Raw genomic sequence first — 288,358 nt, 5'->3', positions numbered from 1 at the left:
CCTAATCCTGCTATTGGGCCACAGGGCCAGGCCAGCTTACTTGCCTTGCTACTTGCGTTTCACGATGGTGCATTTAAGCAGTTCCTAGAGATCTAGAATTGAAATCTGATCTAATTTACTTAAACGTGTGTAGATAGATCTGGTGTTCAGCAAATGCACTTATAACCTCAAGTGAGACAAGTCTCAGATGCAGTAGCAACACTTGCCAGACTGCTTCTTTGTGCAGTCAATAAATCAAAATTTAAATTTTGTGAAAATCACTCTAGGGAAGGGTCCACCTTGTTCTGTCTTTGCCTCACTATGATCAACAGAAAAGAGAGATGGTTTTCAAATGTTAGATTACTGCCATTTGGTAGAGATTATCATCTGAGCCCATTAAACAGAGTCTCAAGCCACTGGACAACCTACCAACAAAATGAGATAAGATGCATTAACATCAATTTGTTAATTTTTAGTGAGCCTTCAAAATGCCCTAGTAAACTACTGAATCATTTTAAGGATGTGTTGCTGCTTCTTCACTATTCCTCCTTGCTGTACATGAAAAAGCTGACTTATTTTTAATCAGTTCCGTTCCTCCTTTCATCCCATCGAAGCTTACCTAACTCTCTGCTGTTACCGTCACTCACCGAAGCAGCCCATAAAATTGAAGATCAAATATAAAGAAAGAGCATTGAATAGTATGGCAGGATTTTCAAAGCAATTGGATCCTTTAACAAAAACTACCCCCCAAAACTGGATTCACAGTATTAACACTGGGAGTTAACCTATTGCGTGTCTTCCCCTTTGGAAGTAATGCTTTCCGTTACTTAGAGGATGTCACACACTACTGCACTTCCAATGAGTTAGATTATATACAAAACTGCACTTTAATTGATCATTTTCTTAATCAACTAAATTTTAGAGCAAAGTTCAGCAAAATGAGGCAGAAAGGATTTAAAGTAGCCTACAGGCACACCTTGGAGATATAACAGGTTCGGTTCCACACCACTGCAATAAAGCAAATATCACAGGAAAGCGAGTCATATGAAGTCTTTGGTTTCCCAGTGCATATGTTTACACAAGACTGTAGTCTATCAAGTGTGTAACAGCAATATGTCTGAAAAAAATGTACATATCTTAATTTAAAACGCTTTATTACTAAAAAATGCTAACCATCACCTGAGCCTTCAGCGAGCTGTAGTCTTTTTGCTGGTGGAGGGTCTTGCCTTGAGGTTGACGGCGGCTGACGGAGCAGGGCGGTGGCTGAAGGCTGGGGAGGCTGTGGCAATTTCTTAAAATAAGACAACAGTAAAGTTTGTGCATTGATGGGCTCTTCCTCTCACAAACAATTTCTCTGCAGCATGCAACACTACTTGATAGCATTTTACCCACAGAAGAACTTCTCTCACAATTGGAGTCAATCTTCTCAAACCCTGGCACTGCTTTATCAACTAAATTTTTGTAATGTTCTAAATCCTTTGTTGTCATTTCAACAATCTTCACAGCATCTTCACCAGGAGTAGATCCTACCTCAAGAAACCACTTTCTTTGCTCATCATAAGAAGCAACTCCTCATCTGTGAAAGTTTTATCATGAGATTGCAGCAATTCAGGCACATCTTCAGGTTCCACTTCTAATTCTAGTTCTCTTGCTATTACTCATCTGCAATTACTTCCGCCACTGAAGTCTCAAAACCCTCAAAGTCATCCAGGAGGGCTGGAATCAACTTCTTCCAAACTCCTGTTATTGGTGATATTTTGACCTCTTCCCATGAATCATGAATGTTCTTTTTTTTTTTTTTTTAAATTTATTTATTTATTTATTTATTTATGGCTGTGTAGGGTCTTCGTTTCTGTGCGAGGGCTTTCTCTAGTTGTGGCAAGTGAGGGCCACTCTTCATCGCGGTGCGCGGGCCTCTCACTATCATGGCCTCTCTTGTTGCGGAGCACAGGCTCCAGACGCGCAGGCTCAGTAGTTGTGGCTCACGGGCCCAGTTGCTCCGCGGCATGTGGGATCTTCCCAGACCAGGGCTCGAACCCGTGTCCCCTGCATTGGCAGGCAGATTCTCAACCACTGCGCCACCAGGGAAGCCCATGAATGTTCTTAATGGCATCTAGAACGTAAATCCTTTCCAGAAGGTTTTCAATTTACTTTGCCAGATCCACCAGAGGAATCACTACCTAAGGCACCTATATTCTTACAAAATGTATTTCTTAAAGACTTGAAAGTTGAAATTACTCCTTGATCCATGGGCTGCAGAACGGATATTTTTGCTAGCAGGCATGAAAACAACATTAATCGCATTGTCCATCTCCATCAGAGCTCTTGGGTGACCAGTACACTGTTAATGAGAGTACTATTTTCAAAGGAAACTTCTTTTCTGAGCAGTAGGTCTCAACAGTGGGCTTAAAATATTCAGTAAACCATGTTGTAAACAGATGTGCTGTCATCCAGGCTTTGTCGTTCCATTTATAGAGCACAGACAGAGTAGATTTCGCATAATTTTTAAGGGACCTAGGATTTTCAGAATGGTAAATGAGCACTGACTTCAACTTAAAGTCACCAGCTGCATTAGCCCCTTACAGGAGAGTCGGTCTATCCTTTGAAGCCTTGAAGCCAGGCATTGGCTTCTCCTCTCTAGCTATTAAAGTCCTAGACGGCATCCTCTTCCATGATAAGGCTGTTTCATCTACATTGAAAATCTATTGTTTAGTATAGCCAGCTTTATTAGTTAAGTTAGCTGGATCTTCTTGATGACTCGCTGCAGCTTCTATATCATCACCTTGCACTTTTATGTTATAGAGATGGCATCTTTCCTTTAACCTCATGAACCAATCTCTGCTAGCTTCAGACTTTTCTTCTGCAGCTTCCTCAACTCTCTCAGCCTTCACAGACTTGAAGAGAGTTAGAGCCTTGCTCTGGATTAGGCTTTGGCTTCAGGGGGTGTCGTGGCTGGTTTGATCTTCTATCCAGACCACTAAAACTTTCTCCATACCAGCAATAAGTCTGTATCGCTTTCTTATCATTCATGTATTCACTGAAGTAGCACTTTTAATTTCCTTCAAGAACTTTTCCTTCGCATTCACAGCTTGGCCGTTTGGTGCAAGAGGCCTAGCTTGTGCCAGGCACACAAGAAGTACTCAATAAATATATTTCTTTAATTATTCCTTTAAAGGAAAATTTGCTTTTCCCAACAGTTGGGATCAGTTCAAAGAATTTAATGGAAATAAAAACAGCACAGGTTGAAGGCAGTTATCAAACCTGCAACTACGAGACAGGAAACCAGGGCTTCCCTGGAGTAAAAAACAAGGCTTACACACCTGATCGAAGCAAACATAACCCACAGAATGGGAGTCAGTCTTGTTCCAGCTCATGGCAGCACCATCTTTCCAAGCAGAGTAATACGCATCGCTTCTAGAGAGGTCTGTAACTTACAAGTAAGATGCAGCACTTTCAGTGGCTCTTGAATATTAAATATCTGGAGAGGAGAATCTCTGATTTTCTATAACTCAAAAAAAGACAAGCAAAAGCTAAAACTTTTAGATCTTCTATTTCCATGGCCAAAAATTAAAGATTCTCAAAAATATTTTCACCAAAAGAGCCACTCTAAGGAACCACGTGGGGCACATGACAGTAGTCTTCAAAGTCCTCCCTGCTAGGATGTGAGCTAGGAGGACAGGGGTCTGCACCTGTCTGCCTGCCTGTTTCCCTAGCACGTAGAGCAACAGAACAAGCCGTGGAATTAAATCAGTAGAAGTGGATTCAAATCCCAGCTCTACCTCTCACCAAGCGTAAAACGAAAGTCTCTCAGAACCTCGGTTCCCTTCTCCATAAAAAGAAAATAACCTCTCCTTCACAGGGTGCTGTGATCATTCAGGCCCAGGTATCTGTGTTTCATACAAGCAGGCGAAATGATTCTCACTCAGGTTGTCTACACAGATAATATTCTAAGAAACACCGCCTTTATCCCAAACTTCATGTTCAGTGAGGAAACTGAGCCCCAAGTGGTATCATCGAATGATTTTCTAAAAGACCTTCAGTGACTCTGAAGATGTCTTGAGGGGCAGGGAGTGGGGTTGGCAGAGAGCAGACAGATGGGTGCCCGTGATGTAGCAAGCAGAAGCGTTGTTTTGCCTCCTTTAGATATTGGAGCCATGTCATCATAGAATTGACATCCCATTTCACTTCCAAATCCATATATATGACTACTTTAAAATAAATGTCTAGCACTGGAATTACTAGGTCACAGAATATGAATTTTTGAACGCTTTTGATACATGTTTCCAAAAATGCCTTCTACAAGGCTTATTCCAATTTTTTCTCCCACCAGTAGAGTAAGAGAGAAGGGGGACCCTTTTCAACATCCCACCAAATAATGGCTCAGGAGATAATAGAGTGCTAGCTAGGGCTCCAGCTAGACCTACAGAGTTCTGCAGAGTCTCCCGTGGTATGTAATTTTCCAGGCAGAACATTTAGTTTTTGACACAGACCTGTGGTTGCATCTTGTGTTTACAATATATTTTTGGTCAGTTGGTTGCATCCTTAATCTTTGCTGCTAATTTGGGACTAAACTGGATTACTTCACAAGACCTGTGGTTTCATGAGATGAAACCACAAATTCTTACTCCCAAGAGAAGCAAAGTAAAAATGTTGCTTTGGATGATGAGCTTTAGTCAGTGAGTCAGAACAGAGCACAAACTTAACATGAAAGGGAGTGGAAATGGAAAAATAGTCAATTCCAAAGGCTAACGTGAATAAGCCAAATATCTGGAATTTAACCATTTCACCTATTTATACCCATTGCTTGCTGAAGAGAGAACTGTTATGTCTATTCAGTCTGCTTGCAGTGTTTTGCCTGTTTGTTTGCAAACTCAGCATTTTCTGCAACATCTATGTACAATATTCGAGCTTATGTAGAACTATCTAAATCAAGGCTACTTAAACTCTGATGTATGTACAAATCACCTGGGGGTCTTGTTAGAAATGCAAGTACTGATTCAGTAGTTCTGGGGTGGGGCCTGGCATTTTGCATTTCTAACAACCTCCCAGGTCATGCTGATACTGCTGGTTCCTGGATCACACCTTGAGTTGCAGGAATCAACACTAAATGTCCTGAGAAAATATGAAGGACATCATCTGTTTCAAGCCAATGGTTGTCAGCCACAGTACAGTAGAATGACTATCTCCATGAGAAGGAAAGTGATAGAATAAGTACCTGGACTTGAAACGACCCTTGTGCACCAAAGCCTATATTATCAATGACCCAACAATTTGTTACTGATGGGGTTGTGTGATGGGGTTGTGTTGCCCGTAAGAAGTTGTGACTGGGTGGATGTGTGAGGGAGGGAGGGAGCGAGGCTCTTTCTGAGCCTACTACATGTTCTCTGGATTTCTTTAAACCTTTGAGAATGGTTTGCAATTTTGAAAATGGCCCGAAGTCATTCGAAGCAAAGATAATGAATGAGGCAGGACGACAAATACTCTTTGGAGAAAACAAAAATAAATAACTGGGACTGATTTTCTTTTGTGGCCAGTAAATGGGTTCTGAGTACGTCCTCAAGCTGGAGCCACAGACATGCTTGACAAATAGCATCACATTGTGACGACTTGGAAGGCTAACACATATTTCAAGGTTATTTTGTTGAAAATTGACTCATTGCTCTTAATGGGGTGTCAGCACATCCACAGGGCTTTCACAGATGTGTTTCAGTGGCGGGATGGGGGGTTACAAAGTTCCTGCAATTGCATATAAAACGTGATGTGTATGTCCCTTGGGGTTTCTTTCTTTTTTTTTTAATCAGAGGAAAGAACTTTCTGCTCTCATCAGATTTTCAGAGATTTTCATATCTGGCAAAAAGGCAGGTTGGGAAGTCATACAGATACGTGGGCTCAAGCTGTCCACCTACTCGCAGTGTGACCTTGAGCAAGTTACTTACACTCTCTAATCCTCAGATTCTTCCTCTGTAAAATGGCGATTATACCTACCTTGAAGTATGTGAGGCACAAAATAATAACTCAACGAATGGTAATCTTATCGATACATAATCATACAACAATAATGCCACAATCTTGCAGATATCCTATTCACTGCCAAATGGCCTTGATTCTCCCTGTGCCAGGAAATGCAGTCTCCTTTCTTGGAAATTGGGGCCTGCCCTGAAGACCCAAGTTTCTTGAGGCTAAGAGTAACTAAACTTGGAAAAGTTCCAATTACGGTGAGGGAAAATCTCCAATATAAATAGAGTTTCAATAATGCTATATATAATTATTCTAATAATGCTATCCATATTCATAAGCAAATTAGAGCTTCAAAAGGCCATTTCATCTCATTCTATATTATACGTATCTATGTGTGTGATGTATATATAATATGTACACATACATATATGCAATTATTCATTAGTCAAAGATTCACTGAGCAACTTCTACACTCACATTATGTTGCTAAGCAAATGGGATACCAAAGGTGACTAAGACACAACCTCTGTCCTGGAAAGGTTCATTACTAGAAGAGACAAATATGTAAACAAATACTTGAAACAATATCAGCTATACTAGCTAACCCTTGTTGTTCACTTCTTGTCAGCTAGACGCTATGCTAAGTGCTTTACCTGAATATTTTTATTTAGTTGTTCACAATAATATCATAGGTAAGTACTATCACAGATGAGCAAACAGAGGCTCTAGAGAGGCTGAGTGTCTTGTCCACGTCCATAGGTGGCAAAGGGTTCAAACCCAAGTCTGTCCAACTTGGAATGCGAGCGCAGAACCAGCACGTTTTCTTGTATCCAAAATTCTACAGGAGCGAAGAGACAAGAAGAACGCCTTGGCTTGGAGAGGAAAGGGGGTTGTTCTTACTCCACAGCCACGTGTGGGTTTACAAAGAAAAGGGAAGCTGACTGAGTCCCTAGAGCCTAAAGAATAAAAGGAAGCAGGGAGCCGCCGGGATCCTGCCAAAGTCAGAGCCAGGGCCCTGGGAATCACTCTGTCGCGCGACCCAAGAAGCTTGGACATGAGCAATGGGCACATGAGGACTCCCCCTCCACCCTCTGTAGCTCTCAGTTAGGTTCACCAAGAGCTTAGACATTTTTATCTGGATCGTCATTTCCATTTCTCACTACGGTATGAGTCACTGTTTCTCCATACTGCTCCTTTGAAGAAGCAATGCACGTCACACCCATCTTACACTGGTCAGTGGCGCTGGACTTGAGGAACAACCAAGGACAGTTGTGCAACTAAAATCTCTAATCCCATGGGCCTGATAGCTGCCTTGTAAAGCTGTTCTTAGAGTGAAAAAAAGAAAAAAAATAGGTGTTTTGAGAACCTTCAAAAGGGCATGCTGAATACCTAGTAACATTTGTGTACTTCTTATAAACACTTTTTTGCTAACATACCAGTTCTTATGAAAGGTGCAACAGGTTCTTTATCTATTTAGTCTTTCATAAAATGTTTTCTGAGGGCCTACCACCTGCCCGGCACTGCTCCAAGCACTGGAGATATAGCTATGAAAACACAGACACAAAAAAATTAAAATATCTGACCTCAGAAAGCTTACATACTTGCAAATACAGCTGGACAGAAACATAAAAGGATAGCTCGATAAGGACCTAGTCCTGGCAACTAATTACACAGAGTGGTAAAGAGAAAAAAATACCATTTCACTTATCAAAAGAGTTTCAAAATGAGTTGGTAAGTGGATGAAATTGTTTTTATCACTTTGTTTTTTTTACAAAAACAATTGTCTTTTGTTTAAAAAGTCAAGCAACATAGAAAATCGCCCAGAAAGAAAGCAATAAATCAACCATATCCCTTTTCCCAGATTAGCTCATATTATCTTTGTTGAACACAATTCTAGACACCTCTGGGCAGCTTTAGACATAGGTAGATAAAAGTGTTATATGATTAGGATCACACTATATGTGTGATTTTTAAAAACACATTTTAAAAAAAATTATACTTGAATTAAAAGAAGAAACAGAAGTCAGAGTAAAACTGAATGGAATTACTGAACTTCAAATTAATGTTCTTAACAGACAGTAGTACAAATATTCATCAAAGGGAGGCCTGGAAAACACAATGCACTGGGGGTGGGGGGCAGGGGCTGGTTGAGGAAGGGCGAGTGAGGACACAAGTCCCTTAACAAGGGGGCAGCAGTTCTCAGGTCCAGAATGGGCTTGAGTTGGATTCCAGTATTTTCTGATCTGGATTTTTGTGTAAAACTTGACCCAGAAACATGGGATTTTGTGTCAAACAAAAGATCCATTATATGACTTTTAAAAGTCATATTAAAACATTGCTGTCTTTGCCTAAAACAACTAAGCACTTTTATTTTTTTTAATGTTTTTTTTATTGTGGTAAAAGGCACATAATATAAAACATACTATTTTAACCATATCTAACTATACAGTTCAGTGGCACTAAGTACACTCACATTGTTGCACAACTCTCACCATCATCCATCTCCTGAATTTTTCACCTTCCTAAACTGAAACTCTGTCCCCTTTAAACACTAACTCCCCATTCCCCCTCCCCACTTCCCCCACTGTCCCCCTTTGGCCCCTGGCATCTACCAATGTTCTTTCTGACTCTATGAATTTGACTGTTCTAGGTACCTCGTGTAAGTGGAATCAAACAGTATTTGTCTGCACCTCATGTATATTGGAATGCATTTCTAAGGTTAACTTGATGTATGTCCTGCAAACAGACTGTAAGTGGATGGACCTAGAAACTGTCATACGGAGTGAAGGAAATCAGAAAAACAAATATCGTATATTAACGCATATATGTGGAACAGACGAACCTATTTGCAAAGCAGAAATAGAGACACAGACGTAGAGAAGAAACGTATGGACACCAAGGGGGAAGGGGGGGGTGGTGGGATGGGTTGGGAGATTGGCATTGATGTATGTACACTACTATCTATGAAGTAATTGACGGTTGAGTGCCAACTGTACAGCATAGGTAAAAAAAAAAAAAACTAAGCACTTTTAGTGCCTTTTGTTTTTCAAGTATTTATCTCCAATTCCTAAAAATTGTGCTTATGCTGGTACTTCTTGATTTATCCATTTTACGTATATTCAGTTCTTAATATGAAAGATGACAATTAGTGTCCTTTCCTGTCACCCGATTATTTATGTTTAAATTACTATGGCTGTATCAACTGTTTGCTGCTAAACCAAGTGGTGAGCTATAATTACGTCCTTCGCGTTCAACTTTTATTTTTCCAGAAAATAACTCTTCAATTTTTTTTTTTTTTTAAATAAATTTATTTATTTATGTATTTATTTATTTATTTATGGCTGTGTTGGGTCTTCGTTTCTGTGCGAGGGCTTTCTCCAGTTGCGGCGAGCAGGGGCCACTCTTCATCGCGGTGCGCGGGCCTCTCACTGTCGCGGCCTCTCGTTGCGGAGCACAGGCTCCAGACGCGCAGGCTCAGTAGTTGTGGCTCACGGGCCCAGTTGCTCCACGGCATGTGGGATCTTCCCGGACCAGGGCTCGAACCCGTGTCCCCTGCATTGTTAGGCAGATTCTCAACCACTGTGCCACCAGGGAAGCCCCTCTTCAATTTTTATTACTTATTTAGTTTAGTTTTCTATGTCACTATAAGGACACAATGAGGAATTCCCTCACTTTCAAACAGCCTCTCAAAAACAATCCTCCACATGGTCAAATGTATCAGGTAGTCTATTGATCCCATCTTTCCCACCTGGAGATTTCCACCCTAAAGCACTCTTTTTTGCTACAGTGTGTAACTGTTTATTCTGGACATGTTTCTTAAAGCCTAGATTATATTCTTCTGATGTAAGGAAAGGAAGAATAATACCTTCTTAAGAATTATTATTTAAAGAAATATCTTAAATATTGGCTGCCCTTGTTTCATTAGAATTAGGCAGTTTTGTTGTTTTCTTTTGTTTTGTTTTTTGCTGAGATGGTTCTAGCTGACCCTTCTTGGCTCTTGACCACCTATACGTTTGGGCAGCCCAAACGTAATCCTGTTCAACTGCAGTAAGAAATAACCCTTTAGGTTCAACATTTTTTTTAAAGTGGCTCATTTTAGGGGTTCATTTTTTTTAAGAGAGAGCAGCAACTGCTCAATATTTTACTTCGGTTTTTTTTCCAACATTAGTTTTGCTTCCTAATGTTTGAGGAATGTTTGATGTTTGAGTTATTTTACAGCAGAGTTTAGCTCTCTGAAGTTCAATTCAAACATTCTGTAAAGGCTGTTGTGTGCACACGCGCGTGTGTGTGTGTGCATGTGCATCTTCTAAGCAACGGGTCTGTGGTTTTCATCAGATTCTCAAAGCAGTTCTTGATTCCAGGGTTAAAAACCTCTGCTTTATAGAATAGGTGTGCTTGTGATTTGGAGAATCAAAATAATAAAGTTAGAAGGGACTAGAAGAAACCATCTGGCAGTTAAGCAATTAAACCATCCAGGAGACAGAGTGAGTTATCCTTTTCTGGGAGTGGCTCATCCACGACTAAAGTGCACAGCTTTTCACCTGTCAAAACCACTAGGCTTCAAGTCTTCCTCCGGACTCGAGAGCACAGTTAGGTTCTCTGACGAAGAGGCCTCTATTTTTCCTTATCACACTGCTTCAGAGGCCTCCTTACAGCTTTAGGCTGTTGAAAATGATCATGGGGCAACTGAACAGGGCCTGAAAAATGTGTCTGGTACAATTTACCAAGGATGATCTTAACAAATAAAACCCACCAAATAGGTTCTTCTGCCAACCAACTTGATGAGCATCCCCCATGACGCAGGTCACACAAGTTACAACCTGTGCAGATGGGCATCTCTCACTGCATGTGAAGCTGGGTTTCTGGGAAGTGTGTGGGATGGTGAAAAATGCATTGGACGAGGAGGTAGAATATTTGGATTTGGTCTTATTCTGCTTTAAACTTACCATGTCCCGGGCTTCCCTGGTGGTGCAGTGGTTAAGAATCTGCCTGCCAATGCAGGGGACACGGGTTTGAGCCCTGGTCCGGGAAGATCCCACATGCTGCGGAGCAACTAAGCCCGTGCATCACAACTACTGAGCCTGCGCTCTAGAGCCCGCAAGCCACAACTACTGAGCCTGCGCGCCTAGAGCCCATGCTCCACAACAAGAGAAGCCACCGCAATGAGAAGCCCACGCACCACAATGAAGAGTAGCCCCCACTCGCCGCAACTAGAGAAAGCCCGCACGCAGCAACGAAGACCCAACACAGCCAAAAATAAACAAACAAACAAACAAACAAACTTACCATGTCCCTCACATGCAACCTAAGGGCATTTAGGGGGAAAGGAACCAGGATTTTCTTTTTAGTACTCAAAAAGAGCCAAGAGAAAGAGATAAATAGTTATGTTCAGCTAATCTTCTCAATATTGGTATGGGATCTACTTTATTTTCATTTTATAGAATAAAAACCTAAGACTCAGAGAGACAACTTATTCAGTATTACACAAATTCTAACTAACCCCCTTATCTTTTTATTAATAAACTTTATTTTTTAAGAGCAGTTTTGGTTCACAGCAAAATTGAGTAGAAACTAGAGCTCCTATTTATCCACAGTTCCCACACACACACACACACACCTCCCCCACTATTGACATCTATCAACCCTTTTGGTAAACACAAAAAAACAGTCATTTTTTTTTTCTACCGTAACTCTGAGATTCTAAACCCATTCACCTAGCACCTAATGTGTTAGAAGAATATCACATTTTAAAGGGCCTATTATTCTTTTTAAGCAAAAGATGTTTTTGTAAAATGAATAATTAATAACCACTTCATTTATTTTTTGAGTAAATGTAGAGTTTCCTATATAGGATGTTCCTTAGTGTAGCATAAACTCTATAAAAATCTAGTCCATATGACAAAATGACTCTCCTGATACTTAAATTTATGCACTAGGTCATATTAAATTATTTATTTTGAAGAATTATGTGGGATATACTATTTCTAAACTGCCTTCATCTGCATAAAGTTCCATGAAAACGAGGAAATGAAAGTACCTGATCTTGCTTCCTAGCTGGAGCCAGTCAATGGCAAATACTCAACAACAGTAGCAAGAATAGAGACGGGGAAATAGTAGGCAAGAGAAATAGAATTCAAAAGAGTGTTTGGTAAAATGTAGATTAAAAACTTCAAAAAGATGAATGGTTTTAGAAGATTTTGAATAAGTTAGTTAATCTGTCAAAGCTTCAGTTTTCTCATCTGTAAAATGTAGATAATAATCAGACCTGCCTCATGGGACCCTGTGAGAAGGAAAGGAGATGGGTGGGGGCCGGGTGAGCCAGTACCCACCAGTGCGCATGAGCATTAGAGGTTATCATGGCTAGTGTGTCTGCCGCTGCAGGAGGAGAACTCGTTTCCCTTTTTAGCTGAATGGAGTAGAAGTTGCATTTGTGAGAGGCGGTGACAAAGTGCTTACAACCTTGAAGGTAAAAAAAAAAAAAAAAGAAAAAAGAAAACAAATATGTGGATTCATCTTGACCTTCATTTCATTTTTTCCCTGAGAATCTACTGCTTGTTCCTTTCTCGAAACAACAGTATTTTAAGTTAAACCGAAAAATCTACGTAAGGCTTCCTTGGGAGGCAGAGCAGCCTGGGCAGCCACAGCCTTGGGTCTGAAGCCCATACTTCATTATTGGAGGCCTATCTTTTCTACCACATTAAAATCACATGGCAAAAACTCTATCCTATCTAAATAGGGAATCTCTTCAGCAGAGATTAAAAAATAACAGAACCATAACTTAAACTACTTGGGTCTCTGTTATCACCTCAAGTCACGACTGTGATCTAGAAATTTAGTCTGTCTTTGCCCCACTTTCTTCATCAACAAAGTGGATTGTGAGTATACATATTAGAATCAGAGTATCTAAAATGTAACACATAAACTGGATTTTAGACGTCACTCGGTTTGACTTCCCCCCCCCCCCAAAAAAAGCTGGAAAGAATTCCTGAGAAAGAAAAATGCAACTAAGGTTTAATTTTTCTCTACAGAATTTTAAAATTCTGTCCACATTCCTAAGCCTTGAAGAAAGAGGCCTCAAATTGAAGCGTTAGAGCAAAAAATCACCCAAAAGGGGCCGAACTAGGATGAGCACCAAAATCTCGTAACACCCAGCTCAGCGCCCTTTCCAGCACCTCAAGCTGCCTGACTCACAAAATAACATTTTTAGAAGCTAGCACACTTTTTCCCCACCCCAGGCTGTCTGGGATCATTACGTTTTGAGGTAGGAACAAAGTCCAGGAACACCAACAATTCAGCTCCAACAACTCACCCAGAAGCAGAAAATGAGGAGCTCTCTACCAAGGTTATGTAAAACCTCCCCCCAAAACAATATCCCACTGACAGAAAAAGGCAGTAGTCAGAATCTTGGCATGTGGCCGTAAAGCTCAAAGATCAACCCCATTTCCAGATGTGCCTAAAGTTGCTCAGGGAATTCTCCCCAGATGCTTAAATTCAGCAATGGAGAAAGTCTTTAAGTTACATGGGAGTAATTATCCTTATCCTTTCAAAATATGTTGCCTTCTTTGAAATATAAATTACATATACGCACTGTAATTAAGTTTCTCTGATGGAGAATGAATGGCGATTGGATTTGGTTTTCCACTTGCTCTGTTTACCACAGGATACACTTACTCTGATAAATATTCTTCAAACTATTATTCTCAAGCTGATTATTCCATTTTCCTTTACAAGACCAAATGCTTGGGGGGAAAAAAGTTTTAATTTAAAATGCCTAGGAAGGGTTTGTATAGATCTAACTTTAAATGATCAGTATTCATTATTCTATTTAATTTAACTAGTAACGCAAATAAGCAAATGTCTTCCCAGGAGAGCCCAAAAGAAACCAAAGTGCAGGAAACTAGATTCTAAGAAGTGCTCTTTCACCTTCTAAGTAAGCCATCTGCTTTCCTTCCTTTTCCCTTTCTCCTTCAGTCTTCTTTTCTCCATTTACATTGCCATCACCACTTTAATCACCTCAAAACCTCAAAAGGAGTTTTATCCCTTTGAAATACAATTTGTTCCAACCTTAGGGTTGTTCTAAATGTGAACAACTCTGGAATTAAACATGATGGAAGCAAACTAATAAAAAGATTCTTTTGTCATCGCTACCATCATTAATGTCATAATTTTGCTAAGATATAGGGCAGAATTATGCATAGCATGTACCTATTTTTAATATTTGCAATTATTTGGGAAGCTAGATTAAATTAAGTACAATAAGTACAATAAGATATAGTCTAAAAAAGTGGACCCCTCTGCCCCAGTCCAGAAAACTCCATCAATCAGTCTGTCTACTTCAAATCAGAAGGCCAGATACATACAGAACATTTCATCCAACAGCACCAGAATATACATTCTTCTCAAGCACTCCAGGATAGATCATATGTTAGGTCACAAAACAAGTCTTAACAAAGTGAAGACTGAAATCATATCAAGTGTCTTTTCTGACCACAATGGTATGAAACTAGAAATCAATAACAAGACGAAAGCTGGAAAATTCACAAATGCATGGAAATTAAACACACTCCTGAACAACTAACGAGTCAATGAAGAAGTCAAAAGAGAAATCTAAAATATCCTGAAACAATGAAAATGGAAACACAATATACCAAAATTTACAGGATGCAGCAAAAGCATTTCTAAGAGAGAAAGCTATAGCAAGAAACACTTACATTAAGAAAAAAGAAAGATCCAAATAAACAATCTAACTTGACACCTCAAGGAACTAGAAATAGAGGAACAAACTAAGCTCAAAGTTAGCAAAAGGAAGGAAATAAAAAAGATCAGAGCAGAAATAAATGAAATAGAGACCAGAAAAACAATATAAAAGATCAAAGAAACTAAACATTGCTTTGTGAAAAGATAAACAAAATTCACAAACCATTAGCTAGACTAAAAAAGAGAAAACTCAAATAAGGAATAAAAGATGAGATGTTAAATCTGATAACACAGAAACACAAAGACAATAAGAGACAACTATGAACAATTATTAGCCAATAAATTGGACAACCTAGAAGAAATGGATAAATTCTTAGAACAAGCAACCTATAGAAGGTGAAAATATATTTGCAAACCATTTACCTGATAAGGGGTTAATATCCAAAATATACAAGGAACTTATATAACTCAATAGCAAAAAACCAAATAACCTGATTTTAAAATGGGCAAAGGATTTGAATAGACATTTCCCAAAGACATACAAATGTTCAACAGGTACATGAAAAGGTGCTGAACGTCACTAATCATCAGGAAAATGCAAATCAAAACCACAATGAGATGTCACCTCACACCTGTTGTGATGGCTAGCACCAAAAAGACAACAGATAACAAATGCTGACCAGGATGTGGAGAAAAGGGAACCCTTGTACACTGTTGGTGGGAATGTAAATTGGTGCAGCCACTGTGGAAAACAGTATGGAAGTTTTTCAAAAAATTAAAACAGAACTACCATCTGATCCAGCAATCCACTTCTGTATTATATCCAAAAGAAATGAAATAGTATCTTAAAGAGATACCTGCACTCCTTATGTTCACTGCAGTATTATTTACAATAGCCAAGACATGGAAACGATGTAAGTAACCATCAACAAATGAATAAAGAGGGTGTGCTAGGTATGTATATATATACACATGTATACATTTATATACACACATATAATGGAATATTATTCAGCCACAGAAAAAGAAGGAAATGTTACTATTTTTGGCAACATGCATTACAAGCTAAGTGAAATAAACCAAAGAAAGACATACTGTATAGTATTACTTATATGTGGAATCTAAAAAAAAAAAAAAATCATAGAGAAACAAGAAAGTAGAATGACTGCCAGGGACTAGGGGGTGGGAGAAATGGGGAGAGGTTGATCAAAGGTTACAAACTTTCAGTTAGAAGATGAATAAGTTCTGGAGATAAAATGTATAGCATGGTGACTACAGTTAATAATACTCTGTTGTATACCTGAATTTGCTAAGAGAGTAAATTAAGCATTCTCACCATAAACCAAAAAAAAAAAGGTAATGTGATGAATGTTAATTAACTTAATTGTGTAATCATTTCACCATGTTTGCATTTATCAGATCTTCATGTTGTACACCTTAAATATATTCAGTTTTGTCAATTATACCTCAATAAAGCTGGAAAACATTTATCATTATCTGTGTAGGTGGAAACTAATTAGAATTTAGATTGACTTTCACTTACATTTATAGCAAATAAGTCAATGTGCCCTGGCCTTCCCTGGGAAAAACTGTATTTTCTAACTGAATTTGATAGCCATGAAATGTTAGGCGGTTCCAATATAACTCTCTTCCTTTCTTTTTAAGATAAAAAACAGCCATGGTCTCTGTTGGGCATGGTAAGGACATAAGTTTTTATGCCCATTTGTATTTTCCCTTTGGTACTAAGGGCATGGAGTCTAGAGTCAGTGAGCCTGCTTCATTTTAACTCCCAACTCCCTCGCTTACTATCTGTATCTCAGCAACTGTTTCCTCCCCCACTGCCCTCCTGCACCACAGAGAGCACAGCCCTGCCTTGTGCTGAGCTGAATAGCCCAGGAAATGCTTGACTGCCAGGCTGTTCTTTGTTCTCTAATTTATATTGAAGGAAAACAATTCTCCCACATTACAGAAAGGCAGGCAAGAATCCCAGGAGTCTCTTTACATCTTTATAACAACCCACCCTGGTGAGACCTGAGACCAGGATGAATTAAATCCAGTACCCAATACACACATCCCTACTACATGCAACAATTCTATTTGTTATTCTAGAAAAGCCTTGCTAAACATATCTGCCTTACGATGACATCTGCTGGGAGTTTCTGGCACTGGAAGAAAAAAAGGCCAAATATCTGATATTAACAGCACTGCCCAGGGAGAAGAGAACTTAACAGCATCAAGAGTCAATGTCTTAAATGATCTTTCAAACTGGGAATTGCATTGTTAAAAAATAATAGAATAAAATAGACCACAGGTGAGCCCATAATACCAGATACTGAGCTATGAAACAGAACCCAAAACACGAATTAACATTCTAACACTGTTATCCAGCTTTTTAAACATCCATCTAGAAAGAAAAGGATGAAATATATGACATTCTTCTTGGATGTGCTTGTACTTCAAAGAGTTTCTCAATGCTGAAAAATTGTCATTTTCTTTCAAAAATATCAAAGTATTTATTGAGCTTGATTATTCTTCATATTTAAAGAACAACTGCTGTAAGTTTAGGTCAGACATCTTCAAGGGTTGGTTAAAAGCATTCTCCTTCTAACCTCAGGCTTAAATTCCAGTTGAGGGTGTGGCCAAGGCAGAGAATGGAAAGACCATGAGAATGAATCTTCCAGCAAGCCACTGACCTATCCCTTCAGTGATGCTTAATTAAGATGATGGTTAAATTAAGATGAATACGAATGTTTCCCTGTAGAAGTAACCTAAATTACAAGAGAGCATACTGTTGGGATGGGGTGTCCTATCATTCTCTCCCGTGGAAGAGCAGACACTTGAATGAAGGAGGAATTGTAGGAGTCCACAGATGAATCAGAAAGTCAAAATGGGGGGCTTCCCTGGTGGCGCAGTGGTTGAGAATCTGCCTGCTAATGCAGGGGACACGGGTTCGAGCCCTGGTCTGGGAAGATCCCACATGCCACGGAGCAACTGGGCCCGTGAGCCACAACTACTGAGCCTGCGTGTCTGGAGCCTGTGCTCCGCAACGAGAGGCCGCGACAATGAGAGGCCTGCGCACCGCGATGAAGAGTGGCCCCCGCTTGCCACAACTAGAGAAAGCCCTCGCACAGAAACGAAGACCCAACACAGCCAAAAATAAATAAATTAATTAATTTAAAAAAAAAAAGAAAGTCAAAATGTATTATAACATGGACAAGCTATAATTTGACTTAATTGTCCCCGCTAAAGCAGATTAACACTAGATGCAATTAACCTATGTATTAGCTCAAAGTCCAATCTTCAGCTGCGGGTCAGTCAAAAGATTCATGTACCTAGATAGTTTTCATCATTCATTAAGGAAAATTCAAATTGGTATCACGTATTTGAGACTGTTAGACAAATTCTCTTTCCCCTGTTTTGTTCAGAGTAATAATTGGGACCATTCTTTAACATGTGATTGGAGATAAATTTAAACTAAGAAATGCCTGAACTTAATAACATTGCAATCTTGGGATTTCCAAAAAGAATGGAAAAAAAAATTATAAGACAAATTGGACAAGTCTTCTGAGAAAATGCCCTGGGCTGTAAGAAAACCTCATCCCATAGTCCTTTGCTTCTACTTTAAGAGCTAGCACCCCATAACTGTGACGTCCAGATTTCAGTTTCATTTTCATATTTAAGGACATGAAGCAACACAGTATTGAATCTAATAAAGTCTGAAGGCTTTGCTTCTAGCAAGACTCAAGTTATTCACCCATGACTGGCATGGGGTGAAAGAATATAATATATTAGTATACATTCTAAAATCCCCTTTTTTTTTTTTCCATAAATTGAGCTCATTTTGAGGCAAGGCTGTATAAGACCAAAGACTGTGTCCAGCTTCATTCAGTGCCATATCCCCTGTGCATGAATGTCTGTGGAACTGAACCGGAAGCCTCTTCCTATGAAATAGCTACTTTCATACTTCTCAGCTACTTTGTAAACTTGGGACCTGATATATCTGCGTCTCAAAGCAAATTTTTCCAAGTTCTTTCTGACTCTCATTGCTTCCCCATCCTTCTCCAAGATCTACAGATTCCAGAGGTTCCCCCTCACCGTCCCCCCTGCCCAGCTAGTCTGGGTCTCTCTTACACCACTCTGGTTGTAGAAAGAGGCCTCTGATTCTTACATGGGCCATCTGCCGCCTTGAACCAAAGACCTCTCTGCTGAATGAGTCCTTTGGCATCAGGACTCCGGGAGTGAGAGAAAAGAGGAATGAGGAGCAATTGCAGCCATCGGACTGGAGGCAAGCCACACAAAGGAGCCTCCAAGGAAAGGTTCACCCAAGAGGTAATTTTTGAAATGGCTCTTGAAAGATAAGTAGAGGCATGATGGGAGGAAGCCAGGAAAATTCTAGGCTGTCTGTTGAATCCATGTCAGACGTTACTATGTGCGTATAAGTCATTTAAAAATTACAGGCAGCAACGAAGACCCAACGCAGCCAAAAATAAATAAATAAAATAAATTTATTAAAAAAAAAAATTACAAACATTATGCATAACGGAAGAAAAGACTATTCAAACAGCCTTACAGTTAAGTATACTCATTTCTCTTACCTGATTACTCACAATACTCAAATATCTGAATGCCTGTCTGCTTGCTATACGAACAAAAAACTAGAGTGACTGTATACTCAGATTAAGCTGAAAAAGTTTTGCCTGTGAACATAATAAAAAATTTTGTTAATGCTGTGTCTGAAGGTTTTTGCTGATCATTTTTAAAAGCAGCCAATTTGACTAAAGAAGTTATTTTGCAATTGTGCAGTTATTTTATGCCTTCTTCTGCACGAGATGGTCTCTTCTTAAGGAGAAAATTTCTAAATAATCCGCAAAGGAAATAGTGTTCTTTTAGGCTACTTCTATACATATTTACCAAATCTGCCCTTCTGCTATTTCCCAGCCACTACCAAATTCTATCTCCTTATTCTGCATTATTGCCACAGCCTTGGCTCCTGAACTTCTGCACACCCTACCAAAATAAAACGTTAGCACTTTATTCCTGGGCTCACACAAAAATGTTGTAATGTTTCCTAATTTTTTGAAAGTTCAAGCCACTCCCTAGACCTCAATCCACTCTGTGCATTTTATATTCCACTATTTCCCACTACATAGGCTTTGTTCTGTCAACACACTGCCCTACTAGCATGGACTTCTAGTGTCCATTTTAATCACTTCACTCCTTCATTGACCTCACCTAGAACTCTCTGCTCTCCACTCCACTACCTATTCAGATCCTACCCATACTTCAAGATTCACCTTAAGGTATATCTGAGAGCTTCAAGTGTTGAAGATCTCTCCTACCCTTCTCAACAGGACTTAGGCCCATGACCAAATATCTACTGATCACATGCAGAAGCTAATTGTAAAACAGTGAAATGAACAATTTTAATCATCTTAATCAAACGAATATTATTTCTATATAGGCAATTCAGCTTCACTTACTACCCAATACTAGTAATCAGCACTTCTCCCCATTAGTATAACTCAGATTCTCAAAATAAACTGCCTTTCAAAATCAACTATAAAGCCTATAGAAGGATAGAGATCTTGACCCCTCCCTAAGATTATGATTCAGAAGGTCTGGGGAAAATATATTTTCAAGTAGCTCCACAGGTGTTTCTGACATCCACCTAAGTCCAGGACATTGTTTTTCTAAGGAAGATTCTAGCTGATTGTTTATCAATTGACACACAAATGACTCCCCAGGAGTCAAAGAAGCCATACAAACAACAGGAGATTGGGGTTGATCTACTGATTAAACAAAAAGCAAAAAGTTTTGCCTTTACATACCAAAATTCAGCAGACCCTACACGGGTGATCAAATAATTCAGAATATTTACTTTGTTACTAAAGTTACTCAAACTGGCAGAGGTTCCCTATCATGACTGTGCCCAGAATAATCTGGAAACAAATGTATATACACACTGACCCACTGAACCAGCAACTCTCGGAATGGGATCTGGGGATCTACACTCTCATTAATCTCCAGGCGATTCTTTTGAGAAGAAAGATTTGGAAATCTCAGGCCATCCCAAGTTAATAGCTATATTCCCTTTAGTCAGATTTTTGCCTTAAAAGAGCAGCCTGGTAAGTCTGAAGCCAATTCCACTAGACCTTCCTGCTATGAGTTCTTCCCAACAGCATTCCAGAAATCCATATTTGGACTGCTAATGACATAAGGAAGTAATAAACGATTGCTGTGGACAAAGACAAAAATTTGGTTTTGGTTAGCTGATATTCTTTCATCTTTCCAATGGCCATCACAATGATTGCTTAACTAAGCTATTTTAATGGCATGAGCATTAGTGTGTTGTTCTAAAATCTTTCCATTGGCCATGACTCCAGCGTATATACCATTCCTCTTGCCTAGAAATAACCTAATATCCCGCTGTACAGATGACCAAAAAAAAAGCAGCTGAAAGGTTTACTTTAAGTGCTTCATAGAGGAAATATCTTAACTGGGTATTCATATCATGAGCTATCCCCCTCTTTAAATTCACTTGGAGACAGTTTTCTCTCAATTGCAAAAATAACCATTATGAAACTTCTATTTTAATTACAACACAGGAGACATTTTGCTGTACACCAACCAACAAAGAAAAAGTGTGTTTGCCAGTTGGTATTTTGCCCTTATTCTACAAAATTGGAAATGGAAACTGCGGCCTTGATGAAAACATTGAAATTCCAGTAAGTAGGATTAGTCATACTTTTTGGGTACCAGGGTTAGATTTCAAACGGCAAGTAAAAGTTCCCTGAGCTACTAGTAGAAGAAAACATTCTCAAAGGAAAATAACAAGAGCCAAAGCGGGATGAGTAACACTGGACCTTTGAAAGGCCGGGATCTGAGCAAACGGCCTTCTCCCAGAGGAGAAGCTTCTCACCAAAGAGCTGGCCCACGGTGCTGTCTAGCTTGCTTTGAGGCAGCAAGCCTAAAATCTTCAGGGAGAAGGCAAATTAATGAAAACCTTTTTGGCTTAACTCCTCACAGCCTGGGAACTGCTGCAATCAAATCAAGAAGCTCTGACCAACGGAGTTTTAAATGAGACCCTGGCCAGAGACGGGGGAAGGGCATCAACTGTAAGATTGCTGACAGGCCTGGGGGCCTCCAGCTGCCTCACTCACTCTTTTAGTGAGTGTCTGGGGGCTTTTTACTTCCACTCTCAATAAGGTCTCATTTTGGGGAGGCAACATTTGGACCTCCTTCTTTGTTTTGTGTATTAGGGCAGTTATCATTTTAACTGCAGAAAAAAATTTTCATTATAAACAAAAGAGGAGGTAGGTAAAAGGATGAGCCAGGGATCAAAAAATCTGCACTGTAACCCACATAATTCAGAGAGAGAAACAGACAAGCAGAGAGTGAAATATGGTAGACATTTAGAAGTCCTAAGCATTTAATTAAACTAAGATTTATACATGTTCCATACATCTCATAATCCTCCAGAGCAGTGGAGTATAAAATAACCCTGCTGCAGTATGATATTAAGTGTCTTAAATGCCAATGGCAAAGTTTAGAGTTATTTATGTGTTTTTCTTTCAAACCATCAGATGCACTCCAAGTAATCTCTTTTGAAGCCATCAAATCCCCTCACAACTCACACAGAAAATTCAAGTCTTACTGTACTTCTTCTACTAAATCCTTCTCAATCAGATGAGCAAAAATAGTAAGCTCTTAGTAAACCTGAGGCGAGGCCTGCCCTGTTCTGCTCAGTTTGGGTGGCATTTGTTCCCATCCATAAACAGGATAAATATGAGAACTGATTGCCCACCTATCTTACAGTCTGACAGTGGCCACGAACTTTCATGGTGGCACACTGCTCCTTACATGCCTCTTCCTCTTACCAAGTCAGTCTCTAATACGTAGTTCTGCATAAACGCTTGGGTTAGTTTCCTAGGGCTGCCATAACAAAGTACCACAAAATGGGCAGCTTAAAACAGAGATTTATTGTCTCCCAGTTTTTGAGGCTAGGAGTCTGAGATCAAGGTGTTGGGAGGGTTGGTTCCTTCTGAGGGCTGTGAGGGAAGGCTCTGTTTCAGGCCTCTCTCTCTGGTTTGTAATGGCCATCTTCTCCTTGTCTCTTCACATCATCTTCCCTCTATATGTATCTTTGTCCAGTTTCCCCTTTTTATCAGGACAAAAGTCATGTTGGATTAGGGCCCACCGAATGACCTCACTTTTATTTGATTACCTCTATAAAGATGCTACCTCCACATAAGGTCACATGTTGAGGTCCTGGGGGATAAGACTCCAATATCTAAATTTTGCTCAAAATTCAACCCATAACAATCCTCTATCTGACCTTATACAGTAAACACTAATGCTAGGACTTCCCTGGTGGTCCAGTGGTTAAGATGCCACACTTCCACTGCTCGGAGCACGGGTTCGATCCCTGGTCAGGAAACTAAGATCCCACATGCTGCATGGTGTAGCCAAAAAAATAAATTTTAGAAAAATTTATAAAAAAAGAAAAGAAAAAAAAAAAGACTCAAACAAAAAACTTAGTCCCCAACCTGATCCAAAATTATTACTAGACATGAAAAGAGGCAGGGAAATATAAACCATACCGAGAAAAAAATCAGTCAGTAGAAACAGATAAAAAATATAATATCAGAAATAAAAATTTTACTGGATGGAATCAACAGCAAATCAGACACTGCAGAAGAAAACATCAGCAAATGTGAAGACAGCAGTAGAAACTATCTAATATGAAGCATAAAGAGAAAAAAATACTAAAAAACAAAACAAAGCTTTAGTGATCCACGGGACAATATTAACAGCTTTAACATAACTGTAGTTGGAGTCCCAGAAGGAGGAAGAAAAGCGAAAAGAATATTTGAAGAGGAGGGAGAAGAAGATGGCGGAAGAGTAGGACGCGGAGATCACCTTCCTTCCCACAGATACATTAGAAATACATCTACACGTGGAACTGCTCCTACAGAACACCCACTGAACGCTGGCAGAAAACGTCAGACCTCCCAAAAGGCAAGAAACTCCCCACGTACTTGGGTAGGGCAAAAGAAAAAAGAAATAACAGAGACAAAAGAATAGGGACGGGACCTGCACCAGTGGGAGGGAGCCGTGAAGGAGGAAAGGTTTCCACGCACTAGGAAGCCCCTTCGCGGGCAGAGACTGCGGGGGGCAGAGGGGGGAAGCTTCAGAGCCACGGAGGAGAGCACAGCCACAGGGGTGCAGAGGGCAAAGCGGAGAGACTCCCGCACAGAGGCTCGGCGCCGAGCAGCACTCACCAACGCGAGAGGCTTGTCTGCTCACCCGCCTGGGGGGGCGGGGGCTGGGAGCTGAGGCTTGGGCTTCGGTTGGATCGCAGGGAGAGGACTGGGGTTGGTGCGCCAACCCCTTCACAGCCTGAAGGGGTTGGTGCACCACAGCTGGCCGGGAGGGAGTCCGGGAAAAAGTCTGCAGCTGCCGAAGAGGCAAGAGACTTTTTCTTGCCTCTTTGTTTCGCGGCGCGCAAGGAGAGGGGATTCAGAGCGCCGCCTAAACGAGCTCCAGAGACGGGCGCAAGCCGCGGCGATCAGCGCAGACCCCAGAGACGGGCAGGAGACGCTAAGGCTGTTGCTGTCGCCACCAAAAAGCCTGTGTGCGAGCACAGGTCACTCTCCACACCGCCCCTCCCGGGAGCCAGTGCAGCCTGCCACTGCCAGGCTCCCGTGATCCAGGGACAACTTCCCCGGGAGAACGCACGGCGAGCCTCGGGCTGGTGCAACGTCACGCCGGCCTCTGACGCCGCAGGCTCGCCCCGCCTCCTCCGTACCGCTCCCTCCCCCCGGCCTGAGTGAGCCAGAGCCCCCGAAGCAGCTGCTCCTTTAACCCCGTTCTGTCTGGGCGGGGAACAGACGCCCTCAGGCGACCTACACGCAGAGGCGGGTCCAAATCCAAAGCTGAACCCCGGGAGCTGTGCGAACAAAGAAGAGAAAGGGAAATCTCTCCCAGCAGCCTCAGAAGCAGCAGATTAAAACTCTACAAACAACTTGATGTGCCTGCATCTGTTGAATACCTGAATAGACAACGAATCATCCCAAATTCAGGAGGTGGACTTTGGGAGCAGGATATATTAATTTTTCCCCTTTTCCTTTTTTTGTGAGTGTATGTATATATATGCTTCTGGGTGAGATTTTGTCTGTATAGCTTTGCTTTATAATAGCTTTATTTTACTTCACTATATTTTATCCTCTTTCTTTCTTTCTTTCTATTTTTTCTCCCTTTTACTCTGAGCCGTGTGGATGAAAGGCTCTTGGTGCTCCAGCCAGGCATCAGGGCTGTGCCTCTGAGGTGGGAGAGCCAACTTCAGGACACTGGTCCACAAGAGACCTCCCAGCTCCACGTAATACCAAACAGCGAAAATCTCTCAGAGATCTCCATCTCAACATCAAGACCCAGTTTCACTCAACGACCAGCAAGCTACAGTGCTGGACACCCTATGCCAAACAACTAGGAAGACAGGAACACAGCCCCATCCATTAGCAGAGAGGCTGCCTAAAATCATAATAAGGCCACAGACACCCCAAAATACACCACCAGACGTGGACGGGCCCACCAGAAGGACAAGATCCAACCTCATCCACCAGAACACAGGCACTAGGCCCCTCCACCAGGAAGCCTATGCAACCCTCTGAACCAACCTTAGCCACTGGGGACAGATACCAAAAACAACGGGAACTACGAACCTGCAGCCTGTGAAAAGGAGACCCCAAACACAGTAAGATAAGCAAAATGAGACGACAGAAAAACACACAGCAGATGAAGGAGCAAGGTCAAAGAGAGAAAAAGAAAGGGACTGAGAAAATATTTGAAGAGATTATAGTTGAAAACTTCCCTAATATGGGAAAGGAAATAGTTAATCAAGTCCTGGAAGCACAGAGAGTCCCATACAGGATAAATCCAAGGAGAAACACGCCAAGACACATATTAATCAAACTGTCAAAAATTAAATATAAAGAAAACATATTAAAAGCAGCAAGGGAAAAACAACAAATAACACACAAGGGAATCCCCATAAGGTTAACAGCTGATCTTTCAGCAGAAACTCTGCAAGCCAGAAGGGAGTGGCAGGACATCTTTAAAGTGATGAAGGAGAAAAACCTACAACCAAGATTACTCTACCCAGCAAGGATCTCATTCAGATTTGATGGAGAAATTAAAACCTTTACAGACAAGCAAAAGCTGAGAGAGTTCAGCACCACCAAACCAGCTTTACAACAAATGCTAAAGGAACTTCTCTAGGCAAGAAACACAAGAGAAGGAAAACACCTACAATAACAAACCCAAAACATTTAAGAAAATGGGAATAGGAACATACATATCGATAATTACCTTAAATGTAAATGGATTAAATGCTCCCACCAAAAGACACAGACTGGCTGAATGGATACAAAAACAAGACCCATATATATGCTGTCTACAAGAGACCCACTTCAGACCTAGAGACACATACAGACTGAAAGTGAGGGGATGGAAAAAGATATTCCATGCAAATGGAAATCAAAGAAAGCTGGAGTAGCAATTCTCATATCAGACAAAATAGACTTTAAAATAAAGACTATTACAAGAGACAAAGAAGGACACTATATAATGATCAAGGGATCGATCCAAGAGGAAGGTATAACAATTGTAAATATTTATGCACCCAACATAGGAGCACCTCAATACATAAGGCAAATACTAACAGCCATAAAAGGGGAAATCGACAGCAACACAATCATAGTAGGGGACTTTAACACCCCACTTTCACCAATGGACAGATCATCCAAAATGAAAATAAATAAGGAAACACAAGCTTTAAATGATACATTAAACAAGATGGACTTAATTGATATTTATAGGACATTCCACCCAAAAACAACAGAATACACATTTTTCTCAAGTGTTCATGGAACATTCTCCAGGATAGATCATATCTTGGGTCACAAATCAAGCCTTGGTAAATTTAAGAAAATTGAAATCGTATCAAGTATCTTTTCCGACCACAACGCTATGAGACTAGATATCAATTACAGGAAAAGAGCTGTAAAAAATACAAACACATGGAGGCTACACAATACACTACTTAATAACGAAGTGATCACTGAAGAAATCAAAGGGGAAATCAAAAAATACCTAGAAACAAATGACAATGGAGACACGACGACCCAAAACCTATGGGACACAGCAAAAGCAGTGCTAAGAGGGAAGTTTATAGCAATACAAGCCTACCTCAAGAAACAGGAAACATCTCGAATAAACAACCTGACCTTGCACATGAAGCAATTAGAGAAAGAAGAACAAAAAAACCCCAAAGCTAGCAGAAGGAAAGAAATCATAAAGATCAGATCAGAAATAAATGAAAAAGAAATGAAGGAAACAATAGCAAAAATCAATGAAACTAAAAGCTGGTTCTTTGAGAAGATAAACAAAATTGATAAACCATTAGCCAGACTCATCAAGAAAAAAAGGGAGAAGACTCAAATCAATAGAATTAGAAATGAAAAAGGAGAAGTAACCACTGACACTGCAGAAATACAAACGATCATGAGAGATTACTACAAGCAACTCTATGCCAATAAAATGGACAACCTGGAAGAAATGGACAGATTCTTAGAAATGCACTACCTGCCGAGACTGAACCAGGAAGAAATAGAAAATATGAACAGACCAATCACAAGCACTGAAATTGAAACTGTGATTAAAAATCTTCCAACACACAAAAGCCCAGGACCAGATGGCTTCACAGGCGAATTCTATCAAACATTTAGAGAAGAGCTAACACCTATCCTTCTCAAACTCTTCCAAAATATTGCAGAGGGAGGAACACTCTCAAACTCATTCTACAAGGCCACCATCACCCTGATACCAAAACCAGACAAAGATGTCACAAAGAAAGAAAACTACAGATCAATATCACTGATGAACATAGATGCAAAAATCCTCAACAAAATACTAGCAAACAGAATCCAACAGCACATTAAAAGGATCATACACCATGATCAAGTGGGGTTTATCCCAGGAATGCAAGGATTCTTCAATATACGCAAATCAATCAACGTGATACACCATATTAACAAATTGAAGGAGAAAAACCATATGATCATCTCAATAGATGCAGAGAAAGCTTTCGACAAAATTCAACACCTATTTATGATAAAAGCCCTGCAGAAAGTAGGCATAGAGGGAACTTTCCTCAACATAATAAAGGCCATATATGACAAACCCACAGCCAACATTGTCCTCAATGGTGAAAAACTGAAACCATTTCCACTAAGATCAGGAACAAGACAAGGTTGCCCACTCTCACCACTATTATTCAACATAGTTTTGGAAGTGTTAGCCACAGCAATCAGAGAAGAAAAAGAAATAAAAGGAATCCAAATCGGAAAAGAAGAAGTAAAGCTGTCACTGTTTGCAGATGACATGATACTATACATAGAGAATCCTAAAGATGCTACCAGAAAACTACTAGAGCTAATCAATGAATTTGGTAAAGTAGCAGGATACAAAATTAATGCACAGAAATCTCTTGCATTTCTATACACTAATGACGAAAAATCTGAAAGTGAAATTAAGAAAACACTCCCGTTTACCACTGCAACAAAAAGAACAAAATATCTAGGAATAAACCTACCTAAGGAGACAAAAGACCTGTATGCAGAAAATTATAGGACACTGATGAAAGAAATTAAAGATGATACAAATAGATGGAGAGATATACCATGTTCTTGGCTTGGAAGAATCAACATTGTGAAAATGACTCTACTACCCAAAGCAATCTACAGATTCAATGCAATCCCTATCAAACTACCACTGGCATTTTTCACAGAACTAGAACAAAAAATTTCACAATTTGTATGGAAACACAAAAGACCCCGAATAGCCAAAGCAATCTTGAGAACGAAAAATGGAGCTGGAGGAATCAGGCTCCCTGACTTCAGACTTTATTACAAAGCTACAGTAATCAAGACAGTTTGGTACTGGCACAAAAACAGAAATATAGATCAATGGAACAGGATAGAAAGCCCAGAGATAAACCCACGCACATATGGTCACCTTATCTTTGATAAAGGAGGCAAGCATATACAGTGGAGAAAAGACAGCCTCTTCAATAAGTGGTGCTGGGAAAATTGGACAGATACATGTAAAAGTAGGAAATTAGAACACTCCCTGACACCATACACAAAAATAAACTCAAAATGGATTAAAGACCTAAGTGTAAGGCCAGACACTATCAAACTCTTAGAGGAAAACATAGGCAGAACACTCTATGACATAAATCACAGCAAGATCCTTTTTGACCCAGCCCCTAGAGAAATGGAAATAAAAACACAAATAAACAAATGGGACCTAATGAAACTTAAAAGCTTTTGCACAGCAAAGGAAACCATAAACAAGACCAAAAGACAACCCTCAGAATGGGAGAAAATATTTGCAAATGAAGGATTAATCTCCAAGATTTACAAGCAGCTCATGCAGCTCAATAACAAAAAAATGAACCCAGTCCAAAAATGGGCAGAAGACCTAAATAGACATTTCTCCAAAGAAGATATACAGATTGCCAACAGACACATGAAAGAATGCTCAACATCGTTAATCATTAGAGAAATGCAAGTCAAAACTACAATGAGATATCATCTCACACCGGTCAGAATGGCCATCATCAAAAAATCTAGAAACAATAAATGCTGGAGAGGGTGTGGAGGAAAGGGAACCCTCTTGCACTGTTGGTGGGAATGTAAATTGATACAGCCACTATGGAGAACAGTATGGAGGTTCCTTAAAAAACTACAAATAGAACTACCATACGACCCAGCAATCCCACTACTGGGCATATACCCTGAGAAAACCATAGTTCAAAAAGAGTCATGTACCAAAATGTTCATTGCAGCTCTATTTACAATAGCCAGGACATGGAAGCAACCTAAGTGTCCATCATCGGATGAATGGATAAAGAAGATGTGGCACATATATACAATGGAATATTACTCAGCCATAAAAAGAAATGAAATGGAGGTATTGGTAATGAGGTGGATGGAGTTAGAGTCTGTCATACAGAGTGAAGTAAGTCAGAAAGAGAAAAACAAATACAGTATGCTAACACATATATATGGAATCTAAGGAAAAAAAGAAAAAAGGTCATGAAGAACCTAGTGGCAAGACGGGAATAAAGACACAGACCTACTAGAGAATGGACTTGAGGATATGGGGAGGGGGAGGGGTGAGATGTGACAGGGTGAGAGAGTGTCATGGACATATATACACTACCAAATGTAAAATAGATAGCTAGTGGGAAGCAGCTGCATAGCACAGGGAGATCAGCTCGGTGATTTGTGACCACCTAGAGGGGTGGGATGGGGAGGGTGGGAGGGAGGGAGATGCAAGAGGGAAGAGATATGGGAACATATGTATATGTATACCTGATTCACTTTGTTATAAAGCAGAAACTAACACACCATTGTAAAGCAATTATACTTCAATAAAGATGTTTAAAAAAAAAAAAGAATATTTGAAGAAATAATGGTTGAAAATATTCCAAAATCGATGAAAAGTATGAATTCACAAATTTAAGAGACTCAACAAAACCTAAGGAAAAATACAAAGAAAATCACACTGAAGGAAAACATAATCAAATTGCTTAAAGCCAGTAATAAAGAGGAAATATTTTAAAAGAGCCAGAGGAATAAAGACACATTAAATACAGAGGAACAAAGCTAAGAATATCACAGACTTCTCATCAGAAGCTATATAAACTAGAATACAATGAAAGAGCATGTTAAAGTGCTGAAAGAATAAATGAATATTCACAGTAAACAAAAGCAAAAATGGACAAATGGTCTGCATCAAACTTAAAAACTTTTTTTTTAACATCTTTATTGGAGTATAATTGCTTTACATTGTTGTGTTAGTTGCTGCTGTATAACAAAGTGAATCAGCTATACTTACACATATATCCCCATATCTCCTCCCTCTTGCGTCTCCCTCCCACAGTCCCTATCCCACTCCCCTAGGTGGTCACAAAGCACTGAGCTGATCTCCCTGTGCTATTTGGCTGCTTCCCACTAGCCATCTATTTTACATTTGGTAGTATATATAAGTCCATGCCACTCTCTCACTTTGTCCCAGCTTACCCTTCCCCCTCAAGTCCATTCTCTACATCTGTGTCTTTATTCCTGTCCTGCCCCTAGGTTCTTCAGAACCATTTTTTTTTTAGATTCCATATATATGTGTTAGCATACGGTATTTGTTTTTCTCTTTCTGACTTACTTCACTCTGTAAGACAGACTCTAGGTCCATCCACCTCACTACAAATAACTCAATTTCGTTTCTTTTTATGGCTGAGTAACATTCCATTGTATATATGTGCCACATCTTCTTTATCCATTCACCTGTCCATGGACACTTAGGTTGCCTCCAAGTCCTGGCTATTATAAATAGAGCCGCAATGAACATTGTGGTACATGACTCTTTTTGAATTATGGTTTTCTCAGGGTATATGACCTGTATCAATTTACATTCCCACCAACAGTGCAAGAGGGTTCCCTTTCCTCCACACCCTCTCCAGCATTTATTGTTTGTAGATTTTTTGATGATGGCCATTCTGACTGGTGTGAGGTGATACCTCATTAAACTTAAAAACTTTTATTCATCAAAGTACACAACAGAATAAAAAGGCAACCTATGGAATAGGAGAAAATATTAATATTTGCAAATCATTTATCTGATAAGAGGTATCCAGAAAGCCATTAAGACAGCTTCTATTAAACAAAACAAAAAAGGAAACAAATGTTGGTGGATATGTGGAGAAGTTGGAACCCTTGGTCCAACCCTGTTGATGAGATTGTAAAATGGTACAACTGCTACGGAAAACAGTATGACAGTACCTAAAAAAATAAAAAATAAAGCTACCATATGACTCAGCAATCCCACTTCTGGGTAGATATCCAAAAGAATTGAAAGCAGGGCCTCAAAGAGATATTTGCATACCTACACTCATAGCAGCCTTGTTTATAATAGCCAAGAAGTGGAAGCAACCCAAATGTCCATCAAAAGATAAATGGATAAATAAAATATGGTATATACATAGAATGGAACACTATGCAGCCTGAAAAAGAAAAGAAATCCTGTCACATGCTGCAACATGGATAAACCTTGAGGACATTATGTTAAGCGAAATAATCCAGTCACAAAAGGACAAATACTATATAATTCTACTTATATGAGGTTCCTCAATAGTCAAAATCATAGAAATAGAAAGTAGAATGGGTTTAGGCTTGGGGGAGGGAGAAAGGAAAACTGTTTTTAATGGGTACAGAGTTTCAAATTTGCAAGATGAAAAAGTTCTGGAGATCTATTTTACAGTCATGTAAATATACTTAACACTACTGAACTATACACTTAAAATGGTTCAGATAGTAAATTTTACATGTTTTTTTAACCACAATAAAAAAAAGAACAAATGTTAACCTAGAATTATATACCCTGTGCAAATATCTTTAAAAATGAAGGCAAGATAAAAAGACTTTTTAGAAAAATAAAAGCTGAGAGAATCACTACCTAACCTGCACTTTAAGAAACATTAAAGGATATTTTTCAGGCAAAAAGAAAATGATACTAGATGGAAATCTGGATCCAAAGGAATAAAGAATGCCAGAAATAGTAAATATGCTGGTAAATAAAAAGCTCTTATTTCTCATTTGTTAATTTCTTTAAAAGATAATTGACTAAAGCAAAAACAATATATTATAAGGATATACATAGAAATAAAATTTATGACAACAAAAGCATCAAGAATGGGAGAGAGAAATGAAAATATACTGCTGTGAGATTTATAAATTATATGCAGAGTGATATAACATTATTTGAAAGTTGGTTGTGATAAATTAAAAATGCATATTATAACTCATAGAGTAACTTCTAAAAATATAAAACAGGAATAGCTAATAAGCCAATAGTGAAGACAAAATTAAATCCAGAAAAATACTCAATCCAAAAGAACGCAGAAAAGAGGGGGAAAAAACAGATGGTACAAATAAAAACAAATAGCAAAATGGAATATTTAAAACTAATTCATATTGTTATTTGCATTAAGTGTAAATAATCTAAACACTAATTAAATGGCAGAGATTATCAGACTATGTAAAAAACTATATGGTACCAAGAAATTCCTTTAAAATATAAAGATACAGATAGTGGGAAATAAAAGAAGGGAAATAGAGCTACCACACAAAAGCTACTAATAAGAAATCTAGACTCTCTATATAAATATTAGAATGGCTGTCAGTGGTCCATTAGCCAAGCATTACCAAGGTGTCTGCCTCATTCTGTTTTACTAGTTCAACTTTGCAGGCTCACCTTCTTCTACTCACACCACAACTAGTAGCCAGCCTGGCCCAGCCTTAAAACATCTACCCTGAACTTCCTACCCCCTGGTCAATTTTACTTTGAACCAGACCTCGTGCCACTGCAGGGTCCTGTTAGGCCATTCTGCTTTGTCAGGGCCACATGCCTTCTTGGTTAAAAACACAACTAGCCCCACATTAAGTCAAACTCTCCATCTGTTCCCAACCATCCTTACTTCTCTAGCCCCAGGTATTGAGTTCTAGGTCAAAATCCACGTGGCTTTATCCTAGGTAGCATCTAAGTACTGCCACACTCTGTAGAAACATGCTACAGCAGGAATTAGTTTCTGCTTCCACCACTACAGAAACAAATGAGAGACACATGGAAAGACAGAAGGGCTCTATCCTTTGCCCAGCACTGCTCACATTCTAACTAAGCTATTTCTACTAAGGCGCCCACATTGGTAACCATATTTTACTTATATCTGTATAGCACATTGCATGTTTCAGAATAGTTTTAGCTACTTCATCATTTCTAGTGTCCTCCTCAGATTAAGGGTGTAGAGACAGATTGCCAGGGTTTAAATACAGGGTCTATCATGTATTAGCTTTGTAAACTTTGGCTAGTTACTTAAACTCTTTAGGTTTTAGCTACTTGTATAGTAGTAGGTGAGCAGACTTTCAATTAAAAGTAGAGAAATGAAACCCAGAGGTATTATACAGGGTGCCTGAAGCTACTGACAGAATAATAGATCATGGATTACAACGCCAAGATTTTCTACATATTCTGTTACCACTTCTCACCACCCCCATCACTACTTCTCTAGCATCATCTCTTGCCACGGTTGTTAGCTTTTGAAATGGCTGGCAATGATCCCCACCTCCTGATATTCACACCCTTGTACAATCTCTTCCCTTTCAGTGTGTGCTGGACTTAATGTCTTATTTCTGACAAATATGACAAAACTAATGGGATATCACTTCAGAGTTTAGGTTTCAAAATACTTTGACTTCCAAATGAATCTCTCTCTCTCTCTCTCTCCCCACCCCACCCTCTGTCTCTCCTTACCCATTTGTTTGCTCTCCTGAAGTAAGCTGCCATGTTACTGTAAGCTCTCCTATGAAGAGGATAGTATGGCAAGAAACCGAGGGTGGTCTTTGACCAATATCTAGGGATTAGTCCAACAACCCACAAGGATCTAACTTCCATATGAGTGAGCTTGGAAGTGAATCCTCCCCTAATCAAGCCTTGAGCTGACACCTTGACTGCATCTTTATGAGATACCTTGAGTTAGAGGACCCAGATAAGCCATGCCTAAATTCTTGACTCACAGAAACTGTGAAATGTTTGTCGTTTTAAACTAGCAAGTTTGGAGGTAACTTGTTATGCAGCAATAGATAACTAAGACACCTAGATGACTGCAATAGCCTTCTAATGGGTCTCCTTACTTCTACTGTTGATCATGCAGAGAACAGTCCAGCTTATCCTTATAAGCAAGCCTGATCAAGTTATCCTTCAGCTCAAAATCCTGCAATGGCTCCCTTTTCTTTTAGAGTCAAAGTCCTTGCGTGACCTAAAAGATCCTAAACTCCCCTCTGCTCTGACCTCAAATCCTACTACGCATTCACTTGTACACCAGCCCCACAGGCTTCTTGGCTACTCTCACACATGCTGAGCGTGGTCTCTCAGGGCCATCTAATTGGCTACTGCCTTTCCGTGAAGTGTTCATCCACCTCCCCCATCCGACCCAGATATCCACACGACTAACCCCCTTGCCTCCTTTAAATATCTGATCAAAAATCACCTTCTCAGGGAGGCCTAATCTGACCATCCTACTGTAAATTGCCATGTACCTCCCACCCCTCACTCCTGATTTCTCTTTCCCCATAATATCTTTTTTTATTCTTAACACTCATCATCTTCTAACTTAGTGCATATTTTACTTATTTATTATGTCTATTGTTTATTGGCTTTTTCCTCCACAAAAATGTAGACTCCAAGAGAGAAATCATTTTTTTTTCTGTTTTTTTTTTTAGCAGAGGACTAATGAACTACCCTGCACTCAGTAATGATCTAGAAAGAGTTTATTCCTGTACAAAGATCACTATAGTTTTCTTTGAGCACGTAAAATTAGTTACCATGGACTCAAGTCAGATGCACTACTCTTTATAATTACTCTTTATTTAACATCACAGTTTTCAAGATTTTTGAAGCACTAATGAGATTTTATAGTGCCGAAGTCTATAGAGTCTATGGCGATCATGCAAGCAGAAGTAAACCATCTCTGCTACAATTCCCTTTCCAAGGGGCTTTTATCACCACACCAGAACTTTAGAATTAAAAGGATGAAGAGGGCTTCCCTGGTGGCGCAGTGGTTGAGAATCCACCTGCCAATGCAGGGGACATGGGTTCGAGCCCTGGTCTGGGAAGATCCCACATGCCGCGGAGCAACTAGGCCCATGAGCCACAACTACTGAGCCTGCGCGTCTGGAGCCTGTGCTCCGCAACAAGAGAGGCCGCGATAGTGAGAGGCCCGCGCACCGCAATGAAGAGTGGCCCCCACTTGCCACAACTAGAGAGAGCCCTCGCACAGAAACAAAGACCCAACACAGCCATAAATAAATAAATTAATTAAAAAAAAAAAAAAAAAGGATGAAGATAGCTTAAAAACTAAAACCACTGATATAAACTAAAAGTTTGAATGACATTTCCTTATTAGATGTGTTAAACAAAATAAAAGCTCATGCTCACCTATGAGAATATATGATAAGAAAAAAAGATATTTGGCTGCCAAATGAATTTTGTACTATTACATACTTGCCTTGCTGTGTGGACGTATGGGATAGTCCCAAGGCATCCTTTATGTTTATCAGAAACTTGATTGTGAAGCAGTAATTCAATTTCTTTGTCCAGTTTTTATGGGCTTATATCAAACCTTGATTCTAAAACCAATTTCCCTGGTAACAGAAGCAGGATTCAGCTTGTCAGGTACCCACAAATAAAGGCCTCTTTCATTCTGCTTACTTCCTTCTAAGTTGAAAGGCCCTCCCTCATCCGTGGTGAGCAACCTGATTCCCAAGGCAGCCTTTGTGTCCAAGTAGGGGTGTAGTATGTTACTTCCAAGTAGGTGAAGGGCAACAACCCCTCACTATGTGTGTTAATAGGCTGCAAAGCTTAACAGTCCCAACTGAAGCGACACCTTTGTGTTCTGATACTTGAAACCTGACTGCCATGTATCTGTACCTCCATCCCTGCCCTTTCCCTCCCAACTAGGTACACAAGGCTGCAAACACCACACACACACACACACACACACACACACACACACGGAAGTAACGTGCTTTTCCAAAGCTGCTGTTAAACTCGCTTACATCTCAACAGCCGTGTGGCAATAAGAGAGAGCAAGGGAAATTGAATGTTTTATACCTAACTGTTTTTAAGGCTAATGCAAATGCTTTCCGGGCCCAGCCACAATAATCTCAATCTCTCTCCCTCTCCCTCTCCCTCTCCCTCTCCCTCTCTCTCTCTCTCTCACACACACACACACACACACACACCCCCAAAAAGAAGGAGAAAATGAAGGCTTGTCCCCAGAGAGAGCTGTTTATGAGTGACATCAAATGAATACAGTATGAGTCAATGGAGGCCACACATTTCTTGGGCTAAACAACTTGTAAGGCCCTGGGATGAGATCCAGGACACTGATCTGGGGACATGCAGGCCCTGCCGACATCACTAACTCAGCTGCACATGAGAGGAATGTAGTTACCTGGATGTACAAGCAGATCTGCCTTGAGAAGCTTCTCCCAGAGCAGCCCCCGGTCCCCAGAAAGCCATACGTAGGTGAGGGAAGGGTGGACAGAAGATGAAGAAGGGGAAGCACAGGTGTGAGGGATGGGGGCAGCCTGCATATTATCCTTGAAAACAACAAAGCACACCTAATTGCTTGAGAAGAAGCCAGTCCCAGTAGCTCGCCTCAGCCCCATCTCAGTCTTTGATGGCCACTGCCCCTCCTCGAGGCAGGGACATCACATTTCAGGCTGAACATTCATCTATTCAGAAAATATTTATTGAGAGCTGAGTATGTGTTGGGGGTGGAGGCACAGTAGGAAAGCAGGCAGTCAAGGTTCCTGCCCCCGTGAAGCCGTAGGTGCAAATGCTGGAGCCACTCAGCCTGGGTTCAAATCATGACTCTCCCACTTATCAACGGTGTGAGTTTTGGGAAATCTGCTTAATTTTTCTAAGCTTCAGTTTTTTCCTTGATAAAATAGGGATTAAAATATTACTTATCGCCAAAGGCTATTGTGAGGATCAAGTGACATAAACATCAAGTGCTTTAGAACACTGTCAGGTATGTACAGTCAATGTTAGCTATTGTCACCTATTACTGTCACTGTGGTCACCAGCCTAGGGGCTGGGTGTACAGAAGAAGACAAAGCACATGGTCTGTGCCATTATGACACTTATACTCCCCTGGAGGTGACAGACAACAGACAAATAATCAAGGAAATATACAGTAGGTCAGCAATATGGATAAACATAAAGGAATGAAGAAAAATAAGAAATAAGGAAATGAAATGAAGCGACACTGGGAAAAAAGAAGGGAAACATGATTAGGACAAAGCACCTCCTCTTCTCTAACACACCAGACCTCCAACCTCCAACCGCTGAACAGAATCACCCGGCTCTGCCTTCTTTTTTCACGCAGAAGAAAATAACCCCCTTGGAAGCCATCTCAGTGAAATCCTACAGACTCCTGAGAGTTGACAGTATTGTCCTATTTATTTTCTCTTAGAAGATTACCATTATTGTGCCACTCAGCAACTATAACTGTAAATCTACTTGGTATCCTAGCAATTTCAAGACACTCCAGTTTAAAAAGTACTACATGGAACATGTAGTCAGGCACAGTTTTTTTCTTTTGACTCCATTCATGATAAAAGGCCTGAAAACATGAGCACCAACCAATGTCATATCCACCCCGTAGCCATACACCCTTGAAAAGACGCGAGACCATAATGCTGCCCTGACTTTGCAAGAAACAGCAGGTAAAGGGGCTTCAAATTGACAAGGAAAACCAAGATACATAGTACATCTCATTGCTCTTACCAATATAATCCGCAGAGAGTATCTTTAAGTGGCCTCTAAAATTGTATTAATTATTAAATGGAAGCCTCAGGGGCAAGGAAAACTTTCCATTTACAGTTTTATTTACCCTCATCACCTGCTGTTTGCTCAGCGTTTATTTAACGTCATAATCACGTCTCCTGTGATGGAGGATTTGGGCTGCTTTGTGGTCACATGTGGAAAATATTATATATCCACATCAAATGTGCATGTGGTCTCCCTTAGTAGAAACCGATGTCATGTCCCTTGAATTAGACCGTGTTGCCCCTGTGCACATGTCAGACTGAAGTCTACAGGGAGTCCTCAAGAAAAAGTAATTCCTTAAATGATCCACAAGGAGAGAAGAGTTACTTAGACCTTTACTAGCACTTTGTAATCTTTGCTCATCACCAAAACACAAACAAAAGAACAAAAACTTATAGAGTAAAAGGATAAAAACATGTACTGATTTGCAATATTATTTTGGTCCAAAAGTTTGCTCTGCTTTATCCATGCAAGAACAATGAGGAGATTCCGCAACACCTGTTAAACACTGAGAACCCCGAAGCTCCCTTTGTGTCTACCGGAGAGAAGTAAAAGGGATTTGTCCCTAGACTCGGGGCAGGTTGCTGGGGCCTGTGACCAGTGTGGTCGCACAGGGTCCCTGGATCAAAAGGTCCCAGAATTGGTATTTAATGCTTTTTAGTCACCATCTTGAATTTCTTCAGAAGTTGGGCTTTAATTTTCCGCAGGTAACTTAGAGCCTCAGCTCACACAGAGTCCTGCCTCCTGCGCCTCCCCACGGTTCCCGGATGGGTTCTCAGTCAGCTGCCCGACCCCTGACAGCCTGGACCCCATCCCCTTCCCCTCCTCCTTGCACCATCGGTCCACGGCGGCCCTCATATGCGGGCCACTGGGTCAAGTCCACCGAGCAGGGCTCGCATTCCACCACTGTGCTCCGTCCCCCAGGAGATGCCTGGGAGCTGGGAGGTCAGGCTCGGGCACACCCAAAGGCCCCAACTCCTCCGTCCACCCCCGCCCCAGCACACACACGTGGCTGGCAGCGCCACCGTGCACTGAGCAGGTGACCGCAAGGGCCAGCCTCTAGCCCACCGGGATCCAGCTACTGCGTGCACCCCAGGGCAGAGGCTGCAATGCACTACGCTTGGCGGTCTCCATTTCTGACACGGGGGATGTCCCCACAGAAAGCATAAATATTCCGTCTCTTCCAGGACCCCACTGTTCCCCTTCACCAACCCCTAACTTAAAAACCCCATTGCTATCACGACCACGTGCCCGTCTCCTTTGGAGTCTGGTAACTGAACTCAGCCATAATGCAGCTGGGACTTAGGAAGCACCGAAGGGTACAGTTACCTCCATCTATGTCGCTTGAGAGAACTGTTGGCACAGGTGAAATACTGATCCATCTCAAGTGCATATTTATTAATGTTTAAATGCATCTGAGCCTAGACAGGGGCAAGGTCGGTCAGTCAGTCAGGGGTCAACTCCAAGCCCTTCGCGATCTTCCCCCTCATACCACAGCCAGGAGAACCACATGCTACTTATGTTTTCCCAATGATCACAACCGGGTTTAGGTGAAATCCAGCCACAGAGAATTCTAAATATTCATCACTTTTCAGTTAAATGTAAGAACACAAAATCAACAAGGCAGTAGCAGTGATCAAATCAGGAAAATATCAGCTCTTAAAGAGAAGCTAGTTCCTATTTCTCAAAGCTTAATGTTCAGACATCTGCAGTACTGTATCTGGAGTAGGGGGGCCCAGGAAAGGATGTTTGTTTAAAATGCAGATTCCTGGCCTCCACCACAGACCCACTGGATCTTAAAGTCTCAGGGGAGCTCACTGAATCTGCATCTGTTCAGGCTTTCTAGTTGGTTTTCACACCATTGTGTGTAGGTCATTCTCATCATGAGCTTTCTATCACTGGAACAGCAATTCTCAAAACTTCAGTATTTATAGGAGTCAACTGGAATTCCTATTAAAAATCCAGATTCCTTGAGCACCAAGCCCCTCAGAGATTCTAACTGAGTAGGTCTGGAATCTGCGCCTTAACAAGCAGCTCCCCCCACCCCCATGCCATCCCATTCCCCACATTTCTGATGCAGGTCTCAGAACACACCTTGAAAAATACTAACATTTAAAAAATCCCCCAATTCTTAGCCTTCTATTATTTTAGCACAGCTACAATTAAACTTCAAATCTTTTGAAATCCAACTAATGTTATTTAAACACCTTTTATATGCTAGAGCCAAGGAGGGGAAGATGGATTGGTCCTTTTCTAAAGATCGGAGCTCAGGAAGGAAAAACAGCCAAGTAAGCCACAGCTGCCACACACTTTAAATGTGTAAACCCGTAAAATGTTGAATTACGTTATTGTTTATATACCATGAATTACAAGAGAGCAGCATCCAAGTTCTTACAGTAACAGTAGCTGCCATGTATTGAGTTCGTACTACAGGCTAGGTGCTGAGATAGACACTTTTCAAACAGTAACTACCCAACGAACTTGCACAGTTAAGTTTTCAGGTCCTCAAAGTGAGTAAGGAGCAGAGGTGTTATGGGTTGTGGACCTAGGGCCTGCCTCATGCTTAAAATTGTTTTCCTTCTGGGAGAAGCTGCTCCTTACATTTATACATTTTTTGAGTTTACAATGTGTCTTCAATTATAATGTTTTAGCTGATCTTTATTGCAACAGTAAAAGAAAAAATTATTTTTATTTCTATCTTGCTGATGAGAAAACAGTTCTTAGAGGAGGGGCATGCCTATGAAACATGAAAGATCAAACTTGAAACCAAGACTCTATGAAATTGATGGAATTCCCATGACACCATATATAATCAATCAGCTAATTTATGCTTGGTTGAAAACAAACAAACAAAATGATCCCATAATCTTTGTGGTTTATAACAACAAAGGTTTGCTTCCTGCTCACATTAGTGTCTACTGCAGATGTTTTTCAGTTGAAGTCCATACCTTCTCATTCCAGGGCAGCCCTTAATCTGGGAGGTGAGTGCTGCTTTCGTGGCAAAAGGAGAAAAGCAACGGTGGCTCATGCAACAGCTCACAAAACTCCCACCTGGAAGTGACATATGTCACTTCTTGCTATTTAAATGGACAAAGCAAGTCACATGGCCAGGCTGCTGTTCAGGTGCTACTGAGAAGCGATACTTCTTTCCTGAGTGAATGGATTTGACATCTCTAAGCACTTCTGCCACTGAAATTCTGAGCTCTGAAGTAGCGTCATTCTCTGATGTCAGCAGGAACACTAGCTCTCAGTTTCCATGGCATTCAGACATGGGTTATCAAGGATATGGGATGAGAGACAAGGAGAAGTGTTTCTCTAGAGACAGTGTTAATCACAAGAAAATCTGTTCAGATTTGCAGGTTGCTCCCTGCCTGAGACAAAGGTACTCACAGGCTCTTTGTATTTGTCTGCGTAGTTTGCATTTGCGTGTGCATTTGTGGGGCCCAGCCTCAGAGTAGTATTACTAACCCAAGCACCGATTATTGCATAAATCAGCACCTTTCAACATCTAAACTGTGTGGGCAGTCAGTCGTGAAGTAATTCATTACCAATGACAAAGTACCAAAGTTTTTAAAAAACTGGCATTTTAAAATAAAGGTGAATAAATTTAAGGATATTCTTTAAATACTAGCATGCTCGTTCACTTGCATTCTGTTTTCGTGAACAGGAGAGAGAGGAATGGGGTTACAGCTACTTCCTAAAGAATTGTGTTTGACCATGATTACACACATGGATGTGCATCCCATCTGTGAACTTCAATTTACATGTGTGTTGAGGCAGAAAAAACAGGTTGAGAGCCACTTACCTAAACCACGGCCACATTTATCACTTCTATATCATCACACATAATTCCATGTGTGTTCTCACTAGCCAAACAGTAAGCGTCCCAAGAACAAGAACCATATTTCCCCCTTTTCATCCTGAGCAAGTGAGGAAAGGGAGGACATTTATTTTCTCTTAGAAAGCAGATGAGCCTCTGAAACCCTCCTCAAAACAGAAACTTGATGTATCTGTTATCATTTTTCCCTTTGAAGTCAATAGGAATTAAATCTCCAAGATACACAGTACAAAGCATGGAATTATCAGTATTCCAAGCTCATATAGAAACAACCAAGCTCCAGACAGCTTTGCCCGGGAACAAAAAGGAGATAAATGATTCAAATACAGACTCTATTTCATCATGACACAGTCTTCTATTTTATTTTTACATTTATTTATACGCTGGCTGACTGACTGCATGAAAGAGTTGAGTCAGATAAAGCCCTGCCTTTCTTTAAGTAGATTGGAGCTCCTATGCTAATTCTTCCTAAAGGCTCTGCCAACAGTGGCACATCTAATAAATGAAAATGTAAGTATAATAGAAAAATAATTTTAATTTCCAGGGAAAAAAAGCTCTTTGATTTTCTCAAGGGAATCAATTTCACACACATCGTTTAAAGCGGCATCACTGCCTGAAATTTATTTGGAAAGGTAGAGTGTTTCGTTTTCCTGGGAGGAAACTGATTTTTTCACTTAAGAAGAAAGACTTCCACTTGAGAGAAGAAAAGAACATTTGTGCATTATTGGGTGTAATCATAGTGAGGTGACACTTTCCTATTAATTTGTATCAGGAAATGCCTCTTCCCCTTTAGACGGTATCTTCCTGTCTCCTCTCTCTGGGTTTGGCTGTAGCTAAAGTTAAACCCCAATTTATACCAGTCCTTTAAAAAAAAATTTGTATGACCCTTTCTATAAATCCTCTAACTAGTTTGATATGCACAAAACTGCTAGTTAATTAACCTCTCTCTCTCTCCAGCCAAACCTTTCACTGTGAACTTGGACCCAAGGTAAAGGACATGTGGGTCAGTCACAGGCAGCGGGATAGAGAAAGTCACAACCACAGTGTGGAGGTAGGAGGCTTCGGGAAGCTAACACGCTCTGTAGGTGAAGACCATGCCGTCATACAAGCTGTTTTCAGTGACAAGTACTTTGCATACATGACACTGTTTAATCCTCTCAGCCAGCCTAGCAGGCAAGATTATTGCCCCCATTTTAGAGTTGAGGAAACCAAGGCCTAGAGAGTTTGGATAACTTGCTTGCCCAAGTGTGTGCACATTTTTTGAGGCTAGATCTGTTAGAATTCAAATCCCCTATTTTTAACCACTCATTTTGTCCAAGGTGCTATGAGGAGGATACCTTTGAAAGGATAAATAAGAGATTGATAATAGCAGTTCCCTGAGGATTGGGAAGCAGGGAGCTGGGAGAACTGGGGGGTCTGAGGATAGAGGAGAAGAGACAGACTTTTCATTGTCTGCCCCTTTGCACACTTTGAATTTTTTTTTTTACCGTGTACAGTTGGTCCTCATTATTCATAGATTTCATACCTGTGAATTTGCCTACTGGCTAAAATTTATCTATAACACCAAAATCAATACTTGCATGCTTTAATGGTCATTTGTAGACACGCGTCCAGTGTCGAAATATTTTGTTCACTGGAACGAGCACGTTCCCAGCTGAGGTGGAACAGGGCCTATGCTCTGCTTCTGGTTTCAGCTCTCAGAAAGCAATGAGTCGCTGACCATGGAGCCGTAGAGAAGCTGAGAATTTAGGAATCCAACATGAAGGAGTCATGCTAGACCAGAGGCCCCTTTGTTTATGTAAATTTCTCTGGGGATAGAGTCAGATCGGAAATCAAATTCTGAAAGGATTCCATGACCCAAAAAAAAGTTAAGAATTTTACCAATAAAACGTACAAATACTTTATCTTTTTTTTTAAAAAAACTTCCATCATCAGTCTTAGTAGTTTTCTTTTTCAAAAAAATTTCTGAAAAGAAACAAAGACTACCCTCGCCAACCTCCAGCTGCAGGGTGTGTAACAGACAATGACCCCAGCTGCTCTGAAATCCATTGTCATGTGTGCCATGAGGTCATGCTTCCCACTGGCTGCTTTGTGTGGGGCAGAGATACCGAGGTAGGCCTGTTCCTGGGAGACGGGGGACTTCTCAGATGGTCTCTCGGAACCTTCCTTAGGCTGGACCATGTCTAGGGCACTTCCACCTAACCTTACCTCCCAGTTCTTGTCTCTCTGCATTAACGTCGCATCCTAGCCTGATGGCCTCCTCCAGCTCCATCCATTCCCTCTCCCAAGGCAGTTCCCTAATAAAACTCCTTGCATGTTTAATCCCAGCCTGGTGTCTGCTTCTCAAACGAGCAGGACTAACCAAAGAAGCCAATGTCTAAAGTTTCGCAAAAGTTACCAAGTTATGGGCCAAAACCTGGGAAGCTGCACTCTGTGCTCTGTAGTCAGCTTGACTCACTCACTGCCCACAGGACACACCCTGCTTCCGAGACTGAAAGCCACCAAGGTTTAGATTCAAGTCTTGAACAAATTACAGGTTACTGTACGTTACACATTACGTGCATAATTAAAAGCCTTTAAAGATCACACGTAAATGAATTTAAATCCACAAATACCATGAATCTATTCCACTGAGAATCTGGATACCTCAAAACCATGAATTAGTCTAATAGGTCCAGGTGCCAGTCAGCCTCTGAGTCATTCCACACGCACTTCCTCCACCTGGATGCACCTCCCTGCGATTTCTACCTAGTGGATTTCCCCCTGTTCTTCAAAATGCAACTCAAAGTTTACCCCATGTAGGAAACCCTCCCTGATTTCCCCTGGCCAGATTACCTCCCTGTACTCTGTTTCTTTAAGGATTTGTACCTGACTTTATTGAAATACCTATCAGTTAAGCTTTCTTTTCAGGTGCTGGTAATTAATGACTGACCAAAAGTGCCTGAAACAGACTGCTAGCATGATTACCTCACAGAACAAGGATGCCAGAGAAAGTCGGTGGTGCGGTTGATTCCGTCGCTCCACAGTGTCATTCAGAACTTACTCCTGTTCCATCCGTCCACTCGATCATCCTCAGTATGTTAGGAATACTGTCCCTCAAGCTCTAACCACTATCACCTCAAAAACTAACTCAAAGGTGGGAAGGCAAGAGGAAGCATCCTACGCACTGGCCTCTCATTTTTGACTAATGAGAAACCCCTTTCCAGGTACGCCCTTTTAGCTCATTGGCCAGAAAGGGTCATGTGGCCATTCCAACCAATCACAGCAAAGAGAAATAGGATTACATGATTGGCTTAAAACAATAATGATTTATCCCTTGAATGGAGCCCACCTTCTCTGAGCACATTGCTGCCTCGTGCCTAATTTCTTTTTTGAAATCAAGGCCCTGTTAGCCAGGAAGCTGGAAAGAGTGGCTCTTGAGCAGAGAACCAACAATGTCTGGCGCACCCCCGACTCAGAGTTCCCGGTTGACCTGCCCCTGTCTGCCACCGCATACTATGGAGTCTTGTCTCCCTTCCGTAACTGGCCCACAGTAGCATTCAATAAAAGTTTGCCGAATCCTGGAAACATTTATTTGTTTGTTGAAAAATAAATGCAGCACACATGAAAAACTATAGGAATGCTAAAAAAAAGTGGCTTACGAAGTAAAATACTAGATAAATTTTCCAACACCTCCCCTAAAAGATTAATAGGAATGCTGTCACAATTGTAGACAGGAATAGACTGAGGCTCAAGAAGATAAATAACCAAGCTGAAATGACAACATGAACATTCTGACTCAGTTTCCGTAGTCAAAGTCACAGACCCCTCAGCTCTCTGACTCACACTCCAAATATGGTTTTGGTGTCCCACTCAGGAACACAACTATTTAAATGGGGGCCATAGAATACATGACACACTGGGAGGTGTTACACTAGATAAAAGAAACACTAATACAATTTTACTGGTGATCACAGAAAATCACAATCAAAACATGGGTTTTGGTGTTACATAGGATGCGCTACTCACCGAAAACCTCTTGCAGTTCTCGGACTTCAGAGGCTATCAACTGACAAATTGGATCTCTCTGTGTTGGGTCCCTGCAACAGTTCTGATCACACTCACCTAGCAGTTTTGTTTGCAATTGCATGTTTAGGTCACAGAAAAGATAGGTCTTATGAATTTGGGGGACTGAGAGGTCAGGAAAAGGATACATAAGGACGCCCAAATTCCTGGCGTGAGCAACTAAGTGGATGGTGGATGGAGGAGCAAATCTGGAGAAAATCCTCTGCCTGGAACACTCTCCCTGAAGGGAAACCATGACTCTCCCACTTACCTTGCACAAGTCTGGGCTCCAAGCCACCTCCTCCAAGAAGCCTTCCCTGACTCTACCTAAAATGTGAACACCACCATCCTCCATCCCCTTACCCTGCTTCGTCCCTTCCGGACATTACACTCTGTTGTTTTCTGTCCATCTCCTCCACTAGAATGTAAGTTCCAAGAAGGGAGGAACCGTATCTGTCTTGTTCACTCCTGAGTCTCCAGAGACCAATACGTCTGGCACATAGCAGCTGCTTGGTAAACATGAGCTGTGAGACTGGATGAGAAGCCAGACTTATGCAGGAGGTCAGTGAGAAAAGAAAATAGGTATCTGATGCTCTGGACCTTATATAGTTGTGTTGAGTACAGCCAGGAGGAGGGAGCAGTGAGCTGTATGCCCCCAATGGGAGAGATTAAGTGAAAGAAAAAAAAAGCCAAGGGTGGATTCCTGGGACCCTCTGCATTTGAGGGAGAAGAATAGGAGATGGAAGAGCATCCAGAGCAGTTGAAGCAGAACCAGGAGGTCGTGATGCCATGAAAGCAAGAGAGGGAACGGTTTCAAGAAGATTTGATTAACAAGGCCTAAAATATAGAAGAGCCAAGAGGCTGAGGATAGAAAAAATGTTCTGTGGTTTACACGTATATAATACAATCTCTCTCTCTAATGGAAAATATCTAATGGAAAAACGGCAAGATTGCAGAATCAAGTCATTTCCTTTTGATCGTTAATCATAATTCCACAGAATCAATCATTTCTTTACTTTGAAATTCATATTACTTCTTCTCATTAAAGTTTCCAGCCTATGTATTACTGTAGTTTACAAATGTATATCCATCCATAAATATATATACTACACACGTGGCAGAAGCAGCCTAAAACAATTATTCCTAATCCATTTGCAAAGAGGCATTTTAGTTCTAGGTCAGAACTCCCAGGATCCCATATAAAAAGTTCTGGAGAAAAAAAACCCTGGAAAACATTTCTGACTCCACAGGCCTCACAAGGACACCTTTCAGACTGTCTGATTCAGAACTCCCAGGAGCGAAAAGCGATCCGGCACTTGTCCTTATAAAAGCCAAAACCCTTTCTTCAGAATGTAGCAGCCTTATCACATGACCTCAGCTGGCCTGGAGGAGAGCAGGTGGGTGTGACGTTAAAATGTAATACGAAGTTCACCAAGCCCTAGGGACACTGGGGAGGGACTGGATTTGCTCCCAAGCACGCTCATTCATCCCTTTGAGGTGTAGATGGGGGTCCGGGCCTGAGAGAATGATTAATCGCCAGAGCGGCTCAGACCTGAATTCCTCTCCAGCAGAGGGCTTCCCAAGTCTTTGTTTCAGGATGAACTGGTGATGAGGACAGAGGAGAGGAGGGACGAGCTGGTGTCCTTTCGGCCTGTTACTTGCCTTTCGGTTCACATTGGTGCTCAGGCTTGCTGTACATGAGAATCACCTGGCAGCTTTTAAAATGCTGCTGTCGAGGTATGGGGCCCAAATAGCAGTTTAAGCTTCCCAGGTGATTGCAATGTGCAACCTAACTGAGACCTTTAAGGCAACTGTCTAACCTAAGATGGCTGCTGGGAGGACACTTGCCAGACTCAGGTATCACTGATTCCGCAGAGAGGGCCACGGTCATGGCCGAACGCAGGAACAGTCCCTGACCTTGTCATTAAATCCTGCAAGCTGCTGCAGTTTCACTTTCTGCATGACCCCCAGTCAGCCCAAAAGGGAATTAGCCACTGCGGCTGCGATGCTGCTTAAGGCAAAGGAGCTTTCCCTTATGTTACTCATTCACCCAAATAGAGCACACACTTTTCTGATCCATCCTAAAGAAAGATTTCGGGTTTTGAGAACGCAGTCATTTTTCCATAAAGCCTTATGATTTAAAGGGTGGTCCTCTAGTATCAGTATTGGCATTTGGGGGAAGCTTGGTGGAAATTCAGACCCACCCTGGACCTGTCTCAAACTATAAATCTTGCTAGATGGCGCAGAACGTATTAAAATATTTTTACTGTATTAAAACATACACAAGAGAGGGAGAAATACTCATAAACTGACAAATCTTTGAGAGAGACTTGGGGAAAGAGGCAAAACAAGCCTCTCAAAAAGGAGAAAAGTAACATAAACTTTGGTTCGTCGGAAATTGACTTTTGTTGTTATTTGTTTTTGTTTTGTTTTGCTTTATGATTACCACCAGGAAGTGGCTAAATCTGGTAAAGATTTCTTTAAACTTAAAGGAACAAAACTGGGGGAGCAACCAAAATCTTAAGAGCAAATAATTTAAGAATTTCTATAAATCATGTAATTAGTTTAGCGGGTCTAAAGGATTTTCCCTAAGTCACCATCTTCTCAGGCTCAGAATAATACATTTAAATTGAATCATAATTATTGCCTCCTCTTGCTCACCATTTTACCATCTGAAGATCCTTGAAATCAAATATCCCATCACAATACAAGTATTTTCAAGTCACACAGTCTTAAGGTTTTTGTTACCACTAGGTGGCAATGTTGACCAAAAAGTGCTAGAAACCTATGTAAACATCCTCTTTTTAACCATATTTTGTGGTTTATTTAAATTTGTTTTGCAAAGATCAAAACATCTGGAAAGGTTAGAAATTGCACTACTGTGCAGTGAAGACCAAGAACTGAAACATGTAAATGTAGAAAATCATCAATGAAAGACAACTGGAGGAGAAAGAAAGGGAGCTGCAGGAAGTAACAGAGACTGTCTGAAACAGCAGGCGGCCCAGGAATTCACGGGATGGACCTGAGAAAGAATTCAGTGAGTCTGGACAACCAGAGGATTCCTGACCGTGGTAATGTCCCCAAGGAGATCGCTGCCCTGTAGAACTCGATGCTAATATATCTCCTTTGCTTTGTAGCTTGAGAGGGCCCAAGGGAAACACATTTTATGAGGTCTGATTGCTGGCAAGCACATCATTCATCAGAATTTTTCTGACTTGCCACATACCTGATTCCTAGCTATTATCTTCAATGTCTGGCTTTGCCTACGGATTCCTGACCTTGTTGTGCTCTAGGACTTAGGACTTCAGCCCTCCCCTAGGAATCCATGCTACTCCCCCTACAGCCTCGCCTTGATGTTACCTCCTGGACCTTAGAAGAACTTGACCCTAACTCAGATGATACTTGCATCCCTCTCCAGACCCCACTCCTGCCAAATCTTGTGGCACCTTAAAACTCCCCACGCAGTTGCTTTGAGCAAAGAATCAACAATTGTTAGAGCTGGGAGTAATTTAGAGGTGTCATCACATCAATCCCTTTTACTTTTCAAGAGAAATCAAGGGGAGAGGAACAACAATAATAAATACTTAATAAATTGCAGGCAGAAGTGAATTTACTGTCTCCTGGAACGAAAGTCCTGATGCGGGCAGCTCCCAGGGGAGTTGATTCAGTGGCTCAGCCACATTATCAGAAGGCAGCTTGCCTCCACTTCCTCTCCTCTGCTGTCCCCAGCGTGTTGCCTAAGATGTCTTTGTGGTACAAAGAAAGCTGTCTCAACTCCAAGCACCACATCCTCACACACCAATGGCTTAGGCCATTTTCCCCTTGCACATCTCTTACTAAAAATGAAGAAAACTTTCACAGAATCCCACTAGCAGATTTGCCTTCACGATTCATTAACCAGTACTGGGTCACCTGTCCAATCCTCCTTGAGTCTCAGATGAGGGAATGGAACTATCCTAATGGGTTGTGACAAATCAGAATCTGACTTACCTGGAGGAGGGGCGGGCGCTGGAAAACAATCTTAGGTGCTGCCAGGATACAAGAAAGGGAAAATGCATCTTGGGTCAGTCGGCCAGCACTGACAGCTGCACTGGGGCAGTGCAACCAAGCACCAGGATATTGATGTGCTTGAGAAATGGGAGAGATGAGAAAACAGGGACATCCAGGCAACTCAGAGTCAAAGAGCATCCCTTAACATAGGACATTAGTCCCACCATGACCTTCACTAGTCAGCTGATAGGAAGCTGACCGTCCCTGGCTACGTTTCACATCAATTTCTCAGCACCGGCATACGTTGTTCAGTTGCATGCAGCATCATTCACTTGTCAAGCTGCTATGAGCAGAAGTTTCTCACAATGAACCTGACGAGAGTGGAAGGTCAAAGGCAGGCTTCTAACAATTCATCCATTGATTCATGCACTGAGATTGAGCAGGCATTACTGCAGGCTCACTTACAAGATTTACACTCCATCATTCGGTAACTCTAAAAGCCCTATTTTATAGCTGAACCGACAAGTGTCAAGACTGAAGAGAAGCCCTCCTAGAACTCCCTCTAAACCAGTGGTTCTCACACACAAACATGCATCAGAAGCGTCTGGAGGGCTGGTTAAAATACAGATGGCTGGGTCCATGCCTAGAGTTTCTGATGTAGTGGGACTAGGATAGACCCAAAAATTTGCATTTCTCACAAGCTCCAGGAGATGCTTTTGCTGTTGGTTCAGGGATCACACTTTGAGAACTACAGCTCTAGGAAAGTCTGAGAGACTCCAAAACTGTCCTTGGAGCCTAGAGCTACTACAGCCTTGGCTGTAACCATTAATGTAGTTGAAACTTTCTAAATCCCAAAGGCTGCCATAAGACCTAGCTCACTCACACACAGTTGATTTAACTTTTACGTATTTCAAAGGCATTACATTATATCTGGTGGATCCTAAACCTTGGGTACATTTCTAACTCTCTCTCTCTCTCTCTCTCTCTCTATCTCACACACGCACACGCACACGCACACACACACACACACACAATTATTCACTTATTTATTAATTAAAGAAAATATTTACTAAATGCTACTGTATGCCACACACTGTGCTAGGCTTTTCTAGAAGAAATTATTACACATGTAGGCCCTTCCCAAAAGGCCTTATATGACATTAGAGAAGACCAAGGCCTTATATGACATTAGCGAAGACCAAGCATGTTCACACATAGTTACATGGGTAACCACAATGCAAGCTTGCAATGAAAGCCATAAAGGAATTACAAAGTGAGATGAAATTTTGGAAGGTGAAGCAGTGTTTTTAACTCAGGAGAATAAAAGAAGATTTCAAGAAAAGATGTGATAGCTAAGCTGGACCTTTAAAGAAAGGGTAGCATTGGGACACAGGAGACCAGACAAAGGCCACTTCAAAGTGTAAACATGAGCCAACATAAGAAAAAGTGTTAAGTATATAAGGAAAATAAGCAGCTCAATATTACTGGGGTGAAGATGCCTGAAGATAAACTATATAAGCAAAGTGTTGGAAAGGCTTTTTAACACCAAGATAAGAAAATGAGTGAAAGTTTTAAAACGAGGAATTGAAATACTAAGGAATATTAACCCAGCAATAAATAATATGGGAAAGACACACTGTATGAGGGAAGGACTTGGAGTCAGTTGGGAGCTAGCTACTTTTAAAAAATAATCAAGATATAAGAATAAATCAAAAATTCAACTGAGAATTCCCTTGAGATGGTTAGGAAGTCATTCAATGCATGATACCTATTTTTAGATGAAAAAATTAATACTAAAATATCTATACCTGGCCCATACATGCAAAGAAACCCTAGACGAAAATTTAACTTACTAAAAAAGGCATTTATTCAGGGCCACTATAATATACAAAGACAGCATATCAGAAGTTAAAACCTCCTTGAATTTTAGAGGAAATCATGTATTTAATGCATTTTTTTTTTAGCATTAAGTCAAATGAACTGGTTGTGACTTTCTCATAATGACATCACAGTCAACCAGAAATGTCATTCTGTAAACAGCAGCTTTACACCTATGGGTTTTCAACTAAATTTCCCCAGAGCTTTTATAGTACTTCCCCAAGTATCTCTGGTAGACTATAAAATCAGTTTAGGTGACAAGGAATAACTATATTTTTATTTTAATAGTTACATATTTATTTTAACATGTGACGAAAACATATAACCAGCCTACCGGACCCCTTAGTTCACAGATATTATTTTTTTAAACATATGTAATTTTAAAAGATGAGCCAACCTAAAGAAAACATTAAGTATATAATAGTATTATAGACGTATTAAATACCAACTATTCCAGACCTGTTTTGTCAGATCTTTGACACCTCTGGGGATATCATATGGCCCTAAAACAAGAGTTGGAGATGGTCATTTTATCTCATGCCAGTATGGAGACCACGTAAAACAGGGATTCCACTTAAGGGCTGTGAAGGGGAAATTACCTTAAAGTTCTTTTAGTATTTTCTTTTTGAGCCTGACTTGATCGAGAAGAAAAAAAATTGCGAAGACCTCTGGGTGTGCAAACATGTCCTGAAGCCCCTTGAGGTTGATGTTGCTGTTTCTCTTGACAAGGTTACTCCTAGGATAACAAACAAACAAATCAATCAATATAAAATAATAATAAAAATTGTCCTTTTTTTCAGAAGCAAATGCTGCTGTATAACACCAACAGTCCATGGCTGGTGGACTGTTCAGCCCACCAACCATGGAATTCACATGGAATTCACCCCATGAATTCCTCAAAATTAAAACACTTCATTGGTCCTCACATGACAAGACCCTATGTATTAGTCAGCTTGGGCTGCCATAATAAAATACCATAGACTGGGTGGCTTAAACAGCAGAATTTTTTTCTGACAGTTTGGAAGCTGTAAATCCAAAATCAGGATGCTGGCCGTGGTTGGGTTCTGCTCCTCGCTTGCGGAAGACCACCTACTCACCGTGTCCTCAAATGGCCTTTCCTCAGTGTGCATGTGGAGAGAGAGATTTCTCTCTCTCCCTCTTCTTATAAGGTCACCAATCCTATAGAATTAGGATCTCACCTTCATGACCTCATTTGACCTTCATTACCTCTTTAAAGGCCCTGTCTCCTCTACAGTCACATGGGGGTTAGGTCTTCAACATACGAATTTTAGGGGAACACAATTCAGTCCATAGCACCCAACTTTATAGCCTTGCTGTAATTTCCCAAGGACTCTACCTCCCTCTCAACACACACATGATTCTCCACCATCTGTCCCAATGAATCTGGGAGTCCATTTTTCCAGTTTGCTTTCCATCCACTTTGATAAAGTGAATGTTGATGAAGAGAACTACTGTACTTGGAACCACAGGATTCCAAAGGCTCTCCCAAGAGCTGTAAATCAGCAGGAATTCTAAGCTACTGCAGGTGTGAACTAAATGGCAGTTTTCCCCAACCCTTCTATGTCGTGGCAGCCACAGCGATTCTTGGAACACATTGAGATTCTCCACTTCTATCTGGTTTACAAACAAAACACTCAAACCCAGAAAGATAACCTTGTTGAAAATGGTGGTCACCTCAGCCAGTTCTCAGATGCCCACACTACCCTGACCCCATAAATTCAATAAATTGAAATCATTTTCCTGATGAAACAAGATAAAGCCACATCTGTCAGCCTTTCATTGCACTCATGATCTGCTCAGGTTTGATGCTAACCTGGGAACTTCACCCTTTCTCTAATAATATCTTAATGCCTAGTCAATTTATTCTCCAGCCTTTTTCAAAACACAGATATTCTCTGCTTACTTATAGGTCATTCAATACTGGCTGAAGGTTTAAGCATTTAATTGTGTTATTTGTATGGTGTGCTGGATCTTAAAATCAAATAGCTCTGCCCTTTATATCAACGACCTTGGGAAGTATATCAGGAAAAAAAGTAGATTGCTTTTATCTCTAAGTCATACAATACCCAACAAACAGTAGCTTAAGCAAAAGATAATAAATTATCTCATATAAGCCAAGACTGGAGAGAGGCAATGCCTGGCATTCTTTCAACAGGCTTCACTGTGTTAGGACTGGTGCCTAAGATTCTCCTGGCCTCTTCTTTGTGGCCACCAAAATTAAATCTGGCCTTAGATTCTCTTTTGATCACTCAAAAAATATTGGTTGAACACTACTACATTCCAGGATGATGCTAGGCCTTTCTGGGGGAAATATACACAAAGGCCCTGCCAGGAAGGCCTTATATGACAGCAGAGATGAGCAAACATGCATGCACAGAACTTCAGCGAAAGATTGCATTGAGAACCAGAAAGAAGATATAGATAATATGTTGTGGAAATATAGGAGCTGAAATAATCACTTTATTCAGGAGGACCAGAAAAAGGTTTCAAGGAAAGAGGTAATAGTTGAGCTGAGCCCAGAAGTCTGAGTAGGACTGGGACATGGGTTGGGGGTGAGGATAGAGTAAAGGCCACTCCAGAGAGAATAAATGTCATGAGCCAATGAGCATCACGGGGAAAGCATTAGGGACATTGGGAGGAAAAGCTGCTCGGCATTGCAGGTGTGTGAGTTGCCTGAAGACACAGACATCCTCAAGACGGGAAGAAAAGGGTGATAAAATCTCCCCCAGAAGTTTCCATCACCCTCCTACTTGTCTCATAGCCAAACACTGTGTCCCCGGGCCACCCCTGGCCATCAGTGAGGCTGGGAAAGTGACTCTTTAGCATTTCCAGTCTTTACAAAGGAGACAGAGGTGAGAGAAAGAAGTGGGCGAGTGTGGGAGATGAGCAGTCAGTGATGTCGATCACAACAAGATACCTCATCTTTCCGGACCTCTGCTTCCTTCTCTGAAGTGGGGAATAATGGTGCCTTCGTGGGCCTATTATGAGGATTAAATGAAACGCAAAGCACCTGGGTGTCCCAGCACCTGGCGTATAACAGGGACTCCATGTGTTCCTCTTCTCTCCTAGTTTATGTCCCTCCATCATATATAGTTTCTGCTCCGGGTGAATATGGAACAATGTGACATTTACGATTATGACAGGTTAATTGACAGGCTAACTTATTTTGTTCTCACTACAGAGGGAGTCTTCTCTTTCTTATTCTAAGAGGGTAGTCAAGGCTTTTCTTTCCTTATCTCAGAGGTTTTGTGTTACAGGGATGCATGTAGCATTGTCTGGTATCCTAAAATCCATGTCCCACCACCACCCTACCTCACTCCTACTGGCCTTGGGTATTTATTTATGGAAAACTCAACCCACTCAGAAGAATTATACCAGATAGTCTGAGGGGTAGAGGGGATGAAAGAATGGACTTGGACTAGAAAACGTTGGCATGTCTGAAGGAGGCATAAGATTTTGATGGTTTTATCTCAAGATTGGGAAGGGGGTGAGGGCTTTGCTGGTCTCTACAGTATACCTTAGTAAGGCTCCTTGTCTTATCTCAGAAAAGCCCATGACAAGGCTTGACCAAAAGGCAGACAAGCTAAGCAACTTAAATGTCCATCAACAGAGGAATGGATAAAGAAAATGTGGTACAGATGTACAATGGTATATTACTCAGTCATCAAGAAGAACAAAAGAATGCCATTTGCAGCAACATGGATGGACTTACAGATTGTCATACTGAGTGAAGTCAGACACAGAAAGACAAATATCATATGATACTGCTTATATGTGGAATCTAAAAAAAAGGTACAAGTGAGCTTATTTACAAAACAGAAGTAGAGTCACAGATATAGAAAACAAACTTATGGTTACCAGGGTATAAGCGGGGGAGGGATAAATTGGGAGATTGGGATTGACATATACACACTACTGTAATAAAATGGATAACTAATAAGAACCTACTGTATAGCACAGGGAAATCTACTCAATACTCTGTAATGGCCTATATGGGAAAAGAATCTAAAAACAGTGGATATATGTATATGTATAAGAGTGGATATATGTTAACTTTGCTGTACATCTGAAACTAATACAACATTGTAAATCAACTATACTCCAATAAAAATTTGTTTTAATTTTTTTTTAAAAAGCTACTTACCTTCATGGAACCAAATAGGTCAAGATAATTTAAATACCAATATTGAATACTATAAACTCAGGAGACCACAGGGCCTTATTTAAATGCTCTGGACAATAAAATGCACCTGGGATTGCTCATATGACCCTGGGGTCAAGGTAAAGAAGACTCCAAATGACAGAGAATCCCTACCTACCTTGCTGAACAGGAACATAAGTTAAATTTGATTTAAACAAATAAGAGAAGCATGACTTTTCTTATACTTTGTATTATGAGTGACATTAATACCCCCTCCATTTTACGCATAGTCCCACTTTTTTATTTTTTATTTTTTGTTGCCTTTGCTTTTGGTGTCAAATCCAAAAAATCATCAACAAGATTGATGTCAAGGAGCTTACTGCCTATGTTTTCTGTTAGGAATGTTATGGTTTCAGGTCTTACATTCAAGTCTTTAATCCATTTTGAGTTTATTTTTGTGTATGGTATAAGAGAGTGGTCCAGTTTCATTCTTTTGCATATGGCTGTCCAGTTTTTCCAACACCATTTATTGAAGACACTGTCTTTCCCCATTGTATATTCTTGACCTCTTTGTCATAAGTTAATTGACCATACATGCGTGAGTTATTTCTGGGCTCTCTGTTCTGTTCTGTTGATCGGTGTGTCTGTTTTTCATGCCAATCCCATACTGTTTTGATTACTATAGCTTTACAGTACAGTTTGAAATTGGGGACCATGATGCCTCCAACTTTGTTCTTCTTTCTCAAGATTGCTTTGGCTATTCAGGGTCTTTTGTGATTTCACGCAAATTTTAGGATTGTTTATTCTATTTCAGAGAAAAATGCCATCAGAATTTTGATAGGGATTGTATTCAATCTGTAGATTGCTTGGGTAATATGAACATTTTAATTGCTTCAGTCCATGAGCATGGTGTATCTTTCCATTTATTTGTGTCTTCTTCAATTTATTTCATCAATGTCTTATAGTTTTCAGTGTACAGATCTTTAACTTCCTTGGTTAAATTTATTCCTAGTTATTTTTTTATGCAATTATAAATGGATTTTTTTCATAATTTGTTTCTGGTAGTTCATTATTAGTGTAGAGAAGTGCATCAATTTCTGTATATTGATTTTTTATCCTGCAACATTACCAAATTTATTTATTAGTTCTAACAGTTTTTTTATGGACTCTTTAGGGTTTTCTATATATAGAATTATGTCATCTGTAAGTAGTGACAGTTTTACTTCTTCCTTTGTAATTCGAGTGCCTTGTATTTCTTTTTCTTGCCTAATTGGTCTGACTAGAACTTCCAGTACTATGCTGAATAAAAGTGGTGAGAGTGGGCATTCTTTTCTTCTTCTTGATCTTAGAGGAAAAGCATTCAGTTTTTCATCGAGTGTAATGTTAGCTGTAGGCTTGTCATATACGGCCTTTATTATGTTGGGGTAGGTTCCCTCTACACCCACTTTGTTAACTACACCACTTTGTTGAGTTTTTAGCATAAATGGATGTTAAATTGTGTCAAATGCTTTTTCTGCCTCTATTGAGATGACTGTGACTTTTCTCCTTTGTTTTGTTAATGTGGTGTATCACATTGATTGATTTGTGGATGTTGAAACATACTTACATCCCTGGAATAAATCCCACTTGATCATGATGTATGATCCTTTTACTATATTGTTGAATCTGGTTTGCTAATAATTTATTGAGGATTTTTGCATCTGTGTTCATCAGGGATATTGGCCTGTAATTTTTTTTTCTTGTGGTGTCCTTGTCTGGTTTTGATGTGAGGGTAATGCTGGGCTTGTAAAATGAGTTTGGAAATGTTCCCTCCTCTCCTATTTTTTGAAAGAGCTTGTGAAGGATTGGTATTAATTCTCCTTTGAATGTTTGGTAGAATATACCACTAAAGCAGTCTGGTCCTAAACTTTTGTTCATTGGGAGGTTTTTGATTACTGATTCAATCTCTTTAATAGTAATATTTTTACTATTCAGATTTTCTATTCCTTCATTATTCAGTCTTGGAAAGTTATATGTTTCTAGGAATCTATCCATTATAGGTTGTCCAATCTGTTGGCATAAAATTGTTCATAGTTGCCTCTTATGATCCTTTGCATTTTTGTGGTATGAGTTGTAATGCCTCCTCTTTCATTTCTGATTTTATTTATTTGAGTTCTCTCTTTTTTTTTTTTTGGTGAGTCTAGTTAAAGTATTGTCAGTTTTATTTATCTTTTCAAAAAGCTGTCTCTTGATTTTATTAATCTTTTCTATTGTCTTTTTAGTCACTATTTCATTTATTTCTGCTCTGATCTTCATTATTTCATTCCTTCTGATAACTTTGGGCTTCATTTATTCTTCTTTTCCTGCTTCCTTGAGGTGTTAAATTAGCTTGTTTATTTGAGATTTTTCTTATTTCTTGAGGTAACCATTTATTGCTGTGAACTTCTCTCTTAGAACTGTTTTTGCTGCATCCCATATGTTTTGGTATATTTCCATTTTTATGTGTCTTAAGGTATTTTTTATTTCTCTTCTGATTTCTTCATTGATTCATTAGTTGTTCAGGAGTCTGTTGGTTAATCTCTCCATATTTTCCAGTAAATTTTCCTGTTTTCTTCTTGTAATTGATTTCTAGTTTTATACCATTGTGGTTGGAAAAGATGTTTGATATGATTTCAATCTTCAAGAAGGTAAGTCTTTATTCAGTTGCTAGGACTATCATTGTCAGTTTTATCTTTATGAAATAATGATTACAGATTTATCTCCTGGCTAATTTGGAAAAGTGGCCACACATAAAAAGAATTCTCTCCTTTGAAGAAGTATGTGTAAGTTAGAATAAATCCTTTATGCGATAAGATGTATTGGTGTGTTTTAAGGTGATCTCTGTCAGTATATGATTCCAAGACTTTAACCTGGAATACTTCCTTTTGGAAAACTTTCATCTGGCTCCACTGAAAGTCATTTTCCCCAGCTCCCAACCCCATCTGTCCTGAGACTACTCTAAGTTTCTATAGTTGATGAAAGCACCGTGGGCTAGAAAGAATAGCATAGGGAATGTGGTTTAGAAAGTCATTTCTAAAATTATTCTTGGCATGAAGCACCACTGGTATGGTAGGTATTCAGGGCTGAATCTATCGGGTTTTCCTCATGCTGTGCACTCAGACAAGTCTGAGATGGGTGATCTAAAGCCCCTGACACTGCACTGTAATAACATTTCTTCTCGTTAAAGCAGCCATCCTGCTCAAGTAGTCCGCAAACAACGGAACCATTTTTAGGTAGAAAAACATGTTCCTTGTTGTGGTCTAAAACCACCTCTCTCCTCTGGGTTCAGTTACAATGCACAGGGGGAAGTACATGTCTCTCCCACGCCCCACCCCCTACTCTGGCCCATCCCCCTTTATTATTACTTGACCTCTAGTCACACCCCCAGGTATTTTTATCCCAGACCAATTTAATGTCTTAAGGGAAGAAGAAATATTTTGGCAGTCACCTTCTGTCCAAAACAACAATGATAAAGCATACATACACAGGGCTTGATTGTACAAAGTGCTCCCACACATACAATTACATTTGATCCTCACAATAACCCTATAACTTTCTTACCTGTAAAACTGTCTGTCATAAAATTCTTGTATGTATATGTCCTTGCAGGCATATATCTGCCATGTGACAATCCTCCCCTTTGAGAGGGAAAACGATGCACTTGACATCACCAGAATGCATAATACTCCAAGGCTTGGGCCATTCCTTTTACAAGAGATAATTTATATAAAACAAAAAAGGGAGGAGTGGAAAGTACGCAATTACTACAGTCTTTGCTTTGTCTTGTGTCATAAAAGTTTTTCCAGGCTCATGTCTCAGAGACCCACATGAGAAAGGAAAGCATTTCTAAGAGGATACCATCATGGTATACCAACTTAAGCACAAAGGAAGGAGGCAGTCACCTTACCCTGGGAAGAAGAAGGGAACAGGTCACATACCTGGAGCTGCACTGTAGATGACTCTCTCCATGTCTGTCTCCCAAGACTGGTGGGTGGAGGGAAGATATTCATTATTCCAACATGTGAACCAAAGTGGAGAAAACTTCACCAACAGAAGGCTGAGGAAACAGTATGGGCAATGTCTGATGTTAACTAATGTTTTTGAGTATTAAAGACTTTGTTTAAAAAAAACACCTTCTACCTGATGTCTATCTCTTAGAATTCTGAACCTTTTATTCATGTCTTATATAAAGAACTTGCTAGTTAATTTAAGGCTTGGCAAGAAGATAGTCATCCTTGAGCTTTAGCCTAAACTAGTTATGAGCTATTACATTTATTTTGCAAATGAGAAAACTGAGGCTTAGAAAGTCTAGAACTTCCTCTTTCCTCACATCCTTCTCCACATCTGGGGACACACAGAAATTGATCATTTTGGTACAGTTCTTCCTTTCTCTCATTGACACAGCAATATCAAATTCTCCAAAATAATGCAAATTGACTTTCGAGACAATACAAGTTTTTTACATCAAGTATTTCCAGATAAAGATAAAGCTCTAATCTGCAAAGGTGCAGGCATTGTTAGAAGAGTCAGTGAGCTTGAATCCTATTAAAATGACCCATCAGCCAAAATGCGACAGAAGTATCATAGATATGGAGAGAGTAATTAGAAACGGGCAGGTGGACCAGTGCCCTCAGGAGCCCTACTCAGAACGCCCATTCTAGCCCCACATCCTCCTGACCACCGACACCTTGGGCTGAGCTCTGTACATATTTGGGCATCTGGAACATGAACCACCCCTCTGCCACAGACCATGGACCACTTGTCCATGATGGGCGTGGTCCTGCCTGTCCCTGGCTGCTGAAGAAGTCCTATTGGCGGTACACAGAGTGTGACAAAGGAGCCATGAATGATGACATAGCTGACAATGCTCACCTCCTGAGATACTGTGCACCTGGGACACTGTAGACTCTGCTAAGTCTGCCCTCAAGGTGGCCTGGACAAGCCTGCTGACAGTCAAAGCTGCTCTTCCTCGGGGCTTCAACCACCAGGGCCCTGAGTGACCCCAAGGGTGGGAGAGATCATTAATTTGAAAAACCACTTGTAACTCATTCAACACTGTGGTTGGGAGGTTCCAAGCTCTGTCTCACAGATAATAAGGGGTCGCTTTACAATCAATGTTTCTGATTTCTGATCTCATCTCTTTCCACTGCACCATTATGCTACAAAGGTACTGAGAGTGAAGGCCAAGGTCAAAGGAGTGATGGTCTTGGAAGAACAATAACAGTTGGCAAGAAGAAGAAAAGCTGAGTCTCCTTAGCAGACAATGTGGCTCATAGCACCCAGTACATTGACTTCAGAAACAACCCTGCATCAAGAGATGCAGTCAATCGGTAGATGTCCACTAGACAGTCACAACCTAGGGAGAGGTGTCATCACTCTAAAGCCTCGGGGTAGGAGAGGATATCAAGCAGATTACATTAAGTCCCTCTGACAGCTGGCACTTTCCTTTCCACACTACTTCTATCTTCTCTGGGTGTCTACGGTCCCACGCATTTCATTTAGTTCATCTCATTTGTTTGTAGTTCAGAGGTGGTCACTTTCAAGTGTCCTGATCTTTGAAAGGAGGTAAATGGTTGTTGGACGAACTGAGCAAAGTCTTGAAGAATAAACAGGGATGGTCCCTTTTGGAAGATACAGGTGAGATTTGCAGGCAGGTGTCGCTGAGCAGCCCCAGGTGCTCTCTCATAAGAACAAACCCTCCACTGAAGTCCACTTGGATTCTACAACGTTCCCTCATGCAGAGCTGAGCCATCACTCAAAGCAGATCCCCTTCTCCACGGGTTGGGCAAGGGTCCCCCCTGGCACAGGAGGCCATCGAGCCCCCTCACCTAACCTCTCATCTTTCTATTTTCATGCTTGTTGTAGTTTTTGCTGTTTGGTTTTGCTGTTTTTATTATTGCTGCTATTATTATTATTATTGAAATATAATTCATAAGCCATAAAAGTCTAACCTTTTAAAGTGTACAATTCAGTGACTTTTTCTGTGTACTCGCAAGGTTGTGCAACCAACTCCACTGTCTAATTCTAGAATCTTTTCACCACCCCAAAAGAAATCCCTTACCCATTAGCAGTCACTTCTGCCATTCCCTGTCAACCAAGAATTTACTTTCTGTCTCTATTGATTTACCTGTTCTGGACATTTCATATAAATAGAATCATACAATATGTGGTCTTTTATGTCTGCCTTCTTTCACTCAGCATAATATTTTCAAGGTTCACCCATGCTGTAACATGTATCAGTACTTCATTTTCTTTCATGGCTAAATAACATTCCACTGTATGGATATACCACATTTGTTTATCCATTCATCCATTACTATACGTGTAGGTTGTTTCTACCTTTTCCCTAGGAAAAATAATGCTTCTATGAATGTTCACATACAAGTTTTTGTGTAAATACTGAAAAACTTTCTGATTTGCTTTTTATTTGTTTACAAAATCTTTTTAAAATACACTCAAATAGAAAGCTTTATCTTTTACATTATATTGTCTCTTAAGTTTCTTTTGGTCCTATTATCATGTCACAGCTGAGCAATCTTCCTTTCTTATTCTTAAGCATCTCTAGAAACTTCGTTTTCCCAAGGCAAGTGATTGAATTGAGGAAGATTTCCTATGGAGGCATTCACAAGAGAAAGGATATTAATATACTTCAAAATAGCATTAGACAATACATCAATGAAGTTCTTTCAAAATGACACTTGTGTCCATTAAGCTAACCTGCAATTCTCATATTGCGGAAAATTAACTACCTAGACACCAACTCCCATTCCTTAAATGTGCTTTTTAAGAAAAACCAAAGCAAGATGTATTTTTGATCTGCTCTACAACATTCATTACAAAGCCCAGCAATGCGCACAAATAAGTTTGAAATAAATAATTGTCAAATAAAAACATTAAAAATGAGTAAATAAATGTACATTTGATAGGTAGGAGACTCGTCACGGGGGAAATTAAAAACTATTTAGGCACAACTTCTTTAGAAAAATGTCAATCAAACACTAGAGATTTTTAAAATGTAAAATTTTATACGTTAAGGTAGTATTTCTAGAAATACAAAGTATTAAGGATTAGAGAATGTTGTTGTCTTTCAGATCAGTTTTGCTGATACTATTTTATTGTTCATAAGAATAAAGAGCTGTACAAGCTTGTTAATACAAGCTATAGGTCCTTCACCTCCTGGACCAACACAGGCTTCCTGATGGAAGAGCCATCACTCTTGCTGGGCCCAGCTCATTGGCAAGAGTTAAGAATCAATGAAACATAACATGGAAGACAAAGAGGGAAGGGAACGGAAGAAGATACTGAGAGAAAAAGAAGGCAGCTCGTCGTGAGGTCAGGAGATGTTCATGTGTCACAGATACATTGTCCCTGCTCATTCTATTCGTTTTTAATTAATTTTTATTGGAGTATAGTTGATTCACAATGTTGTGTTAGTTTCAGGTGTACAGCAAAGTGAATCAGTTATACATATACATATAGCCAATCTTTTTTAGTTTCTTTTCCCATATAGGTCATTACAGAGTATTGAGTAGAGTTCCCTGTGCTGTACAGTAGGTCCTTATTAGTTATCTATTTTATATATAGTAGTGTGTGTGTGTCAATGCTCGTTCTATTCTTGACATGACCTGCAAGCTACTTGGTGGCACTGAACACATCACTTCAAGTTCTGTTGCCTCAGTTTCTTGGTGTATAAATTCAGGCTAACATCACTCCCACTTAACAAGTTCCAATAGCATGCGAGGAAGAAAGTTGGAAAGGCTCAACCTGTCCCTGTAAAGATTTACAGCTCCCTGGAGCAAGGCAGGTTGGAGCTAAAAGTATCATTATTTTTGTAGTTAGAAAGTCAGAATCCATCCTCCATCCTGCTTTAAGCCTTTGAAAGAGCTCTTTGTTTTTCTGCCTAAGCTTTGGCCCACCGGGAAAAATATGCTGTCTTTCAAAAGGTTTCTTTCATAAACAGGTCATTCTTTTTAAGTGGATTTCACTGACTATGTTTATTAACATGTAGTAACACTTAAGGAAGGTTTCATTTGGTCCTGGGAATAAAGCGATGTGGGCAGCCTGCCACCCCTTAGCCTAAAAAGAAATATTGTCTAGAACAAGGCCTGAAGCGTTTGGGGAGGCCAGCACTGTTGCAGGTTGCCGCCTGGGTCTTGCATCACTCAAAGCAAAGCAGTGCAAACAATGATGCGTGTCCCGGGGCAGGGGGGGGCCCTCATCCTGGATAAGGCCAGTGGAGGAAGGCTTTCTTAGTCACTGAAATGATCTCACCAGAGAGAAATCTCTATCAATTAAAGGGAAGATGAAGATATTCGCGTTCATAAACAGCAGAAAATTTAGTTTAACAAGCTGTCGGTCCACGTTTTCTTTCTGTCCGCATGGTTAAATTCTTCCTCTGTTCTCTAAGTTAAACATTCCCATCTTTGATTTATGTCATGATTGAGTCTGTTAACTCTCCCTGTTATTTTTTTCTGATCTCACCTCTCACTACTTGTCTTAATTCAGGCCTTTTTTTCCCCCGAGATACAGAAACCTTTTTGATGAAGGCCATCCTTAGAGATTCCTGGGACTTAATAAATCTTACAGTAGGGTTACCCATTAAATTCTTTACAAAGGGAAAGTCAGGTTAGAATGTGTCTCTAGAGCTGTCTGGAATGAAGACTGTAAGTGAGGAAGGGCAGCCTGTTGCCCAAGGGGTATGTGGGAAGAGTGTGTGTGCAGCAGAGGAGCTGAAAAGAGGTGACTAGCTGGGAAGGCCCTTCGCTTCCTTTCCACTGGGTCTTTGTCTCCAGCAAAGCCTAGTGTTTGAAGCAAATGTTCTGCCTCAATATAAGAATATGCACTGCCTGTCCTTTCAAGCTCCCACCCCTTCAAGTTTCATTCCAGAATCATGAAATTCTGCCCTGCCATATGAGCTCAGAAACTGACAGAAGATTTACTGGAAGCCAGAAAGTTAAACTCTGACCAAGATTTTTATCCAACGCCCTCCCAGGGCTGGATGAAGATCTTCAGAAGTCCCGAGCCTGAGAGATGATACTCACCACCACCCACCATATGTAATAGCATATTTTTTTTAAAGATCTAAACCCCGAAGTAAGTAAAAGGAATTTCAACAAAGTTCAGAATGTTAACAATATAATGCAATCCCTTCTCTAAAACACCCATTTCCCCGCAGTTTTTTTCTATTTGTTTGTATGTCCCTACCTACTGGTGATCTAAGCCTAAGCTTGGCCTTTCTACCGGGGATTCTCCATTCACCAACACATACCCACCAAGTGTCTTTCATTTGATTGGCTATTTGTACCACAAGCTTTTCCACTGAAACAACCATCCTTGACATGACCATCTCTTTCTAGAAGGAACTCCAAAGAAGTAGGAGGAGATTTTTTCTGACATTTAAACATAGATTCAGTGTATTTATTTAATACATATTTCTTGAGCTCCCATGATGTTCCAAGGAGGACCCAGGAAGTCAGCTACATTACAAGGATCATTAATACTAGGGGCAATGTCACATGTGGACAAGGTCTTGAAAGATGAGAAGTGAGTTAAGTGAAAAAGGCATATGACTCTCCCCAGTGCAGGGAAAAGCACCTGAAAGGAACTGTTTTAGTCTGCTTGAGCTGCTATAACAAATATATCACCCACAGTCTGGGTGACTTAAACAATAAACATTTTTTTCTCACAGTTCTGGAGGATAGTAAGTCCAAGACGAAGGTACAGGTGCATCATATGGGTTCAACCCTCATGACCTCATCTAAATCTAATTACCTCCCAAAGGTCCCACTTCCTAATACCATCACATTGGGGGTGGGTAGGGCTTCAAAATATGAATTTGGGGAAGGGGGGAAACAAACATCAGTCCATAACAGGGACAGAGGCAAAGATAACATGGAGCATTGAGGGACTGAGAAGAGATCCATAGAACTCAACAGCAGGGTATAAAAATGGAGCTCTGAAGACAATGGAGATGGCACCATATTAGGAATTATCCTACAGGCTTTCAAAGAAATTTTTTCTGAAAACAATGGGATGCAAAAGGATTTTAGGCAGGGCACACCATGATGAGTTTTGAGTTTTGTAAGAATCAACCTGACCAGCTGCATGTGAAGATGGATTGGTAGGATGTAATTGAACTAACCTAGTGGAAAGTTGGCCACGACTCTCTAAGAAACCTTTGTACCAAACAGAAAAATTCACCAGGTCACCCTCTGTGGGCAGAGGAATTAGAGGAAAAGATCTTCTTTGAGCAACACAACCCTGTAGGCACACAGCTTGAAAAAGAGCCCCTTTGTGAAAGAAAGATTGCCCTTCCTCTCACCCGAGGCAGACTTGTGCCAGGTGCAGGGCTGGGTCGTGGCTTTCAGCCACATTCACCCCGTCGCCCAGGCGCCCTTGCACAGTACACACACTGCACACGTCTATGCACAGTGGTGGGGCTCACAGAGAGAGGCAACAGGATGGAGTAGCTGAAGGATGCGGGGAGAACAGAGATGCCTGGGATGACTCACAAGTCCACAGCTTGGATTTCTGGGTGAGACTGATGAGTCTAGACTTGCGTCACAATGAAGGTGACTGAGACATCCAAATGGGCCATCAGATAAGATCTGCTCCCACTAGACTGCAAGCTCTGTGAGAGCAAGGATAGTGTTGTATACGGGGTTGCCAAGTAAGGTTGTACAGCGGGCAACCCACATGACCCTGAGCAGCAGCCCTAGAAATGATTCTTAATACACGGCACTGAGTGAATAAAAAAGTAAAAGGAAGCTCAGGAGAGAACTGGGCATTAATACCTTAACTCCTCATAATAGATCATTGAACCAACCTCCAGTTTCTGATTCGGTCATATACACATTTCAACCAGGGCTTGTGAAGTGTGCCTTTTGACCAGACCTGAGCATTGGGAGATAGAGTGGGAAAATGGGGTAAAGCAAACAAATATGGTCAATCTGGGGGAAAGACGATATAATTATGTCAATTGGTAATTTTTAAAGCACACTTCAGTCAGCAACTTAAAACAGACGGGGTAGGGCCTCCCCTGGTGGTCCAGTGGTTAAAACTTCACCTTCCAATGCAGGGGGTACGGATTCAACCCCTGGTGGGGAGCTAAGATCCCACATGTCTCGGGGCTAAAAAAACAAAACATAAAACAGAAGCAATAGTGTCACAAATTCAGTAAAGACTTTAAAAATTGTCCACATCAAAAAAAAAACCTTTAAAAAAAACCCAAAACAGACAGGGTAGGGTGTAGGGGGTGGGAAGAGACAGAACAGGAAAGCAAGAGGGAGAAGCACTCCTCTCCATTCCATAGTTTTAATACCCCCTTTCCTCTTGAGTAAGGCGCAAACCACTGCAGAATGCCCTCTCACTATTTCCTTGCTTAACCTTTCTTGCCTTCTTACATCTTCATTCTTTTAAAAATCAACGTTTTCAGGGGGAAGAAGGATAAGGCTCAGGGAATGGAGATTAAAAATGAGAGTCAACTTTGATGGGTGAGAAACTCTCCATGTTCAAATGTTCATCACAATACCAGTCTATCAGTTTGACGGAAATGCTACATAAACGGCTGCTGCCTTTAAGGAATTACATCCTGTCTTGTCCTGTAGCAATAACAGGGCTGAACCAAGACACCAGAGAAAAGGACTCCAAATCGTGTGCGTTGATAATTCCCGAGTTTCTCTGGTCCTCTGGTTTCTCGCCCACAAAAAGGAGTGGGAGCCACTCTGACAATAAACTGACAATCTACATCGATTTTCCTTTCATGCATCTAGCCCATTTCCTGCTGTCATGAAGCATTCCTTACTGAGGAACACCACACCTGGTATTGTTTAACTACACTCAATTGGCGAAACACCTTGAGGTTTTAGAAATCTAAGAAACATTAAATTACTGGGGGGATGGGGAGGCAGGTCGTGATTATGAGAACACCGGAAATGTTCTTGTTCTTTTAAGATAAAAACTTAATATCGGGGGCTTTGTGAACCTGTGACGGCAATCTGTGGTAAAAACAGGCGGTTCACAAAATTTAGGTACCTGTTAGACTATACAGTTTTATTATAAACAGCAGCGGTGGCCCTAAGGGTACTTTTTCAAGCCGGTCATTTTTTGAGTTTGCCCACAAGAGGGCAGTGCTGCGTAACAGTTGTAGCCTTTGAGTGGGACGTTGAGGGGAGGCTGGGCAACTGTGTCCACCTAGGTAAAACTGAAGACTGGTTTTGTCCGTGGCCATGTCGTAGGGAAAAATCTTAGCAAAAAAGTTACCGTTTGTCGTCTCAGAAATTGACACAGTGATCCTGGCTTAATAAATAGCTACACATTGTCTTGCTTCAACCCTGGAAATGAAGAGAATTGAAAGAGTATCATTTGGTTAACGACAGGATAAGTTGGGTTACTGAAACCCTTTTTGGTGATCTAATGCACTTTATGGGCACTTTTGGAGACTGTAAAAATTCATGAGATACACATAAGTGCTTCGTACAGTATCCCTGAGACATGAACCTATCCTCAGGGGAGAGCTAAAAAACGTTTTACACAATTACATTTTACAGGACAATTTAAACCTTACAACATTCTGACTATGTGAACAAAAGGAAAGTTACTAATCAAACTTCAGAGTTACAGTGACTGAGGTCTAAAGAATAAGACAGTTTCCAAATGCTTTTAGAAATGAAAGCTTTTGTGTGCCTCTCTTAATGTGCACTAACAACGATTATGTCACTGACAACTTACTCCAAGGATGAATACATACTCTGGACCTCCTCTAAAGAGAGTAAATTCAATTTCAGAAGTATGAGTTCAAATTTTGAACAGTTACCAAAAATTACCTATGTGGCTTTAATGTTCCCTCTAAATTCTTCATGTCACAACAATCATGTTTTCTGTTAAGCCATATTTGAGAGTGAATTTCTGAGGGCTATTTCTATCAAATGTAAAGGTCATATCTGGTCAAAATAGAATGTGTTCACCAGCAATGAACAATCCAAACCTTAAATTAAGAAAACTACTCCATTTATAATAGAATCAAAAAACAATAAAATTTAACAATTTAGGAATAAATTTAACAAAAGAATTGCTAGGCTTGTTCACTGAAAACTAGAAAATATCATTGGAAATTGAAGACCTTACTAAATAGAAAAATATCCCAAGTTCATGGACTAGGAGACATTGTTAAGATCTTCCAAACTTCTTAAGATGGTAATACTTCACAAATTGGTCTACAAATTCAACACAATTCCTATAAAAATTTTAGCTGCATTTTTTGCAGGAATTGACAAGCTATTCCTAAAATCCATATAGACATGCAAGGGATCCAGAAGAGCCAAAGCAATCTTGAAAAAGAAGAACAAAGTTGGAGGTCTCACTTCTTGATTTTAAAATGTACTACAGAGCTACAGTAATCAAGACTGTTATTGACATAAGGATAAACATCGAGTAATGGAAGAGAATTGAGAATTCGAAAATAAACTTATACACTTATGGTCAATTGATTTTGACAAGGGTGCCAAGATAATTCAATGAGGGAAGACAAGTGTTTTCAACAAATGGTGCTGAGACAACTGTTATCCACATACAAAAGAATTAATGTGGGGACTTCCCTGGTGGCGCAGTGGTTGAGAATCTGCCTGCCAATGCAGGGAACACAGGTTCGATCCCTGGTCCGGGAAGATCCCACATGCCACGGAGGAACTAAGCCTGTGCACCACAACTACTGAGCCTGCGCTCTAGAGTCCGCGAACCTCAACTACTGAGCCCACGTACCACAACTGCTGAAGCCTGCACGCCCTAGAGCCTGTGTGCCGCAACTACTGAACCCGTGTGCCGCAACTTCTGAACCCACATGCCGCAACTACTGAAGCCCACGCACACTCTAGGGCCCGCGTGCTGCAACTACTGAAGCCCACGTGCCTAGAGCCCATGCTCCGCGACAAGAGAAGCCACCGCAATGAGAAGCCTGTGCACCGCGACAAAGAGTAGCCCCCACTCGCCGCAACTAGAGAAAGCCCGTACATAGCAACGAAGACTCAAACACGGCCAAAAATAAATAAAATTTTTTTTAAAAAAGAATGAAATTGGACCCTATTTCATACCATGTACAAAAATTAACTTAAAATGAATCAAAATGTAAGACCTAAATGTAAGAGCTAGAACTATAAAATTCTTAGAAGAAAACATAGGTATAAATCTTTGTGACCCTGAATTAGGCAATGATTTCTAAGATATGACATCAAAGCACAAGATGCATAAAGAAAAGAAATACATACATTGACTTCATCAAAATTAAAAAGATTAGGCTTCAAAAGGGCACTATCAAGAAAGTGAGAAGACAACCCAGAGAATGTGAGAAAATAATCACAAATCATATATCTGATAAGGATCTAATGTCTGGCATATATAAAGCGCCCCTGGAACTCAACAATTAAAAGACAAACAGCCCAATTTTTAAATGGGCAAAGGTTTTGAACAGAGATTCCTCCAAGAAGATATACAAATGACCAATAAATACACAATAAGATACCCAACATCATTACTTGTCATGAGGGAAATTAAAAACAAAACCACAATGAAATACTACTTCACACCCACTAGAATGGCTGTAATAATAGTTTTTAAGAAGACAGTAACAAGTGTCGACAAAGATGTGGAGAACTGGAACCCTTATGTTGCTGATGAGAATGTAAAATGGTACAAACACTTTAGAAAATAGTTTGGCAGTTCCTCAAAATTTGAGCCCAGTAATTCCATTCCCTAGGTGTATACCCAAGATAGTTGAAAACATGTATTCACACAAACACTTGTACACAAGTGTTCATAGTAGCATTATTTATAGTAGCCAAAAGGTGAAAACAACCCAAAAGTCCATCAACTGATGAATAGCTAAATATCGTATGATATATCCATACAATGGAATAGTACTCATCCATTAAAATGTAATGAAGTATTTATATATGCTACGACATAGCTGAAGAATTGAGCTAAATGAAAGAAAGAATTTATTTTAAAAGGCCATATATTGTACTCCATTTAAATGAAATTTCCAGATTAGCCAAATCTGTAGAAACAGAAAGTAAACAAGGGGTGGGGGTGGGGTGGAATAGAAGTGGCTGTTGATGGATGTGGGATTTCCTTTTGGGGTGAGGAAATGTTACAGAATTAAACAGTGGTGATGGTTGTATAACTTTGTAAATATACTAAAAACCATTGAATTTTATGCTCTAAAGAGTGACTTTTATGGTTTGAGAATTGTATTTCAATTAAGAGAGAGACAGAGAGAGAGAATGAACTTTGGCATAATATTGCCAACCATGAAGGAGATGGAAGTGAAAATGAGGTCATTAAAATTTTTAAATAAAGAACAGCACTGGAAATTTACTCTCAATCCAGGTCCCAAGAACATTGTTTGCTGAAGGCAAAAGCTTGACGTTTTTCAATATATACAGATTAGAAAATGACAACTATTGACCTAAACAAAAAGAAACCCAAAAATTGTATTATGGTTTCTCTTTTTTTTCAGCAAATATTTCTCATACTAGTTAATATAAACAAATACTCATGAACAGGAAAATTGATTAATATAATGTATTAATGTAATGGAGTATTTATACAGCAGTGAAAATGAATAAATCTGTATTTCATCAACATAAACATGACCAAAAAGCAAATAACAAAAGAATATATATATACAGTGTGAGATCATTTATATAAAAATTTTAAAATGAAAAGCAATACTATACACACAACACATATCACTTACAGAGTTATATATATATTATACAGTATTCACATATATATATGCATACACTAAGATATGTATAGTATATATATTTATACTATATAACATATAGTATTAAAGAATTAAGTAGTAAGGATTATATATAGTACATGGTATAATGTATATATATTGAAAGATTAAGTATTAAGTTTTAGATATATATGTAAAGTATTAAGAAGTTCATGCAGTGATAAGCATCTGATTGAAGAAATGGATGCTCTTGGAGGATAGAGGAGGGTTATGAGAAAAAAGAGTAGCATCCACAGGACTATTTCAAGAATATTAATAATATTGTTTTCCTTAATCTGGGTTCTAGGCACATGAGTTTATATTACTTTATTCCTTATGTTTTTGGTCTGTCAGAAACTTTCTAAAATAAACTCAAAAAAATTTTTTTAATTTAAATAATTATCATGACAGCTTTACTGTTCACCTTAAAATCACAGCCATCACACTACAGATGAAGCACTAAGAGCTTCTCCAAAATACTTGGCAATTGTCCAGGGGCAAGTATCAAAGCTTTAGAATATTTTAAAAAACGAAAGCAAGAAACCATGAGGTGGCCTGTCTAGGGTTCTCTTTCCATCGTCATCTGCTGAAAATATTTCTTAGTGCTTGAAAACCAATAAAGAGCTGGTACCCCAGATCATCAAGTCAGTAGTCAGATCTCCTGGCCTGTGACTGGATTCGCTCCAGCTCTCTGGTGCTGTGTCCATCTCCTGCAACCCAATTCTCAGCCCCACACCCATTTGCAGCTTTTTAGAGGATTGAGCCAGAAAGTATCCAAACCTTCAATCAAGTGATGAAAAGACTGTTGTTAATCTAAGTGTTTGCAAGTATATGAAAGACATGTGTGTACAAACTGTCTACATGAAACCAGTTCACAAAATTAAAAATTTTTTTAAAAATTCAGTGATCTACCATTTTAGCCTCTATGACAACTTATCTAACTGCTCGCATGATTTTTTTCTCCAAACTGACCAAATTTAACAATACTTGGGGATGTTTTAAAAAGTATTATTGTGTGTCTGTGTGTGTCTCTTATGAATGTTAATGGGTGTTTTTTTTTTTTTACTATTTTTATATGACTACTCTGTAACGTATACTTTTTAAATCAATTCATTCAAGCTATTACTATGTAAGTAACCCCTAGAAGTAGCCATGAAAAAGTTAAACAGCAAAAATCCCAGGGCAGCAGCAAGTAGATAGCCTTGGCTGTCAGGGCTCTTGTCAGGGGCATATTTGTTAGCGATTGACTAGAAAACAACCGCAGCTGAAAGGACTGCTGGGTGATGCCCCACCCAGAGGTATCTTTTTTCTTGTCTAAAGCTAGAGCAATTTATAAAATTTCCATCTTCCCAGCATTCTGAACCAGCAATTTTCCCCAAGACCTCAGTTGAGTGCAGTGGCACTGGGAAAAAGCCCCTCTTCCTGTAGGGATCTTGTTGACAGCTTTGCAAAGTAACAGTGATCAACGCAAACAGCCAGTACAGATGAAATCCAGCTGATGATGTCTTCCTAATAAAAACCAAAAGGTATTTCTGTATTTCAACATCTCCAGCAATTACAAACCAGACCTCAAGTCCTTCCTGATTGAAGAGGTTGCCGACCTGATTGAGAGGGAAGGACGGAAGCAAATTAGAAGACAACACAGGGTCAAGTAAGAGAGGAAGAGAAATGAGACTAAAGCAAGATATTGATAGAATCTCTCTCTCAGTCTCTGTCCCAACTGAATTTTTCAACTATAGTTTTCATTAAAGTGTAACATGCATATAGAAAAGTACATAAATGATACAAGTAGCGCTTGATGAATTTTCCCAAATCAAACATACCCCATGACCACACGTAATCTAGCTCCCCGGAAGCCTCTTTCGTGCCTCATTCCAGCCACTTGTTCTTCTCCAAAGGCAACCACAATTCTGGTTTCCACCACCATCAGTCAGTTTCACCTTCCTCTGAAACTGAGTGCACTCTTTTGTATTGGGCTTCTTTGCTTGACATTATGTGAGTGAGATTCATCCATGTCCTTCTGTGTGGCAAGTTTGGTCATTGTATGAACAAACCACAGTGAATATCTTCATAGTCCTGTGGATGAGCATTTGCTCATCTCCGAAGAACCAAAGGTGCTGACACCCTAGATTTTCTAAGATCGGAGGATTTCTTCTGCAGTGACAGAGCAGCCTTGATTTAGCAGGTTTGGGCCTCCCGGGTTGGAACAACAAAGAAGCATTTCCTTTGGTTTTTTAGTTTCAAAGGATTTCAAATGCATTGAGTCAAGTTGTTCTTAATATCCTCTCTCTCTTTAATGTCTGTGTAGTAATATCCTCTCTTCAGCCAATATATTGGTGAATTTTGCCTTCTCTAATTTATTCATGATCAGTCTTACTAAGAGTTTATCAATTTTGCTAGTTTTTTTTTAAAACAACTTTTGGCTTTATTGATTTTCTCTCTGATACTTTGATTTTCATTGTCATTAATTAATGCTCTTGTCTTTAAAATTGTTTTCTTCTCCTTTCTTTAATTTGGTGATTTTCCTAACGTTTGAGATGGAAACTCAAAAGTTAGGAATGATGGAGATCACTGATTTTTCAGCCTTTCTGGTTTCTAATATTAAGTTTTCTAAATTAAGGGGTTTTTTTTCCATCTTCAAACTGTACTCTATGATGCTGGAACTTTTACTATACAAATGACATTTCCCCTCCCGCAACGGGTTACACTCTGCAAATAGGGGGAGTTGGAGGAAGACAGCAAGGCTGGAGAAGGAAGAAGGGCATCACTCCTTCCTGTCCCCTTGCTCTCCTGTCAGCATCTCCCCAGCAACCATGGCCTCTCATCCCAGCAGCACCCAAAAGCACCTGATTCTTTTCAGTTCTCCTGGTCCAGCCTCATGATCATTTCTCAGCCATCTATCCCGACTCCATATAGCATCTCTTCCTTGGTCTAAAGTCTCTGATTTCTTCCCTTTGTTCCCTCAGCCCTAGGATGGAAGCTGTTCCCTGCCATCGCTAGCCCTGTGTCACCTAAGTGTCCCTTATTAGCTTTTTCTTAAGTAATCCCTTTATTGATTTCTTTCCACTAAAATAATTGGTTTGGCTTCTGTTTTCTAACTGGACCCTCACTGTAGTTGTCCCAAAACCACATGACGCAAAGTGAAGCATATTCAAAAGTGGACTCACAGGGGCTTCCCTGGTGGCGCAGTGGTTGAGAATCTGCCTGCCAATGCAGGGGACACGGGCTCGAGCCCTGGTCTGGGAAGATCCCACATGCCGCGGAGCAGCTGGGCCTGTGAGCCACAATTACTGAGCCTGCACGTCTGGAGCCTGTGCTCCGCAACAAGAGAGGCCAATAGTGAGAGGCCCGCGCACCGCGATGAAGAGTGGCCCCCGCCTGCCACAACCAGAGAAAGCCCCCGCACAGAAACGAAGACCCAACACAGCCAAAAATAAATAAATAAATAAATTTTTTAAAAAAGTGGACTCACAATCTCATCTTCCTCTCCCCCAAAATTGCTTTTTCTCCTCTGTTATGTATCTCTGTTGGGAAGCAGCCAACCAGAAATCCGAGAGTTTTTTCTCATGTTTTTCTTCTCCCTTAGTCTGTATACCCAATGTCATCAAATTCCACTGACTCTGCCTCTTGTATATTTCCCTGGAATCTCTTCCCTCTTTTTATTTCCATTGCTACCACTTTAATTCAGGCTCAGGTCATTTCTCACCAGGCCCAGTTAATTAGTCTCTTGGCCTTAGGCCTCACTATATACCAATCCCTATTTTGATACCAAAATCATGTCCTATAAAGGCAAAGCTGCTCTCTTTAAACAACTCCAGAGGCTCCCCATGGCTCTAGGGCAAAACCCAAATGCCGCAGTAGCACATTCATCTTCCAGCCTCTCATGGGCTGATCTTCACCCACTCCCTCGGCTTCATCTGGCACTAATCCCCACCTCCCACCAGCGCAGCCTGCCGTCCCACCACACACACCATCTCCCAGGACTCCCGTCTCACTGGGCCGTGGCTTTCTTGAGATAAGGAGTATCACACACACACAACTTGGCAGTCAGGGCATCAATAAGCTTCCATGATGAGAAAATGATATTTTCCCTGTTTCTATATCGTCTTCATAGTCATAATTTTGAATAACTATGATAGTTCACTAAACTGATGCCCATAATTTGATAAAACATTTCTTAGTTTTTAGGTATGTAACTATACTAGTTGTGATGATTAATGTTAAGTATCCACTTGTAGCCACAGTACCCAGATATTTGGTCAAGTATTAGTCTAGGTGTTTCTGTGAAGGTATTTTTTATTTATTTATTTATTTTTTGAATTTTATTTTATTTATTTTTTTATACAGCAGGTTCTTATTGGTCATCAATTTTATACACATCAGTGTATACATGTCAATCCCAATCGCCCAATTCATCAGGTATTTTTTAGATAACATTAACATTTAAATCAGTAGACTTTGAGCAAAGCAAATTACTTTCCATATGTGGGTGGGCCTAGTGCAATCAGTTGAAGGCCTTAATAGGAAAAAAAACCTAACTTCCCCACAAAAGGAGGGAATTCTGCCAGCAGACTATCTTTGGACTCAAATTGTGAGTCTTCCCTTGGTCTCTTGACTGATGGACTACCCTGCAGATTCTGGACTTGCCAAGCTTCCATAATCACAAGAGCCAATTTCCTAAAATCAATCAATCAATATCTCTCCCCCATATATGTATATGTACATATATATGTATACACACACACACACACACACACATACACACACACATCTTGATTCTGTTTCTCGGCAGAACCCTGATTAATACACTGGTCTTTATATTTTAGGTTGATTAGTGTGTTTGCTATCATAAATACAATTTTATACTGGTGATGTTTATCTCAAACAATCATTTAGGATTACTATCTAGGACTAGGTTTCCATTTTAAAAGGATGAATGTTACAGTGCTTTTAAATAAATATTCCTTGATTTCCCTCCAAAAAATGACTGCACCAACATACGATGCCTCAGTGTTGTGTGATGTATGTTGGTCCCCACAGTCTTGTCAGCACATTTCACATTTTAATTTATAATTCTTTATTCTCTAGGTAGAATACGGCTCTGTGCATTTACTTATCGGGTATGTTTCCTATTATATAAACTACTTTTTTACGTATCATTTGGTCATTCATCCCTGGAGTTTTAGAGGTGTTATATGATTTCTTCACGGGAACATTTGTTATGAGAGAATAATGCTTATAAGCAATAGGTCTACATTTGTCATGTTCAATTACATGAGGAATCTATTCTCTGCTTATGCAGGACACCCTCTATACAATGACTGGGACCCCAGGCCATAGAGGCTATGCCATCTTCAGCTCTAGGCTCCCAAGTTGCTTTGTGGAGCAAAAGCATCTCCATTCCAGTCAGCCAGACAAGGGAAAAGAAAAAGATGAGTATTCATAGGATAATTTTTTTAGGCCAGGCCTGCCTATGGAACACTTCTTTCCACCGTCAATCCATTCAATACACTCAGTCGTACGGCCGACTCGGCACAGAGGTTCTGGGAAATGCAGTCCAGCTGTGTTCTTAGGAAAGCGAGGATAACATGGATCAAGTGAGCAGCTGATGGTCTGTACCTGGTGTGGAACCTCTGTGCTTGGTGGTGAGAACGTGGACCCTACAGTCAGACACACCCATCTGACCATCACATCCAGCAAGCAAGGTACTTCAACTTTCTGGTCCTGAGGTTTTTATTTTTCCAATCTGGCCATAAAAATAGGGGCCTTGTAGGGCAATTGTAAGGACTCAGATAAATATGTGCAAATTCCTGGCCTATAGTACATATACATATATACATATTATATACATATACATATATACATATGTATGTCATATATATATATACATATATGCATATATAATACATAAAATACATATTAGACTCCTTTCATAATTTTTCAGTTATATTTTTGGTAAATGTGCATTTATATTTTGAACTTTTTGTCATTTGCGTTCACGTTCTTCTGTTTGGGGATGTTAAATTGTCGTGTTTCTATGAAGTTTTTAGTCATCTTTCACTTCGTGGTTTCTTGTGTTATTTCTAAGAGTTCCAAGCTATCATTCCTCCACTGTGGAGTAGGATGTCTGCTCCGTGCCTTCCGGTGTGTCTATGGTTTGAATTTTTATTTTCTTCTTTGATTCCCGTGTACTGCATGTTCTGAAACACCATCAGAATCCTTCCAAATGTCAAATTCCAGGGTCAACTATGAAATAAGTTGAGTATCTCTCCTACCAGACTATATCAGGTAAGTTTTTCCCTCCCTTTATTCTTCCCTTGAGCATTGCCCCATCATCCCCCCGCCCCCTCCTGAACGCCCTCTAGATCTCTTCCCCACCCAACATTTGCCCAGTTACAGCAGCCCAGTTATGACAAAATGACTAATAATGGATTGAAGTAGTGACAGTGATCTTGTTGGGAAAAAAAAACACCTGGGAGCTTGTTAAAACGTAGAATCCCAAATTTCTGATTCAGAGGGTTTTGGTACCAAATCTTTATTTTAACAAGTATCCCAGGTAACTTTAAAACAGCTAGTCCCACGCTTAGAAAAAGTGGCTTACCTCCTTCCAGAGACATGTGTACATAAGATCTTAAACTATATAAAAGAAAAAGTAATAACATTATTTCAGGCACTTGACAATGAATAAGAACGCTTTTCTGGAGAGAGTGTAAGTCTCCTTTATGCCCTCAAAACTGCAGATTCTCTTCTTTATGCTTACCGGTACTGTAACCACCTCTTTTTCTTATAGCTAAGAATAAACACTCACTTGTCTGTGGCCTTATCCAAGATCAAACCACGTGTTTTCCAGTCAACCTCTTCATGGGCTATGTGATTTACTGTCTAAGAAAACTAAAACAACTAGACCTTTCAGTTGCTTTGTGATGTGCTATTCTTATAGCCAGGAGGGAAATCAAGCAGGAATAGCAAGTTACATGTCCAAATGTGTATTTCTCTGAATGCTCCAGCCACTTCAATCTTATTACTGAGTCCTCTAGCAATTTTTCTCATTCTAAAGAAAAGATGTTCCTTTCATTTTCTTTTTTCTAAAAGAAAATACAGGTTTTAAAATAACACATACTTATTTTCTTTCTCACCACATGAGACTTAACATTTTCCAAACCCCCTTACTGGGTTGAGTAGATAAAACAAAACCTTTCTTAATAGCACAGTGAGTGTGACAATAGAAGAATCGCAGGGCTTGACAGAGTCAAGTTACATGAGTGGCTTGGTATAGTACCGGAGGCATTTCACCCCAAGTGACTGCCATTTCAAGCATCACCCAACAGAGGCCTGATCTTAAAAGCGCTAAAGGAAAAGAACAATAATTTAAATAGTACCCTGATGTGGAAGAAAGTGCATACACAGTGCGCTAAGACCTGTGCTGCTGACAGAGTGAAACAGGACTGAAGTCCAAGAGCCTGCGTGATATAAATATCCTTCTAAGGACCGTCTAAGACATCTCTAACAGAATTATTAGTGGCTCTGTTTGATCATCAAATGAAAGGCTGTCATAAATCAAGAAGATAAAGGACAGTTTTTATCCAGAGCACTGAGAAGTCTTCAAACATCTGGTCTGGAAAAGTTCAGTGCAGTGAGTGTAATTCGGATATCCTATTGGAAAGTGGATTGAAGGATTGCAGTTGGCGCTTGTCTTTATTCAAGGTACAGGGATTAATGACCAGATAGGAGAGCTAATGACCCAGCCGGAGTGGATTATTGTTCAGCCTGGCTGGCAGAAGTCCCTTTGAGGCTATCCTTTGTCCCACATTGTTCCATTTATTAAATTAAGTATCTTTTTTTTTCGTTAAAAGGAAAATTCACCTGTGTCCCCCGCCCCAATTATTTTTATTTTTATTGTGGTAAAATACACATAACATAAAATTTACCATCTTAACCATTGTCAAGTGTGCAGTTCACAGGCATTGAGTACAGTCACATTACTGTGCCTCACCCTCCCCAATTTATTTTTAAATTATTAAGCAAACTACTGCACTGATCAAGGACAGAAGAGAGGGTCCCAAAAACAGTGGAAAATGGTGTCTCTGTCTCTCCCTCCACCTGTGATCTTAGGACAAATAGACAATTTTAAGTGCTTCCTCCCATATACCCTCCCCCCACACACACACACATACACACATACACCCCACTACATAATGATTCCTGGAGTCCCAGGGGAGTCTCAGATGACATGGATGCCACTTGTTCTGTGTTCTGTCACTGCCAGAACTGCTGGCACCAGAGTTGCCAATCCACCAAAGCAAGGCTACAAGTCCTTCTTCCAATTACACAGTTCCCAAAACACAGGCATCTCAAGTCCCTAATGGCTTGGTGAGACTTTCCGTGAACCCCTCTCTTTCTGCTCTGCTCAAAGCCTCTTCCCGTGAAATCAATTTTGTGGGCTGGGCTGGAAGAGACCCCAAATGACGGTTGTCATGTTATTGTCAGTTCTACCCTCCACTCCAAAACCAGAACCTTCTTATTAGAACAGACCTGTGTCTTCTGAATCTCTTAACACTCAGGATGAATACCTTTCTTCTCCTGCAACTGCTCACTTCAGGAGCCCCCCTGCCATAACCTTGGGTATTGCTAGGCGTTCCAGAGCAAGGGGAGCCCGCCTAGGCACGAAGCTGATCTCCAGTCTGCTCACCTACCATAGGCTAGTGGTCGTGGATCTGAAGATGTGTGCTTCTAGCAGTCCTTTTACCCAGAATTGAAAGTAATTGTCAACATGGATTGATATTAATAATGACTTATTTGCTACCAGAAGAATAAAAGTGAATCCTTGGACACTTTCCAATTTTTAAATAAACAATGACTTGAAACAGTCACCATATGACATCATCACAAAGGTCGAAGCTCACACTCACTCCGCAAGTGCTACTCCCCCGGCCACCAAAGTAAAAATTGTATGATGGAGTAGATACAGAAAATATACAATAACATCATACTGCTCTGTAGCTACAGCAGTGACAGAGTGCCTTACATTTACTTCTTTAGGTCTTTGGAGTATCCCTGTTGCTTGCCTATAGATAAGCACAGTATAATTTAGCACCCTTGTCAAGGTGAGAGGGGAAATATCAGTACCTCCATTTTACAGATGCTTTTGTGCAATAGAATCTGAGATAAAATAGCTGATAAGCAACCAAGCTAGGAGGATGGCAATCTCTTAAATCTCTGTAAAAATACGGTAATGCCTTAATGTGAAACTTGAAGACAGGAAAATTGACCCCCAGATTATTTCACTCCTCTCTCCATCCCATTTCCCACCCATCCTCACCAGTTCACTCCCAACATTTTCAGTTTGGACCAACTGTTATTTATAGAGGCGAGACCTAAGGTAAGTGTATGAGTGTCACAGAAAAAGATTTGCAACAAAGGTTTGACTTTGGGTTTTCCTCAAGAAACCACTGGGATCTGACCAGAAGTCCTCATTGCCTAAGAACAGCATTTTTTAGACTTAAACCAACTGCAGTAGGTAAAAGGCCACTTGTAGCTGGCACACACACAAGCAAACAACATAGTCAATGGGATTTGGTTTTGACATATTTAGGCTTGAGCAACAGAGCTACCACATCACAAAATTCTTCTGACAGTTTTCTCTTTCTGATAATTTACTAGAAAACACCATAAACCTTGTGAACTTTCCACAGATGAGAACTGATCCTGTAAAATAATTCAATAAAAACAGAGTAAGAAAAATCGAAAAGGGTTTTAAGTGTGCTATATAAAAATTTTGACCAAGTAATTACATTGAATTAAAGAAACTTGTGAAAAGTCTTCAATGTCGGTACAATTCCATTAAAATGTAATCGTCGACCATTTCTTAAAACTTTTTCATTGTGAAACTGGGGGTGTTCCAAACATGAATGTGTGAGCTTGATTAAAATGGCTGGTGGGGAAAAAATATTATAAACTTGCCCTGGGGAGGTGGCAAATGCTATCTTTTAAAAACCGGTGCCTCAAGAACTGGAATTGATGGTGAGGTAGGTAGGGCTCGTTAATAAGTAAGAAGTCAACCTGGGAGAAGGCAGAGGGGACTTGGAGGATGTGTCTCACCAGAAGGAACTGGAGAAAAGACCTGAGTCATAGACTCTCACTCAGTTCCCCAGGAAGAGGAAGTCGGCACGGTCAGCACCCTCTATTCTCCCACACACACAGTTTCAGGGGTCCTGCTTTTGAAGCAGGTGCCAGTACTTTTACAGCACTGTTGTCATCAAATCCTGTGAGGGAGTAATTATTACTCTCACTTTATAGATGAGGAACTTGAGGCTCCTAAAGCTTAAGAAACCTGTCCCAGGCTAACAAAACAAAGCAAGACGCCATCCCATTAATCCCCTGGATTGCAACATCTTTTAAAATGTAGTGCTGAGAGAGCACCAAATCCTAACCACTGGACCACCAGGGACCTAGAGGTTGTCATACTGAGTGAAGTAAGTCAGACGCAGAAAGACAAATAGGATATAATATCGCTTATATGTGGAATCTAAAAAAAAAGGGTACAAATGAACTTATTTACAAAACAGAAGTAGAGTCATGGATGTGGAAAACAAACTTATGGTTACCAGGAGATAGAGGGGGTTGAGGGATAAATAGGGAGATTGGGATTGACATATACACACTACAGTATATAAAATATATAACTAATAAGAACCTGCTGTATAACACAGGGAACTCTACTCAATACTCTGTAATGGCCTATATGGGAAAAGAATCTAAAAAAAAAAAAAAAAAAGAGTGGCTATATGTATATGTATAACTGATTCACTTTGCTGTACACCTGAAACTAACACAACATTGTAAATCAACTATACCCCAATAAAAATTTTAAAATATATATAGTGTTGAAAACTCCAAGATAAAAAGATCTTTAGCATTATTCTAGGCTCTGAATTCTGTAATGATATTGATTAAATTAAGGAGATGCATCTTTTTTAAGAAGTTGATCTTAATTTCCAGTTGTCACCAAGAAGTGGAGAAATCAAGATTTTGTTTGTTTTGCTTTTAAATAATTGCTAATGAATAATACATAGATCAAATAATTGTTGTTGACCATTGTGTTAAAGAGATACACTCAGAATAATAGGTACACTGCTGGCCATTTGATAAATGATTAAAATAACTTGAAAATTATGGGTGAGTCCATATGAACTTCACAACTGTGTTCTTATAATATAAAACTTAAAGGAAAAGTGCCAAGATACATCTGTGCTGGATTATAATGTGGCAGTTGTTTGTTACATGCAGAAAGAGGCCCAATTTAATAATGGCACTGAATAATGTTTGCTTAATGGTATCATTCTTATTGGTTATAAAATCATTAAAGACCATGGGAAGTCAAGATGTAAAGAGATCACATCAGCACCTCTGGTTTGAACTAGGAGCCCAGTCTGGTGTGTGTGTGTATTTAAGGAGACAAGCAGGGGTTGGGGGAGGGTCTGGAGGGGGAATGGGGGCGCCCTGTGAAATGAAGCTCATCACTTCAAAGGGGTGGCTCGCAGAGAGCAGGTGGGCAGCTCTCTAGGGAACGTGCGGGGACAGTTGCTGTGCAGCAACGCACATGTGGCCGGGCAGCAAATGACGGGGCCTGGAAGATCAAAAGGAAACCTGAAAATCACAGGTCACCCCCAATCTGTACCTCTCAACTAGGATTACAGTGTCAGACATTTGAAAGGGAGTGCCCGATCTTTACAAGGTCAAGAGCCACAGACTCCGGTGGGTCTGTAATGGATCTGATTCAGCGAGTTTCATTACTGCCAAGTACAGAATACATCCTCGCCTGAGAAATCAGGTAGTTCTCAAAGCCCTTTAAAGTTTGTGGAGGAAACCTGCATTCCACAGGCTTCCACAGGCTCTTTTGAAGTATCTCCAGGAGCTAAACAGCCTTTCCAGAAGGCTATGCTCATAAAGAGTGATGAAAACTCTCTCACTTGGCCCCATTTTGTTCCTCCATTGCTGCCATCCAGGTAGAAAGAGGACAATCTCCTGCCAGTTTGCCCTAAAACAAGGTCACCAATCATGCAGTGATACCATTTCCAAATATTTCCTGTATAAGTGACATCCGATGTCAATATACTACTCTTTGAGCCCTGGTCTTTTTCGTTGGTTAGGAAAAAAAAAAAGACTATGTTTCTAGGTTTATGTAGATAGAATTTCCTCTATGCAATTTTAGCAGAATCAAATCCATGAACAGCCCAGCTTATGCCACTCTGTGGTTACAAGAAAGGGTCTGATGGGGATTGTTTCCTTATACATTATGAAAAACAAAATAGTCTAGTCATTGATTCTGTTAATTAACTTTATGAATACAAGCAATTCTTTATGGCCCTCTGTGTTCTGGTTTCTTCCTTTTGAAAGCCCTTTACCCAGTCTCAATGGAGGTATTTATGAAACATTTTGCCTAGTTCAACATAACATCTTAAATGCTGTGTTAAGGATTAAAAAGTCAGTTCAATGTTGTGTTCATGTAAGTCTTATAGATTCCATTTCCAAAATTACATTTTTTGATTGACTTCTACTGTTTTTCTTTAACTAAATACATTGAAAACATCTGCAAAATGTAGTCACAGTTTTGAGGTTCCTTGGAGAAAAACCCCTCTGGCTGAAAAGAATCCATTTTTTTCTAGCTGTAATCACACTTGTACAGGTAATATAAGCCAGCATTACTCAGGCCTTTTCCTCCTTAGGTGGTGCTAAAAGGTCTGGACAGCTTAGATAAAAGTATATTTTGCTCTGTGGCTAATATGTGAGGTTTATTACATTTCATATCTCATCTTGCATGGTTCAGTGTGTCCATCAGCACAATTTCACAAAATAACAAATCCAGTCTAATAAATGTTTAAGTCATGTTCTCTCTGCTTGGGTACCTAGAAATGTTAGCTTATTTGATTTATTACAAAAGAGCAAATCAATAAACACTATCACCAGAAAATTTTAAGCTATGCACACCCAATAAATGTATTCATTTAGTTGCCAGCAAACATGCCAAATACTCTGGCAGAAAATTCAAATTATCTCATTATAGTTGATTAAAACTGAAGTAAAACCAATGGGGAAAAAACATCAATCATTTGTAGTGAAACCCCAACAGGGAAACAGCTTACATAATAATTAAGTTTCCTAGTGGATAAAGTTTAAGATTCATTGTTTGAAAAACCAGGTCTTTATTGACAACAGGGACTGAAAAAAATCAATTCAATTATAAAGGTCTCTACTTCTGAAATGCAAGTACTATTGACTTTTTATGATTTTCAGCAAAGAATAATGATGAGACATCATTACCCAATGGATGGGTGAGGCAGTTCGACATGGAGAGGGGCTTGGCAGGGACAGCGGGTCCAGTTGTCTGGGGACAGGTATAAGGCGGCAAAGCTACCAGCAGTGATATCCTAGGTAGATCATCCTGTGGCAGAATTTTGGCTGTGATTTACTTGTCATGGTTTTTGCCCAAGTTGTTTTTCCAGCTTCCGCATAGATTCTGTCAGCCTAGATATAGTTATAATAAATTCAATTTTTGTTTAAGTTAGCCACAATTTTATCATTGTTTGCAAAAAAGCATCTTTTTTTTTCTTAACATTTTTATTGAAGTATAATTGCTTTACAATGGGGTGTTAGTTTCTGCTTTTTTATTTATTTATTTTATTATTATTATTTTTTTGGCTGTGTTGGGTCTTCGTTTCTGTGCGAGGGCTTTCTCTAGTTGCGGCGAGTGGGGGCCACTCTTCATCGCGGTGTGCGGGCCTCTCCCTATCGCAGTCTCTCTTGTTGCGAGCACAGGCTCCAGACACGCAGGCTCAGTAGTTGTGGCTCACGGGCCCAGTTGCTCCGCGGCATGTAGGATCTTCCCAGACCAGGGCTCGAACCCGTGTCCGCTGCATTGGCAGGCAGATTCTCAACCACTGCGCCACCAGGGAAGCCCTAGTTCTGCTTTATAACAAAGTGAATCAGTTATACATATATATATATCCCCATATCTCTTCCCTCTTGCGTATCCCTCCCTCCCACCCTCCCTATCCCACCCTTCTAGCTGGTCACAAAGCACTGAGCTGATCTCCCTGTGCTATGCGACAGCTTCCCACTAGCTATCTATTTTACATTTGGTAGTGTATATATGTCCATATATACACTACCACTCTCTCACTTTGTCCCAGCTTACCCTTCCCCCTCCCCGTGTCCTCAAGTCCATTCTCTAGTAGGTCTGCATCTTTATTATTCCCATCTTGCCCCTAGGTTCTGCATGACCTCTTTTTTTTTTTTTTTTTTAGATTCCATATATATGTGTTAGCATACAGTATTTGTTTTTCTTTCTGACTTACTTCACTCTGTATGACAGACTCTAGGTCCATCCACCTCACTACAAATAACTCAATTTCATTTCTTTTTATGGCTGAGTAATATTCCATTCTATATATGTGCCACATCTTTTTTATCCATTCATCTGTTGATGGACACTTAGGTTGCTTCCATGTCCTGGCTATTGTAAATAGAGCTGCAATGAACATTGTGGTACATGACTCTTTTTGAATGGTTTTCTCAGGGTATATGACCAGTAGTGGGATTGCTGGGTCATATGGTAGTTCTGTTTTTAGTTTTTTAAGGAACTTCCATATTGTTCTCCATAGTGGCTGTATCAATTTACTTTCCCACCAACAGTGTATGAGGGTTCCCTTTTCTCCACACCCACTCTAGCATTTATTGTTTGTAGATTTTTTGATGATGGCCATTCTGACCGGTGTGAGATGATATCGCATTGTAGTTTTGATTTGCATTTCTCTAATGATTAACGATGTTGAGCATTCTTCCATGTGTTTGTTGGCAATCTGCATATCTTCTTTGGAGAAATGTCTATTTAGGTCTTCTGGCCATTTTTGGATTGGGTTGTTTGTTTTTGTTATTGAGCTGCATGAGCTGCCTGTATATTTTGGAGATTAATCCTTTGTCCGTTGCTTCATTTGCAAATATTTTCTCCCATTCTGAGGGTTGTCTTTTCGTCTTGTTTATGGTTTCCTTTGCTGTGCAAAAGCTTTTAAGTTTCATTAGGTCCCATTTGTTTATTTTTGTTTTTATTTCCATTTCTCTAGAAGGTGGGTCAAAAAGGATCTTGCTGTGATTTATGTTATAGAGTGTTCTGCCTATGTTTTCCTCTAAGAGTTTGATAGTGTCTGGCCTTACATTTAGGTCTTTAATCCATTTTGAGTTTATTTTTGTGTATGGTGTTAAGGAGTGTTCTAATTTCATTCTTTTACATGTAGCTGTCCAGTTTTCCCAGCACCACTTATTGAAGAGGTTGTCTTTTCTCCATTGTATATTCTTGCCTACTTTATCAAAGATAAGGTGACCATATGTGCATAGGTTTATCTCTGGGCTTTCTATCCTGTTCTATTGATCTATATTTCTGTTTTTGTGCCAGTACCATACTGTCTTGATTACTGTAGCTTTGTAGTATAGTCTGAAGTCAGGGAGCCTGATTCCTCCAGCTCCGTTTTTCTTTCTCATGATTGCTTTGGCTATTTGGGGTCTTTTGTGTTTCCATACAGATTGTGAAATTTTTGTTCTAGTTCTGTGAAAAATGCCATTGGTAGTTTGATAGGGATTGCATTAAATCTATAGATTGCTTTGGATAGTATAGTCATTTTCACAATGTGCAACAAAGCATCTTAAATGCACAAAATATGATACAGGAAGAGGAGGTAAGGCAAATAAAGGAATGTAAAATGTGAATTTATTTGAGTGGAAAATATAAGGAAGAAATAAATGAGAACCCAACTAATTTTTCAATCTGAGAAATTGGCAACTTTTCTTATGAAGTTGTGAAACAGCTGACAAAACAGTTGAATTTTTAATCTTGGGGTGACAAGGCTGATGTATAAAGAGAAATAGGAAAATTTTATGATGTTGTAACATATGACATATGACTATTTCTCAAAAAAAAAGAAAAAGAAAGGAAGGAAAGAAGAAATCTGGGCAGATGGTAGCCTATTTGGAAGCAGAGAGCTTGAACATGTTTCAACTGCTGAATCCACCAACTTCTGGACTTTCTCTTACCTGAGTTAATACACTTCTGTAATGTTACACCAAATTGTTTTCAGTTACTTTCCATTATCTATCTGAAATGTCTCATGCCCACAGCCCATGCCTCTTCCCTCCTCCCGCAACTTCGCCATTGCTGCTAAAGCGGGAGAAGCCAAGGACCTTCTTAAAGATCAAGCGAGTACACCCTGGAAATATGGAGTTAATATCTTGTGAGGAGTTAATACCCTGTGAGGTAAATCTTTGACCAATGGGAAATGGGGCTTATCAGATAAATTCTTCTTTCCTAAAATGCAGTAGTTCATACGGCCTCTCAGAAAATGCCCCTGCAAGGTACAGTCGCCAGTTGCTCTTGATATCAAATGTGGCCAGCTCTGCAATGCACTTCCTGGCACTCCCCTCCTCTCTTCCTCTGCCTCATTTTCTATTTCCCTCTCTCCTTCTCTGGGATTGCACTCCCAAATAAAGTACAGTCATCTCACATTGCTGGGGATGCGGGACCCGGGGAGGGGCGTTGGTGGGGAGGATGCGCCGGGCCAAGTGCGCTACGCTATTTTATAGAAGGGACTTGAGCATCCGCAGAGTGGGGTATCCACTGGGGTCCTAGAACCAGTCCCCCCACGAATACTGATGGACAACTTGTATTCAAAGATGAAAACTTCTGCTAACTCTGTTTTCTACCAAGTTTGGGCTAAAATACCCCCAGATATTTAAAAATAGATCACATACTTCCAATCATCTTATAAAATTTCAGCCTTGGCATCTAATTTGCCCCCTAAATTAAAAATGTACAAGCAAGTTGGATCTGTCAGCTTTATACTGAAGGTTTATGTATATCTAATAATTTAGGGGACAGTCTGGGAACCAAAGCAGTATTTGTTTGGGACCAGATCCCAGAAGAGGCCACAGGAAGGTGCCAACACTATCCGTTTACAGCCTTGGGTTGCTTGTCCTTGTGGTCAGGCTGTGCCCCACACTCCACACAAAGCTTTGTGTACGTGTTCCCAATTCTTGGAACACTCTTTAACTATTCAAGACACTTCTCCAGTCTTGCACACACATGTATTTCAACTAATTATTCCCAGGGTTCCTGACGGCTCACCACCCCGCCCACCCCAGAGATAGATTCTGACCTTTGAAATGATATTGGCCTTTGGAACCCACATCTTGACCATCTTGTCTTTATTCATTAAATATTAGTCTGAACTGGGCTGATAGTGAGAGATTTCATCACCAGAAGACACTGTGGTGTCAGAGCTTCTTAATCTTTTCCAATAGTTCAGAAAACAAATTTGTGAGTACGTGTATCAACTGCATTTTCTCTCCTCATTAACTTCTATTTTCCCAAGAATATTGATAAGAAATAATAAAGTGACTAACGTTTGTTGTTTGTTTGTTTGTTTTTAATATAAACACCTCTTGTCATAGGAGAGGTAAAGTTAGAGACAAGGTAAAAACTGCTTAAGATTTCTATACGTGAAGCATCTCATTTAATATGGGCCTGGTTATCCTCACCAAAACTTCTTTTACTGAGGCACTAACGGTACTTCTTTAGTTATTAAAGCCATTACACAATTAGAATACATTTGCCTGAAGTCTAAATAACATGCTCTTTTTGACCCATATTACATATTTTTGAGTCTAAATATCACCATCAATAACATATCAACAGATCTGAATCTCGGGGAAGAATCAACATTTCATTTCCAAATGATAGAGATTAACAAAGACATTGTTTTCACCAACAAATATTTGGACTAAATGGCTCCTTTCTATCCAACATGTTGATGTTCCAAGTTTCTGCTAGAAATCATTTATCTCCAGATAGCAATTTCTATTTTCAGAAATAATCAGATACTGAAAGAGCTTAATTACTCCTACATGAAAACAAAACTCTGGTAATCAGTCCAAGAATTCAAGGAGTGGCATGACAAACTGCTAAAAAATAATACATGGTTGGCTCAATTTTGGAAATTGAGAGGAAGAGACTTTCATAAAATAGAAACTGCACATAAAATCCTTGAAAAATCAAGGTCCTAAGTTATAGTGGGGCAGAAAATCACCATAGATGATGTTGGCTGTTCTCTTATCCATTCACACTGTGTATATCCTGGGAAGAATCAACCAGCCCCAAACCCCCATCCTCAGAGAGCCTCCCTGCTTGGAAGCCAGCCATCAGGCTGAAAGCACACAGCAGGCAGATTTCCTGAGAATATACCTTTCCTCTAAAGAGGATAGCAATACCTACTCTTGATTAGGCTGTTGATAGGATCAAATAAAATTCAAAAATGTAAAATAATAATCACAGAGCCTGGCACAAAGTAATTCTTCAATAAATTATACCTCTTTTATTATTGTTATGATTATGGAAAAATCACATATGCTCACAATGTTTCTTATTTCAAATTATGTCCTTATTGCTAAATCCTCTTGCCTGTCCCCTACCCTGCAGTTTTGGTCTCATTTGCCTCACATTCTCTGTTTATATGGAAATAAAACAGATTATTCTATTCTGGCTTTTCAAAGAGAACAACTAAAGCTAAATGTTTTGACTCAAGTCTTCCTGATGGGCCAAAGCAGGGGATACACTAGTATTTATAATATAAATTAATCCAATATTTCTCAACAGGGACAGTTGCCCTTCATGGAAAACTTTGGAAACTTGTAGACACGTTTTTTGATTGTCCCAATGTCTGAGAAACACTGTTGCTATTTAATGTGGGACCAGGGATGCTAGACAGTCCAGCACTACAAAAAAATTGTCCCACATTCCTCCAAATATTCAAATATTTCTCCAGACAGTCATGTGGATAAGAAAAAAATACATTATACCTGCTCACAAACATCTGAGCCCAGATTCCATTTCTGTTCCATATGTAAACACAAAGTATATCTGAACACACTGCTTTAAAAACTCTGAGACTCGGAACAGAGGTTACTTACCAACTGGAATGGGAATATTTCATTATTTAACAATTGCTATGTCCATATTGGAATAAACCAGCTCTCAGCCCTGCAAATATAGCTGTGCTTTTTTCTGTTTTTTTTTTTAATCTGAAGAAATGAACCTGACAAGATGAACTGAACATTTTATAAGAAACACATTAATAAATTTGGCAAAAAAGTTATCAATCTTTGTAAGAATATAAAGAGAAGTTTGAAAACTGTAAATACTGCCACTGAAAGTTTTAAAGAATCTTCTAATCAGAAGGGTCATCAAAGAGCACAAATGATCACAGATGGAATAAGGCACCCAATGTTGCAGAAAAGGTGATCCTACTGGGTGTATGATAGCCTTCTTAATGTGATGGAGGAAAACAAATCTAAGTGAAATAATGTATTGTCTTCCATTAATGAATAGTACTGTTTTAAGAATAACCAATAAGATGGTGAAAAATGGCAAAAGTCAGCTGTGTAATTAATAGCAGTCAAATGAAAAAGACTTCTGTGTAATAATGAGGACTTACACAACAGTTTTAAGGAGAAAAAGTAATATAAGAAATGACTTTTTGATTACTAATAATATAAAAAAGCTGTCAATGTACAAAACCTTTACAATTAATTAACAGGGAAAGTATTACCTTTCCCAATGTTGTTACTTATACAAAAGGTAAAGTTGCACCTCATTGTTTAGCCACATAGGTTTACAGCAGCTTTTAAAAAGTAGAACCGTGTTTTAGCAACTCATTGTATTATTCCTTGACCATTAATTGCTAAGAATTGTAGTGAGAAACTCAACAAATCAGTAGATGCTATTAGTTTTGTTCATAAAATTAAGAGTAACCCCTTAAATGATGGAGTATTTTGGAAAATACTCAAAGATATGAAGAAGAGTTTGTATAAATTATCCTACCAAAGGAAATAAGTTGATCCTCCAAAGAAAATTATTTGAGCTTGTTGGTTTCATGTTTGACACTACTGTTGAATACTATTTTTGATTTTTTATTCTATCAAATGAAAAATTAAGGAAAACAATTAAAATGTTGTGAAATTACATGAATTCCTCTAAAATATATTTTAAAGCTTAAATGAAATCCTTCTTAAGCTGGAAAGAAATGAGATTATTAAAGTAAAAGAAAGTTTAATGGGAGTTAATAGAGAGTTTTACACAATTTTAAAGTAAGCTTGGCCACAGAATTCCCGGATCTTCTGTTTTTGCAGCAATTAGAAAATGATTAGCTTAAACTATTGATTTGAAAATGCACTCCCAATTAAAAGCTCTTTAAAACATTTGATGATGACATTTAAACATCTATATGTCCTTTATAATACCATTTTCTGTGATGTATCCATTTTTTTAAAAAAATGGAACATATTAGCTAATATTTTCAAGAAGAATTAATTAAGTGAAAAATTGACTTTAGGAGTAAAGCATAATTTTACTAGGGTAACTGAAAAAGAATTGGATCCATTAAGACTTTTATACTTATTTCTTTAGAAAGAATCTAAATTATTTATTTGTAGCATTTTCCATTTACATATGTGGTTGAAAAAAAGTTTCACTGAAAAAGTGAAATTATTGCAAAATGCCAAAGCAACAGTGCATTGTAACAGAAGAGATAGGAGACTCCTTTTTTTACAGATTTACAACAAAATATTATTAAATTAGCAGATACACACAAAATGCCAGGATATCATTGAGTTTTACTGCTAAGATTGTTTTTTAAATAATTCACATCATTGTCATACTTTTTAAATTTTTTGAAACGTATAGAGAGGGTGTGGAGAAAAGGGAACCCTCCTACACTGTTGGTGGAAATGTAAATTGGTACAGCCACTATGGAAAACAGTATGGAGGCTCCTTAAAAAACTAAAAATAGAGTTGCCAGATGATCCAGCAATCCCACTCCTGGGCAGGTATCTGGACAAAACTATAATTTAAAAAGATACAGGCACCCTTATGTTCATAGCAGCACTATTTACGATAGCCAAGACATGGAAACAACCTCAATGTCCGTCAACAGATGAATGGATAAAGAAGATGCAGTACATGTATATAATGGAATACTCAGCCATAAAAAAGAATGACATAATGCCATTTGCAGCAACATGGATGGACCTAGAGATGATCATGCTAAGCGAAGTAAATCAGAAAGAGAAAGACAAATACCACATGATACCATATATGTGGAATTTAAAATATGACACAAATGAACTTATCTATGAAACAGAAACAGACTCACAGACTCGTGGTTGCCAGGGGGAAGGGGATGTGGGGAGGGATGGGTTGGGAGTTTGGGACTAGCAGATGCAAACTGGTACATATAGGATGGATAAATCAACCAGGTCCTACTGTATAGCACAGGGAACTATATTCAATAGCCTGTGATCAACCATAACAGAAAAGAATATGAAAAAGAATGTATATACATATGTATAACTGAGTCACTTTGCTGTACAGCAGTAATTAACACAACACTGTAAATCAACAATGCTTCAATTTAAAAAGATTAAAAATATTTTTTTGAAACGTAATAAGCAACCTAAGTTGTGAAAATTCAATTTTGAGATTATTTCTTTGTGTTACCCATTGTTTTTCAGTGTTGCGCCACTAACACTGGCGGGGACAGACGTTCAGACCAGACAACTTTTCTATTTGTGCTTCCATTTCCTTCTCCAATCCACACTCCGTTCCCCATTACTTTTCTAAGGTTATGGTCCTCAAGGCCTTTTTCTTTTTCCATTTTTAAATACATTTAAATACTTCTCTAACTGATAAATACATTTTAGAAATACAATCAATGCTCCATTTTCACATCTAAAACTACGACCATAAGTTATTTGTCAAATTTGATCATTTCGTTTTTCAAATATCCTGTGACATTACAGGTTTATTTTGTACACTTGTTCTGTTAGTTACTGAGCGAGATGTATTACAGTCCCCTACCATATCTGTGGATTTGTCTACTTTAGTCATTTATCCTGTCAAGTTGGTTATATATATTTTTAAGCTGAGGCTATATTATTAGATGCATACAAATAAAAAGTATACAACTTCCTGGTGTATTGATCCTTTTATCATTAGGAGGTGTCCCTCTCCATCTCAAGAAACACCTTTACTAAAAGAAAAGTAAAAGAAGCTTCAGGAGATAAGCTTATCTGATATAAGTATAGCTACACCAGCTGTTTTTTTTCTTGCTTACCGTTTGCATGCACATCTTTTCATCCATTTATTTTCATTCTTTTTTTTCTCCATACATAAGGTGTATTTCTTGAATGTAGTGTTTTATTTTTAAATCTATCCTGATAATCCTTGACTTTTTATTGAATTGCATTTATATTTAATATAATATGTGTATTCGGGTTTGAGTCTAACATCTCACCTTTTTTATTCTATTTGGTCCATTTGTTTTATGTTACTTTTTTCTTCCCTTGTTTGCCTTCTTTCATATTAGTCAACTATTTTTCTCCGTTCATTTTCCCCCTCTGTTAGCTTGTTATATATTACTTTAATCTGCCCTTATTGGTTATCAGAGACTATAACATGCATCACTGACATATTTATTACCTTTATCGGTTCCCAGACATTTCAGGAATCTTACAACACCATGACTCCATTATCCACTTTCCTGTCTTCTGTGCTGTAATTATGATATTTGCATTCTTCCAGTTTTAAGCCCCTAAAACTTTATTCCTAAATGCTGTAACTAGTTATTTAGATTTACCCATCTATTTACCCTTTCCGTTATTCTACAATCCTTTTTGCACTTCCATTTTTTCACCTGGGATCATTTTCCCTCTTTCTGAAAACTCACTTTAAATTTTTCTTTTCGTGTAAGTCTAGTGGTACTGGCAAATCCTCTTTATTTGTGAATACATTCACTTTGCCTTCATTTTTGAAAGATCTATTCATTGAATATATTAGTCTAGGTTGGCATCTACTTCTTTTAGGACTTTAAAGGTGTTATTACCTTGTCTTCTGGTTTTTACCATTTCTGTGGAGAAGCCAGCTTATCGTTTCTTCTGTGAAGGTAATATATTTTTTCGTTTGGCTTCTCTTAATATTTTCTCTTATTCTTTGATATTTAACGGTTTTACTAGGATGTGCTGAGGTGTGATGTCTTTATATTTATCCTACTTGAGGTTAATAGAGCTTTTTTAATGTGTAGCTTGATATCTTTTATCTGTTTCACAGAATTCTCAGTCAGTGTCTTTTCAAATATTGTTTTTGTCCCATTTTGTTCTCTATTTTGGAGACTACTATTCAGTGTATGTATCTTAGACTTTTTCAGTGTGTCGTGTACCTTCTATCTTTTTCCTCTTCATCTGTATGTTTTTTCTTACTTTATGTTTCTGTTCACTAATCCTGAGATGTCTTATTTGTTAAACTCAGCTATAAAATTATTTTTCAATACTTGAATTTCCATTTTATTTTCTATAAACCTCAGTTTTTGATGAAATACTCTGTCTTATCTATTTTATTGAAATAATACTTACAGTTATTTTAAAATCTGTGTTGGAAAACTCCAATAATTGAATCACCTATTGATTTCTAATATATTTTTCCTTTCTGTTTTTAGTCATTTATATTTTCTTACACAATAAAATGAATGACTGGAATGATAAATTCTAGAGATAATTTGAGCCTCTGGTTGATGTTATATTCCTCCAGAGAGGATTTATTTTATTTTTTGGAGGGGAGGACATGGAGATAGACATAGTATTGGCAGATCACCTTGGTCCAATCTGGGCTTTAACTGTTTCAAAGTTGGGTTTCACTCTTTATAAACGCTGGTATTTTTCCAAATACCCTTACTCCTGGGTATAGTTCCTTTTGATATCCTTCCTGGAAGTGTGGGTGTTTCCAGTGCTCCTACTTTTTGGTGGACCCTGAAATCTTCATTTTCATCTCTGCACCCTTGTGAGATAGCTCAAAGCTCTACTCAGTTTTCTAGCCTCTTAGCAGCAGCTGTCTGACTTCTAAGCTTCTTGGTTTAGTGTCACAAATGCACTATGTTTTGAGGGGCAAGGTATACACCTCAGGGAGCTTCTCTTCTCCCTGGGCTCTTGGTGCATCAATTTCTGATTGCCTTGGTAGTGATCTAATGTCTTAAAACCAACGTTTGTTTCTTTTGTCTAGCATTTCTAGATGTGCTCAGTGAGAGAGTTTGTCTTCAATTAACTACTCTGTTATTGCCAGGAGCCAAAGATCAGTCCTGCTGTTTTAGTCCCCACTGTTTTCACTTAGAAAGCTTCAGGATGGAGTCATGCTTTCTCTTACCATATCCAACAATAATGTGCACCAGGATCCTACAGACAGGCTTCATCACAAAGCAGTTCCTCAACTCTGCCCATTTATATCAGTGTATAAAGCATCTTTCTGACTCTCATCCTTTGGACTTGGGTTCAGTAAATCAAGTTTTAATGCTCGTGGTTTAAAGATGTTTCCATTCAGGGTCCAATTCAAGATCCCATCTTGCCATTTCATATGAAGATTTAATAATAAATTATACTGTGGAATAACACTGAAGGCTATCAAAGATTCTACTCTCTCAGGTTCACAGAGCAGTCACAACTTTAACGATAATAATGTATTTGTAGTTTGAAATTGCATTCTCATCTATTTTTATATTAATTTCTTATAGGGGAAATGAGACACAAAGAGCTTACATTTTCTGATCACAAGGCTAGCTAGTGAGAGCTAAGACTGCAATCTATTTATTTTCATATATAGGCTATGTTTTCCATATTCAGCTACACTCTATTTTTTGAACTGACAGTGTAGTTTGTTAGCTGGTCTCTGCTTCTGTTTCGATAAATCTGCATAAGAGGGGGCTGTGACGTCTGTTATCTAATGGTAGTCACTGCAGGAGGCATCATCTGCGCAGAGGCCTAGTACTTCTCAGACTTTGGCATCTCTTCCCTTTGTAATTCCTACCAGGCCTCCCAGTTAGGCTGCTGCAGCTCCGATGTTCTCGCCATTCCAGCACATGCCAGTGCAAAGTGGGGAATCCCACGCACACAGCTTCAGTCTCCCATGCTGTCGCCAAACATCTTCTGGTTCTCTCAGTAGTGTCCCACACTTCCTTAAGTGATTTCACTGCCTTTGGCCATGATCTAAAAATGGAAGTGAAATCCCAGTGGGACAATATGAACCAGGCTTTGTGCTCCCTACTCCTTTGGAATGCAATTCAGTGGCCCATGCAGAAGCCTTTGCCTTGCTTCCAGTACCATATAAACCTAGCCTGGCATTTTCTTGAAAGATAAGAATCTCTCTCTAAGCAAGTGGCATTCATAAAGACTAACTACCCCTATGTGGGCTTCCAGTTCAGTTGTCCCAACATTCACACCTGTACAAATAGCAACCAAGCTGCGAGTTCTCACCCCAAGGTTTGGTGCTGGGTGGCACAGAGGTGCGACATTCAAAGGAAAACCTCAAGAATCCTTTCTGTGTAGGCAGGACTTTCTGCCCAATTGGGGTGTCCACATGTGTGTGCCATTATGAAAAGGGCCTCAAGTTCATTCGGGTTTTTTTTAAGGATTTAAAAAAAATTTTATTTTATATTGGAGTATAGTTGATTAACAATGTTGTGTTAATTTCAGGTGTACAGCAAAGTGATTCAGTTATACATTTACATGTATCTATTCTTTTTCAAATTCTTTTCCCATTTGGGTTATTACTGAATATTAAGCAGAGTTCCCTGTGCTGTACAGCAGGTGCTTATTGGTCATCAGTTTTAAATATAGCAGTGTGTACATGTTAAGTTCATTCAAACACTGTTTTTTGGAAGGAAAGTAGAACATGCCCAGTACTGTTAATGCCAATGGATACTTTTCTTTTTAATATTTTCTCTTTGGTTCCTTGGCTCTGTCACTACCACCATGTGATAATTGGTTAGTCGGTAACTAAAACTGCTAAAAGCAAATGATCAAATACAGAGTCAAACTCTAACATTAACCCTTCAAATACCAGAAACTGTTTTTATTTCTCCCCAGGCATTGCCATCAGGTTCAGATAGAAAAAAAAAGTGGATCCTGTATGCTCTGGATTAGCAGACTCTGTGAGCCCACATGGTCCCCTGGGACACATAAAAAGGAAAAGGTTTAATAAGTGATTGGTATTTTTATGCTTTTTTGAGAAAGTTTAATTTTCACTTTTGTCAAGCTGTCCAGTTATAAGGATGGAGGTGGTAACAAGCAGAAAAGTTATATGTGTGCAAAAATCCCTTGAAATTAAAAAAATTAATTTCCTTTGCTTATTTATGGATATCCCAAGAGAATTTTAATATTTTCTAGAAGGAGGAATATACCTCTAAAAAAAGAAAATGGATTCATACCAACAGTGGGAAAAGGCAGTCATGTGTGGAGAAAAAAGTGTCAAATACATATTTTTATATTTAAATGTGCTATGGTTTACCATAAGAGATTTCAGTCAGTTTGTTCCAGATGTTTCCTTAAACCTTACTAATAGTTCATTTATCTGTGAATAAAAAGGATTTGCTCTTTCTCATTATTTCTGCAGATCAAGTTGAGCATTTCTCTTGAGAAACAACTCATGTTTTTAGGACCAGCTCTCATATCATGGGAAATAAAAAACACCATGTTGCAAAACAAAATTCCTTCCACCAAATTTCTTTTCTAGATTAATTTACCCCTTGTTCTTGATTAGAATCAAGAATTCCAGTCTCATGTGCATCCCCCAGTGTAAAAGCAGAAAGTATTCTGTTGAATTCCCTGAAGATAAGAAAAATGATTATTGGGACATAAAGTTTGGCTTCAAAAAATTCTAGAATTTCTGTCAGTGAACGTTTATGGGGACATTTTTAGTGTGTGTTTATTACAAAGTACGAGGTTTATAGGATAGCTTGTAAGTTAATTCTTGCACCAGTAGAAATTTAGAATTGCAGAGTAACTCAGAATGACCAAAAGAAAAAAACCCTAATATTCTGTCCTATGTATACAAAATTAACTTAAAATTTATAAACTCTCAAATACCATGATCTTCATTCCTAAGGACTTTTACACATTCATGCATCTAGAAAGCAATCATAAAATTTTTGACAACCATACTATTCTCTGCCCTGCTAAAAAATTATGGTAAATATTAACTGTTTATCTTAATCTACTTTTTATTAGCTTTGCAGCAAAGAAGGGAAGAAAGGGTAGTGACATAAATATCAATGAAAATTTGGAGATCTGCTTATTTGGGATATGTACTTTAAGATTAGAATTGTTCTTACGCTTCGTATATAATGGTGACTGTTATGAAACTGTGGAAAATCAAACCTTCGTTGTTTTTTTTTTTTCATTAAAAATGACGTATTTTCTCCCTAAAACATGGGGATCTTGAGGATATTGATATCAAGTTTACAAGGTATCCTGGATGGATTGCATTTCCCATTTATGTAAACTTGTATAGGAATCTCTCCACATGTACATAGGCTCAGAGTCATATCATATCTGGGATTGTGTTCATCAAAGTATGAAATAATGTTTTTCTCTGGTGGAAAGACCTGAGATGAATTCTAATTAAAATTTCATATTTCTCTTGATTATTTGACTAGCTTTCAAAGGAAGACGCATTATTTTTGTCAGTATAGTCAAACCATGTATCGGATGCCCCCAAATGAAAGTTTTGCTCCTTGGGCCACTGTTGTGGTTTCCAACTTGAAGCAAGGCCTCCTGAGCTCCCCCTGAGACAACAGGTAGAGGTCAGCATCTTACACACAGTAGCTCTCTGAGCACCTCTGGGGCCAGAAATGTAATAATTTCCTGGGAGCTTCTTAGTTAGCAACGCCTATTTGCAGGAACCTGTCGATTATCATCAGATTCTCTGCCCTTATCCCACCCAGCTGACAACACCAGGCAACGATGTTCAGTTTTTAACTCTGTGTCTGGGGTGGGGTCTGGATATCTGTATTTTCAACAAGATTATCAGGTGATACTGAAACACACCAAAATTCCAGAGCATCTGTACTCAGCGTTTCCCAGTGAATGTTCTCTGCCATGGAACAGAACTTTATATGTCCCACACATCCGTCCGTCTCGTCAAAGTCTTAGCAACCAATGAATAACTCCAGCATCCTGAGATGACTCCTCAATGAAGTGGTGAACCAGAATCATGTCAGAATAATCTTAGAAGCCAGGCCTGACCATTAAGAAATAGCTCCCTCCCTAGCAGGTCTAAGACCACAAGTGCCTTGTAAAAGCTACCTCAGGTTCTCTCTCTAGCTCAGGAAAGCCTTATAGCATTAGAACATTCTGGTCAAAAATCCAGGCTTTGGATTTGACGGACTGCTTTTGAATTCTGGCTCCATCACTAGTTCATTTGGCCTTTGGGAAGGAGCAGTTACTTTAACTATTCAATAGAAATAATACCTACAGCATAAGATTTTTTGAATTTTCATTTATTATCAGCTTTACTAACATATAATTTGCACACATAATCACACGTTTAAAGTATACAATTCAGTGATTTTAGTATATTCACGGAGTTGTGCAACCACCACCACTAATTCCAGAACATTTTCATCACCCTGAAAAGGAACTCCATACCCATTAGCAGTCATCCTACAACTCCCTTTCTTCCCTCAGTCCCTGGTCACCACTAATCTACTTTCTGTCTCTATAGATTTCCCTATTTGGGGCATTTCATAACAATGGAATCATGGATTATGTGGCCTTTTGTGACTACTTTCTTTCATTTTGTGTGTTTTCAAGGTTTATCCATGTTGTAGCACATACCAATATTTATTCCTTGTTATTGCTGGATAATATTCCATTGTATGAATATGCCACATTTTATCTGTTCATCAGGTGATGGACATTTCTGTTGCTTCCTACTTTGGGCTATTACAAATAATGCTGCTATGAACATTCACGTACAAGATTTTGTGTGGACATTCATTTTCATTTCTCTTGAGAATATACCTAGGAGAGGAATTACTGGGTCGTATGGTAACTCTATGTTTAACAGTTTGAGCAACTGCCAAACTGTCTTCCAAAGTGGCTGCATATTTTACATTCTCACGAGCACTGTATGAGAGTTCTAGTTTCTCCATATCTTTGTTGTCTGTATTTTTGATTAAAGCCATTTTACAACTGAATATGAAGTGGTATCTCCTTGTGGTTTTGATTTGCATTTCCCTAATGACTAATGATGTTGAGCATCCTTTCACATGCTATTGGCTATTTGTATATCTTCTTCAGAACAATGTCTATTCAGATCCTCTGCCCATTTTTTATTTGGGTAATCTGTCTTTTTTTCAGTGAGTTGTAACAGTTCTTTGTATTCTGTATACAAGTCTCTTATCAGATATATGATTTGCAAATATTTTCTCCTTGTGGGTTGTCTTTTCACTTTCTTGATAGTGTTCTTTGAAACAAAACACTTAATTTGGATGAAGCTCCATTAATCCATTTTTGCCTTTGGTTTCTTATGTTTTGGGTACTGTTGCCTAATTCAAGGCCCTGAAGATTTATTTATTCCTCTGTCCTATAGATTTTGGTGAAGATTAACTGAGATTATGTATGTAAATTCTAAACATGTAAATATCAGCAGAAAGTAGTTACCATATTTAATATTACTATTCAGAAAACTCTGGGCTCTGCCTTCCACCCTTATCTGTTTTCTCTTGTTTCCACCCCAGTGCCTTTCTCCTGGATTTTCTTCTTAGTTGGACTGGCTATCTGGCTTTGATTTCAGACTCTTTCTGAAACACTGCCTCTGGAAACCACATGACTTTTAACTTGAAGCAAGTGAGCTGACCCTTGCTTAATCTAAGTTCCGGACTGTCCAGGAGGGGGCATCAGACAACCAGAATAGAATCACATGGAAAAATCAGCTTTAATCAAATAATACCTACTATTCATTTGATTTTTGATATGGTTATAGTATAATTTGCCATGAAAATATTATCTCATTGGAATAACTGTAGGCATTAAGTATTATCATCCCGATGTTATAAATGAGCCAACTGATTTTCAGGGAAGTTTAGTAACTTTCCCAACATTTCTCACCTTAGTAATTGATGAGCTGAGATTTGACTGAATATGAAGCCTGTGGTCTTTCTTGTATGCCACCAAGTCTTACTCTTACAGGGTAGCAAGAAGTCTTGAAGCAGCATTAGAACTTCCTTCTTTCTTTAGTAGCTCTAAACAGTATGAAAATATTAATAAGAATGACCTAAGAGAATATGTCCTGGACTTGGAGGACATTGAAGAAACTGGAAATCAAATTCATGGACCTCAAGGACTTGCAATATAAATTAGAATACAAAACACAAACAAGCAGCATATCCTGAAGGCAGTTACAAAAGGATACTGCCTCAATAAACTCAGCGTTTTCTCTTCTGGACTGGTTTAGGATGTTTGTTATAGTTAAACACTGGCTTAACTTTTAAGAAATTTGAACCTGACCAATTTCTCTAAGTCAGTATGCTTACAATTCAAATACACAGCCAGGGGACAGTCGGCAGTACTTCCTCAAATTCTTGTCTGTTGCTTATTCAAGTGCAGATTCCAGAGCTGCTCTCCCCATTTACTGACATCCAGGCCTCCTGCCTGTCATGCTGCCTTTCTAAGTAGCTCTTCACTAAAAAGCAAGAAGCAGCAAGTAAGAGAGTTATTTCCTCATCGCTGGATCCCACTTTTTGCCCTTAGGAAACAGCATCTCCCCGTGAAGTTCTCTTTTACTGCGAGTCCTAAACATTATGAAATCAGATGTTGTTTATTTAAAGCCAGTAAAATGTATATTGTTTGGCACATAGTGACAATAATAATAACTAAGACTCCCATAGCAATTATCATGGGCCAGGTACTATTCTAAGTCCTTTACCTAGATATCACACTGAATCCTCACAAAAGTCTCATCTTGTTGATACTATTATCGTCAAACCCATTACACAGATGAGGAAACAGAGAGGTCCAAGGTCAAGGTCAAGCAGCTTGAAATTGATAATAGCCAAAATCGGAACCCACAGGCAATCTGGCTTCACAGTCTAAGCTCTTGAACATTACAATTCTTTTTCTTAAAAAATGACTTAAAGCAAAAGAGTAGAAAACAAACCCATATGTCCATTAATAGGGGACTGGGTAAAGAATTACATATTCCCCAAACAATGAAATACAGAGGGTGGAAAAGTATGAAGAAGCTACCACTTGGGTAAAAGTCAGATGCAGAACGTGTATAATGTGCTGCCTTTATGTGTAGAATAAACCTCTTTTTTCAAATTGATTTTTGAAAGATCTTATGTACTGGGAATTTAGCCTTTGGTTGTTACAATTGTCTTCCCAGTTTATCATTTGATTTTTGATATGGTTATAGTATAATTTGCCATGAAAAGTTATTTTTATTTTATGTACTTGAGTTAATCTTCCCTTTTACAGCTTTTGGATTTTGAGTCATCACAAGAAAGACCTTCCTCACTTCAAGGATACAAAGAAATTCTCCCAATATTTTCTTGGTGCTTTTAAGGTTTCTTTTTAAATATGGGACTTTTAATGTATTTTAAGTTTATCATGATATACAGGTGAGGTATGAACAAACTATTCTCACAACACCCATTATTTTTTTTAATTAATTAATTAATTTATTTGTGGCTGCATAGGATCTTCATTGCTGCGCGCGGGCTTTCTCTAGTTGTGGCGAGCAGGGGCTACTCTTCGTTGTGGTGTGCGGGCTTCCCATTGCGGTGGCTTCTCTTGTTGCGGAGCACGGGCTCTAGGCATGTGGGCTTCAGTAGTTGCGGCTCGCGGGCTCTAAAGCGCAGGCTCAGTAATTGTGGCTCACGGGCCTAGTTGCTCCGCGGCATGTGGGATCTTCCCGGACCAGGGCTCGAACCCATGTCCCCTGCATTGGCAGGCGGATTCTTAACCACTGCGCCACCAGGGAATTCCCACAACACCCATTATTAAATTACCTTCTTTGCCCCACTGGTGTGAGATGCCCTGTTTATTATAAATTGAATTCTCTTATGTATTTTGGATTATTTGTGGATTTATTCTGTTCCTTTGGGGACAATGTTTTTGATTTACAGGGCAGCCAGAAGCCATTGCCTTTGTACTCAAATATTATTATTTCAGTCCTGGAGATAAATTTATGGCCTATTTAATGTACCATATTACTGCCAGCATCCCTCATGGTCCTGGGGAAGTTACAGAACTAACAAACAGTGGGTTTACAGTGATGGCTTCAGAAGCAAACAGATCTAGGGAAACACTGGCCCTGTTGATAAAGATATTGTGCCATTCCCCCGATGAGATTTTCTAATTCATATCATTCTGTCCACTCAACTCTACAGGTACCTTTGGAAAATAGCAGCCACGAGGATTGCGATTAGATTCGCATTGTCTGTGGCCCAGAATAAAAAACACCACCTCCATCCATTCGCATGTCCTTGGCATTGTGTGAAAGTGCAGGATCAAAATCAAACATTGCAACTTTCCAGACTCTTAATTTGGTATGTGTGTCTGCTGTTGGCTTCCAGGATCTGCCCATATTCCCCCAAAACCACAACACAATGGCAGCTTGACTCAAGAATATGGCGAGAATGCCACAGGGGCTACTTTACCTAAAATCACTTTTCATATCACAAAGCTCCTGCATGGGCCACTCTGTGACCCAAAGTCCCTTTAATCCCCTAGAAAGCCTGTTTGAATGGGATAGACTTTCTGACAGTTTTTGAACTTTGCAGACTCCATATCATACCCCAAGTCTAAAGTTACCCACGAATAGTGGGATAAGGCAGTGGGAGAGCTGGGCCGCAAGACCTGCATGGGATGGAGCCAATGTTCTTGGTTCAACCCCTGCCCCGTGTTAAGCTCCAATAACCCTGAATGAATGTGTGTGCACTCTTTAGGCCTGAACAGCTGGGAGGAAGGGGGTCAGTCACAAATTTAGGAGGTGTAAAATGCTGTGGGAAGAAAAACAAACCAAGATGGCAAAAACAGGTGCCAAAGGGCATTTGTTCACAATTCCATCACAATTTCATTACTTTGTATATGATAAGCAGCTAAGCTGCATTAAGGAAAATTTCATGCTTCTTTGACCCTTTGATGTCCTGAAGAGAGAAAGAAATAACACCTGTTGCTGAAAGATTTTCCAAGAGAGTAGTAGGCTTTGTTCACCAGCAATCTCAAGTGCTTGACTATCCAGCACTGTGTATGAATTTAAAGATGTGTCTTTTAGATGGGTCTCTTCAAGCACTAGCTGAACAGTACAACTGTCCCTTTATTATAATTTTCCAATAGTCTGAGGATTATTTATTCTTAAGCCTGAACTTTTTATTAGAAAGACTTTAGAAAGTTTCAAGCTTACATCACAAGAGCACTGATTGGTCTGTCATAGTCCAAAGCATCTCTCACAGGCGCCTGATGATTCACGCATTGTAAGTAGGAGACCCAAAGCGCAACACTTCTAGAGCACAGCCACACAGCTCGATTCCCAAAGAGCTTTGCCGGCACAGCCTGCAAGTAAACACTGGGTTGCAATATAGCCCCTAGTGATTGGCTCTCTGGCTCCACTCACCCTTGCTGGGGGAGCTGCACATGCTTCAATTTTCCCTCAAATTGTTCTAGAAGGCATCTCATGTGTCCCTTGGCCTGGTCTTCCTGGCTACCCTTCAGCACTCAGACTTTTCTTCCTTGCCCACTCAGCTGCTAATTAATGCCTGTAGAAGGTACCACCATGGCTGCAGAGGCCCTCATGGTCACATCTGTGTCCAGATTGCAAACCAATGAGCTCCACACTGAGAGGTTGTCTCTTGGTGCTGACACCCAAGTTCCTGACATTTCATGCCCTCAGGATCATGGCTTGATTAAGTTTTGAGCTGGTCTTTCATTATAGCCTTTACGTTCAGACTCAAAGTGGAAATAGGACTTGAGGGCCATCTAAATGAGTGATAGACATCCTACTTTTCCCTTGAACCCTTTGCCCTTAGAAGAGGTTCTAAGAACTTTCTTCTGTCTCAGAAGGCTTCTCAGTCCTTCATGCCAAGGGAGCCCTGGCCAGCCTGCGTCCAGTCCTTCGGGTAAGTCTGAGTCCCAGGACAAACTTACGTAAGCCTTCTGCTTTGAGATTAAAAGCAACACCGACATAAAACAACTTTGGAAATGTTATTCCTTCTTGAAACTGGCATTCTGAATATATAATCCTATGGGTGTAGAACAATAGTTTTATTTCCTTCCAAATCATTGGAGGGGAGCAAGAATCGGTAATTTAAAGGAAATGGTCTGCAACCATGACTGTCACTTCACAGAAATAGGCCCACTAATTGATATGCAGCATTAATGATGTGTTACATTTCCGGTGTGCAGCCCAGGTTTCTAGAGGTTATTCTCTTCAAGTATCAGATATTCACTTGGCCTCCCAGATCCATGAACCAGTCAACCTCATATGCTCAGACCTCATGGGCCATGGGTTTCCTTATCCTGGCCATTTGTCCCCACTGTGATTCATGATCCAGTCCCGTTTTCAAGCTTCTTTCCACCCAGTGGCATTCACCTCACTACTCAGAAGCAAGATGGAACAGTGATTAAGAGCAACTTGGAATTCTTGGCTTAACCGAGTCTTAAATGTATGACCTTGCACAGAGTACGTGCCTTGTCCCTGTAACTGAGTCTCTGCAGCTATAGAATGGGGAGAATAATAATAACAATAATAATACTTACCTCATGGAGATTTTTCAAGGATTACACAAGGCAAAATATGTAAAGCACTTCAAATGTCAAGCACTCACTAAATGTTAGGATTCTTCTTCTTCTTCAGGAAAACGCATGCCATAGCTATCGAGAAAGAGCAGTCTTGCGAATCAACTCTGAAGGGCCACTCTGAAGTACACAGAGGATGTAATGTAAAAATACCTAGTGATTTTTTTAATAGTTTGTGAACTGCTTCATGGTAAACGTATCTCCATGACAACTCAACAGAAATAAATTAACTGACTCCATAAGTTAAAGGCTGTATCATTGTACCCTTCACGCACCAGCATGACAGGGTGGCTCTAAGTACCAGCTGCAGATGGAATGAAGGAGAACAGAATCACTCATTTCTTTACTATTTATTATTTGATGCTGTTCTATCCACATAAGAAATCCCTTCAAGTAATCTGTAAGCTCAGCAATAATTCAAGAAATAGAAATGGCTCTGCAAAAGAATGTGTGGACATCATCTAGAAAACCTAGTTCCTAACAGGTGAAAAGTGTTGAAAGGAAAACAAATGATTTAGGCTAATAGGAAAATAACTCCTAAAGGAATGCACACAGGAAGAGCCAGGGCCCAGAGCTCTGCTGGGCCTTGCGTCCATCAGGGCTGTGCTTGCCAGTGGTTCACAGGTGCCCGAGAAGTGCTCTGATCTTTACAGCCCCCAGCGCAACAAAGTGGTCCTGCTGAAGTGAGGGGAATTCATCTCCGCGCCATTTCTGAGCTATGCTCTCAGTTACATGAGTCCCAGATAATTGTCTGTGACTCCAAGGTTTTGCAGAGATTTGGAAAGTCCCGTCTTTGAGATGCCCTTTCTGATCACTTGGGCAATGTTATTTGACCAAGCTTCTAATCCAGCCTCCCTCTTCACTTGGGACACATTCTCTTCCAGGAGGTTCTTATGGACTCTCTTTAAGTCAATTACACATGCCTGAAAGCATCTGATTCAAGAATGAGCACAGCTGGGGCTCAAGCTGGCCCCAGCCCCAGAACCATTTTGTCAGTGACCAGGGTTACAGCGTCAGTGGGTTATAGAACTATTACTGAGAATCTTATCCCAACGTCCTTTCTCAGTGTCTTCCCTCACTGCATACTGCCTCACTCTGTGAAATAGCACAAGGCAAGTACAAGTAGGAACAGTAGGCAGGAAGGAACAAGGTCTCACTACAGCTAATAAAGGAGTATCTTTCCCCTCAATTACCCTTCAGCAGAGGGGATTAATTAGTGAATTCCTTAAAAGCTGTTTTCTATGTACCGACTTCAGACAAGTGTAGCTTTGGTGGGAGGTATGATGCTATTGTAATAGGAACCCAGACCTGGTGTCTAATCTTCGGTATATTACTAACTACATGATTGTATGTATCACTTAAACCTTCCTCTGCCTCCTCAGAGGTAACTCTATCCTAATTCTACCTCATATAAATTCTAGGTAAAATGTAAGTAACTGTCTCCTATGAAAATATGGACACCCAGAGGATGGATGAGCTTCTCTACAATATTTCTGGGATTTAGGACAGGAGTATGAAAATTATCTTGATTTCCCTCTCCCAAAAAGTGATTTTGCTTTTCCTACTTTGCCCTCCCTGGTAACCTGTATTGGACAGGAGTTTCCCATGCTTGGGATGCTGGCTGGCCATGCCTATGACATCTATCAGAAATCTCCTTGCTTCTGATGCCTGCTGAGACAATCAGCTACAGGCATTCATGCTCTATACTACAAAGCCCTGCCATAGATGACTGGACAAAGAATGGCTCCTGACCCAAGGCTAACTTCTGAGGTGGTCTGTCCTGAAATCTCCACCCAATAGGAATGCCCTAAACTGGATGCTGATTGGATGAATCAATCAAATCCTCTCTCCTGGACTGAACACAGAGAGACCAAGGAATGGAAACAAATCCCAGAAATGTGTTATGCACATAGACACATGCATGTCCACATATAAATCTAGACACATCATAGTAAAACTGCTGTAAAGCAAAGATAAAGACAATAATCCTGAAGGCAGTTAGCATTTTTTTAAAAGGATGCAATGTATATAAAGAAACAACAAAAAAAAAGAATTACATCAGACTTCTCATCCCAAAACATGCAAGACCAACAACAGTGACGTTTTAAAAAATTATTAATAGACTTTATTTTTGTTAGTAGTTTTAGATTTACAGAAGTGAGAGATAGTACGTAGAGTTCCATATACCCAGCCCCTCCCCAGCCTTACCCTCCAACTCTGCACACAGTTTTCCCTATTATTAACATCTTACATTAGTATTGTAATTTGTTACAATTGCTTATTGTAATATAATAATTAATGTAGTTAAAATAATTATGTAATGTACATTATTAATGTACAATTATAACAATGTAAATGATGGACTACATTAACTATAGTTCATGGTTTATACTAAGGTTTACTCTTAATTGTTGTTCTGTGGGTTTTGACACATGCCTAATGACATGTATCACCATTTGATTTATAAAAAATAGTTTCCCTACCCTAAAATCCCCTCTACATCACCTATTTATCCCTCCTTTCTCTCCTCCCAAACTCCTGGCAACCACTGATCTTTCAACAGTCACAGAGTAGCATATTTAAAATACCGGGTGAAAAACAGCATAGTCAACCCAGAACTCTAATCACAGTGAAAATATTATTCAAAAATTAAGGTGAAATAAAGACTTTTGTAGACAACTCAATGACAGTAGATGTGTACCACAGCAATGTTAATTAAAAATTTTCAGGCAGGAGTATTATTACCAAATGGAAACTTGGATTTGCACAAAGAAATGAAAAGTACCGTAAATGGTAAAAATGAACATAAATATACTTTTTCTTTTTAATTACTTTAAGAGATATTTGACTAACATAAAATAATTAACAGTTTACTGCAGGGCTTATAATATAGCTAAAAACAAAATGTACAACAACAGTGAAGGCAGGAGGAATTGAAAATATACTGTTGTATAATTTTTACACCACACATAAAGCAGTTTAATATTATTTTAAGGCAGCTACAGCTATGATAAGTTACAGTTATACATTTTAAACCTTAGAGAAACCATTAATATTTTTAAGAGATAAAGCTAAAAGCCACAAGAGAATATAAAATGGATTCTTAAAAAATAATGCAAAAGAAGAGGAAAGAGGGAATAAATAACAAATGTGAAAAAATAAAAACAACCAGCAAGATGATAAATTCAACCATTTAATAATTAAAGCAAATAAAAATGGTTTAAATACTCAAGTTAAAAGGCAAAGATAAAATACATAAAAAACCAACAATAACAACAAAAACAGTCAACTATGTCTTATCAACAAGAAACTTTCTAACACAGGGGTCAACAAGGATTAAGGATTTAGCTCATAAGCTAAATCTAGCCTGAAGTATTTTTTAAAGGCCTTTATTAATATTAGACAAAGTAGACATCAGAACAAAAGATATTAGCAGGGAAAAAGAGGAACACTAAGCAATGATAAATGGGTCAATTCATTATATAGACATAAAAATCTTAAATATGTATGAACAAAGCCTCAAAAACATGAAGCAAAACCTGAGAGAACCAAAAGGAAACAGAATCACAACTGCAATCAGAGACTTCAATACCAACAACTCCTCTTTCAGTAACTGAAAGATAAAGCAGGAAAAAAGAGGTAAAGATATAGGCCTGAACACTACAACCAAACAACTTGACCTAACCAACAATCATTGAACACTCCACCCAATTACAACAGAATATACATTCTTTTCAAGTGCATACGAAAGATTCACCAAGATAGATCATATTCTGGGCCACAAAACAAACCTCAGCAAAGTTAAAAGAATGGCAAGTATATAAAGTATGTTCTCTAACCAAAACAGAAATAAACTAGAAATCAATAGCAGATATATGGAAAGATCCCAAAATGTTTAGAAATTAAACACACTTCTAAATAACCCATGGGTCAAAGAAGGAGTCAAATAGAAATGAAATATCTTTTTAATTGCATGAAAAAAATAAAAACAAATCCAAATTTACGGGATGCAACTAAATCATACTTAGAGGGAAACTGATAGTATTAAATGAACATATTATGAAATGAAGTTTTCAAATTAATAATCTAAGCTTCCACCTTAAAGAACTAGAAAGAGAACAGCAAATTCAACCTAAATCAAGCAGAAGAACAGAAATAGTAAAGGGCAGAAATAAAACTAAAAGCAGAAAGTCAATGAAACCAAAAGCAGTTCTTTGCAAAGATTAATGAAATTAATTTAACTCTCTAGCCAATCTGATGAAAGAGAGAGGAGGTAGAGCAGGAAGAGGATGGAGAGAAGGAAAAGATACAAATTACCAATATCATAAATAAAAAAGAGATCCCACAGATCTTACAATACATTAAAAGATCAGAGGGGAATACTACGAGAAACTTTAAGCCAATTAACTTGCTAACATAAGTCTGTGGTTCCCAACCAAGAGCAGACACTTGGCAAAAATGTGTGAAGACACAAGTGGGGGACTTGCTCCTGGCATCTAGTGAGTAGAGGCCTGGGATGCTGCTAAACATCCCATCATGCACAGGACACCCTCCCACAACAAAGAATCATCCTGCCCAAACATCACTTTGGTTGAGAAACCCTGACTTAAATGAAATGGACAAATTCCTTGAAAGACATCAACCACCAAAGTTTTCTCAAGAGGAAACAAATAACCTGAATAATTCTTCTATGAAAGACACTGAATTCTTAGTTTAATATTTTCCACCAAAAAAAACAAAACAAAACCCACAAAACTCTAGGCCTTTCTGGCCTCACAGGTGAACTCTAACAATTAGGAAGAAATAATACCAATTTTATATACATTCTTTCAGAATATAGAAAAAGAGAGAATACCTCCCAACTCATTTTATGAAACCATTACCCAGTTACCAAAACCAGACATTACAAGAAAACTAATGACTAATACCATTCATGATCACAGGCATAAAAAAAAATGTGGTAATAGTGGTTCAAATCCAACAATTTATAAAAAGGATAATAAATTATGAGCAATTGGGATTAATCTCAGGAAGACAAGGAGTATTCAACATTGGAAAATCATCAATGCAATTCGCCATATCAACAGACTAAAAAAGAATAACCATATGATCACTGAAAATGATGCAGACAAAGCATTTGAAAACCTTCAACATCCATTTGTGATCAAAACTGTTAGCAAATAGGAATAAAAGGAATCTCCTGAGTCTGATTAAGGGTATTTACAAAAAGCCTACAGCTCACCGCCAAACTTAATGGTGAGAGAACAAGGCAGGGATATCCACTCTCATCATTCCTATTCAGCGTTATACTGGAGTTCTTAGTCAGCGAAGTAAAGCAGCAATGAGGTGGTGAGGGAGGGAGATGGGGAAAGGGGGCATACACATTGGAAACGAAGATTTAAAATGGCCTTTATTTTCTCCCTTTTCCCGTCTCCCTCCCTCAGCCCCTCACTCCTGCTTTACTTCACTAAAAACTCCAGTATAATGCTGAATAGGAATGATGAGAGTGGATATCCCTGCCATGTTCTCTCACCCGAAACATACAAGCAACTCATGCAGCTCAATATCAAAAAAACAAACAACCCAATCCAAAAATGGGCAGAAGACCTAAATAGACATTTCTCCAAAGAAGATATACAGATTGCCAACAAACACATGAAAGAATGCTCAACATCATTAATCATTAGAGAAATGCAAATCAGAACTACAATGAGATATCATCTCACACTGGTCAGAATGGCCATCATCAAAAAATCTACAAACAGGGGCTTCCCTGGTGGCGCAGTGGTTGAGAATCTGCCTGCCAATGCAGGAGACACGGGTTCGAGCCCTGGTCTGGGAAGATCCCACATGCCGCGGAGCAACTAGGCCCGTGAGCCACAACTACTGAGCCTGCGCGTCTGGAGCTTGTGCTCCACAACAAGAGAGGCCGCGACAGTGAGAGGCCCGCACACCGCGATGAAGAGTGGCCCCCGCTTGCCACAACTAGAGAAAGCCCTCGCACAGAAACGAAGACCCAACATAGCCAAAAATAAATATAAATAAATAAAAATGTAAAAAGATAGTCGAATTATTATTAAAAAAAAAAAAAGGCAGGGGGAAATAACAACTGAAAATTGAAAAAGCCCCCCCCCCAAAAAAATCTACAAACAATAAATACTGGAGAGGGTGTGGAGAAAAGGGAACCCTCTTGCACTGTTGGTGGGAATGTAAATTGATACAGCCACTATGGAGAACAGGATGGAGGTTCCTTAAAAAACTAAAAATAGAACTACAATATGACCCAGCAATCCCACTACTGGGCATATACCCTGAGAAAACCGTAATTCAAAAAGAGTCATGTACCACAATGTTCACTGCAGCTCTATTTACAATAGCCAGGACATGGAAGCAACCTAAGTGTCCATCAACAGATGAATGGATAAAGAAGATGGGGCACATATATACAATGGAATATTACTCAGCCATAAAAAGGAACGAAACTGAGTTATTTGTAGTGAGGTGGATGGACCTAGAGTCTGTCATACAGAGTGAAGTAAGTCAGAAAGAGAAAAAAAAAGTACCGTATGCTAACACATATATATGGAATCTAAAAAAAAAAAAAAAATGGTCAGAAGAACCTAGGGGCAAGACGGGAATAAAGACGCAGACCTACTAGAGAATGGACTTGAGGATATGGGGAGGGGGAAGCGTAAGCTGTGACAAAGTGAGAGAGTGGCATGGACATATATACACTACCAAATGTAAAACTGATAGATAGTGGGAAGCAGCTGCATAGCACAGGGAGATCAGCTCGGTACTTTGTGACCACCTAGAGGGGTGGGATAGGGAGGGTGGGAGGGAGAGAGATGCAAGAGAGAAGAGATATGGGGACATATGTATATGTATAACTGATTCACTTTGTTATAAAGCAGAAACTGACACACCATTGTAAAGCAATTATACTCTAGTAAAGATGTTAAAAATAAATAAATAAAATAGTTTATTTTAACAATATGTATTTCTAACACAACATTGTAAGTCAACTATATTTCAATAAAAAATTTTTTTAATATGTAAAAATAAATAAATAAAATGGCCTTTATTAACAGATGACATGACTGTCTATATAGAAAATCTCAAAGAATCTTTAAGCAAGTTTAGCAAGGTCACAGAATATAAGGTCAATATAAAACATTGTATTTCTCTATACTAGCAATTAACAATGGGAAATTATAGTACCATTTGCAATAACATAAAAAATGAAACACTGTTAAATCTAAAAAAATGTAAAAAACGTGTTCAATGAAACTAGAAAACACTGATAAGTCATACCAATTCATGGACTGAAAGATTCAATATTAAGATGTCAATTCTTACCAAATTGAGCTAGTGATTAAATACAATCCCTATCAAAACCCTAAGAGGGTTTTTTGGTTTTGTTTGTTTTGTTTTACAGACAAGCTGATTCTAAAATTTGTACGGAGAAGCAAAGCAGTCCAAACAACTAAAACTATTTTGAAAACTAAAACCAAGTTTAAGGACTCATACAACTTAATTTCAAGACTTACTATAAAGCTATTCAGTATTGACATAAGATAGATATATAGATCCTTGGAACAGAAATCTAGAAATAGAACCACACATGTATGGTCAATGTATATTCAACAAAGGTGCCAAGGTTATTCAATGGGGGACCGGATGTTCTCTGCAACAATGATGAAGGAATAATTGGTCACTGATATGCAAAAAAAACCAACCTCAATTCATACCTCACACCATATATAAAACTTAATTTGAGATGTACCAAAGACCTAAATGTAAAACCTAAAACTATAAAACTTCTGAAAGAAAACACAAGAGAATATCTTTGTGGTATTGAATTAAGTAAGGAAAGTTTTCTTAGACAAGACAGAAGAAACAAAAAGGAAAATCTGATATACTGCACTGCATCAAAATTTTTAAATCCTGTTAGGTGAAAGACACTGTTAAGGAAATTAAAAGATAAGGCACAGACTGGGAGAAAACCTTTGCAAAACACACATCTGTTAAAGAACACGTTTCCAGAATATAAAAGAATTCTCAGGACTTATTAATAAGAAACCAAACAACCCTATTAAAAAGAAATGAGCAGAAGATTTGAACACACAATTCACCAAAGAGATAGGATGGCAAATAAGCATATGAAAAGATGCACCAAATATTAGTCATCAGGAAAATACATATTTAAGTCACAAAAAGAGACAACCATACACGCATTAGAATGACCACACTTAAAAATAAATAAATAAAAGCCTTATAATACCAAATGCTGACAAAAATACAGAGAAACTGAAACTCTTATAAATTGCTAATGGAAGTGCAAAATGCTACAACTACTTTAGAAAATAGTTTGGGAGGTTCTAATAAAATTAAATATATACTTATCATATAGCCTAGCAATCCCTCTTCTGGGAATTTACCCAAGAGAATGAAAGCTTATGTCTACACATAGACTTGTACTGAGTGCTTATTCTGACACCAGCTGGTGTACTGCAGTACAATTTCGATGCGAACCACTAGGAGTTAACATCACATTCCACAGGTTTAAAGGCACAGTCTCCACCCTGACTGCCCTTACTCCTGATGCCAGCCACACTTGGGGGTGCCCAGGCCACTGGTACTTTTGATTAACTGCCTACAAATCCAGGGGTTACCACAATTCCCTCAGGTTTGATAATTCACTAGAACAGTTCATAGAGTTCAGAAAAGCAATAAATTATGATTACGGCTTTACTATAAAGGATAAAAATTAGGACCAGTCAAGTGAGAAGACACAAAGAGTGAGGTCTGGGAGGTCCCACAATATGGAGCGTCCATGCTCTCTTCCCTTCCCATGGAATCAGGGTGGGTGGTCACACTTACTGGCACAGCAAGGTGCTCTCCAACCAGGATGCTCTACTGAACTTTGATGTCCAGAGTTCTTATTGAGGTCATCACAGAGAGATATGATTGAAATCACTGGCCATTGACTGAATTCAATCTCCAGTCCTCCTCCTCTCCCCAGAGGTCAGCTGGCTCAAAGCCCCAAACCTCTAATCACATGGTTGATCTTTCTGGTGACAAACCCCATCCTAAGTCAACTCATCTCCTTAGCATAAACTCAAATGATTGAAGGAGCTCATGAATAGCAAAGACAATCCTAATGCTCACAAAAGTCCATGGATTTAGAGTATACCTCCCAGGAACCAAATTCTTTATTATACAACAATGTTTATAGCAGCTTTATTCATAATTACCAAAAATCTTAAAATAACCCAAATGTCCTTTAACTGGTGAGTGGATAACATAACTGTAGTATGTCCATACTATGGAATAGTATTAACAAGAAAAAGAACGAGTTATTGATACATGTTAACAACATACATGAATTTCAAAAGCAACATGACAGTTTTTTTTTTACATAGGCATTGTAAATGCAATAACTATCTACATAGCATTGTCTTATGATCTGTAGCATCAGAGGAACATATCCTTTTTCTGTAATAATTACATTTAGTTCAGGGTTTTGCAACCTCAGTGCTATTGACATTTTGGACCAGATAATTCTTTGTTGTGGGGTGCTATATATAGGATATTTAGCAGCATCCCTGGCCCTACTCATTAAGATGCTAACAGTAATTTCTCCAGCCCTGACAATCAAATATGTCCAGATATTCCCAAATGTTCCATGAGGGGTAACTCACCCCCAGTTTAAAACTGCTAATTCAGTCAAACACAATTTTTACAGTTTTCATAATCTTAAATATTTTGTGGAGACAAACATAGCTTACATCAGTGTAGGAAATTGATAGCATTCAAATTATGCTTTCCATCGGAAAACTCATCCAAATTTTGTATAAGTTAGAAACTTTAGAATAATGTTACTTTTCACACCAGGCAAAAACATATAGTCATTTTAAACCAAAATTATTAAAACTGTCTAATTTGTCCAAGTATTCCCTTTGTTTAGTAATATTATATTTTTCTACATTTACATACCTAATTATTAAAACAAGGACTAGCATTTTTCTTATTTCTTCTTGTTATACACATACAACATATGTATACTTTTGTTTCTTATGTTGTATCCTAGGCAATCAAGGCCATTAATTTAAAGAATGGCTAACTTTTTCCACTCACCTCCTTCAACAAGTATTTGAGTTTCATTAAAGAGCTAGCAAACTTGCCCACTGGACTTTTTTGCTTTCTCTCTGAAAATTATTTTGTTCTTTCATTTTCAATTTATTTAGTCCGAATTAGTCTATTTATGCAATCAAAGTAAGAGCTCCATTAACTTTAAGAGACTTTATAATTAACTTATTAATTATCTATGGAGATACGCAAAGGCATGTAAGTCTATCAACAAATACATTTAGAAAATACTTCATACTCATGTGATAAAAGAATTTCATCCAACTCTTGAGCAAGCTGAGGGGACTCTGGAGGAGTTCAGTGATGGATTTCTTGTTATTTCAGTATATATGCGTGTGTATTTTGTTTTGTTTGTTTTTAACACAAAGCTCTTTTTCATATTTTTTACCTGGCTCATCATGGAGTTTTGTTTTTAAAGAAATGAGAAAGAAAAATCAGGCTACTCAGCACCCTTCAGGTTGCATAGAAAGTCATGAAGCTCGTAACAAACCAGAAGTAATCTTTTCCATTCAATCTGCAGTTCCATTCCACCATACATACAGACCCACTTATAAAACTGTTATAAAAACCAAGAAATATTAATTTCAACCACTCTTACTCTAAAACCACGTAAAACTAATTTCAATTTTTCTTAAATTTTTGTATGTACTCTCTATTTGATGGTTAATCTGTATATCTGAATTAGATATCCTCAGTAGTGCATATAAATGATCAATTTTTATGCTCACTCAATTCCCAGAACTTGAGAGACAATAAAGTGGATGAATGCCATCGGCGAATACAGTATTACAATTATATACAGACATTTGTAAAAGGCTAATTCTCTTTTACAAAGACGGAAAAGGTGCCCCCCCCCACTTATATACATACAAACACACACACACACACACACACACACAAAGTAGGCTTACTTTTACAACTTTATCCATGAATCAAAAATAAAGAACACACACACACACACAGAAGTAGCAGGCTTACTTTTACAACTTTATCCATGAATCAAAAATAAAGAACAAAACTCACCAATTTGTTGTAGCAGCTTTGGAAGGAGGGAGGTCAGAAACACAAAGGATTGCAAGGAGCCACTATCTTTCAAGCAGGCACAAAAACTTTTTTTCTTGAACGTCTTTTTTTAGCTTTTTGTGCTGTGCAAGTAAGACAAACAACATGGAGGATTCTACCTCTGGCAGAAGAAACACCATTACTGGTGTAGGCTGCAATGTGAACTTCTTAATTCCAAGGCGAGACCTGCTATTGGCCAGACTAAACCTATGTCTGAAATGCCAGTAAGTTTTCTTAAGAATCCTCAAGATGCGCAAACAAAAAAAGCAAATGGCTGCTTGAGAGAGAATCAGAAGTTCAGACCACAAAAAAATCAGCTTCCCAACATTGCTTCCACCAATAGAGAAATAAAAAATCTGTGCACTAATCAAAATCAGAACCAGATTGACCTAGACTCAGAAAAAGAACCAGAGGGAAGAAAAGTAGGAAACAGTCAGCAAGGGTGAAAGCTCTAATTGTTGAATGAGTTTCATCCCTGGAGGCAAACTCAGTTCACCTGGGCATCCCAGGGGAACTTTAACTTGTCAAAGGAAAACGGAGACACAAGAGCATTTTAGGAAAGGCTTTTACTTATAAAGAAGACTGCAAAAGAATTTTCAGGCTCTAGAAAGACTGGCTCACAAAATAAAAAGGACAACAGTTGAAAGTAAAATATCCCACGAGTATCAATGTTACTGAGTTAATAGCCTGGTCATGGGAGTAAAACAGCAATTTTCTCATGTAATCATTCATCTCACATCTTTAAACATCAAGAAAAACCCTGCTTTTCTTGTTTATCTCAGTTGCAAAGTCCCTCTCTTCCCTTCCCCTTCTTCCCAACTATGGGATGCCTATTTAAATCAAGACAAGTTAAAATATTTGGTTTACCTGCCTCTAGCCTTCTCCTCCTCTTAAAGCAGGGCTAGGCAACCCATTTACATTCTCCCTGCAAGACTAGCCACAGATTTGTCAGGTGTTAGCTTGTAGAGAAAAAACAACAATACCCAGAACTGAAGTCTTCAGTTCCTACTGTATTTTGTAAGTGAGAGCACAGATCAGTGGTTCTCAGTTGGCGGCAATTTTGCCCCCAGACATCATTTGGCAATGTCTGGAGACATTTTTGGTTGTCATAGCTGGGGGTGGGGGAAGTGTTACTGGCATTATGTAGTAGGTAGAGCCCAAGAATGCTACTGAACATCTTTAATGCACAGTACAGCTCCCACAACAAAGAATTATATGCAGCCCAAAATATCAATAATGCCACTGTTGAGAAACTGTGGCACAGACTCGAGTAAGATCACCTGTGTTGAGATTTCAGCCTGATCACTTACCAGCTCTAAAACTTTGGTATGCTTGAGTTTTCCCATCTATAAACTGAAGGTAATAGCATCTACACCTCAAAAAGTTGTGATTAGTAAGTGCTGTATAACTGTTGCTATGGGAATCTTTATTGGAAATACACAAATATGTTCCTCCAGCTTCTTGGATTGCAACATACATTCATAACATTATCACTATCTTTCCCCTTTCATCTGCATCTGAATTGTCATGTTTCCACTTCTAGGTGTGGAGGCTTCTACACAAGGATAAATCTTAAAGATCTTCAGTGCGACTCATCGCTTTGTTAGCCATTTCTTCGGATCAAGGTGTTTAGTTGTGTAGAAAAGAGTTAACATAGCAGGTATGACTGCTGTCCTTTGAAAGGCCTGCTTATAAGGTTGGCCTTTGTTCTCAGCTATCTGAGAACTTAGATTTCGGGAGTATGCCTACCATTCCCAAAACTGATAGAAGTGGCTCAGTATGTGTACACCCTTTGTACAAAATATATGGTTTATGTGGAACACGTGCTTTCCTTCCAGGAGTCCAGAATTTTGGTGTCAAGCAGAGGGTGCCTACATGACCTGGCCCCCAAAAAAACTGTAGGCAGTCTTAAATTAGCTTCCTTGATTGGCCATGTTTCACACGTGCTGTCACAACTCATTGCTGGGGGGAATTAAGTGTATCCTGCAAGACTGCATTGGGAGAGGAACTTTGGAAGCTCGTGCCTGGTTTCCCTCAAACTTCACCCCATGCACCCTTTCCCTTTCATCTTGTTCTATATCCTTTTGCTGTAAGAAATCTTTGCTGTGAGTATGACTGAAGGCCGAATCCTGAGAGGCCTCCTGGTGAATCACCAGGGGAGTGGTCTTGCAGTTTTCCAACAAACAATTAGACCTATTGTTTTATTCCACTCAATTATATGTAAAAGTTCATGTTTGCCAACTTAAAATGTCACATTTCATACAATTCTCATACACTGTGCATTGGGAAACAGACATTAAGTATAATTTCCATTCTATTGTTTTTCTTGTGAAGTACTAGGTTCTTAGCTGCTGCCATTGTTCCTAGATCAAACATAGCATCTCCTTATTATATATGGATTAATGTCTGGCACATATTTTAAAATCTGACCTATATTACATTTCTCTCTCCTCTTTGCATTTCCTAGTTATTACTCTTTTGATCACATCAGCAAGATAAGGATCTTTAAGAAGTAGCAAATATCTTTCCTACTTCTCAGGAGACACTCTATTATCCCTCACTGAGTTCATTATTCTGGTATCCAGGGCCAAATTCAACTCCAATATCTCTTGTTAATTTTTCAAATTGTCCTTTTTCTTTCAAACACTGAACTTTGCATACGAATGACAAGCTAAAAAAACAGGAAAAACGAAACCCTAAAACACCATCTCCCAAATTCATGGGTTTTTCTATATAGAGTTTAACTAAAGATGCCTCACCTTTTTTTCTCCCCTACTAAGATTTTTTTTTTAACCACGTTCCTTGGGAACACTATCCTCAAGCTATTAATAGGTATTTATGACAAAAGATTCTGTAGTTAACTAAGTTTGGGAAGTCAGGGAAACAAAGTTAAACAGAGTTATTCATTACATAACTTTTCAGAACCTTTGATACAATCATTTGAATTGTGAAGGAACATTTTAGGGTTTCGAATAGTATGTAGATTTACATTAAGTTACATAAAAGTATAAAATTATTCCTTCAGGAACAACTTAAAGGGACCACTATTTTACAGTATGCATTTTGAGAAACACTATGCCTGCCCCTGGTAGGGTAGGAGTAATCACACTGATGTCTGAGAAGTCTGTGGATATAGATCCAAGAAGCCTACAAAGACTATGGCCAGCTAGGCAAAGCTACATTTCTGAGTATTGAAACTATTGCCTTTAGAAATGAAACCTCTAAAATAGCAGGCAGGCTATGAATTTAAAAGAGATCAAACAAAAATTGTTAATGGATTACTTATAGATCTTCCTCTCTATGAGAAAATTATAATTTTGCATGTAGGGAAGTATGAAGTTTCTTTAACACGTGGCAGTAAATTAGTTGCCCCATAAAAGGAAAAATTAAATTCAGTTAGCTGTAAGTCAGTAATCACTCAATAGTTCATCTATCAACCTGGAACTTGAATTGCTTGATTTCTAAAATGAAAAGAAAGGAAAATACACACAGATAATAAAGACAACTGAGCAAGCATTTTTTCAAGTAATAAAAATACATCACTACTAAATAAAATTCAACAAAAAGGTTTGTTAATACTTTATTAGTATTTTCTAATGGACAAAACATAACGCAAACCAAATAAAATTTTTAATCTTCTTTTTAGTTCAATAAAAATAACTGACATTCTGATTGTTGTTTCTTCTTTGTTAAAGAAGTATTGATAGAATAGTTAGGCACACAGTTGACACTTACTGTACAATGAATGATATGCACAAGTTATCTTTTAACACTTATAATCCTAAAATGTGCTCTTTATATTTTTCCCTTGTAATACAGGAGCCATGCTCCTATAAGCAAAATTTACTAATAACAAAAGAATTTTACAAGGAGTGACAAAAAGACTTTTAAAACAAGTCCTTAAATAAAAGGATGCAGCAACAACGGAATGTAAGTTGTTGGGTTAAGAAGACAGCTTAAACTAGATCTCAAAACATTAAAAATTCATTTATTTTACAATTGCTCAAATACACATGCATTAAATGAAAATATTGCACAAATTAAAATTTTAGATTGTGAAATTTTATATTGTTCTTAATTTTTAAAAAATTGGTACACTTTCCTGGTAGCACTTAACTGTTTGATTTTTTTCCAAACACCAAAGCACGAACTTAAAATGAAGGAACTGAAATATTCAAGGTTTTAAATTAAAAAAAAAAAAAAAAAAAAAAATTAAGGCTAACCAAGTGCATCCATTAGTCAATGGCACAATTGTTTTCAGCAACTATCAGAAAACCCTAATCATAGGAAATGCCCATCTAACCCTTATATATAAATCAAACAATCAATTTTTTAGGTGAATTAACTATAAGTTAGTAGTGATGGTTTCTAAATAGTTTATGTTACCTGAAAAGTCAGAAAACCCAAACAAAGAATGATTAATTTAGAAGGTTCTTGCCTAAAGGCACCACTGACTTAAAAACACATTCAAAAATCAAATATCAGAAGACATAAAGCCTCTTCATGTATATATTCATATATGCAGTAAATGCATTAAATGTAATAACTTTATTAAACATAGTACACTGTACTTGACTTATGGGTTAAATATTTTACACACAGCTCGACCAAGTCATTCAAACAGTATCTCTAATTTTAGCATGACCACGGCTCTCTTTGATGTAAAACATAGATGTGCAAGGAGAAGATGCATAACCATTTACACAGACTACCATTTGACATTTCTGCTTTTGAAATATAAACTCTTTTAAACAAAAATTATTTTAAAAACCCATTTACTCAAATAGTTTTTGGTATGATTGCAGTTCTCTTGCAGGGCTCCATGAAAATTCACAATCCTGCATGACCTTTCTTTCCCTGGTTGATGGCCAGCGTTCCTCACATTATCTAGAAATGCTTTTTCACATGTACACACTAGGCTCTTGCTCTTAGATTTATTTATGTCAAAAATATACTTGAAATGGGCAGGGGTATATCTGAAAATCATTGCACTTACGGCCATGCTGATGCTTCCTACAGACATGTTTCACATATCTTTTCTTCCAAAGCCTGGGGCATGAGGAGAGACCAGGGCAGGAAGACACATTGAGAAGAAGAAATATTATATCTTCCACCAGAGTCAATAAGGATCTTTTCTCATTCGGAAGTTTAAATGAAAGGGATTTCATTTACATAATTCTGAAGACATGCAACACAGGCTGAAAATATGCATACTATAAGTATGCACAACAGCATTATTAATAAATATGATTATTATTATAAAGCTTTAAAGGAAGGCTTTATTCTATTCGGCTTCACTTTGTAAGTAGGATCTCAGTGAGAACAAGACAATAACATCCTGTTCCAATCTTAAAGCTCCCAAACAACTGGGATACCAATACTTTGTCCCTTTATCTTAAGCACCCGGACGTTCTTTTAATACCAGCATCTTGGCTCAGTGGTCTGATAAATAGCTTCACTATTTTAAGGTTTTAGTGTTAAATATTTTTAAAACAAAAAACGCTGACACACCCAAACCCTTAGTCAGTGGAAGTATTTAAAACTATGCAGAAATCCTGCATACAAAACATATGAAGACTTCCAAGATTGACAAATGGAGAATGAGAAAACTATAGGAAATGCAGAGGCTCCAAAACTGGAAAAGGTATTTTGTTGTTGTTGGTATAAAATTATTTTAGGGACTTAAATGTATATACCGAGGGGTTTTGCCAACTTGCTTTATTTAGTAGAATTTTACATTATGCAAAATATAAATAAAGCCTATTTTAAAAAATATTATAGTTCTGTTTTCATTATTTATTTTCATATATGTACACTATAATAGAGTTAAGAATTTGTATGTTTACATACGACTAATAAACTCATTTAATCCTTTGATTTGCTATTTTTGCAATCACCTAACGTATGTCTAGATCACACAATTTAAAATCATCATATAGTAACTTTCAATAGAGTACTGTTTTTTAAATTTCCACATTTTTATAAGTATTTGGCAGTTCTTTCAACAAATTATAGCCCCTATTATATAATCAGTAATCTCTTAAAGATAAAGAAAACTGTAATAATTTCGAAACTTAAATAAGAGCCATCATATGCTTCTTTTTACACACAGAATGCCAAAATAAAGCTTATGACTGAGTACCATAAGAGCAAAATAGAGCCCTTAAGACACATAAGAATCAATTAAAATCTGTTTTCTACCAATGAATAACAAATCCAATGAAATTTTTGTTTTGACTGGTTCTATTTTATACTAGGTTTTTACCTTATGTCACAAAACTGTAATTTGGATATAATGTTACTTCATACTTTAAGGGCATTCTGTCACTTTCCCTAGACCTGAAACAGATGTTCCAAAGATCACTCACCTGGCTATCTACACTATATCAAAATTCTGAAAAAGGCCTATAAAATCATTATGCAAAACAAATCCCTCCATATAGTACATTGCACAGTTTCCCACTGTTAAACAAATCAGCCAATTTATCTGTGAACTCTTGTTTTGTGCTTTCCTTAGCTCTCATATATACACTCTGGCACTTTGTCATTGCTGGAGAATGCTGATTAGTTTGAAACGGAAGAGACCAACGTCATTCTTGCTTGAGATGGGGGCAGTATCCTCTCAGTGTTGCAAAAATATGCACCAAATCATTTAAGACACAGAAATCTCTCTTGGTAGTGGCTGGATAATAGACAAGGATGAGAAGAACCACAGTCTTGTGGATGTATTAATAATCTATTTTGAGACACTAAAAGACTGGTGCAGACACAACAGTATATGAGTTAAGCCCCAGAAGATCCGTCCATACCATCAGTCCTGGACAAAACGAACACCAGCTTCACAGATTGGAGTGTCACCTTTTCTGTAAAGAAGGCGCTTGAGTAGTTTGAAGTTTCTGTTTATATTTCTGCATCTGCTTTGACCGTGAATGCAGTCTGTTGAAAAGTTCACGGAATTTATACTGTGGAAATAAGGTTTCCAAAAAGCCTTCCAAAAAGACATAAACCATCCTCCTATTTAACTGGTTGTGCTGAAACATTTCAAAAACACGAAGAATACCTTTCCGTGTTGTCTCAGCCCCAATAATGTGCTTCAGTTCATCTAAATGAAGCGGGGGAGAGGGGAAATAAACACAATTCATTATTCAAAGGAAATCCAAGGCCTAAACTATGCTAAGTATGTAAAGTACAAAGCAGAGTAACTGATAAATAGCAAGTATTCAGTTAATGACCTTAACATACGTTTAATAACGGACTTAAAACTTATATACGTTTGCAAGCATGCATGCACTTACGCAATAGATACTGTGAGACAAATACAGCACAGGAGAAAGTAGGAAACCCCAAATTAGAGTTGTAATCTTGTCCCTTAATACCTATATGACAACTTACCCACCCTAAGTTTGCATCCTCATCTGTAAAATGGGAATTTATAATAACCAATATCATTATAACTGTAAGAATTTATAAAGACTTGATGAGACAATGTGAAAAGTGACCTGTAAACTCTAAAACACTATACACATACTCTTACTACATTTAATGCACAGTGAGAAATACTATAAGAAAATGTGTGAAAGTTGATCTATGATTTCAAAAAACTTGCAACACAGAAACAGTGCCATTAAAATACTAAAAGCATAAAGACACTTACAAGGGGGGAAATGCAACATGAGTTAATAAGGAAAGGTTCCCTTCAAGGAAGTGACAACTGAAGTAGATTTTGCTACCTGGGCAGCATTGTCATAGGTGCAAAAAGATGAAGGATTTAAGAACAGGAATGAGCAAATGAGCACTAAGTGGAAACGAAAACAAGACAGGCTCAAGAAATGGGGTAGTAAAGTTTGATTGAATTTTAGGATTCCTGTAAGAGAAAGTGGTGAAAAAAATGGAAAACTGACAGTACTGTGACTGTCAGGGTAAGCAAGTTTGGAGTTTACTCATAGGCAACAGGAAGTTACTAGAGACACGTAAATATGGGAACACCATGTATTATTCTTTTTTTTTTTCCTCTTTTATTCTTGAATTTTATTTTTTTATACAGCAAGTTCTTATTCGTCATCCATTTTATACACATCAGTGTATACATGTCAATCCCAATCGCCCAATTCATCACACCACCACCACCACCCCCTGGCTCCTTTCCCCCCTTGGTGTCCATACGTTTGTTCTCTGCATCTGTGTCTCTATTTCTGCCCTGCAAACCGGATCATCTGTACCATTTTTCTAGGTTCCACATATATGCGTTAATATATGATATTTGCTTTTCTCTTTCTGACTTACTTCACTCTGTATGACAGTCTCGAGATCCAGCCACGTCTCTACAAATGACCCAATTTCGTTTCTTTTTATGGCTGAGTAATATTCCATTGTATATATGTACCACGACTTCTTTACCCATTCGTCTGTCGATGGGCATTTAGGTTGGTTCCATGACCTGGCTATTGTAAATAGTGCTACAATGAACACTGGGGTGCATGTGTCTTTTTGAATTCTGGTTTTCTCTGGGTATATGCCCAGTAGTGGGATTGCTGGGTCATATGGTAATTCTATTTTTAGTTTTTTAAGGAACCTCCATACTGTTCTCCATAGTAGCTGTATCAACTTACATTCCCACAAACAGTGCAAGAGGGTTCCCTTTTCTCCACACCCTCTCCAGCATCTGTTGTTTGTAGATTTTCTGATGACGCCCATTCTAACTGGTGTGAGGTGATACCTCATTGTAGTTTTGATTTGCATTTCTCTAATAATTAGTGATGTTGAGCAGCTTTTCATGTGCTTCTTGGCCATCTGTATGTCTTCTTTGGAGAAATGTCTATTTAGGTCTTCTGCCCATTTTTGGATTGGGTGGTTTGTTTTTTTAATATTGAGCTGCATGAGCTGTTTATATATTTTGGGGATTAATCCTTTGTCTGTTGATTTGTTTGCAAATATTTTCTCCCATTCTGAGGGTTGTCTTTTTGTCTTTTTGTCCCTTTGCTGTGCAAAAGCTTTTAAGTTTCATTAGGTCCCATTTGTTTATTTTTGTTTTTATTTCCATTACTCTAGGAGCTGGATCAAAAAAGATCCTGCTGTGATTTATGTCAAAGAGTGTTCTTCCTATGTTTTCCTCTAAGAGTTTTATAGTGTCCGGTCTTACATTTAGGTCTCTAATCCATTTTGAGTTTATTTTTGTGTATGGTGTTAGGGAGTGTTCTAATTTCATTCTTTTACATGTAGCTGTCCAGTTCTCCCAGCACCACTTATGGAAGAGACTGTCTTTTCTCCATTGTATATCCTTGCCTCCTTTGTCATAGATTAGTTGACCATAGGTGAATGGGTTTATCTCTGGGATTTCTATCCTGTTCCATTGATCTATATTTCTGTCTTTGTGCCAGTACCATACTGTCTTGATTACTGTAGTTTTGTAGTATAGATGGAAGTCTGGGAGCCTGATTCCTCCAGCTCCGTTTTTTTCCCTCAAGACCACTTTGGCTATTCGGGGTCTTTTGTGTCCCCATATAAATTTTAAGATTTTTTGTTCTAGTTCCGTAAAAAATGCCGCTGGTAATTTGATAGGGATTGCACTGAATCTGTACATTGCTTTGGGTAGTATAGTCATTTTCACAATATTGATTCTTCCAATCCAATGACATGGTATATCTCTCCATCTGTTTGTATCATCTTTAATTTCTTTCATCAGTGTCTTATAGTTTTCTGCATACAGGTCTTTTGTCTCCTTAGCTACGTTTATTCCTAGGTATTTTATTCTTTTTGTTGCAGTGGTAAATGGGAGTGTTTCCTTAATTTCTCTTTCAGATTTTTCATCATTAGTGTATAGGAATGCAAGAGATTTCTGTGCATTAATTTTGTATCCTGCACCTTTACCAAATTCATTGATTAGCTCTAGTAGTTTTCTGGTGGCATCTTTAGGATTCTCTAGGCATAGTATCATGTCATCTGCAAACAGTGACAGCTTTACTTCTTTTCCGATTTGGATTCCTTTTATTTCTTTTTCTTCTCTAATTGCTGTGGCTAGGACTTCCAAAACTATGTTGAATAATAGTGGTGAGAGTGGACATCCTTGTCTTGTTCCTGATCTTAGAGGAAATGCTTTCCGTTTTTCACCATTGAGAATGATGTTTGCTGTGAGTGCGTCGTATATTGCCTTTATTATGTTGAGGTAGGTTCCCTCTATGCCTGCTTTCTGGAGAGTTTTTATCATAAGTGGGTGTTGAATTTTGTCAAAAGCTTTTTCTGCATCTATTGAGATGATCATATATGGTTTTTCTCCTTCAATTTGTTAATATGGTGTATCACATTGATTGATTTGCGTATATTGAAGACTCCTTGCATCCCTGGGATAAATCCCACTTGATCATGGTGTATGACCCTTTTAACGTGTTGTTGGATTCTTGCTAGCATTTTGTTGAGGATTTCTGCATCTTTATTCATCAGTCATACTGGTCTGTAATTTTCATTTTTTGTATTATCTTTGTCTGGTTTTGGTATCAGGGTGATGGTGGCCTTGTAGAATGAGTTTGCGAGTGTTCCTTCCTCTGCAATTCTTTGGAAGAGTTTGAGAAGGATGCGTGTTAGCTGTTCTCTAAATGTCTGATAGAATTCACCAGTGAAGCCATCTGGTCCTGGACTTTTGTTAGTTGGAAGATTTTTAATCACAGTTTCAATTTCATTACTTGTGATTGGTCTGTTCATATTTTCTGCTTCTTCCTCGTTCAGTCTTGGAAGGTTATACCTTTCTAAGAATGTGTCCATTTCTTCCAGGTTGTCCATTTTATTGGCACAGAGTTGCTTGTAGTAGTCTCTTAGGATGCTTTGTATTTCTGTGGTGTCTGTGGTAACTTCTCCTTTTTCATTTCTAATTTTCATGATTTGAGTCTTCTCCCTCTTTTTCTTGATGAGTCTGGCTAATGGTTTATCAATTTTGTTTATCTTCTCAAAGAACCAGCTTTTAGTTTTATTGATCTTTGCTATTGTTTCCTTTGTTTCTATTTCATTTATTTCTGCTCTGATCTTTATGATTTATTTCCTTTGGGTTTTGTTTGTTCTTCTTTCTCTAGTTCTTTTATGTGTAAGGTTAGATTGTTTATTTGAGATGTTTGTTGTTTCTTGAGGTAGGACTGTATTGCTATAGACTTCCCTCTTAGAACTGCTTTTGCTGCATCCCATAGGTTTTGGATCATAGTGTTTTCGTCGTCATTTGTCTCTAGGTATTTTTTGATTTCCTCTGTGACCTCTTGGTTATTTAGTAATGTATTGTTTAGCCTCCATGTTTGTGTTTTTTCCCTGTAATTGATATCTAATCTCACAGCGCTGTGATCAGAAAAGATGCTTGATATGATTTCAATTTTCTTAAATTTACTGAGGCTTGATTTGTGACCCAAGATGTGATCAATCCTGTAGAATGATCCGTGCGCACTTGAGAAGAAAGTGTAATCTGCTGTGTTTGGATGGCATGCCCTATAAATATCAATTAAATCTATCTGGTCTATTGTGTCATTTAAAGCTTGTGTTTCCTTATTAATTTTCTGTTTGGATGATCTGTCCATTGGTGTAAGTGAGGTGTTAAAGTCCCCCACTATTATTGTGTTAATGTCGATTTCCTCTTTTATAGCTGTTAGCAGTTGCCTTATGTATTGAGGTGCTCCTATGTTGGGTGCATATATAGTTATAATTGCTATATCTTCTTCTTGGATTGATCCCTCGATCATTACGTAGTGTCCTTCCGTGTCTCTTGTACATTCTCTAATTTAAAGTCTATTTTATCTGATATGAGTATTGCTACTCCAGCTTTCTTTTGATTTCCATTTGCATGGAATATCTTTTTCTATTCCCTCACTTTCAGTCTGGATGTGTCCCTAGGTCTGAAGTGGGTCTCTTGTAGACAGCACATATATGGGTCTTATTTTTGTATCCATTCAGTGAGCCTGTGTCTTTTGGTTGGAGCATTTAATCCATACACATTTAAGGTAGTTACGATATGTATGTTCCTATTACTATTTTCTTAATTGTTTTGGGTTTGTTTCTATAGGTTCTTTTCTTCACTTGTGTTTCCCACCCAGAGAAGTTCCTTTAGCATTTGTTGTAGAGCTGGTATGGTGGTGCTGAATTCTCTTAGCTTTTGCTTGTCTGTAAGGCTTTTGATTTCTCCATTGAATCTGAATGAGATCCTTGCCGGGTAGAGTAATCTTGGTTGTGCGTTCTTCCATTTCATCACTTTAAATATGTCATGCCACCCCCTTCTGGCTTGTAGAGTTTCTGCTGAGAAATCAGCTGTTAACCTTATGGGAGTTGCCTTGTATGTCATTTGTCGTTTCTCCCTTGCTGCTTTCAATAATTTTTCTTTGTCTTTAATTTTTGCTCTCTGAGCTTCCTGGACTTAGGTGGCTATTTCCTTTCCCATGTTAGGGAAGTTTTCGACTATAATCTCTTCAAATATTTTCTCGGGTCCTTTCTCTCTCTCTTCTCCTTCTGGGACCCCTGTAATGTGAATGGTGTTGCATTTAATGTTGTCCCAGACATCTCTTAGGCTGTCTTCATTTCTTTTCATTCTTTTTTCTTTACTCTGTTCCACAGCAGTGAATTCCATCATTCTGTCTTCCAGGTCACTTATCCGTTCTTCTGCCTCAGTTATTCTGCTATTGATTCCTTCTAGTGTATTTTTCATTTCAGTTATTGTATTGGTCATCTCTGTTTGTTTGTTCTTTAATTCTTCCAGGTCTTTGTTAAACATTTCTTGCATCTTCTCGATCGTTGCCTCCATTCTTTTTCCGAGGTCCTGGATCATCTTCAGTACCATTATTGTGAATTCTTTTTCTGGAAGGTTGCCTATCTCCACTTCATTTAGTTGTTTTTCTGGGGTTTTATCTTGCTCCTTCATCTGGTACATAGTCCTCTGCCTTTTCATCTTGTTTGTCTTTCTGTGGATGTGGTTTTTGTTCCACAGGCTGCAGGATTGTAGTTCTTCTTGCTTCTGCTGTCTGCCCTCTGGTGGATGAGGCTATCTAAGAGGCTTGTACAAGTTTCCTGATGGGAGGGACTTGCCCACCAGAGCAAAAGAGCTGGCTTTTGCTCTGGTGGGCAGAGCTCAGTAAAACTTTAATCTGCTTGTCTGCTGATGGGTGGGGCTGGGTTCCCTCCCTGTTGGTTGTTTGGCCTGAGGCAACCCTACACTGCAGCCTACCTGGGCTCTTTGGTGGGGCTAATGGCGGACTCTGGGAGGGCTCACACCCAGGAGTACTTCCCAGAACTTCTGCTGCCAGTGTCCTTGTCCTCACGGTGAGCCACAGCCACCCCCTGCCTCTGTAGGAGACCCTCCAACACTAGCAGGTAGGTCTGGTTCAGTCTCCTATGGGGTCACTGCTCCTTCCCCTGGGTCCTGATGCACACACTACTTTGTGTGTGGAGTCTCTGTTTCCCCCAGTCCTGTCGAGGTCCTGTAATCAAATCCCGCCAGCCTTCAAAGTCTGATTCTCCAGGAATTCCTCCTCCTGTTGCCAGACCCCTAGGTTGGGAAGCCTGATGGGGGGCTCAGAACCTTCACTCCAATGGGTGGACTTCCATGGTATAAGTGTCCTCCAGTTTGTGAGTCACCCACCCAGCAGTTATGGGATTTGATTTTATTGTGATTGCGCCCCTCCTACCGTCTCATTGTGGCTTCTCCTTTGTCTGTGGATGTGGGGTATCTTTTTTGGTGAGTTCCAGTGTCTTCCTGTCGATGACTGTTCAGCAGTTAGTTGTGATTCCGGTGCTCTCGCAAGAGGGAGTGAGAGCACGTCCTTCTACTCCACCATCTTGAACCTATCTCCTATTATTCTTCTTAATTATTCATAGTCAGGGCCCCTATAGCAGGGGCCTCAAAAGCAATACTTTATTGCTTTCGAAAGAAACATGCAACTTCCAAAATGTATATTTCTAACTAGGGTACAATATGATTTAAAGCAAATAGTTTTTAAGTTTACTAAAAAACAGGTGAGGGATTATGTATATATAAAAATATATACTTTTACATCTATCCTCACTTCCTTCAAGTCTTCACATAAGTGTCATCATCTCAGGGAGGCCCCCAATGGCTACCCTGTCTGCAACTGCAACTCACCTGACACCTCCCTTTTCCTGCACTATCTGTCTCCTCAGCACTTACCACTATCCAACATACTGTGCTTTATCTATTTCTTTCATCTGTTTTCTGTGTCTCCTTAGTAGAATGTAAACTCCAAGAAGGCAATGATAAGTGTAAAGAATAGTGTCTGGCTCATGAAAGGCTCTCAATAAATATTTACTGTATAAATGCATTAAGATTTCTTCCAGCCACATAACTGAGTCAGTCTATAGCACCATCTGGTTTATTCTAACAGTATATTAATATCCTAGGTTATTGTTTCTTTTCATTTTTCTAAAATGTTATTTCTGTAACTTGCTTTTTATCTCCAAATGCAACAGTATAGTCTATAGGGCAGAATAAATAGCTATGTGGCAAATTTCCAACTTAACTATCAGAAGAGAAAGCTGATTAAAATCTATGGTGAAAATATAGTTTAAATTAAAAATAAAATTATATGAAAAGAAATAGATATTGAGAACTTAAATATTTTTCTATTCTCTACATCCACAATTAAAATGTGGAGAAGAGATATCTAGGTATTTTCAAAGATATTTATAACCAAAGAAGAGATCAAACAACCACCCAACTACACAAAACTGCTCTTATTGAGAGAAGACAAAACAGACAAAGTGAATCTAAATTAGTGAGACAGCAGTGTTCTAAAGTAACTCAAATTAGACCAATAGAATGCCACTATGTACACTTTCTTTAGGATCATGTTTTAGTAAAGATTAAGACTGGGCCAATCAGTTGTTTCAAAGGGATTCTTTGAAAAAATGTGTTTGTTCTCTTAAGTAGAACAAATATTCTTCCTGAAAATCTCATACTTCATATACTTTTATCAGCCCTTTCATCTGTCACAGAATTTATCATCAACTTCATTCTCAGAATGTTTCAAGGCAGCAAAGTGAAGTGGTTAAAAGCAACACTTTTTCTTCAAGTGGTTGAAAGCAGTGGCTTTCAAGGAACTCAGAGCTGAGTCAGAGTCCCAACACTCACTTACTAGCTATAAACCTTGGGTGACTCACCTAACCCCTTTGAGCTTCTGTTTCCTCACATATAAAGCTGTGATGTTAACAGTACCTAGGCTTCATAATGTTATGAGGATTAGTTAAAGATATATGAGAAATGCCTAGCACAGTGCCTAGTGTATGATAAGCCATGAAATGATAGTTATTATAGTCAAAAGGCAGCTATACTTAGCATGCTCAATGCCTTAAGTTCAGAAGAAGTACAAATTAATAAGATTTATACTAAAAATGTTCACTTACCTGGCATAATTGAAAGTAATTTAGTTTTTCCTGCAACTCTTGTTCTCATTCGAATAGCTTTATCTCTGCATGGAACAGTCTCTGCTAAAATGCCATTTGGCCAAAAGGCATCTCTATTTAAGAAGATTAAATAAATTTTGTAAACATTTTCATTTTCTAATGATACAAGTTGGTAAAATTATTCCAATTTTCTACAGAAAACACAAATGTAAACAGAAAAAGGAAACACTTCTGAAATTTTATATAGGTGTGATATTCAACAAACAGTAACTACGTACAGGGTTCAATTTTAGGTGTAAAAGGATATATACAAGAAAAAATAACAGAAGCATGCCCTGGAATAACTTAAAACTAAGCCAATATAAAACAAATTCTGCACCCACACCTTAGAGCTGTATTGATTACCATGTTTCTTTCACATATTTAATCCATTCTCCTTTACTTTCACAGTGTGCTTGATTCCTGTTCCCTAGTTCTCAGGCCAAAGGAAGGAATTGAGCACAGTAACTAAGCTTCCATCTGGGAATTTGGTCTGAGAGAGAGAGACTGCGCAGAGCAGTCCTTCTTAACTCTGACTGCACATTAGAAAACACCTGGGAGCTTTAAAAGAGCTTAAGGACCAGGGCCTCCACCAGATTAATTAAATCAGACTGTTTGCAGATGGGACCTAAGCATTAGTACTTTTTAAAGCTCTCCAAGTGATTCCAGTGTGCAGGCAAGGTTGAGAATCAGTGTTCCAGAAGAACAATATTTACCCACCCTGAAACAGAATGAAGGTGCCAGGGCAGGTGGTACAGCTTTTAGAAACAGTACGGTATAGTGAGGAGAAACTTAGCTTCAGATTAGAGAGACCTGTTTCCCCACTGTCCAGCACATGAGGCTTTGGGCAAGCTGCTTAACTTCTCAAATCCTCAATTTCCTTGTAACAAAACGGAGACAAAAGTCCCTATCTCGTAAAATAGGATAAAATCAGAAAGTGTACATAAAGTAGTTGGACAGTGCCAAGTAAACAGTGTTCGATACTGACAGTTCCCTTCTTTCTGTTACTTCAAAGTATGTGATGCCATGAATGTTTATGCCTTGCTTATCTCTCACTTTTAGAAAAGACGTTTATTTCTCTGCCATGGCATGCTTTCCTTGAAGGGACTGAACCTTACCCCTCAGTCCCTGGTAAGAGGGCTAGACACAGAGAAGGGGCTCAGAATATTTTTGTAGAATGAACATATGAATTGGAGTATCACTACTCTTAATTTGAACCTTTTCAGAGGTTCAAATAGTTAATAAAAATTTAGACCGTGGACACACATATTTCTAAAATTCTTCATTTAAAATCAAGGTTAGTGGGGACTTTCCTGGTGGTGCAGTGGTTAAGAATCCGCCTGCCAATGCAGGGGATATGGGTTCGATCCCTGGTCTGGGAAGATCCCACATGCTACGGAGCAACTAAGCCCATGTGCCGCAACTACTGAGCCCACGTGCCGCAACTACTGAGCCCACGTGCTGCAACTACTGAGCCCACGTGCCACAACTACTGAGCCCATGTGCTGCAACTACTGAAGCCCGCCCACCTAGAGGCCATGCTCCGTAACAAGAGAAGCCACTGCAATGAGAAGCCCACGCACCACAACGAAGAGTAGTCCCTGTTCGCAGCAACTAGAGAAAGCCAGCATGCAGCAATGAAGACCCCAGGTAGCCAGCCAGCCAATCAATCAATCCATCAATCAATCAAATCAAGGTTAGCAAATACAACTGAGAAAAATTAATCCTGGAAACTAGGTAACCTGATTATATGACCATGCCATGTCTACATTAATATTTCCATTATTTTAAAGCCACATTACCATGATCAAATGTAGCCTAACATCTTAAAGATTTTTCATTTACACTTTTTTCTATTCTGGTTTTAAAAAAACAAAGATGAATAGGTCCATGGGACAAATGTTTATAATTCTTGCAAGTCTTTTTGCTCAACAGTGATGACTAAAACCAACTGTAAGGCCAGGAAGAGAAGGAATGCAATGAAAGTTAGTGATAACAATGCTCAACTCTGTACTATCTGAAAGAAGTGACTGTGTCTTAAGACATACCTGAAACGTTTCACTAAGTCGGCTACTTGCTCAGGTGAGGTCATCCAGTCAACATGGTCAACTATTTTTCTGAAAGCAAAGAAATTCAAATGAGTAAGGTCAAGATTTTAGAAGGTGAATAAAATAAAGAAACATTACTTCCATGGAGTAAGCAACTTAATTTGTATGAAGATTATCTCTGAGAGCAACAGTCTGCTTTAATGATCTTCAAAGAACCAGAGAAGGAAATTCCCCTACAAAAGGTTGAGCAATCTACTTCCAGAAGTAAAACTTCAAAAGCTAAGTAAGATCAGCTCTAAGTAGTTTAAGAAAAAAAAGTGGTACCTATTAATAGTATCACCATATGTGGCTCTAATAAGCTGCTGAAGTAGGTTTTTGATATTCCTTCGCAACCACTGATTTCTCTCTTTTAAGTCGAATACTTCATCCATGAGAAGCAGCATTACCCTAAGTGGAATATTGTCATCCACCTGACAAAATATGGGAAGAAATAAGGATACGTTTATTTGAGATACCTATCTACTATGAATGGCTAATTTTGCTGCTTTTACCAAATGACTGTTACTATTTACAGGTTGGAGAACAAGTTATACTATGGCCTTTGTAACCAACATTTCATTATAATTTAGAAAAAATATTTTTAACAGCCATTTTGACAGAGTACAGAATTTTACAACTCTACAATGATGAGTAAATTCCAAGGCTGTAGTGAAAAAAACTTCTCAAACTGGATCCATGATGGTCTTAGGAAAAGATGATTTGGAATCTTGCAGTAGAGTCTGTATTAGTTTATAAGGCAAAGGCTAGCCCCTTTGCCTATTCTCTGGGGCATCTTTTTCAAATGAACAAAATATTCTCAACATTTCTCTTTATTTAATAGAACAAAATACAATCTACACAGAGCAATCTGTTTTGCTCAGTTACTGGGTTGTATGTATATAGGTATTTTCATGAAAAAGAAGCTGAAATAAAATCCAGCTAACATTACAAAAGGCAACTAGATTACTAGAATTTTCCTTTTATTTTTAAGAAGTAAAAATTTGTACACTTTCATCATGGGAATATTCAATTAATGATATAAAAAGTAAAGAAAGACAACTAGAATACTTTGATGACCAAATATATCAATATATATAAAACAAAAAATAGGTGCAGGTTTAGAACTGCAACAAAACTCCATAATTGCCAGTAATTTTGTAATTCTTTCATCACTAAGCCAGTCTTTCCAATTATTTCCTCATCAATATTATAATTTAAATACTTAAACTTTTTCATGAGAAAACAGCATGAGTCATACATTTTTCACTGTGTTGTAAACGTTTTCTTAGCGTACCTTCTCTTTCACATATTTTTCAATAGCTTAACCACTTTGGAGGCAAAAATCACTACGGCTCTATTCTCTGATCAAGTATAGTCATGAATCTGATGCCACATGACAATTCTAATAAACAGTTAAATTGTAAAAACCCTTAACAAAAGGTATAATGTTATGGATATTATACAACAGTACAATGCATAATAAACATTCTAAAATATTCTTGAAAAAACAAAAATATTATCTTTAAGTCAGTTTATTATAAAGAAATTCAATGAGAAACTGAAGAGAGATAATTATAACTTTAAAATAACTCTGCCTAATAGAATAGAATATAAAGTCCAGACCCAAATATATAAAATAAAAAGATTTGTGACAAGGGAGAAACATACACTGGGAAAAGAGGGCCTTCTCAGTAAATGGTGCTTAGGTCAATTGGACCCCTACCTCATTCCACACACAACAATCGATCCTAGATGAATGGCAAATCTAAGTTTTCGCACGGTAAACAAAAACAAGTTTTAAAGAAAATCATAGGAGACATCTTTGTGACCTTGCAGTAGGCACAGATTATACACAGAGCATAAAAGCACACAAAGTAGAAGATATTCACAATACACAAATACTTATATCTGACAAAGAAACAATATTCAGATTATACAACACACTCTTACTAATCAAAGACAAAGACAGCCAAGCCAACAGAAAAAAAATGGGGGAAAGAGCTAGACATGTAAGACAGGACACCCAAATGGCCAATAAACTTATGAAAAGAGGTTCAACATTTTAACAGCCATCAGAGAAATGGAAATCCGCATGAGATACAACAAAGAGAATGGCTAAAATTAAAAAGGCATAACATATTGAGTTTTGGCAGGCTGTGAACCACTGAAATTCTCATGCATTGCTGATGGTAGTGAAAGCGGCACACACACTTCGGAAAACTATTTGACAGTATCTATTAAAATTGAATTTTTGCATAACCTCTGACCAAGCAATTCCATTCCTGGGTACAGAAAGAAATATGTACTTATTTATTTAATCAAAAGACAAGTACCATAATGTTCATAGGAGTACAGTTCGTAATACAGCAAATAAATTGTACTATATTTACAAAATGTAACTGTACTATAATTGTACTATAAGGCCACAAAAATGAAGAAACCACAACCACACGAAACAAACATGGAAGATTATCACAATGTTGAGCAAAAAATGTCAGACTTAAAGGAGTACATACCTCACAGTTTCATTTATATAAAGTATAAATGCAGGGTAGAAGTCAGGATAGTGATTATCCTTGGCAGGGGAGAGGATAGTGACAGGAAGAGAGCATTAGGGGCTTTCTGGGGTACTGGCAATGTTCTGTTTCTTGTTTATAGTGTTGATTACATGGATATGTTCAGTTTATAAGAATTCATCAAACAATGTTTACAATATATGTACATTAATGACAGATATACATATTATACTTTATTAAAAAGTTAAAAAGATCTGCCAAGTATGATGTGAATTTCAACTGAATGCTACCAAAATAAAATTAACTCACAGTATCATCAAGTTGAGCTGAAACTCGACAGTGTTCAGGATCTGAATCAGTCTTCGGAATTAAAGGAGGAACCTAATATTTAAAAAAACAAAAAACAAAGTAAACACACTAAAGCAGAAAATGAAAGAACACAATACAATAAACCAAAATGAGTATCAAATATAATGAACAGCATTTGATTTGATTTTGGGGACAATATATAAACAAAATTTATATAGCATTAACAAAGTATTAACAATCTACAATTAGAAACCCAATATAAAAGGGTAATTATTTCATTACCAACAGATTTTCTTTCCTTTAAAAAAGGATTCATTTTGAGTTGGATGGAGATATTACTCAAACTCCCATACTTTTTAGAATTTAAAGCTAAGTAAGATTAAATGATTTAAAGACCAAAAATTAGTAGCACAGTCGGGGAATAGAACTCCAATCTTTTTTCTTTTACCATAAAGAGCCTGACAGTATGCTAATAGGCTTAAAGGAACTAATTAACTGACTGTTATATAATGTAAGTTATGGGGGAAAAGAAAAGAAAGACCAGTGCTAGTTGATAACCATTTCTCAGCACAGGAAGGACCATCAAGATCACCTATTATAACCCCTTCACATTACTGGTGAGGAAAAAGAAGCCTGGAAAAGTTCAGTGACTTTTGTACGAAGTTGTATGGGTAGCTATCAGCAGAAGCGGCACAAGACAACCCTCACTTCAGTGTTAGTGTACTTGCCCATGATTAGAAATTCAGATGAAACATCAGAAAAGGTATGAGAATCAATAGAAAAGTATGATTTACACACACTATATTTTAGGAGTTGCCTCTTAGAATAAAGAAATTCTATCAGTGTTTATATATATGTCCTCTTCATTGAAACATTCTAATAGTTACATGATTTCTTTAATAGTCTTGATTGTAACCTTAAACAACTAGGTCAAAATTATTAAAAAAATGTAAATTAGAAAGCAAAAAACTACTTGGTCAACTACCTATTCTGCTAGCGTAATGAAAAAGCTTCCCAGGAAACTCTTCTATGCCTCTCACAGGTATATACACAGTAAGATATGGCTGCAGAGATTGATGATGTTGAAAGACTTTTCCTCTCTTTGATCTCGTGAATCTTGATCGTGTGACTCAGGAGAAATTAGACTTTATGTTTGCTGATGAATACCAGTAAAACTAATTTACACAACAGCACATACCTGTTTTGTTATAAATTTTAATGACATTATAAACATGGCTAAATGGAATAAAACAGTACAAAGAATGTTAACTACACTAATTTTAAATATGTGCTTTACATGGATTTTAAAATTCTACTGTAGCAGAGACTGAGGAGTGACTGGATTTTACAGTATCCATTTTTGATAAGAATTTATTCTCTTTAGTTTTTTAATTCTTTATGAGACTATGTGTTTATAGGGCTTTGGACTTATAAAGGAAAATAAGGTAAATCTAAGCAGGAGCTCAGTAAATCTTAGTTGACCTAAAAATAGTTTCCTTTAGGCATTACTGAAAACATCTTACCTTGAAAAATGATTGCCTTATGTCTTGACCTAATCTTTCTGACATTTTGCCCATGTTGTCTGACATTTTAGTCATTCCCTCTGCCAAGCTATCAGGAAGGGATTTAACTGCATTTGAAACATTCCTCATAGAATTTCGAAGCGGATTTACAAAAGTGTCCATCTAAAGGGGAAAAGATATTATATCATGACTTCACTGTATCAGATTTGTTATTCAACTGAGAAGCATGAGAAAATACAGAGTGCAACACATGAAAGATGTAATAATTTTCCAGTCTATAATATCTCATTGCATTTTAAAAGGATAAACTGTTGTCTTCAGTGTGTCTTTAAAATGTATTTTCAGACACAAATATATGAATAAAATTTGAGTGATACGGTTATTGGTAGAAAATGAATATAAAACTTGGGTTGCCTTCTTATTAAGAAAAACTCTGAAAACATGAGAATTTTTCCAAAATAGAAATTGATGCAAGTATAAACAGCTACAACATACTTCTGCCACAAATTCAAGGCAACTATGACATAGATATTCTGAGGTGATATTAAAAAGCAAACAAGCAGATAAAATAAACAGCTCAAATAACTAACAAGTAAGATTTATTTTTTAAAAAAATAATTTTAAGGATATGTCACATGCTCAATTAGAATATATGGAAGGAATCTGGAATCTATTAGGAAGAAGAAAAGAAGCTGCAAATCAGACATGTAAGCCATACTTTATTAAGGGAGAATAGAAAAACCATAAAGAAAATATGATAAGAGATATAAAAAGAAATGATCTCAGAGGGATAGGAAGCTTTAAAATTGACATTCTGAGAGGAGCTTCAAGATGGCGGAAGAGTAAGACGTGGAGATCACCTTCCTCTCCACAAATACATCAGAAATACATCTACATGTGGAACAGCTCCTACAGAACACCTACTGAACGCTGGCAGAAGATCTCAGACGTCCCAAAAGGCAAGAAACTCCCCACGTACTTGGGTAGGGCAAAAGAAAAAAGAAAAGACAGAGACAAAAGAATAGGTATGGGACCCACACCAGTGGGAGGGAGCTGTGAAGGAGGAAAGGTTTCCACACACTAGGAAGCCCCTTCGCGGGCGGAGACGGCGGGTGGCAGAGGGGGGAAGCTTCGGAGCCACGGAGGAGAGCGCAGCCACAGGGGTGCGGAGGGCAAAGCGAAGAGATTCCCGCACAGAAGATCGGTGCCAACCAGCACTCACCAGCCCGAGAGGCTTGTCTGCTCACCCGCCGGGACGGGCTGGGGCTGGGAGCTGAGGCTTGGGCTTCGGTCGGATCGCAGGGAGAGGACTGGGGTTGTCCGCGTGAACACAGCCTGAAGGGGTTAGTGCGCCACAGCTAGCTGGGAGGGAGTCCGGGAAAAGGTCTGGACCTGCCGAAGAGGCAAGAGACGTTTTCTTGCCTCTTTGTTTCCTGGTGCGCGAGGAGAAGGGATTAAGAGCGCCACTTAAAGGAGCTCCAGAGATGGGCGTGAGCCGTGGCTATCAGCGCGGACCCCAGAGACGGGCATGAGACGCTAAGGCTGCGGCTGCAGCCACCAAGAAGCCTGTGTGCAAGCACAGGTCACTATCCACACCACCGCTCCCGGGAGCCTGTGCAGCTAGCCACTGCCAGGCTCCCGTGATCCAGGGACAACTTCCCCGGGAGAACACACGGCGCACCTCAGGCTGGTACAACGTCATCCCAGCCTCTGCCGCCGCAGGCTCGCCCCGCATTCTGTACCCCTCCCTCCCCCCGGGCCTGAGTGAGCCAGAGTACCCTAATCAGCCGCTCCTTTAACCCATCCTGTCTGAGTGAAGAACAGATGCCCTCAGGCGACCTACACGCAGAGGTGGGTCCAAATCCAAAGCTGAACCCCGGGAGCTGTAGGAACAAAGAAGAGAAAGGGAAATCTCTCCCAGCAGCCTCAGGAGCAGCATGATGTACCCTGCATCTGAGGAATACCTGAAGAGACAACAAATCATCCCAAATTGACAAGGTGGACTTCGGGAGCAAAGATATATATATATATTTTTTTTTTTCCCCCTTTTTCTCTTTTTGTGAGTGTGTATGTGTATGCTTCTGTGTATGATTTTCTCTGTATAGCTTTGCTTTTACCATTAGTCCTAGGGTTCTGTCCATCCGTTTTTTGTTTTGTTTTTTAACTTTAAAAAATTTTTTTCTTAATACTTATTTTTTATTTTAATAACTTTATTTTATCTTCTTTCTTTCTTTCTTTCTTTCTTTTTTTTCTCCCTTTTATTCTCAGCCGTGTGGATGAAAGGCTCTTGGTTGTCCAGCCAGGCGTCAGGGATGGGCCTCTGAGGTGGGAGAGCCAACTTCAGGACACTGGTCCACAAGAGACCTCCGAGCTCCACGTAATATCAAACAGCGAAAAACTCCCAGAGATCTCCATCTTAACACCAAGACGCAGCTTCACTCAATGAACAGCAAGCTACGGTGCTGGAAACCCTATGCCAAACAACTAGCAAGACAGGAACACAACCCCATCCATTAGCAGAGAGGCTGCCTAAAATCATAATAAGGCCACAGACAGCCCAAAATACACCACCAGACGTGGACCTGCACACCAGAAAGACAAGATCCAGCCTCATCCACCAGAACACAGGCACTAGTCCCCTCCACCAGGAAGCCTGCACAACCCACTGAACCAACTTTAGCCACTGGGGACAGACACCAAAAACAACGGGAACTACGAACCTTCAGCCTGCGAAAAGGAGACCCCAAACACAGTAAGTTAAGCAAAATGAGAAGACAGAAAAACACACAGCAGATGAAGGAGCAAGGCAAAAACCCACCAGACTTAACAAATGAAGAGGAAATAGGCAGTCTACCTGAAAAAGAATTCAGAATAATGATAGTAAAGATGATCCAAAATCTTGGAAATAGAATAGAGGAAATACAAGAAACGTTTAACAAGGACCTAGAAGAACTAAACAGCAAAGAAACAATGATGAACAACACAATAAGTGAAATTAAAAATTCTCTAGAAGGGATCAATAGCAGAATAACTGAGGCAGAAGAACGGATAAGTGACCTGGAAGATAAAATGGTGGAAATAACTACTGCAGAGCAGACTAAAGAACAAAGAATGAAAAGAACTGAGGACAGTCTCAGAGACCTCTGGGACAACATTAAACGCACCAACATTCGAATTATAGGGGTCCCAGAAGAAGAAGAGAAAAAGAAAGGGACTGAGAAAATATTTGACGAGATTATAGTTGAAAACTTCCCTAATATGGGAAAGGAAATAGTTAATCAAGACCAGGAAGCACAGAGAGTCCCATACAGGATAAATCCAAGGAGAAACACACCAAGACACATATTAATCAAACTATCAAAAATTAAATAGAAAGAAAAAATATTAAAAGCAGCAAGGGAAAAACAACAAATAACACACAAGGGAATCCCCATAAGGTTAACAGCTGATCTTTCAGCAGAAACTCTGCAAACAAGAAGGGAGTGGCAGGACATATTTAAAGTGATGAAGGAGAAAAACCTACAACCAAGATTACTCTACCCAGCAAGGATCTCATTCAGATTTGATGGAGAAATTAAAATCTTTACAGACAAGCAAAAGCTAAGAGAATTCAGCACCACCAAACCAGCTTTACAACAAATGCTAAAGGAACTTCTCTAGGCAGGAAACACAAGAGAAGGAAAAGACCTACAATAACAAACCCAAAACAATTAAGAAAATGGGAATAGGAACATACATATCGATAATTACCTTAAATGTAAATGGATTAAGTGGTCCAACCAAAACACATAGACTGGCTGAATGGATACAAAAACAAGACCCGTATATATGCTGTCTACAAGAGACCCACTTCAGACCTAGGGACACATACAGACTGAAAGTGAGGGGATGGAAAAAGATATTCCATGCAAATGGAAATCAAAGGAAAGCTGGAGTAGCAATTCTCATATCAGACAAAATAGACTTTAAAATAAAGACTATTACAAGAGACAAAGAAGGACACTACATAATGATCAAGGGATCGATCCAAGAAGAAGATATAACAATTGTAAATATTTATGCACTCAACACAGGAGCACCTCAATACATAAGGCAAATACTAACAGCCATAAAAGGGGAAATCGGCAGTAACACAATCATAGTAGGGGACTTTAACACCCCACTTTCACCAATGGACAGATCATCCAAAATGAAAATAAATAAGGAAACACAAGCTTTAAATGATACATTAAAAAAGATGGACTTAATTGATATTTATAGGACATTCCACCCAAAAACAACAGAATACACATTTTCTCAAGTGCTCAGGGAACATCTCCAGGATAGATCATATCTTGGGTCACAAATCAAGCCTTGGTAAATTTAAGAAAATTGAAATCGTATCAAGTATCATTTCCAACCACAACGCTATGAGACTAGATATCAGTTACGGAAAAAAATACAAACACATGGAGGCTAAACAATACACTACTTAATAACGAAGAGATCACTGAAGAAATCAAAGAGGAAATCAAAAAATACCTAGAAACAAATGACAACAAAAACACGACGACCCAAAACCTTTGGGATGCAGCATAAGCAGTTCTAAGAGGGAAGTTTATACCAATACAATCCTACCATAAGAAACAAGAAACATCTCAAATAAACAACCTAACCTTACACCTAAAGCAGTTAGAGAAAGAAGAACAAAAAAACCCCAAAGTTAGCAGAAGGAAAGAAATCATAAAGATCAGATCAGAAATAAATCAAAAAGAAATGAAGGAAACGATAGCAAAGATCAATAAAACTAAAAGCTAGTTCTTTGAGAAGATAAACAAAATTGATAAGCCATTAGCCAGACTCATCAAGAAAAAGAGGGAGAAGACTCAAATCAATAGAATTAGAAATGAAAAAGGAGAAGTAACCACTGACACTGCAGAAATACAAAGGATCATGAGAGATTACTACAAGCAACTCTATGCCAATAAAATGGACAACCTGGAAGAAATGGACAAATTCTTGAAATGCACAACCTGCCGAGACTGAACCAGGAAGAAATAGAAAATATGAACAGACCAAACACAAGCACTGAAATTGAAACTGTGATTAAAAATCTTCCAACAAACAAAACCCCAGTACCAGATGGCTTCACAGGCGAATTCTATCAAACATTTAGAGAAGAGCTAACACCTATCCTTCTCAAAGTCTTCCAAAATATAGCAGAGGGAGGAACACTCCCAAACTCATTCTACGAGGCCACCATCACCCTGATACCAAAACCAGACAAAGATGTCACAAAGAAAGAAAACTACAGATCAATATCACTGATGAACATAGAAGCAAAACTCCTCAACAAAATACTAGCAAACAGAATCCAATAGCACATTAAAAGGATCATACACCATGATCAAGTGGGGTTTATCCCAGGAACGCAAGGATTCTTCAATATACGCAAATCAATCAATGTGATACACCATATTAACAAACTGAAGCAGAAAACGATATGATCATCTCAATCGATGCAGAGAAAGCTTTTGACAAAATTCAACACCCATTTATGATAAAAACCCTGCAAAAAGTAGGCATAGAGGGAACTTTCCTCAACATAATAAAGGCCATATATGACAAACCCACAGCCAACATCGTTCTAAATGGTGCAAAACTGAAACCATTTCCTCTAAGATCAGGAAAAAGACAAGGTTGCCCACTCTCACCACTATTACTCAACATAGTTTTGGAAGTTTTAGCCACAGCAAACAGAGAAGAAAAAGAAATAAAAGGAATCCAAATCGGAAAAGAAGAAGTAAAGCTGTCACTGTTTGCAGACGACATGATACTGTACACAGAGAATCCTAAAGATGCTACCAGAAAACTACTAGAGCCAATCAATGAATTTGGTAAAGTAGCAGGATACAAAATTAATGCACAGAAATCTCTTGCATTCCTATACACTAATGATGAAAAATCTGAAAGTGAAATTAAGAAAACACTCCCATTTACCACTGCAACAAAAAGAATACCTAGGAATGAACCTACCTAAGGAGACAAAAGACCTGTATGCAGAAAATTATAAGACACTGATGAAAGAAATTAAAGATGATACAAATAGATGGAGAGATATACCATGTTCTTGGATTGGAAGAATCAACATTGTGAAAATGACTCTACTACCCAAAGCAATCTACAGATTCAACGCAATCCCTATCAAACTGCCACTGGCATTTTTCACAGAACTAGAACAAAAAATTTCACAATTTGTATGGAAATGCAAAAGACCCCGAATAGCCATAGCAATCTTGAGAATGAAAAACAGAGCTGGGGGAATCAGGCTCCTGGACTTCAGACTATAGTACAAAAGTACAGTAATCAACACAGTACGGTACTGGCACAAAAAACAGAAATATAGAGCAATGGAACAGGATAGAAAGCCCAGAGATAAACCCACACACATATGGTCACCTTATCTTTGATAAAGGAGGCAAGAATAAACAGTGGAAAAAAGACAGCCTCTTCAATAAGTGCTGCTGGGGAAACTGGACAGGTACATGTAAAAGTATGAAATTAGAACACTCCCTAAACCATACACAAAAATAAACTCAAAATGGATTAAAGACCTAAATGTAAGGCCAGACGCTATCAAACTCTTAGAGGAAAACATAGGCAGAACACTCTATGACATAAATCACAGCAAGATCCTTTTTGACCCACCTCCTAGAGAAATGGAAATAAAAACAAAAATAAACAAATGGGACCTAATGAAACTTAAAAGCTTTTGCACAGCAAAGGAAACCATACAGAAGACAAAAAGACAATCCTCAGAATGGGAGAAAATACTTACAAATGAAGCAACTGACAAAGGATTAATCTCCAAAATTTACAAGCAGCTCATGCAGCTCAATATCAAAAAAAAACAAACAACCCAATCCAAAAATGGGCAGAAGACCTAAATAGACATTTCTCCAAAGAAGATATACAGATTGCCAACAAGCACATGAAAGGATGCTCAACATCATTAATCATTAAAGAAATGCAAATCACAACTACAATGAGATATCATCTCACACTGGTCAGAATGGCCATCATCAAAAAATCTACAAACAATAAATGCTGGAGAGGGTGTGGAGAAAAGGGAACCCTCTTGCACTGTTGGTGGGAATGTAAATTGATACAGCCACTATGGAGAACAGGATGGAGGTTCCTTAAAAAACTAAAAATAGAACTACCATACGACCCAGCAATCCCACTACTGGGCATATACCCTGAGAAAACCGTAATTCAAAAAGAGTCATGTACCAAAATGTTCATTGCAGCTCTATTTACAATAGCCAGGACATGGAAGCAACCTAAGTGTCCATCAACAGATGAATGGATAAAGAAGATGTGGCACATATATACAATGGAATATTACTCAGCCTTAAAAAGAAACGAAACTGAGTTATTTGTAGTGAGGTGGATGGACCTAGAGTCTGTCATACAGAGTGAAGTAAGTCAGAAAGAGAAAAACAAATACCGTATGCTAACACATATATATGGAATATAAGAAAAAAAAAAGCCAAGTTCATGAAGAACCTAGGGGCAAGATGGGAATAAAAACACAGACCTACTAGAGAATGGACTTGAAGATGTGGGGATGGGGAAGGGTAAGCTGTGACAAAGTGAGAGAGTGGCATGGACATATATATACTACCAAACGTAAAATAGATAGCTAGTGGGAAGCAGCCGCATAGCACAGGGAGATCAGCTCGGTGCTCTGTGACCACCTAGAGGGGTGGGATAGGGAGGGTGGGAGGTAGGGAGACGCAAGAGGGAAGATATATGGGAACATATGTATATGTATAACTGATTCACTCTGTTATAAAGCAGAAACTAACACACCATTATAAAGCAGTTATACTCCAATAAAGGTGTTAAAAAAATAATAAAATAAAATAAAATTGACCTTCTGACTGTACAAATGTCAGATAATTTCAATTAAGAGAGCCATCTAAAGAAACCAAAGTAGATGCATATGGATCTCTCTGAGATTTTTAACAGACTAAAACAAACAAAACAAATGAAAGAAAGAGAGAAAAAGGAAGGGAGGGAGGAGAGAAAAGAAAAAGGGGACACAAAAACCAAAGTCAAACAAAACTGTAAGACTATTTTCCAGAAAGTATTGAATCTCATAAAAACTACCACAGAAATGAGTTATGTTCTATGCAAAAAGAAAAAAAACAAAAGCAATAAGAGCAAAAAAATGGAACCCCACTGCTTAAGGAACACAATGTTAACAGATGATACCAAGAAGATGAAATTCTTTAATATGCTTTCATGGTTTCCAACAAGAAAAACTAGAGAAGGTGAAATAGGTACTGCAATAAACAATAACAACGAAGAGTGTATTTCAAGATAACTGTAAAAGTTTTAGTAATTCCATGGGTTAAGCAGAGCCAACAGTCTTATAGATATGCTTGCTGGAATATACAACGTTTAAGAGGGACACTGTCACAGTACAACAAATTTAAAGTAGAACCAAAGGACAGAAATGAAGAAGGGCGTGAAAATCACTACCACTGGTGAAGAGAGATACAGAGATTAAAAAGGGTAAAGAAGATGAAGTTAACTCTCTTGTGTGTGCACACACTTGTGTGTAAAATTATATACATATATTTGGGTGCAAAATGATATATATGTGTGTGTGTAATTCTAATTCTATATACAGTAGTTCTCAGTTAACCATAACAGTGTGTTCAAATCAATCAGGACATTATTTCCAACACTGACATTACTGCCAAGTGTTTTTTTTAACTGTAGTAACTCTAAGTCATAAGAACACAAGTAGATTTCTTAAAAGAGGTAAACATGAGAATACCACACTTAAAATGTACAACTTGAGGGAAAACTGCCACCATTCTACCAAGTTTTAATGTTCACAGATGAGGTAGAATTTCAGAAGCATGAATTTCACTTTAATCATAACCTACATTAAAAATTGTTTGAACACTGTCAAAAATATTTTAGAATTTTATATATCTTACACTTAGCAGTAGAAACATAGGTTCAACTAACATAACCTTAAGTTGGTTAAATGAATACAACCTCAAATGCTATCTAGGCATAGGGCTAACTACCACGGATACTCTTTCAAAATAAGAGAACTTAAATCTGTATCATGAATTAGGTAACTGAAAATAGTTGCCTGTGCACCAGCCCCAGACCTACAGAATCCATTTCTTTTTCTTTCCTTTTCTTTCCTCCATGTTTTTTTTTCCTCCAATTTCTGAGGGCAAAGCTTAATCATCTGTGTTGAGGGTGGGGAGTGGGGGAACCAAGGGGCGTGGAGAAACCTCCACAGGTGATTATGACGCTCAACCCTGAAGCAGCAGAATTTAGAAGCATAAAAGCAGCCCATCACAATATGATAATGTTTCCAGAATCAGAATTCGTCTTAAAACAGATGTTTAAAGCAAAAAAAAAAAAAAAAAAGAAAGAAAGTTGCAAATTACCAGGCAGAAGAGTAAATTATGGATTGCCAGCAAAAGTGTACACTTAGCCTGACATACATAGATGTTGTCTATTCATTCAATTATCACCTCAGTTGAGTTATCTGTATTGGTAAAAACACGAACAAAGGAATTTTAACTTAAATTTATGTCCCTATCTACAGCTTAAAACTGCCATCACACCATGATACAAAACTGGATAGAAAGATAGTGTGTACATGGAGGAAGACTGCTTGTCAATTACTTCTTCTAGGAATTGGCCCATAAATTTTGCAAAGCTAGACAAATTAACACAAAGTTAATGTGTTATGAAGTATTATTTCTCAACCTGAGTAGTAGGTGATTTTCTCTAACAGCTATTTAGTTTCCAGTGAAATATAATTAAGGAAAATATTAAACTACAATTTAGCCAAAAAGGAAATGTAGCTGAAAACTCCTAATTCTTGATATGCATGAAAATTATTCTGACAATCTAAAAGAGGTCAATATGAACTTGGTAATTACCAATATGATTTATGAAAAATGTATGTTACTGTGGATTTCCAGAAATGATTGAGAAGGATTTTTAGACTCTAATTTTTAGACTCTAATGTGTATATATGTATGTATGTTGTGTGTGTATATATATATACACACACACACACATACACATTGGGTTGGCCAAAAAGTTCCTTCAGTTTCTAAGTAAAAATAAAAGCCGTATTTTTCATTTTCACCAAGAACTTTATTGAACAACGTATTCACCCTTTTGTTCCACTACCTTCTGCCATTTTTCAGGCAACTTCATAATTCCATCCTCCCAAAACTTTTTATCTTTTTGAGCAAAGAACTGTTCCAGGTGCCTTTTACAGTCTTCCAAGGAATCGAAATTTTTTCCATTAAGAGAATTTTGTAAAGATCTAAATAAATGGAAATCTGAAGGGGCTGATGAATCAGAACTTCCCAGCCAAGCCGTAACAGTTTTTGCCTGGTCATCAAAGAAACATGCGGCCTTGCGTTATCCTCATGGAAGATTATGCATTTTCTGTTGACTAATTCTGGACGCTTTTTGTCAAATGCTGCTTTCAGGTGGTCTAACTGGGAGCAGTACTTGTTAGAATTAATCGTTTGGTTTTCTGGAAGGAGCTCCTAATAAGAGGACTCCTTTCCAATCCCTCCATATACACAACATCACCTTCTTTGGATGAAAACCGGCCTTTAGTTGGTTGGTGGTGGTTCATTTCGCTTGCCCCACCATCTCTTCTGTTCCACATTATTGTACAGTATCCACTTTTCATTGCCCGTCACAATTTGTTTTAAAAACGGAACGTTTTTGTTGCATTCAAGTAGAGAATCGCAAGCGGAAATATGGTCAAGAGGGTTTCTTTCTCTTAACTTATGTGGAACCCAAACATCAAAGCAATTAACATAACCAAGCTGGTGCAAATGATTTTCAGTGCTTGATTTGGATATTTTGAGTGTGCTGGGTATCTCCCACATGGTATGACGTCGATTGCTCTCAATTAATGTCTCGATTTGACAGCTATCAACTTCAATTGCTCTAACCGACCGTGGAGCATCATCCAGCGAGAAATCTCCAGAACGTAACTTCGCAAACCACTTTTGACCCATTCAGTCAGTCACAGCACTTTCTCCATACACTGCACAAATCTTTATTTGCGTTTCAGTTGCGTTTTTACCTTTCTTGAAATAATAAAGCATAATATGCGAAAAGTATTGCTTTTTTTCTTCCATCTTCAATATTATAATGGCTACACAAAAATTTACCAATTTTGATAAGTTTTTTTTTTTAATGCACGCTGATATGACAGTTGTCACAATACAATCTAACAAAATTGTTTTGAACGAAGTTAAAGACAACTAAGCACTACTAGAGCCATCTTATGGAAAAAACAAACGAACTTTTTGGCCTACCCATTACATATATACATGCACAACTGTTGGTTGGTAAAAAAGACACTGTCTACATTTAATATAATGCTTCTTTTATCTCAAAAAGCTCTTATCAATTTATTAGTTTATCTTAAAATTGATGCAACCTTAAGAGAGAAAATAAGGTAAACATAAAAAAGATGGAATACTAAAATGCATCTCTACTGACAATAAAGCCATTTAGAGTTGGAATTTAAACTCAATCACGAAATACAAAGATAAGGCCACCATATTTTTTCCTACCATTATAAGGTACATAACCTGGAATTTCTTATTAAAATAAAACATTCCACTTAGAAATGTTAGCATTCACTTGGATGTTAAACCGTAGTATCCTTGAGTATGCTTATAGTTGTTAATCTTACTTACTTTGTACCAATTCCTTAATCTTTTTTAAGCAAGTTCGCCTTTTTAGAAGGAACGAGTGGTGGGGAAGTCTTTTACTTTTAATTTTCATTTTGAAATAATTTTAGACTTTTAAAAACTTGCAAAAATAATACACAGAATTCCTACTTCCAGCTTCCCCAACTGCTGCTACAGCTCCTGCTACTATTGTTACTACTTCTAAGAGCAAACATTTATTCAGACAGGCACTGTAATAAACAGATTATCTCATTTGATTCATACATGCTCTAAACTGAGGATTAACACCTTCAATCTTTAGAAAATTAAAGGCCCAGAAGGTTAAGTAACATTTTGCAGGACACAGCTAATAAGTGGCAGAACAGGAATTTGAACCAAAGGCTGCCTGATTCCAATGTTTGTGTTCTCACCCAGTGAGCTATCTTGCCCAATTTGAGCAGTAAATCATTTATTGCCTTAAGCTAGCATCTTAATAGGTCTTGTGTCCCCAGAATTTTAAACGATAAATATTTCACTCAAAAGGCACAAATACTTTCAGGAACATATCCTATTTAACATTTTTCTTATCCTTACTCCAAATAAAAGACATTTCCTCCCAATAAGAAGTAGCTCCTTCTCAAGCTAACGAAAGCTTGTGACCTGTCTTAGGCCAACTTTCCTTACTATATCATTTCAAAAGCTTTTTTTTTCTTGCAAGCTTTTGCTGGATTTTAATCAATATGTAAAGACAGGAGTTTATATTTATTAGATATACTTATCAATAGTAGGCTTAATAAAGCATAGAAGATAAACATGCCAAGGAGCATTTAATAAAGTTCTCTAGTTTTAAAACATACACACATATACAAATTTATCTTCTTTTATTAAAAACAAAGTATGAAAACAGACCTATAAAGAAAACCAATGCAATGGTCTGCTTACCTTGCGAGCAAAATCCCCTTTCCCTTTACTGTAGGCTTTGTTCTCAAGGAAATCATACACATAGTGAGCCAAAGCTGGGGATGCTTTCATCATTTCAGGAGTTAACAGTAACTAACAGGAAAAGAAAAGAGGTATCTTATATTGATAGGGTACTGGAAATTAACTATTATTTATAATTTCATCTGCTAGAAAGTTAAGAATGTATAGTAAAAATGTTATTTTTTTAAAAAAAATTTAACACATTTTTCTATCCTCCTATCTACCTGCCTATCTATCTATTTTGGCTGTGCCACGCGGCATGTGGGATCTTAGTTCCTTGACTAGGAATCGAACCCATACCCCCTGCAGTTGAATCATGGAGTCGTAACCACTAGACCGCCAGGGAATTCCCCCAAATGTTATTTTCTATTCCATTTTCAGGTTTTATAACTTATACTAAGAAGATCCACATCAGTAAACTGTTATGTTATTCCCATTCTAATTTTACAGTTAACATTAATAGAAAGTACATAAAATAATTCAAAGTTGTTTAAGTATTATAAAGAAGGCCCAAAACAAAATATTGCTTTTACACTGTTAATGATACAGTCTAACATTCTAGCTTAATCTCTTCAATGAAAAATGTTTTGACACATTAAGATCATTACCTAAGAAGTAGACAGTATAGCCACAATTAAAATACACATTTATGGCCCCAGATTTGGAAAAAAGGTGTTTATTTTCTAAATTTTATAAATAACTGATACAGATTTTAATGCAACTGAAGTTAATACATTTTAAAAAATCAAAATGTTTGACAAGAGTCATATAAATGATTTCAGATATTTAGCCTTAAGCCAGAAGACAAAGGTGAGTAATAGCAGATGTATATGTTTTTCCTACCCTTTCAGTAAATTATAATGCCATGGAATTACAATTATGGTTATAAACAAACCCAATTAAACCTGTAAATGTTTAAGAGAGAGAGAGAAACCTTCCAAACAAAATATCAAGTACAGTATTAGCTAAGTTTCACTAAATATAATACTAAGACATGGTCGGCAAACTTTTCCTGTAAAGGTTCATATAATTATTATTTTAGGTTTTGTGATGCATGGAGTCTGCTGCAACTACTCAACTCTGCTGTAGTAGTGTAAAAGCAGTCATAGACAGCACTAAACTAAATGGGTGGCTGTGTTCTAATAATAAAATAAACTCTTAATAAAACAGGTGGCAGGCTGGATATGGTCTGCTGGCTGGAATTTGCTGACCCCTGTTCTAAAGAGAGAAGTGGGGAGCTAATAGATGAGAAAACTTTATAAATCATTCATTAGTATAAAAAACCATAAAGTGATACTATTAAAATCTGGCATTTGGGTACCCAGGTCTAAAACAAAGTTATTTCTGATAGTCCCAACGGCTTAGGCAGTACGTAACCTATGAGACACGTTTTATTATTCCATTATTCCAGAAGAGAAATCTACATGCTTAGCGTGCTACACTTCAGAAAAGTCCCTTGGATCTATTCCTCTCTTGAATTATCCTGTAATTTTAGAAGCCTCAGACTCATTCTGGAGCATGGCAGGCAGCTATTCACTTTATCTGAGAATAAAAATCTATACAGAGGACTATATTTAATACCATGTAATAAGCCATATGGAAAAGAAAAAAAAATCTACTAGCTTTGGATACATCATGAAGAGCAACTATTTACTGAACTGGGAACATTTAACTGTCTACCGTAAAATACCTAGACTTCCTAGACTTTACAGTAGTGTAGAATGGATGTGTGCCTGCCAGTGTGTGTGTATATTCATCCAAACCTGAAGAAGCAAAATTCCTAGCACTGAGTGTCCAGAAAACTTCTAAGTTAATAAACAGAGAAATAATATTTATAAATTACTGAGCAGATTGCATGTCATATCTCAGCACCTCAAAAGTGGCTGCTATCCCACTATTATAGTACATTCACTAATAAAGAAATCAGCTATATTTGTATGTTATATTGAAATGAAAATCTACGAGTAATAATAAACATGAACTTACCTGCAAATATGCATTTAGATCCTTCTTTCTCTTTTCTAAAAAATCTCTATCCATATTATTAAAAGTCTTTTTACCGGGAAGCTTTAATATGCTTGACAGATTTTCAAACTAGAAAACAAAATACATTCAGTAATCTCAGTTTTTTTACAAAAACAGAAAAATATTTTCCAAGTGACAATTTCTCTACATATCAAAAGCATCTAGAACAGATTCTGTAATATATTAAGCCAAAATCAGAAAATATAAAATATCGTCCAAATATGTCCAAACCACAGTTCGAATGTTATTATAAAGAAGTTATTTTCTAAGAATGACAAACATGGATAACTGATGAAGATATCCACATGGAGTTTCATTTTATACTCTCTCTGATTTTAAGACTGTTCAAAATTTTCATAACAAAAGGTTTTAAAAAATATTTTGCTATTCAATTGGCTAAAAAGAACTTATGATACAGTACTGAATACTCTATTATTATTTGTAAATTATGTGTCTTTAATATTATTAAAATTAATAATAAACGTAGAAAAAAAATTTTGCTTAACAACCCTTTAACTTGTGAATTAAGTATTAGCCAATACATTTTTAATAATCAAAGTTATGAGTTTCTGGCTTGTTAAAAAAAACTCAAAGAAATATTTTACATTGATGACTTCAAATCAGTTAATCACTGTAATAGCTAATTATTACAGGAAGAAAAAGCAAATTTCAAAATATAGATTACAGCTATATCATAACTCTCTATATACAACTAGTACAACACATACTTCTTCTCCTACATGAAACTACATGAAAAATAAACTCATAGATAATTAAGAAAAAAACAAATTAAAAGCTATCAAGTATATATCTTATCTTTGTAAAGCCACAAACAAAAAGTAAGTGTACATACTTGAAATCTAGCATTTACAGACTCCACCTTCAAAAGTCCAGATATGTAGGAATCTACTGTGCCTTGATGAAGCACAGATTTTAACCATACTAGCTGCTAACAAAGTGGAAGAGCAAAGTCACTGAGCGAAGGATTGTGCTTGGCCAGCAATACCTAGTATCTAAAACTTCAATGAGCAGCCTCATTGCTTTTCCTTTGTGATACACATCCAGAAGTGCAACAAACTTTCTAAAACCATTCTTTGTTTAGAAACAACAATGCTTCTGTAAAGAAAACTCATTCCTGGTGCAGAGATTAAAGAAAAGAGGAAATGAAAAGGTGTAGGATAATTTTCATCCCCAAACTGGAAGATTCTGATAAATTATTAAATGGAATGGCAAATCAGATGGTCGCTTGGAGCTATAATGCGAACAAGTTCATTACATGTTAATGCATGAAACTTAAAAGCAGCTCTTTCGTCCTAGCCAAGGCGGAAAAAAAAAGGGGGGGGGGGAGGTCATTTACAGCAGCGGTCCCCAACCTTTTCAGCACCAGGGACCAGTTTCACAGAAGACAATTTTTCCATGCACCAGGGCGGGGCGGGTGGGGGTATAGTTCAGGCGGTAATGCGAGCGATGGGGAGCTGCAGATGAAGCTTCACTCCCTTGCCCTCTGCTCACCTCCTGCTGTGCGGCCCGGTTCCTAACAGGCCTCAGACCAATAGTGGTCTGCGGCCTGGGGGATGGGAACCCCTGATTTACAGGGAAAATGTTATGCTGTAGTGATAGTCACAAGTTTGGTGGTTCACAAAGTATTAGAATGGGTCCGCACTGAATGAATGTACAATATAGAGTACCTGGTTTTATGAATTAATTTTTAAAAAAATGACACCTTATAGAAGTACATTTACAGTTTTCAAGGTGTCCTAAAAGACATTTAGTTTCCTAGAATAGGACTTATCCATGGTATCTTAAACTACTGACTCAATTTTATAGAATGCATAGTTTATTCAGGCATTACCAGTACGTTTTATTCCCTAAAAAATCGTATATTGAAACCTTAACCTCCAATACTTCAGAATGTGGCTGTATTTGGAGACAGGGCCTTTAGAGAGGTACTTAAATCAAATCAAAGCCCTTAAAAGAGGGAATTTGGACATACAAAGAGACACAAGGGATGCGAGCACACAAAGAAAAAGACATGTGAGGCCACATCAAGAAGGGGGCCATCTGAAAGCCAAGGAGACACGCCTCAAGAGAAACGAAACTTGCCAACACCTTGAACTTGGACTTCTAGCTCTCAGAACTATGAGAAAATAAATTTCTGCTGTTTAAGCTACTCAGTCTATGTTATTTTGTTATGGCAGACCTAGCAAACTAATACACCAAGGCAGTATAACAGTACTCAGCAAAACAACAATTTATTTCCAAAACTTTAAAATATTAAAACTTATTAATAAAAAATTAAACGTAACAGTTATTTTGTTAGAGTCTACATTAATCAACTTCCTTTTAAAATTATCTGTCTGGAACAGAGAAAGATTACAAGTATTCACACAAAGAAAATTTCGCATTATACCAAATTCCCATAAATTCGCAAGTAAATAAAAAAAGAGATATATGAGCTATGTGATTTTTTTTTACACTGTATATCTTAATTTAATTTTTTTTTAACATCTTTATTGGAGTATAATTGCTTTACAATAGTGTGTTAGTTTCTGCTTTATAACAAAGTGAATCAGCTATACATATACATATGTCCCCATATCCCCTCCCTCTTGCGTCTCCCTCCCACCCTCCCTATCCCACCCCTCTAGGTGGTCACAAAGCACCGAGCTGACCTCCCTGTGCTATGCGGCTTCTTCCCACTAGCCATCAGTTTGACATTTGGTAGTGTATATATGTACATGCCACTCTCTCACTTTGTCCCAGCTTTCCCTTCCCCCTCCCCGTGTCCTAAAGTCCATTCTCTAGTAGGTCTGTGTCTTTATTCCCGACCGGCCCCTAGGTTCTTCATGACCAATTTTTCTTTTTTCTTTTTTTTCAGATTCCATATATATGTGTTAGCATATGGTATTTGTTTTTCTCTTTCTGACTTACTTCACTCTGTATGACAGACTCTAGGTCCATCCACCTCACTACAAATAACTCAATTTTGTTTCTTTTTATGGCTGAGTAATATTCCATTGTATATATGTGCTACATCTTCTTTATCCATTCATCTGTCGATGGACACTTAGGTTGCTTCCATGTCCTGGCTATTGTAAATAGAACTGTAATGAACATTGTGGTACATGACTCTTTCTGAATTATGGTTTTCTCAGGGTATACGCCCAGTAGTGGGATTGCTGGGTCGTATGGTAGTTCTATTTTTAGTTTTTTAAGGAAACTCCATACTGTTCCCCATAGTGGCTGTATCAATTTACATTCCCACCAACAGTGCAAGAGGGTTCCCTTTTCTCCACACCCTCTCCAGCATTTATTGTTTGTAGATTTTTTGATGATGGCCACTCTGACTGGTGTGAGGTGATACCTCATTGTAGTTTTCATTTGCATTTCTCTAATGATTAGTGATGTTGAGCTTCCTTTCATGTGTTTGTTGGCAATCCGTATATCTTCTTTGGAGAAATGTCTATTTAGGTCTTCTGCCCATTTTTGGATTGGGTTGTTTGTTTTTTTGATATTGAGCTGCATGAGCTGGTTGTAAATTCTGGAGATTAATCCTTTGTCAGTTGGTTCATTTGCAAATATTTCCTCCCATTCTGAGGGCTGTCTTTTCGTCTTGTTTATGGTTTCCTTTGCTGTCCAAAAGCTTTTAAGTTTCATTAAGTCCCATTTGTTTATTTTTGTTTTTATTTCCATTTCTCTAGGAGGTGGGTCAAAAAGGATCCTGCTGTGATCTATGTCATAGAGTGTTCTACCTATGTTTTCCTCTAAGAGTTTTATAGTGTCCGGTCTTACTTTAGGTCTTAAATCCATTTTGAGTTTATTTTTGTGTATGGTGTTAGGGAGTGTTCTAATTTCATTCTTTTACATGTACCTGTCCAGTTTTCCCAGCACCACTTATTGAAGAGGCTGTCTTTTCTCCATTGTATATTCTTGCCTCCTTTATCAAACATAATGTAACCATATGCGTGTGCGTTTATCTCTGGGCTTTCTACCCTGCTCCATTGATCTATATTTCTGCTTTTGTGCCAGTACCATACTGTCTTGATTACTGTAGCTTTGTACTATAGTCTGAAGTCCGGGAGCCTGATTCCTCCAGCTCCGTTTTTCTTTCTCAAGATTGCTTTGGCTATTCGGGGTCTTTTGTGTTTCCATACAGATTGTGAAATTTTTTGTTCTAGTCCTGTGAAAAATGCCACTGGTAGTTTGATAGGGATTGCGTTGAAACTGTAGATTGCTTTGGGTATTATAGTCATTTTCACAAGGTTGATTCTTTCAATCCACAAACATGGTATATCTCTCCATCTGTTTGTATCATCTTTAATTTCTTTCACCACTACCTTATAGTTTTCTGCATACAGGTCTTCTGTCTCCTTAGGTGGGTTTACTCCTAGGTATTTTATTCTTTTTGTTGCAATGGTAAATGGGAGTGTTTCCTTAATTTCTCTTTCAGATTTTTCATCATTAGTGTATAGGAATGCAAGAGATTTCTGTGCATTAATTTTGTATCTTGCTACTTTACCAAATTCATTGATTAGCTCTAGTAGTTTCCTGGTAGCAGCTTTAGGATTCTCTACGTATAGTATCATATCATCTGCAAACAGTGACAGCTTTACTTCTTCTTTTCCGATTTGGATTCCTTTTAATTCTTTTTCTTCTCTGATTGCTGTGGATAAAACTTCCAGAACTATGTTGAATAATAGTGGTGAGCATGGACAACCTTGTCTTGTTCCTATCTTAGAGGAAATGGTTTCAGTTTTTCACCATTGAGAACGATGTTGCCTGTGGGTCTGTCATATATGGCCTTTATTATGTTGAGGTAACCTCCCTCTGTGCCTACTTTCTGGAGAGTTTTTATCATAAATGGGTTTTGAATTTTGTCGAAAGCTTTTTCTGTATCTATTGAGATGATCATATGGTTTTTCTCCTTCAATTTGTTAAGATGGTGTATCACATTGTTTGATTTGTGTATACTGAGGAATCCTTGCGTTCCTGGGATAAACCCCACTTGGTCATGGTGTATGATCCTTTTAATGTGCTATTGGATTCTGTTTGCTAGTATTTTGTTGAGGAGTTTTGCATCTATGTTCATCAGTGATACTGGTCTGTAGTTTTCTTTCTTTGTGACATCTTTGCCTGTTTTGGGTATCAGGGTGATGGTGGCTTCATAGAATGAGTTTGGGAGTGTTCCTCCCTCTGGTATATTTTGGAAGACTTTGAGAAGGATAGGTGTTAGCTCTTCTCTAAATGTATGATAGAATTCGCCTGTGAAGCCATCTGGTGCTGGCCTTTTGTTTGTTGGAAAATATTTAATCACAGTTTCAATTTCAGTGCTTGTGATTCGTCTGTTTATATTTTCTATTTCTTCCTGGTTCAGTCTCGGAAGGTTGTGCTTTTCTAAGAATTTGTCCATTTCTTCCAGGTTGTCTATTTTATTGGCATACAGTTGCTTGTAGTAATCTCTCATGATCCTTTGTACTTCTGCAGTGTCAGTTGTTACTTCTCCTTTTTCATTTCTAATTCTATTGATTTGAGTCTTTTCCCTTTTTTCTTGACTACTCTGGCTAACGGTTCATCAATTTTGTTTCTCTTCTCAAAGAACCAGCTTTTAGTTTTAATGATCTTTCCTACTGTTTCCTTCATTTCTTTTTCATTTATTTCTGATCTGAAATTTATGATTTCTTTCTTGTGGGTCTCCTGTAGACAGCATATATACCGGGTCTTGTTTTTGTATCCATTCAGCCAGTCTATGTTTTTTGGTTGGAGCATTTAATCCATTTACATTTAAGGTAGTTATCGATATGTATGTTCCTATTACCATTTTCTTAATTGTTTGGGGTTTGTTATTGTAGGTCTTTTCCTTCTCTGTGTTTCCTGCCTAGAGAAGTTCCTTTAGCATTTGTTGTAAAGCTGGTTTGGTGGTGCTGAATTCTCTTAGCTTTTGCTTGTCTGTAAAGATTTTAATTTCTCCATCGAATCTGAATGAATCCTTGCTGGGTAGAGTAATCTTGGTTGTAGGATTTTCCCTTTCTTCACTTTAAATATGTCCTGCCACTCCCTTCTGGCTTGCAGAGTTTCTGCTGAAAGATCAGCTGTTAACCTCATGGGGATTCCCTTGTATGTTATTTGTTGTTTTTCCCTTGCTGCTTTTAATATTTTTTCTTTCTATTTAATTTTTGATAGTTTGATTAATATGTGTCTTGGCGTGTTTCTCCTTGGGTTTATCCTGTATGGGCCTCTGCGCTTCCTGCACTTGATTGACTATTTCCTTTCCCATATTAGGGAAGTTTTCAACTATAATCTCTTCAAATATTTTCTCAGTCCCTTTCTTTTTCTTTTCTTCTTCTGGGACCCCTATAATTCGAATGTTGGTGTGTTTAATGTTGTCCCAGAGGTCTGTGAGACTGTCCTCAATTATTTTCATTCTTTTTTGTTTATTCTGCTCTGCGGCAGTTATTTCCACTATTTTATCTTCCAGGTCACTTACCTGTTTTTCTGCCTCAGTTACTGTGCTATGGATTCCTTCTAGAGAATTTTTAATTTCATTTATTTTGTTGTTCATCATTGTTTGTTTGCTGTTTAGTTCTTCTAGGTCCTTGTTAAACGTTTCTTGTATTTTCTTCATTCTATTTCCAAGTTTTTGGATCATCTTTACTATCATTACTCTGAATTTTTCTTCTTCTAGGTCCTTGTTAAACGTTTCTTGTATTTTCTCCATTCTATTTCCAAGTTTTTGGATCATCTTTATTATCATTACTCTGAATTTTTTTTCAGGTAGACTGCCTATTTCCTCTTCATTTGTTTGGTCTGGTGGGTTTTTACTTTGCTCCTTCATCTGCTGTGTGTTTTTCTGTCTTCTCATTTTGCTTAACTTACTGTGTTTGGGGTCTCCTTTTCGCAGGATGCAGGTTCATAGTTCCCGTCGTTTTTGGTGTCTGCCCCCAGTGGGTAAGGTTGGTTCGGTGGGTTGTGTACGCTTCCTGGCGGAGGGGACTGGTGGCTGTGTTCTGGTGGATGAGGCTGGATCTTGTCTTTCTGGTGAGCAGGGCCATGTCTGGTGGTGCGTTTTGGGGTCTCTGTGACCTTTTTATGATTTTAGGCAGCCTCTCTGCTAATGGGAGGGGTTGTACTCCTGTCTTGCTAGTTGTTTGGCATAGGGTGTCCAGCACTGTAGCTTGCTGGTCGTTGAGTGGAGCTCGGTCTTGGCGTTGAGATGGAGATCTCTGGGAGAGCTTTCACCATTTGATATTACGTGGAGCCGGGAGGTCTCTGGTGGACCAATGTCCTGAACTCGGCTCTCCCACCTCAGAGGCACAGGCCTGACACCCGGTCAGAGCACGAAGACCCTGTCAGCCACACAGTCCGTTCCAGGCTGTTCTTGGTGCAGGTGACAGAATGGAGTATAAGAAAGATGAGGTCCTTGCCTCAGAGAGCTCACGGTCTCATGGGCAAGATGGGTAGGACAACCTGGAATACAAGACAGCGGAGCAAGGGAAGTTCTCAAACTCAGGAGACGGCCCCTTGGTTACTTAAATCGAGCTCTGAGAAGCAGTGGGAGGCTGGCATGTGATCTGGGAGGAATGTATGACATCAGTAGCACCGGTGATGATCTGAGCCAGGCCAGGGGTCGGAAGACTTTTTTAGATTGCTGGTTTGTTGTAAAAGGATATAACTCAAAAACAGCCAGATGGAAGAGATGAATAAGGCAAGATATGGAAAAGGGCATGGAGCATCCATGCCCTGTCTGAGCATACCATGTGTTTGCCAACCTAGACGCTCCGAGCTATGTGATTTTAAAACAATATGAAACAGGTAATAATAGAAAAAGTAAACAAAGCAATTATTTCTTCAATGTGGGGCAGAAAATTCTTTCACCTCTACAAACAAATCAAGCTAAACATGAAGAAAAGATCTATTCAACAAGAACAATAGAACAGTTATGTCCAAAGTTATTAATTTCCTTATGAATATAATTAAAAACAGTCCTTTTAATATGGGCTTAAAAGTGTTTAGAGACCAGGCTTAACCTGGTCTCTAAACACTTTTAAGCTATTAATAGTCTATCTCACTCTATTCACGAAGTATTTTAATGAGATTATCATGGTGCCAACCATATATTTTCCACTACCCTAATTGAAAAATATACTTTCTGATTACTTAAGTAGCAAAATGTCATTTCAAAGCTTTAGTCCACCCAATCAAATGTCACCGTTAATTATGATTATTTTATTGGCTTAATAATAATTGTTTATTTTAAAACCCTGAATGAAAGATTCTCATGACTTAAAATAAATTTCACAGAACACCTATTCCAATTTATCCTGTGATAAGTTATTTTGTTCTAAGTTAAAAAGAAAAGAATATTTAATAAAAAATAAAACAGAGAAATAATTTGTTTACATTCGTTATGTTTAAGAGTCCTCATACTTCTATGAAACAAGAGGGTTATATTTGGTAAGAATTAAAAACATTATTTGGTTAATGTTAAATTTAATTTAGATTTTGGTTCTTCATAACTTAATGGATCAAGGATTTAACTGCTAACACTTAGAAAAGGACGCCATTTAAAATAACCATAGCTTTAAATTATACTGCCAAAAACAAAACCACCAAATGCCTTCCAGTGATCCCCATCCCTACTTTAAACCAAACCCAAATACCTCTGCAAAGCACAGCACATACACACACTCTTAAAATCAGAAATATACACTTATTCTAATTTTCCAAGGTATACCACTGATATTTTGTCACTAGTCCACAACGGTTAGGACTGGTTAAAATTTGATTTATTGGTTAAATGTGCAAAATCATTATAACATTCATGTTGCTTATAAAAAAATTCTTACCTTATTTACTTAGCTTTGGTCAATACCTTAGCATCACTCAGAGCTACTTAGAATCAAACATGGAATCAAGAAACAATGTAAAGTACACAAACTTTAAAAACCTCATTACCTGTTCGGTGATCCTCATGTGGAAGTCGTGGAAGTCACTATAACGACGGTAGGTTTTCCACATCTCCTCACTGTTTAGACTGCGCCGGTGCACAGTGATGGCATATAATGCGTACGTCTTGCCATGATCATTACAAACGCCTGCCACAGCATATGGGTCATAGTCAGCATATACTAGTCATTTAAAACAAAATGAAGAGGAACAAAAGACACAGAAAGGAGGAAGATGAAGAACAAAAACAAACAAAAAGGAGAACATGAAATGAAGAAGAATTTGAAATGACAGACTGAGACAAAAGGATGTCACCAAAGGATAAAATAGATTCTCATCCTCTGTACTCACATCCATAATGTGTTATATATGACGGCTACATTACAAAATAACCTAAAAGTTTATGATGATACTGCCAACCACACAGTGACGTCTACTTTGGACTCTCTTCCCAATGAGCTTTTATTTATTATTAGTTATGATAACACAGTACCACCTCATAGTATAGTATTAGAGTCTCTTAAATTTAATAGAAGAAAAACAACAGAAACAAAATAATAACCTTCTGTACTAGCCTTCACTATTCAGCTGTAACTCGAAAGCTTTTTAACTGAACAGCAAGCAAAAGCTATAGGATAAGATCTATCTGCTCTTTTGGCAAATCTCTTTCTTGTTTAAAATATTCAACAATTTACAAGTGTAATTTATTCTGAAGACTGTTCTAAATAGTCATTTTCCTACTTAATTGACACAAACCATCCAAGTCAGGTAGTCTCGAAAATCAAAACCTATTCCTATTTTGTACTAATCTTAAGTAAAAAGACGTATTTTGAATCATTTTGTCTTTCTCATGTTCCATTTTTCCCCCCTGTGTTGTATTCTATTCTAGGTCATCTCTTCAGGTCTCTAAAAGTTTACTGAGTCTCCACTCATGTGTACCTGGTCTGTTTCTTAACTCATCCACTCACCTTAATTTCAATAACTAATTTTTTTTACTTCTATAATTTTATATGATTCTTTTTTTATAGTGTGGTATTCTTGCCTCGTTTTATCTCTACGAATATTTTTAACAGACTCTTGGGCTAGGAAACCCTGTGGTACACAACCACTTGAGGATGGCTGAATCTAGACACACCGATGTCACGATACAAGACAGGCTTTCAATTTCATATGGGTGATAGATACCATTCCCAACCATGACCTTGACATTCTTTGTTCTTTCCTCTGACAGTAGGCTAAGTTCTGGTTCCTCTTTCACATCAAGCCACCCTCTGTGACTCTGGGCTTTATGCAAATGACTGTGTTCCAGCTTCTCCTTGCCTTAGCCCATCCTGCCTCTTCTAAATTTGAAGGCATACAAATGCTGTGAAAATCAAGACAGCAGTCTTCATGCTCCTATAGGCTCCTTGGCTTCAACTCCTCTTCATTTCCCTAAATTTGCTTTTCCTCATGGCCTATTACACCTGTAGATTTCCCCTTTTAGCTATTTTTATTCTATTGTTTTCAGCCCTTCGATGTGTGAGAAGCAAGATTTCCCACAGCAGTTTAGACTACCATGTTGACCAGAAGTATAAACTGCTCTTCTAATAACAGATTATACTGATCCATAATTACAAAAAAAAAGTGGCCAAGCTTTGGAGCTGACTAAATATTTGTATTTTGTATATAATTAGGCAAAGAAGGGTCCGTGCAGCTTCTTAGTAAATTATTTTAATAATATAACAGCTACAAATCTATACTGGCAAATGTAGTTGGACAGAAACCTCTCCCAGCCTTTCATTAAAATTTTTCTAAGATTTGCACTTTCTATTCAAAATTGTCCTTCATTCCCTTACCATCTAACATCAGTGTTCCTGACTTGACAAAATAGAAGACTAGGGACAGACTTGGGTCATCTTGCTGTCAGAGGCTTTAACTCTAGTATTCACTGTTCCCCTCTTTCAAATATCCTTCACTCGGAGACCTATGTGGAACAAAGTGTACAACAATTTTTCATCACACTAGAGAACCACCATCACTCAACAGAGTTAGCAAGGCAACAAGGGAATGGCTTTACCTGTTGTGTTCAAGATAGGTTTGGGAAAGGATAATAGGAAGCAGGGGCCAATTAGGCAGCAAACCATAACCAATTAGGAGTTAATAAGAACAAGGAGAATAGCAAGAAATAGAAACGGGAAGAACAAAGGAATGTAAGAAAGCATTCTAAAAAAGAATAATCAGATTTGTCACAAATTGATAGGCAAGGGAGATCATGACTAGGATGCATGCACAATAGGAAGAACAATGGGGCTATTATAAAAGAAGCACTAAGACAGAAAGGTAATTTGATTTTAAAAGATAATGAGGTTACATATATTTTGAGATGATGGTGAGATATTATAGTGGAAATAACAGGTTTTGTGTGCATTAGGACAATGTTACTACTCATAACAGGTGATGTGCAACCTCTTTGTTCCTAATCCATAACCAGACAAGGAACTAGGATCAGAATATAAATAAATCTCATCACTAAGCACATTGCCTAACTTAGCCAATATTTTTTAAAACAAGATTTCTCAGTGAAGAAGCCAGTACACTGTAGTCCATGGATCACTCCTTAAATAGCACTGCACTGGACTCTTAAGTTCTACTTTCCGTCATACAGATATTAAGGACATGGGATCCAGACTCAAAGAGACTCTAGAGCCCAACTCGGAAAAGAAATCTTTATTGAACAAACACTAATATATAATGCCCACCATGTAATTACGAATACAGTTAATTAGTCCCATAACAATCCTATGAGGCAAGTATTATTATTTTTATCATTATCATTAATATCCCATTTTACAGATGAGGAAATTGAGATACAGAGATGTTAAGGAACTCATCCAAGTTCACCCAACTATTAGGTGGAAGAGCTGGGGTATGAACCCAAGCAATTTGGACAAAAAGTTGTGCTCTTAACCACCATACTATGCTGCCTCTTTAGTGTTTATACATAAATTTGTCTGACAGAAATTACAATTTATTAAAAATACTTAGTGTTATGCTTCCATATCTTTTAAGAAGCTAATAAATACTTGTTGAATGAATGGACAAAGCAGCTAGAAAACTAGAACTCTCAGAGAAGAGAAAGATCCACATAAGAAATATGGACATTAGTATCTTCTTCTACACACAAAAGTTTAAGGACTTAAAGAAAGAAATAAAACGACAAATTCTAAATGTTTGCACTTTAACAAAGGCTTTCATATTTAGAAGACAACTCAACAAAGAGGATAGTTTTTTAAAAGAATTTTAAAATTTTAAGGAAAGAAAAAGTGAGACAAATGTATCAAAAGCTAGAAAGAAACACAAGACCCTCTCGTTTTATTGACAAGAGTGTTATCTAATGACCTTTAAGAGCAACGTATGCACCAACTATTTGTAAAACGTAAAGGAAAAACTGAAAGAGCAATTATAGATAACTTATTACAGAAATCTGGCAGAAAACACAATGGAAAATTAGACTCCAGCTCCAGTGAAAAGTCAGAAAACAAGATCTTAAAAAAATAGATGCAAATGATCTTTTTAAAACTACACTTGTACTATTAAATCTCTTTTCAAATTATCTAAATTATAAGTATGAAATTGAACTGAGGTATTTATCTGTACGTTTATACTTCAGTATGTAATCTGACAAACACACTCCTATATTGTAGGAATAGTGAGAAGCCAGATAAGAAAGCCATCATTGGCATTATCTAATAACCCAATAACAATGATGGAAATTATTTTTTTCCTCAGTTCACTAGCCACTTTGCACATATGCTGATTCAGTCATGAATCTCACCTCATCCAAGCATTTCTTGAACTTCTATAAACTCCTATATCAAAAAGCTTCATTTATCCAGATATCTAATCTGACTTTGCATGTATGAAAATATTAAACTAAAATCTGCCCCAAGACAATTTAATAAGAATTATGCAGACAATTATCAGCTAGACTCAAAGAAAAAGAAGATTGGTTTCAAAGTTTATTAGCCATGACAAAATGCTTAAAATTTAACCTTTTTCAAATGATAACAGTGACAACCTTAAGAAAGGAAACACCCATATAATAATAAACATCATAGAATTTAATGAAGAACATGCTACAGAAAAAAAGTAATTTGAAAACATGACTACAGAACAGAAAAATGATTTATAAAAATAAATGTGGAAAATAATGTAGGAGTAGTAATAGTCAATAGTTTTTAAGTAATAATTAAACCACAAAGTCTCTTACCAGTGTCTGAAATGTAAGCATGAAGTTGTACTGAGTCATCAGAAGATACATTTGAAAGGTCATCTAAAGACTGGGTGGTGGTGGGGGGGGGGGAATCAGAACACAAAATTGTTAAATTTTACAGGAAAAAAAGTGTTAAAGAATTCTACATCATATATAACATTACTCATCTTTGCCCTATGTAAGCTTTATATTATTTGTATCTTCCCCCGCAAACAATAATCCTATTTATACTAATAGGATAGAGAGAACCTAAGATTAAGAAACTATAAAACAAAGTAATTTAGTAATCAACTTAATACATCAAATTATTTCTTCCTTCATTACCTGCCCACATACTATAATTTGCTTCTTCTCAATTATATATATTCAATACATGGCAAAAAAAAAAAATGTGGATAAAAATAAGCAGACATATTCTTAAATCAACATTTTAATTTTAATGCTGAAATATACTAGCGTCAACTTTGTATTCTTTAACTTAACACTTTTGTTAACTTAGAAATAGTTTTAGTTAATTTAGATTCCTTATCTATAAAATGAGAATAATCGTACCTACATCAAAGGGTTACGTGAGGACTAAAGGAAAAGACATGTAAAACATTTAGAAGACTGCCTAACACAAAAAATGTTAGCCATTATTATGATTACTTACTAAATGAAGTGAATCTACAGTTTAAGATATTTTAAATAATTAATTTTCAAAAATTATTCCATAAACAAAAAGTATTACTGATCGATTCAGAATAAATCTTTTGTAACTATAGACTTTAGCTCTAAACTTAAAACTTTTTTGCTACATATCCATACACCCACACATACACAGAAGGGAACATAACGCATATAATGAAGGCAGACTGTAAGGAAAAGAATTAATACAACAGACTTGAAGTTGCTCTCCTTAGAAAGAACTGCTTGCAAGGTTGGCCCTTGGACAATATCTGGGAAATTAGATTTAGAAAAGGTTCCCACCATTCCCTAACTGCTAAGAGTGGCTCACTCTACGTAAACTATCTGTACAAACAACGTGGTTTATGCTGAATACCTGCTTTCCTTCTGGGAGTCATTTTAGTATATGCTAGGCAGAGGGTGCCTGTGTGATCTGCCTCCAATAAAAACCCTGGGCACTTAGTGTCAGATGAGCCTTCCTGGTGGCAACATTTCACACATGTTGTCATATTCACTGCTGGTGAAATTAAGTCTGTCCTATGTGACTTCCATGGAAGAGGATTCTTGGAAACTTGTGCCTGGTTTTCTCTGGACTTTGCCCCATGCACCTTTTCCCTTTCCTGATTTTGCTTTATATCCTTTCGCTGTAATAAATTCTAGCCGTGAGTATGACTATGCTGGGACCTGTGAGTCCTCTTAGTAAATCAATGAACATAGGAGCGGTCTTGGGGACCTATAACACACAGACATTATATGATTCAGACATATTTTACACTTCGAAAACCACAGGATTGAATGAACTTTGGAGTATTAATGTGATATTACCAGTTATTACTAAGAGTCATCTAAATGACTTAATTGAAGCCATGCATATGACATAAAGCCATTTAAATTAAGCAATTACAGTCCAAGAAGAAAGCCAAAATTCTATCTATTAAAGACTGATCATCAGGAGAAGCAAAATTTGATAATTCCATACAGATTAACCACAAACCAAGTGGGAGAACCATTCAATTAAATTAGGTCTAGTCCAGGCTTCACCACTGATACCTTAAGAGACTTTAGCCATATCAACTAGTCTTTCCTGTTTCTCAGCTTTCCCAATGTTATAATGGTGTAATACCTGTTCTACAACTCTATCAGGATATAAAGTGAATGAAAATACTTTGAAAAGAAAGTGCTCACCTGACCTACAATAAAACATTTTGACAGAAACAGCACGACCTTTCTTTTAATATTATTTTTACATGAAAGATAGAAGCCCTAAAGGAAATGGAATATTCTACAAAATTTAAGATTGTTATCTACTGTAATCTTCTTCTAATTACAAGCTAGCACAGGGAATATAAAACAATCACCTTTTTCAAAAAAACATTATTATTATTGGTAACCTTCCCTTGCAGGTAACATTTAAAAAGCTAAATGCCGCTTACTTATTACTTTAAACATGTTAGCATCTTACATACTATGCAACCCAGAAGTTGTTGAAAAACTCTGTATAATATATAAATGTCTTTTTAGCACATTTAAAATATGCAAGTAATATTATTTTCATTAAATATGATTTAAAAAATCCAATGAGATATCTCTTAACCATTAGTCACAGGTACAATGCACATGTAAACATCAAGTAGACTACATAAAGTTACAACTGGTGAAACAGTAACTACAGAACTACATTGTGATTTAGAACTATAAGTATTGATTAGTCATAGAAAACTGTGATTTCAAAACAAGTGCATTAATGCTGTCCTGAAATAAAATCAGTTTGTAAAGTAATTCTTGGGTTAAGATTCTTGAACTCCTTGCCAAAAAAAAAAAAAAAAGTGTTGTTTTTTTTTTAACACTATGCTAAGATAAAAACCAAAAATTCAAATTTACTATGATAATCAATTGAGCAAACACAATTACAATGGCACTTCTAAAAATGTTTATAATTTATGTGTCAGTCTCAATCACAAAATGAGTAAACCACCATATTAAATATTTTCTTTGCTTAGTATACTGGAATAAACTATTATGATCTAGTTTATAATTTTAATACAATTAATAAATGTTACCTTCATCAAACATGAAAAATATCTGATGGTTTTTAAAACAATTCTTTATAATCTTAAACTATTTTTTAAAATGCAGCTATTCATTAAAATTTGTCTATGTATTAAAAAAAAAGAATCGAAAAGAGTCTAGCTACTTAAAAGCTTGGATTTAACAGATTTATGTGAAAACCAAAGAACTGTAAGTCACTGACCTCAAGTGTGACCTTTTTCAATCCACACTGTTCTGGTTTATATCACTATGTGATAAAAGGGATCTCTTTTACTTTGAAAAAGCATTTACTCCCAATAGGGAATGAGGAAAAAAAATATTTTTTACTAGTGTTCAAACACTTGTACAAGCACTACAGATGTGAATATTAAAAAATTTCAAACCAAGGAAAAGTTTCATCACATTTGGAAACTTTTTCTATATAATGGGCATTATATTGCTAACACTCTTCATTCTCTAGGAGCTATTCCTTTTCGTTATAACTCTGTGGAATATGAGAAGTAAATGCTAATGATACCAAATAATTTAGGAAAACATTTAAAATGTTACTAAATATATGACATATGGCTGATTTGCTTTAGTGTTTTGTTAAAGGTTATACTTTGCACAATAATAGAACATTTATACAATAAAGTAATTTTAGAAATAAATGTAGTACTGAGGAACATAAGACAATGGACCTCTAAACTATTTAGCTATTACAAAAAGTTTGAAAGAAAATGTGTTGTAGGTAGTCGAAGGAAAAACAAAGCAAACAATCTCTGCCCATCCCCCATGAATTGTGGACTGAAACTTTCATAGAACACTAATATTTCTTTCCAGCAGCATTTTATGAAATAAGGTATTCAATGGCAAGGATGGATATATAAAAGAACTGAAATGTTCATTGTTTCACATTTCGCCTTGAATATATGAAATGTCAGTGACAGTTTATATGCTAAAAACATGTCATTCTTAAACCTGTAATCATAGAATACAGTTGCTTAATTCTTGTAAAACCCTCTAAGCTTAAAAAAAGGTTTTTTTTTTTACAATAACTTGAATTTTTTATAGTGTAGACTTTAAGAAATATCTTTTAAGTTTTCAGATATCCCAACTAATTTTATATTTCTTTTCTAAATACAAGAAGAAAAAACTAATTCCAGTGTAAACATTTATACGTCACAAATTTACTGCCCATGATAGCACTGATCAGAGTCATTTTCAAATATTAAATACCGGGGTTGAAAATAATAAAATTATTTTTTATCACCTGCAACTAAATCATTCAGGTGTGGCTTAAGTACATTTTTTAAAATGAAAATAAATTTCATGTCATTTTTAAGTTCTAATTCACAGATCCCTTATTTGTGAATTTAATATTTCTTTAAAAGCATAACAACTTCTTACAAAGGATGACTTGGGGACTTCTAATACATCATTTATTTACATATGTTAAGGCTCAGTCTTTCATATTGTTTTCAGGCCACTTTATTAATTAAAGTACTCATAACAGTACTTACCAAATTTATGCTTCCTGTAGGAGACCCATTAAAAGATTCTGTGAGAAGGGAAATTCAACTTAGTATACAGTAAAAACACTTTTGAAACAGTGCTTTATCTATCTAAGGTTCAAACACCAAGAACAAAAGTCACACAAGCCAAGATACAACAGAACAGTAAATTGTGGCACACTATTCCCAAACACCTGTTCCCATGGTTTTCCGAGCCAGATATTTCAGTGAAAATAGTTATGTACCTAAGTTGCTCCCCGCCCAAAAAGGTATTTATGTACAGGAAAGCAATTATTATATATTTTATTCTCACAGTATCTATTAAGTTGTCTAATACAATGTAGATATGAGGTAAACACTGCAGAGTGAAGTCCACTAGGAAATGTCAGAGGTATTTTGTTACTTCTGTCCCACTGGATTAATATTACAAATAAAATTATTCTTTAATATGAAGGATAGATTGACTTTTAATATATCTATAAAGTTTACTTATTCTTGGTTGATCTGGATCAAAAATATTCGAAATCTAGATTCTTAAATCAATATACAATTAATAGAACAAAAGATACATAAAATTCCATGTGTAATGTCATTTAATTAAAAAGCAACTAAAATTATTTTTAAAAATTAACGTTAGAGAGTAAGTCAATTATTAAAATTAGTATCTTTCCCTCAGAATTTTAGTCTATATCTGAACAAATTAGGTTACCAATTAAGATGTCCCTCTGTTAAAAACACAAATGAGTATATGGTAAAGCAATATTCATAAACAGTTTAATGTATGGCTTGTAGCCCTTAAGAGATTATTCATAATTTGGATCTCTAGATGGGTCTTCAAAGGAAATTTCTATTACTCTTGAAACAGGCAGTTGGTGTTGCTTTCCAACTTCAACAACTCTAAATGCCCAAGAACATTTCTCAGTTCCTCAAAACTTTGGTCACAAAAATAGGAAATCCCACCTAGGATTACCCCTTGGTTAACAGCAAGGTGAAAATTAAAATGAGTAAACAAACAGTTCTCTAACCTCCTTATTCAATTATATGCCTCCTACCTCTTTCTGTGGTCTGCCCACCTCTTAAGTCTTCCCACCAAAGACATGTCAAATTAAAAGAGAAACTAGGAGCAAAACAAGGCATAGTTTACTTTCTTGATCAATAATAAGATCCAGAAATAGAGTCTAAAGCCAATCTAGGTCCACATTTAATCAAAACTTTAAGAACTGCTTATTAATATTAGAAAACAAAAGAAACTATTGTTTGACATGATGAGAAAAACGTGACTGAAATTAAAATTTAAAACAGCACAATTTAAATATTTTTAAAAGGCTGTGAAAGTATGTTTTAATAAAGGAAAAAATATCTACTCTTAAAATAATTTAAAGCTGAACTAACTAAAGAAGGCAATCATGAACAAAGAAGAAGAAAAGGAAGAAAGGGAAGGCGAGGAGGAGAGAGAGCATGGGTAAGCAAGCCATCCAGCCACCTACCTACCTAGAGAAGTTTAGTTAAATAGGAATGAAATTTCTTCCACAGCAAAGAAAAACCACCAGCGGATACTACTACACATGGTAAGACTTGGCCCACTAATTCTGTGCTCAATTCAGGCTGCATTTTCTTAAAATCAGCTACACATTAAACACTAGATTAGGTAATTATTTCAAAATGTCTAAAAAGTAGCCAAAACTTCAGGACTTTAAAAAATACACAAAGTGCCTGGAAGCTTAATTTTATAAGTCAGACAATGAATTTATAACCAGAAGATTTAAGAAAGGCCTATTTTTAATTAAACAATCTTATAAAGACAAGAAAATCATAAGCATCACTATTTGCAAAAGTTGTCGCAAGTGCCTAAAACCTAAACACTGACAAAGATAATATACCTAACTGCCACTTTTAATAATAATGTTTCATATTATACCCATCATTCCACATACTTTTTTCAAATTGTTTCAAAAAAGGGTTAGGCAATTTCTCAGTTATAAAATACATAAAAGCTCATCAATTAGGACACACAATGTTAAAAAGCAATGTCCTAGGAAAGACAAAAGACGTGTCTGTGTGTGTATATATATATATACACACACACGCACACACTAATTCCAAACTACAATCAATGATTCCGATGTGAGGGACTACTCAATGACTGATATATAAGGGAAGTACATTTACTTCAGATCAAAACTAGTTGCAGAAAAAAAACTTTTAATCTACTTCGTGTTTTAAATAAGTATGAGGTTTTGAGAAGTTTGAGACATCATAAATAATTTGCTTCCAATAGTTGCATACAAGACAAATATAAATGGAAGCTAAAAGTCGATTTAGAAGACTTTGAAGTTCTTACACTATAGGATCAAAACCTACTCCCAGAGAATATATTGTTACTGTCATCATTATATAATACTTAGACACTCATATATTAGCTGATTATGATTCAATTTATCTTCTTTGATTCTGGGTCAGATAGCAAATCCATTTCACAATACTAAGGAAATTTCTAAAGTAGACAGAATTAAAATAAACAATAAAAACATTTTAAATAGTCCTTTCTGGAAGTAGAGTTCCTACTGCAAATTTCATAGCAGCTCTGCAAAAGATTTTTCAAAAGAGACAGTAAATAGATATACTATATAACAAACTTGAGCTACACTGAATTTTACTATTCAGCTCCCACAGAAGTGCTCTTAAAAAAAAAAAAGAAAAAACCACTTCCTCAATTATGCAATCAAATCCAGTTAATAAAATATTATCCCAATTTTACAAATAACCAAGATATTAGATAAACAATCAATATAAAAGTTATTACAACATGGAAACTTCTACAACTAGATTTCTTAGATTATTTAAGAAGTAAAATCTTGCTGGAGAGGGTGTGGAGAAATGGGAACCCTCTTGCACTGTTGGTGGGAATGTAAATTGATACAGCCACTATGGAGAACAGGATGGAGGTTCCTTAAAAAACTAAAAATAGAACTACCATACGACCCAGCAATCCCACTACTGGGCATATACCCTGAGAAAACCATAATTCAAAAAGAGTCATGTACCACAATGTTCATTGCAGCTCTATTTACAATAGCCAGGACATGGAAGCAACCTAAGTGTCCATCGACAGATGAATGGATAAAGAAGATATGGCACATATATACAATGGAATATTACTCAGCCATAAAAAGAAATGAAATTGAGTTATTTGTAGTGAGGTGGATGGACCTAGAAACTGTCAGACAGAGTGAAGTTAAGTCAGAAAGAGAAAAACAAATACTGTACGCTAACACATACATATGGAATCTAAAAAAAAAAAAAAAAGGTTCTGAAGAACCTAGGGGCAGGACAGGAATAAAGACACAAACGTAGAGAATGGACTTGAGGACACGGGGAAGGGGAAGGGGAAGCTGGGACGAAGTGAGAGAGTGGCATGGACATATATACACTACCAAATGTAAAATAGATAGCTAGTGGGAAGCAGCCACATAGCGCAGGGAGATCAGCTCAGCGCTTTGTGACCACCTAGAGGGGTGGGATAGGGAGGATGGGAGGGAGACGCAAGAGGGAGGGGATATGGGGATATATGTATATGTACAGCTGATTCACTTTGTAATAAAGCAGAAATTAACACACCATTGTAAAGCAATTATACTCTAACAAAGATGTTAAAAAAAATTATAGAAAAAAAATTTTAAAATAAAAAGTAAAATCTCACTAATATAGACTAGGGAGTGGGGAGGATGGGTAGAGAAGAGGGGAGGCTGGAAAGCTTCCATAATAGAGGTATTTTTTAAAGCAGTGCTCACTATCTAATACATCTATTATATCTCCAGCTTCAAGTGATCCTGTCCATAAAATCTATTTATAAGTAAATGAGCATAATTAAAGCACTCTCTTAAAATAATTTCTTAGTCTAATCTTTCCCATTTACTTTGTATTTACATTGCTTATTTGCTAGAAAGTTTATCAAATCCTAGATATTTAATTAGAGTTTAATAACTACTTCTGAATTGAATCACAAGTAAAATGGTCATCAGGTCTAAAATCTGCAAACTGTACTCTAAGGGCTGCCTCTCCCACTATTCTTAAATAACAAATTATTTACTACTAAATAAAACTGATATTTGTTTTTTAGTTTATATTTCATTTTTATATATAGAATTCCATTAAAATATGACATCTCTGAGGTAAGATATTATTATGAGAATGTTATTCCAGATTTACAACTGAGAAAAATGAGGCTTAAAGAAATTGTTTGGCCAACATCACACAGGCAATAAGAAAAGGATTAAAATCTAAATATTATGACTCTTAAAGTCTGTTTTCTTTACTATACCATGTAGATAGAAAAAAACTGCAAGACTGGAATAAATGACTCTTGTAGCTTCTTCCGGCTTATATTGTGCAGGATTTGGAAAAGGGTACAATTAAAGAGAAAAAACTGTATTTTTATAATGTTTTATAGTTTATGGTACATTCTCAGAATCATCACTTGTTATTTCATTTAATCTTCTCAATAATTCTATTGCTAGTCATGAATATTATTACTTATAAACAAAAGGGAAACTACCATAAAAACACTGGGGTGACACAACTCAAGAAAACATGCTTCTTTAAGAATTCTATTTTCAATAGTTACATTCAAATTTGTTATTAAATTTTAACATTTTAATTTAGTATAGTAAGTAAACTTCGTCATTTATTTACAGATTTTTTAATATATTACAATTTATATTTGGGTTTCAAGAACATTTTTTATCTTATTTGAAAGGACTTTTTTTGGTAAGCAGAATATATACAGGAATATACATATACACATAAATGTACAATGTGTGCCACCTTACCTCCATCACCATCATCTGATCCTCTGAAACTAGGATCTTTTAACATATCCAGCTCAGCTAACATGCGCACATAAAGTGCATTCTGTCTGAAGGAAGGATAAAATCTTTCATCTCGTAGCATCAATTCATATACCTTATTGAAATAAATCAAGATATTCAATCATTAATACAGATAACGCACTGATTTCCACTAATAAGATTTCAACAAAAACTAGATAGAGGTCTTACTGTAATGAATTACAGGCTCCATATTAACAAGATGTCAGTAATAAGACTATGTCACAACTAATAATTTTTTTGTGGTCCCTCCAGTACCCAAATTGTACTGAAACAGGTCCTAGTGCAACACAAGTCACACGACAGCAGGTTATATAAAATGTTCCAGAAAGTAGTACTCTCTAAGAAACAAGTACACATAAAGGCTCAAGACACATATTCAAATAAATGAATCATGTTATTTATATATCATCAATTCATAAAATTCTAGAATCTATATCTGGTCCTTCAGTCAGATTCAAATTAAACAACCCAGCTAAGGATTTTCCTCATTTGTCAATTAAGTAAACAAAGAAAAACTGACCTACCTTTTTTGTAATTGTGAAGTACTGATATTATTACCATAACTCATCTTTTTAGTTACCACTGTACTTTCATAATGCTTCAATAACCTTTTATAAACAAATTACATGCATATAGAAATATTGTTTTCGAGAAAGATATAATGATAAATGTTGTACGTAATACCTTCCTTTGAATGTCATCAAAGATTTCAGGAGTTGGATCTTCATGATTCAAAGTATCTGCTAATTTTGCTACCAAATAATCATCAACAGTAACTCTTGGAGATGCCTGACAAACAGAGAAAAATAACAGTAGCATTGATCTTTGGAATTTCTAAATACAAGTTAAGCCTTAATAGTAGGAGAATAATGGAATCATATTATTGAAAGTAAATGCCAGAAAATCCTTGGTTTGTAAATGACACCCTGATGCTTAAAGGCTGAAATAAGAGCTAGAACCTTCTTGTCATCAGGTACTACACAGTAGACCGTTCGACAAACATGGATTTAAATCTTGACTTTTGCCAAGCAACTTACCTCTCACTAGGCTTCACTTAATCTGCAAAATGGTGGTAAATACCACATATGGTTATTATGAGGATGAAAAGAGATTTACGTAAGGCATGTGTGTCTAGCACACAGGAAACTCTGTCATTAGGAGTTAGTGTTGAGCACTCAGTAGTCCTAGATGTGTATTTAATAAAATACCAAAAGAATAAGCCATTTGTTATTTATCATTTAACATTAGAAACAATCCTTTTGAATGGCACTTAAAAGAGACTATGCTTATCTTAATTTGGTTTTATAATACTGCAGCAAAGTTCCAGCGTGATACAGGATGGAAAAAATCTGAAAAGTTAATTTGTTCCAACAATTTCCATCTCAAGGTGCATAATGTGACAGATACTACACAGAAATATAAAATATGATGTGCAATGTGAAAAATTACTTTACTGAAAGAAAATAACACTGAGAAGCTAGAAATATGGTCATCTTTGGCATGTCAACTTTTGTATTTTTAGTTCTGAAGGCTGTGGAGAATAAATGAGCGACAAGGATGGTAACCTTTAGAGAAAGTACCAAAAGAATGCATTGTTCAAGTAATTTCTCTATGCTAATAGACTATCTAAGGAACAGAAAAGAAGATATATCAAGAAAAGAAGAAAAAGTAAAAGTAAGTAAGTAACCTGGGCATATATCCAGACAAAACTATAATTTAAAAAGATACATGCACCCCATGTTCAAAGTAGCACTATTCACAATAGCCAAGACATGGAAACAACCTCAATGTCCAACGACAGATGAACTGACATGGAAACAACCTCAATGTCCAACGACAAATGAATTGATAAAGATGTGATACATATATACAATGGAATACTACTTGGCCACAAAAAAGAATGAAATATGCCATTTGCAGCAATGTGGATAAACCTAGAGATTATCGTACTAAGTGAAGTTAAGTCAGAAAGAGAAAGACAAATACCATATGATATCACTTATATGCGGAAGCTAAAATATGACACAAATGAACTTATCAACAAAACAGAAACAGACTCACAGACATAGTGAACAGACTTGTGGTTGCCAAAGGGGAGGGGGGATGGGGGAGGGATGGATTGGAAGTTTGGCATTAGCAGATGCAAGCTATTATATATAGAATGATAAACAACAAGGTCCTACGGTATAGCACAGGGAACCATATTCAATATCCTGTGCTAAACCATAATGGAAAAGAATATGAAAAAGAATGTGTATTTATATGTATAACTGAATCACTTTGCTGTACAGCAGAAATTAACACAACACTGTATATCAAGTATACTCGAACAAAATTTTTTTTTTTAGTTTTCTTTAAAGTAAGTAAACAGGAGGCAAAGGGCTACACAACTTCTAATGCTCCCTTGTTAATCCAACACTCTTGGTAGTAAACCCAAGTAGGTCGTGTGGTGGTTGTTTTTTGGTTTGTGTGGGGTTTTTCTGGAGGAGGAAGAGAAGGATACTTACCTACTATTTGTTTGTGTACGAGTGTGGTGTTTTTTTGTTTCCCCCGAACTAAGAACAGGAGAACTAAACAACTTCAACTACGTGACAAAGATCAGAGAGGAACAAGATTTAAGTTAGTTTTGTCCTTTCATTTGCCCTCTAAGCTCAGTAAAACTCAGTTTCTAGGAAATAAGAGAAAAATTTGAAAATAATAACATTATCTGTTTATCTAGTTTAGTTTTTTCTATAATCTCAGGTATACAGAATTGGATTAAGCCTCATCCTTGGAAGAGGGTGACCAAAACTTTCAGAGAGCCCACCTTTCAAAAAAAGTAATATGGAAGAAATATTTATACGTATCTGTTACTTCTTTAACATAAAAATACAAAAATGGGTGTTTTTCCAAAATCATCTATTAATCTGTATTCTTTACTTTTCTGTTACACAAATGTAGTTATTTAAACAAAACAAAAGGACTAGTTAACAGTGGCAATTAGTAATTAATTGGACTAATCAAAAAAATAATGTTTGAGAATATTAAACAATATACTTAATGTTTCTGTACTCTGATACAGTAACGTATTTTAACATACTTTAAACTTTTTACTTTTAAATTTAAATATTGCAGGTGCTATTACTGTATATTCTTAAAATATAAAAATGTAAGACTTTTTAAAAGATTATACATATAATAGGACTAATTAGATATATCTATATTTAATAAAAAGTAAACAATTACTTTTCTTTTTATTCCATGATCTTGTAGGGTATTTTTGTGTTGCCCTTTAAAACGATACTTCTCTGATCTGCCTGCAGCCTTCAGGACATTATTTTATGCAGTGGTATAATTTAAGTACAATCAATTGTAAAATAAAATTCACTATGACTTTCAGCTCTGCTCTTAAGCCTACATATCACACTTATTTCTCTAACCAGTTGCAATGGCATGACATCAAGTTAAATATCCCTTCAATAAAATCATTTAGGCAAAGAATAATGGGATTTTACTCACTAAAAACAGCAGGTTTTTAGACCTGTAGGGGTTTGTTTCCAGCTCTCCAAAAAAATGTCCATCAACTTTGTATCTACAGGTTTGTTTCATAGACCAGCTGTTTGTCTATCAGGTCCTTTGCATCTATGAATTCATCATACAGGCTACCCATGTCTAAAATGCCCATTTTTAAGTACTTCAAAGCATAATGAATGTCATAAGTTAAACCTCTCCTTTTCAAGGAAAATGGTTTTAAAACACACAGATCATTTAAACGTGATAAAGGTGCATTCCAAATAAATTATAGTTTTAGTAAAGAAAGTGAGAAAATCCTCTTTAAACTAGCTGTTCCTTTCTGATGATATTTGAGTTCTCAATAGCCTTAGTTCCAAAAAGTGAGTCATTTTTTTCATTATATGAGTTTTTATTACAGCCTACACATAAAGAACTCAGTTCAGTCCATCCATTTCAAGGTTTATTTTAGTCCCTTCAAAAATCATTCAATAGTTTTAGAGAAAGCATATAAATTTCTGTTTACTTTATTTCACCATATTCATTCTTGATGCATTTTCAAATGAGAGGAGGACATTATTCTTGTCCCATTCTTTGAAAATATGATTTACTGCAGGCCAACGTTGGCATCTTTACTATGACTGGAAACAATGACAGCCATCTGGAAGGCAAATGTCTAAAGTTATCTCCTGACTTTTTTTTTTTTTTTTTTTTAAAGAGCTAAGGGTCTGGCTTTTTTATTTATTTATTTATTTGTTTGTTTGTTTGTTTGTTTGTTTGTTTGTTTATTTATTTATTTATGGCTGTGCTGGGTCTTCGTTTCTGTGCGAGGGCTTTCTCTAGTTGCGGCAAGCGGGGGCCACTCTTCATCGCGGTGCGCAGGCCTCTCACTATCGCGGCCTCTCTTGTTGCGGAGCACAGGCTCCAGACGCGCAGGCTCAGTAATTGTGGCTCACGGGCCCAGTTGCTCCGCGGCATGTGGGATCCTCCCAGACCAGGGCTCGAACCTGTGTCCCCTGCATTGGCAGGCAGATTCTCAACCACTGCGCCACCAGGGAAGCCCCTCCTGACATTTTTGTAATGTCAAAATCTCAGAAAGCTGAAGCAATAATATTGTTCAGAACATACAGGTGTAATAAAACTGTATGGGAAAGCAAGTGAATAATTACAGAAAACGGGCTTCATCAGGAAGCAAGGAAGTAATGACAGGTAAATAATATATAGGGATCTTTAAAAATATAATGAATGTTCTATTTCTAAAGCTGGATGGGGTATAAAGGTGTTTGCTATACTATTATTCTCAAAACTGTGTACTCTTTTAAGTAGGGTATATTTCATAAGGCAAAAATGTAAGCAAATGCACAAATAAGCAGTTTCCAAGTATCATTCACACTTAAAATTCAAATACAATTTTTGTGTTAAGTATAAATTAAAAGGTATAGCATAGCCATTAGAAGTACTGGAGTGTTAGTAACCTTGAATCTTGAGGATTTTTGTGTCCATATTCATGAGGGATATTAGTCTATAGTTTTCTAAATGATGTCTTTGTCTGACTTTGATATGAGAATGACACACTCATAAAATGAGTTGGGAAGTGTTTCTTTTTTCTCTATTTTCTGGAAGAGTTTGTGAAGTATTGGTATTATTTCTTCTTGAAATGTATGATAGAATTCATACCTAGTGAAACCAGCTAGGCCTGGGCTTTTCTTTGAAAGATGATTTTTAATTATTAATTAAATTTATTTACTATATTTTCTGTTTCTTCTTAAGTCAGTTTGGCAATTAGTGTCTCCCCAGGAATTTGCCCATTTCATCTAAGTTGTCAAATTTGTTGTCATAAAGTTGTTTGTAATATTTCCTTATAGTCCCTTTAATTTCTATAGAGTTGGCGGTGATGCCTCCTCTTTCATTCATGATTTTGGTGATCTGTATCTTGTTTCTGGGCCAGTCTAGCTAAAGGTTTGTCAATTTTGTTGTTCTTTTCCCAACTTCTGGTTGTACTGATTTTTCACTATTGTTTTTCTGTTTTCTATTTCACTGATTTCCATTTTGATCTTTACTATTTCCTCCTTCCTTCTGTTTGCTTAGGTTTGTCTTGCTTTTCTTTTTCTAGATTTTTAAGGTGAAAACGTATATTGTTGATTTGAGATCTTTCTTCTTCCTAATTAGGCATTTAAAGCTACACATTTCCCTGTAAGCACTTCTTTAATTGCATCCCATAAATTTTGATGTACCGTGTTTTCTTTTCTTTTTTTTTCTTTTTGGCTGCATTCGGTCTTCGTTGCTGCGCGCGGGCTTTCTCTAGTTGCGGCGAGCGGGGGCTACTCTTCTTTGTGGTCCGCGGGCTTCTCATTGCAGTGGCTTCTCTTGTTGCGGAGCACGGGCTCTAGGCGTGTGGGCTTCAGTAGTTGTGGCTCGTGGGCTCTAAAGCGCAGGCTCAGTAGCTGTGGCGCACGGGCTTAGTTGCTTCGAGGCGTGTGGGATCGTCCTGGACCAAGGCTTGAATCCGTGTCCCCTGCATTGGCAGGAGGATTCTTAACCACAGCACCACCAGGAAAGTCCCAGAAGTCACTTTAAAGTAAATGTACTTTAAGAATAAAGGAGTCTGGAAGCCTGGGTCCCCCTATTATTCACTGCTTCTCGCTCTCCACTCCTCACCCTGCCTCACTGACTTACGTTGGACTGTGGCATGAGAGAGAAATAAACCTTTGTTGAGTTAAGCCACTGAGAATGTGGAGAGGTCTAACGGGTTTATAGGGCTGTTCAATTCTTGTATATCCTTAGTCATTTTCTATCTAATTGTTTTATCAGTTTTTGAGAGTCAGTATTGAAGTCTCCAACTATTATTGCTGAATTGTCTACTTCTCCCTCAGTTCTGTCAGTTTGTGCTTCATGTACGTGGGGGCTTTGTTGTTTTATCATCCTCATCAACTGACCCTTTTAGAATTATAAAGTGTTCATTTCTCTAGTAACAATTTTTTTGTCTTAAAATCTATTACTGATATTGGTATAGCCACTCCAGCCCTATTTTAGTTACCGTTAGCATGGTTTACCTTTGTCCATCCTTTTACTTTCTACCTATTATCTACAGTGCATGTGACCTTGAATTTTAACTGTCATTTTGTAACTGCATGACCCTGGACAATTTAATTCAATTTTCTAATTGAATCAGTTTCTTCACCTATAAAATGAGGATAATACACAATAAGGCAATGTAAGGCAGTTGTGCACAGCAGCATGAATAATGGATATTTACAAGTACTACAAAAATCATTATTAATGATACTGCCAGAGAAGATAAGAAAACAGTAATCAAAATATATTCTCACCTTTTCTGATAGATACTGTTCATAAATTCCAACAGCAGCTGCTCTTAAAAGACCTTTGGTTTGGTTGGTTTGATGTTTTCCATCTTTCTGACGACTTGATAAAACTTCTAGCTGTTGCTGGGCTGTAACCCGGTATCCTTCCACTGTCATCCAGAAGAAGAGATGTGCCTGACCTCCAGTTTGTTGCATGTAATCTACCAAACAAAATCCGTAACAACACAGATATTAAAGTCACACATTTTTGGGTGCATACATCTGTATGACAAGTTAAGAAGGATTAAAGTTTCAAATACTTAAAACTCTACATTTTGAACATGTTTAGCAAATGCTTGAGGTTAAAAAAAAAATAGTTATATCATAAACTGGTTAGGCTGAAAAGACCAGTTATGCAGAAAAAACAAATGGAAGCACATATTAAAAAAAAAAAAATCTGATTTTTCACTAAAATATCTCTAGGGGATAAAACTGCCAGAGAAGGCTTCATCAGAAATAAACTACTTCACCAACATTCAGCTTCCATTCTCAACAAAGATTATTAATCATAATATTACTACTATCATAAATATTAAAAATAAGGTTTGGGTTCTTCAATAAGCCATGCATTTGTTTTTGATCATGAAAATGAAGAATCAGGGAGTTTTGCTGGAAATGTCCCCCAGATAAAAGTAATTTTGATGTAATATTAATAAAATTAATAAATATTTATATATTAAAATGGCATAAAAACAAAGCCCCTCCCCCATTCATGCACCAAAATGATATACACAGGTTATACATACCACGTACTCCTGATAAAGTACTCTTTCTCAAATAACTTAAATTTAAATTCATAGTAGAATCTCCTGGGGTTTATTTAAAAGCAGATTAGCAAATGCACACTGGAGCTAAAATAAGCATTTATTTCCTCGACAACAAAATAAATCTCTCTGGTTTCCAAGAAAAGGGAGTATTTCAGAGAATGAGGGGTGGAAGAGAGATATATATGCCACGCCTAATATCAGGTATTTAAAATTTAACAATATTTACAATTATTAAAAATTTCAAGGGTTATATTATTTTTATAAAATGGATTACCTACCCATAAAAAATTGTAGTGCAACATTGTCTACAAGAATGCTGTCCAGGGGGACTGTGCAAAGTTTCCCGAAGTTTGCTGCCAGTTTCACAGTATTTATTTCCTACAAATAAAAGTTAATGTAGATTAATATTTCATCTACTCACTCACTAGGTTAAAGATCTTTAAACAGATGTAAAAATTTAAGTTAAAATGGAATAAAAACAAAGGTTTCTCTTCTTGTACAGGTGGGTGCCCAATAAAAAGTATCAGCTCACTGAATTTCCTAGAGTTATTTTAAGAGCTGCTTAGTAAATATACATTAAAAGTATGATAAGCACTCATTTCTTCTAATAAAAAAATAAATCTAAATGTATTTTCATGGATTCTCTATCTCTACATATTCCAAACAAAAATGAACATTTTAGGGGCTAAAGGGGATATTTGGATCCCCTTAATATGTTCAAGAATAAACAAATCCCAATATTTTCAAGTACAGATTGAAGTCTATCTACTGGAAAAACAGAAAATATTCCCGAGTTAATCTGCTCCTAATGGAGAAAAATTCTATAATCTTTATAGAAAATGTATTTCTTTTCAGTCTACCTAAATAGTAAATTACATATACTTCAAAGCAAGAGAGCAGGTAACTACCTACATAGGGTGAAACAAAATTTTTTAACAGGCTCAAATTTAGAGAATCTACATGTCCAGCATTGTACTAGGTGCATTATACACATTACTTCATTAATCTCCACAGCAATCCTATTGGATAAATATTACCAATCCCACTCAACAGATAAGAAAGTTGAGGATCGGAAATGTTGCCTGGGGTCACAAAGCTGGTTAGAATGAGTCAGTGTCCTCGAAACCTGCTGCCCCTTCCACAAAAACCCACAGTGTTTCCGGGAATGATTTTCACCAGCTTCTCTGTGTTCCCAAATCCATATCCCACAATCCTCTATTTTTAAAAAAAGATACACAGGTTTTCTGAAAGTTAGACAGGCTGCCTTATTCAGGGGCAGATACTAAATTAGGCATAGGAAAAGGAAGGAAAGGAAAAGGACATAAAGGAAAAGGAAGATGATTTGAAAAAAGGAGAAAAAAGCTTTCTCCGTAATTAGTATCTCTCCTTCATGTAAGTACTTAATAATAACAGATTACCAACTTAAAAATGTCTGGGGTAAAGCAATCTAGTCCCAGCACATGATTTCTCCTAAGTCTTCCTTCCTCAGATTTTATCACCTCTTTTTCCTGTCCAGCAGCACCTCTATAGATAGGGAATGGAAAAGAGTATTCACTATCACTTTATTTCTGATAAAAAGAATAAAGCACCTCCTAAGACTTTAAGATAAGTAGCATGGTTAAAAAACTACATCTCTGTGAAGAGTCTCAGTTTTCTTCCAAAGGAAAACACTGTATGACTTGAGCTATTAAAAAAGGTAAAGCTTGATATTCAAAATAGAATTGACAAGCTTCCAAACAAGGTTTCAAAATTTCAAAAGGATTCAATATCGGAAAGTGTTTAGGCAAACAGACTTTAAATAATGATGCTTATGGATCATTAACTCTTAAGATCTAGGTAAGGTAACTAGATAAAGAAAGAGTAAGAACAAGTGAAACAGTATTATTCTTCTATTCTGAATTTACATGCATGTAAAAACTCACTTTAAAATACAGTTAACTGAAACAAAGACAGACAGACATACACCCGCACACACATATAAATGACAAATGTGGGCCTCAAGTAATGTAAGTTATAATTAAACTAGCAAACTAAACTCAAGATTTTTAAAAATAAGTCTTCCATTCCTTAAGGAATTTAAGTACACTGCAAAATTACAAGACCAGAGAGTCACAAATAAATTTCCAATAGAAAACCAGCATGAAAAAGGTGACTACACTAAAAACAAAAGGTACTAAAAAATGTTTTTTTCTGTTTTAAAGCCCCAAATCTCTGCTTCTCCTTTACCATGAAACTCTTCCAAACAGCTACCTATAATCACAGTTTCTAATTCACCTCTTCTCATTTTCTCCTGGACTGACTCCAGTCAGGGTTTCTCTCCACTATTCACCAAAATGCTATCATCAGATCACCAATAATCCCCCTGCTGGCAAACCCAATAGTCAATTCTAAATCTTCATCTTACTCAACTTATTAGTCGCCTTTGATATACCTGATCTCTCACTTCTTTAAACATTTTCTACACTTGGCTTCGAGGATATCACACTCCCAGGTTTTCCTTCAATCTCACCAGTCACTCTGTTTCTTTGGCTAGATCTTCCACTTTGTCTTAAACACTAAGTAACTGCAGGGCCTCAGGACTAAGTGTTGATATCTTCTTACTTAAACTCATTCTTTTAGGTAACCTCATCCAGTCTCTTAACTTTAAATAAATATCTGATAATCCTGAGGATTCTCAAAGTTTGTTCCATCACTAAACATTCCCTTGAACTCGAGTTTACCAACTAGCATGTCTACTTGAATGTCAAACAGGGATCTCAAACTAAAACATTCAAACCTTGATTCTCTCTTCCAGACTTCCTCCTCCGTCAGCTGTATCCATTTTAGTAAACAACAACACTATTCATACAGTTGCTCAGGCCAAAAAACTCTGGAATCATCCTTGAGTCCTTTTTTCCTCTCTCATCCCGTATTTAATCCATTAGCAAATCTTGTTAGCACTGTATCTAGTCTCTAATTACTTCTCACATGAACCTCCACAGACATCTCTTACTGAACTAATGCAACAGTCTTGTAAGTGATCTATTTCCATTCTTGTCCCCACCACTCCACCACAATCTATTTATCACAAAGAGTGCAAGTAATCATTTTAACTCATAAGTCACATCATGTCACTTGCCAGGGCAAATCTCCAATGGATTCCTATCACAATTAGAATTTTTAAAAATCTTACTATGGCAGTAACCCCCAAGGTTCCTCTCTAATTTCATTCCTACTACAATCCCTCTCATGCATTCCATACCAGACACAATGACCTCCTCTAACTCACCAGGCACTTTCCTATTCCAGGGCCTTTGCATGCTCTCACCCTTGCCTGCAAGATTCCTTTAAAAAAAAAAAAAAAAATTCACAGGACCCTCTCGTTATTCACATCTCTCTATGTTCAAATGTCACCAAATCTCTCACCATGTATCTAAAACGCTCCCAGACATTCTCTATCACCCTACTTTGCTTTACTTATTTTTTCCACATTTACTTATTTTTTACATTTTTTACATAATACATCAATTTATATATTGCTTAATTTTCTGATTCTGCAACTACTGGGTTGGCCAAAAACTTCGTTCAGGTTTTTCTGTTAAGATGTTATGGAAATGTAAGCTCCATGAGAGAGATTTCTGTCTGTTAGGTCCATCTAAAAAAAGGTGCCCAGTGTACAAAATATAATAAATGTTGAACTTTGAATAAATAATACATGAGTAGATAAATATATAAATCAAGAAATAAAATCTTTAATTACTTCAGTATTTTTCATGCAGAATTTTAATCACTTTAGCTTGTTTTAACAAATACTTACACTACATTATGTAAGATAAACTTTTTTCTAAATTCTTAGTTCTTTTGTAGAGTGCTACACTGGTTAATACTCTACCTTTTGTCATTTGCTAGATGTTTTAATGAATATAAAGTACTTATAACTAAATATTAATTCAAAAGTACTTTACTTACCTTGCCTGACTGCAACCGTTGTATTCTTGAGTCACATACTTTCTTTACAAATAATAAGCTATTTATTTGATTTTTGATGGTGTTGATATCTAAAAACAAACAAATTGATTATGAGGTAGAAAGTGGCAGTGTTACTTGTGAAATACTTTAAACATACACTTACTACAATTTAACATAATAACCAATGAATAGAGCAATTATTTTATTTAATAAAAGAAATAACTGGAAATTTTACAGTGAAATTATTTAATTAAAATTAAACCATGCCAATTATCTTTACTTTAGAGATAACTGCAATAATAAGAGTCTCATATTCAGAAAATTATTGTGCTTTAGTCTCAGCACATATTAGCATAATAAAAGTCAGATTTACTTAAGGTGAAAACAACTAATAGCATAAAATGACATTTAGGTAAATTAAAGTTTTGTGTGAAGACACAGTAATCATTAAAGAAGTAAGACATTCTTATGCTTAAATAAATTATCAATACTTACCATCACCAGCTGTATCTAGAGATCGAAGATATTGTAATTCTTCTGCTGCTTTATCTCGGACTGCTTCTAGCTCTCCAATATTGTCACTCAATTTAATAATGTTCATAAAGGCCTCATAGTTGCAGTTAGAATCACGGATCTGAAAATAAAGTTTAAAATACAGATGGGAGGGAGACTCGCTTAAGTGAAAACAGAATCTTGAGTGCCTACCATGGGTCAGGCACAACTTTCCTCTATATCCCCTCTGTTTATAACAAAACAAAATGAAAATCTCTGTATTCTTGGTACTTAAATTCTCGTGGGTCACAGACTATTAACAAAGTAAGATATACAGCACACTACAAAGTAAAGAGCATGCTCAGAATGTCTGATAATAGCAAGGAAGCCATGATGGTTAGAGCTAAACTAAAGAAGTGTAGAAGAGTAATGGAGATCAGTGGTAATGGAGGGCAAATATGGTAGGGTTTAGTAAATATTTTGGCTTTCACTCTGAATGGAATAAATAGTTACTGGAGAGTTTTAAACAGAAGAGTGGCATTCTCTGACATAAATTTAACAGAATCACTGTAATGACATAAATAACTGTTATTTCATCTTTTTTCTCCAGCCACTTGCTATTTAAGAATAGGAATGGAGTAGAAGGTTAAGTTGGATTTAACCACAGTGTGGTTTCACCAAGCAAATAATAAAGTGAGAGAGAGAGGAAGGTAGTTGAGGATGCTGTGAAGGAACGAATGACTATGACTGACAACCAAATTTAAGCTAAGTGAAACAGTAAGGGGAGCTATGAAAAGGTAGCCAACTTGGGATACTGTCCACTCTAAACAAGGAGTCAAAGCACTGGGAATTGTGTAAGTCCAGAGCTATGGGAAAAAAAAAAAAAAGGCCAATAAGCACATGAAAAAATGCTCAAAATCATTAGTCATCAAGGATGTGCAAGTTAACCATAACAAAATGACAACGCCAAATGTCTATCAGAATGTGGAGAGACCAAACTCTCAAACAGTGCGAGTGGAAGTACAAAATTATAACACAACTTTGTAGGACTACTTGGCAGTTTCTCTCACTTGGTATAAATTTTACTTCAATAATACAACAAGAAGTAGGTTTTTAAAGACCTGATTTTTCTAAGAATACATTAAGAAACAAGTAAGTAGCTGTTCACTTATCTGCTCTGGGCGGGGGGATAACAATATGAACCAATTAGGTACTCTATTCCACAGTCAGAGATAGGACTTAACATTAACTAGTTTGTCTTAAAAAGAAATAAAATATATATTTCGAGATGAATAATGCAAATCCATCCACACTATTTTTAGAAATGACTTAAAAATTTTAAACTATTGTTGGGTAACACGAACACTTTATATAGAGAAGATATATGTTACTACTACACTGCTCTAAACTTTTCCTTTCAAATAGAAATAAACTATACAATTAGATATCATTAATATGAAATTTAACTGGGTGAAAAAGAACTGAGCCAATTTTAATCTTTATAATACCTACACACATAAAGGGTTTTCCACACAAATAATGCCAAAAGTGTGCAAACCAGACAACAAAGTAGACTAAAGATCCTTTATTGATATAAAGGATTTTCTCTTTTAAATATATTTTCTGATATTTTATAGCAAAGTACAATAGTGATCAATTCTTGTTCATTAAATAACAAAAAGACCCATCCATCATACACAATAATAGTACCAGCCCAACTGTGGGGAGAACAAGTAAAAATTTGATGGTTTGAATTCTTTTTAGAGTATGTGTTAAGTCCCCCTAAAATATTTTTCCCATATAACTAACTATATACTTAATATAAGCTTAGCAAAAGAAAAATATAAATAGGAATAAAAATAATTCCTAACCTCATGAGTGAGAGATAACTATAGCATTCTGGTAAACACGCATCCTTTTCTGTACTATAGGTAAGATTATACAGTACTGTACCCTGATTATTTAAGGTAAGTATACAATATCCATTTTTGTGTTACAAAAAAAAAATTTTTAATGTCATTTACTCTTACTTTATTACTTAAATGTTTTTAAATTTTACCCGTTTCCTACTTCTTAAAAAATCATTTTGTTACATAACCAATACTCCTTGTAAGTAAAGTGAAATATATAAACAAAAGAGAAAAATTAAAATTTTCAGGATCCTACCTCTCTACTAACATTTCAGTCAGTACACATCTTATCAGAATCATAGTCATTCATAAATATATAATTACTTATATATTTTTTAAAAGATTAGATATCTACACATACATCATTTTTAATTATGCTTTCACATAAAAATATACATATCTTTCCATATTCATAAAGATACACTACCATAATAATGGCGGCATAGTATTTTATTGTATCAATATGCCTAAATTATCCCTCTATGTGGGACAATTAAATTGCTTTCAATTTTTTAGTATTACAAGCAACACTCATTAATGGCCTTAAATCGGATTGTTGCAAACTTGCTTATTAGCACTTTAGAATAAATTTCAGGAGTAGAATTCCTAAGCAAAGGACATGTATTTTTTAAAATTTTAATTAAGCGGATATGCATATTTTTAAAGCTCTTAGTAGAGCCTAGCAGGACTCTGAAGAAGCTGACAAAGGAAACGAAAAATCAAGTTCTGTGACCTCCATGAAAGGCTCTAGGAACACAAAGATAGTAAGATAATTTCTGTCTGCAGGTAACCCACAGTCTGATGGGAGAGACAAACACTGCAACAGGAACAACAATGAAAAATGGCAAGTCTGATAATGGATATGGTTAAACAAAGAACAATCAAGTAGTTCCTTCCTAGGAAAGCTAGACTGAGTTAACAGAAGACACTGTGGGGAAGAAATTTCAGATTCAAAAAAATGAACCAAAAACCTAGAAGTATCTATCAAAGTATTCCCAGTAATAGCCCATTTACACTCTTCCTCAGCCATGAATTTATTGAGGAAAGCATATATAACCAGAAAAAAAAAAATTAGAGCTAGTAAACTTAATAGCCACTAACCCTTTGACATATCTGACGAATAAGAAAACTGAGTTATCTAACTTATAGACATACTAAGCAACTTACAGAAACAAATTTAGAATAAAATGTAAAGTACATACTATTTAAGTAGTTCAGAACACAGTTGTATTTAAAATCAAATAGCAGTTTTTAAAAATACTCATCATCTATACACACAGACAATAAAATATCCTTTTTTAAATTTAAATAAGTAGAAACAGCACCAAAATTGTAAGGAAGATTACCTTATCAACAAACTTTCTTACAGACAATTTGGCTAGTACATTCAACACATAAGCAAATAGAAATACTGAAAATATAAAGATTATCTTTAGATGTATTTTTACTTAATTTCTTGAATAAATTATTGCTTAATCATCCTGACCTCCAAATCATATTTGTACATTTTAAAAAACTGTTTTAAAAACAAGAGTTGTAATTTTACAAAGTACATACCATCCATATGACATATTGATTAATATAATCAGGATCACTGAGTTGATTTATTAATGGAAGAAGAATTCCTCGCGCAAGGATTTCCTGGACAAAAATTTTAAAACACAAAAACAAACTTAATCTAATATACTTCTCAAATCAATAGCACAATGTAAATTTCCTAACACAATGCTGTTACTTAAGAAAGGTAAGGTACACGTAAAAGTAAAACTTGATAATTGACATGATTTTACAAAAAGATGAGCTAGTATACCTCAGTTAAATGAGATGAAGCCACCTATATCAACTTGGATACATGGCCACAATGATAAGTAGAGTTGAGTGAAAAAAAGCAAAAGGATACCTCTAATATGTTAGCATTTATACTCACTTCTAAAAGGCAAAACATGGCACTATAAGTGCTTATGGATTCCTACATCTAAATTAAAAGTATAAAAACAAAAAAGAAAAGGAAAAGATACCAATCTTAGAATAGTGATTGCCTTCAAGGGAGGGACACAGCAACTACAGCAAAATATTAACAGTGGTTAAATCTGGGTTGTTGGTACATAAATGTCTATTGTATTATTCTCTATACCTGTCTGAGTTTCAAATTTACCTAATAGAAGATAATAAAAATAAAATAACATGTTAAAACAATTACTCAACATTCTTTAGAATATACCTTCCCATTCTTTGCAGCTGTTTATGCTCCTACCTATTAAGATTCTGCCTCTCCTTCAAGGACTGAGTACAGAATTAATTTTCCAATTAAATAAACCCTGATCATTCCAGCTGAACACTTTTTCACTTATATGCTTAAAATACACTAATGCCCTGTATTTAAACCATTTATCACATACCATTCTCTATATAATTTTCTATCTTCTACTTCTCTAATACACTACAGCTCTTCAGGAACTTTTTGTATAGGAGTGAGATTAGTTAATCTATTGATTTATCTATCTTCAAAAATATTTAGCCTCTTCTTCTCAAGGTCATTGTCTTAAACATGGCTGGAATTTGATAAATATTAAATGATGGAAATGAAGAAACTAAGAATTCAGTCCTGATTCTACTAAGACAATATTTTTACCTGTTATTACTCTTCAGTCCTTTATGCCTGTGATATCTAAATTTATGAAATATCATTTCTTATGAATACTGGAGAGGCTAAATAGCTACAAGTTTAACAGGATGTTTCACTTTTCTAAGTAAAGGACCAATTTATTTATTTATTCCTTTCCAGATCTCTAATTTATCTGTGCCATTTTCTGGTGTAAGTTCATAGAAGGTAGCCTTCACTTTATTTTCCTTTAGAGAAATACATTATTTAAATTCTACTTTTGTAAGTTGTACAAGTCTTTTGACAACTTTTCCCCCATGATGAATTCATATTTCCAAAAGGCACTAATGGAGGCTCCAGTAACTTTCTGAAATCTCTTTTGAGACATCGTACAGTCTCAAAGTAGAAGAAATTGTTTATTCTTTCAAGGTTAGCTTTAACTCTAACTTCTTAAAAACTATATTTATTTATATAATCCCTTCCTTCAAATTATGTATCTGACCACAGAAGCTCACATTTTAAAATGTACTTTGTAAGGAGAAAATTCACAAACAAAAAAGTATTTTTTGAAAGTTTCTTTTCAAAGTGAGAGAAAAAAACATGTGGACAAAATTTTTGAATAATTCTAGTGCATCTTCTTAGTTAATGCAAACAGTCAATATGTCTCAGAAAACTACGCTGATCTCCTAATTTGCCTCATGAAAGGGTTTGGTTAGTCAAGATGTAATCATATGACTCAACAATTCCTCTACAGGTTCTAGTGAGAGCTCTAAATATTCCAAAATATGTATCAATTTCCAGATAATTTTCATATACTTTAAGACAAGCACCAGCTGCCAAATATGAAGGCTCAAAAGATAGAGTCATTGAGGCCATGAATCGCTAAATCAATAAAACATGGTAATGGAAGAAAGGAGAAGCAATTAAACAGCAATTATCTCAGTCAAATACTGTGATCTGTAAAATCCATACAAAGGATCCATATAAAGGAAAGAACTAAGAACTCTCTAAACTGTTATTTAATCTGAACAAAATGTCTTTCGGGAAAACCTAGATTTAATTATCAACAAAAGAAAACTGATAAAGAACTACCAAGTTAAAAGAAAAACAAACTGATTGCAGTGCTCTAACAATTATACTCAACTCAATTAGACTCAAGCAAAAATAAATATTGGTCTAAAAGAACAATCTATGGCAAAACATATTTGCTCTTTAAACAGTCATACTTATTTTAAACTATAACCCCACGTAACAAGACTCATCTTCATTCCTGTCTCCTAAAAGTCAATTTAATCTTTAAGGAGCAGCAGTAGCATGTCCACCACAGCCAGCAAGAAGGACAAACAGGTTTCCTTTTGCAGTAAACCCAATTCTCTGATTGGGTATCTGCTATGTGGCAGGTACTGTGATAACCACTAAGTACATAATCATGATAAATACAAAATATGGCCCCTGTCTTTATAGGACTTAGGATTCTACTGGGGGAAAGAGGCATCAAGCAAGTAAATGCAACAACCAAATTATCATTTTAAAATATGATAAATGTTATGAAGGAAAACAGTACTTACCTACACTAAGAGGGAATTATGAGGGGGCTTTTAGATTGGAGGCCTTTCTGAGGAAGTGAGATATGTGGGACAAATACAATTTAGCCAAGAGAAGAAGGAGAATCATTCTAAGCAGATGAAAAAGAGTACGAGACAGCCCTATGGTGGGGAGAAATGGCACTTCTGGAGAAGCCAACGTAGTTGGAACATAGTGACGGCATGGCATGAAGGCCAGAGAGGTAAACAAAGTCACATCGTGCACAGTCTTATTGTAAGCCTTTTAAAAGGACTTGAGATTTAAAACATTTGCTGGATAGTTATTACTGGGATGAAGAAAAGACTTATAAAAGGTAGACAGGATTTGGAGGCAAGAATAAGATTTCCATCTTGGGCATTTAAAGTTTAAAAGGGCTGTGAATCAATCAAACAGTGATTTTAGTGGGCAGCTGGTCAGAGTGGCCTAGAGCTCAGAAGGGAAGTCTGGACTAAAGACATAAATTTTTATTAGCATTTGGCTGGTGTTTAAAGCCATAGGAATGGATGAGCAAGAAGAGGGCTCAGAACTGAACAACTTGGATATTTAAAAGTTAAGAAGAGGAATTAAAGCATATAAAGGTGACTAAAAAAGAGACCAAAGGAGGAGGAAAAGAGAAGACAGTAATGACGTGGAACCCAAGAAAAGACAGAGTTTCTAGAAGGAAAACAAGGCCAGCCATGTGAAATGCTGCTGAGATACTGCCTAACAGTGGCTATCTGGAGTACCAGGCAGACAAAGACTCTGCTGCCAAATAATCAGCATGAATGAGTATGATGACTGATTAGCAGTATCTTCCTTCAGTGGTAGATGTGAATCTAGTGATAGACATGCCAGATATCTACCTCCCTTGATAATGACTAGCCCAAATAATTGGTCTTCACTATATATAATCTATCAGACTCTTCCCATCAAAACCAAGCATTTTCTTCTCACTTCACAGTACCATTACCCTACCTGAGAAGTGCACTGAACTCAAGTTAGAGAGCTATTAAGAAATTGATACTGCTTAAATAATAACAAACAAGCATTAAATAACAACAGACACCTTAGGAATTGGTGTATCTGTTCTGCAGAATGGTAGACTAAAGAGATTATAAGCTTTCATTTTTAGAAAAATTAGAAACTTCAATTTTACCCATTCAGCCAGGGTAAGGGCTAATGTTAGCATTAGCTAGCATTTCTCAATCATAACCAGTAGCCAAAGCCAAAATGTTATTCCTTCACATGTGTACAAAGAATTTTACTCCAAAGGTTTATACCCAGGGAATAAATGAGTCCGAGACTACTGTTCTCATCTGACTTAACTTATTTTCCAGTGACAAGAAGTAGAATCTTAGCTACCCAGGTTTTTTTGAAAGTTTCTATCCAGAAGTGTTACTTTAGTCAGCCTAATTTAAGTAAATTTATAGGTGAAGCTATATTAAAGAAAATTTAAAACATATCTTTGTTATAACCAAAAATCCAAGTATCTAACTCTAACTCAGGCAGTTTTCAAGGTGTTGTCCAGGAACCTCTGGGGTGTAGGGGGAGACAAGCATACAGTGATATTTTCAAAAAGGAACATGATGGTGCGATGATACCATTAATGGAATGTGGGCTTGTGTATTTCTGTGTTCCAAAATTTCTTAGTTTTAATTTACAATACAATAAATAGTGATAGATAAAGCCCACATAAACAGAAGCTCTTTGGGGTCCTCGATAATTTTTAAGAGGGTAACAGGGTCCTGGGACAAAAATTTTAATAATTACTACTCTAAGTTTCTTTACAGCCATGTATTTTGTATGAGCTTAGGCTTACCCTGACAAAGTATCGCATGATCTTGTTCTGGAAATCTCCAGGAGGTAGCAATAAATATAATAAGACCTCACACAAATCCCTTAGGAATCCTAGAAATAAAAGAAGTAGCTATAACAACATTAGAAAATACGAAGTCTGCACCTACTCTTGATATAAAACACAAATAGAGGTAGAAATAAGCAGTTTCCTGATTATACCAGCTTATTACCTTAGTAATCAGTATTCACTAAAAATTCCTTTATTGTTCTCCAAATAGCAACTATTCATTAATCAAACTAATACATATTTTTTATTCTGCCCAATCCTATCCCACATTTTGAATTGTTGAGAAACTTCAATTACAAAAGTGTTTTCCCCAAAAAGTTTTAGTTGTGCCATGTATTCTACACTTCTACCACACATCTTTGCATACTTAAAAGTTATTTGCACATTTAAAAATACACTTGTAATTATTTTTTCAGGAAAGAACTTCCACTATCTTGGCAGGTAATAACAAGAAGAGTATGCGCTTCTATTGGGTTGGCCAAAATGTTCGTTTGGGTTTTTCTGTAACATTATGGAAAAACCTGAGCAAACATTTTGGCCAACCCAATATTTTACTGTTTGAGGAGGGCTTGATTTACATAAAAGGACTGTACATTATTATATCTATTTCTTACATTTAGTTATTTCATATTAGTGCTAATGAAGTAGCAGTTAAGAACTGAACTGCACAATAAATATAAAAAGGAAAGAAGGAAAAAGGGAAAAAGCGGAAAGGAAGGCAAAGAAATAAAAAAGCTGAGCACATTTTTAAAAAATCTAAGAAAACAATTTCCACAACTAGAAAGGCGTTTCTGAATTGTTCATATGCTGACACTTCCCGGGAATATAATTATTGGGTCAGAATAAACTTTTTGGCCAACGCAAAAAACAGCTAGTCAAAAAAATGTGCCAAGTAGCACAGACTCCTAGTCGTTGTAAAACTAGGAAAAGACAACATCCTCAGCTAAAGCTTATCGGGTCTAACCTCTCAAAAAGAAAAGTACATTCAACTCTCTAAATTTCATTTGAAATATTATAATCATTCCCTTAGGAAATATTTATGGTAACAAGTGTACTCTTGAAATAGAAATAATAAATTCAAGGGGAAGATAAATTACTATAGATCAAAAAAAGTAAATTTATAATTATAAAATGTTTCAGTTTGCTGTATTTTAAAAGATGACGAAAGAGGTACTCTTTAATTGCCATCTTTAAATTTTAAAGATGACCTTAAAAAAAGAAAAAAGAATCTGGAAACTACTTTTAAGAGTTAAAAAATACAATAAAGTGAATAGCAACAGTGTCTTTACTATGCTGCCTGTCCTGTAAGAATAATTTCACTCTTAGATTTTACGCTTATACTTGTTCACTGATTCTGCTAACTTGTCTCCAACCAATGTGAACAGTTACTGTTCTCAAAAAAGTTAAATTGAAAAGAAAACCTTCTTCATCTTTGGGAGATGTGCACACTAGGTCACGGCAAACGTCCTTCTCCATTTCAACTTCAACTTCAAAGAAGGTATCTACAAGATCTTCTGCTGTACCTAGACAAAGAAGGAACAATTCAAGACATACAGAATAATAAAGAAAAACAGGTTTAAAAATCCTAATTTTCAAAGGGGATAAAGATATTACCTTTTACTTGATCATCTTTCTCTGTTATCTTCTGTTGAGCCTTTCTGAATACTCGTAGGTGTGTGCCAAAATCATCTACAATGCGTGTAGTAAAGTAAGGTTGCCAGTCTATTTCTTTTGACCTTACAAAAAACACATGACATAAAAGCATTACATATATGCCTTTTTTAATCAAAAAATAAGTTTATTTAATGACTACTGAAAGACAACATGATTATCAAAGAGACTGAATTTATTTATACTGAGATTTTACTCATTTAACCACTATTACATCTTAGCATTCTCTTCCAAAAGACCCAGTTTACCAAATCTACTTAAACCCTCGAACAATATTCTTGGAAGTATTTTATGTGCCAAAGCTTAAAAGTACTAACTAAGTGCTTAAAATAAATAAGAGAAAAGACAACAGGTATATTATGCAATTTCTCATCCCAGACATAACAATATATTAGGAATTCAGAATGTTTTTGCTTGCTTTTAAAAGAGCAGTTGAGATATTTCTTGGTTCCTTCTGAACCCTTTCTGAATTCTCCACATTCTTCCTTTTAGTTATACGGTCCAAGTTTTGAACCAAATACCTTTGGTATGAGCCTGACTGGTTTCTGTTTGCATATACAAACACTTAAAAACTTAACTATTTGAAATAACTATAGTCACATGGAAATGGTGTAAAGAGTAATGTAAAATACTTACCCATGAAAAAGGTGATTACTAAGTTTATTAAGTTACCTAGTACTCTTATCTCAAAAGCAACAGACCTCAACAAACATCGCTAATTTAGTAAACCAGTGAAACAGATAACAAATACAACAGATAAAACCAGATTATACATCTCCTTGGATTAAGTGATATTTTTAAACAAACATGTTATTCAATGCTGTTTTCCTTAAGTTAGCACTAAAATTAATTCACCCCTTTAGGAACATACCAAATAAATAGAATATAAAGAGGCTACTCATGAAGATGCTAGACAATGGGGGAGCAAAAAAAAGTTACAATAATTCATTATGCTAATTCACCATACATGTATAATAAAGAAGCTAGTGAATAAGTTGACTTGATTACTGTCTTTTGAGGAAAAACTTTTAAATGTGGTAATGGCATTGAGGAATATAACAGATGGCTATTTTCAAACAAAAACATAAATTATTAACACTCATAATTTTTAATGCACAATTATGATTTTGTTATATACATGGAAAGAAAGCATAAATTATAAGTACATGAATACAAACAATTTAACAAAAATAAATGTAACCTGAGCTCTGGGATCTGAGGAGGGGTTACCATTACTTAGAATGTAAGAGCCATGTATATAAGCATACACTAAACTTGGTAACAATACTCAGTCTCAACATAAAACCTAAAATAAAAACTTAAACCTAGAGGTCTCTAGAGTCTCTTTTTGTCCTTATTTTAAAAAGAAAAGCACAATCTGTATAAGCATCTTTCAAAACTCTTTACATGAATATTTGTACAAAATCATCCAAACCTGAAAATTTTATAAGAACAAAATTCACTTGGTATAGGCCATTAGCTCATTTAATCCATAAAAGGTTCATTCTAACAAATTCAGAAGAAAGCAGAATACATAATCTTTCAAATTACATATGTTCTGTTTCATGGTACAGTGCTATTTATAGAATTCACTGAAATTTTCAAACAAAACAAAATTTATTAATTTTAGAAGGCATTTTAAAACCTATCTCAATTCATTATGGAGGATGTAATGACATTTAAAATGACTGAAAGTTAACAAGTAATGCAAATACATAAAAATTAAGTATTAAATACAGATTTCTACTTTCAATATACAAATATATTGAGGGTGGAGAAAACAGGGAACACAGTATTTCATATTCTCTATCCAAGGTCATCATTTTCCCTCTGCTTGACTCATTTACCCTGAATACAGGCAAATCTATTGTAAATCTCAACTCAAAGGAACTGTTCTAGGTTAGGAAGATAAGAACAACAGTAGTACATGGCTTCCCACTTATATAATTAGGAAAATATCTACTAACAATTTCTAGTAGTACTTGTCTTAAAATTTGAAAATATTTTGGTGACAGTGAAGTACTTTCTAAAATTATGGTATATGATTAATATGTAATAAATGGAATATAAATATAAATTTAAAAATCATTCAATTTATGTAATAGCCACACTTCCTTCTATTGATCCACAGGTAGTTTTCTATTAGAGCTCTTAATATTATTTATTCTTAAATTAGGCCTACAGTCAAAGCTCTTTTTCACTTTGTTTAAAATATTCCCCCACATGACTGTTAGTAAAAACACCTGGACTATTACACAATGAATCCTATTATCTACACTTTCATTTTATTATTACTCAGAGGCTTTCATTTTTTGAATTTAAAAATGAGAGCATACTTCCTATATGACCAAGAGAATAAGGGATATATTCAACCCTACCCTGAGAATATACAATTTATATTAGGCCCTTGAAGCTTATATGTCTTGATAGAATGCTTGTAAGAATTACGATGGTTAACTAGGAATGCAAATAAGCAATGAAGTCTTAATTAAAGAACAAAAGGAAAAGTCAAACTACCAAGTGTAGCTCTCTGAATATATTTGACATGCCTTATCTTCATCTCTAACACCACCATCTTATTCCTGGCCTTTTAATTGATCTCCCACATCCACTCTAGTCTACCCTCCATTCTATTTTCCATACAGCAGCCAGAGTGGTCTTTTTAAAAATACAAATATGATGATACAAAACAAGAGCTGTAAAAACCCTTTAATGACTCTCCGATCATGCAGAGCTGGGACCCTGCTTACTTCCTCATCATCTGTCCCACTGTCCTTCCTTTTCTGTTCCGTGTTTACCTCAATGCCTCTGGACGGACTTTTCCCTCTGCCAAGTCTGCTCACCCTGTCCATTCTCCATAAATTTACCTTCTCTCCCCCACATTCCTTTGACAATTCTCACTTATACTTTAGAGTTCATCTAAAATGTCAATTCCACACGGCACTCTTCGTTGACCCTCACCCTTTGCCTTATTCCTTCAGACTAGGTCTGGATCTCTGGTTACATATTCTCATAGCAGCACATTTTTCACTTTTTATAGCACTTACAACCTGCAGTTAAATAATTCAACTGCTGAGATAAAAATCTCAGGATGTCAGGGATTTTGTCTGTTTTATTCCACTATGTTTTATTCACTAGTGGTGTTCCCCAATGGCTAAATAATATGTTAAACACTGGAGGTACTTGATACATACTGATTTACTGATTTCTCTTTCAGGGTCAGAGCACTGTTAATAGGTGCTTGGAGAATGGCCACATGAACCACATACAGCAACTGCTTCTTTACTCCTTAAACTTCTGAAATAGGACATATATTGAGAAGCTCTTTTTGCGTCTCTAAACCCCAAAGCTACTTAATGCTAATGCCAAAAAAAGGCAATGAATGTCCCAAATCTGTGGGCTGAGACTGAGATTACATAAATTGCTTCACTGGGGCCATCTATTCTAAGCAGCATACAGCTCATCATCAGTAACACAAAAAACACATCAAAATCAACTAAGAACTTCTGTAAAGAGAACTGGACTGAATACATGTCCTTGATTCAAGTAAAAGATACACCATGTCATTAGTTATGAAATTCAGCAAGTCACGTCACCTCCCACGGTCTTTCTCTAGGGACACTTACAGCTTTAAGAATCTATGATTAACTACATACCCATCCCAACACACACACACACACACACGCAGGGACACAGTACATGGAAAAGTGGTAGTTGGTAAGTAAATCGAAATACTTGATCAAAAGAAGGAATCACGAATGTATTTCATTTTAACTTAAATCATATAAATCTTTCAGTGGAAGACTAAGATAAGACCTTTTGATTAATGTTTTGCTAAGTGTTATTAATGTGGCCTTTGTCTTGAATAAACCATTCTCACATTGAGGAAGTTATGGTTTCCAGTTTCTTTTAAATGGCATAACAACTAACGACATCTGTGAACAAATCCAAATGCAGAGTGAGTCTTTCAAGGCTTTTCACCAACATTTTATAGTTGTCTTTTACACACCTAATTCTACTGTGATCTATTTAGCAACTAGCTGAGTAAATTCCAAAGCAAGTGACCTCGTTTTCATAGGAACTACCCTGTCATACTCATATTCTTCAATCTATGTAGAAGCAAATTAAATTATATGATTATAATAAAAAGTATAAGCGGGGTACACAGGTTCAGAAACAAATACAACTTCCTTTTTTAACACACTCAATTGTCTTGCTCCTCTAAAGCATCCATGCTCAGCTCATACCACAAAACAATTATATCAGACTTTCTGTGCCCAGGAATCGACAACTAACTTCTGATAAGTTTAAAAGTCAAAAGGTAGGGACAGAAGTGGACAGAAGTACTAGAATGTAGTCTATTAGCCTAGCTTTAATGCTAAGGGCATGAGTCAGTATGTCTTACAAAGGGAATGGAGAATAACTGGCTAACTAAAGAGAATTTCTATTACAGTAGTACAGAATTGGTACCCTTCCAAAAATAGCTTACAATTTTTTTTGACGATACCCACACACAGAAATAAGTAGAAGTTAGTTAAGTGCTATGTCGTAAGTCAAAAAGGATTAATTAAAGAGGCCACATTATAAAAATATTTTGATGAATGACTAGTATTTAAATGGGGTAAAGAAGGATATAGGAACAGGCAAAAGAGGGAAATGAGCATGGCCTATGCAAGAGTCATCATGTAGACCTGCCTAACTAAAGAAGTGGGTGACCATTTGGCAGTAGAGGCAATCTTCACACACTGGGCAGAATACTGCCCTGGAAAAGGTCCTTTAGGTCAAAATGATAAAAGTAAAAACTGATTTTCCCACAGAAACAATCCTATAATAAATGTTACGTTCCTGATGCTATATTATTTTTTCACAGAAATGACTACTAAGACCTTATTTTAAAACAATGAGAATGACACAGTAGGGACCTCCCTGGCGGTCCAGTGGTTAAGACTCCGCACTTCCAATGCAGCGGGCATGGGTTCGATCCCTGGTTGGGGAACTAAAGATCCCACGTGCCATGTGGCGCAGCCAATAAATAAACTAGTTAATTAATTTAATTTAATAAAAAAAGAATGACACAGTATACTGTATACTGCATAGTATGTATGTATGTATATGTATGTATGTGTGTATATATATATATACACACACACGCATATATAAAGACTTTTTAAATGTGTATTAATCAATAAGGGTGATATAATAACTGCATAAAATTACAATAATATGTATTAATCTCCTATATGAGGTCTTTTACCTTCTAATTACAAAATTCAGACATTTTTAAAAAATCATTAGTACAGTAAAATTCCTATACTAATGATTCTTAGTTTTTCTGGGTAGATTTTCACAAGCATCTTTGAAGACATTTTGAGAAGTTTTATTCCACTAGAGGATTTTTAGATCACTGACTCAGACATCTTTTGCTGAAAGTGGGTGTCCTATCTGTGAAAGAAAAAATTCCTTCCTTGAGTCACGGAATCAGACAGTAACTTCCCCCTCAGACTTCACTATTATAAAGGATGTACTCTTTAAAATACATAAACCTTTACACGTTTCCATCCTTCAAGAGTCCTTGAGGGAGTACGTTGTTAGCGTCAAAAGCTTCAGCCTAAAATTGAATTTGAGCAATATTTTAAAAGCACAGAATTGTAAACTTGCTCCTAAATCCATTAAGAGATTTCCCCTTCTTCCAGTCTCAATTTGCTCATGTTATAAATACTTCACGTTACCATAACCACCTCCCTAGAGCACCTTTGTTTCCCTTTTAAAATCTACTCTAAGGATGTAGTTATAAGGATTGAGTATAAAATAATGAAACTGAACTTACATTAAATTTACTATTACTCTCTACCATAATCCTTAAGAATATATGGAGAATTACTCTTTCATGGGAGCTAAATCAGCAACCACACGAGGTAACAAGTTTCATTACTTCATGGTTACTAATCTGTCTGCTCCCTTCCCTTGGCTGCACTGTTGTATGCTGAAGTGGGAGAGCCAAATGTGCACATCTCTCTCCTAACTCCACATTCAGTGACTTCATACTGACAGCTTAAAATCAACCATGGTGGGACTATTTACACTTCACAAAACTTAAAGTAGTCGACTTATAAAACTACAAATTTATTGTTTTCAGTATTCAACACAGAATAGTACTAGTTTGGATAATCCAATAAAATTTTTTAAAGTTTCATTGATACAAGACTTTTAACTACAGAGAAAAGATTGGTCTAGTAAATATCTTTCACGTTTGAAGTCTTGTATCCTTTCTGACCATGCAGAAATACAATAAAAGGTTTAAATAAAGTTTATCATCACCCTACTCTAAGATCTCCTATCAGTAAAACAACAGACTAGAGGAGTACTCTAATCCCAAATTAAATTAAATCTAATTAGCAACCCCACACACTATAAAAAATAACTCCCCAAATGGTATTCAAAATGTGGGGTGTGATAGAGAATGTGAGTGAGTGTTTTGAAGAGGAAGTATGAGTGAAAACAAACAAATCAAGATTAGTACCAACCATACTAGGGTATGTCAGTCTTTTAGAACTGAAAGAGATCTGAAATAATTACCACAAACCCTTATAATTACAGAGCCAAAACTTAAATTACTTATTCTAGATTATATAGTTATTGAGATCAAGTCGCTGTTTAAAAAAAAAACAAAAACAAAAAACAAACAACAAAAAAAACCAGGGTTCCTAACTTTCAATTTGGTGTTTTCTCTGCTATACCTTAACAACACAAAACCTTCTGACTCATAAACGTTATAAACAAATCGGTAGAAATGGAGAAAAATTCAGGCATGCAGTTTTATATAACCATAGTAAAGGAAATGGTATTTAGTGAACTACAACTCCACCTAAGAAATCCATCCAGTTCTACATCCTGTGCCCTAATGCTTCAGAGAGGTCAAGGATGCAGAACTTTTAAAGAACTTGGATCTTCAAATATAAAGAAAAACTTAGATAGAGGAACACACATGAAGCACACTCACCTATTTTAGGGGTTGAGTGTAAAGAACACAGAGCTGGAAGCCTTAATCAAGCTACAGGAAAAGAAAACAAATAACCTGGGGCTAAGTGTGAATCTTCTTAAGTATAATGTTAAGTATTAAAAATTAAATTCATGTTATTAAGTATTTTAATAAATAAGGTTTTCAGTAAAATTTACCTGATAAAGGAAAAATTCCTAGACCCAACAGTGAAATATATTAAATTTTGTGGGAAAAAATTACCAAGGAAGTCATAAATGGAAACTCGATTAACAATTATCTATTGAGTATTCACTACCTTATCATGTACAAAACACTATATTTAAGCATTAGTTTCCAGATAACTTCCCAAGGAAATAAAGATTCAGTGGCTACCTATACAAAACATGTCATCTACAGTTGAAAAACGGTTTCTTTTATTTATGTGTTCACAAGAATATAAAACACAGAGAAACAGGAAAACGAATTTAGTTGCAAAAAGTCATCCTAGATATTTTTATTGCTGAGCACCAAATGTTTCTGTCTTGGGCTATAAGAATAATACATGCCCGTTTTGTAAAATGTAATTTCCTTCTTTAGATTTTCTGTATCAGTTATCAATTAGCCTTAAATCCACAATCCAAAGATCACTGTTAATATTTTAGTGCTTTTTCTTTTAGTCTCTTTGCTATGCTCACATACTTACAATTTTTTACACAGCTAAAATCATATAGTGTACACTACTTTGTGTGCTTTTTATTCTAATGTATTTCCTACTTCGTTAATACGTCTTAATATTTTAATGTATGCAAATCTATGTATTCCAGGGGTCAGCAAACTCTTTCTCTAAAAGAGCCAATTAGCAACTATTTTAGGCTTTGCAGGCCACATCATCTCAGTCAACTCTGCCACTGTAGCACAAAAGCAGCCATGGACAAAACGCAAACAAATGAGCACGACTGTCCAATAACACTGTACTTACAAAACCAGGCAGCAGTACAGTACACTCAATAATAAAATGACAAATAACCTAATTTTAAAATAGAGAAAGGATCTGACAGACATTCTCTATATACAAATGACTAATTTGCACATGAAAAGATGCTCGACATCGTTAGCTATCAAGGAAATGCAAATCAAAACCATCATGAAATACCGCTTCACACCCACTAGCATGGCTATAATCAAAAAGACAGACAATAACAAGTACAGTCAAGGATGTGGAGAAATTGGAACCCTCACACATTGTTGGTGGTAATGTGTAGCCACTTTTTAAAAGTTTGCAGTTCCTCAAAAAGTTAAACAGAGTTACCATATGACGAGAAACTCTACTCCTAGGTGTACATCTAAAAGAAATGAGAACATTAAGTCCACACAAAAACATGTACATGAGTGCTCACAGTAGCATTCTTTATAAAATCCAAACGATAGACGCAACCCTACTGTCTGCCAACTGATGAATGGATAAACAAAATGTGGTGTATCCATACAATGGAAAATTATTCGGCAATAAGAAGCAATAAGTAATCATATATGCTACAACAAGGATGAACCTTGAAAACATTACGCTAAGTGAAAGAAGCCAGTCACTAAAGACCACATTTTTATTATTATTATTTATTTATTTATTTATTTATTTTTGGCTGTGTTGGGTCTTCATTTCTGTGTGAGGGCTTTCTCTAGCTGCGGCAAGCGGGGGCCACTCTTCATCGCATTGCACGGGCCTCTCACTGTCGTGGCCTCTCTTGTTGCGGAGCACAGGCTCCAGACGCGCAGGCTCAGTAGTTGTGGCTCAGGGGCCCAGATGCTCCGCGGCATGTGGGATCTTCCCAGACCCGGGCTCGAACCCGTGTCCCCTGCATTGGCAGGCAGACTCTCAACCACTGCGCCACCAGGGAAGCCCAAGACCACATATTGTATTATTTCATTCATGTAAAATGTCCAAATGCATAGAGAGAAAAAATATATAATTGACTGCCCAGAGCTAGAAGCTTTGTGGGGGATATGGGGAGAGACTGATAGTGGATATCAGGTCCCCTTGCGGGGTCAATAAAATGTCCTTAGGGCTTCCTTGGTGGCGCAGTGGTTGAGGATCCACCTGCCAAAGCAGGGGACACGGGTTCAAGCCCTGGTCCGGGAATATCCCACATGGCACGGAGCAACTAACTCCATGAGCCGCAACTACTGAGCCTGTGCTCTACAGCCCGCGAGCCACAACTACTGAGCCCACGTGCTGCAACTACTGAAGTCCGCACGCCTAGAGCCCATGCTCCACAGCAAGAGAAGCCACCACAATGAGAAGCCTGCACGCTGCAAGGAAGAGTAGCCCCGGCTCGCCATAACTAGAGAAAGCCCATGCGCAGCAACGAAGACCCAACACAGCCAAAAATAAATTAATTAAATAAATGTATTTTTTTTTAAATGTTCTTAAATTGACTGTGATGAAGGCTGCACAACTCTGTGAATATACTGAAAGCCAATGACTTTAAGTGGGTGAACTGTACAGTATATGAATTATAAAAATATACAGTTAACCACCCCTGGTCTATTCTATAGATATAAAAACTTTAACTTTTTCTCCCCTTTTAAATATTTAGATGGTTCCTAATTCTTTTTGCATCTTTCTGATTAACATCTCTTTTGAGCTAAGTTTTCAAATGGCAAAGAATATAAAATGACAAGAGTATAAAACTTCACTGTTGCAAATGTCCATTACTGTCCATGATTGTACTTGCCTTTTGGACAAGTTTAGGAACATACGATTTATATTTCTATGGCAAAAGGGAGTGAGAAAAATGGAAACCTTTCAAAACAAACTAAAATCAAGCAGGACCCTTGGGACCTTCCCTAGACAGATCCCACCACCACCACCATGTCTTCCACCTGCCTCTTGTCTGTAGAAAAACTTCAGGCAAAGAATAAATTTAATCAAAGAAATGAGAAAATACAGAAACAAAGGAAAATAGTCAAACAGGACAAAATAATAATAGTTCAGTCCTTAAACAAAGTCAAGGACCTTTAGTTCCTCCTCAAGGGCTACAGATAATATTGAGCCATATCCTTTGAGTTGTTTTACAGATATTAAAACCCCCACCAGGTGGAAAAAGTTAACTACATGATGACCAGACTGTAGCCATGACATAAGCTGCTCCATCTTACACAATTCTAAGAACTGACCTCAAGGAAATGGGAACAAACTGACCCTGGAACTGAAGATTCACTGTACTTAAAGCAATCAAGATGCTTATCAGACCACCTCATGACCAATTTCAAGATGACTATCAGAGCTTACTATGCTGCTCTGCAAAAAGACCCCTCCCCTCTGCCTATACACCCCTGAAACCCCCTTTTAAAAGCTCTTGCCCCCTGTCCAGCAATGGGGAGTTGGCTTCTGGACATGAGTCCACCTTCTCCTCAGGTTGCCAGCCTCCTGAATAAAACAACCTTTCCTTTCCAACCAAAATTTGTCTCTCAAGCAGCGAGCAGTGGGACCTGAGTTCAGTAGCAAACCCCCCTGTCATTCCAGGAACAGTGATCCCATCAGCATCAGAGCCACTGAATCTCAGAACCTACATATCCGTATGTCCTTCCACCATGGGAAGACCCTTCAGGAAGGAACACAGTAGCATTAGAATATATCTCCTTTCCACTAACCCTAGGGTTCAGAGGAACAGATGTAGAGTTAGTAACCACATTTCACTTTTGAGAACAACAAGGTTCCTTGGTCACTTGGACCTCCTCATACACTGACCTTATCCCCCTTCTGTGAACTGTGCTCAGATTATTCCTTTTGCCTAACATGTCCTTTATCCCTCTCTCTCCATCTCAATACACCCATTCTTGAAGTCCAGTTTTGGCCTCAATCCACATGAGGTCTTGATCCGTGACTCTGGTCCATTCTATCTCTAGATGAAATCCTCTAAATGCCACACAGATCACCACTTTATTTCTCTCCATTTCATGTGCTTTAACTTTGTTTCCCTTTCCCCTCAAAAAAAAAAAAAAATAGAGCTAAGAAGACAAGGTCAAAGAATCTGTGTATATATCCTAGGAATGTAACAAATAACAAAAACAACAATAATAACAAAGAAGTTAACATTCACTGAACACATACTATGTGCCAGATCCTATGATGTTTTACATGCACTTTTCCCCCATATAATCATTACAACAATCCTATGAGAAAATTACCCCATTTTACTGATGCAGAGATTTAGGCACAGCAAGTCAAATAACTTGCTCAAAAAGTCATTTATTGGTTGACAAATACTTTATGAAATATTTCATGCACATCATCTCGTTTGCCCCTCACAACTCAGAGTTTGCTACAAGTTCAGCATCACTGTTGTACAGAGTTGTTAAGAAATTTTCTTTTAAGTACACTGTAACTTAATGGTTCAGGTAGGATTATAATACAAATCTCCCAGGTCTTTCTATCCTATATCATACTATCTTATTTGAAGAGAGAATAAAAATACATGGGTTATCACAGATTCATCTGCTAAAGCTCCAGCCTAATTTACGCCCAGGTTCCACAGAGAACTCGAGTGCTATGGGAAGGTTTCCTTCCCTAAACTGTTACTAGAATAACAGGTACTAATGTTAGTATGAGGTGTTATCATTACAAAGTACTCTCTCACATGCGATGTCATTTAATCCTAACAACAACCTGATAAGCAGACATAGGTTATCACTAGACTCAAAGAATTTATGTTTTTTACCCATTCAAGGCCATAGAACTTAATAAATAATAGAGCTAAAGCTCAAAACCAGAACTTCACACTCTAAGTATATCCTTTTCTTCCTGTTATATCTCAAAATGAGTATTTTGTTTTATGTTGATATTCTGTAATTGTTTCCCCAAGCTGATGAATAAATATGAACACTAGAATTTGGTGGTTCTAAATCTTTTCTGGGTTCATAGGCCCTTTTTGAAAATAAAATCTATGGAATCACTCAATAGGAAAAAAAACACAGACAATTTTGCATACATCTTCAGGGCTTCATGGGCTGTTGGTTAAGAACCCTATGCAAGATTGTAATTTGAAGGAGAGAAGTGATAACTTATGCTTCACAGGGCACAGCAGACAAGAATAAGAATTTTTAAAGTATCTGAGTGATTATAACCAGACAATTTTCTTGATACTCACATTGGAAATAGTCAAGGAGCCTCTGTGAAGACATACATTTTAGTAGTAACAGAAAAAGCCAATGAAGGACAAAAATAAAGTCATTCACAGAAAAGGCACAAACAATAACTGAGCTTAACTGTATGCTACAGGTTTTACATCATATTGTTTTTTAGCCTGAAAGCAGCCTCAAAAGTAGCTTATTATCAGCTTTTTACAAATAAGGAAACTAAAGCTCAAGAGAGGCTGATTAATTTGCCCAAAAACGTAAGACCAATGAACAAGCAAAGATATAAATTCATATCAGTCTAGTATGGAAGAAACCTGGCTCTTCCTGTAATCACCCAAATATTTAGCTTGAAAGCACAGAATATTAAAGAAAGGGGAAAAAAAAAACTTATGACAGGAAGTTTAAAGAAAAGGTGGTTATAAGATCAAAAACAGGGAAAGCATTGCAATGATAGGAAAGAAAGGTGAGAGAAACTAAGATGAATAATCTAGATCATAATATATCTGGTAGGGAGTGGAGGAAAGAATACTAACTATTAAGAACAATCTGATTCTAATTCTCGCTCTGCCCCCAACTCAACAGATAATCCTAGACTAATCGCTTAACCTTTCTGGAATTTAGCTTCCTTGTCTGTGAAATTATGGATGTTGGACGGCATAAAAACTTAAACTTCTAAATTCCTTCACAACTTTGAAAACATTTTCACAAGGATTATTTTCATTACATTCCACTGAGCAGGGATTTTGCTTTATTCACTGCTGTATCCGCAGCACCTAGCTGGTACAAAATATTAGTTGAATGAATAGATGAATTTGATCATGACAATAACCCTGTGAGCAATGCAGTACTGGGCAGGTATTTATTAGGCTTATTTCACATGTGAGAAAAACCAAGATCCAAAAAATTTTTAATACTTGCTCACAGTACCACAGCTAAATGGTAGAGCAGGATACAAACTCAAGTCTTCCAATTACTAGTTCAAAGTTCTTTCTAGGTCTAAAATTTTTTATATTTTCATATACTCTTAAGCAGTCAGACACAAGAATAATGAACTCTTCTTATTCCCACTCTTCCAAGGGGGAAAAAAATCATTAGGATGGTGTTACCATAAAAAGCAGTGAATGACCGATTCAGAAGAATGATATTAAAAAATACCTAACACACAATAATGTTACATATATGAAATAAGGAGATAAAATCCAATTTCTGACTTCTTTGATTATACTTTATTATATTTTCTGTGTTCCACAGTAAGTCTACACTCCTAATTATGGCTGGCTACTTTACAATGTTTGCTGTTAATCATAAGGGAGAAGGAGCTCAAATCTAAGTAAGGTTAAAATTCAAACCATGAAACTTACTGTAGGCCTCCTCAGTGACCTCAGGCTGAGGAACTCACCTCACACTCTAAAGCTTAAGATCAACTGAATTATAGAAGAAAAAGTCTGGATAGGGCAGCATGAGCTAGAAATATCTATGTGAACAGAGATGGAAACAAAGTAACAGCCCTAGGGCAAAGCTCTATTCTCCAAGACTCTCAAAGGTACAAAAGTATATTTCAAGAACCTAAGTAGGGAAGAAGAGGGGTTGGCTGGAGAATAACACCTTCAGATTTGAGAGTGTACTCGTGGCATAGCAATGCAGCCTCCTGCCTTGAGGCCACAGGCTCATAGGAAAATCACTCTGTGTACTGGGTAGCAAACTCTTTTATTTAAGAAAAAAAAAAAAAAGATTGCAAATTCGCCCAAAGATAGAATCCTTTCTTTCAAAAATAAATAATTTCTGCATATGAAATGCCCCCCCCAAAATCAAGCAGTTTAAATACAAGGATATAGACCAAAATATTTTGTCATATGGGAGGCAGCATGTAAGGGGTGTTTGTAAAGTGAGAATTTTTGTATATCTCAGAAAAGTTTCTTAAAGGAAACTCATTAAAATACACTTCTCTTCTGAAAGTAAACAAATAAACTGAATACATATTCTCCACTGACTTACGCTCCTTTGGTTTCTTCTTCCTCTAAGAGGACTCCGTTAGGTATGTGCCAAAAGTGAGCAGTTATGCTGAACTATTTTCAGAGCACTTGAATAAAACAGAGTATCTGGGGTGACTTTGGAATCTCAGTGAACCCCAGTCTATGCTGCACCCGGAACCGCCGCCATGGCCACCTACAAGGTGGTGCTGATCCCACACAGGAAAAGCATATAGAACCTGTAGAACGGCTTCAGTGGCTGGAGCAAAGCCAACAGGAGCCCAGGAGGCGTGAGGAGGTGAAGCACCACATGCAGGTGCTACAGGATGCTGGCTATGAGTTTGACATCTGCTTCACCACGGTGCAGGAGAAAGCAATTTGGATCTTCTGGACAGCACTGGATGCCAATGACCAAGTGTGGCTGCCAATAGTGAGGACTTGACTTCAATAAAGCAGAAACTGCTGCCAAGCATGACAAAACCCAGGTAAAGATCTGGACACGCTATTATGTCCTGCCACCTCCTATGAAGCTCAACCATCCCTTCTACAGCAACATCAATAAAGACTGAGGTATGCAGACTTCACTGAAGATCAGCTACCCTCCTGTGAGAGTCTGAAGGACACTATTACCAGAGCTCTGCCCTTCTGGAATGAAAAAATAGTTCCCCAGATGGAGGAGGGGAAGGGGGTACTGAATACAGCCCACGGCAATAGCCTTCAGGGCACTGTCAACCCTCTGGAGGGTCTCTCTGAAGAGGCTACTGTGGAGCTGCACCTGCCCACTGGTAGTCCCACTGTCTATGAACTGGACAAGAACTTGAAGCCCATCAAGCCCATGGAGTTCCTGGGAAATGAAGAGCCCATGTGTGAAGTCATGGAGGCTGCGGCTGCCCAGGGCAAGGCCAAGAAGAGAAGGCAAGCGAGCAGACTATTTTCCCAAGGACACCCCCCTCCTATCCCATTCCTCTGCACCTCTTCCCTGCACATGTCTGTGGGCATCTTAAGTTGTAGCTCCAGATGGGGATCAGTGGCTCCCAATTTTCTTTTAGCCATTTTGTCTCTTGCTCCCACTCCCTTCATACAATCTAGTCAGAACAGCACCTATGGGGCAAGGGGTCCTCAGTCCAAGTCAAGGGAAGACTTATTCAAGAGGGTGGAGAGGAAGTAACTCTGGGACTCTGGGACTTTGCTAGTGCTTTGTTTATTACTAAGGTCCTGCTTGAGTAGAAGACAGGCAAGAACCATGTTAAGATGTGACCAATGAGGAGGAACAAGAGAGCTTATTTGTGTTCCCAAAAGCTAATCCTGTACTATTCTGTAGTCAGGTGACTGTCTGGGAGGCTCTAGTCATTCCAGTAGAAGATGAATGTAACCTGCATGGTGATTCAAACAAACATTTCCTCCATTACACCAGAGGAACTCACTCCAGAAGATTAGGATCAATCCTGAATGTTTAAGTGTTGCATTTACTTTTACAAAATATATATATATAAAATACATATATGTTGTGTCTATATTCGTACATATTATATATATTTCATATATTATTTATATATTAATATTAAAAATACCAACAACAACAAAAACCTTCTGGGGATTTTAGTGGTGGTTGACAGAAAACAAACCATTCCTTACACCAATATGAGATAAGCTCCCTGACTCCTAAGGTATAGGACTTCACCCTGTTGTATGTTTCAGAACCCCTCCCCTGCCTTATTGTTTTACGGCCATAAAATGCCTCTAGATCATGTCCAAGCATGTCTTTCACTGTGTCAGATTTCTGAATCATGTTCCAGTTGTTTGGCGCTGCCACTTGGCCCAGTACTCATTTTGAGCATAACTGTACTAAATCGTATTTCCAGAACAGTGTAAAAAAGGAGTGATATGCAACTAAAAACAAAATAAAACAGAACAAGAGTATCTGGATAAGAGGGGAAAAAAGTATTATCAGTAAGTGGCATGAAAGACTTTGAACAGTCACATGATTGGACAACTGGACCCTGAGGAAGAAACGGACATACAGACTAAGAGAACAGGGATTAGTCAAGATAAACATTCTGTAAATGTAAAGGAGTAAAGGTTTTTATGGCTCTAGTTCTATAATCTAAGAGTTATCCCACAATAATAATCTACTGTTCTACTTACCTTGTAATAATCAATTTTCTCCTTCCATTTAAAAGTTATTTTCCCTATTGATACAAACAATATTTAAATTTTTCTGCATAAATACAATGCAGTGACCTTACCTAGTAGCAAACTGAACGAGTGCATTCTGAAGAGCCTGCCTAATTTCAAGAAGAAAAGATTCATCATCACTTAGTGTATAATACCAATACTGGACATAATCCCTCAAGGAAAACTGGATAACCTAAAACAAAAATATGGAAAAAAATACAATTTTTTAGGATTTAAAAAGTAACAGTGGCAAACTAAAACCTGAAAGGATTATTTGCGATTTATATTTATTCTCTACATACTAAATGGTAGTGGTAAACAACTGCCTTCAATAAAAAAGCATCAATATACTAAAAAACATTTCAAAAATTTTTCAATTATTTTGGTAGCCCAATTCATCCACTGCCCAAATTTTTTAAAAAATTAAAGAATTATCTATGGCGAAGCCCCACCCAATTTCAGGTAAAGATGAAGCCTGCAGAAAAAATAAATTTCCAATGCTATAACATAATGAAGTTTTAATCAGTTTGATGGAATGAGATGCAAAATAATGTCCAGAGGCGCTAATAATCTTGGAAATATGTTTTCTTTTGAGAATATCATCAGATTCATTGCAATCAAATTACAAAAATGACAATTCACTTAATTCTAATACCGATGATGCTGCCAACAGCACTGTTAGCCAATAAATAGCAAATAATACAGTTTAATGTATTATGTTTTTGCAAATCAGACAAACTAAATATGGGTTCATCTAAAAAATAGTATTACAATTTTAAAGTATACATTATTTGTAATAATCACAAAATCAAGAATCGATGAAAAATATTTTGGAGGAGAATAATTTTAATTCTAATTTTTAAAATATTTTTGAATGAAACCATAAATATCCATTTAAAAAAGTAATAAAACTAGTAGGAAAAACATCTGATTTATCAAACCACTAAGCTTGTTCATCAGCTGAAGAGTAACATTTTAACTATATATATAAAATAATTAGAAACATTATCAGTTGTCAGTAAAGACTTTTTTTTCTAAATGTAAATTCAACCAAAAGGCTTTAATATCATATTAAGCAAACACCTTATTATAAATAAGTTCATAAGTAAGGCAATAACTTTACGTACAGACTCCAAGGACAGCATAATGAATTTCCAGCATATTACACAAATAGCAAAAATTATTCCTTAGCATTTTCAAAAGAAATGCACCTAGCACACAACATATGGAATTCAAATACCCACATACTGAAACTCACTTGCTGGAGAGGTTCATCAATTATATTGGCACCTGTCAATCTTCTATCGATCTTTATAGTCCTGGCTTCCCGTTTCATTTCTTCTAAGCACTGAAAGGAAACCATAACATTCTATTACATAGTTTCTTGATTTAAAGTCTCTGTAGTTTACTTCTAACTAAATATTCATTGTAACTTCCCTGTCATTATCTTCAGTTAATAAATAACCTTATTTCTTGAGACTCGGGTATAAAGCAAACACTATTTCTCAAATTAACAAAACTAGACATCCAGAAAAAAATCTTGTGTTATCACCAAAAACAATTATCAGCAAACATTATTTAGAATGTGAGAAATTGAAAATATCAGATATAATATTGCCATATTTCAATGAAACTTTAAAATCATAAGTTAGTGTTTCAGGTGAGTCAAATTAATAATTGCCTTTATTAAACACACCCCTATTTCCTCCCTCTCCCTCCCAGCCCAAAACAGTACACCAGCTGCCAAATGAATATATTTTTAATTAATTTTACTTAGGGATGGTTTTTAGCAACTAAAGAAAATGAATTTTTCTCTGTAGTCTTCAGAAAGACCAGTGACCTGGAAATAGGGTGAAAAGTAGTAAGACACTCTTCAATTAAAAATACAAACCAAAGCACAAATACATATAAAAACATATACCTCGAGTTATCACATGTAACCTCTAAGATTTTTTCATAAAATATACTTATGAATCATTTTAGAAATAGCAATCAAAATCACCATTTTTATACCATATACTAAAAAATAGATTATAAAGACTTAACCAGTCTTGACTATGATCTATTACTGTTTAGGATCTTAATTCTTAAAATATTTTGCATTCTCTCTATGTACCGCTCAAGTGAGTGGAAAATATGGATGGCTAGGAAATGATTCAAAAAGAAAAGGCAAAAAAACAAACAACCCAATAGAAAAATGGGCAGAAGACCTTAATAGAGATTTCTCCAAAGAAGACACACAGATGGCCAGTAGGCACATGAAAAGATGCTCAACATCACTAATTATTAGAGAAATGCAAATCAAAACTACAATGAGGTACCACCCACCTTACACCAGTCAGAATGGCCATTATTAAAAAGTCTACAAATAACAAATGCTGGAGAGGGCGTGGAGAAAATGGAACCCTCCTACACTGTTGATAGGAACGAAAGTTGGTGCAGCCACTATGGAAAACAGTATGGAGGTTCCTCAGAAAACTAAAAATAGAGTTACCATATGATCCAGCAATCCCAATCGTGGGCATATACCTAGACAAAACTACAATTCAAAAACATACATGCACCCCTATGTTCACTGCAGCACTATTCACTATAGCCAAGACATGGAAACAACCTAAATGTCCATCAACAGATGAATGGATAAAGATGTGGTACATATATACAATGGAATACTCCTCAGCCATCAAAAAGAATGAAATAATGCCATTTGCAGCAACATGGATGCAACTAGAGATTATCTTATTATATAAATGAAGTAAGTCAGAAAGAGAAAGACAAATAGTATATGCTATCACTTATATGTGCAATCTAAAATATGGCACAAATGAACCTATCTCTAAAACAGAAACAAAACCACAGACAGAGAGAACAGATTTGTGGTTGCCAAGAGGGAGCGGGGGAGGGAGGGGTGTGGACTGGGAGTTTTGGGTTAGTAGATGCAAACCATTACACTTAGAATGGATAAGCAACAAGGTCCTACTGTATAGCACAGGGAACTATATCCAATCTCCTGGGATAAACCATAATGGAAAAGAATATTTAAAAAAAGAATGTACATATGTGTATAACTGAGTCACTTTGCTGTACAGCAGAAATTAACACAACATTGTAAGTCAACTATACCTCAATTTAAAAAAAAAAGGTTCATTTCCTCAGAAAGATCTGTGAGCAAACTCAAAGAATACACACTAAAGGGAGTTTTTAAAGGGAGACAGAAGTAAGTTTCAGAGATTACTTTAAAAGTTACAGTAAGTATTAGAAAAAAATGTATTTATTTATCAATATGAAAGTCTTATTAGCACATAATGGATAAGTTAATAATTGTAAAATTCAGTTACTGGCATCAACTCCAGACCATTTGCCTCTCTTCACACAAGAAAAACCATCCTAATCCCACAATAATAATTGAAGGCAATGAGAATCTGAAGCCTACTTCTAGTACGCAATTCCAATTTTATTTATAGAGTATGATATTGAAAAAAAAAAGAATAGAAAAATAGGAATATGAAAGGTAATATAAAATTGGACTTGAATTATTAAAATTATAGAAACTGCACAGCCTAATCGCAAGCTCTATTTTTCAAGTGAGTTAAAGAAAAAGTGCCCATTTTCCTCCCTCTGGTTCCTATGCATTTATTTCATTCAAAACAGTATATTCATTGACAGTTCCACAAGTCATACACATGATGCACTGAAATTCTAAGTTAAGACAGCAGGAAAAGACCCCAAATTTCTATCTTTTCCTCAAATTTGCATTCTCACCTTTAACATCTAACATGCATTTTCTAAGCCTGATCAGACAGTCTCTCATAAATTTATAGTGAGCATTAGTGAATTATAGGAAAATCTGCCAAGCCATATAAAGATGATCACATTATCATCACTGCATACAGCAGGACTTTAAGGTTTCACATTCCTTTACCTTTCTTACCTTAGGAATCCCAGTTGATGTTGGAGGAAGAAATGAGTGTTCACACTGCTCTAGGTACTTCTCTGAGTTTGTTTTTCCAAAGAGGAGAGTAACCACAAAACCCCTGAAAGAAATTTAATTATAGATACAAAAACAAAACTTCACTATAATTTAACACATCTATTTATTACCAAATATATTTTTCAGATTTAATTGATGGCTTACCATTCACTAAAAAGTCAGTTTGTGACTTTGACGAGGCAAGGAATTGACAGATTTTGTTAAGTTCTGAAGTTTAAAACAACTATAAACATTTTGTGAATTTATACAATAATGCCTTTATGAGTTTTCATCCAATATATTTCATAAAGAATCTCAGGCAACATTTTCAAACTTTAGAAAAATAAACCTTCATTAAATAAGTAGGTAAGCTAATAACCAAAGACAAAGAAAAATGAGATGTACATCTATAGCTATACCACACATTTCTATAAAATTATGTTAACTAATTAAAGAGAGATATAACTTGCCACTATGAATACAGAATAAACAAAGACTATACAGGAAAAAAAAAGATCCAACTTACGATTTGTTTAAAATAAAACTGGAATTTAAAAAAGAAATATAAATATATCCCCAAAAGTTAATTATTTTTAAAACAATTATGGAGTCAAGGTAAGATAAACACTGGTTTAGAATACTTTGTATTGACTAAATGCTATCAGTATTTCCTACATTTAAAGTTTACCAAATAAATCTAAGCACTCCTAAGTAGACAGGAAATCCATAAAAGAATATTAAATTTTAATTTTATAATGATTTACAGTAATCTTACAACGATTGAAAGAGTGTAGTTGGGGACTTCCCTGGTGGTGCAGTGGTTAAGAATCCGTCTGCCAATGCAGGGGACACAGGTTCAATCCCTGGTCCGGGAAGATCCGACATGCCATGGAGCAAATAAGCCCGTGTGCCAGAACTACTGAGCCCGCGTGACACAACTACCGAAGCCCGTGTGCCCTACAGCCTGTGCTCCGCAACAAAAGAAGCACTGCAGTGAGAAGCCCACGCACTGCAACGAAGAGTAGCCCCCGCTCGCCACAACTAGAGAAAGCCCATGTGCAACAATGAAGACCCAACACGGACGGACGGAAGGAAGGAAGGAAGGAAGGAAGAGTGCAGTGACAAGAAGGGAACAGTAAAAAATTAAACACAGTCAGCCTCAGCTATTGAAAGGAAGATTCTCAAGGTCCTCTGCTTTTTGTGGCTATCTGCCATTTCACCGCTCTTCAGTACAGGCACCACAAAAGCAAGGAGGAGGGTGGAGAAACAGATAAAGTCAAATCAACTCATGTCATCAATTCTGTTTCTGTTTCTTTTTTAAAAGGCTGGCCTCAGAATTATCAGTAAATTTCACATATCTGTGTTGTATCTGACATTATTACTAAGAATCAAGTTGGTCTTGTATTTCAGTTTTACCTAGCTGTAAGCATATTTAGACACAATAAAATGCTGATATTAAGTTAACAATGCATTTCTAAAAACATTATCATAAAATAAAACGTTCACCTTTGCCCACAGTGTGACAGTAGGAAAGTAAGCTAAGGAACAGTATGATCTTAGAAAGAACCTAATTAATAGCTTCAGCCTTGAGGTTTAAGTAAAAACAGGTGCTACAAATGATTGCATAACCAAACAAACATAACGGAATGCCATTAAATAACTCATATCGGTATTGAAGGTATCCCAAAATAACAACCAAAAAAAAAACACACACAAACCAAAATTCAAAAAAACAAAAACTTCTGAGTGGTTTTCTTTCCAAAGGGTTTCTTTATATTAGAAAATAAGGGATTAGCTTTGACTATAAGCAAAATATATACATTATCAACACTGTATACAGGTAAACTGCAGAACTCAAAAACTTGTTTTACTAGGCAAAAAAAAAAAAAAGGATAGTTTCCATAAGAAAATGTATTAATTCCTCTCTGACTTGCATTTTAAGTAGGAAAAAGAACAAAAACAAATCTTTAAAACTTACACAACAAAAACAAAAAACCACTAAAACTAAGAAATGATTTTTAGTTATATGAAATGTAACTACTTTATTTAAGATTGATATATAAAAGCCTATTTTTGCTCTTAAAATTCATAAGGCACTAAACTATATTAAGCTACATTAAAGAAAGGACAATCATTCTTCATAATTAGAGCCAAAATTAGAAAGATTTTTGACTCGGGAATTATGATGCTCACTGACTGTAACTGAGTAACCTGGGAATGCTTAATTAACTAATCCTCTGAGATGATTCTGGGATGCTTGTTAGTATATAAACTGAAGTCCCCTTACTGTGGCACTATATTTCCTGACATCAGTAGTCTGGAACAGAATATCAAATCAATTTATGACATAACATGAATTTGGAATTTCAGATCCTTCCATGTGACTTAATATTATCTAAAGAGTCTTTAGTGGCCCTCCCACACCTACCAATATCCCAACTTACCTAAAAAATTTCACAGAACTTTACAAATATCCAAAAACTTTCTTGAAATTATTCCTTAATAAATTAGCAGACTCAAAAAGGGAACAACAAAGGTTCCTGGGACTTTGAAATGAATGGACTCGTCACCCTTTTCCCTTTCCCAAATTTTATATGGAGCAGTTGAGTCTAAGAGAAATGATTCTCACCCCTCTACCTTCATCTGTAACGCTGCAATTTCTTCCCTTTCTGAAGTATTGTAAAATATTCTGAAATCCTTCCTCACTTTTGCCAAAGGCTTATTCAATTAGTGAAATAAAAGAAACCTTCCCTTTGTGAGAGAGCCATCTCCTCCATTTCCTTTCCAATCAATAAAAGCAGCCACGACCTCGTGGGGGAGGGGTGCAACCATGCAGCTCCGGCCTTAATTTGTGACTAAAGAAGGTAATTTAGGAAGCCCCAATGGCCGCAGATCTGTAAGTCTTCAATCATCTTTATAATCAATAAAGATATTCAGAACTCCATTTATCTGATTCCTATGGCTTACTTCTTAATTGTCTCAGTACATAATACCATATCCAAGCAATTATAAGGAAAATACTAAACCTAATATAAAATAGTTTTATGAATAGTCCTTGATGTAGCTTCCCAGTTAAATTAATTCTCACTTGTTCAACAATCAGTGGGTGACCTCCCTATAAAATGGTTACACATGACTTTCAAACTCATAACTTGAAAAATGTGACAGGTGGTAGATATATTCAGAAGCCATCCCTTCAGTGTCTTATACAGTCTTTCTCAGGCCACAGTTTATATATGCTATTCAATTCAGCTAAGTCCTCTAAACCTATAGGCTCAAGCAATTCCTCCAAATATTTGGGGTCTCAAAAGATTTTTTTGAAAGAACTCATAGGTATTCACTGCACAAATAATTACATAAATGTATTATACATATACATATACACAATACACGTATATATACATACACACATAAACATTAACAACAAAATGCTGATTTCAGCTAAACTACCTTGTTCAGAGTATCTAAGCAGCAAGCATCTCTCTTGTTTATACATTTTCTTACATATAATTCATATCTGATACCAAACGTTCTACATAGGAAGCTATAAATCATGACTGAAACCTCTCCTGTAAAGTTTTATCAACTCAGGGTAAAGCATAAACACTGTAAACCAAATAACCATGAAGAGAAAACGGCAAAATCAGGTGTTTGTTGCAATTTGCTAGAACAAAATGACAGCATTCATTAAGGGAAATAATAAACATAATAATCAATATTAACGTAATAATTAACATTAGTGTCTGAAGTCTAATCAATGAAACAGTATCTTCTACTCTGTAAAACTTGATGTGTCATCTCAATTTAACTTATTTATCTTATTATTATTATAGATAAGGAAATTTCAACCTTAAAGGGGAAATAACACCAAAAGGAATAAAAAATCTTAAAAAACTTTTCAAGTTACACAAAAAAGTTTATATCATCAGAAATTGAAATTTATTTTTGAAGATGATGACCCATATTGCTGGTACAAATCATAACCATCATCGTTTTTATTTCTATAGGTATCTTAATTTTACTATTTTTAACTTTGGTAAAAACAATTTGCAAAAATAGCATTCACAAATAAATCATACTGCCATTTCTCATGATCACTGTTTTTTCTTATTGAGGTCTCATGGTCATTTGTTTCCATTTTGAACAACTGAACATGACATGAATTATAAAATTATCATTGAGAATACTTACCCACCCACAAAGCAGAGGATATAAAATGCCAAATAAAATATTACAAAGGGTCCAAACGTTATTAGAGAAAGGACAATGCCAAGGCTTCCCCATCCCCATATGGACAGACTGGTCTGAAATAAAGCAGGAAAAAAATCTTTTTAATAAATAAATAATTTTCCATAGGAACTAGAAAAGAACCAACAAAACTTTTACATAGTTTATGTTTCTCCTTTTAAGCATTCATGGTATCGTTTCAGTAATTTTTAAAATATTTACTTTTGAAAGTGTTAAGTACATTCTTGGAAATTTATCTCCCAGAAACAATATACAAAACCTATATGTAGAAACAAATTTATAGCGTATCAGCAATGATTTAAAAAAACAATCTACTGGCAATATAAATGAACAAATTACATAAATTGTTGAATAACATGAAAAGTGATAAGTATTTATAATAAAAACATTTATACATTTATATATGCAAAAGCATGTATGAAAGCTTAAGTAGACAAGATTGTACTTGTTTATATTTCATTTTAAAAGTACGGCATGAGACTTTTTAAAAATTAAAATTTCAAGGTAAAAAACCCAAGCCTCACTAAAAATTATATTATTTACTCAAATTGTGTGCAGAAATTTGTAAAATTATAACTGCACAACTTCCAACTTCCCGTTACCAAAATTTACGAGTTCATCAAAACATCTCTAAAAATTCTCCATCCTATTTCCCTATTTCGTTTAGAATTATACTGTATTATCTATTAAAAATACTCCTTTTGTTGAAGGCAAACTGGATTTTAGCAATTTAAGTCATTATGAAATAAATAAATGTATTCAGTTCAACAAGTTCCTATATCCATTTGCCTTGTACTGTGAGGTATACAAAGGATGCATTTGTCCCACTCCTGTCATCAAGAAGCCCAGAGAAGAATGTCTTACAGGAATGAAACAATTAGACACTGAACCAAAAGAAAATAATAGAAAGCATTATAAGATGCTAAACTGAACAAAATTAATGACCAAAAAACTATGGAATAGACAATAAGTGCTATGGACTATGAGAGAAAGCACAGTTTTACTTATTCATTCATTCATTCATTCATTCATTCATTCACCAGTCATTGACTGCTTCCTATGTGCTGTAAGTTCAAAGTGCTGGGGATATCACAAGGAATAAAATATACCCTCATACATCTATGTTTTACTAAGGGAAGAACAAGAAGCACACCCTCATGAATTTACATACCTTCGTAAGTTTACATTCCAGAAGAGGAAAAAAGACATATAAATAAGTAAATATACATCAGATGGGGATAAATGCTATAGAGAAAAATAAAGCAATTGTATGTGGTTGATCTAAGAAGCTTTCAATGACTAAGTGACACATGAACAGAAATCTTAGATAAGATTTAAGGAAAATTTATAATAGTCTTCCTACCCCCAAATAATATTTTTCCATTTATTCATATCTTCTTTTATGTCCCTCAGTGAAGGGTTTTTTAAAAATTTCTTCTATATAAGGCTTACACAACTCTTGTTCATTTGTATTTTTATTACTTTTTTCCCCATCCTGGCCACATCTTTTTAACCAGAGGACAGAATGCCTACTGATGTTTCTACCCTGCCTTCATGAACTCCTCCTTGAATCAGCTGGGGATACTACGGCACCTATAGAAGTGGTCTCCCCTGACTTCTTTCCAAGAGCTGAAAGTAGGCCATGGTGGTTTAGAATAAAGTACACAACATTTCAGTCCCTCTGACAATAGTTCTGCTGAACATCCAGTACCTGATCCACACTATACTACCGCCAGTGGCCAACTCTAAAAAACAGATGCTATTTCCCAAGATTCATTCAAAACCTTTTCCACTGACTTTCCTGAAAAGAGTTCTTACAAACTCTCAGGAAAGCTCAGACCAGACTATGACCCAGATACTTTATCCAGCCTACCTTCTTCAATGATATTTGACCTAATATTAGCAATATTACTCTTTCTTTACAAAGTTATACTTATGCTTGCTAGCCATTTTTCATAGCTAAACAACTTACTGTTTAAGGATCTATTCAGAGGTTTGAACAATGAAACCAAGCAAAACGGCTATCTCTGGAGATAAAGGAAAGAAGGGAGCATGCAATTGGAGGACAATACACAGGGGGCTTCTCAAATACTCAATACTCAAATGTTCTATATTTTTTAACCAGGTGTTTGCTCTAAACTGTATAAATGTGTTACGGCTCCCACTGTTTGACTATCAATTAAAGAAATTTAAAAATTAAATTTTCAAAAAAGAATCACAATTATATAATGTGGGAAAGATTATTAACTCAATTATTTAACATGGGGAGATGCTCAATTGTCTAAAAACTCAAATTTTCAGAATCTTACAAGTCTCTTCTTACTCATTTGAAAATTGCAGCAAAAATCATCAAAAAACAAACTCTTATTCATTCAACAAATATTTGTAAATACCTACGTGCCAGATGCTAGTGATTTAACAGTGAACAAAACAGACATTACTGTCACATGAAAAAACAAAAAATCTATGGAGAAGAACCTTTCCTTAATTAAGTTTGAGAGGAATTTCTATATTCCAGGGACTAATAAAATTAAACATTTCTAAATCAAGCAAGTCAGGTGCTCATTTGTTTTGTCGTTAATCTCATAATATTTAACTTCAAATGTTAAACTATTCAATGAAACATCAGAATAGAGAATTGTCCAAAATTAAGAAAGTTTCATTTTATATTTAGTGTTCCCATTTACATATTTGGCTAATATTATAATCTTAACTGGTGAGATTAAGAAGAACATTTGATCTAAAACCATTTAAAATTTTTGAGTTCTAATTATTTCCTAAGATGATACAGGATGATAAAATTTAGAAAAATTTTGCACTACATCAGAAACTTTTTACAAATTCAGAACGGAAGCCAAAAAATATAAATAAATCCACTTCACAGTGATTTACATTAAAATAATACTTGATATGTTACTATTTTCTTCTCCAAACACAATAATCAACACTGAAATATCCATGTGTCTGGTTCCCTAAAATCACCGACACACCAACTGTGAGATGGAAGAAACCTTCATGATCATCTACTGCAGTACTTCTCAAACTTTAAGAATCTTAAATGCAGGTTCTTAAAATGCAGATTCTGATCCGTTATATCTGGGGTGGGGTCTGTGATACTTTTATTTCTAATAAGCTACCAGAACTGTTCAGAACTAAAGACAATTATATATTTATAATTCTCCTAAATTAGCCTCTAGGTCCACAAAACCTTACAATTCCGGAACCCAAAACCTCTGAAAATCAAAATTGTACCAAGTATTCTACATACCTATCTCATTTACTCCTCAGAACAACTTACGAAGTAATCAAGAAGGTAATACAGCATAGTGCTCAAAAATATGAACCCTGGAGTTAAGCTATCTGAGTGCAAATCTCACCTTTACTATTTATTAGCTGTGTAACCACTCCATGCCTTCATTTCCTCACCTACGTTACGTGGTTTTTTGGGGAGTAAATAAGCCCATGGTCTAGGGGTCAATTTTAGCTTAATCGTTATTATTATCCCTAGTTTAACAACACAGAAACTAAAATGCAGAGAAGTTTTTTAAAAAATGGCCCAAGGTCACACAGTTAGTATAAGAGTGGGATTTGATCCTATTCAAATCCTGACTCCTTAATGAACCTTAAAATTTGTCAGCTGACAACTGCCTGAAATTAAAACTCACAATAAGAAAAAAATGTTAAAATCATAAATGAGTGCTTTCTTTTATTTAAATATTCATCAGCTTAATATGCCTCCCAAGAAATTAGTACGAACACTACTTGTAATGAATGTAATAAATTCCTGGTTTGAGTATCACGTACATAAATATAAAGTATAATTTTTATTAGACAATCAGTTTATCTATAAATAATGAAAATAATTTCAGTTTCAAAGGGTATCGATTTTATTAGCATGCCCTGGTTCTTATATGTATCCATTTGGCCTTGAGCAGAGGGGCACACAAAGACATAAAAAATGACTCCTACTGCCAAGATGCTTAAAATCAAGAAGTGACAATGTAAAAAACCTTAAATGCCTCCTGATAGTAGAAAGCAAATGGAAATAATTTACATTGTGATATTTTATGCCTATCAATTCATACTAGCATTTATCTCATTTCATCCTCATCACAGACTTTTATTGGGTTGGCCAAAAGGTTCGTTCAGTTTTTTCCGTAAGATGGCTCCAGTAGCACTTAGCTGTCTTTAACTTCATTCGAAACAATTTTGTTAGATTGTATGTGACAGCTGTCCTATCAGCATGCATTTTAAAAAAAGACTTACAAAAACTGGTGAATTTTTGTGTAGCCATTTTAATATTGAAGATGGAAGAAAAAAAGCAACATTTCCGGCATATTATGTTTTATTATTTCAAGAAAGGTAAAAACACAACTGAAACGCAAATAAAGATTTGTGCAGTGTCTGGAGAAAGTGCTGTGACTGACTGAATGGGTCAAAAGTGGTTTGCACAGTTTCGTGCTGGAGATTTCTCGCTGGACAATGCTCCATGGTTGGGTAGACCAGTTGAAGTTGACAGTGATCAAGACATTAATTGAGAACAATCAACATTATACCACGCAGGAGATAGCTGGCACACTCAAAATATCCAAATCAAGCACTGAAAATCATTTGCACCAGCTTGGTTATGTTAATTGCTTTGACGTTTGGGTGCCACATAAGTTAAGAGAAAGAAAACTTCTAACCGTATTTCTGCATGCGATTCTCTACTTGAACGTAACGAAAACGTTCCGTTTTTAAAACAAATTGTGACAAGCGATGAAAAGTGGATACTGTACAATAATGTGGAACAGAAGAGATCGTGGGGCAAGCAAAATGAACCACCACCAACCACACTAAAGGCTGGGTCTTCATCCAAAGAAGACAATGTTGTGTATATGGAGGGAGTGGAAGGGAGTCCTCTATTAGGAGCTCCTTCCAGAAAACCAAATGATTAATTCCAACAACTACTGCTCCCAGTTAGACGACCTGAAAGCAGCATTTGACGAAAGCATCCAGAATTAGTCAACAGAAAACGCATAATCTTCCATGAGGATAACGCAAGACTGCATGTTCCTTTTTTTTTGCACGTTTCTTTGATGACCAGGCAAAAACTGTTACGGCTTGGCTGGGAAGTTCTGATTCATCCGCTCCTTCAGATTTCCATTTATTTAGATCTTTAAAAAATCCTCTTAATGGAAAAAATTTCAATTCCCTGGAAGACTGTAAAAGGCACCTGGAACAGTTCTTTGCTCAAAAAGATAAAAAGTGCTGGGAAGACGGAATTATGAAGTTGCCTGAAAAATGGCAGAACGTAGTGGAACAAAAGGGTGAATATGCTGTTCAATAAAGTTCTTCGTGAAAATGAAAAATGTGTCTTTTTACTTTAAAACCGAAGGTACTTTTTGGACACCCCAATATGATAGGAAAGGTAGCAGAATACAGTACTAAAAACACAGAATCAGAAATTACAGGTTCCAGTTTGCCACTAATGTTCTGTGTAACCACTGCAAAATCACTAACAACTCTTTGATCCAGAATTCACACTAGCACAATGAAGGAGCTGAGCTGTGAGACCATCTCTCAAGTCAAGTCTATCTAAAGCAGACTGATTAAGTAACTTGGATGCAGAGCTAGGCATAGACTCTCCTGGCTACATGTGCAGAGTGGGGCTAAGTGCAAACAGTTATTTTATATATTAATAGATCACATGAAGAACAGATTGTCAGAGCTCCCAGAGAACGGACCTTGGACTCTCATAAGAGTCTTACTAGAATGAGTCAGCCACTCTCAGTTATATTCACCTGATATGTCTCAACACATTACATGGCATAGGGCAGCCAGATAGGGCTGAGAATCTTAAAGCTGATATTACTTCAGTGCCAACTTGGATCACAGAAATTATATAAAACAATTCAACAACAAAAAAAAGTACCCATAAGAAGAGTCACCTTATTGAAACTATAGATTGTTTTCCTTCCACCTTATCCCACCTATAATAAATTGGAAGTTCTTCTCCAAGTAATTTCAATAGAATGTGCTCCTGACACAGAATTTTGGCTCATTCAACATTACATAATAATTTAACCAAGGCCTGCTACAAAGAAGCTGCTCACTAAATACAGAACTAATTAATCAATTTACTAACTAGAGAAATTAAATAAGGGAGGGAATGGAAAGAGAAGGTAGGGGAGAAAAGAGAGAAAAGGGGAAAGGGCAAGAAAAGGAAAAGCTGAAGGGAAAGTGAAAAAGAAAAGAACGCTAAATTGAAGTCCTGCCCCTCACTCCCACCTTAGGACTTCAGGCAGAGTTATACATTCCTACCAGCACAACCCGTACCAAGCCCCCAACCTCCAAAAAAACAAAAATCTCCCAAGAGCTTGGTCCTTTTTCTCCCATAGGACTGATGTACAGAAATAACATACTTTTGACTGTCTCAACATACCCTACATCAGCCTACATCACGACTTCCCTTTCAGGGAGGCAGCCACGGAGAGGCAGCCACACAGGGATCATCAGCACATTTAGCTAAGTTGGTCCCCAAAGCCCTCTTCTCATACTCCTGGGACACGGAAATGAAGAACCTCTTCCACTCCCGTGTATTTAACATACCTAGTATATCCTTGTGAGGATGATTAAAGACTAGCATGATATGGTGCACATTTTCAATCCAGCTGTTGAGCCAGGAGGGATAGAAGGCCTTGTCTCCAAGATGGCTAACTGCCCAGCTGGCAAAGATAATGGCCACTGGATACCTGTGGAGATTATCCTCTCTCTCCCAATCAGGGGTGCCCAGAATAATTAGGTTATATACACACATATACACCAGCCCCATGTATTTTTAGTTCTTTGGTAACAGAACTCTCTCCCTTAAAACAGAAATCTATTGTTCAACTTTTATATATTTTCAAGAATTAATTATGTACACATATGTAGGTAACTACTTTAACAAACCCTTCAATGTTTTATTAGAGCAGTAGTTATAAAAGATCATAGACTACTACATAATTAGGACTCCTAGCATCCAATGATGAAGAAAATACAAGAAAACAAAAAAAGCTACAATTATTTCAGTGTTTTTTAAACTAGATACCATCAATTACAAAATAACTATACAGTCTGAAACAACAGCAGGTACATTCATATGCATTTGTTTTTTCAGGATACAAACTAAGTTAGGCTGCACAACCCCTCCCCAGCCCACAGCCCATACATTGGGGATCACTGGAATTAGAGTCTAAAAGAAATCACAGCACTGAAAAAACAAAGGACTGTATTCACTGAATGCGTTCCCTTATACAGAAAGAATAATAAAAGTATTTAAAATGTGGATGGAGCAGTATAGCAAAGAACAGTCCTGACAGTATTCTAGTAGACTCAAAGCCTCCAACTGCAAAACCACGTTAACAAGGTTTCCTGAATTACCGATATAAGGTCCAGTAGATACACAAAGCTGAAACAAATTAATCAAAGGTGCTTTTTAGAAGCTGTATTTTTCTAGTTATAATGTTTTTGTGCCTTAATAATAAATAACTGCAGGGCTTCCCTGGTGGCGCAGTGGCTAAGAATCTGCCTGCCAATGCAGGGGACACAGGTTCAATCCCTGGTCTCGGAAGATCCCACATGCCACGGAGCAACTAAGCCCAAGTGCCACAACTACTGAGACTGCACTCTAGAGCCCGTAAGCCACAACTACCGAGCCCACATGCTGCAACTACTGAAGCCCACGCACCCAGAGCCCGTGCTCCGCAGCAAGAGAAGCCACCGCAATGAGAAGCCCACACACCGCAACAAAGAGTAGCCCCCGCTCTCCACAACTAAAAGCCCGCGCAAAGCAACGAAGACCCAGCCCAGCCAAAAATAAATAAAAAATAAACTAAAATTAAAATAATAATAATTTAAAAACTGCAAGAAATCATAGCAAAGACTTTTTAAAACAAACGTTTAACCTAGAGGGATGGGATAGGGAGGATGGGAAGGAGACGCAAGAGGGAGGAGATATCAGGATATATGTATATGTAGAGCTGATTCACTTTGTTATAAAGCAGAAACTAACACACCATTGTAAAGCAATTATACTCCAATAAAGATGTTTTTAAAAAAAAGAGAAATAAAATAGATTATTTTCCTTATAAATGTTTCCATTTGACAGATAAATGTCTATTTTTAATTTACATATATATCAGTCTCATTCTTAAATACATATGTATGTATACATGTATATGTATATACAGATAACACACAAAAAGGAAAAGTATTCCCTTAAAAATAACTGATTAAAGCAAAATTTTTAAAGCTACCAAAGAATAAGACAGCTAAATTTCTAATTATGTGAACTAAAAGAATCCATCAAGATATCAGAAAAAAAATACCAACCCTGGGCATTTTGAACGAATTTTTTTGTATCAGCATACCTATCCTAATTTTTTTTTAATTCAATTACATACCAGTAGAAGAAAGCATGTATAGCTATCATTCATCTAAGAAAGGGAGGGTGAGAGTTATAAATTTATAAACATTCGCTTATTTTTTTTAAATATAAGGATATACAGAAATTTTTTTAAATGGCGATCTATAAGGAATGGAGAAAATGGGGTAAAGGGGACAGGGATAAGAACGAGACGCTCTGAAAATACCTTGCTCTGTAGATCTGACTTTGTAGCAGTATAAATATTTTACATATAAAAAGAATTTCAAAAGCAATCTCTAAAATTCAAAAGCAAAGTGAAATTTAAAAATCTAACTGTATATACTAACAATGTGGAATAACCACATAAAGAAAGCAAATCAAATGATTTTACAATATAGTAATTTTACTATGAATTACTGCTTCAGTAAAAAATAGTGTTGATAGTTCCACTAAAATGAACTAGGGCTATTGGAGGAATGGGTGATTCCAAGTCTGGAGCAGGAAATGAGTTTAAGATGGGCCTGGAACACTTTGCCATACCAAAAAGCTACCAAAGATTACTAAGAATATGTCAAAACTCAGCAGACAACCTGAAGAGGCTTCACCTGGCTAAAGATGGAATCAGTAACACTAACAACTGCAATGTATTGGGGCACTTCAAATATTTGAGTTCATGAAATCACAGAAATATTTTTAAATTTCTGATCACCTTTGAAGGGTTCTAAAGAACCAACTCTTTTTGAAAAGTGATAGAGAATTAGGCATTTATCAGGGTAATCAGAGAGTTGATGAAAAATCGGTTTCTCTTTAAGGAAAAAATCCATATAAGAAGAAATGACAGAATATTGCCATATTGCAATCCCTAACATATTTAGGGATCTACCAGTCTAACACGTGCAAGGGAGGGATGGTGGGGGGGGGGGAGAGAGAGAGGATGAAAGAGAGAGAGAGGATGAAAGAGAGAGAGAGAGAATATGAACCAGACATTACATGCCTCTTGAAATAAAAATACACATCGCCATCTATCAAAGAGTTTTGTGGGGTGGGGTGGGGGGACTCGAACCTGAATCTGACTGGGGAAAAGCAGAAGACTGAGAAAATGTTACAATACATCATGGAGATGAACTTAGCAAAATTCAGACTGTGAGAAACACTAAAGGGCAAAAGACCCAATTCCTTCAACAAATAAAGGGCAAAGGGAAAAAAAATAAAGAGAAGGAGGGAAGATGAAGGTTGAGGAGAACCTGTGGGTTAAAACTGCAATATGCAGAGCTTATTCAACTTGATTTTAACAAAAATACAGTGGAAAAAGGAGAAGAAGAATGATGAGGGAAAGAAGGAAGAGAAACTGGGTAATTCTAAACATCTTCTGAATATTTAATGACATTAACAAGTTACTGCTTATCTTTTAGCTTAAATAATGAATGGTACCAGCTATTATGTTATAACAAAAAGAACCCTTATGTTTTAGAGATGCATGATGAAATATTTAAAGATGAAATCACGTATCTGGAATATGCTTCCAAATAATTCTGGAAGTGGACAGGAGAGGAAAAGTGAAAAAGGATATAGAGAAAATATAATTAGCCATGAGTTGGTAAATGTCTAAGCTGGGCACGACAGAGGAAGTTCATTATACTAATCCTTCTACTTTTAATGTTCAAAATTTTTCAATAAAACGTTTTTTAAAACACACACAATAATCACAAAATTCACTTACATAGTAAATGCACTTGCATTTCTTAAGGAACCAATGCAGGAAATAAGCAGTGCACAAACATGCTACATGTTCACAGCCCAGAGAATTAAACCGGGATTAAAAATTTCCTGTGATTAGTTGATAGTAGAGCAATATACACTTGGCTATTCAATTAAGAAAAAGATTCTTTTAAGTATGGAACTACTGTGAGTAATGAGTTTTAATATCCTATTTTATGTGTGGGTTATGTATTTACTTTATATAAGAATTACTGCCTTTCAAAATAATTATTTGGAGGGGTTACACTGATCCTGTAATAATTAGACAACCATGTATTGGGCCTTAGTTATACAAAGATGAATCAGGCAGTTTCTGCCCTCAAAACGCTCATAAACTAAAAAGGTAAAATACACATGTAATGATAACACAAATGTGGTAAGTGCCATAATAAAAAGTTACAAAGTGTTTGGAAATACAAAAAAGATAAATCCTCCAGAGCTTAAACAGTATTGACACTCCAGTAAAATTGGTTTCCAAAGGCAGTTTTGCAGTAGAACAAGAAAAATCAATCTTTCTTTTCAGTTACCCACTTCTTTCCATCAAAATGGTATTACCCGAAATTACTCACTTGATTTATTAAAGTTTTGTTAATTTCCAAAAAAATAAAAATTCCAAGTGAACAAAGATTCACAACTGCTAACGCTACATAAGAGTGTGCCACAGGGGAAGTACTCTTTCATTCAAAAGTAGGACAGAGAATATCATTTGTTTACTGAACTTTTAAGCCCAATGCTCAAGGCTATTTATACTTTTATGTGTAAGTATATTTAAAGATTCCATTTATAAATGGCAACAAAGTTGTGAGAGATAAATGCACTATTCAAGAGTTTCCAAAAACTACACATAACCAAAGACAATCTTTTCAACAAATGGTGCTGTCACAGACATCCACAAAGAAAAAAATTAATCTAAGACACAGATCTTATACCCTTCACAAAAATTAACTCAAAATGGACACGGACCTAAATGTAAAACACAAAACTATAAAACTCCAGAAGAAAACTTAGGAGAAAACCTAGACAACTTTGGGTATGGTGATGCATTTTTAGATATAACACCAGACATAATCCATGAAAAAAATAACTGATAAGCTGGACTTCATTAAAATTAGAAGCTTCTCTGTACTTTCTCTGTACTTTCCTTTTAATTTTGTTATAAATCTAAAACTGCTCTTTTAAAAAAGTCTTTAAAAAAACTACATATAATCACAAATACAAGATGATTTTACAACGGGAGAGAATGATAAGGCAGCACCAGTCATGAATTATAATAAACTGATACACCATCATAGTCATTATCAATGCACAAAAGTATGAAACTCAATCGTCAAACTGCTCAAAATTCATTCAACTTTATTAAAATGTAAAGAAACCTATTTTTACATAATGTTAAAATTAACTATTTAGGGGCTTCGCTGGTGGCGCAGTGGTTAAGAATCCACCTGCCAATGCAGGGGGCACGGGTTCGAGCCCTGGTCCGGGAAGATCCCACATGCCATGGAGCAACTAAGCCAGTGCGCCACAACTACTGAGCCTATGCTCTAGAGCCCACGAGCCACAACTACTGAGTCCGTGTGCCACAACTACTGAAGCCCGCAAACCTAGAGCCCCTGCTCCGCAACAAGAGAAGCCACCGCAATGAGAAGCCCACACACCGCAACAAAGAGTAGCCCCCGCTCTCTGCAACTAGAGAAAGCCCGCGTGCAGCAACGAAGACCCAATGCAGCCAAAAATTTTAAAAAATAAAATAAATTTAAAAAAAAAAAAATTAACTATTTAGATTCATTTCATAGATTTCATAATCTCTCATCTTAGAAGAGGAAACAAGAGGTCAACACCTCTGATACAGAAAACCTTAAGAGAAACTATAAACATACACAAAATATGTATCATGTAATTAAGGAAAATTGATGATCAGAATTTTAGTTGACATAATACATTAGCACATACTTCAACTACCTCCACCTAGACTCCCCTCCTCCCAAAGAAAATCACACTGTCTTTATTCAGGATACCTAGTGTATGAATTCCTCTCATAATCTAATCTAGTGTGGTCAAAAGCCAATTAGATCAAGAATCAACAATCAAATGCTAACATTTTGTGGCACAGTTTTTTAAATATAATTTTTACTTGTGAGATCTAATTTTTAAACAAATGGAATTTATTTACAAGGGAAAGCTGTTGCTAAAAGGGAACATGCGCACTCAAAACTATGAAAGTTCCACTTGCAGGAATCATTACTTTTCCCTCCCGTGGAGAACAAACAGAAAATCCAAAGGTCAGTTCCAACATATCTCCCTGATTTTCCTATGGAATGAGGAGATTTTCTATAAAAATTCTTTGACTCAACATACAGTAAGCCCTAACAAATTATACTTCGAGTACATTCAGTAAATCAGGTGTTCAGAACTTGAAACCCACCACGTGACAGACACATTATTATTCACATGGGTTACATTCTGGTGGCAAAACACCAAAGCTGGTTGTGGGGATGGGGGTGGGTGTGTGTGTTTAATTTTGTACTTAAATATGCATGATAAAATCATAGAAGAATATCCTCCCTAACTAAACACTCCAGTTTCAAGTCACTGATCATGGTGCCCAGGATCAAAACCTCAGCAAATAAGGAACTGAAGATAGGGAGGATTCATTACCAGAATACTTACTGCAGATGGGATAGGAGTCAGCCCATCTGATTTCATGACCCTTTATTACTCAATCGCCCAAATCAAGAGATTGAGCCTGTCTCCTTTTCCACTACAGTCTTCTGAGGCTTCCAAGTCAAGTTTCCTCTCCTACCCTAGTATGCAATTAAACCAAACACACCTCAAATATCTCAGTAGGTGATGATGGCTGGTCTTTGTTACAAAGAATTTAATGTTTGAGAAAGGGATCAAAAACTGCCAGCATAGTATTTTTTTTAATTCTGAATAAACATTTTTTAAAAATCAGGATTTCTGACTTTTCTTGAAAAACAGAAAGATCTGGCATCAGTGGAATCACCTCCCTGCAAGGCAATAATGGAATGAAGCTGAGTGGCAACAATCCCCATGAAAATGAGCCACAAACTCCTCAGTAGTGCCACAGTCCCAAAATTTGCTATAAGGTGTACCTGATGTGAGTCCAAGATGTGATTGATCACCATAACTTTACAGTTGTTTTAATGAAAGAAGCGAAATATTTACCTGTATCTATGTTACTATCAGAAGAGGAAAAACAAAAGATAAACCAAGAAAGTAATATGTTTAAAAAATGGCAGACAACCTATTTCTTAGTGGAAGTAAAGTTAGAAATACATATCCCCATTTCATGATGGGATGTGAATTCACATTAAGCGTTTCCTTTTCCCTAGTTTAGTCTGACAACAGACACTTCAGAGAGGAATAAACTAATAGCCTCAAGAAGAATCCAGTGGAGTAAAGAATGGAAGGAACAAATAGGGGCTGCAAAGGGGAAATTTCTGAAATCTGTTAAAGTGGGAAAGAATAAAAGGAAATTGAAGAGATCAAAGAAAATTTCTACTGCTTTGCAAGTATACCAGATTATCTTTAAGCAGAAGAAAGCCTGCAGTGCCCAGGATTCTGTTTTCACTCTCCTACAGTCTTACTATATATGCAATCCCTGAGTAATCTTGTTTTCTAATCTACCACTTTTAACTACCTCATACGTACCATGACTTCCAAAATTGTGCCTCCAGCCCAGATATACCCCCTGAATTTCTAACACTCATATTCAACAGCATACTGAACACTTCTGCCTGAATTTCTCATGGGTACCTCAAACTCATCATGTCTAAAATTAAATTCATTCCATACCCCAATTTCCTATATTCCCTCATTTAAATTAAAAGGAGGAGATGTCGACATAGAGAATGGACTTGAGGACACAGGATGGGCAGGGGGAAGCTGGTGAGAGTAGCATCGACGTATATACACTACCAAATGTAAGACAGATAGCTAGTGGGAAGCAGCAGCATAGCACAGGGAGATCAGCTCGGTGCTTTGTGACCACCTAGAGGGGTGGGATAGGGAGGGTGGGAGGGAGGCTCAAGAGGGAGGGATATGGGGATATATGTTTGCAGATGGCTGATGCACTTTGTTGTACAACAGAAACTAACACAGTATTGTGAAGGAAGTATACTACAATAGAGATGTATTTAAAAAATAATTAATTAATTAATTAAAGGGAGGCATCACTGCTTATCCAATCACTGAAAAGAGAAGTGGTAAGAGTTACCTTGAACTGTCCTCTTAGAACTCTCACATCCAACTAATTAGTTATATTTTACATCTTAAATATCTCCTGGCGCCCTCCTCACCACCAAAGCCTTATACAAGACCTTCATTACAGCCTGCAAGCCTGCAAGACTACAGTTACTGCCTCTCCTCTGTTACATCCTCCTCACTACCAAAATGACTTTTGAAAAAAGATTCTGAAATACCTGGCTTTTTCATGAGTAGGACCTGTTCTCTTGCTTTTGTTCTCTAGGATGGATCACCTTTCCTCTCTAGCAAAATCTCTACCAAGTTCCCTTCAAGAACCAGATCAAATTTATATCTTCCATAAAGCGAGTCTTCCCTCATAGCCACCTCTCCCTCTTCCCAGATAATGTTCAGTCCTTGCATTCTCTGCCTCCACTGCACTATTTAAAGTTCTATAGTAATTATTTATGAATATCTGCTTTTTCTAAACCAGAAACTTCTTTCATTCATTGGTCAAACATTTATTAAAGTCTAGCATGTGCCCCCTATAGCCAGGCTCTGCAAGTAAAGAATTGTTCTGGGCCTCAAGAAGCTCACAATCTTGTGGAGGAAGAGAATTACATATAAAATTATAAAACAATAGAGTAAGAAAAATGATAGACATGCATCAGCTATCACAAGGCACTAAAAAGAAGGAGCAGGTAATCTGAGCCAGCCTGAAGGGGAGGAGGGGCGGCAAATCAGAGGAAGCATCCTGAAAAAGGTAACACCTAAGATTAATTTTAGAGGATAACAGGACACAGCCAGGTGAAGAAGAGGGCAACTGATAAAGAGAAGACAACAGGAGTAGGCACTGAAGCAAGAAACAGTGTCCCATGGGGAAGCCACTGAAGGTTGTTTTTAAAAGGTAGATTGTGAGAAGCATATGGAATGTTCAAGTTAAACCATTCTATCAATTATGTGCAAGATTTGAAATAGGCAGGAAAACCTATGAAGAGCAATTACAGTCATACTATCTAAAAGCCAGAAACAGGTCAGAAGTAGTGGGGATGAACAGATGTCTGCACAGTGGAGAGATATCTAGATGACCCGATCAACAGATCAATAGATTGCATGGAGCATGACAAAGAGCCATCATCACAGCTCTTTAAGCTTGAGTAGTATCTGGCTGAACAACTAGTCACCCCAAACAAGATACAAGAAAGAAGGCTGGGGGATGGTAAGTTTGTTGTTTTGTTTTGCGGATGAAGAAGTGAAGTTCAGTATGGGACATGTTCCGAGCAAAGACACATACAGATCTCAAGTGAAGACAGACAGCAAGCAAATGGATATAGTGATACAAGTTATTTTCAAGGGAATACTCAGGACTACTGATACACAGAATCAGAATTGATTACCACACAGATAGTCATCTAAAAAAAATGAGAATGAAGTAGATCATGGACAGTCAGTAAGTCAAGGATGAAATACTGGTAACATCAACATTTTAAGAGGCAGAAAAAGAGAATGAAGCTCATGAAGATGACTGAGAAGGTAAGCTTAGAAAGGTATAAAAAGAACCAGTAATGGATGGTGTCCTAAAAGAAAGAATGATCTACAGGTCCAAAACCAGGAGAACAGTTCAGTAAGATAAAAGCCAATAAATGTCCAGAGGATTTGACAACTAGAAGGTACCTGTTGGTATTACTGAGAGTGACATCTGTAGAGTAGTGAGTACAAACCAGACTGCAGTAGTTTAGGGGTGAGTGGGAACAGAGTTGTATATATGTTAGGCTCTAGGGAAGGATCCAATAAAGAGTACAAGTAAGATAAGGTATGAATCATAGGGCAGCAGGTGAAGGAATCAACGGTACAAAGAGAGTCTGACCTCTAATAATTTCATTAGAGACAGCTCAGCTTCCAAAGCATAGAATTCTTTAAGGGCAGAGAAAATACCATATTCAACTTTATCTGCCCATAGCTAGCAAAATTCCTGGAGCATAATACAAACTCAAAGATTCTGTGATATGCATGAATGACCAAGGGCAGCGGGGCAGGGGGAGACACACTAAAAAGAAATACTCCCTAGAAGCATGTATCTCCTGTATTTCCACTCTTAAGAGTTACTACTTTAGAGATTTATTTACATTTAAGGAACTTAAAAACGCACAAATGTATGGGATATAGAGTGATATACCATGATAGTCTGTTCAGTCTTTGCCATTCAAATATAATATCTATTTAGTAGTTTACTAAACAACTAAAAATGAAATCAGTAATTGCTACGTACTATAAAAGGTATGTGCCTATCCCATCCTCTCATCCACAGCCCTGAGAATGATATCATTCTATCTACTGCCCCATCCCCAACCTTGTCTACACCAGGAATGTATACCTGACATAGAGACAGCCAATGCATACTTTGGCTGTATACTAAGGCAGACAATGTACACTGTGTGAGACTGGGCTCCATCAGTGATCTGAGCTAGACCCTCTCTCGGTAATTTGAAAAGTTAAAAACTGTTGCCAGCCAATGGTGGACACTGAACCTGAAAAAGGATATATATGTTCTGGGGCTGGAGTAGCCATTTTAAGGGGACATACAGGCCAATTGGTAAGCAAGGAAGCCAACTGAGAAAAACTGAAATGAGGCAGATACACTCTGAAAAGCCAAGATGAGAGACTCTGTGCTTCCCTGAAAGAGAGAGAACTGAGACTTTGGTCAGCTTTTTAGTTCCCACAGGACCAGCTACATTCCATTTTACTTCCCTGGATTTTCCCTTTTATGTGAGGTAACTGGGGTATATTTCTATTCCTTACAATCAAGAGTCACAACTGGAAAAATTCCTAAACAAGATTAGATAAATGCCAACAATACAAAAGTAGTTTTTGTTTCTTTAAGTCTAAACAGATACTACACACTGTAACACAAAAGTAGTTAGGAATTCTAATCCTAGCTGGTTTCTACTCCTAGCTCTGCTCAAAGATCATGTGAACCTGAGCAATCAGAATGTCTCTCAACCTTTGTTTACTCACTTCTAAAAGGAACTGGATTATAGACTTCTTATATATACTTAAATGGCTTAAAAATTAACTTGAGATGATAGTGTGAGCGGTGTGTGTATGTGTATATACAACAAATTCAAAGATATACTCAAAGCAACTCTGGACGTCTTTCGTGAATTTCTGTAACTGCAAGAAGAATGTAAACTTGGAGTATAAAAGGGCTCTTTCCTAAAACCCTTAACTGGATTATATATAATAAATTATTTTGGTATTGAGATCATCACTAAGTCTACCAGAAATCCAAAAAGCAGTACCTGAAACAAATGTAGTATCTATGTGAAAATATGAAACTGCCGTTCGGGACAAACAAAGTACTCATCTACTACACTGCCTCCCTTCTTGGACTTCTTAAAAATGCCTACCTACTATGGTTTAAACCATCTTCTGAGGGACTCCTTAAGTATAGATCACCATGCTCTGAATTATAAGAATGACCCCCACCACACTGGGCCACAGTTACAAGGGTGGATTTCTAAGGCTGGTTTACTGGTCTGTGAGACAGCCTGACAGAATAGCTCTATCAAATAATATAGGTAACCCAGAGTAAATGGTGACTCTGATCTGGCCAATAAAGTCTTCTCTTGGGACTGTCAGTTGATGGTGATGGGAATAAAAGCAGCAGTGAGGCAGTAACAGAGTCAGTCAGGATGGCACGCACCAGCACAGGCACTTACAAAGCCTAATGCTAGGAGCGTCACAGGTTACCCACGTAGCTAGATCTGTATTATATACATTGTACATGACCTTCTGGTGGCCAGATATGTGGTGTACCCATAACTCCAGTCTACATCTCAATCTATCTGAAACCATGCAAGGCAGCCGTTTCTGTTGTATTGTGAAGTCTGGCTATCTAGTAAGGCTCTTCTTTCACTGATTTCACCACTACTTTATAATAAAATTCTTGTCGCCTAAGGGATTACTCCAGAATTCCTCTGTGCCCTACATCCTTAAAAAAAAAAGTCTACCATAGCTAATACTTTTCAAAAAACTAAATGCATTCTATGTACCTTTTAGTAGGTCTCTATCTTCTAAAACTAAAGAAATAAAAATAATGACCTTCAGATTCTTTCCTCAGTACTACAGATGTAAGTTTATACTCTGTTTTCTCTGTTAACAGAAAAACTCAATTAGATCTTCCAGAGCTGACATTAGCTTCTTAACTCTTTCTTCTTTCTTGGCAAACATAATTTAGTGAGGGTCATTTTATGATAAAAAACAAATTAAAAATGAAATATTGAAAGAAATAGGCAGACTTCAATGTCAGAAGGTCATTATTTAGTCCAAACTAAATCAAAATTAGCCTTATCTCAAAAACCTCAGATAGCTGATGACTATTTAACTTATCTTAAACCATTTACTTTAAATTTTCTACAGTATCCATTTATCAAGTATAATACAAGGTACTATTTTCATAAAGATGTTATAGTGATGGATGGCCCCCAAATGTAAAGAGACTCAAAAAACAATTCCCAAACCCTTGGCAAAAGTAGAAGACAAAGAAATGTGACCTGCACTAAAGTCACTAAAGTTAAAACCTATAAATAACTTCTTGAAGGTACCCAAGACTACTTGTTACTGTTTTTCCCTATTTTTTCTTTTTCATTATTTTCATTTTATCTTGCACAGTAAATAGATTTACATTTACTTAGACCTCTAAAACCGTTCTCTGGGTTCTAAGAACATAAATATAGTGAGAGAAAAGAAATGAAGGAGCACAACTTCACCTGAGTTTGAATGAAATGAACAAAGCAAAATCATGTTCAATAAACAAATAAACCACTGGAACAGAGATAAACAAACCCGTTTGAAAAATCTACTGTATAAAATGTACTAAATAAGAGTTGATATCCTAAAAAAACAACAACAAAAAACTGATCTTTGGCTCATTTTCTTTTTCAAGTCACCATGATCTTACATAGGAGAGTAGAAGGGAAACAAATAAACAAACAAAACTGGGATATGTAAAATGGTACAGCCACCGTGTAAAATGGTTTGACAGTTACTCAAAAATTTAAACATACAATTACCGTATGACCAAGAAATTTCACTCCTAGGTATATATCCAAAAAGACTAAAAACTCAAACAAATACATATACATACATGTTCACAGCAACACTATTCACAATAACCAAAAGATGAAAATAGCCCAAATGTCCACTAATGAATGAATGGATAAACAAATTGTGGTCTCTACTTACAACAGAATATTTATTATACAATCATAAAAAGGAATGAGGCAGTACTGATATATACTACAACATGGATAGCACATTATGCTAAGTGAAAGAAGCCAGGCACAAATGGTCAAATACTGTATGATTCCATTTATATGAAATACCCAGAAAAGATAAATCCATAGAGACAGAATGCAGAATGGTGGCTGCCAACTGCTGGGAGGAGAATAAAATGGGGAGCAAGTGTAATTCGGGGTGATGAAAATGTTCTGAAACTAGATAGAGGTGGTGGCTACACAACTTTGTGATTGTACTAAATGCCAATGAATTATTCACTTTAAAATGGTAACTTTATGTTATGTCAATTTCAATTTCACATCAATTTTTTGAAAACTTAAAAAAAAAAACTGGGTCAGTTGTTAGAAGACACAATTTCTAGACCCAGGTTCTAGGCCAGCCACTTATAGCTGACCTCTCTGAGCCTCAATTTCTTCATCTGTAAACGGGTTGGGAACAGATGATATCCAAGCTTCCTCTCATTAACTGGTGCTCTATATCTGCAGCTCTGAATTTTTAAAGAATTGTATCATATAGGAATATATCTGAAAAACAAAGCATGAAGTACTGGTTAATTTCTCAGCAAGTTTTACAGGAAAGTCATTAGAAAGTTTAACAAAATTGCTTCTCCTAATGACTTTAAATAAAGTGGACATAAACATTAAAAGGCACGTCAATGAAGGCAATTCTGCAAGAAGTAAAACTAATGTGTTCTAAGATTGTAATTTTCTAGTAGTCAAGCTATATCCAAGGACACAAATTAGAGAATCTAACCACAATTATAAATAAACAAATAAATAGATGAAATTTGAGAATCTAAAAGAAAGACTGGATTAAATAACTCTCAGGCATTTTCCCCTAATATCAATTCTTTCAGGCTTTGAGAGGTGCTGAGAATCATGTAATCTGTGGTCACTGAATGTGGGTAGTCTATATTCCGATTTAGAGTTAATCTATATACACCTAAAATAAGGTGAACCATAAAAACTAAAGAGCCTAACTAGTGTTCTCATGACGCTACTTCTACAAGTTAGCAGACTAAAGCCACATAAGCAAGCCAAAATTTTCCTCAGGACGCAGCTTTGGATATACTCTAACATAATAAATGTTGAGCTGAGTTATCAGAATTTACCATCATACAGTATAGCAGAAATAATTTTGGCCTAGAAAATTTAAGCCAAATGATGTCAGCTGCCACAGCCAAAGAGAAATCTTATTAACATTCCTATGAATAGTCTAAATCTGTATTGGCAAAACTAAACTATGAAATGTCCCCACAAATGACTGAGACAACTGACTAGCTGTGCAGAGTTTTTTAATAAATATCAACTGACTTCTAGAAAAATGAGTACCATTCATATCCACCTAAACATAGGTAAATCAATGAATGCAATCCAAAAAGAGAAAAGGAAAACAAGCACCATTTAGCATAATTGCTCCTCAGTTTTCATCTTGCTAATAAGCACATCTGAAAACTATGAATACAAAAGATACATATAAAAAAATACATGTCACAACCCAGCTGTTAAAAGCATCCTTTTGATGTAACCTAAATCCCTATGACCCATCATAGGTATCATATGCTTGGTGTCACAACCTCAAAAAGTTACTTTTACTTTCATAATTCAAACACATGTGAAATAAAGTCACTGTATACAAAATCATCTAATTTTAAAGAGTACAAAAGCTTTAATCATGGACATATATTTTGCTCAGTAAGGGCATATGGGTTTTAATTACTAGTTGACATGATATACTGTAATTATGCAAAAGTATATTTTCCACTAAACACACAATTTTCTTATTTCTGCATCAGGCTACTACCAAATTTACTACTTACCCTATTCTGACCAAAAATATATTAAAAATTTTTGATAATGTTTTTGAATGAACTCTTCATTCAAAAGTAATTCCACAGTTCATTTGCATAACTAGGGTAGCTCTTGAACTCTGCAAGTATTATACTTTAAAACGCTTTCTTTAATTTAAAAGAAATATAAATTTTCTGCACTCCATTGACAGTGATATCTGATGTTCTCATCTTCCAAGTTTAACAATGCAAAAAAATCAAGTTACATGTCAAATTAATCAAATGAGTTGCAGTAAACCAATTTATGCTGACAACAAATTTGAATCAGTGTAACAATTACAAATTTCTAGTCTCATATATAGTTTATACTTTAATCTAGGCTGAACGGTTTCTTTGTGAAACTGACTTCAATTCTCCATGCATAAAATTCTAATGTATAAATAAGGGAAGTTTGCGTAGATAATATACAAGGTCCCTTTTCACTGTTTCTAAGTCTATACCATTTCTTCAATGTTGGAAAAAATCTGGAATTGGGCAATTAAAATTGTTCCTGAAAAGCATCAAGTGCAAAAAGTAAAGAAATAGCAAAGGCTTTGCCATTGTTAGGTATAGCAAAGTGTCAAACTCACACAAGCAAGCACGCTGGAGTGAGCAGAGCTATGCTCTGCAGACCTAACCAAGCCTTGACACTCCAGAGCCTCCTCCTGCCAGTGTCAGGACAAAAAAGACCAGGCCCCTAACCGCTCACCTAGGGGCCTGTGGAACAGCAGCATGAAACTCTGGGCCTCCCCATGGATCTTATGCAACCAATCCAAACCCCTTAACATAGAGAAGAATACAAAAGCTAGAACTTCCTATTAAGTTCAACCCCAGGTCTTAAACCGACTCCTGAGAGCCACTCACCCAACTCCCAACTTTCATCCACCATGGAATGTATTTTCCAGACTAATTGTGAACCCACTATGCCCTGTTATCTTTGGTCACTACCAAAAGAAAAATTTACTACCGTTATCAGTCCTCTCCTGTACTCTAACCACTGTACTGTTCTTGGTTTTTTTTTCCCTCCTTTATCCAACCTCCCACTGCTTACCTTCCTCCCAAAACCTCCCTCTAGGTTTACTCTGCTCCAGGGTAAAAATAAACAGACCTATATCATCAACAATTTCACTGTTTGCTTTAAGTAAAAGCTGCTTCTCCTGCCTCACTCTCAAAGGTTGCTTATTCTTTCATTTATCATGTACTCCAACTTCATGATGCAGGGTCATGTTCCTAACCATAACTCCCAGCCAGTATCCTGTAAATAAACAGAAAACAAAAAAAACAAAACCCTGTCACTGTGCAATTGCTGCACATTAGAATTCCCAGGGGCATTTTAAAGCCCCACTGCCCAGGTTACACCCCATACAAATTAAATCTGAACAGCTGAGGATGGGAGCTAGCCATTAGAATTTCCAATGTGCAGCAAAGTTAGGGTAAGAGCATTAGTAGTTTGTAAAGTTGCCTGGGTGATTCCACTATGCAGTCACAGGTGCAAACCACTGATCCCCAAGGCATTCCTAATCATTCACTCAAAACTCCTGACATGCTTCTGTCCTAAGTACTACATAACCTTGAATTATTTCAACATGCATCCACCCAACATTCTTTTTCTTTTTTTTTTTTTGGCCACGCCGTGCAGCTTGTGGGATCTCAGTTCCCCAACAAGGGATTGAACCCGGGCCACAGCAGTGAAAGCGCCCAATCCGAACCACTAGACCACCAGGGAACTCCCAACACTCTACTTTTAATATCATAAGCATTTCACCTCCACCGACATTCACTGCAAGTCCATTTTAGCCACTTTAAGACCACACTCCAGACTTCATCACCCTGTCTTCTCTGAATAGGAAATGTGAAAATTAACTATCTTCCTCTCTGATCACAATCTTCCAGTTCTAAATTAGTTAAACCTACTGCATCTATTTTTCATTATCATTCAGAATTGCAGACAATTCTTCTACTTCCTCCTTACCTTAGCCCACTTCTGCATTCACTTCCCTATCTAGATTGGACTCCACAGTTCACCATTTCAACCACTCTCTTGCCAATATCTTCATTTATCACATTACGTTGGAATCGTCTATTTATTTTCCTGTATATACCATATACCTAAGTCTCATGAGATCATAAAATGTCTATGTTTTATTCATTGATGTATTCCTGTTGACAAGTATAACATCTGGTACATCCAGTATACTCTGAATAAGTATATATCAAATCCACAGATCTTCTCAGTAGTCATCTAAATCAATGTGATATACACATCAATACTTTTTCCTAGTGATAATCTTCACCAGATTACCTTCCTTTCTTATCATTAATTGGCATCTTAATACTTCAATTTCACTTGCCCTTTGTTTCTGTGTCAAATCAATTCAGTGAGCACCTATCTATACGGCAGAGGGAAGGGGAGAAGACACGAGTATAAAGTGTAACAATAAACACTACTGGAAAAATTAGATAAACACTTGAGAAACTTATAAAAGTGGGAAAAGATAATTTACAGCACCACTTTTAAGAGTAATTTTTTTAATTTAATGAAAATTTTCTCTCATGTGTATTAAATATAGAGAAAGGTATAGAAGTATGTACCCAGACTGCTTTTAAAACAGAAAAAGCAAATAATACTTTCACTCCTTACTAAATACACTTCTGCACTGGTTTACTTTTCAAGCAGCATGAACTTTTTTTTAAATATATATTGCAAATAATACTTTATTCTTTTTAGATTACACATACCACTCTTCCTACAAAAGACACACCATATCCTTAACTCATTTTATTTACATTCAATTAACAGTCATTTAAAATATTTAAGTGAATACACTATTATGGATGTTTATTTCTATCAAGCAACGATCATAAAGGCTGTCATAAAATTTGTACTCCACCAAGTGAAAAACATGAAACTAACATCCTGTTTAAGAAAGCAAGACAAAACAACTGGTCAAATTATGGTAATAACGAGAGAATAGCTTAAAACACATAACCTTTAAAATAAATTGGAAAATCTTAAAAAACAGATATGTATTTGTATATTGTCAAAGTTTAATTAGGTAGTAAATAAAATTTTTAAAACGTTAATAAGTATAAAAGAAGGTGGAGATGATGAGAGCAGACACATTGCTGCAAGTGACTGTGAAGAGGCAGCAGGACCATAATCAGAGATGATCAGAGCAGACACATTGCTGCAAGTGACTGTGAAGAGGCAGCAGGACCATAATCAGAGATGATCCTCAAGAATATCAAGACTGAGCTGTGATTCCTGGACATGTAGTGTTGCTGAAAGAATAAGCCGGCCTAGTTAGGAATCTGCAAAGTCAAGACCCAGAGACTAAGAATGTGCCGGGAGAAAAAATAATGGATAAGCACACCAATAATCATGAAATAATAGAGCCAGGAATTCAGGAGAAGGTAAACAGATTATTACAGACAGAGAGGGCAGGACTAGAAATAAATAGTCTCTGCTTTTGTAGGATTCCTCCTCCTCTAGGGGGTACGGTTAACCATGAAAACTCTCAAAGCATGGCAACTGAGGATTGGAACACTGCAAAATTTTAGGTTACTGTAGCTAGCTGCTCCACTACAGAGCAGAGTGGTTTTTAATTATCTAGCACTGCTACAATGTAAACCAAATGCCTCATCGCCCTCAAATTCTCAGTAAAGTCTTCTATCAACACACACACACACATCTAAACATGGTAATAAAATTTAAGAAAAAAATTATTTTTTCAAAATTCAAGTTGGGGAAAACTGTAATGGCTTAATTTCAACTCTTTTTATGTATTTAGTTTGTCTTGTTTATGTGATCCTTGATACCATTTCCTGAAGCTAATTACAGAAAATATATTACAAAATTTAAATATCTTTTGACACAAAAAGCACAATCAACAAAAGAAAAATAAATTGGACTATGTCAAAATTTTTATATGCTGTGCTGCAAATGATACCCTCAAGAAAATGAAAAGCCAACCCATAGAAAGAGAGAAAATATTTGTAAATCATATACCTAATAATGAACTTCTACCTGGAATATACAAAGAACTGTTAAAACTAAGAGGGACTTCCCCAGTGGCGCAGTGGTTGGGAGTCCGCCTGCCAACGCAGGGAACACAGGTTCGATCCCTGGTATGGGAGGATCCCACATGCTGCAGAGCAGCTAAGCCTGTGCACCACAACTACTGAGCCCGCGCACCACAACTACTGAGCCCGAGTGCTGCAACTACGGAAGCCCACGCGCCTAGAGCCCATGCTCCACAACAAAAGAAGCCACCACGATGAGAAACCCGCGAACCACAATGAAGAGTAGCCCCCGCTTGCTGCAAATAGAGAAAGCCTGTGCGCAGCAACGAAGACCCAACACAGCCAAAAGAATATATATAAAAATAAATTAAATAAATAAAAACTGACTAAGAAATAAACAAATAATCTAATTTTAAAATGAGCACAAGATTTGAGTACACATTTCTCCAAAGAAGATAATATAAGTGGTCATAAAAAGCATATGAAAAAATGTTCAACATTATTAGACATAAGGGAAATGCAAATCAAATACACTACAAGATACCACTTCTCACCCACCAGATGGCTATAATCAAAAAGACAGATTATAACAAATATTCTTGAGAATGCAGAGAAATTAGAAGCCTCCTATATTGCTGATGGGAAGAAAAATGGTGCAGTACTTCTGAAAACAATTTACAGTTCCTCAAAAGGTTAAACGTAGAGTTACCATATGATTCAACAGTTCCATTCTTAGTATATACCCTAGAGAAATGAAAACATGTCCAAACAAAAACGTGTACACAAGTGTTTATAGCAGCATTATTGATAATAGCCCAAAAGTGAAAATAACCCAATATCCATCAATAAATGAAAGAATACACAAAATGTGGTGCTTCTATACAATGGATTACTAGGCAATAAAAAGAAACTTGAAACACTGATGCATGCTACAATATGGATGAAACTTGAAAACATGTTAAGTGCAAAAAGCCAGTCACAAAGACCACACACTGTATGATTCCATTCATATAAAGCATCTGTAACAGGCAAATCCATAGAGAAAGACTTGTGATAGCCTGGGGCTCAAGGCAGGGAAGATTTGGGAGTGACAGCTAAAGGGTAAGGGTTTTTCTGTTTGAAGGTAATGAGTCCTACAACTTACTGTGGCAACAGATGCACAACTCTGTGAACATACTAAGAGCCACTGAACTGTATTCATGTATGGTATATAAATTACATGTCAATAAAGCTGTTTTTTAAACTACTACTTACTAAACAACAAAGAGAAGTACAATAAATAAGCAAAAGAGGCTGAAGTCCAGACACACAGATCAATGGAACAAAACAAATTCGAGATAAAAACAATTCTAGAAATAAGTATCTAAAAAAACAAAGTGCAGAAAAGGCACTATCTTTACTGCAGTGGTTCTCAGCCAAGGGCAATTATTCCCCCAGGAAACATTTAGCAATGTATGGAGACACTTTTGGTTATCAAAATGTGCGGTGGGTGTCACAGAGGCTAAGGATTTTGCTGTGTGCATCCTACACAGCATCCTAACGCACAAGATAATCATCCACAACAGTGAAGAGGAGAAAGAGGATGAGAAAGAGGAGGAGGGACTTCCCTGGTGGTGCACTGGTTAAGAATCCGCCTGCCAACGCAGGGGACACGGGTTCGAGCCCTGGTCCAGGAAGATCCCATATGCTGCAGAGCAACTAAGCCCTGCGCCACAACTACTGAGCCTGCGCTCTAGGGCCCGCGAGCCACAACTACTGAAGCCCACACGCCTAGAGCCCGTGCTCCACAACAACAGAAGCCACCGCAATGAGAAGCCCGCACACCGCAACGAAGAGTAGCCCCTGTAACTAGAGAAAGCCCGTGCACAGCAACAAAGACCCAAAGCAGCCAAAAATAAAATTAATTAATTAATTTTTTTCAAAAAAGAGCAGGAGGAAGAGGAGGAAGAAAGATGGCGAGATTATTGATTCTGGATTAAAAAGACACAACAATGATATTGCTGGATTAGATCCTAGTTCAAACTGGGGAAATCTGAATATACTATTAGATGATAATAGGGTATTACTGGTAATTTTATTAGGTGTAACAATACTGCTATACTTATATCAAAAACATTCTTGGGAGATTCATGAGGGTATTTTGAGAAGTGACTTATAATATCTGCAGTTTACTTTAAAATGGTTCAGCCACAATATCAACATAAATGGCACATAGAGAGTCAGAGATAAAACAAATATAACAAAATTTGAACAAATCTGGGTAATTGGTACATGGGTGCTAATGGCAATATTCTTCAAAGTTTCTGTATGTTTGAAAATTTGCATTATAAAAAATTGATAAAAATTATGAGTATTTTTCCCCTATAAAATACCTCACAACAGTACTAAAAATATGTAGAAAACAACTAAAACTATGTAGAATTTCTGACTAAAAAATGATAAATCATTGTATAATCTATGGACAGGAGAGCTCTTAAATGGCAAAATATGTAGGAAAGGACTGACATTTCTGACAACATAAAATTAATTTTTATTAATATTTTAAAAATCCATAAAGTTAAATATATATACACTTGTAAAAATATATGCATCATATACAACAAAACATTAAAATCCATGAGTAAAGGGATGTTATAAATCATTAAGAAATAGACCAATACTCCAAGAAGAAAAATAGGATAGGAACAGACAATTCAAAACTGAAAATACAAATGGCCCATAAGCATATGAAAAATTATCAACCCCACTGGCAATCAAAGAAATTCAAACTTTTAAAGCAAGAATTTTTCACCTATTGATAGGCAAGGATGAAAAATTATTAAGTCAAATTTGTTCATGATAAAAAAAAGGCTAAGCATAAGATTAAAAAGTATAAAGTATGCTGCTGACATTTGTTTTAAATACAATTAATTTTTTTCTTAATGTCCTACTACCAGTACTTTATTATTTTTTTAATACATCTTTATTGGAGTATAACTGCTTCACAATGCTGTGTTAGTTTCTATTGTACAACAAAGTGAATCAGCCATCTGCATACATATATCCCCATATCCCCTCCCTCTTGAGCCTCCCTCCCACCTTCCCTATCCCACCCCTCTAGGTGGTCACAAAGCACCGAGTTGATCTCCCTGTGCTATGCAGCTGCTTCCCACTAGCTATCTATTTTACATTTGGTAGTGTATATATGTCCATGCCACTCTCTCACTTCGTCCCAGCTTACCCTTCCCCCTCCCCGTGTCCTCAAGTCCATTCTCTATATCTACGTCTTTATTCCTGCCCTGCCACTAGGTTCATTGTAGCACTATTTACATAGGCAGGACATGGAAGCAACGTAAATGTCCATCAACAGATAAATGGATAAAGAAGATGTGGCACATATATACAGTGGAATATTATTCAGCCATAAAAAGAAATGAAACTGAGTTATTTGTAGTGAGTTGGATGGACTCAGAGTCTATCATACAGAGTGAAGTAAGTCAGAAAGAGAAAAACAAATATTGTATGCTAACGCATATACACTGAATACAATTTTTAATATAGTATTCATCTATTTCTATTTTATTAAATATATTTAATAAGGAATAAAGCGGAATTTAAATGCTGCCTTCTGGGCATTTCCTATAATACTTAGGATTTTTTCCTCCACTGACTAATAATGAGTTATAATAATATATTTCTAAATAATGAGCCATCTTTGCATATCTGCAATGAATCTCAATTGTAGCATAGTCTTCCTTTAATGTATAATGTGATATTAGTCTATTTTACTTATAATTTTTACTTGAATATTCATAGATAAAATTGTTCTGTAAATTTATACTAAGATAGGAGGTTGCAAATATATTTGTATACATGATCCCACTTCTTTAAAAAGTGTACAAATATAACACAGACCATTATTTCCCAAGAACTGAAGACAAATATTAATCGCGGTTGCTCTGGATGAAGTTAGGAGCAATTAATGTTTTTTCATTATACTTAACTTTGTTTCAAATTTTTATAAGCATGAATCATTTTAAAAACTACTTGCCAGAAAAGCTATCTTCATTTGAAATGGAAAAATAATTAGTTGTAAATGCCTGCACAAAGAAAGGAGACCCCTATATAACCTACTTGAGGCTCAAACAAACAGAAACAAGTCTTTGAATTAAACTGACATCATCTCTCACAGGTTATGCTACTCCTGTACCTAGGTCAATGTATATGGATAAAGAAAAAAAAACTAGATTTCCACCAACAGTTGGTGAGAATTTTAAAAAGGTTGAAAATTATGTTGCTAGTAATTTTAATCATATTCTTAGAAATAATTAAACACACTAAAAATTGTATTTCTTCTAAGACATTTAACAACAAAAAATGATTTTTTTAATTACATTTAAATCATTCCTTTAGAAAGCTCTTTTTCTGAATAACAGAGTTCTAATTCATTACATTTCTTGAAACTACTACGGGAATATTTTAGTGAGGAAGGGAGCTTTATTCCACTATATTTTTCAAGGCCAGAAAGAAAACATCAAAAGGAAATTAAAATCTTGAATGCCCAGGTTTCTCAATAATTTTCCTCCTGTTCCATAAATATCTTGTTCTCTTTAGATTGTGTCACTTTAACACTACTAAAATAACATGTATTATTTTGATATAATACAGTATTGCACTTGGCATTTCTAACCCAATAATTTGTCTACAGCCTACCCACTCTGTTTGAGCCACATTACAGTAAGTACATAAAGATCTTCAGGGGCTTCCCTGGTGGTGCAGTGGTTAAGAATCCGCCTGCCAATGCAGGGGACACGGGTTCGAGCCCTGGTCCGGGAAGAACTCACATGCCACGGAGCAACTAAGCCTGTGTGCCACAACTACTGAACCTGCGCTCTACAGCCCACGAGCCACAACTACTGAGCCCACGTGCCACAGCTACTGAAGCCCGCGCGCCTAGAGCCCATGCTCCGCAACAAGAGAAGCCACCGAAATGAGAAACCCGCGCACCACAGCTAAGAGCAGCCCCCGCTCTTTGCAACTAGAGAAAGCCCGCGTGCAACAACGAAGACCCAATGCAGCCAAAAATAAATTAATAAAAAAAAAAAAAGATCTTCAAACACCAAGGCCATTCTCTATCATTACCTCATACTGAAAAATAAACTCAGTCACACAGCAATTCACCTTAAGCTCCTTTTACAAAAGTGAATCAGAAAGAATGAACTTTGTTTATACATTAGAAGACTGTCATTTACCAAAGTGTTCTCTACTACAGTACACAAAACTATTACTACGGCAGTTAACTAGTGCAATGCAAGATAAAACAGGCCATATTCATAAGTGGCCCCCCTTCACCTCATTCATATAAGACTGTAACAATACAAGAATAATAGTCCCAGTATTGACAATTCAACTTCTGCTTTTCCCCATAATATATAATCCAAGGGGAAACTACAGTAAACAGAGTTAAATGTTCAAAGCACAGCCTAACACTGAACTGTCACCAATCTCCTACCTCTCCCTTTCTTCTTATGAAAAGGAGCATCCTCGGAAACAGTAGGAGCCATGACGTATTAAGTGCTTAGTATTAACTGCTTAGTGCTTTGCTAACCCCTTTACATAGATTTCTAATTCTCACAACTCTATGACATAAGTTATATTACTAACTCTACTCCATAGATGAGGAAACAGCTAAGTCATAGAAGTGGACCATGAACTGAACTTGGTTTAAAATTTAAGCATGGGGCTTCCCTGGTGGCACAGTGATTAAGAGTCCGCCTGCCACTGCAGGGAACATGGGTTCAAGCCCTGGTCTGGGAAGATCCCACATGCCACGGAGCAACTAAGCCCATGTGCCACAACTACTGAGCCTGTGAGCCACAACTACTGAGCCCAAACGCCACAGCTACTTAAGCCCACGCGCCTAGAGCTCATGCTCCGCAACAAGAGAAGCCACCGCAATGAGAAACCCGCGCACCGCAACGAAGAGCAGCCCCCGCTCGCCACAACTAGAGAAAGCCCACGCGCAGCAACGAAAACCCAACGCAGCCAAAAATAAATAAATTAAATAAATTTTAAAAATAAAAAAAATAAAATTCAAGCATGTCCTGAACCATTATTTTACACTGACTCTCAAGTAGACTTTTTTAAAAAAAGGATGTGGAGGGGATGGGCAAAATTCTGCACACATATCTAAGGAATCAAATAAAAGTGATTTATTAAGATTTAAAAATTCAATTTATCAGAAAAACCTGAAGTAACTAAACTGACACTAATATCTTAGCCCTTGGTACCCCTTAAGAATCTGGTGTAGATTTTGTAGGTATTAGTATTCAGATAACTTTCAAGGTATATTCTAGAGTTGGTACAGGTTCAGACAAATTTCCTTCACATTCCTGAAGGCTGTACAGTAACAACGCCACATCAAAACAATGACCCTGAAAGTACGACAAGATGCTCTTAATTCACAATAAAAAATAAAGCTCAACATTGTTCTCTGTTAATTCAGAGATTATGAGGCTTTTTAATGAAGATAAATTAAGACAAGAGGTATACAATCACAAAACGAAATTATACTGAACTGTATTATCTAAAAATACATATAAACTGTTGTATACATTCGCCTTTTAAATTTTTAAGCAATGGAAAGTATTTTTAAACCCATTAAGTGGAGTATAACTTAAAAAATAAAAGTTAAATTATTGTGGCCTGTTTAATTTGCTGGAGGGGGGAAGAAAAGGGTGAAGGTTAGGGGAAAAAACTGAGAAAGCAAGCACGCCTACAGACATAGAGGAGAAAAATAAAAGAGGTGAGGGAAAAAATCAACACATCCACAAAGCAACAGCGACAAGGGGGAAAAAATAAGTATAGTAAGGAAAATAGAGACAGACACAGATTCACCCACAAAGGTGGCATAATCTTCAGCTAAGTAAAATGTTGTTACCACATGAACACTCCACGCTTTGAATATAACAATTTATTGTACTATTACATGAATGCAGATAAGCAGCTGCTGAATAAAGGAACTGAATTTACATTCTTAATATCCATATTTAGATGTATAAGTACAAATCTTATTTGTAAATACCAATCAAGCTAACTACATAATTTTTTTAAACAAAGGATTTTAACATTCCTCATCTTTCTATTCCCTATAAAACGAACAAAAGCTTAAATAAGGAGAAAAGCTTAAATAAATTCTGAGCTACTTTACATAAAACTTTATCAAATTGACAAGAACCTTAGTACTTCCCGTAGCAGAAAACTACACAACACTGGCATTTTTTACAGCATAATATGAGATTATACTACAACTTTTCCCTTTCACTTCATCTATGGTAAAAGCTTTAGTGGGCAGAAGAAATTATTGGTCAGTCAAAAGTTCTAGTTATGACCACAGTATACAAGTGTCACCTCTCTTGATTTCCTCCTGATATTTAGTCTAGATCTAGCTCTTAGTGCAATACATAAATTAGAAAGTTAATAAAAACTGAGAAAGGGAAGAATTAGATCATCTGCATCAAAGGGGATTATTTTGTTTAATTTGACATTTTTAAACTTCCTCAATAAAACAAAGACAGAATACAAAAAACAACTTCAAACACATTGTAAGTTATAAAAAATAAACCACTTGTTATTTACTTCTGAGGAAATAATAATTAAAATCTAGTTATTTGAGTTTTATTGTGGGAAATACTGTGTGCAGTACTTAACATGTTATTTCACTTAATACTTAGAACAACCCTATGGGGTATCATTAATTTAAAAGTTACACAGATGAGAAAACTGAGGCTCAAAAAGGTTAATAACTTTCTAAGGTCAAAATACTCTGAAGTGACAAAACAGATTCAAATCCAAATAATCTGACACCAACTGCCACCCTTAACCAAAAGCATACACTCTTCTTCAGAAACTAAGAATGTCCAATTTGTGATTAGAAGATATATATGTGGCGGGGTGGGGGGGGGGGGAGAGGGGGAGAGAGGGGGGGGGGAGAGAGAGAGAGAGAGAGAGAGAGAGAGAGAGAGAGAGAGAGAGAGAAGAGAGAGAGATGATTAACACTCTTGAGTCCCAGTACAAAGACAATCTCATTAACTTCTGTAGTTCTATAAATTTTGCATTAGTGCCTATTGTTTGATTGAATATTCTGAGCTATCAGACATTAACTGGAAGAGCTTTCTGGTTCAAAAATATATTTTTATAAATTATAGAATATTCTTAAGCCTAATTGATTTTTCTAAAATTTTTATATAATCAACACACCCACTATTTGTAAAGTCCATTATTTCAGTTTCTTTTTCTGTACCTTTGTTGTGTTCCACCTTTCAAGTTGTCGCCAACCTCCCTCTAGACCTCTTCCTCTTATTCTGCTAACTCTTACCAGGATTAGACTATTGCAACGGTTTGAGTGTTGAACACTTAGGTAGTACTCAAGAAAAGCATCTGATGTTAGTAATTAACACTGGACGTTAAAGTAGCTTAGTTATATTAACAGTTGTGATCTGATTAAACACCCTGAGGAAAGTTCTGAGGAAGAAAAAAAGCCACCTCAAATAATCTCAGGAAGAGAAATCAAGAACAAATTCTAAAGTACAATATTATGACTTGGAGAAACATTAGATAACACATAATATCATAGTATCTTAAAATCAGACCATTATTTCCCAAAATCTATGTAATAACTGAGGTGAAATTTTATTTCAGACTTAACTCTTCCATTAAAACTGTACAACTTCAGTTTTATAACTTCCAAGCCTCAAATGATCGTGAATCCAAGAGCCATTCTCCATACATGTCCTGTTGTCACACAACTCTGGCCTGAAAACAAAAGATGTCACAATACAAAGAATCACAGACTCGCTCACCTGCCAAACCACAGCCAGGCTAAAGATAGCTCCAGGGTTCCAAGAGCAAAACCAATTCAGGTTTAAATGGAGTAACATTCAAGGACTCTCCAATAATGCAGGGCTAAGGTCAAAAGCAAAACAGGATTCACCTTAGGAATTTCACAGCTGCATCAGAATTAAAAGGTCCCTCAGGAAATTGGAGAAAACAGTGCAGTAATCTAACAATGGTGAATTATTCCAGTTGATTGTATATGAGCCTCTGGCATTAGCTGAAAGATCATTAAACCAGTTGCAGAATTATTTTATTGAACTTTTCTGGTACATATTATTTCTGAATATACAATGGAATTATAGATGGGTGAAATGATCTAACAAGGCCCTAAGAGTGACATTGAGAGGTATTTTAGGTAAGAGATCGTGGTAGCAGCTGCCCTCCTAGAAAAGGTACCCCCCAAATTTCCAACTTTTTGAAATTCATGACTAAATTTTTACTCTTACTTGCAAACTTCGAGACAACATTAAAGGTCATACAAACACGAAACACTCAACAAAGCACCACAAAAATCTGCATTACTGTACTATTATAAACAAAGCTTTAGGTTATCTAGTTCAGGAATACAAATGAAATCATAAAAAGTAAGTAGTAAGAAACACAAAATAAAATCCAAGTTGTTCTTGCATTTATGATTTGTTACATGAAAATAACATCAATCTAATCAGATTCTTCTCTGTAGGACAAATTAAAACAGAATTACATTCTAACTAAATGCTTAATGTTCACCTTTTTTTTTTTTGTCTCACTTTTGTGTGCGTGTTTTGTGATCTCAAACATAACATTCAACCACAGTGTACTATTTTAAAAAGCCTAATGGACAGAGATAATAACCAATCCTTGAAGGGTAATTAATGTGATAGTTTAAATTTATCAAAGACAATTTTTGTCTTAGTAATTTTTCAATTTTACTTTCATTTTGCTGGAGGGAATATTCAACATTCTTTTATTTGACAGATATTTAGTGAGGACTAAGCGTTAAGCTCTGTTCCAGGCACTGGGAATACAATGGTAAGGCGTACATTACACGACTATGTAATATGCGGGGGTAGGGACCAAGTATTGCTTTTACCAAGGTAATGGAATTCAGCTACGTCTTTCAGTAAAATCTGGTAGACCTCTTAAGAAGATATAAAGAGTCTTTTCATAAAAACAAAACAAAAGACAAATTCACTTTTTTTTTTTTTTTGCTCCTCTGTTCTCTCTTTTTTTTTTTTTTCCACTTCTCACTGTGAATTAGCTTGGAGCAAATAGAGACAGTAGAAATGGGCTGACTCTTCAGTTGTAAGAAGAAGCTCATTTTAGAGCTGTCATCTCATCCAAACTGGTAGTTTTACCTGGAGTTATAAAGCAAATGCAAGTAATTACCTTTTAATTACATTCTCCAACCTTTTATTCCTCTTAATTGTTCACCTTTTAATTACATAATTTGTTTTATTCTGACAAAAGACCTCAAAGCTTCAGCTGAGTGATGGCCAAACTGGCACCAGTTAGCTCTGATAGTGAATTTTCTGAGGGCAGGTTTCAGGTCAGACACAACTGCAGCACCAGAACTTAGCATGCACCTACCACAGAGTAGGGGTATTTATGTTTGGTGAACAAAGTGATCCACAAAACTTAATCTCCAGTAGTACAAGTTACAACCAAAGCCTTATAAAAATTGTATTAAACAATTAAGAATTAAAAACTTATTAATTTACTTCTTAAGAATCTACCAGGATTTTAACAATTTACCAGGGTTGATTAAAAATAAAGTATTTCTTTTCCCACAAATATTTCACACTATGTATACACAAATGACTACTAACCCTCAAATAAGTAACCTTTTTCAAAATATTTTTTGGAACTGCCCTTTCACATATTCTCTGGAATCAATTTACCAACCACACAAGAAACTATCCTTATTATTACTCGGCAAGACATGCTCTCAGTCTATTTTTTTTCCTTTCCCTTCTTTTAGGTTAGTCCATGCCTCCCTGTAACTGCACCAATGGCCAGGGGACACCCTCTTTCTCCTGGGATCCACTGAGAAGCTAGTGAGCCATAAAGCTAGATGGAGCCTAGAACCTGAATTCATATTAGTGCAAGACATATAGAGAACAAAACTGATGTATTAACCACTAATATTTGTATAATGACTGACAGTTTACAAAGAATTTTACTCTCTATCATTTTATTTGATCTTCATAACAATGTGAGAGTAGCTAGGAAGGTGCTATTATTATCCCAATTTCATAAAGAAGGAAACTAAGGCTCAGAAAGTTCAAACAACTTCCCCAATGTCACATCATAAATGAGTGGTGAAGTTAAGACTCCTCCTTAGAATGCCTAACATATAGGTCATATTTGTGTAGCCTCACTATTGTGGTAGTTGATAGACAAAGTATGCATCACCATGACTTGAACCTATTACTCAAGTTTTAACCATTTTTTATCATGATAAAACAGAGCTGTCCACTTGCTTTAATTCAAAGTTCCCTCTCCTCACAAATATATAAGGCATTGTAATATGAAAATTAAACTTGACTCGGAAATAGAAAGTCAATGTTAGAGTTCCAACAATTGAGGGAGCACTTGATGGTCTGTGAAACTGCAGAATTTCAAAACACAATTTGAAAAACCATACCCTGAGAACCTCACTCAGGAATGCCATAAAGTCACTTAGCTTTGCCATCAAATGGCTAATTAGTGAGTAGCCAGCATTGGAAACTCTTAACCATGATAGAACCTGTTTTCTTCCTCTTCCAGAAGCTCATGCTCCCTCCTTTTCCATTATTACTCAGCTAACAGAGCTTACTTGATCCACCTAAAATGATCTACTTCAAACATCCTCTCATACCCTTTTTTTCTCTCTTTACTCTAGACAATACTCTTTATTCCACAGTTAAACTAGAAATGACACTAAACATAAGCATGAGCACATCTAACAACGTGATTAAATTCAGAGATAAAGCACCCTTTATAATCTGCAAATGTCTATACATGTGCTGGTAGTTACTACACACAAAAATGTAAACCCATACACTTTGCAGTGACCTTATGATTCACAAACCAATGCCTTGTATCTTTAAAACTGCAAACATCTGTACTTTAATTCCATATTTCCTCAAATAAATAAAAGTAATTTTATAAACTTGTAGCAATTAAGGCAAAACTTTTAAACACAGTGGACTAGTTAAGAAACTTTTATCAATTTCTATGAAACACTGGTCAACAAACTTTGCAACAAACCATCTGAACACTAGTTTCTCCCTACCTAGGACTCCCAAGGATGGTGATGGAAATCTAAAACCTCTATTTTAATATTCTGAAATCCCAAATGGAAGACCTACATTTATCTAATATAAAGTTGTAGAGTTTAACTAAAAAATCACACATTTGCTTTTGTTTGCAATTCTATCAACCAGCTAGCTAGTTGAAAATCAGAAGTGATGAAAAACGGTATATGCGTGCTAGAATAAAAAAATATAATGAAAATAAATACTAAATAAATATAGTTTATTTATAAGCTCTCTGAAAATCTGGAATCAATGGGGGAAAAATAAAACAAAGGCTCTTTAAAATTCTTGAGAAATGGTTGGCAACATTCAACTTGGTTTGTGAAAAGATGTTGTATGTAGAGTGGCAAGCCAGCCTCATTCTAGACAGTAATGTCCTTCTACTTCCCTTATAAAATCTCTTTCCCACCTCTTAACATCCTTTGACTTTTATTCTTTTTAAAGTATTTGTTTATTTATTTATTTATGGCTGTGTTGGGTCTTCATTTCTGTGCGAGGGCTTTCTCTCGTTGTGGCAAGCGGGGGCCACTCTTCATCGCGGTGCGCGGGCCTCCCACTATGGCGGCCTCTCTTGTTGCGGAGCACAGGCTCCAGACGCGCAGGCTCAGTAGTTGTGGCTCACGGGCCCAGCTGCTCCGCGGCACGTGGGATCTTCCCAGACCAGGGCTCGAACCCGTGTCCCCTGCACTGGCAGGCAGACTCTCAACCACTGCGCCACCAGGGAAGCCCCTTAACATCCTTTGAATAGCAATGGGCCTATGCTTCTTGTTCTGGTTAGTAGCCTTTATAATGTCATTAATTAATAATTAAAGAAATAGCTCATGTCATTTAAGGAGTAACCCACCCCAAGAGTATTTCTCTTAACTAATGTATTAATCAACAAAATCAAGTCATAATTTTTTCTTAAGCACTTACTATGGGCAAGAGTGTGTGCGTGTGTGTCTTTAAAAAGAGCTCTGAAAGTCCAAAGACTCTCCCTTAATGCGCAACTCATCACATCGCAGGATTTCCCAAAGCAAAATACAAGAAACTCTATAAGTATCTGTATTTGTCAGGGTTATCCAGAGAAACAGAACCAATAGGAAATTTTTTTAAGGAGATTTATTATGAGGGACTGGCTCACAAGATTATGGAAGCTGAGAAGTCCCACCATCTGCTGTCTGCAAGCTGGAGAGCCAGGAAAGCCAGTGGTGTAATTCAATCCAAAGGCCTGAGAATCAGGGGAGCTGATGGTATAAATCCCAGTCCAAGGGCAGGAGAAGATGAAATGAAATGTCCCAGCTCAAACAGTGATGCAGAAAAAAGGGGCAAATTCCTTCTTCCTATTGTTCTACTCAGGCCCTCAACAGATTGGATGGTGCCCACCCACACTGGGGAGAGCAATCTACTTTAACAAGCCCACCAATTCAAATCCTAATCTTATCCTCAACCAGCGGCACCATCACGGCGGTACCCAGAAATAATGTTTAATGTGGCACCCCAAGGCCAATCAAGTTGACACATAAAATTAACCATCACAGTCTCTATGCAATTTGACACAAATTCTAACACATTCTTTGACAGCAAATCACCTATCAAAAGCTTTAAGAAGTCCTTTTTAACTTTCTTTAGGCAAATCTTCCAAATTTATTTGAACCACAAAATTTTACTTCCTTAATTATTAATCTGGGACCTCTAAAAGTGCAGCAGTTTATGCCTTACCCATCTGTATCATATTTGTTAATCACAAAATCAAGAATTAGTGTTAATATATAAAAAAATCAGTAAATCTGGATGGAAATAACTTAGCACAACTACAAACAATTTTTATGTAACATTTACTAATGCTCCACATTTACACACCACCCACACAACTACTAAGTTTAAATAAGTACAATTTTTATTCACTATTTTTAAAAGCACAAGTGTCAACAGGCTGGAAACTGGTTTTTATGCACAACCTCTAGAGTATGCCACAGCAGTGGTGCAAATTCCGCATATTTTCCTACACCTTCTACACCTTTAGTTCTCTGTAATAATACATGCTCAGAAATAATAACCCCAGTAACTTTTTAAAGTGTGTGTAATGAAAATTCACTAATAAATATTTCATTATATTTGAATGTTGTGAAAATTCAGATTAATTGAAACAAATTCTCAGGTAAACATCCTATACCCTAAGTCTGATATATGGAAGTTCACTCCTATTTAAAAAAAAGAGTGGGTGGGGCTTCCCTGGTGGCGCAGTGGTTAAGAATCCGCCTGCCAATGCAAGGGGACACGGGTTCGAGCCCTGGTCCGGGAAGATCCCACATGCCACGGAGCAACTAAGCCCGTGCGCCACAACTGCTGAGCCTGCGCTCTAGAGCCCGCGAGCCACAACTACTGAGTCCACGTGCCACAACTACTGAGCCTGCACTCTAGAGCCCGTGCTCCGCAACAGAAGCCACCACAATGAGAAGCCTGCGCACCGCAACAAAGAGTAGCCCCCGCTCTCCACAACTAGAGAAAGCCTGCACGCAGCAACGAAGACCCAATGCAGCCAAAAATAAATAAATAAAAGAAAAATAAATTAAAATAAATAAATAAATTAAATAAAATCTCTCAAGAGAGCCGCAAACTACTCATAGAGAGCAAAATGGTCAGAGTTCTATACTGAGAGTCAGGAGATGGGATTCTAGTTTTACCTTTGCTACTAATAATTGTTTGGCCTTGGACAAGTCTCTGGGCTTCAGTTTTCTCATCTATAAAATGACTACTCACAACCATAGATAAGATCCAAGTACCATTTAATGTGGGCCTTACTTTGGAGAGGTAATCCAGTGTAGTGGTTAACGATAAACTCAGCAGAGACTGCCCAGGTTGGAACCCTGGCTCTTCCACTTAAAAGCTATGCACAACACACACACACACACATAGCACTAAAGCACATCTAACTACTATCATTGACTTACTGTTTAAAACATTTCACTGAAAGATGAAAATTATTTTAAAATACAGAAGCTTCAGGGAGTTCCCTGGTGGCCTAGTGGTTAGGATTCCGCGGCTTTCACTGCCGTGGCCCGGGTTCAATCCCTGGTTGGGGAATTGACATCCCACAAAACGCGTGGCACAGCCAAAAAATAAAATAAAAAATAAAATACAGAAGCTTAGAAAGTTCAGCCTTTCCAAATCAAGACTCTCATTTTACTAGCAGGCACTGAGTTCATGTTTACAACTCTTCAAAGGCTGCTAATCCAAGCCAAATTTAACCAAAAGATTATCTCGTAAAATACTGTACATCAGCAACACCACTGAAAATTTATTATAAGGCTAATTATTCCCAACAAAATATCACACTAAAGATAAAAATAGAACTTCTGCTACTTGTCTTTTTTTTTTTTTAACCTAATACTGCTAATGACAACAGAGCTTATGATATACCATAATCTCTGTGAATAAAATTAACCATGGGAATAAAATTAACTACAGGAATGAAAAAAAAAAATCTGTGGAATTCAGAAATATAAAGTGAACTACAAACTACTAGAAATAAGTAGTTCATGAGTTAAAAATCAACCAATAAGTATTTACCAGGCCCATCCTACACCAGGCTGTGTGCAGATTATTAAGTACAAATACCAAAGTATGAAGTTCCTCAGAGTTAATAAGGCTGGAAAGGCAAGTCCTTTATTACCACATTTTCACACAACAAAAGCCACTCATCTACAAACATTTTTATTTCCTCGTTAGCCCAAGTAGGAATACTTCCCATTGCCCATTAAAATTGTTTGCTATCCTTAGTTCAGCCCACAAAGACGCCCAAACTAGTCCCTGACAGCTGACATTGGAATCTTCACAGGACTTAAAGTGAGTATAGCTTCTAAGATATTTCCTCAAATCCACAAGCTTCAGAATTTATCTTCAATGACCCCCACACTAGCATATACCACAACACATAACTGTGTTAACTTAGGTCAAGTACCTAGTTACATCAATTTCGTTCTTCCCCTTAAAGTACTGCTACTAAAGGCAAATTCTGCTTCATCAAAAAGTCTGCTTTTTGCAATGGTCATCAAGCACTAGAAAAGGGAAATTGACTGGCTAGTCATAGTTGCCCTACTTCCATTTCAGGACCAAGGGAAAAAACTGTTCCACTGGGAGTACCAAGGAAGTCTTAAGCAAATCAAGAGGACAGATGCTAAACTCAACTTTCTGATTCCTACGATTTAAGCGAAAGGTGACAGGGTGTGGGAGAGGGAGGTGATGTAACTGGGCTAAGTATCCCCCTGAGAATAAGAGGTCCTCTTCACGAAACAGTCAAGGTAGGGGGTGGGAAACAAACCGGTCTGGCCGAGTGACAAACCCAGGATGCTGACCGAGCTTGGAGGTGGAGGGCCCTGGAGGCCAGGGGCCCGCGAAGAGAGAGACCTTGGGCAAACCGGGGGGGAACAGGAACCAGCAGCAACGCAGAGAGACCGACGCTGCCACAGACCAGCGTGTAAGGGGACGCCACGAAGGGAGCGGCCAGTTAGGAGGCAGCGACGGCAGGAGGGAAACCAGTGCCAGGGGCGACGGGCAAGTGGCAACTGCGAAAGAGGCACAGGCAGCCGGAGGTGGCGGGACTGTTGAGTCAGCACTGCTCCTCTTCAGGGGGAACTTGTAGGATCCCCGCTCTGCTCCGGCCCCGGGGCCCGCTACCAAGGGTCGGGCCCGCAGGCGGCGGAAATAATGTTATCCGACCGGCCGGCGCCGGCCCCTTCCCCATTTCACAGGTAAACACTGGCCGCCGTCGCCGCTTACCTCTGTTAACATTATTACACCCCGGGGAAGTGAGCTCCTCCCTAGCCTCGCCGCATGGCAACAGCCGAAGCAGCAGCGAAAACTGCCTGAGCCGCCGCCAACGGCGGCAACAGCTCCTTCCGTCCTCTCCCGGGCCGCGGCTTTACTCGGCTTCGCTGGCTTCCCCCCGGCCCGGCTGCTCGCGACGGACGCGCCGCCATCTTGGAAGAGCGACGTCCGCGTCTCCCTGCGACGTGCGCTCCCATTGGCGGGCGCAGGGGCAGCCGGCGTCTCGTGACCGTCGCCATAGCGCCGGCGCGAGGGGAAGTGGAGGCGGGTGGCCGGAGACCCAATCGGCGCCAGCTGCAAGGGCCCCGGGGCAGGGCGCAGAGGCCGACTTGGGACCGCTGGGAGGGCAAAGAGACCCCAGCGCGGGGCCAGCCCGGCAGTCGGTGCGCGCGTCCGCGCCGGCCGCTGATCCTCCGCCGCACGCCGGGGTGGGTCGGCCCTGGGGTGCAGCGAGACCGGCAGAGGCCGAGGCTTCGACCGATGGCGCTGCGGACCTCGCGCGTCTCGGGGACAAGGCGGCAGATGTCCAGTAGAAAAACTTCCCTCTCGCATATCTCCGGCCCCGCGGCGACCCAAGAGCAGGAGGGGGTTGTTCGGCTTTCTCCACTGTCTGGGGCTTAAATATGATCTGAAAGTGCTCCCTGCTCAGTCCCTCTTTCCTTCTAAACTTTGACAGAAACTTTCCTTTGTCCTTACCAGTCCTCAGCGAGTTCTCTACTGGGGTGCCTGACAGGCAGTAGAAGTGATACAGGCATATCAGCTTTACCCCGGTCGTAGCAGACTGTCGCTGATTCGGTGTTTGGCCAGCACCTGTATAACAATGAGGGCTTGGTTTTGCTCTTCGTAAGAGACTTCTAAAAAATGTAAAGCCAATTTTACTTTTTAACTGCGGGCTGTACAACTTCACTGGCTTCTTGATACAGTGTGTGCGTGTGTGTTGTGTGTGTGTGTGTGTGTGTGTGTGTGTATCATGGTGAGCAAATTTCAGCACGTGTCATTGTCAATAGTCCTAACTTAAACGGGACTGAACTCTGGAACGCAGGGTGCATAGAAGCCCCTGTTACTGACACCGTTCTGAACCTGCCACTAGGCGAGTTACAGTGTGTGAAACTGAAGGCAGTCACTTCTACCTGAATTGTAATGAAAGTAATTTACCTGAACCTGTTGTCAAAGTGAATTACCCTGTTGTATGTTAGAAACCAGTTTCCAAGGAAACTGACAAGTAAATTTTCAAATTTGACACGCAGAATCCTTCCACCTCTTTTAAGGGGATACAGAGGCATTTAGGAAAGAAGTTCCTTCCCCTTAACCGGAGTCCCCCCTTCCCCTTCCTTAACAATAGTACTATTGTGTAAAATGAAATTTACCTAATACATTACTCTTAAATTCTCAAAACATTAAGTAAAGGCATTAGAAACTTTGTGTTACCTCTGTTGTGTCCTCGTCAAGGAAAGAGAATGATTCATTTAGGTAGCCAGGTAGAAATTCAAGATAAATCCTGATTTTACTCAATTCAACTAAGTGAGGCAAAGTAATTTTGCTGTTGTTTTAATCTACATCTAATACATAATTTTCATATTACTGGGCCAGCAAAATTCTGACCTCTGCAACAGAATAAAATGTGTTACAGGGATTGACAGAATAGCCATGAATAGAAAATAAGATTGGAAAATACTCTCTGGCCTAAGATATTAAGGAAATGAAGAGATACTAGAGACAACAAGGAACCTGGAAAAAGATAACTGTTCCAACCTATAAATAAGAAAACAGAGGAGGCTCATTAATATTTAAGATACCAACTAGTAAATTAAAACTGTAATTTAGGTATCTGGCCTGAGTATTTAATTTTCTTTTCACATGTTTTTCCCATTCCAGAAGGAAGGCATTTTCACTTATTTTAAAGGTGATAAATTAAGTGTAGGCACAACTTGAGGTTTGTACCAACCTGTAATATGACATGGCTATGCTTTTAACATTTAGAAGTTTGTCCGTAGACCTAGGAGCAAGCCAAAATCATTAGCTCCAAGTTTTCTCAAGCAGAGTTCTTTCTGTGACCTAAAAAACCTTATGTTATCTAGCGTCCCCAGTCCCACCCCACATCCACCTCTCTGACCTCATTTCTGCTAAGCACTGCTCCTATAACAGCAAGGCATCCTCTAGCCCTGGGGCCTTTGCACTGACTATTTATCTGGAAGGATCTTTCCACCAGGTACCCGCATGGCTAGATCTCTCACTTCTGTTCCATCTTTGCTCAAATACCACCTTTTTCAAGGAAGTCTATTCTGACCATCCTTTTAAAATGTTGCCCCTCCCCCAGTGTCCTCCTAAAAGACTCCAAAAGGAAAACGCCTAATTAAAAATGAAAACGATATCCTTGGTGTTGAAAGAATGTTTTTTTTTTCAATTGACCATTGTGTGTTCTTATCTTGCAATTAATGGGAGAATTACTTTTACTGTCACTTGAATGCCAGAGAGAAGTTTATGACAGAATAGTAAGCTGAGCCTTTCCCTTAAGCTTATATCACTGCTGATATTTTCAATGGTGATAATGGGATGGGGGGATAATAAAGATAAAATATGTTTAGAAGAAAAGCTTTCTTATGTGTATATACCTTGGCATGAGTCAAAGTTAATTTGCTAGCAAGGGAAGCAACAAAGTAAATAAGGTATGTCATTTCAGAGATTTATGGAAGTTGGGAAAGAGAATGCTTATAGAAGCAGCTAGCTTCAAAAAAAAAAGTAAGCATCTAATTTGGCACAGATTGCAGTTTCATTCCACGTGGTCTTAAAAACATCCTATCAGTTGTTACAGAGGAAACCTGGGACAGGCTGACCTGAGATGCCCCTTTCTTTGGCTATCAATCAGAAATTTGAAACAAAACAAAACTATCCATCTTAAGAAACAGATGATAAGGATACATCTGTGGTTGTTATTGCAAAAGGTTTGATTCCTCAACAGCAGTGTCCAGTCTAATTAACACAGGAAAGGATGACAAAAAGAGGTCAGAGGCAAAAATCAAGTGTGTGATGCTTTTAAACAGACCACTGCCAGTGATTTCCAAACCTCCGAGCAACAATTCCTAATATCCAATTTGCCTAATTTTTTAATTTTAAAGCAAAGAAAAAAAATTCATCTACATATTCAGGTTGTCACATGTTGGCTATAAATAATCCTTTTTGAGAAACTGGAAAAGTATAGCATCAATCTCCCAAGCAAATTGCATCTATCAAACAGTTGTCACATTTAATCTTTTGGTTTCTTAAGCCATTTTATTAACTCCAGTTTCTTCATAATGCAATGTCATCAGTGTCACCTACCACCTGTACTGAGCATTAAATAGTACCATACATTCATTAACAAGGTCCAATATCACAGCCAGTGAATCAGTATTAAAATAATGCATTGGCAACAGAGAAGACACATTCTAAGAACAGACAGCAGCAGGATATCCTGATTCTTTCTTATAGCTTTAGTATGACAACAGTAAAGCAGAAATTTCAAGGCATTTAATTAAGAGTGTCCTGAAGTCTAGCTTCAAATAGCTCAGCAGGTGCTTTTTTCTTACACAGTATTTTTTGAGGAAATACTGAGGCAACTCAAGACTAAGAGAGAAGCAGTAATAAGATGAAGTTTTGCTAACAGCAGATGCAGCCATAAAATAATAATATTCACAAGTCCACAATGGTACCAAGATCTCAATCGAAAGGACCATATTACAAATATGTAGAGTCTGTAGTGTATTTCAGAGGTTTTACTAGATCACTGACAGCCCCAGTCAATAGTTTTTAAAACAAATATTTTTACACCATAAAAATTAGCACTTTTCAAACAGTTAATTCTCAATTTTGAATACTATTTTTCAATATATGGGCCAGGTGCTATGGGAGGCATTTCACATATATTGAACAATTGAAAAAGACCATCACAGTAGATCTTATTACCCTCCAGGCCGTGAGTTTAGTAACATTCCCCGGATCACCTATGAAGGATACATGCTATCAACAAGATCTTGATGTTGACCTCAGTTACCTCCTCCTCTTTGAGTATAGATCTACATAAATTATTTCAAATTATTTTGCATAGGTGACTTGTCTCTTCTCCATTTTTTATTGATTCAATCATTTCTTTATATGTGTGTGTACTCATAGATATATATTTTATACTTTGGGTTAAATCCAATACTATTTTATTTGGTTGCTCAAATTGCCTCAGCTTTGGCCACTGGGAGCTCTTTCAGTTGTCCTATGTCCTTTTAATATAATCCCATCAATGTGAGGTGGTTTTTTTGTTTGTTTTTGTTTTTGAGTACTTCCTTAATTTCTCATACTACAAGATACTTCAGGTTCGTCATACTTCTGTCCTAGAATCATCCATTTCTCTAAGGAACTTTGGTTCCTTTACTGGAGAATGGTATTAGAAACCACGATCTGTTCTTGGTTTCTAGAAACTAGAAACTAGGAACACATCTAAAAACTAGATGTGTTCTTTGCTACTGGTGGTGTCCTTTCTTTTCAGCCCTTGCAGTTGAGAAAGCAAGGAAATATATGCATGTACACTAATCTATATATATACACCTATCTATATATACTTCTGTATGGAACCATCTGTACCTATATTAAACTAAACACAAATTCATAGTGATGTCTACAACTCTAACCCATTACCAGAAGGATCATTCTAGCCTCCTTCCTTGGCTTATCTGTAAATTTTCACTCCAACAGTGAGAAACCTGATTCCTACTATCAGCCATCCATTTACTTACTTGTTCAATTTCAGTATGCATGTATAGCTGTATCAGAATTGTTAGCCCATAACCCCTTGTGAAGTCAACTAGAGTACAGTGTCTAGGTGCAGTTTCTTTTATCTTTAGTCTTACAAACTTCAGTCATTTCCAAAGTTGCTTAGTTCAGCACCTTTCCTCCCACCCTCTTCAGTGAGGTCATTTCTTATATTGGTAATATAGTTAGATTCTCTTGTTGCAGTCTACTTTCTTTCTTGAGATTCCCTCAACCTCCTAAATAATTTGAATTTTTAAATTTGCATACCTTAAGTTTCACTCTTTGTGCTGATTTCTGACAAACGCATAATGTCACATCATACAGAATAGTTTCACAGCCCTAAAACATAAAGAGAAACTCATAGTGAAATTACTTTTACATTTTTATGTACAGACCCAAACAACTAATGATTTTATAGAAGAAACCTCACTTGGATATAGAGATATCATAAATATATATAAATCTATATTATATACATATATAATATTAGATATATTAGATATATAATCCTCTATAATACCTGATATTAAATTCTTACCATGTGCCAGGCTCTGTTCTAAGTGCTTCACAACAACCCGAGAATATAGGAACTGTTATTATTCCCATTTTACAAATGAAGAAATTGGGCCCCAGAGAGTTAAATTTTTTGTCCTAGTTGCACAACTAGTAGTAGAAACAATATTTAATGAAAAAATTAATATATACATACATGTATGTATATATATATACACTGTATAGTTATATAATTCAGAATTATATGTGTGTATATATTGTATTTTCAAGTATATTAAATCAGTTAACTTTAAAAACTAAAATTTTTCAATGATCCTGTCCCCAGTTTCTTCTGTGAATCATAAGAATAGTGATTGGCCTTTGACCTCCTGTTTCTGCCTTCAGCCAAAGGAGGAAATGAGAAGAGGAATTAGTACTCACAGACAGAACCTAGTATGTCCACTTATTTAAGGCTTACCTCAGCTAGTTCCATTTTTACAGAGTAAGGGTGAAATCAAAGACTGCTATTATATTGCTTCCTACTTTACTAGCTTAACAACTAAGGTAAAAAAAAAAAAGATTGTTCTGAGTCACCAGTGTTTTTAAATGGTTACATATTACGTTAATTGGCATAAAGTTAATGAGACCTGCCTTCACCCTTGCATATATGGCAATCTTTCTGTTTTCAATAAAAATTTTAAATTTAAAAATAACTGTAATAGGGACTTCCCTGGAGGTCCAGTGGTTAAGACTTCGACTTCCAATGCAGGGGGTGCGGGGTTCGATCCCTGGTTGGGGAGCTAAGATCCCACGTGCCTCACGGCCAAAAAAACAAAACATAAAACAGAAGCAATATTGTAACAAATTCAATAAGGACTTTAAAAATGGTCTACATCAAAAAAGAACTTTAAAAAATTAAAATAAATTTTAAAAAACAAAAATAACTGTAATAGATGTACGTACAATTGAATGGAAGAGATATTAGACACATGCCCCATAATATTGGCCATGGAATGAGAAGAGTGGAAGCCTGAGAAGATTTGCATTGTGGTCCTGTCTTTGCTATTAAATAGGATTAAACCTTGAAAGTGAAAATTCATCATTTTTTGAGCTTCACTGTCTTTTTCTGTAAAGTTAAGAGCTTGAAACATATAATTAGATTAACACTAATATACTGTGTACATGAATACAGTCAGTTGTTTGAAGCATTGGGCAATGCACTGCGGCTCAAGATCAAATGCTCTCTAAGGTTTCTTTCAATTTTAAAACTGTGGTACTTATGATAGCAAGTTTTCCTATCACTTTCCTTCAACAAGCATATTCATCATCACCTTTTTCAAAAACCTTGCTACCAAGCAGAGGCTGCTGTGAACTGTTTGGCGTGTAGTAATGAACTCCTTGAATTACCACCTTTCCACTTAAAATGAGACACCTCCTACCTTATAACGGCCATGTCTGCAAATATCCGTGAACAGAGAAATCAGCAGAAATGTCAAGAAGAGTTCTGGTGTATAAAAAACAAAGCAAATAAAAAGCATCTAAAATCACACTATTCTTGAAATCTATAGGACATTCACCTAATTTGGATAGGTAGGATTTATCTTGTTCACTTAATCAGCAAAATGCTGAGGGTTTCACATTTTATCTTTAAAAATAGATGTCCTTTTTGGGTTTTCCTGTTGCTGGGGAAGTGTACTTTCTGTTGCTAACTGAGAGCTAACTGTTCTGCTTTGAATGGAAGATGTTTGTTTTTATCAGTAGGAGTGGCAGAAGGATGAATGAAGGAATCCCCTTTCTTGTTAACTTGTTTCTGTAAGTGAAATGTCTGCCTTCTGGGTAAAAGCATATGATTGGCTATTTACCAGAGTATCCTTTAATAGAATCATGGAATTTGCTCGTTTGTTTACACATTACTTTATTCACTAAATGTTAAATGAGCTGACTATTCAATTTTTAAAGATCACAGGGTTATGGAATTCTTATTGAAACATCTGTTATCACTCAATCTCTAATAGTTAGAAGGTACAAAGAGATTATCATCTTCGCATTTTTGTCTGATATAATTTAGCCTCAAAAGGGGGAGGGGAATAAGAAATAGATGAGATCTGACTTTCCTTTCAAATCTTATGATCATATACTTAAAATACAAGGCATCTTGCTCTTCATCTTTATGTATTACTGTTTGCACTGTTTAGGGCAGGAAACTGAAAGGGAAAATATCACAGGCAAGCAAATTTGAACAAAATATTACTTTGGTATATTTACTTTCATGCTTAAAACTGCATTAAAAAAAAAATAGCCATTCTGGCTATCCTCAGCTTAAGGTAAGAATTACAGAATTATTTTTTAAATGTAATTGTCTTAACTTGAAATTAAATTCTATATTATCACCATCTTAATTGTACTGTAGTACTCTGTGAAAAACTGTTGATTTCTTAAACAAGGACTTTTGTTTTGTTTGAAGCTGTGTCTCTCGGTAATTCATCAAGTTTATACTTTATGGTTATGCCAGAAATTTTGGTTACACTGAAACTCTATGCTGTGAAAAATGTAATTGAGTTTCCATCTTCCAAATTTCATTTTTTGTCTTTAGAAGTAAATTGTTAATCTATGAGCCACTGGCTTTTGGGAAAGAGGGAATATTTCATTATATCTCTCTAAATCATTCTGTGGCATGATGATGTTGCCTTGGCCTAGTCATTTCATGTTCCTCCTGGGCATTGAGGGAGATTACAAATCCTGCCTGTCTAGGTGGGGTCCAGTAACTAGCTCAATGGCATGTAGCAATCCTCCTCTCTTTCCACCTTCCAAGGTGACCTTGGATGCTACGCTAGATAATAGAGACTTGAGATGGAAGGAACCACACAGGAGAATCTGCCCACCAGATCCAAAAAAGAAAATCTTCAGACTTTGCACAAGTGACAAATTCTTTTATTATCTTGGGTGTTGTTACGGTGTTAAAACCCTCTCTCACTCTACTTACTGGCAGTAGAAAGTGTCTAACCTGAGAAATCCTCCCCCTCCTCACACCCTCCCCAGCCCCTGCAAATGAGGGCACTGTTTTAAGTGATATTACTTAAGTAGATCCTCAGTAGTTCCACATTTTTTTAAGGAGAACCATTTTAAAAGTCACGGCCTGGGTGTTACAGATTAGACAGACAAACACACACACACACACACACACACACACACAGGCACACAGAGACGGCTCCTAAAGATTCCTGGGAGAGGCGGGTGGACTGAAGACCCTGTTCCACCCAGTCTTCTCAGAAAAGAAAACCAGGGAAGTTAATGGAATAGAAAAAAGAGTGAGTAAGAGACAGGCATGAACCAGAATCAAGGACCAGTTGCTCTGAAAATCCTGAGAGCCTTCCCGGAGAGTTCTAATAGCCATTGCCCAAGTATGTGGCCAAATTAGGAACTAAGGAGGGTTCAGACCAGACCAGTGTTTGACTCAGGAATTCCATCAAAGATAGACTTCCTGGTCACTTGGAAGGTTTTGCCCTGGGGATGTCTTACAGGTACTCCTCACCTCTGACAGAGTCTCCCACACTGAACAGTTCACTTGGGAACAAGGGAACTAATGTTTTTAAACGTCTCCTCTGTGCCAGGTGCATTCTGTACCTTATCTTTAAACCTCATGGTAAGCAGTGTTGGCCCCATTTCTAAAATGAAGAAATTATGGCTCAGAAGGTTATTTAATTTGGTTATTTAATTTGCCTAAGAGTCTTCTGCTAATAAACAGCAAATCGATTTCAACTTTCTGACTTGAAACTTAACTCTTTTTTTCCCACGATACCTCCCCCAAGCTCAGCCTCAGATCTAGGATACCCTCCGAATGGCCAATAAAAACCTGTCTCTTTTCCCAGGTATTTCCTGCTTTTTACAGTCCAGATCTCTTGAGGATCTCTTGGAATAAACTATCATTCATCTAATGATGACTTGTTTTTCCAGTTTACTCACTTTTTCCTCCTTCACATATAAGAAGAGACAAGGGTATGAGGCCAATAGCATTTTACCTGATTTCTTCTGTTAATTTGTCAAATCTAACCATAGTTCCTTCTCTAATGTAAACATGCTTTACCTCTCCCGATCGTAAAATGCTAATCTCACATACTTATTGAAGTTTTCTTATTGATTAGCATGCATTCCACATTCATTATTATCTTACAGAGCCCACTCGAGGCCTCTTTATCATTAACAGCAATATGATTTTCATATGTCTGCCTCAGGCCTATTGACTTCTGCCTTATGCCATACCTGTACTATAACCAAAGGGTATCTGGTCTGTTTCTTTCGTTCTGCCTTCCTTTCCAAGTGAGGTGCCAGACTTCAGCTGTGTCGGTTCTGTTCTCCTTCACTTTTTTTCCCTCAGAGGCTTATGGTTTTGTGTTTTTCCAGACGAATTACATCTCCCTCTCCTCACCTGCTTCTGACATTGACAACTCCATCATTAATCAACTCTTCCTCTTTCTCCTTAGGCTAATCCCTAGTCCCTAAAGTATCCTTCATGACCATGGTCATAAGCTGCCTCTGAGCCCCATTAGAGCAGAAAGGGATGACCCTGTGATTTGTAAACACCAGAAAGAACAAACCACAAAGTATAGGCTGTAACTTCATCAGCAGGCCTATTTTGCTGCAGCACATCGACATTTATGAGAAGTTAAGTCCAGTTGGTTTGCAAAGTCTCCCATTTTTGACATCACACACTACAAATGTAAATTTATTTTCAGTCATTTCTGGTGATTTTTCTCCTAAGCTCCAGATAATCTTTCCCTTATGTATTAGTCTCATTCGTTATCCCTTTTCTTTTTAACCAATTCCTCAGAAACACGTTTGGTATTCTGTATTTCACATAATTGTATGGGGTTTTTTTGCTTTGCTTATCTTTAGAAATAAAGACACTAAAATGTAAAACGTACACTGAGGAAACCAATAAGGTTTTACAACTGTGCAACGTTTAAAAGCAACAAGTCTATATGCAACATCAAAGACAAAATAATTACTAAACGACACAATTACTACCCAGTTTTGAACTTTATTTATTCAGTAATTATTCTCATTTATCCACTTCTTTTACTGATTAAAGCACATGAGGGTTTGAGTCGCCGGAAAGCCAACAAGTAGACACCTCTAGAGTCAATGCTAAATACATAAAAGTAAAGTAAAATATCGAAAGTGTTTCTCACTGTTATTTTCCTTTATTCCTATTTCTTGGCCAAAGTATACTCACTAAAAGACAGCAGTATATCTGAGATAAACAGCATTTTCCTAGTGTTCATTGTCACACTTTGTCTAGTATTTTAGAAAATTATTAGAGTGTGAAAGAGATTCTGATAGAGTTTATAATGTGAAGAAATAGAAGTCAGATTTTAATCACACACATCAGTGAAGGAGCAGAAAAGGCTTTCAGAGATTCTGCTTTTGCTTCCTTTTCTAACTAAAATATAAAGCTTATGGAAATTACACTTTTTGTAAATGTGATAAAATAACCTCTCAATCACTTGCACTAATAAAAAGAGAAAATGGATTTGAAAAATCCAAAATAGTGAATAATCTAAAACTTGTCAAACTATAAAGTAAAGCCATTGAAATTTGAGTGTATCTAATGCTGGATACCCACCTAGCTATATTTACTGAGTATATTGTTTTAGATAAATCTAGAGATTTAGAGATGCCATGGCAGAATCTTGATTTTACATGTTGGCTCTCTATTTTACGATAACTTCAAGTTATTATTTCTTAACTGCCATTTCTTCATAGTAATCGTGCAAACCATCACTAGTGGTGTGCTGGAGCTGGTTCAGACTGACTCACGAACTCGGGGAATTGCTAAAATTCTTAGAATTTTACTACTCAATTTTTAGATACAGTAATTATTAAAAATTAAAGTATATAAACTTGTAATTAAATACATTATCTATAAAACAAACATAATAAATACTCAAAAATCTTCACTTCCTAATTATTTTACTACTTTTTATTATTATCTATGTTTTGAGGTTATTTATGCTTAGAGTATGAAAATACTATAGAATAGTGTGCTAGTTCTCATTTCTTCCCAACTCTTTGTTTACTGATGTCCTATTAGTAGCTTAAAATCGGCTGTGGTAGGAGTATTTACACCATGGAAATTGGCAATTATTACAAGTCAAGACAAATTATTGTTTTGTTGATTTTCTAGAGTTAAGGAAGTGATCGAGAACATGTTAATAATGCATATTAAACTTTAAAAGTATCATGACTAGCTGTTAACATTGTGAATAACACACACAAAAATTGAGGAACTATCCTTCCACTATTCAAAAATTATTATCCAATTCAGCAAAGAAGTTGTTCACACCACTGACAAATGAAAAAAAATATCAGCCAATATTCATGTTCGTCAAACACTTGTCAATTGCAACCACAGTTTAGCCAGGATACAAGAACAGCAAAAATCAGCAAAAAGCATCAAACGAGAATCAACTGGCTATATTCAAATAATAAAAACCTTGAACACGGTATCATTTTTAATAAGTTGTGTGCCACGCATTCTTTATATCAATAAAACGTGTAATAAGTTTATATGCATCTTTTAATATATGCATGCATTTTTTCCAGAGAGCCAGTTTACAAGCTCACTACTGTCTAGCACTTACACTCTGACCCCCTTCACACAGCCTCAGTTTATTAATCAGTTGCCAGCTTACTCCCCTCTCCTCCAGTCTCACGTTTGATTGGTTATGACTTGAACTATAAAGTCCTTCTCTGGTTTTGATACCCGGCTGTTCAGGAGCGCTGTTCTTCCTGGGGTTGCCAAGCTGGATCTGCTGGCAGGTATGTTCTCAGCCACATGAAGAAGGCATCTCCGCAACAGGAGAAAATGAGATTAGCATGCCAAGAGAAGTAGAGACAAACAGAAATATCTGCACTTCAAGGAGTGCAGATAGAGTATATCCTGGTGATGCTGAGTGCCCAGATCCAGTTCGTCCTGTAGGCATTGCTTCCTATAGCCATTTCTTTAAGTTATTTCAATATCTTCCCAGCTACATGGACCAATACCTTTACCTTTGCCTTAAGATAATATGAGCTGGTTTTCTATCACTTGCAATTATAGAGCCCTGACCAATACAAATCCCTATGCAGTTAATGGACAGACTTCAGCAAGTCTGTAAACTGCCTGAAATTGTATGCAAGATTTTGTGTGTTTGTGTGTAAGTGCATTTTCCCCCCTGAGAATAGGGTTCATAGCTTCCCTCAGATTCACAAAAAGACCTATAAACCCACAAAAGCTTACTTAAGTTAATGTGAATCAAAATAAACTAAACCAATATCTTTCTGTGTCAAAATTTGCTCAGCATATATACTACACCAACCTAGAGGTGATTACATTCACCTGAGTATGAATTTGAGTTTGTCTTTGTCTGATGTTTTTAACCTAGATTTTAAGGCCTCCTAAGAGTCTTAAATCCCAAAGGCACTTAATTTTCATTTAATTCCTTCCTTGTTGTTACATTCTTCACATACTAGCCTATTTCTATAGGTGTGATATTGTGAGCATGGTTCTCAAGAGAGACTAAAATGGGAGGCACTTGTTATTCATTTGACTTTTAGGAAACTTCAAGGAAGATGAACATCTGATAAGAAGCCAGTATCTATATTCTATCAAAGCTTTAAAAATGACATTTATCCACCTTTAGAAATAACTTTCAAGGAAGTAATATCAGGCATTAAATCCAAATTGGATAAATATATATCAGTTGTTTTAAGATTATTTTCTAGGTTAAGAGGTTAAGGAAATTAAGTTATAGGGCACGAAACATCTTTATTGGGGCAAATTAAAACTGGGCTCAATATGAATAAGAAAACAGTAAAAGGTAAGAAACCCATCTTTTTGTCTTGTGATGTTAGTTCTTAAGTGGAAAATAACTGTATTCGATAAAAAGCAAAATAAAGGGTTCCCAGTACTAGGCATTCAATCCCCTCACTTCAGCAAAAGCTAAAGCAATTTCCGAGGATGATTTTTGTCTAAAAAAAGTAATTTATTGCTTGGATAAGCATGACATAGAAGGCTGTGCAGGTCCCACTCACCTAACTGAAGCAATATTTTGTTAGCCTCTGTAAGAGTTTTGGTTGATTGTACCTATTGCACTAAAAAGAAATTATTTAAATAGCATTTAAAATATAACAGACACAATAAAGTAATATAGTCAAAATGTCTTTGAAAATAAATTTGGTTTGAAAATTAAAATGTGATACATTTAAATTTCTAAAAAATAAAAACATGTTGTAATCAAAGCCAATAGACAGCATTATAAATATCCCATCAAGGCAGAAGTGAATAAACAATGTTTAAGGCTTATACGAATACAACTAGACTAAGATATCAGGTTAATTGGTAAGTCTAGTAATGAGAGCTTAAGAGCTAAAGCTATCAAGTTAAACGGACCATTTTAAGAAAAAAATGACTACATTTAAACTTTACTCTTAGTTGAAATTTAGTGTTGCTTCTTTAAATCACATAAACTATTAAGTTGAGAATGATTAATCAATGCACAGAAAAAGAATTCTAAACTTGGTTCTAAGGTTACAGTAGGTTTTACCTATTTAATGGGTAGTTGGGTTAGTCCAACCTTTAAGGCTAGAGTCTATAACTGCCTTCGAGTCTATAATTGTCTTCATAAGTACTTCTTATGCTATTGGCTATAATGTTAGTCCAAACATTTACAAATAGATTGGTAGATAAGCATGACACAGAATACTATGAAGGCCTTGATCACCAAACAGAAACAATATTTTACCATCCTTTAATAAGGCTTGGTACAATAAGAGTAAGAAATTGACCCCTGGATGTTTCTGACTACAGAACTCAGATTTTCATGATAGTTCATTACAATAGAAGTGCAAGTTAACATGGCTCTAGGTGTTCAGCTCTAACAAGAAAAAGTTATATGCAAAAAATTGGTTTGGGAGAAGAAATATGTAGTTCCTTATTCTTCATTATCTACTTATCGATATTATTCATTTCTTCCATAAGATGCCTTACACTGACATGAAAAGTGGTAACTTGCCCCAAACTAAAAATATCCTGTAAACTGCGCTTGACACCTATTTAAGTCATTATTCTATGTAACCTGCAAATAGAGTCTAAAAAGGCAAAATAAATAACCAACAGAACCATGTGGCAATTCCTCACAATAAAGACTTTATAGATATTGAGGAGTATGAAAAACAACACACACTGGCCTACACACAGCACTGACTAAGAGTTAGGATATTTTCACTCTTATACTATCTGGGTGAAAATTACAAGCAGGTGATATGCACAGTTCATCGATATGCTTAATACACTTACCCCGTGAAGTGTAGAGAAACTATCAAAAAAGAAATTATGAACAGTGTTTCAAACATTTAGGAAGTTAATGTTATATTTCAGAAGAGTAATGATTAAGCGCCATTTTCTACTTCATACAAGTTACTTAGATATCTGCATAAGTTTTCCTCCTACATATAAAAAGCTGATAATACTAAATAGCAAAAACCAATCAATGAGGCCACTAATATTGACATTTCCAGAAGAAGGACAAATAATGTAGCACATTTCATAGCTGACAGGATTCCTACTAGAGGCCTGGGGGATTGTTCTCTACTGGGTTTCTTCTTCTTCCTATTTCTCATTTGCAAGCTTGTTCCTTTGAGATAACAGCCTAGCCAAATGAATAATCTTTGTCTTTGGAAAGAGCCTCTGCCCTAGGTCCCTCACTTTAATAAACAGGGATCAGGAAGCTAGAAAAAAAATCATTAAATATTCTTTAGTAGTATCTCCTGAAATACAGCATCTAGAATTAGTCCTAAGTAGCCATCTTGGTGCCTTCTCTTTTATACCATACCCTGACTTCTTTATCTTTTCTAATTCACGAGTAACTCTCAAACTGAAAGCACCTCTGACCCAAGAGATAGAGAGAAAACCTGTTGCAAGGGAGGAGAAAGACATACAAATGTTGCAACAGTTCAAGCCAAAGTACGTAGGAGGCCAAAAGTTTACTTCACCATGTCTAATTTTAAGTTTTACGTTTAAGATTTTCTTTAAAATTTTAAGTTTAAAATTTCATCTCCTTTTTCCAAAAGTTCCACTTCTATCCCCCACCCCAAGCATTAGGACCATCTTTTCTACTCTCCCCAAATTGGAAAGTGGTTGAGAAATTTTAAAAGAATGAAGTCAAAAGGCACTGGGAGGGAAAATATGGGTCTCAGAGTTGATTTGTGGTCAGTACACAATATTTAAAATGTTAGTGTAAATCTTTTAACAAAAATAAGAGAATTCCTTTGCTTTCAAAAACAATTATTTACATAATTTTGTTTAATAGACAACTGAGTGGTCTTTGATGATAAAATAATTATGAAAACACCAGGAACTGACAAATGAGGTAGACTGTTTGTCATAATCAATTCATCTACAATTTGAAAGTAACATGAGGGGAGAGGGGGAAATAAGATAGGAAATTTAGAATTTCTGTAGGACATCATCATGACATTTTCAGTTAGTGACTACTGATGAAGGCCAATTTTGAATAATTTTTAAAAGCAGAGATTAACAGATAGTATTATAGGACACAATTTTGTAAAACTTAAGAGTAAATATTTAGGTAAAGCCAACTTTCTGCAAAGATACAAGTAACGAAACACTTTCTACAATGTAATAATTATATTACATACAATCATTAGTTTGTAGGTCTTTCTCTTCTGCTAAATTGAGCTCCTGGAAGGAAAGACAGGTTTAGTCTTCGTTTTCACAGGTTCTACACAAAGTGTGATTCAAATGTTTGATTAATTTACTTACTGATATCATATATCCTTATGGAACATATACTCAAGGTACTCAAGTTAGAGTTTGTACTATATTAAAATCACTTTCTAAGCTTTTTATAAAACAGATGCTTAGGCCCCAATCCATACACAGTCCTAGATATGTTTATTTTTTTATTTTTAAACATAAATATGTATGAAGTTTATTTTTTATTTTTATTTTTGACCGCGCAGCACTGCTTGTGGGATCTTAGTTCCCCAACTCACGCCCTCGGGCAGTGAGAGAGGGGAGTTCTCACCACTGGACCTCCATGGAATTTCCCCTAGATATGTTTAAAAAGCTCTAATTGATACATGTTTCCATAACATGCTGAATATACAGAAAACCACTAGAAGCATTACCACCAAAGTCAGAAACAAAGCAAGGATGCCTATTAGCTCCACTACTGTTAAACTTGGATCGCAGGTGCCAGTTTCAATCATACAAGAGAGAATAAGCAGAAGCTTAAGAATCAAGAAAGAAAGAGCAAAACTATATCTAATGACATATAATGTATTTGTACACCTAGAACACAGAAGAGAATCAATGCTAAGACTAACACAAATAAGAAATAAAAAACTTTTAATAAGGGAGCAGATGTTAAATTAACATATAAAATCAATAGCTTTCACAGATAGAAAAGTAACCACTTAAAATATATAATTAAAGAAAAGATATTTATAATAACATCCAAAATATAAATAATTAGATATAATCTTAAAAAAAGTGTGTTTAACTTCAGGAAAACTTTAAAATACTCTTCAGCTCCGAAAGTAGACCTAAAGAGATGGAAAGATATCCCTTGTTTTTTAACAGGAAAACTCAGTATTATAAAGATATAAATTCTCTCCAAGTTAATATGTGAATTTAATGTTGTCCCAGTAAAAATTCCCTGAAGTTTGTTTGATGAAAATGGATGATTCTAAAGTTCAGATGGAAAAATAAACATGCAAGAATAGCTAGGGAAACTCTAAATATAGACAATCTGAGGGAGGACTAGCCCTATGTGATACAAAACATACTATAAAGCCTCTCTAGTTGAAAATGTGGGGAGTAGATGCATGAATAGAGAGACCAATGGAACGGAATACCGTGTCCAGAAATAGCTCCAACTACATATGGAATTTAGTAAATGACAAAGGTGGCAGTTTAAATCACTAGGAGAAATGATGGACTTTAAAAAGTTGTATGAGAATATTAGATAGAATTTTAGAAAGACAAAATTAGATGCATACCTCACCCATACAAAAAAGAAAACTCACCAGATAGCTAAATGTAAAATATTAAATCATATACATACTAGAGAAAAACAAGGGAAATTTGTTTAAAACTCTGTTGTATGGAAAACTTTTCTAACTATGACTCATAATCCAGAAGCATTAAGAGAAAATATTTGACCTCATAGCCTTTATTGCTGATGGAATCTCTAGTCAACGGGAGGTTGAGCCTATCCTCACCAGAACAGGGAAAATCAGGCAGAGGGGTCAAGGGTGAACCCTGCAACTGCAGGACCAGTATCTTAGAGTGTCCATGCACGGGGGCAGATGCGTCTCCAAGTGCAGCCTGCTTCTACCCCTCACAGTGCTGCTCACTTCAGATACCTGGGATTCTGCCTTTGCTTTCCAACCTGGCATTCCACTAAGACTGGAGCCTCTAGCCTGCTTCTCTAACAGCCAGAGACCCTGCATAGAATTTACTACCATCTTCCCACAAAAAAGGTCACGTCCTATTCCCCAAATTCCCATACCATTAGTCACTGACTGAGGACCTGTTGTGAAATAATAACCCAGAACCATCAAACTGACTTCTTCCAGTATTTACATTTCCCTGTAAATACTGCTTATTACCTTGATGTGTCGTGGACTCCTTGTATTGCCAATGATTCCTATTATTACTGCACAATTTGCTCTCCTCAAATAATGGCTCCTGTTAGAACCAAGCCCAGGGGTTCTTTCAACTTTGCAATTTGAACTACTGGCCTGGCTTCCTCAGCATCTTACCCAATGGAGAAGTCACTTTTCTCAGTGACCCTTCTTCCATGAAATCCTGTCTTCCTTCTCCATGTCCAGTCCTTGTTGATAGAGTTGGTTGGCTAAACCCAGGTCATTTGACCCTTAGTTTAATCACCAAATTGCTTTTCATTATGCTATGGTAGACATTACAATGCTCACCTATATCAGTTCTTTCTGGAAACATCATGCACTACACTTCTGTGCCCACCTTTTAGTTAGGTGGCATTCTCATAGCTTGAGCTCCCTAGATGCAGCCTCTAAGACAAGAATGTGTGAGCCCGTGCGCCACTACTACTGAGCCTGCTCTCTAGAGCCCGCGAACCACAACTACTGAGCCCACATGCCGCAACTACTGAAGCCCGTGTGCCTAGACCCTGTGCTCTGCAACAGGAGAAGCCACCACAATGAGAAGCCCACGCACCGCAACAAAGAATAGCCCCCGCTCACCGCATCTAGAGAAAGCCCGCGCACAGCAACGAAGACCCGATGCAGCCAATAAATAAATAAATTAATTAATTAATTAATTTTTAAAAAAAGATGGATTAAGAAAATATCCTCCAGAGAGACTGATAAGGAAGTGAGGGAAGCAAAACGAGGAATGAAATAAAGTCAAGCAAGAGTATAAGCTAAGGCAAAAGTCCCATAGAGGGCAGGCTTTAGCATGATCCCACAGGAGAATTCTGGAGGGTAAGTGATACCTCTGAGTTGTCCTAAGCTGGGGAAAGAGAGTTGAGCTTGTATTCCTGCACAAGACAGTCATTAATAAACAGCCACTGGGTGTGTATGTCCTTGTGAAAGCCAAGCACTTCTGGCTCTCTGTGCAAAGGAGTTCCAGTAGCTCAGGGGCAGGCTGCTGAAGAAGAGCCCACGGGCGCTGGCCATTGAATGCACGCAGACTAGGGATTTAAGGGGACATGCCAAGGAAAGACACTGTCTGTGTACCTTAGGTGCTATGTGAGTACTTCTGGCCAATAATGTTTCAGTGGCAATTACTATCACAGGTGAGTTTGATTTCCAGTGTGTAATCTTCCAGCATTTTATTCTCTTGTCTTGGCAACCTAGAAGTCTACCTGCTTCAGACTATCCAGCACCACAGGGTGGTGGAGACTCGTCAGTCTGTATCCTTGAGCTATTGGCGCAGATCCTCCTTCTGATCTGCACTGGACATTTCTACTACGTGAGAAATAAACTTAGGCTGAGTTTGTTATTATGGCATGTACTCTCCTATCCTGACTAATACATATATCATTTATACATCCTTCATTCAAAAATATTTGTTGAGCAAATACCATCTGCTAGGTATTGTGCTTGAGACTATAAAGACAGAATAATTATTTTTCCCCTCAGAAAGCCCATTGTTACAGTAGAGTATAGTTAGTACCATAATAGAGATACAGTGTGGGATCCAGAGTGCTATATGAACAATGAATAGGAGACTCTAAATCAGACAGCAAGTTAGGGAAGGCTTCTTAAAGGAGGTTACAAACAAGTTAAGTTACAAAACATGAGTAGAAATTAGCTAGAAAAATAAGGAGACTAGGGAAAGAAGGTCACCTCAGGTAATGAGGATATGAGATGCAAAGCTCAGATTCATGAGGCACGGGACAGAATACACCGATGACTCACAAAATATAATATGCAAATTAGTATTTTGATATTTTGTTTCTTGTAGCTTGGCCTATCAGGTTGAACCACAGACCTGTTAAGTGACAGGAAGTCAATTCAAATGATAAGCTAGTTCATGACCTAAGGCAAATCACTACTTTACCTCACTATATCCTGTTTACCTACTCTGAAAGATAAAGGTACTTACTGACCTGCTTCATAAGGATGTTGTTTAATTAATATTTGAAGTTGCTTTGAAAATACCAAGCACTTCTCACACGTGAAGAACTAGTACAATTTCCTTGGGAGATGTCTTGATAAAAGGCAGCATGATTTTTAAATCTTTAGACTGGAATAAATGTAAAGAAGAAAATAATTGTTGCTTCCCTTCCACTGACACTAAAGGACTTTCTACTGCCATGCCTTTCTACTTCCATGACCTCAGGCTAAAGAATATAGAAAAGGTATGATCATTCCATGACAAAGTTGAAACACTTTACAGCAGATGCGAAAAATTTTAAGATGGGAACATTTACAAAGTGACCATCATTGGAAGGGGCTTCCAGGGAATTCGTACTCAGATGGTCCGTTTTTAAATTTAAGTGCAAATGATGATGATGTTTATGATAATGAGAATGAGGATGAGGATGAAGATGATGATAACTAATATCTAATAAGCCAATTCTGTGTTCTGGAACTGTTCAAAGTGCTTTTCCATGTATTATCTTTCAAAATTCTCTAGACAACCTTATGCCATAGGTTTATTACTATCTCTGTCTTACAGATGAGGAAATGCAGGCACGGAGAGTTTACTAATGTGGCCAGGGCCACTCAGTAACCTTGATAGCTCATGGCTTCAGCATTATTCCTGAGTACTCATGTGGCTCTGAACTCTGTTTCTTTATACCTTTTCATGCCACCCACAGTTTCACTATTGGTCTCATGGGCAGAACAATGCCTTTAAGGTATTACCATACTTGGGGCAAAACTTTTGTATTTGTGACTGGATTACTAAAAATAGTTATTTTAGAAGGCAACCTATATGGAAAAGCTAATTTGAATTCATCTTTTCACTGATCACTTTTGTTGATCATACTTAGTTGCTCCATCTATTTTCCAATTCAACTGCCATCAAGATCATAAGGGATTTCTGATTCTTTTCCTCAGGAACAATTGTGAGTATGCACTTTTTTGTGCACAACTGCTCGTGAATTTTCTGCCCATATTTGATGCCACTTCCTAGAATTCAGACAGAACCAGAAACTCTGCCATAGGTCCATTTTACTGACCTGACAAATCCCCAGGTTTCTTCTTTGCCTGGACTAGGATATGATGTTAGGCAATAATGCACACGAAAATAATCCCCTAGAAAAATATTTTTTGGTTCTAAGCACCTAGAACCTGCACTTTTTTTCTTTGGCTGCACCACGTGGCATGTGGGATCTTAGTTTCCCGACCAGGGATTGAACCTGCACCCCCTACATTGGAAGCGCAGAGTTTTAACCACTGGACAGCCAGGGAAGTCCACATGCACCCTTCTATAGTGTATTTTCATTGTTCTCAAATATATTAATGTACACAAACAATCTGAGCTACATATTTATTAAGCAATATTGATGGGTAAAGTTCCCCATTACAGGATATACTCTGAGAGCCCTATTCATTCTACAGCATTTTAAAAAACCTAATATAGATGAAAACACAAATAAATTACAACTGGTGGTGTGTGAGTTGTAGTCTATTACACCAATCTGAAAAGATATAGCTATGAGAGCAGAGTTGTGTCTTCTTCTCAAGCGGGCATGTCCTATTGTTTTTATTTGCATAGAACATTAGTCAGGTTTTGAACAGTCTAATGATAGATTCATAGGACGGTAATGAAAACAATAGCCAATATTTACTGAGCACTTATTATGTACCTCGCATTTTGTTACCAGCGAAGCCCACTGGGGTCCTGGAAAAATAAGATGGGATCTAGGTGATAAGGTCTACCCTCTTCTTTTGTGCAAAATCTGGTTTCACTTGCCAATAGGGGGCCGTGTGCAGAGGCCTTGCACCTACCGCAAAGTATTAGAGGTCCTGGCGCAGAACTGCTGCACCTGACACCTCAGCTCTACAGGCCACCTGCAGAAGAGCTGCCCACGACACCTCGATTGAAGACGGAGGCGGCGGGCCGTGCACAGAGACACTGCACCCGGCATTGCAATCTGGAGGAATCAGCACAGTGCCAGGGACCCAGGAGAACCCTGCCCCCTCTCCTCCCCCGCTGCGAGACCCTATAAAGTAGCTCTGCCCATGGCCTGCTGGGAGAGCGTGTGCTCTAGGGCTGGAGCTCACACGTCTCCATTCTCTAATCAAAGAATAATTTCCCTTTGCTGCTGAACTGAACTCGGTCTCATTCTATTGGCTCCAGTGACATCGGGCAGGAGGACCCTTGTTGGGCCCCGACTTGAGAGAGTCGGTAACAATTTGATTTGAATGATCTCATCTACTATCTCCTTAAAAATCTGACTCGTATCATATATTCATATACCGTGTATACTAATTGATACATGTTAAAATATATGTGTAGATTTGCCTAACTTTCCCATTATGTAGACTGAATAGGTGTCTCGATGATATGATTTTATGAGGACTATGAAAATTCTTCCAATCACTCTGCATTGACATGCAGTTTTCCCATTTATCACTTATTTCCTATAGAAAATATCCTTTGCTCTCTAGGGGTTTACTTATTACTTCTAGCAAGTTTTATTTAAAAAGTAGCCTGTCATTTAGCAGATATTGACAAGAGTCAAAAATTACAAGAGTGAACAATTAGGGAAGATTAGAGAGGGAAAAGACAGGGTCTGGGGCTCCAGCCCTTTATCAGTTCAGATAGCAGCCAGCAAAAGCACAGTATTAGATTGGAAGAGACACGATTGGGAGTAGAAAGGGGAAGAAAAAAGATAGAGCGTTAACTTTGCATTCAAACCATAACATAGGCTAAAGACAGATACCTATTTCCATTTCACAGAAGAGGAACTAGAAAGGTCAAACAACCACACAAAGTCACACTGGTGGTAGATCCTAGAATCAAATCCCAGTCTGTCTAATTCCACATCCTTCCTACCATTTCTCTGTTTACAGTAGTGCTGCCTGAACCCTTGGTGCTTTTTTATTGCAATAGTCTGAGGTGAGCTGAGTTTCGCAGCCTCTTCTCAAAGAACCTAAATCTAGGTTGTCTGATGTCTTTTGAGATTCAACACTAGTGCGCAGTAGAACTAATTAGGAAGAAAAGTTAAGAGAAGTGCTGAGGCATGGAAGCAGTGGAGCCTAGTGACTAGTCTATGGACTCTGGAGCCTAACCTTGTGATGTTCAAATTCCAGCT

At 37.2% G+C, this 288,358-nt stretch overlaps 1 protein-coding gene and 1 pseudogene across 5 annotated transcripts; one reads left to right on the top strand and one right to left on the bottom strand.

Annotated features, from left to right (window-relative positions):
- Positions 1–123,779: 123,779 nt before the first annotated feature.
- Positions 123,780–265,429, bottom strand: SNX13 (sorting nexin 13). 5 transcript variants are annotated; one of them, XM_061198523.1, is made up of 26 exons: positions 265,224–265,429; positions 222,755–222,867; positions 218,525–218,627; positions 215,852–215,941; positions 214,665–214,786; positions 198,277–198,398; positions 198,084–198,185; positions 196,618–196,706; positions 192,191–192,274; positions 188,727–188,865; positions 188,232–188,320; positions 184,562–184,661; positions 183,484–183,677; positions 177,350–177,454; positions 176,606–176,738; positions 171,786–171,823; positions 167,566–167,635; positions 163,326–163,498; positions 154,335–154,442; positions 152,310–152,420; positions 139,633–139,794; positions 138,110–138,181; positions 135,570–135,715; positions 135,246–135,314; positions 133,159–133,271; positions 123,780–124,885 (listed from the first exon to the last, which is right to left on the bottom strand). In XM_061198523.1, exons 1-26 carry the CDS (start codon positions 265,233–265,235, stop codon positions 124,638–124,640), a joined length of 2,907 nt encoding a protein of 968 aa, XP_061054506.1. In that variant the 5' UTR covers positions 265,236–265,429; the 3' UTR covers positions 123,780–124,637. The 5 variants fall into 5 exon arrangements, with proteins under 5 accessions (XP_061054506.1, XP_061054504.1, XP_061054505.1 ...); XM_061198521.1 differs by having other exon boundaries at positions 163,326–163,465; positions 265,224–265,321; XM_061198522.1 differs by lacking the exon at positions 139,633–139,794 and having other exon boundaries at positions 265,224–265,321.
- LOC133097020 (phosphoglycerate mutase 1-like) lies at positions 212,607–213,586 on the top strand (annotated as a pseudogene).
- Positions 265,430–288,358: the final 22,929 nt, after the last annotated feature.

Source organism: Eubalaena glacialis, chromosome 8 (assembly GCF_028564815.1).
Source record: "Eubalaena glacialis isolate mEubGla1 chromosome 8, mEubGla1.1.hap2.+ XY, whole genome shotgun sequence".
Classification (NCBI taxonomy): Eukaryota; Metazoa; Chordata; class Mammalia; order Artiodactyla; family Balaenidae; genus Eubalaena; species Eubalaena glacialis.
Note: the sequence above shows the minus strand (reverse complement) of the source record. Positions and strands in the feature narration are given on the sequence as shown.

Coding starts and splice junctions, on each gene's coding strand:
- SNX13 (XM_061198523.1), bottom strand. Junction 139,795..152,309: donor AAGGGGATTTTGCTCGCAAG/GTAAGCAGACCA, acceptor TTTCCCCTTTAG/ATGGACACTTTTGTAAATCC. Junction 135,716..138,109: donor CAGCTCAACTTGATGATACT/GTGAGTTAATTT, acceptor ATATTTTGTCAG/GTGGATGACAATATTCCACT.